At 40.6% G+C, this 288,358-nt stretch overlaps 2 protein-coding genes across 4 annotated transcripts; both read left to right on the top strand.

The window, feature by feature from the left end:
* Nucleotides 1–9,883: 9,883 nt before the first annotated feature.
* On the top strand, nt 9,884–42,662 carry LOC137164635 (collagen alpha-1(IX) chain-like). Its single transcript, XM_067565545.1, has 26 exons — nt 9,884–9,959; nt 14,685–14,808; nt 15,402–15,795; nt 17,036–17,113; nt 17,703–17,795; nt 17,885–17,938; nt 19,361–19,414; nt 19,503–19,556; nt 20,055–20,108; nt 20,316–20,369; nt 21,069–21,113; nt 21,523–21,576; nt 23,537–23,590; nt 25,858–25,902; nt 25,995–26,048; nt 26,142–26,195; nt 26,297–26,350; nt 28,251–28,322; nt 28,486–28,521; nt 30,682–30,726; nt 32,031–32,063; nt 32,267–32,413; nt 39,066–39,242; nt 41,476–41,566; nt 41,704–41,781; nt 42,487–42,662. The coding sequence occupies exons 1-26, from the start codon at nt 9,884–9,886 to the stop codon at nt 42,660–42,662; spliced, it is 2,250 nt and encodes a 749-aa protein (XP_067421646.1).
* Nucleotides 42,663–99,266: 56,604 nt separating this feature from the next.
* On the top strand, nt 99,267–217,954 carry COL21A1 (collagen type XXI alpha 1 chain). Of its 3 annotated transcripts, XM_067565488.1 has the most exons (29): nt 99,267–99,354; nt 100,476–101,027; nt 107,395–107,563; nt 107,677–107,893; nt 109,987–110,160; nt 119,374–119,451; nt 121,229–121,237; nt 123,875–123,958; nt 126,744–126,806; nt 132,673–132,726; nt 132,902–132,955; nt 141,176–141,229; nt 142,295–142,348; nt 142,979–143,032; nt 143,114–143,167; nt 147,813–147,866; nt 176,703–176,747; nt 177,596–177,649; nt 192,124–192,177; nt 193,703–193,756; nt 195,565–195,636; nt 199,963–199,998; nt 200,679–200,723; nt 202,459–202,491; nt 210,904–211,050; nt 211,141–211,195; nt 211,586–211,786; nt 215,522–215,599; nt 216,545–217,954. In XM_067565488.1, the coding sequence occupies exons 1-29, from the start codon at nt 99,267–99,269 to the stop codon at nt 216,730–216,732; spliced, it is 2,874 nt and encodes a 957-aa protein (XP_067421589.1). In that variant the 3' UTR covers nt 216,733–217,954. The 3 variants fall into 3 exon arrangements, with proteins under 3 accessions (XP_067421589.1, XP_067421588.1, XP_067421587.1); XM_067565487.1 differs by lacking the exons at nt 99,267–99,354; nt 100,476–101,027; nt 107,395–107,563; ... (2 more) ...; nt 119,374–119,451; nt 121,229–121,237 and having other exon boundaries at nt 123,925–123,958; nt 126,744–126,798; XM_067565486.1 differs by lacking the exons at nt 99,267–99,354; nt 100,476–101,027; nt 107,395–107,563; ... (3 more) ...; nt 121,229–121,237; nt 123,875–123,958 and having other exon boundaries at nt 126,641–126,798.
* The last annotated feature ends 70,404 nt before the right edge of the window (nt 217,955–288,358 follow it).

Genomic DNA, 288,358 nt, shown 5'->3' with positions numbered 1-288,358 from the left:
TTCATTCTTTTGTGGATAACCATTAACTGTACTTTTCAAGAGACAATATTAAAGTATTATTATTTTACAATAGAATTATACAAAAGTGTCTTGTACAAACAGTTTAGTGTTGTAAAATAATGTGCTTTAAACATGGCTTCTATTCTAGGACACAGACTTAAAAATGTCCCATTAACGTTTTTTCAAATTCCCTTTTCTATTAAGCTAAAAGCTGAGATAACGTATCCTCATAGCAAATAAATGATGCAAGTTGATCTCTGAGCCAATACGGCTGTGGTGGAGGCACACTGTTGGATATAAACCACTGCTCAATTAAAAGCAAGTTTTCCTCAAGAGAATGCGCTAATTGGCTGCTTGGAGGTAGCACTTTACCACCCCCTCCGCCACAACTGATATATTGATGTCATTAATTATGAAAAATGGGAAGTCACAAAATTATTTACATAGGAAGTATTGCTTTTTTAAAGGTATTGTCTCTGCATGTGAATAGCCTTGAATATCCTAAAGAAGTACTTCTAACTTCAAAAAATAACCACACACTTACATAAACCAAACAAAAAAAGTATTTAACTCTTTCCCGTTTTCAGCATTTGTTGAATTTAGTAATGAAGAGTAACTGAATAAGGAAGCTCTTTGTTTAATGCTTTAGTACCCTCTAGTGGGCTAATATTGGAAAACAACTTGAATAATTTTGAGATCTGAGCAGATTCTTTTCCTTTCATGGTGCTATTTTAAGATTAGCTGAAGTAGGCATGAAATTGTATTTTGGAACAATGAACAAGATAAAAACCAGGGAGAAATGCCACCTGTTATTGATGAAAGGATTCAGTAGATTTGGAACATTCATATCATGGACAAATTTACTCTTTGCTTAGCAGACAAATATCTGACCTATAAGTGTGTGAAAGTCCTCCTGTAAGTACACGGAAAAGAGATTCCACAATACAGAAAGCCCTAAGACTACAAATGGCTGTCATCTTTCTTTGATCATGGAATGCTATTGTTCATAATGTATTGAGATACATGAATATGATGGAATTGTCCAGGGGTGTTTAGTTTTAGTAGATCCATTCTGTTTAGATGAAATTCAAATTTGCTGCAACTCCACTGAAGTCAAGAGCATTATCAAGGGACATGTGGCCTTTTTGCAGGGGCATAACGTCATGATGTTTGGGGGACATGCATCTGAGGGCGATCCAGCTGGGAGCTGTTGGACAGCAGGGGATGTTCCAAAGTAAGGCTCCAAGAACCATCCATCTCAGTCTCTTTGATTCACCTACGCTGGAGAGATGGGAATGGGAAAAACAGGAGTAAGTGTTCATGGGGAAAGTTTCTGGCTCTTACCACTCCCCTTCCAGAAGTGATTGCTCTGAGGCAGGAGACCATAGAGAAAAGCTGGCTCTGGTTCTTTGCAAGGCACCTGCCCCTGATGCAGCCGCTGTAGGAAAGGCTGCCATCTATGGACAGAGTGGAAGAATGGGAAAGGCACTGGGGGAGAAGGGAGGGTAAGCAGCCAGCAAGAAGAGTATGCCATAAAGGTGTGGGCTGGGGGCGGGGGAGAGGAGAAAGGGCAGTCAACAAAGCGGTGTGGCGGGGAGGTGAAGAGAGGAGAGCGATGTGAAAAAGGAAGTGGCACCAGATACAGAGATATGGGAGAAGTGCAAGGCAGCTATCGGGAAGGAAAAGTGACATGAGATGGATGTGAATTTTATGTGAATGAGAGGAAAGGTTGGTTGTGGGGAGCTGGCAAATTTAAAACAGGAAAGGAGATTACTTTTAACTTCTGCTTGACTGCCCATCCAAATGGTACTAATGGTACCCTTGATCTTTGTTTTAATTCTCTGCAGGGAGTCCTAACTGAGATATATTTCAATGAAGCTATAGCTGTTGATAGAAAGGCATCATTAAATCAATCTTGGATTTGTGATCCTTAACTTGAGCCAAATTTTCACATTGTCTCTGCATTTTTATTTCTTTTTAAAGTCTCTCTTATCCAGTAAAGTGGCTGGAGGGACAAGGGAACAATCTCCATGTCTATTGGAGTTTGTTTTTTTAACTTTGAATGTGACAATTCAAGAGATTAATTAAAGTTATAGAGTACATGTCAAACTGCCAAGGTCATACAATGCTGGGCAGGAACTCAAAATGAAATCAGGAGCTTCAAAATTATGTGGGCTTAATTTCTGTAGCATCATAATTTTCTGAGCCCTCCATTTATTAATTCTGTGTTTTTTGCAGTAGATAATATACAATGACAAAAGTGAGGTGATCTCCGGTGTGTGTAGGACGGAGATAAAGTGAGGTCTAAAGTGAAAGATGTCACTCATGATGAGGAACGGTAGAGAGATCTGAAATAGTCTATTCTGTTCTAATTGATTACACAGTCACACAGAATGTTTGATGCATGTAATGCAGAGGAAGAGTGAACAGCTGTTGCAGAAGCAACCGTATTATGGGCCACATGCTAAGGAATCTTAGCTCTCCCAGGAAGAAAGTGTGTGGACAGAAAGGAAGTTAGGTTTTAGAATTTAAATCTTGCTGGAAGTTGACAGTAATTGCTACCATGTGTGTCGTACACTAAAATATTTTAACAATGGATGAAAGCCAAAAATGCCAAAATCTTTTTATAGTTTTGATTTGATCATTCTTTGAGCTTTCTGGAAGCCATTATAGCAGCAAGCATGGAGATTGATTTCTTGACTGATGAAAACAAGGTGCGGGCTAGGGTTATACCTTCCAGATATATTGTATTTTTGGGTGAATGGAGAATGTTCTTTTCCACATATTATTCATGTTTATGTGGAAAGTGTAGGGTAGGAAAGTGGCTGTGGCACCAGAATGGGAGACAGGATTTCTAGTCCTGCCTGAACCATAGAATTCCTGTCGATCCTTGGGCAAAATAGGTTGACCTTCCCTTGTGCCTCAATAACCCAGTTATAAAAAGGGAATAATATCCCCCTCTTGCACAAGGATGGCGTGAGGATTAAATCCACCAATTGCCATCTACCTAGATAGATAACCAGAGTACAGGCTAGACATCTAAACCCCTTCGATGGTTGGGAAAGTTTGACTGTAGATCTGAACTTGGTTGTTTGGCCCATCTCGGCAACCAATTGGGTTTGGACACTGATTTCTGCTGCATACCTCCCAAGGGATTTGGTGCAGAACTGGCACAAAGCAAATGTCGGAGAAGGGGCTTTTATATCTCCTCAGTTTCTTAGTGGAGTGGTATGTCAGCTGACAAGTCACATCCCTTCCTGGATAATTCCAGAGAAAAGGCAATACTGCATGTTACATCAGGGGACCAGCAATGTGGTTTTAAGGCCACCATATCCCAAGCAAAGGAGACAATAGGAAAATCCTAACTGCCGGCAGGAAGTCTATCCATCTATTCTATCTTGTATTTGTGAGGTGTCTGCCACTGGGATTGTCTGAATACAACAATTTAGGTAGCATTAAAACATGAGACTGGAATCTTGGGTCTTGCTTCTAAGTTCCTCCTGCTAGCTGTCCTCTTATTGGAGGAAAGGAATGCTGCTCCAGTTGGAGGAGCTGGGGAGAAGCTCTGTTTACCAGGAGGCCTTAGTGGAGCTGTCAGTCTATGACGTTAGATCCTTGGCAGTCAGCTGGACACTTGTATGAAATTGAAGTGGGAATCTGGAGAATTCTTTGACCAGACCTCAGTGGAAAGACTGCTGACCCTTGGGGAAACAAAAGGCCTAAATGTAAGCCTGGCCACAAAGATGTTAGGTTAGACCAGGGAGAAAAGGGTATTGCTAAGTAACTGGGATCAGTGAGGCCACAGTATATGAGTCAACGCAGAATTTGGCCCCAGATTTACAAGATATTGATTCCTAATCAGGATGTAAAGGGGCTGTTGGCCCCTTTCTGAATACAGTGGGGTTTTTTTGGTTATCCCTCTCTCAATATCGGGAGAAAGGGGAAGGGCCAAAGACGAATCAAGACCTTGGGACTGACCCCAGGGCCAATGGGGAAAAGTCAGCACTCTAAATCAGCCGGATTGACAGGATGGGCAGGTGTGAGGCAAACCCGCAGTCAGAAAATGGCTGCTCACTCAGCTGCCACGACTCATCCAGACCTCCTCATCAACCCTCTCCTGGCATTGGCCAAGGTGGCCGTCCTTGGAGGAGGAGGAGGAAGCTCTGAGAGTGTGGGGCTTATTTCTGCTCCTCCCTTAGGTCACGTCTCCAGGCAGAGTTCCTCTAGGCCGTGTCCACTGGCTCCCCGGACACCTTCAAGGAACAGTGGGTGCTGTCGGGGTTCTCTGCTTGGTGTCCCCCTCTGGCTCCCTGCTTTTGACCCTTTGACCCTCACTTCTGTCCCTGTTATTTCATTTGTTGTCCCCTGAATTCAGATGAAACCTGGGTCCTGGCTCCTTCCCTTAGGCTGGGGGGAGTGGCTGTAAAATGTGAGTGGGCTTGTGCCCGCTCATCCCCAGAGCCTCAGTAGGTGCCATGACCCATGCCTCCAACAGAGCCTGCAGTGACTCATCACTCATATCGCTTAGGCATGCCACAGCTACTCAGCTATACCGACTCATCCCTGAAATAGACACACTGTGGCAGCCTATCCCTGGGAAAGGCCTGGGTCTGATGACCCCCAGGCACAGGTACCCTGACCGTGCCAGGACTGCAAGTTAGTCTGTGCAACAGCACCCTTGGCCAGGAACCTTTCTACTGTCTCAGTGTTAGAGTCTGTAGGCTTCCAGGCTGATCTTGAGGCCATTTCTGTTACAGCCCTCAGCCTTGCCTTGTCCGTGCCCTACCCTGACCCCCTCCAGTCATGCACCTACCTCCTGATCCTCCAGACCCTTGGACTGACTCCAACCTGGCTTCGACCTTCGGCCTGCTTCCTGACTCTGACTACAATCATGATTTGGTTTATCCATGAACTCTAATCCTGGTTCTGACTCATGGATTGTTCCTGACCCCAATTTCAGTTCTGCCCTTGACCTAGTCCTGACCCAACTTTGGACTTTCAGCTAGACCTTCTGTTACCCTGAAAGAGGGCTGAACTTAAGAGGTGACCTGGCCAGAAAGCCAGGCCATCACATGGCTGAGAAAGTGGTCAACAGGGGGTGCAAGAGAGGTGAAAACCCTGGCAACAGAGTTTTGACACCAGGGTCTGCTATGGCGGTAAGAGCAACTGTATTACAGGGCCACAGGCAGCTGAGTGCAACTTAGGACTACAGAAAATTGCAGTGGAGTTGAAGTTGGACTTCAGTTGGTCCCTGGACTGAGAGAATGCAAAGCCACCTTTGGCCTTCACTCCCCTCAGAACTGTGCTGAACACTTCTTGAGCAGGACAGACCACCTCATCCAGAGACGTCAATGAGAGGTCTAAATTTCCCCTTAGTTAGTGGAGAGTTTCTCATCAAAAATTGTATATAACCTAATAGTTGGAAAATTTCCATGAAATATTTCTGTACCCATGTCTTAAGGATACGATATACAAATAACCCATAAGATTATGTTTTAGCAAAATCCAAGAAGATATGTATACCTACCTTCCATTTCCAAATACAAACCCATGGCAAAGGAGTATATTCTGTTACTCTCCTAATCAGAAGATAATCAGCAAAAAAAAAAAAAAAAAAAAAAAAGAGGCCACAGAGGCAATATGAATAAAAGAGAGGCTTGTTTTTGGCGAGTTGAACAGCTTTACATACTGCTACAGATGGCGGTGAAAATAATTTCAGAATTTTGTCAAAGTTACTAGATCTTATACTGAACATGATGAGTCAGCTCAAATGCCCACTAAAGTCAATGGGAGTCTTTCTGATTTGAATGAGCTTTGGATCAGGATGGATGTCTACGAGTGGGTACAAAAATAGCACAAAGGGGAGCTCTTACTTCTGTAAAAAAAAGTTCTTATATAATATTTATGATGAAATTTCTAAACCGCTTAATTTCACATTCCTATGCACTATCTCTGGGATTCAAGCAGCATAACAGCTTCAGTATATGGGGGACAGAATCAATTTTGTTCACTGTTTGTCCTAGGTCTGTCAGCTCCTTGTAAAATACTACACCCTGTTGCTATTTAGTGTCTCTCATGGCATGACTAGGAACTTTGCTACAACAAGGTTCTACATTAATGAAGAGAATTACAACTAAAAAAGAGAATCATAATGAATCAGTATGAATACATATTGTAGTTCTGCACGTCTTTCATATATATGTGATAACTGATATCAATAACTCCTCTCACTAATTATATGTAACTAAAGGTTCTTTATGAGTAGTAACTGCACTGTAGTAAGAGATTATTGAGGTTTATATATAATATATGGAAATGAATAAACAACCAAAACATTTTAGTTACATTGCGGCTTACAAGATACATGAGCAGCAATTTCAAACAGTATACTAAAACTAATTACAAAATCCTATTTTGAAACACATTAAATTGAAACATATTTAAAACCCCCCAAAACCTAACCATTGTTTTCAACCCAGTGTTTGAGTTTGCCGTGATCAAAACCTTGAGAACAAATTTGTGCATATTGGGCGCAGTGGGAGCCTTTCTCCATTTTGTTGGATCAGGCTCATTGTTAATAGCGAACACTGTTTAAAAAATTATTTGATTGTTGATTCATTTTAATAATATTTTCTCACATGGCCAAATGGTGGATGCACTGGATTATATATATATAATATATATATCCCACTAAGCCCAATATGCACAAATTTGTTCTCAAGGTTTTGATCACAGCAAACTCAAACACTGGGTTGAAAACAAAGGTTAGGTTTTGGGGGGTTTTAAATATGTTTCAATTTAATGTGTTTCAAAATAGGATTTTGTAATTAGTTTTAGTATACTGTTTGAAATTGCTGCTCATGGTATCTTGTAAGCCGCAATGTAACTAAAATATATATACTGGTCCCAGATCACTGAGATCATTTCCTGAAGGGCTTTTGTGCAAAGATCTGTTGTTATCATGGAGAATAGGCTCTTAGCAATAAGTAATAATCACTGTTGCTTACAGGTATGTGTGGTGGTCTCATCCCTGTATTGTGTTCAGCACCTTGCAGAAAATGTTCTTTATGTATAGGACTATAAGTGGGTGTACTGAAATATGATATGAAAAGCCTTTTTAATGTACCACCAGCCCTGCCCAAACAAAGAAGAAATGGAATTTTTTATGAGAAAATCTGGTCAAATGATGTTTAGAGATCTAAGAGGTTCAGGCAAAGCTGGATAAAGAAATCATGGAGATACTGCACTTCTTGCATCTAACAAATGCTCATTTATTCAGCCCCTCAGTAAACTGTCACAGATTTGAAAGTTCTAGTGATGGGAGTGGGAGGGAGGGAGTGAGAAGGGGAATCCAAACAAACCCCCATCACAAGAAATTCCATTTGAAGAGTGACTGTCCTATCAGGGGCCAAAAGCTTTTGAGACCTACTGTATGATCAGACACTACAGACTCTAGCCATTATAGGGGGAGCAAAGAGGTTAATGAAAGCAGTGTTTGAGCTTTAAGAAAGTATTTATTGTGAGGAATCTTTAACTCTATTTGTTCAACTCCTCCATTTACTTTCTCTTGATATTCTTTGTGTTCCAGGAGAACCTATCTAAATCTTTCGGACCTCACAGCTACATTGCTTCTCATCCACGTTTGTTGCTAGAAAATATGTAAGTTTTCTTTTTTAATGCTTCCATTTGGACTTGCACCTTCTTGTATGAGATTGAAGCACTTTAGTGACTGTATCCAGGCTTTCTAGTTCTGATATGTACAAGTACAATACGTGGTATGCTTTGTTTAAAAAAAATGCTTGCTAACAAGTTTCATTATGAAGCACTTCATTTTCTTCCCTCTATTTTTTGGTAACACGAGATTGCATTCAAGATCTCCAGGAAGAAGGAAAAAAAGGAGCTAGCTGAAATGAAGTTTGTATAAAAGCTTATTTTGAAAGGTTGCAACATACTAATGTTAGAATACATATTCTATGTCTATAATAATCAGGAGCTAAATACTTATGCCACTTTTTAAAGAAAAAATACTTAAAAAAAGATGACCTTTTAAAGTTACTAAATTGTATAATTAACATATTCTTAGATGAAAAATATGCTTGACAAAGAGAAAGTTAAGGGGTCACTTGGTTACAGTCTATAAGAATCTACAAGGGAATAAATATTTAATTGTGGACACTTCAGTCTAGCAGAGAAAGCTATAACACGTTCCAGTGCCTGGAAGTTGAACCTTTACAAATTCAGACGGGAAATAAGGCTTAAATTCTTAATGGTGAGAGTAATTAATCATTGGAAAAAATTACCAGGTGTAGTGGTGGATTCTCAAATCACTGACAATTTTCAAATCAAGTTTGAATGTTTTTCTAAAAGACCTGTCTATGAATTATTTTGGTGAAATGCTATGTGATATACAGGAGGACAAAGTAGATGATCACAATGGTCCCTTCTGGCCTTGGAATCTATGGATCTAATAGATTATCTTGCTTATATTTAGTTATCAAATAACAGTATGTTAGGAAGATTGTGAAAGATTCTGTGTATAGAAGCCTATACTCAGTCAACTAATTTCACTGATTTCAATTGTTACTCATATGAGTAAAGATTATAGGATTACGCTATAAAAGCATATGATTATTGCTGTTGATGTATCCTAATAATCTAGGGATGTTGGTAGCCCATCCTTGATACTCATATTATGTGTGCATCAGGATTATACTAGAATAATATGTGTAAGTGCCTTGCTCCTCTGTCTTTTGCTTCTTTTTTTAAGAAATAAAGTTAGATGTATAGTGAAAAGGATAATGAATAGTTAGTCCAAATTAATTGTTGCAAGACTAGCAATCGCACAAATAGCGGACTTTCTAATAAAAATGGTTAGGAATTAGCTGAGTAGCACAACTTGCATCCAACTACAGATCTGAAACTTTCCCAGAAGTCTAGATATTGGAAGACAGGATTGGTTCTTTCTCATCTTTAAGAAGATATTTTTATTGATCTGATGGTAATTAGAGTGGCTGATGTGTGTAGAGTGACAAAGTGTATTGTGAAAATCTTCAAAGATGCTAACAAGGGCCCTGGTCCTGAACCCTTTAATTTCAGAGACAGCAGGACTGGGTTGTAGATTAACAAATTGAAGCATATTTCATTATGTATAATTCTGAGCCTTACCCTCCTTCAGATGGGCTCAGTGACAAAACTCCCCTGACATCAATGATGGTAGATTTGAGATTTGGATTGAGAGCTAAAAGGAATGAATCTGTTTAATGGGATGATGCCATGTAGATAATATTATCCAAGTACTAGTCTGTATAATTAAATTATTAAAACATTGAAGAGAAAACAATCTATGTAAAAAAATCAGACAATGAATTAATTACACAAGCAGTATGTCTAGTATAGTGAAAAGCTGCATTATTAGGGTGGCCTTTCACAGCCAACTGTATGGTTAAAGGTCAATATTTACCTTTGTCACTTAGTAGAGGATGATTGAAATGCACATATAGTTCACCACTGTTGCTTGTGTCCAGAACGTAGTTAAAACAAATTAGCCAATATCTTTGTAACAAATACTTTTGCATAGAAGTCTAGTTATAGAAGCTGATTTGGGGTCATTTATGATAGGTAACTATTAGACATAATTTCTGAAAATAATTACAATGCATATTTTAAGTCTTTAATTTATGCATGCAGTGTCTGTGTCTATATTTTTACATATATACTGTGTATATGTACATTCACATTCCTCATCTGTTGAGAGGATTCCCCATCATAACAAACCCAGGGCTTTAAAGACTATTGAGTGAGGGTAGCAGATTAGCATTAATAATAAACAGAACTAACTATTAAATGTTCCTTTCACAGATGTACATACTTAAGAAGTTCTACAATGAAATTTCCAGTTCTTATGGCCCTTGTGACTCTTTTCAGTATTTCCCTATGTCAGGATTTACCAGATCCTGTAGGTATGTGAACATACTCTTTTCATAGTTGATAAATTCAAGTTCAGAGCTGATTGAAAATATTCTTTATCAAAACTGTGCTGACGGGCTTGTTTACAAAAAAAACATTGTGAAGAGTACCATGAACTTTCTCCTGCTTTTTTAAAATCAAGATACATTTCAAATAGACATTTCCTAACCGGCTCTTTACTAACTGACTGTATATTTCTTCAGAAGGAATTGGCATTATTTCTTGTGTAATGAAAGAAACAGTCCCCTCCTCCATTATATTATTTGCAGCGATTTGGCTTTCATCGAAATAAGTGTGTGTGTGTGTGTGTGTGTGTGTGTGTGTGTGTGTGTGTGTGTGTGTGTGTGTGTGTGTGTGTGTGTGTGTGTGTGTGTGTGTGTGTGAGAGAGAGAGAGAGAAACTGAAGAATAGTCTGAATAACAACCTTCATCTCTAAGGTGTAATTTAACATTATGCTTATCTTATTTATTACATGCAAAAGTACAAATTTTTAGCAGTATGCAGCTAAAAATTATGCTATTGCTTATAATAATAAAGAACACACTATATAACAGTGCAATTTGTTTTCAAATCTTAATTAACTGTTAGTTGGAAAAGCATTCCGGGTATCAGCATGCAAATATACATAGTGAGCATCTCACTTTGCTTCATAATTCCTACAGTAGCTCTAGTGCTGTCACAATACATAGTTCAAAATCAGGCAACCAATGACACGGGCACGGGAAAACAAAACTAGGAAAGGCACGGGAAAACAAAACTATGCAGCAGAATCTAGACACTTCAGCTGAGTGCAGTACTGAAGCCCAGTTGCTAAGTAAATAAGTCATTGGAATTGTATTTTTATCTATCAGAGTAAGAAACAGATTTCCTGACAAACCAGTCCTTTCATTGCTTATGGACTAAACAATTGTGTAAAACAATATTTTCCCCAGGAAGCCATTACTAAAACAGGGGAAGGAAAAGGCTCACAGTTACCAATCAGTGTTTAGTTTTGAAAAGACGTTAATGCGGAACAAACCAAGTAGCAAAAATAAATAAATATTAAGTTTCCCTAAAAGAAAAGATCGATGTACAGTTCAGCACCTGCGTGTATCAGTGATCAGACTGCATGACTGGTTTCATGAAGAGTCTTCTGACACTTGGCTCACTAAAATGCAAAATTAAAGATAGTTTTGGCACAAAGGGGCTGCCATGCATGGATGAATTCCCATAACTTCACCATTTGGACCAGAAAGGTAATACTGACCCCATCTTCTGATAGATGAACACAGAGGTAAAGGTACCACTCCTCTGTCTAAATATCCATCATTTCCCTGGCCTTGGACTAGACATGTAAATGTTAGGAAAGGGCACTACAGCCAATGAAAAGGGCCTATTTCAAGTTCAGTGCCCCTCGGCAGAACACTGGTGATATGCCCCTCTTCAGCCTGAGCAAGCCCCTCAGGGTATGTCTACACAGCAATTAAACACCTGTGACTGTCCCAAGTCACCTGACTTGGGCTTGTGGGGATTGGGTTGCAGCACTGTAAAATTGAAGTGTAGACGTTCATGCTCTGATTGGAGCCTGGGCTCTGGGATCCTCCATCCCAAGCATGAATGTTTACACCGCAGTTTTATATCCCTGCAGCCTGAGCCCCACAAGCCTAAGTCAGCTGACCCGGATCAGCCATAGGGTGTGTTGTTCCAGGCAGCAAAACCCGGGGAGCCATTGGGTGTGTGGAGGTGCATCACACCAGCAGCCAGTGCAAGAGGGACCCTGCCTACAGAGGTAGGCTGAATGCATCCAAGAGCATGGAGGTTGTGAACTGTGATTCTTAACAGGGTGTAGTGTGTGCTCTGCATTGCATCCCAGCATTAGCCCTGGGTCTACTTCCTTGGTCACCTGCTAACAAATGGAAGCTATGTCTCCACTCCACCTCCTGCTACAAACTAGCTCTTGCCAAGGAAATTAAATAATAAGAAGGGGTTTTTTTAGTTAGATAAATATAAAAAGAATATGGAAGGATGCGGTTGGGCTACTGTGCAGTGTGGATTGGAAAAAGATGAAAGGTACTAAATATGGCCCAAAACCTAAATGAATACTTTGCATCGATTTTCAGAATGGGTGATAATACGGAACATGGGATTGAAGGCAGGATGGCTGATGGAAATGAAATAAAATGAAAATTATTATTATTATTAGCTGAGGTGGAAGAAACATTTAAAGAGCTTAATGTGCTCAGATCAGGGGGACCAGATAACTTCCTTCCCAGAGTACTGAAAGAACTGGCATAAGAGATGGGTGGTCCAGTAGCAAGCATTTTTGATAAATCTATCTGTTTAGGGCAGTATCATGTGACCAGAGAACAGTTAACGTTGCACCTATATTTGAGAAAAGGGGAGAAAAAATGATCCAGATCCATTAGTCTGACCTCAATAGTAGGCATGGCTTTAGAACAAATTGTGAAAGAAAGAATAATTAAATTCATTGAGGGTAAATTATAAAGGGGGTGTAATGCAACATGCATTTAGGAAAGGTAGATTGTGCCAGACTAACCTGATTTCCTTCTTTTAGAAAATAACTACTTTTTTAGATAAGAGAAATGCAGGAGAACTAATATACTTGGATTTCAGTAAAGCGTTTGACATAATACCACATGGAAAATTATTAGTTAAATTAGAGAAGATGAGGATTAGTACAAGAACTGTAAGGTGGATAAGGAACTGGCTAAAGAATAGAAGGCAACAGGTTGTGCTGAAAGTTGAATTATAGAACTAGAGGGAAGTTACTAGTGGCATTTCCTCAAGAATTGGTCATGGGACCAATTTTATTCATTTTTATTAATGATCTTAGCACAAAAAGTAGGAGTGTACTAATTAAATTAACTGACCATACAAAGTTGGGAGGCATCGTCAATACAGAAGAGGATCGGAATATTATACTGGATGACCTTGAAGACTGGAGTAACAAAAATGAGATGAAATTCAATAGTACAAAGTACAAGGTCATGCATTTAGGGTCTAAAAATAAGAATTTCTTCTGCAAGCTGGTGGCTCATCAGCTTGAAGCAACATAGGAAGAGAGACACCTGGATGTGTGGGCCAAACACAGGGTGACTATAAGCCCCCAATGGGATGTGGTTGTCAAAAAGGCAAATGCTATCCTAGGATGTCTCCGGTGCAGCATTTCCAGTAGATAGAGAAGCATGCATGCCATTGTACAAAGCACTGCTCAGATCTCATTTGGAATACTGTGTACAATTTTGGTCACCCATGTTCAGGAAAGATGATTCAAACTGGAACAGATGCAGAGAAGAAATACTGGCATGATCAGGGACATGGAGGACACATCTTATGAGAGGAGACTGGAAGAGCTTGGCTTCTTTAGTCTAGCACACAAAATAAAAAAGGCTTTCTATAAATACACTGGAAGAGAAGCACTAGCAAGGTTTCCAAAGGGGTAGCTGTGTTAGTCTGTATACAGCAAAAAAAAAAACAACTAGCAAGAGTGAAGAACTATTTAAGGTAAAGGACAGATGTTGGCACAAGTACAAATGGGTATAAACTGGCCATGAACAAATTCAGGTTGCAAATTAGAAAAAGTTTTCTACCCATCAGAGGAATGAAGTTCTGCAATAGCCTCTCAGGCACAGTGGTGGAGGCAAACAACTTAACTAGCTTCAAGAGAGAGCAGGACAAATTGGTGCATGTGACTGCATGAGGAGCTTGCGTGTGATGGCGTGGGGGCAGAGCTCAGCAATCCTGGGGCTCACTTCCAGTTTATATCCTATGTTCCTAAGAGCTCATGCTTCCAGGCTTCAGCCAGCTGCCTCTAAGTGGTCAGGAAAAGGATCCCCCCCTCCCCAATATATTCTGGGGTGGGGATTTTTTTCTCTCCTTTCTCTGAATCTACAGAAATGTCCACAGCTGGAGATGGGACATCGGACGGGGTGGGCTGGTGCTCTGAGGTGGCCCCCAGCATTCTCTCTCTGAGGTGCTTGGCTGGCTGGTTCTTGTTCATGTACTCAGGGTCTAACTGATCACTGCATGTGGGGTCGGGAATGCATTTTCCCCCAGGTCAGACTGGCAGTGACCTTGAGGATTTTTTTTGCCTTCCTCTGTTAGGATTATTTCTCACTTAATCGTTCCCTGCCACTACAGAGGCCTCAGACATTGGTGCACCTCAGTCCCTCCTGTTCTCTGCCTGTGGAACATAAGAGTCCAGTCTCCTGTTGGCTGTAATACTTTGCTCTAATTTCAGCTGCTGGGTTTAGTGAGCGGGTGCTGTTGGTGGCCTGTGACATAGAAGAGGACAGACTAGAGGATCTAGTGGTTCCTTATGGCCATACATGCTATGACTCCTTTGGTACATCTAACACTCTCTCAAATCACATGTCAAGGGAATGCAAGCACCAATGTTCTGGCTGTTCCCTGCACGGGTGCCCAAGCAGGAGGAAAGGGCTTTTTTTGTCTGCACTGTCCCTCCAATGATCAGCCAGAAACCAAACCTGCCCACTTAAAAAATACTTGCAGTGAACCAGCAGTGAGAAACCAGTTTTCCATTGGCAGCATTAACAGGACCAGTATCTCACTGAACATAACTTGGCTCCACTCCATTGGAGTCAATAGTTCTATGCCAATTTCCCCCAGGGAGAGTTGTTTTTATAGAAAAATACTAAGCAACTCAAATCTTTGGCAAATGAAACTATAGTAATAATAAAAACTTTTTAAAATTGCAGGGGTTGATCTGCTTCAGGAGTTCAGATTGTCCAAAGCATCGGACATAAACATAGTGAAAGGATCAAACTCAGATTCATTAGCTTACCGCATAAATCCTACCATACAGCTCAGGAAAAACACCAGGTATGCTGTAAATTAAACTCTATATGGGTTTCTTCCTTAAAACTACGAGATTTTGCTGAAGAAATGGATCATAGTTAAACATAGAATGTGAGTAAGATTTAAGGGCTGTATTGGGACCAATCTTTGTGCAGGTGCATGGGAGGACGGTGCAAAGAGCTTTTCACCACCTTAGACCATCATGCAAGGGCGAGGCCTAACTGCACTCGCTTGGGTTTCTCCCAGCACCTTGATGCTGGCTAGCTTGCCAGGTGCCAAAAGGTTGGAAGGAGAACCCTGCACCTTGTGACGGGATTGTGCAATATGTGCACTGTTGTTTTCCTTGGAAGTTTGCCTGACAGCAAAATGTAGAATCTGTCCTTTTGTTCAGTGCCCCCAGAAGTAATAAAGTGTGTGATCCCACTAACGTTAAGTGGCCAAGTCCTTAAAATGCCACTCTTCAAGTGCACCCCTCACTGACTCTCTTCCCGCGCTTACAGCAGTGTTAAAATAATAGAATTTAAATGGGTTAGAGATGAAATTTATTAAATGGGCTTTGGTTTAACTTGTGTCTCACTATGTAGATTTTAACTGGACTGCATGTTTTCTTGTTTTAGCGGTGTTTATTCAGATGGCTTCCCTTCAGAATATTCCATCATTGCTACTTTTAAGATGCTGGAAGACACTCCACAAAATGTGTGGAATCTATGGCTAGTTAGTGATTCTTATGGCAAAGAAAGTATTGGTATTCGCTTCCTGGGAGACAAAAAGTCTCTGGATTTCTTTCATGCCACTCCATCCAAAACACTCATGTTCAGGACATTCCGCAATGTGGACAAGACTTTTGATGGTTCTTGGCACAAGTTAGCATTAAGTGTGAAAGGCGAGAATGCAAAATTATTGATTGATTGTCAGGAGGTCAGACCAGTTCCAGTAAATGAACCGAGAGATGTTTACGGAAATGGATACACTTTGCTAGTAAAAAGATCAGTTGATGAGTCTCCTGTTTTGGTAAGTAGCTCTTTTAGCATGAGTAGAGTTACTGCATAGTGTCATCTGCTGGATATATATATAAGAAGAATGCCATTAGGCTAGGTCAATGAACCTAGTTGGTGTTCAATGTTTTTCTTCTAAATATCCACCTGATTTTTTTTCTAAATACAATTGTTTATAATTGCTTATCTTGCTACCTGTGGGATTCCATTCCAGACACTAACTATCCTCTGTGTAATCTCCTATAAGGTGTAGCTTTTCTTAGCTTCAGCTTATATCCTTTTGTTTGTGAATCTTTCAAATGGATCTGTTGCATTTATAGTCCCTCTGCCCCTTAGAATTTAATATCTCCAGCAGGTTCCTTTTCTCTCTCTATTTGCTGCCACTGAAATCAATGACAAAATTCTCATTGATTTTAGAGGTACAAGAGCAGGCTTTTAATTAATACAAAAGTAGTTTCTGTAACCTTTTCATACAGTTATTTCTCAAGAGCTATTAAATATTTTTCATGTAAGTGGCACACAGCTATTTTATTAACTTAGAGCTCCCTCTGGTGGTGTCCATGTGGCTCTAAAAAATATTCTGACTATTTTGTGCAATAAAGATTTGTAGTTATCAGCATTCAGAAAAGCAGTGACATAATTCCTACAGGTAAATATAATAACAAAGGCAATTACTGAACCAGTACAGGTTTTATGCTAGAGGTTACTGTATTTAGGATTGATTTCGTATTCCTATAGGCTATGAATGGAAGCAAACATAGAAGAGTGAGAAGAGCCAATAAGATTTTTTAAAAGAAGTTACACTAGGTCATTTTATTAGAGGATAAAAGAGCATACAGCAAGTGTTTGACTTGAAATGTGCATAGTACAAGGAAATCAGAGTGATTAATTTAGAATTAAAAAAAAGAAAAGCAGCAGAGACAGAATTTGCTCTTTTAATGACAGTACTCCAGTATGAGTCAGATTCTGCAGCCACTCTGGGTCCAAAAATGTTCTTGAATTCATTGGTGAGAGTGGGGAAGCAATGGGGTGGGAAGGTACAGTTGGTCAATGTCCATGATTGTGTGTGTAGACTGAATGTATCTGATGGAGAGGGAGGCAAATACGTCTGTGTAGTGAGGAGCACAAAGTGAGTAGGTGTGAGTGTGTGAGCTTGCGCACATGTGCGCTGCGGGGTTTTCTTAGCCCATAAATATTTACTTAGCACATATTTTCTACTGCTCACATTAGTTTAATCTAATGCTTTTATGTGTCAGGTGGATTTACAACAACTTGAAATGCACTGTGATGCAGATAAAGCTTACTTGGAAGGCTGCTGTGAGCTTTTGGATATTGTGAGTAAACTATATGCTTTATCTCATGAATTCCTTTGCTTATGACTATTCAACACTAACCTACAGAGTGACCACAGGTTTTGCAGTGTTTTGTGTGAAAAGGGATAGACAGGGCCTCAGAGAGACTTCCACAAATCACATGTCACATGGGGAGGATGGGAAGTGTTTGAGAGCCAGGTGGATCAGGATGATGTTTGAAGAAGGGATGGAATGAGGCTCAGGATGTTGTTATTATGTGGATTCAGAGGGGCTTCATCATCTGGAAATGGGGCAAGGAGGGCATTCATTGCTGAGAGTGAGACAGGGTCTGTAGAGTGCACCTCTCAAGGTACGTATGGGGTTCTCAGCAGGCCACTAAATAAAAAGGGTCCTGCTGAATGTGAGAGCTGACAGTCCAAGAACTCTCCAAAGCCACACACCTGGTGTGTGCCTAGTGCCAGCTCTGTTATATGATTCAGGAACATTTTCTAATGCAGTTTGCAGAGAACAGGGATGGCAGCAGGATCCCATGCAGTTAAATCAGTCATGTCCCACAACTCACTCTTTGCAAAGCAGAAAATAAAAAAATCCCATGTATCTTCATTGGCAGTGTGGAGCAAGTGGTGATCAGGGTCCTACTGGAAACACAGTATGTAAATGTGCCCATGGGAGACAAGGAGATCATGGAAGAACAGGCCACCAGGTATAATTTAAAACTCAACTTTCTATTTGTGAAGATAATTTTTAATGTGTTTGTAGAAATGATGTCCCTTTTTATTACTCTTCCATCAGGGGCAAAAAGGAGAAAAGGGAGAACAAGGGAAGTCTGGCAGAGTTGGAAATCTGGTAATTACCATTTATGTTTTGTCTTTAATATTAAATAAGACGACATGCCTTCATTTGGATAGTCTGCGTTACTCAGTAATAAAGATAGACAGCTTTGAAAACGTGTTCACCATTGCTGTACGTAGTGGACAAAAGGCAACCTCAATAACATCAGCACTAGGGAGGGGCAATGAACTAACTGCTCCTTCCCTTTCTGGCCTAGGCTCCGGCTTAAATTTAGTGACCAAGGGATTTTGCAGCTTCCTTAACAAAAGTTTGTTCAGTGGATCTGTGGTTCAACCTTTTCCATCCTGTGATCTCATGTTACAACAGAAACCAGTTTCAGGACCCCTCTTCGAATCTAGCCATAAAGAGAAAGAGGGTAGTCGCAACTCCCTGGACTTGTTGAAGAGATTGCTGGGGGGCATGACCTGGTTCTATGGTGTTGTATTCTCAGAATACAAACAGAAGTTAGATAAAAACAAAATACTATTGCTGGGAGGTTGCAACGTAACACTACTATATTTCTTAGACTTCAGAACAATATCACACAAGAATCCAAAAACACACACAGAGAGAGAAACAGGCTGCTTCGTAAGGCAGCAAGACACAACTTACCTCATGTTGTTTTAAGCTGGCTCTTTCGTTATTGACTCTGCGCTCATGCTTTGCTACAGAGACCCCCAGCCTGCAAGCAGGACCTAGAATGCCACCCTACTCTTAAAGTGATAGTGTGCAAGTCTAACACAGTCCCACATATGGGAAATTAGTTTTAGTCTCATTCTGAAAGAGCAGAAGCCCCTTTTATGGTTCAGGAAAAAAACACATTCATTTTTGTGTCAGCTGTCTGAACTTGTCAAATTAAACCTAAACCTCAGAGGTTTGAATTCAGTAGACGTGGTGTCACTTTATGAAGTCACCCCAGGAGAGCTGGCACATTTTCCCTAAAGTACAAGAAGATGGTCGATAGTGACTGCTCTCTCTTGCCACCTGACCGGCTCCTTTCCTGCATCCAAGCTCTGACCCCATTACGTGAGCCCTATGGAGCTGGCATTGTGCCCTTTTGGTCATGATGTGACAATATCCTCATCCTGGGAGTCGGATTAACCCAACTTTGTAGTTAGCACTGGAAATTCTTCTAGGTCACCCACTCAGCCCAAATTATTGTTACCACTAGATGCTGTTGCAAGATTCAGTGGCGAAATTAAGGGCAGAATGGGCACAGAGGGCTCTTCAGTCTCTTAGCTATAAGATATTTCCTCTAAGACTGACTTAAAAACATCTTGATGGGCAGGAGGGGGAAACTTGCATTGACTCTGCCCATGCTGTAACTTTATGTGGATAAAGAAAGAACTTCAGACCCCAATGCAGTCATTCCAATGACACTCACTAGCACTCTATTCACTTACAACTAAATAATGAAACTGTTTTTCTTATTAACAGGGAATCCGTGGTAACCCGGGAGATTATGGAAATATTGGAGAGCCTGGTCCAAAAGTATGACTGGTTTATTGTTCAAGTACATAAAAATATCTGATTATTTTCATTTGTTTTATGACACTTTTTTTTTCTTTTTTCCTTCCAGGGTTTAGTGGGCAGTAAGGGTGAAAGAGGAATGAGAGGGTTACATGGTGAACAGGTATGAATTTGCATTATATTCTGCGTGAAACCAAAGTTCTGAATCAAGCAGGAAGCTAAGCAGCCTATATACTTTTTTGCCATATATTTTTTATGTTAAATATAAAGGGGAAAAGAACAATGTACTTGTGAGTTGAAGGATTCCAGAGACATGTTGCCATTGCTAAAATATTGAACAGAACATTTATCTGTAAATATGAAATGTTAACCATGGATCTACTATCAGAAATAATTTAGGGCCATAGCTAATTTAGGGCATAGCTCCATTAAAGTCAGCAGAGCTACAGTGATTTACTGCAGCTGAAGTTCTAATCCATATAACTGGTTTATCATCTGAAATATTAACATCTGTTGGAAAATGCTAGGAAATCAATATGGTTTACAGGGAAACCATCATCAGACTGATCTGGCCACTAACTAATGAGACAGATATATGGACTTGTTGCAGTTATAGTAAGTGCAAATGTATTTTCTGGGTTGATAACCTTTTCTTTCAAAGGGTGATCAAGGTCCTCCAGGTCTTAAAGGATTACCAGGAGCAGAAGGCCTCAAGGTAAGTACAAGTACAACCGTCTAAATGTTTTAAATCCTCATGGAAGTGTCTCTGTGTGGTGTATCTTGTAGGGTATCCTCTTGTCCAGAGTATCATGGAAATGCATGAAACGTTATGGCAATGTCTGCAGTTGTAATCATAATTGAAAATTTGTTATGGATGGGAAGCAGTTGTTAGTACTTTATTTTGACTTTGTTTTTCTCTTAGGGGGTACCTGGATCACATGGAAACAGCGGAGGACCTGGAGCAAAAGGGGAAAAGGTTGTTTTTTAATGTAACTCTCCCAAGTTGAGTTTGCTATTTTCCCTGTTGTATCGGTTCTCACTATGGTTGTGACCTCAAAAGCAAAAGAAACAAGCTCAGACCTTGTCAGCACTGGGTGGGAAACCTTAATGGAAAAAGCGAGGGTGCTGCTGAAAGTCATGTTGATGACTCAGTAGATGGCACTATTCTCTCCAAGTGGTTCTATAGGGACATGAACTGCTGAGGAGTTTTGTCACTGAAGTTCTGACCGTTTGTGCTCTTTAAATGACTCCATAATGTCTTGGCCAAATTCTTGGGTCACTTATTATATTCTGAATAACTAACATTTTCCATGCAATTTCAACTGGAAAAGTATTTTTCATTCTCCTCCTAAAAACGGCTGTGTTGTGCTGTTGCTCTAGAACGGTTGCTATGTTCTACCCCATGAGTGGCTGCATTTCAGTTGAGAGTGAGTGATCCTTGTATAGAGAATAAATAAAGTGCTATAGTATTTCAGTTATAGTTGTGGGATTCCTATATAAAGATTTCTATGTAAAGTGCATTGGGATCCTTGGTAACTCATGGCTATTTATTGTGCTTCTATTGTAGATTTCTGTTGGAGGGTAACACAAACATACTACATGCAGTAGAGGTTTTGTATATTAAATTTCTGTGTCCAGTACTGATTAGGTTTTTTTAACATTTCAGGGAGATCAGGGAGAACCAGGGCTTGTGGGAATCATGGGATTCCAAGGAGTGAAGGTACTATGCTTTTATATAGAGAGAATATTATACACACATGTTGCAAAACATCCTTGCTATGCCTACAATTGAACTTTCCCTCACACAATATTTTGAGTATGTTAATATGTTATTTAGGTATCTGTTACATCAATACACAAAAAGAAACTATATCTTCATCCTAAAATGACTTTAACTTATGATTAAGTTTTCCCAGGACCAAGAGAATTAGGTAGCACAATGAGATAGCACAGAGCGTCTCCTCTGTAATAGACTGCAGTAGTTCTGGGAGGAAAATGGCAGCTGTCTAGAAATTTAAAGGTGCAGCATACAGAAAACAAAGACATCACTGTTCCATACCTACATACTCCATAAGGTGATTATCTTACATGTTGAGGACTTAATTTTGTCTTTGTTGTTGTGCTTCTAGGGTGATGAAGGCTTCTCTGGGGCTGATGGTTTACCAGGCCAAGAAGGACCTAAGGTAATATCAACTAAAGCACATACTTACAAATCTTTCCTTAAATCCAATAGTTATTTTTAATAGGGAAGGTAATTAACATTGGAACAACACACAAATGAGGTGATGGATCTTTAAATCAGGATTGTCTTTCTCAGATGTGCTGTGGCTGAACCAGAAGTTATGGGTTTGATGCAGGAATCACTGAGTGAAATTCTATGGCCTAGGTTATACATGAGGTCAGACTAGATAATCATAATGGTCCCAACTAGCCTTAAACTCTATGAATCTCCTTTATTTATTTCCATAAAGATCAACCTGTGAGAGGTGTCAATTACTGCTCAGAATCTGTCCCTATGTATTTTTCTATATTATTTAACGCTTTAACTTCAATGTTTGTTCTTTTTAAATTAGTGAAATTTCATGGAGTTTTGCCTGTTTACTCTTGCTGAGCTCCCTCTCCCTTGTGGATACTCACCAGATTGCTGCACTGAATCCAAACCTCTGGATCCCATGGGCTTTCCAATTTACTGAGTTGCAGTAGCATGCAAACACTTCTTTTCTATATCTGGACTTTGAAGCATACTCCTGGTGTACAGTCTTCAAGTCTGGTATTCCTTCTCAGGATGGAGGACCCTGTAGTCCAGCGACCTTGTGCCCCAAGATCAGTGCTGACCCCCAAGTCACTAAAGCCACAATTGTGGGTGTTCTAGATTATTATGTCACCCTTTAGTGACTTTGTGACAGATAAAGCAAGTAACATACAGACTACTAAGCCACACAAACACTTCACGCGAAGACACAGCACAAGAGATATACAGATCTAGGGAAAAACAACAAACACCTGCACACAAGACCTTGTCTTATTCAGTGAGTCTTAGTGTCTTCCAGGACACCCAGGATTATTTTGCACCTCTTCTTCTCGTGCCCAGTCTTGTCCTTAGTTTATGAACTGGTCTTGCTGCAGAGACACTTTTGACAGCAGATTTTAACATTTTTGTCTCTTAATGACCTTCCCCAGGGCTTTTCTATTTTCTAATAATTTGTTTGTTCCTTTACAGTGGATCCGAGTAATTAGCACATCAATAGACTTTAGCCGGTAGTCTGCCCTTGAACTACAGCTCTTGACACCTTTATTGTTTGGTTAAGTGATTGTCTGCCATCCTTCAGAGGAGGACAAAGGCTATGTCTACACTAGCACTTTCTGCAGCATACCTTATGTTTCTCAGGGGTGTAAAAAAGCCACCCCCCAAGCGACGTAAGTTACCCTGACCTAAGCGCTGATGTAGACAGCGCTATGTCAGCAGGAGAGCATCTCCCATCAGCTTAGAGCAGTTACATTAGACAGCTTACAGCGACGCAGCTGCATCGCTGCAACTACGCCACTGTAAAATCTCTAGTGTAGCTGTAATCTAAGTTAATTCTTTGTACCCCTGTGGCAGACATCATGATAATAAATAAAATAGAAAGAGGTGTATATAATATTCATAAAAAATAATACAGATATCTCCCATGTTCTTCACATCCCTTTTATTTCTGTCAGGTAAACACCACACAGATTATTACACTGAACGTTTCAGTGGAACCAAAATATTTTCCACTCTTCTTATAATGCTTACAGGTCTCACCCTGCCTTCCTTCTGTCCCCAAGACTCTGTTATCTTCAGTGAATGTTACATTACCAAAAAAAAACTACTCAGACATGGAGTACCAGTCACTAAAGAGTGGAAGATGTTGTTCATCACAGTAAAGATAAAAATATACAAGATTTGTGATGAATAGCTCTCTGATTCACACTTTTCCGCTGGTTTATTCAGGTGTAAGATTAACTTTGTTCTCTTAGTGGACAGCAACGTATCTTTCTTGTATGTAGTAATTCTATAGAGGTTGCAGTTGCATTGGTAATTCATAGTACAAGCTAGATGTTCATGGGTGCCTGTACCTCTTTTTACACTATGTATGTATTTGTTTTTGGTAATTGCAGGGCCTGGTTGGTGATCCGGGGGATTTTGGCCCACGCGGACCAAAAGGAGCTCCAGTAAGCTATGTTTCTACTTTACAAGAAAAAGCAACTCTACTAGAGTTACTACTACTCTACTCTAGACTACTAAAGAAAGAGGGACCACATGGTTTAGAGGATTGATAAATGGGAAATGGAGCCTTTTACCTCCAGGTCTCCAGTTCAAATGCATCCCAAGCTGCTAGTGATTAGTCCCACAAGTTGTTTCCATGTGATGTTAATTGACTGGTCTCTAAAATGAGATGGTCTTAGACCAGTTCCCACTAGACAGTGGTATCACATGAACCATTATTCCGATTTGCACTCATTAGTATTGATATTGGTAGCTTCAGCAGAGAGGCCTCAAACTAAATAGACGTGGAATTTGAATGATCCTTTTATGCCAGTAATGGTGTTCTCTCTACAACAGAGTGGCTGCACAGTGGTGGGGTAGTATAGGAACATTTCTAATCTAATTATCTGTTTGAGACCCACTCACTGGATGGAAGGCTTTGTTCTCCAAGATTGTCAGTCCATTACTTTGCATGAGAAATAAATTCGCTGAAAAAGTCTAATAGACAAGAATGATCAAAACTTCAATTGTTTAAACTACAAAGACCTGTCCCTCAGTGTAGAAAGGAAGCAAATGGGTTAATTATTATAATTGTACTGTTTATCTGTGGTGAAGCAGCAAAGATCTTGTGCTGTGCAGAATACAAACACAAAAAGAATGATCAGAGTGTAACAGGCTGTGAAGCAACTAATTAATTATGTTACAGGTGTGGCCCCCATACCTTCTTAAAGGGGACAGTCACTATGACAGGGGCCCTATCCTGCTCCCATGGATGTCAGTGTCAAAGCAGCCATTGACTTAAGTAGAAGAAGGATTGTGCTCTAAGTTGTAATTGAAAATTACAATTTGGAACATTAGTGGAAAGAATGAATAGAGATAGAGGGAGCAGAAAACAGTTTCAGGACAGAGGTGTTATGTATGGGGCATTACTTTTAGGCAAACAAACTCTAAAACAATTAGGGCCAGGTTCATTAACTGGGTTCAATAGAGCTCCATTGGGATGAATTTGCCACTAAAATTTCTCAACTATGGCTTTGTATTATGCTGAAAGACCTAAGTCCGGCACTGAAGCTTCCTATATGGGACTGGACTGACAACTTGACCAACATGAGGAAGGAGCAGCAAGTTCTTTTACTGTTGTCTGAAAGCCACACAATTAAGTCCTTGCTTCCTCCTTGTTCGGTGGAGGAAATAAGATGCATCAGTGTTTTTCCTGGTACAAGTACTTCTTCTTTTTGGCCAGCTCAGCTCCACTCACTCTGTACCTTTGCCTGCCTATCCCAGCTCACCCCTGGGAGGGGAAGTAGCTACCCACCAATGGCTGCTTTGCTACCATTGCCAAGATCCAGCTCATCTCATCAGTACTCCACATACCAACAGCCCAGACTGCTTGCCTCTAATCACTCCTCCCCATAAACTTGGTTGGTTCTTGAACTCCTTTCCTCAGAACCTCCCTCTGGTCCTTGGAGAGAAGAAGGGAATCAAGGGTCCGGAAGCTTTAAAGGAAAACCATCTCTGCTTGCTCCCTTTCCTGTGGTGCAGTGGGGTTGGGAGGCAGATCTGCTCTGATTTGGAACCTAGCATTCGATATGGTACAATTGAGATGTCTGGCTCTACCTCTTTATGAACCAGTCAGTGGAGTTGGCTGGACTTGGGCAGCAGGAAGTATGATGTGAACTGTAAAGGGCTGGAGTGTAGAATACTCTTTTTACTCATTTCCCCAGCATAAGAGAGGAGCACCAGAAGAATGGTGCCCTTGAGGTGTGCCTGAGGCACAGAGTTGCTGGAATCCAGCAAGGTGGTGCAGCTAACCATCTCCCATACTCAGGGCTGTGCTTAAAAGCACCATCTAGTCACATCATAATAAGCACTGTGCCCATTTAATGTATTTACAAAATAGGCCTTTAACTATGACACCTTAGAATACAGTAAATGGGCTATTGATATGGAATACGTGCTAGTTTATTGTACAAGGAAAATATTATGATTTTATCCTATTATTAAGAAAACCAAATACATTCCATTTTAAACCTGTATATATATGGCTGATATTAAAAAAAATAAAATGGAGAAAATAGGATTAAACTGCTATGCCGCCAAAATTTCATTGGTTTCTCAGATACTAGATACCTATACCTGTTTGTGCTCTGTGATAGTTATAATGACTGCAATTAGCCTTTGTGGGTTTTTTTTTTAAATCTAATCAAAACCAATGCATTAATTGTTTATCTAGGGTGTTACCGGACCTCGAGGTAGGAAAGGTACACTTGGTCCAAAGGTATCGTATGAGCCTAATTTGTCCATCCTATTAAGCTGCATGATATGTTTTGATTTTGTATGTTTACTTAATGAGATTTTGTTCATTTACAGGGAATACGTGGAGATCCTGGATTGCCTGGGAGAGAGGGGGATCCTGGTATAGAGGTAAATGGGGTGTGGAGTTATGAAATAACCAGTATTCTGTTTCTGTAATCTTAAAAACTAACCTCTTTGTCTTAATTCCTGTATTTTCTTTAGGCCTATCAAGGATCTCAAGGGCCAGAAGGTAGTCAAGGTATTTTGGGTTTAAAGGTAGAGTTTTTAAAATCTGAATGTATTCCCTCAACTATCGATTGTTAATGTACTTATGCTTTTCTTTGTAGATTAAAATAATCTATTTTACCCTTATGTAGGGAGAGAAAGGAGTTCTAGGAGAAGCAGGTCCTGAAGGTTCTTGGGGAAGAACAGTAAGTATCATTCTTTTTGTGAGGGGCCCTGTCTAGTAGCTCAGTGACATGGCTTTGTGTGCCACACAAGCCTCAGAAGGCAGCATCGGGGAGCTACATATTAGGTTGACCTGTTCCGCAGTAAGGTTAATGACCAAGGGCTGAATCCAGTTTGCCTTCAGTCACACAAATAATTCCATAGAAGTTAACTGGATTACTTGCTTGAGTAGGGCAATGAGCATTTGGATTTAGGCCCCTGGCCTCAATATGTTAAGACTGAAGCAAATGAGACTCACCAGGGTTGTTGTCTACAGAAGCAAAGCTATTTGGGAGTACAGTAGAACCTCAGAGTTACAAACTGACCAGTCAACCACACATTTCATTTGGAAACGGAAATACACAATCAGGCAGCAGCAGACACCACTCCCCACCCGCCCAAAAAACCAAAAACTACATACAGTACAGTGCTATGTTAATATAAACTACTAAAAATAAAGGGAAAAAGGTTTGACTAGGTAAGGAAACTGTTTCTGTGCTTGTTTAAATTAAGATGGTTAAGAGCAGCATTTTCCTTCTGCATAGTAAAGTTTCAAAGATGTATTAAGTCCATGTTCAGTTGTCAACTTTTGAAAGAACAACCATAATTGTTTTGTTCAGAGATATGAACATTTCAGAGTTATGAACAACCTCCATTCCTGAGGTATTTGTAACTCTGAGGTTCTACTATAGTCTGTACATATAAATACATTTCCTGTTCCATAACTAGTTCTAGATAATATCTGAGTCCCTCTCTCCCAACTGCTAGGGCTGTGCAGAGGACAAAAGTTGCTATGATCCTAGGGTTCTAGTTATACAAAAGAAAGAAAGATCCCTCTCCTTGACTGGTTATTTTAAAAAGTAACAAAACTGCACACCTTCTTGTGGTTGGCGCTAGGCTGACTCAGAGGAAGAAGGGTCCTAACATTTCTGTACCACACACACCATTTGCAGGGGTGAGGAGGAAGAATACTGGTAACAGCATCTTTGCATCTGTCTGAATGATAACTCTTTCTCTTTAAGGGAACTATCAAATAGAAATTAATCCACAACCCATATAGCCCCTCTAAAACTCTCCCAGGTGACTAATCAGTTAGCTAGGAAAGAACCCAACCCTGCTTACACGTGCAAAACTGTTCTCAGTAGACTTCAAGCTCAGTTTTCACATCAAGGAGGTTGCATAAACTTGGAAATGTTTTGGATAAATATCCAAAGCCTTCAACGATTAAGTGTAGCTCAGTCCAAACTTTGAAGTTCTTGAAGGTCACCCATTTACCACTCTGGGTGTGGATTAAATACTGTAGTAGATCTTAAAAACGGAAATCACACGAATAACTAGTGAATGTACAGGAAAAGGAGGTGGAATAATCCTCTGATGACTCGGACAGCAACTGTATGGGGTATCTACACTGTGCAAATTCAGTGATGGGGCCAGATTCTCAACTTGTGCAAATTGTCATAGCTCAGTTGAAGTCAATGGAGAGATAGGTTGTATTTGTGGGTGTGGATGGATATAGACACAGACAGACACACACAATCTTTCCAGATTTGTTGACCCAGAGGTTTTAGTGGACTCCCATCTCCTTTAGGTTGGAGATTAAGGAGGCCATTGGACTCTGAAAAACTACACTCTGGGACATCCCTGTTTGAATTGCTTGCACTCTGGGTATCCCACAGAGAGAAGAAGACTGGTTGGCAGTGTGATGAGTACCACAGAAATCCCTATATATAAACAAAGCGAACAAACACTGGGAGAGACATAGCTAATCTTATTTAACTGGGCTTTTTAGTTTCTCTTCCTTTTTTTTTAGTGATAATATAAAGCAATAAGCATGTGATCAAGGTGGGTAAATTTATTTTTAATGATTCACTGTTTCCTGGACAGGGTGATGCTGGTCCAAAAGGATTTGCAGGAATTCCTGGTAGGCCTGGCTTCGTTGGTCCGCCTGGAGCTACTGTAAGTTTCATTGTTAGTAACTATGGACATGATCCACCACTTGCTGAAGCTGATGGGAGCCTTTCCATTGACTTTAACGGGCAATGGATTCAAGCCCTAATTGTATGTGGATAATTGTTACCTCTATACACTACCTCATATTTTCTGTTCCTGCTCTCTACAGGGTCATATAGGGCTACCAGGAACTCATGGATTGAAGGTACCTTTATGAAACTTTTTTACTGGAAATCTTGATTTTTTTTAAAGGATTAAACACTTCTATTTTGATTCTTAAGGTTGCACCGTAAGCACGGGGCAGATTATGGTTACAGTGAAGGAGAACTTCATTTCAATGAGGTAAACAGATGTGGAAAAAGATTAGAGGCTACTGGAAACTTGTCCAGATTCTAACTTTAAACGCATGTGGGTATAGCAAACAATTATAACTGATAGTATGCACAACATTGTTTTTAATTTCAAACACATCCTGGCATTAGGGTTGGAGAAAGTATCTGAACATTCAAAGGCTCCTAGTTAAAGCTATGTTGTGCAGTTTAGGAACAACCCAGGACAAAAAGCAGGGTGGGTACTAGGATGAATTTTGCTGCTGGGGGACATAATGCTTTTACTGAAGCACCTATACGCATATAGACTGAGCAGGCTGTGTGTTTGCCATCACTCCTCATTGTGGGGTCTGACTTACTTTCCCACACGCAGTAGGTCAGCTGTGCTAGCTGGTGTGCAGGGGCAAGAGAGTAGTAGCACTGCCTCCTTTCCACCTCCTTCCTTCCTATTTCCTTTGGGTTGTCATGCACCCTCTGTGGAGAAAGGATGGAGCTGCTTTTGTGCCTTCCCTCACTGAATATTTCTGTAAGAGCCTGGTTGTGCCTGGCTCTTAATACTGGCAAACCTATTCGATTTCTATTTTGATGACAAAGAGATAAAGGTTTTAATTTTCAGATGGCCTCAGTGTTGTGCCCATGGAAAATTTTATTTTTTCCAGAAAAGCAGGTAGCTGAATATCTGACACCCTGCTTTGCATGCAAAATATGTAAGTTTTGCACAAATGAGTGCAGCATGCACGTGAAAATTTTGTATGTGCACTGAATGAAGGCTAGTTGAGAACTGGACAAAAAGGAGTTAAGCGGTGGTTACAGCACCTGAGTTGGTGGCTCAAATATAGAATACATATACAATCTAATTAGGTTTGGCAGAATTCAATTTTTTTAATAATTTCAACAGATAAAATCTATGATTATTTTTAAGCATTTTTTCTATTATTTTCTCTTTAAATTTTCAAAGTTGCAGGAAATTAGTGTGGGGAGACCAGACAAGAACAGTAGACAATGAGATTCAAAATGTTAAAACTTTATAATTGTTAAAAAACAAATTGTCAATGGCACATGTCAAAGTAAATAATATATATCCTTAAATCAAACTCTAATAAGTTCTCAAGCAGTATTTCTCTTATTTTGCCTATTTGTTAATGTTTGATTATTATCAATGGAAATATTTTTTCTTTCTTTATGTGTGTATGGGGAAACTGACATTTATTGGTAAAAATCTAATCCTTCCAAGTCTAGGTATAATGAATTTTAAATTAGGATAATCTGAGCTGAAAAGTAGCAAGTCGCTTCTGAAATGTTCTTTTTAAAACATAATTTAGCTTTTTTTTTTTTTTTTTTTAAATTATTATATTTTTAAATAGCAATTAGTAGCAGTAAAATGTATTTTAATAATTTGGGGCCTGATTCTGCCACCCTTACTTATGCTTTACCTTAGTCTACAAATAATCCTACATTGGCTCTGCAACACCTGAGCATTCAGCAGGCCACTTAATAAAGCCTAAAGGCTGCTAGCAGCCTTATTGGTGCTGAATATCAGTCATATGAAAAGTCAAGACACATGCTGAGATAGAGTGGTCTAGTCTAGTGGATAGATGTCTGGGACTCTGGAGATTTCTGTTCTGTTCCCAGTAGCCTTCTGAGTGACCATGGGCAAGTCCCTTCTCTCCTCTCTGCATGAGTTTCCCTCTTTGTACAATGGAGATAATGGTACTGACCTCCTTTGTGAAGTGCTTTGAGATCTACTTCTGAAAAGAGCTAGATCCTATTATTTATTAACATGTTATGAAGACATTGCAATGTATCAGAAAAGAGAGTGAACCAAAATAAATACCAGCGAGACAGCTGATATAACAGTCATTTGTTAGCAAAGACCAGGTTGAAGAAGTGCACTTAGTATTTGGAATGGAAAGTGGTGAGGTTATTACGCTTTTGATAATGCTCACAAAAAATGAATATAAGAATTGAGGTTTCTTGTGACTATTCTTAAAAATATATAATTATAATATATGTGTGGGGTTTCTTTCTCTGTGTAGGGAAATGTTGGTGTTCCAGGCATTAAGGGTCGAGTAAGTGACAAGGTACAGTAATATATGATATATTTGTCATTAAATATAACATGAACTAATTCATTGTTTGCACTTTTGGCATTGTTATAGTTTTATGAATTCCTACATACTGATATTAGTTTCCTATGGATCTTAGCAACACCATAGCTTTTGATATTTACTATTTTTATGGTATGTGGAACTTTGCACTGGTAAGTAAAATTAAAGGAAGAATCTTGCTAACAAGAAATATTTGTTATTGATGTGTTGGTTTGCCTATGACTTCCTTGGGAGCTGCAGTGCTCAGCCACACCGAAAATGTGGCCCTTTATTTCGGTATCTAATGTTGGACACTCAAAATTTGAGAATGTTGGCGTAAATGTCCCATGAAGAGCCAAGTGGATACTGCAATGAAAATTCTTAAAATAGTCATTCAAATTTGAAAACTAATTCTGATTCACCCCTATTTACAACACTTCTATATTCACTTTCCACAAACATTCAAGCTTACAAGCTTTACTAGTGCAAGTGTTTATGAAATGCAAATGTTTATTCTGAGTCTTTGAATGTTCACCACTGGTGAATTTCTTTATTTCTATACTGGATTGTAAAATGCAGTTTGCACTATGTTACATAAATGTGCTGGCATTGTTTCAGTTCCCTGAAAGACGTATGTAGCTAGCCAGTACAGTGCAGACTGTGAATATTACATTTCAATACACAATCAGACATAGAACCAAGTTTTTAAAGGTATTTAGTCTTTGCTGTACTCAATAATTCAGCAGGCTGAATTTAGGTATCCTAAACAAATTTAGGAGACTAAATCTCATTTCAAAAGGGATTTAGGCACTTAGGGAGTCAAAATCTCATTTCAAAAGGGATTTAGGCACTTAGGAGCTCAAGATCTTGGTTCCTAAGTTCCTAAATCCCCTTTGAAAAGAGATTTAGACTCCTAAATCAGCTAGGCATTGCAACACTGAGTGCCATAATGCCTAAATACCTTTAAAAATCTGGGCTATAGAGCAGAAGTAATCTCAACTGAGTGTCTCAAGAGCTGCTATGCAAACTTCGGGCAAAGATAGGTGGATGCTAGGCTGAGGATTTGGTTTTATATGAATATACATTCTATGAATAGAAGTTTTAAATTGTGTGTCCAATGACCCACTTATACTCAGAGTTTGTAATCTGCAAACTGTGTTTGGAGCTGAATGAAAAATGCTGTATAATTGTAAGGTATTGACATTCTTACTTATACACAAGGATAACAAACAAAGCAATGGGAAATATTATTGTATGAATTCCAGTGCCAAAAATAGTATTTGTATTTATATTTGAAGGGAGAAAAAGGAGTTAAAGGACTAAAAGGAAGTGTAAGTAAAAACACCTTTTACCCTCTTGCTGTTCTGTCTTTATCTCTAGATATTTATACTGCACTCCTCAAAGGTGTACAGTATTTGAGCTTCTTATAGAAAAATTTTAATAAAGCCAGCAAGAGCAACCCATAATTGCTCAAACAACAGTCTAACAAATCTTCACTTACAAAGTGTTACTTAGAGTCAAATCTTTGTTTTAGGTTGGAGACAAAGGACCACCAGGACCAGAGGGAGTTATTGGTAAAAGAGGTCCACCAGGAGAGACTGGATCCCGAGGCCAACCGGGAGAACAGGGTGTTCCTGGAGATGTGGGTCCACCAGGAAATGTTGGATTAGTGGGACCCCCTGTAAGACTTTTAGTTCTTTTAACTAATATATTATAGAAGAAATCAAGTACTTAGAGTTGTGAGATGTGTATCAATTCTGCTTCTTCTTTGAGTGATTGCTCATGTCCATTCCATTATAGGTGAGTGCACACCTCTGTGCACAGTTCCCGGAACCTTTTTCTCCTTAGAAGACCCCATAGGGCTGGCTCTGGTGCCCCCTGGAGCCCCGCACACATGCCATGGTGTATGAGGCACTGCCAGCCCTATGCCCCCGAGTTCCTTCTTTCCGCCCGTGACAGTTGCTGGAACTAGCCTTGCTCTCTGCAAGTACTATTCCCCTTGTTTGAACTCTTTGTTATTCAAAGTACTTTAGTTAGTTTTAAGTAGTTGTTAAGTGTTGTTAAGTGTAGTTAGAGAAGAAGTCCCTGAGGGACTTAGAGTGGCCAGGCCATGCCCCGGTCGCCTGGATTTAAGCCGTGTGCCTCCTGCGGGAAGGCTTTCCCACTCAGCGACCCCCACGATCGGTGTCTTAAGTGCCTGGGGGAAAAGCACAGGAAAGACAGGTATAAGATATACAGGGCTTTTAAACCGCGGACTCAGAAAGACCAAGAGATACGGTTAGAAGCCCTGCTCATGGAGCCAGCGCTCTGCCCGGCATCCGAGCCATCCCACTCTACCTCGGCACCGAGCGTTACCTCGGTGCAGAGTGCATTGCTGGCATCGGGATCGACTCGGCACCAAGCAGCAGCCCCGGTGCCAAAAAGAAGAAACAGCGCGCGGAGTGTGGACACCAGCATCTCCGAGCAGGGAGCCTCCCCCGACTCCTGGGAGTGGGAGAGTTCCCCTGCCGACTCCGACGACACCGGAGGCTTTTCAGGTGGCAAGAACCTTGTTGGCCTGCCTACGCCACCTCCGCCCCCCCCCCTCTGCTGAAGGAGATGGGGCCGGTGTCCCGGGGCAAGCCTGCGTTGGGTCCCCCCGAAGGGCGGTGGAGATCCCCGGTCCAGGGAGGAAGATCTCCCGCCAGACGGCCACCGGGGGTAGAGTGAGGAAGCTCCCCCAGCAGTTGCTTCAGGTCGGTGTCGTCTGCTTCGACTCAGAATGTGGAGTCTCCCTCTCAGCGCCAACATCGGTCCCCGGCACTGGAGGCAGCGCAGACCAAGAGGCGGCACCGGTTGAGGTCTGCCAGGTGGCGCTCAGACAGCTCCTGTTCCAGATCCCCGGCACTGAGGAGTTCACCCACACCGAGGCAGCGCAGAACCCTGTTACCGCCGGAGGACTAGGCGCTGAGGGGTTCGCCACATGGAGGTGGTGCAGAATCTGGTCGCCATACGAGGATCCCGCACCGCACCGCACCGCACCCTGACACGAAACCCAATCGCCGGAGTCAGGCTCGGCTCCGCAGAGTTCGGAGTGGCACCGGTCCTGATCACCAAGTGGTAAGCGGCGCCACAAGTCCTCAGTACCGAGAAGGCGCTCCAGTACCAAGAGCTCTTCGGAACGCGCCTCCATCCATCAGCACCGCTCGTGGCAATGGAGGCGGTCCTTGTTGTCCTCCTGTTGGAAGCATCGAGAAGCTGGTCCCCGGCACGGCATGGCACCCAGGACCAAGGACAACCTCGGCAGTCTAGTGGCTTGGGGTCCCATGGGGGGGACCGTCATTGGGACAGCCGGTGCCCCCACAAGGCGTCACAGCAGGTGGCACTGTCAGCCCTGGTTTGGCCCCAGGAACACTGGTCGCAACAATGGCCTTATTGGGCCCCATGGGGCATCCAGATGGGACCAGGGTCCCAATCCACCCAGTCAGCAGGGGTGCTGTCCATGCCCCTGGTGCAGGAGAAGGCCCATAGACACCACTCCTCGGACGAGGAGTCAGAGCCCATGGAGGGACCCTCTACGGGTGCATCCTTTTGGCAGGCAGGGGAGCACCTGCAGGACATGCCTCGTCAGTCCTCTTCCTCCTCCTCCTTGGACGAGGCAGTCTCCCAGGACTACATGGCGCCACTGGAGGATTTCAGGGTGCACCAGGAGCTGCTCAAGAGGGTGGCCTCTAACTTGGGGCTGGAGGTCAAGGAGTTAGTGGCAGCCGATGTTACCCTCTTCAATGTGCTGGCAGTGGCTGCCCCAGTGAGAGTGGCCCTACCCGTCCACGATAGGGTTCTCAAAATTGTTAAGGGCCTGTGGCAAACCCCTTCCTCAGTCACCCCTACTTTGAAGGGGGCTGAGAAAAAGTATTATGTCCGGCCGAAGGGTTCCAGTATCTGTTCACTCACCCGGCCCCGGGAACCCTGGTGGTGGATGCAGCCAACCAGCGGGACAGGCAAGGTCAGCCTGGTTCCACTCCCAAGAACAAAGACAACAAAAGTTTGTGGTTCTGTTTGGGAGGAAAATTTATTCCACAGCAGCCCTGCAGTTCAGGATGGCCAACCATCAGGCCCTCCTAGGGAGATATCATTTTAATTTGTGGGACTGCCTCAGGCGGTTTGCTGAGGGCCTGCCCCAGGACCAGGCCGCAGACTTCACCACCGTCCTGGATGAAGGAATCACTGTGGTTAGGGCAGCACTCCAAACGTCTAGTGACGCTGCTGACTTGGCGGGTAGGGCCATAGCCTCCGCCATTTCCATGAGAAGGTGCTCGTGGCTGCAATCCTCAGACCTGTTCCTGGAGGTTCAGCAATCAGTCCTCTTATCCAATCAGACCGATGCGAAGCTGCACGGTCTGAAGGGCTCCAGGGCCATGCTTCACTCCCTGAGCCTGTGCATGCCCCAGGCTTCCAGGTGGCAGTCACGGCCCTAGGCCTCCGCCTAGGCCCTTTCAACCCTACAGAAATAGGGACAGAAATAGGGAGTTTAGAAGATGGAATCAGCAACCCCAGCTCGTCCTCAGCCCCCCAGCAGAGGCCCCCCGGGGGTTGGGCAATCATAGGAGACAGTTTGATGGTGCGCCTGAGGGTGGCGTCCCTACTGCTTTCCTGGATCTGCCCCACCCTGTCCTGAACAGGTTAAGGCCCTTTTATCCCAAATGGGCAAAAATTACGTCGGACCGTTGGGTCCTCGGGATAGTCTCTAGGGACTACGCCATACAGTTTACCTCCCCCCCAACAAGCCCCTCCTTTGTCCCTCTTCAGGGACCCCTCTCACGAGCAACTCCTCTTGCAGGAGGTGGACACCATCCTTAACATAGGAGCGGTGGTTATGGTTCGTCAAGGCAGAAGGGGGAAGGGGTTCTATCCGAGGTACTTCCTCATCATCAGGGCAAAGGGGGGTCTGAGACCCATATTAGACCTGCGTTGTCTAAACAAATATGTCAAATGACTCAGGTTTCGCATGGTCTGCCTAGCTTCCATAATCCCTTCCCATGATCCAGGAGACTGGTATGCAGCCCTCGAACTCAAGGATGCATACTTTCATGTGTCCATCCTCCTCAGCCACAGGCGCTTCCTCCGCTTTACAGTGGCTGGCTCCCACTACCAATTTACAGCCCTGCCCTTTGGCCTGTCTTCAGCTCCAAGGGTGTTCACCAAATGCACGGTGGTAGTGGCAGCCCAACTGAGGCGAAAGGGTGTGCAAATCTTCCCTTACATGGATGATTGGCTGATATGGGGCAGGTCCAGCTTCCAAGTGCAGGAGAGCGTGACCCTCACTTGCTCCACGTGCAGCAGGCTGGGACTGCTCATAAACAAGCAGAAGTCCAATAGAATTCATTGGGGACACCCTGGTCACTTCCCAGGCCAGAGCCTTCCTGCCTCAGCCACGTTTCGAGGCAATAGTCTCTATCATCTCCCAGCTGCACCGATGCCCCACGACAATGGCCAGGCACTGCCTAGAGCTGTTAGGCCACATGGTGGCCTGCACGTACGTAGTGAGACTAGCTCGCCTGAAGCTCAGGCTGCTTCAGGCATGGTTGGCCTCAGTGTACATGCCGAGCAGACAACCACTAAATTGGGTGGTCACAGTTCGCCTGCCCGTCCTAGCCTCCCTAGACTGATGGAGATCTCCCAGGACAGTGTTGAAGGGCGTTCCGTTCAGGGAACTGGTCCTGTCAGTCACCCTAATCTCTGACACCTCGGATGTGGGATGGGGAGCCCACATCAGCACCAACCTGAGCATTCAGAGGCTCTGGTCAGGGGAGGACAGACGCCTGCATATCAACACGAAGGAGCTGAGGGCTATTTGCCTAGCATGAAGGGTGTTCCTCAGATCCCTGACAGGCAGAGTGGTGCAGGTGCTGAAGGACAACACCACAGCTATGTTTTATATAAACAGGCAGGGAGGGGTGCTCTCCTCGGCTCTCTGCGAGGAAGCTACCTGTCTGTGGGACTTTGCCATGAGGCACAGCTTACACTTGACTGCCTCTCACTTCCCGGGAGTGAGGAACAATGAGGCGGATCACCTCAGCAGATCGTTTCTACCCCACCGTGACTGGTCGCTGCATCCGGAGGTAGCGACTATGATCTTCCAAAAGTGGGGTGTTCCCCAACTGGACCTATTTGCGTCGGCTTGGAACGCGAAGTGCCCAAGGGTTTGCTCGCTGTGGGGTCCTCATTGACTGGATGGAGACCCTCAGGTACGCGTTCCTGCCCATTCCGCTCCTGCCCAAGGCCCTACTGAAAATAGAGAGGGACAGGGCAGATGTTATACTGTCGCTCTGGCCTAGCCGAGACAGCACTGGTTCAGCATGCTGCTGGACCTCTCTATCGCCCCACCCATTGAGCTCCCAAGGCGGCACGACCTTCTCTTCCAGGACTATGGTTGCCTGTTGCACCCAGACCTGGACTCCCTGCACCTCACGGCCTGGAGGCTCTGTGGCTGATGGAGGGAGAGAGAGCCTGCTCGGTGCAGGTCTGACAAGTTCTGCTGGGCAGCAGGAAACCTTCTACACAGGTCGTGTATTGGACTGAGTGAGATGGTTTACCTCTTGGGCAGAGTCCAGGGGCATTCCGCCCAGCCTCTCGCCTCTGCAGGCGATCTGGAGTACCTGCTCCAGCTAAAGCTCCAGGGTCTGGTTCTGACCTCGTTGAAAGTTCACTTGGCGGCCATTTCAGCCTTCCATCGGCTGCTAGAGGGGAGATCCCTGTTCTCCCATCCCATGTCGGTCAGGTTCCTCAATGGGGTGGACAGGCTGTATCCGCAGGTCCGCGATCCGGTGCCTCCCTGGGATCTCAACCTGGTCCTCTCGAGACTCACGGGGCCCCCCTTTGAACCCATGGCTTCATGCCCTCTCCTCATGGTTTCATGGAAGGTAGCCTTCCTGGGGGCCATTACTTCAGCTAGCAGGGTCTCCAAAATTAGGGCCTTGACCTCGGAGCCCCCTTATACAGTATTCTATAAGAATAAGGTGCAGTTGAGGCTGCACCCAGCCTTCCTGCCCAAGGTGGTTTCCCAATTTCATTGTAACCAACATATTTTTCTCCCTGTGCTTTCCCCAAACCGCACGGTTCGGAGGAGGAGAGGAGATGGCATTCGCTGGATGTGAGACGAGCCCTGGCCTTTTACATCGGGCGTACAAAGCTGTTCTGGAAATCGATGCAGCTCTTTGTTGCAGTGGTGGACCGGATGAAAGGCTCACCTGTCTCCACCCAGCACATCTCCTCATGAATTACATCGTGCATCAAGTTCTGCTATGAGCAGACGAGAGTGCCGCTTCCGGGAACCATCACAGTGCACTCAACCAGAGCTCAAGCCTTGTCTACAGCCTTCCTGGAGAGAGTGCCCCTGCATGACATCTGCAAAGCCGCCACCTGGTTGTCAGGGCATACCTTCATGTCCCACTACGCCATCATCCAGCGGGCGAGAAAGGACGTGGGGTTCGGCAGAGCGGTGCTGAGGGCAGCTCACCGGTAACTCCTATCCACCTCCAAGATATTGCTTGTTAGTTACCTATAATGGAATGGACCTGAGCAATGACTCGAAGAAGAAAACAAGGTTACTTACCAGTAACTGATGTTCTTCGAGATGTGTTGCTCATGTCCATTCCACAACCCACCCCCCGTCCCCACTGCCAGAGTTGGCAGAAAGAAGGGACTGAGGGGGTGTAAGGCTGGCAGTGCCTCATATACTGCGGCATGCATGTGGGACTCCAGGGGGCACCAGAGCCTACCCTACGGGGTCTGCTAAGGGGAAAAAGTTCTGGGAACCATGAACAGAGGCGTGAACTCACCTATAATGGAATGGACATGAGCAACACATCTCGAAGAACATCAGTTACTGGTAAGTAACCTTGTTATACAGTTACATGAATGCAGTAATAAATGTGATTACAAATGTGTAGGTAGGATCAGAATTTGGACAAGAAGGCCAAATTCATTCCTTGTATTAGACTTGGAATTATAGTAGGGATGAAGTTGGCTCAGCAGCTCTAAATTTTAATTTAAAAACTAAATTAATCCAACTGAGGTCCATCAAGTATTTTCTTGTAAAAATTGCTCATTTTTGTAAAATAATTGTTTAAAACAGATCATTTGTTAATATGCTTGGAAATTATCTTTTTTTAATGTCATCATAAAATTAGTTGTACAGTGACAGAGAACAGCACAGCCAAATGTTGTTACATGGATAATTACAGGAGAACAGTCACAGGAAACTCAGGAAGTGTTACAGCAAGTTATGCTATTAATGGAACTGTTTCTGCATATTTTATTTCCCTGATTGTTCTAATGTTCTTCTCATGCAGGGGCTGCCTTTACCAGCAGCTCATGTGATAGAAGTGTGCAAACGAATCGTCTTAGAACAAATGTCAACATTTGCAAATAATGTTGGGAGGAAATGTGCCAGCACATGCCCACTTTATGGAGATGTGCCTATGGGGCTTCCAGGGCCTGTTGGTTTGCCTGGACCTCCTGGAGAAGAGGTAAATATACAGGGGGAGAAAAACAAATCCATTTTACAAATTTAACCTGTTATTTAAGTGCTGAAAACATTGTTAAATGAAGTTAATACATGAACTTAAAAATAGTTCTTTCTATGTCACGTTTTTCTATGTGGCAATATTGCACTTGATCCTGCTCCCACTGAAGTCAATGTGAGTTTTCTGTTGACTTCTGTAGAGGACTCATTTTCCTCCAGGGGAAAACAAGTACTACACTGCTATGGAAGAAATTAACCTGTTGAAAAAAATTTGACATCATTGCTGTATTATTTTAAGCTTAAAGATATATGTAGTGGAGCTGCAGTAAAATAACAGACAAATACGTTTATTACAATTACAAGCTGAACAATAATTTAATAACCTTTTTCACAAGTAATTAAGCTGCTAAAAAGCTTAAAATACGGTTCTTTATTTAGTTCTATCATGATGTTTGACAGCTACAAAGGCAAATTCTGATTCATATCCATGGCATTCATCACCACTAAACTATGAAATATTGACCTTTTGAGGACCATAAATTCATTGTGAAGAGCGCAGTGGTATTTTCCAGTACCTACAGCAAAGAATACAACAAATGAGTAACTGCCTAAGTAGTTTTTATATCAGAGTTATCACATTCATTATTGTGCTGCAGCCAAAACCCTTTCACACAATTTAAAATAACATGGTAAGAAACTTTTAAAAGTTTAAGATTTCATGGTAATACTTCTGGGCTATTCCTTCTCATCTTCATGGTTCTTTAGGTATCTGTATTATTCTACTGCAAATAACTGCCTGAAGTATTCTAAACAAAGACAGATTTAATTTCATAACCTAAAGCTAAATACCAAGCCTGGGGATATATTTAGTGACATTTTCCACAGATGTACAAAATAATCTTTTGAGAGCAGAATGGAGCAGTAAGATACTGTCCACAAAATTTGAATATTATGTCAAAATAAGCTTGTTTCAATGTAAAAGTTTAGGTTAATATATTGGATGAATGTTAATATCACCTAATAGAAGTAATAAATAAATAACAAACAAATTAAAACATATATTTTACTAATGCCTTCAAATATCTTTAAATGTTGGCTTCCTCCTTGCTAGTTACCACAGCTCCCTCTTAAACATGTTTAAGCATGTCCAGAGTACAGAGCAAAGCTGCAAGCATGCAACATTTCCTCAGTTTTTTTATCTTCTCTACTCCAAAGTATATAACTAAAGATCTACTTACTGTTTCTCAGATCTTTGTGTAGCCTTGTTCCTTCTTATTTCTTTGGCCTAATCAGTCCTTGCTCTCTCACTTCATTCAGTTGTCTCTGGACTCTTTTGAGTTTACTCCATTCACCCTTTATTGTTGATGTATCCTGGAGTCACTTCTACTTTGCTCCTACATATGGAACACCCTTCTTTTGTCTCCCCCAATTCTTATCTTCATTTTTTCAAACGACACTGATGGGTGAAACAGACTTCCTCAACATACACCCTGTGTTCAATAGCTTTTGGGTTTTCTCCACTAGGAAGTGTAATGATTTTTAACAATCGAGTTACCATGGCTGACTGGTTGATATAAAAAAAGCAAGTTATGTTCAGCATCCAGTCAGTCCTGAGTAAACCCTACTGGGACTAGTGTTTATCCATAACTAAACAGCACAGTACTAAACACAATATGTCCTTGTGCCCTGGGCCAGTTAGCTGTGGTCAACAGCACCATGTCAGCTAATTTGATTGTTAAAAATTGAGTTTAAATACTATTCAGCCTCCTAGTGAAACTGAGGCCTTTGTGGATGCCTTAGTCCTTATCCCCACATCACCTTTAAATAGTTCAAATTGGCTCTCACCTTATTATTGTGGGCATAATGAACTACAATAGGAATTTTCCCATTTAAAAATGTTTTATTGTTTACAACTTTCTTTAATTTTTTTTAAATTTTACCTTGACTTTTACATAAAAGTAAGCAGATTTCTAATAACTCTTAGTTATTTCTTCATTTATTAATTGAATTAAATATTTTATTATTGGGGAGCGGGAAAGTTTATTGAAGTTAAATACTTTTGATTTTCAAGGTGATGTTTGGACTCTTCTTCTTTCAGTGTAGCTAATCCTTTAATTGTAATATAATTTAATATAAGTTACAGTATTTTATCTGATGGTACTGATTCGAATTAAAAAATACAAAAGAAATAATACAATGTAGTTTCACGTATGGTCATATTTTTAACATTTCTGTAGGGCAAACCTGGGTTAAATGGAGTTGATGGGGAAAGTGGACCTGAAGGCTTTTATGGCGATGTTGGTGATCCAGGAAAACAAGGACCAAAAGGTAGAATGTTTTAAAAATGGAAAATAAAAAGTTTTGCAATATTCTGTTGACTAAATTACAGTGGTCACAAGTGTGAAAGTGCTGCTGTTGACAAATATGGTAGTCATTTAAAGACATTTACATTTTTTAAATTTTAGGTGAACATGGAGACAAAGGAGATAAAGGTGCCAAAGGTTATGGGTTTGTTGGCTTTGAAGGCAATCTAGGTCCAAGAGGTACTCCTTTTTGTTCTTGAAATCTTTCTTGCTATATTTCTGTATTCCTGTTCTACTGTATGTACTGTTGTATGGCATGTTTCGGTAAACACTTTAATGTGCTATGGATGTACGAGATGTGTCTTATGAACTGATGCTTATATGACCCTATATAAGTGCAAATCTGTCAAAACTGGGGCAAACCTATGAGTTGATATATAAAAGGCACCATGTGAAGCCCAAGTTATTCTTGTTTGCACACTGCATCCTGTCATGGCAGATTAAAGAAAACTCCTTTACTGAAAACACTTTAGAGTAAACCATCAACATAGTCTGGTTATTTAAATGGTAAATATTCTATGTAATTGGTTTCCTTTAAATCAAGAAGCAAATAAAGATCACGCAACTTTTTTGACAAGATTGTTTACATGGATATTTTCCAAAATCCATATAAAGAATCTTCCCATAATAGTTGAATCATGTCAGGCCAAACTGCACACAGCTCCTGGCACATGTACCTTCCCTGCCCAACCACACTTTCATCCTGGAGTACCAGAGCTTAATGGGGGTTAGTGGAGTCTCAGCATCACTGATGGTGCCAGATCACCAGCAAGGCAAGAGAGATGGACTATGGGATCCACAGGTTCTTTCCATCTCTAACATCTATTACTGTAATTGGATTTTCAACATAACTTAGATTTCTCTTGCTCACTGCCCCTTCTTAAGGTGAACATGGAAGAAGTGGACTAGCATTCGATGGACTTCCAGGTCAGCCTGGCCCATGGGGATACATGGGGCAGCCTGGTTTGAGAGGATACCCAGGGCCTAGAGGACCTCCAGGTATATGTAAAACAGGGTGTGATCCTTATCTTCCAAATGATATAGATCAGCAAAGTAAGTGAAGACTTCTTTTGTATGGCAAGCAAAGTGAATGAAGACTTCCGAGAGAAACATCATGAAATCCTTTGATGTAGATGAAAACAAGTGTAAATAAACAAAGAAAGTATGTGTTAGCTCTCTTTTCAAAACTGAAACCTTTTGAAAAATATATATGAATCCCTGTTATAATTTAGAAGCTAGTTCACTTTGTGAATTTTTAGTGTAAAGTAATAACATGATAATCCTATCTAAGAAGGGCTAAACCATTTCACTTAAATGGTACCTGTTCAGATAGAGAATATTTGTTTTTAAAATACTGCATTTGCTTTTAAATGTAGAATAGATTGTACAACTTATATTAATTTAAAGTAATGTCATTTTTATATTTAACATCCAAACAACTATTTCATTTCTGAATATACCTATGAAATGTTTTTTATAATAAAAGATTAAAAACATTACAAGATTGTTTTAATTTTATGGAAATCCATCTCTTGTGGTGCCAACCTGTATTTCCATCCTAAGTAAAGATGTAGGATCAGAGACCTGTATAAGGGTTCTTAAACCTTTATACATTCCTCCCAGTTTGGATTCATAAGCGGAAGGCTGAATAAGACAGCCTGAAATCAGTCAATCCTACATTAAGTATTTATGATATTTATGGCATCTTCTGAAGATAAGTTAGTCCACCCATTGCATATCTTCAGGACCAAGCAATTTATGCACTAATTCCAGGGAGAAGGCATGCTGCTACTTGCAGCAGGGACTAAATCCCATTTTGCAAAGAGTTAATCGGGGATAACTCACCTGTTATCCAGACTGTAATATGCTTTTACTTACTCAAGTATGGGAGGGAGAGTGTCAGGACTAAGAGTTTCAGTAGGAGGGTGGTGAAGCACTGGAATGGGTTACCTAGGGAGGTGGTGGAATCTCCATCCTTAGAGGTTTTTAAGGTGCAGCTTGACAAAGCCCTGGCTGGGATGGTTTGGTTGGGGTTGGTCCTGCTTTGAGCAGGGGGTTGGACTAGATGACCTCCGGAGGTCCCTTCCAACCCTAATCGTCTATGATTCTATGACTCAACACCATTTATTTTCAAGCTGTTCTTGCAAAACACTTTTCATCATGTGTCAATATTTTATTTGAGTTCCAAGATAGGACTGATTCTTTGTTTACTTATAGCTCCACTGCATCTTGGAGTTCTGGCTTTGGCTTGTATTTGGATCATTAGTTCTTTGGTCCCTGCCTTAATCTTCTTGTTCTGTGTACAGCATTGAACCCATAGCATCCCCAACCCATAACTGGGGACCTCTATGTAGTAACGCAGTACAAATAACTAATAATAATATGCTGACAGTAGTATGGAGGGCACCAAGACTGCGAGTTTTTGTTTAGTGCTCACATAACTCTTGTGAGTAAACTCAATATTTCACAGGCCCCAGTACATCCAAGGGACTGTCTCAGGCTATTTATAACCATACTTAAACTGGCTAAACTCCGGACCCAGTATTTGGGATCAGACTGTAAGTGTAAGGAGTGGAGATCACACCTATGTGCATAAGTTAAGCATTATCTCTGTTCTTTTGAGATCAGAGAACAACTAAGCTTTTGGGGCAAAGGGCTTGTTCTGATGGTCCACCCTCACAGACTAATGGATCCTGTAGGATTTCAGAGGGCTTTCAGAATGAATACTCTAGCTTGGTAGGACATTTATCCAGTTCTTGTTCTCAACTATTGATCTAGCAGTCATTAGACATTTTTTCATTGCCTTTAGCCTAATAGTTAACTCTAATGTTTAGATGACCTGTGACTGATGAAGTGGGAAAGAGGGGACAATTAGAGCACTACTGATGGAAGTGTTGTATTCAATATCTGTTCAAGAAGAAAAAAATATCTTCACCTCTAAAACAGTATCTGCAAAGAGTAGCAGAACCATTCTAGGTGGCAGAACAAGTTGACTAATCCAGGTTGCTTGCATCCAATAACAGAATTCAATGTTTCTCTCTTTGAGGAATTTTCATATTTTGTGGATAAAATTACTTAGCTATCACAATCCAGGGTAGAGGAGGAGTAGTGCCTTGTGAGGACATATTCCCCTCCCCCAAATCTTTATTGCTTGGAATTCAGTGCTGGGCCTATTGCAGACTATGGTCTACACGTTACATCAGTCCCCCTTGACTGGGGAAAGGAAGAGGAAGATATTGAAGTCATTACTGGAATTGATTATCAGTACTTTATTTTGGAAAGGCTCTTTTTAGCGCTTGATCCTGCAACGTGCAGAATGCACCTGTGAGGTACTGAGTGTTTTCAACAGCCCCTCCCACTACATTTAAAGGGCATTTAGTGCATTGAGGGTTGCTGAGCACTTTGCAGGATCATGCTTCTAAAGAGGATAGTGAGAGACTGTTTACCTTCATTTTCTGACATCAACAGCCTCTCCAGTTATAGCAATAGACAGAGCTAAAGTCACTTATTTTAAATGGAAGTTCATCTTTGACAACAATCTCCTCCGCTTTACATGATTCAAGGAAACCACTATGCATGAGGGATAGTATCCTTAATGCACCAATCAGCTTTTATATACCAAGCATACTGGCTAAGTTGTCATGGCTCCAAATAGAGGATTTTGACCCCAGTAATGCTACTGAGGGCTTGTGGTCCGTTTCTGTGTTAAAATTCAAGCCAAAAAGATTTGTGCTGAACTATTCACAGGCCCAAGTAGCTGCTAGAGCTTCCTTTTCCACTTGAGCATGCTGTTGCTTGGTTTCTGTGAGGTTTCTTGATACGAATGCAACAGGTTTCCAGTCTCCTGGCTGCTTTTTTGTGAGCACTGGTCCTAAACCTTATTAAAATGTGTCCACTGTTGCTGTTGGATCGTTTACCAAATCTTGTGCCAAAACAAGTGGAGATGTCAGTAATGGTTGTTTTTAATTAAATGCACTTTCTTGTGGGTTACCCATATCCACATATTGTGACCATTAAGGAGCTCTCTTAAGGATTGTGTTAGATGAGCTAAATTTGGTAAGAATTTCCCAAAATGCTTTGTCATGCCTATGAATCTTCTTACAGCAGAAATGTCTTTGATTTTGGGTAAGGCGAGTAATGACTTCAGTTTGTCTGGTTCCAGCTGAATTCCCTGTTTGCTAATTGTGTCCTACAAACTTCATCTGCTCTTTTCCAAATTCACATTTCTCATTGAGAGTGAAGCTGGCTTGTTGGAAGTGTCTCTAAAGTGCATGTAGTTGCTCATAATGTTTATTTTTTATCTCTGCCATATACCAACATATCATCTGCATGGCAAAGAATGTCAGGCAAACATGACACGGTCTGAGAGATTCTCTTTTATATATGTTCTGATGCTGAAGATATGCTGAGTAGACGACAACTGACAGAGTACCTTCTATAAGGGATAATGAATGTAGTTAATGGTATAGATTCTTTAGAAAGGGTGATTTGCCAGGAGCCTACTGTAACATCTCATTTTGAAAAGACTTTTGCTTCTGATAACCAAGCTAATATATGGTCAATTGTGGGAAGGATGTGTCTTTCTCTGTTCATATGTGTCATCCTCCTCCTTAATCTATTAGGTTTCAAGAGCATGCTATGATTCTTTAATATCAACATTTCTTATCTTCTGCAAACACAATTTGTCAGGGAATTCTTACATTACCCAAGAGTCCGAAAATCATGTATTTGTATATTGCCAAATCTTGTCAGTGTTTTTACTGTTAGAAATTCTGAGTTGCCTTGGATCTTTGGCATTTATTTTTTTTCAGTGGTAACCCAATAGGCTGACAACAGGGGACATCAGCTTCCAGGGTCACTGAGCAGCTTTGTCCTGAAAAAAAAATCTGGAAATTTCTGCTTTGTTCCGCCCAGGGCCAAAGCATATATTTTTCGGGCCCAGTACAAACATGTACAAACAGGCCCCCTCCCATACACATACCACAATCTTTCATCCCATACATACAATCTCATAAGCCATGAACATTTTTTCTTCATGGTAATGGGAGTTGCAGCCTGGGCTGGGTCCCCCAGAGCCACTGGGCCCTGGTAAAGTGTACCTGTTCCCCTCCCCATGTGGGAGCCCTGGTTCCACCAGGAGGAGGTGAGCTGCTGCCTAAATCCTGGTGCAGCCACCAGCAGATTTCCCTCTGTTTCTGTCCCCTCAGCAACTTCTCTTCTGTGGCAAGTATGGGGACACAAGAGGATAAAGGTGTATCCATAAGCAGTGTGAGAGTGAATGGTTGGGAGGAACCAGCTGGGTCTGAATGCCTTAAGGAGGCAGCTGAGGATTTTTCCTGAATGACTATGTTATATCAGGAGGTGTTCTGGGGCTCCAGCTGAACTGAGGATCAGGAAAGGTATGGAGGTGACTTACATATCTTTGCTTCCCCTGAGCTATACTGGATGTGAGCTCAGTGCTTCTCAGAACTGAGCCCAAAATATCCAACAACAGTGTGCTGGAGTGCCCTGATCTCACTACAGTAATGCTGATGAAGATGCAATTTAGATGCACTGATCAGGTGCTACAAATGGATGAGAAGCATATATCAAATGACTGATTTACGAGTGACTGGCTGCAGAAAACAGGCATCAGGTAGGCAAATGAAACCTTTTAAAGATACTCTGCAAAAGAATTTAAAGCTGTGCAATATTGCTACAAAGACCCATGAAACTTGCTGCCAACTAAATTAATTGGAGACTAACAATTTGGGCTAAATTGTGGCTATACAAATTTGGGAGAGAAATTTGCATGTTTGTGCAGGTGATCATTTGTCTGCTACCACACTGGGAGCCTGACTGGAAAGGCCAGCCAGCATTGCCAGAGGATCAAATTTCCCTAAATCTGGGTTAGATTCAGATTAAGAAAAGTCTTGTTGCTCAGAAGCCCAGGACAGGCAGAAGTGCTATCTGGGTGTTCAAATATGGGGCTTCCTGCTTACTGGACAAGGATATCTAGGGAAGTTGGTGGCTCTCTGAGTGACATCACTCTCAGCAGTTTTGAGGTGCCAGTCAGAAGGTAAATTGCCTGAGGGACTGAGTGGGATTGGAGCAAAGAGAACTGGGTTGACTTAGGGCAAGGGGCAGAGGGAAGAGAAGGGGACGAGCAGAGAGCAATGGAGCAGAGCTCCTAGTATGGAAGGAAGGGGATGAGCCTTTGGTTGGATTTTCAGAGGGAGAATAAAAGCCTTCAGTCAGATTGTTGAGCGGCTCATGACAGTTTAATTTGCCAACCAAGCACAGTAGGCTTTGTAATGAAATAAACTTATGTTTGATTAGTTGTCATTGCTACTGCAAAACACAATGACCAGGCAAGCAAAGGGATCACAGGTGGCTCGGTAGGGGGAGAGGGAGGCTGAGTAAAACTGTGAGGCCCCGTTCTCCAGTGTGTCTGTGTGGGGTGTCGCTGTCTCTAGCCCAGCCCCCTAGGGAGGGGAGACTCTGGGGCATGGGGAATGTTGGAAGTGAGGCTGCCTCACAGTCACCCCGCCATGGTGGCTCTTGTCCCATGTGACTGGGCCCAGTTCCCTGCTCCAGCCCCTTGGCCCTCGCCATTTGCAGATTTGCTGTGGCAGGCTCCTCTGAATGAGGGGTTAGCTATCTGGACACTCCAAGAAGGTGAGGAGTAGGGGAAAGGTCATCAGCCCTGCATAACGCTCCAGAGTGAAGCTGGGATGCCGATGTCAGGGCTAAAGGAGAGAGTGGCCCAGTGGTGGGTTCCTGGATGAGCCATAGGGGACTAGAACAATTGAGGAAAGGAGAGGGGTCTGGTGTAGCTAGGAGTTGGGGCTATTTGAGCTGATCTGTAGGGTAGATGGATTTGGGGTAGCAGACAGGCTCTGGGGAAAGTAAGGGGCGGTGGAGTGGTAGGGGGACAAGGGTGAAGAGGGGTGGAGGGGAGGGGGAGTAGTTTGGGGATGGTTGGGATTGGGGGGACGGGGAGTAGGAAAAGTTTTAAGAGGTGGGTTTATTGTCATTTTTATATGTTCATACAGTGGTTAGCATAATGAGGCAGAATTTTGTTGAGGCCTCTACACTCTACCACAATTATAAATATTTAACAATTATAATAATCTTCATCAAACATCAAGCCCTTGAGTCAAAATCTTTTCACAATTTTACATGCAGGATTACCAATAACAAAATGAGACATTTGCTTAAAAATCAATTGCAAGATTTGGGCTTTAGACCCAAATCCTGTATACTGAGCCTAGCCTCAGAAGCTTACTTGGGCACAGAGGATGGGGGTGAGGAGTGCTTTCCTCCAACCCATGGTGTGGTGGTGACTGTAAAGCAACTCAGCTCCTATCAATCTATTTATGTAGATGTTATATGGACACTTTTATGGCAGGGATCACCAGCTGTTGCTGTTAAATATAGTCTTACAAGTTCTAAGAGTGTGAGCAAGTTTTTAGTCTTGGAAGAAATTCTGTAATGTTTTTTGGTGATAGTTTCTTTGGCATTGCTGTGGCGAGGGGTGAAGGAATATGTTCTCTGAGACAGGCTCCCTGGGATCTCAGCATTGGTATTTGGGCTGAGATCTCAGGAACAGGGGATTGTCTGCATGCTTTTTATGATGATTTGTGTTCCAGGACTGGTGTAAACAAAACATGTTAAATTGAAAATATACCCAAACACCATTTCACTGATTTCTCCTCCAACAGGAAAGTGACTTGAAAGGCTCTGACATCTGCTACTGCTCAGCAGAAGGGCAACATTATCCGAAAACTTTCTAAAAGACTAGATTTGGCTATGTAGTCTTAATACATTTCTCCTACCCTCTATGGTTAAGAAGGAAGAGAGGGTCCCTGGCATGATAGGCACCCCTGCTTCCAAGAGGTGCCTAACCAATCAAAATAGTTAATTAAAAGAAAAACAGATGCATATTTCAGAGATAGAAGCATTTCCACTTGGTATCAGAACATGCTGAGAAACATCAAGGAAATCACAGTTATAAATCAGTTGTTAAATGCGAAAAGCAAATTAAGAGGGTTTTTGTGTGAGTTACCCACTGGGTGGTAGAAGCATACCAGAAAAAGACTGTAGATGCATTTAAAAAAAAGTAATTTTACCATATAATTCTCCGTGTTATTTAAACCATTTCATAATTCTTCCACTGGGTGGCGGACACGCTCAAAAATATTACTGATTCACACATACCTATCTGTAGGACTGATGCTAAACTATAAGTGCCACCTTTCCTCCCTTCCCCCACCCTATGTACTCACTTCTCCAAGTGAAATGCTCTGGAAGGCTGGATGCCCATCTTTTCAGCAACCATACCGCCTTGTTTTCCCTGCCCTGCTGAGGGAGGAGGCTGATACTGAGTTTGAGAGCAGGAGAGGGCCACATACAGGTTTTGGGTAGATGACTGCTGCTGCTGAAGTTTAGGAGGGGTTTGTGTTCCCTGACCCTTTGCCCCATTTTGCCCATTCCTTCCTGCTTTTGGGAGTAGACCGGGTCCAGTCTGCCTCTACCCTCCACTGATGCCGTATCCATCCGAGGTCAGTGTTCCCATTGTTGAAGGTGGATGGGTCAGATCCTATTTTCTTTTGCCTTTCCTCACATGCTACAGCTGACCTAACTATTTCACTGAGTTGCTTCCTCAATAGAGGAGTCAGTCCAGCTGCTCAGCAATTAGAGAGATTTCAATAGCCTTAGTGTTGTTAATGACAGCCTGGTTAGTCTCCCAGACTGGATAAGAAGTTCAACTTGATTTTCATGCACAAAAGGCAGTTTGCACAAATGCAGAGTCCTGGTTGAGGCAACTTTGAAAATTTGACCTTAAAAACTATTTCACCCCTAGAGATTCAGCCACTTTTCAGCTGTAACAGAAATGATGAGCTGCACCAGAACAGTGTGAAAATCATAGAATCATAGAATATTAGAGTTGGAAGGGACCTCAGGAGGTCATCTAGTCCAACCCCCTGCTCAAAGCAGAACTAACCTCAGCTATATCATCCCAGCCAGGGCTTTGTCAAGCCTCAGCTTAAAAACCTCTAAAGATGGAGATTCCACCACCTCCCTAGGTAACCCATTCCAGTGCTTCCCCACTCACCTAGTGAAAAACTTTTTCCTAACGTCCAACCTAGACCCCACCCCGCAACTTGAGACCGTTGCTCCTTGTTCTGTCATCTGCCACCGCCGAGAACAGCCTAGCTCCATCCTCCCTGGAACCCCCTTTCAGGTAGTTAAAGGCTGCTATCAAATCCCCCCCATTCTTCTCTTTTGCAGACTAAACAAGCCCAGTTTCCTTAGCCTCTCCTCATAAGTCCTGTGCTCCAGCCCCCTAATAATTTTTGTTGCCCTCCGCTGTACTCTCTCCAACTTGTCCACATCCTTTTTGTAGTGGGGGGCCCAAAACTGGACACAATACTCTAAATGCAGCCTTAAGAATGCCGAATAGAGAGGAATAATCACTTCCCACGATCTGCTGGCAATGCTCCTCCTAATGCAGCCCAATATGCTATTAGCCTTGACAACCAGGGTACACTGCTGAGTTTTATCCACTGTTACCCCCAGGTCCTTTTCTGCAGAACTGCTGCCTAGCTCGTTGGTCCCCAGTCTATAGCTGTGCATGGGATTCTTCCTTCCTAAGTGGAGGACTCTGCACTTTTCTTTGTTGAACCTCATTAGATTTCTTTTGGCCCAATCCTCCAGTTTGTTTAGGTCCTTCTGTATCCTATCCCTACCTTCCAGGGTATCTACCACTCCCCCCAGTTTAGTGTCATCCACAAATTTGCTGAGGGTGCAATCTACCCCATCTTCCAGATCATTAATGAAGATGTTGAACAAAACCGGCCGCAGGACTGACCCCTGGGGCACTCTGCTTGTGACCGGTTGCCAGCTAGACATGGAGCCATTGATCACTACTCATTGAGCCCTATGCTCTAGCCAGTTTTCTGTCCATTTTATAGTCCATTCATCCAACCCATACTTTTTTAACTTGCTGATAAGAATACTGTGAGAGACAGTATCAAAATCCTGAGTTTGCCCTTTGTTTTGTAATCATTTTGTATTGCAGTGTCACACATTATATGCAAAAACAACGAGAATCCTATAGCACCTTAAAGACTAACACATTTCTGTGGGCATAAGCTTTCGTGGGCTGCAACCCAATTCGTAAGATGCATGCATCATGTCTGGAAAGGGAAAGGACTGGCTGGCCTTGGACTCATTCCTGCAGTTGGTTGTACTCTCTCACGCAATGGGAAGAGGTCCACCCACATCTGCTCTTGCTACTGAAAATGACACTGAAACATTTCTGAATCAAGTTTTAATTTCTGTGGTTTGACTGTCCATTGTTTTAACACGCTTTTAGGAGTTTGGAAATATTTTTCCCCTTACTTATTCTGGCTATTTTTCCATTCAGGGAACATTTTCTCCTTCCCCAGTCAGTTTTTAAAAAGTACATTGCCAACATGGCTGTGTGGTGTTGTCAGCAGAACGACTGGTGATGTCATTAATCTTATCATCACAGCATTGCTGACTAACTGGTTTTCTTAGTGTTTGTTGGCCCAGTTCTTTACTGTAGTAAGGAATCAGCAAGATGCTGAGGCCCAGATCCTCAAATGTGTTTAGGAGCCTAACTCCTGTTGAAATCAATGGGTGCCTTTGAGGATCTAGACCTGAGTGCCTACAACACCCAGCAATTTCAAGGACTTGAACCTTGCTGATTCAGGGCATAATCCTGCTTCCACTTAAGTCATGAATATAGGAACACAGAGTACACTAATCAAATTTGCAGATGAAACCAAGCTAGGGGGGTTTCAAAATTCAAATGGATCTTGATAAACCGGAGAAGTGGGCTATAGATAACAAAATAAAATTCAACAAAAGACAAATGTAAGGTGCTACACTTAGGGAAGAAAAACAAAATGTACAAATACAGAATGGGGGATAACTGGTGTGGCATCAGCACTGATGAGAAGGATCTGGGAGTTGTGGTGGATCAAAACCTCAGCATGGGTCAACTATGCAAAGTTGTTGCAAAAAAAGCAAATGCTATTTTGGGTTGCATTAACAGAGGCACTGCATGCAAGTCACAGGAGATGATAGCATCACTCTGGTCGGCGCTGGTTAGGCCTCAACTCGAGTACTGTGTCCGATTTTGGTCACTGCTGTACAGAAAAGATGTAGAGAAACTGGAAAGGCTCCAGAGGCAAGTGACAAAGATAATCAAAGGGATGGAATGCAAGCCATATGAACAAAGGCTGAAGGAACTGGGCATGTTTAGTTTGAAAAAGAGGAGATTAAGGGGAGATATGATGATGGTCTTCAGATACTTGAAGGGTGCCATAAAAAAGATGGAGAAAATTTGTTCTCTCTTGCCACAGAGGGCAGGACAAGAGGCAATGGGCTGAAATTAGATCATAGCAGATTTAGATTAAATATCAGGAAAAACTTCCTAACTGTAAGAACAGTGGAACACATTGCCTAGGGAAGTCATGGAAGCTCCTTCACTGGCGGTTTTCAAAAGGAGGCTGGACAGTTCTCTGTCTTGGATGGTTTAGACACAACAAATCCTGCATCTTGGCAGGGGGTTAGACTAGATCAGTGGTTTTGGATTCAGGATCCATTTGTAAATATTTATTGCCTGTTGCAACTCAGTTAATAGTGTGGGGGTGGAGGCCGTGGGGTAGTTTTGGTCGGGTCTGGTCCCTTTGGGGTGGGGGGTGGGGTTGGGTCCCACCCGACACTCACCCCACAGTGGCAGTTCTGGCTGTTCCTGTGCTGTGGGGCTGGCTGGGCTTGGCTCTCAGCTCTGAGTGCCCAAGCCCAGCCATGCAACTCTTTGAAACATTCTGGTGACCCACTTTTGGGTCCTGACCCACAGGTTGAGAAACCCTGGATTAGATGACTCTTGAGGGTTTCTTCTAACCCAGGATTCTATGATACTACATTCTATGATTCAACCAACACCCCAGTTTTTGTCATTAGCTTCAGGGCCTGTGAGGAGTACCAATATTCTGCAGAAGCAGCATCTAAGATGCAGGCAGACTACGATGGCAGTTGACTGAGTTTCAGGTCCTCACAAACGATGCTTAGCACTGCACCCTAAATATATTGTAGATTGATTCATTCAAAATATCTTTAGGTTACATGTATGGCATCTGAGGGTGTCTCCTAAACATATATGTAAGAATCTGGTCTTCAGAGAACAAAGCATACCAGATAATAATTAGAGCTAGATCATATATCAGGCCTAAGTTGTTTGACAGGGCCATTTGAAACATGTGCTGTTATGTGGAAAAAAAGCACTGAGCAGCTGAAGCTTGTTTCTGGAGTGGCTTTTAGTTTATTTTTTAAATTACTGTTGCTTGAGGCAGTCTAATTCCATTTTGGAACAGGGACACACAGAATATTTTGAATGTTAAAATTTTTGCAGTCTGAGTTCCTGAACCACAGAGTATCAGGTTGTTAAAACCACCAGATTATTGCTATAGTTAATCTAAATTTGAGTCAAAATTACATTAAAACAATGAAAGTGAAAACTCCCTTTGCTTGTATGTGGTGGCTAAATTGAATAGTCTGTATTTTATTTAATATTCATGTAAATGATGTTGTACATTACATGAGACTCCATAGCACTGATGAGAAACTAAAATTGAGCAGCCTGCAAACCTGTGGTGCTGGGTACAAATGTTAAATAACAATATATAATGAATAATGATGTCAGGACTAAATGAAATGAGCTATAGAGACTGTGCATATTGTAAGAATACATAGGCAGTAGGAAACTATATCAGACTCTTAAAGTGAGAGAGAGTATTTATGTGTACATACAAACACTTAGGTATCCAGAGTATTTGTGCTCAGAGCAGGTATTATCTATGCAGAATGCTTTGAACCCAGATGGCAGATATAATACTTTGGGGGTACTGAACTTGATTTAAAAAAAAGAAGACAAATAGAGGATGATAAGATTTAATCAGGAATCCTAATGCCCTTTGATTCTTTAGCTGCAGAAAATGCATTGGAATTACAGGCCATTTGTAGGTTCGGTCACAGCAGAGAGGATTAAGGACAAGGAAGCTATTCAATAGATTGCTTCTCTCTCACCACCCCAACTCTTCAATATGGAGTGTCCGGAGGAGCAAAAGGCTGAAGGCAGGCTGCCCCAACCCTTTCTTAGGTGGGGACAGCAGATTCACAAGGGAGGAGGCTGACTTTTTATTTTTTTCTTTATTTTTTGCACGGGCTTAAAAGGTTCATGCTAAGGAGTCCAGGAAAATTTGACTGAGAAATGACCCTAGGTGTTCTTCCAAGCACTACGGGTCTTGGCTTAACAGACAGAATGTCTTTGGTTTATTCCCCAAAAATGTTCCTTTGTAATTTTGTATGAAAAAGTAATCAAATTAACTAAGGCAAATAACTTTTTAATTCCCCGTTGGACCATTTTTCACAAAGAACATTAGTTAACAAAAAGTTTGTACATCCTGCAAGACATATTAAAAAGCTGTATAGAACACTTTAGTTCCACAAGCCCAGCCTAGGTTAGTTTATCTGGTCATCACATCTCTTGGTTACTCCTCAGATAATCCCTATTTTTTAAACTTAAATCAAGACCAGTGAATTCCTTTCAACCAACCAACCAAACCCAATACAAATCACACAAAGCAGATAAGAAGCATGTAAGGTAATGTTTCTTTAGTGACAAGAAATGTTTGCTGCAAAGAACAAAGATAAATTTCTATATTTAGTGTTATGTAATAGTGGAGAAAAGTTTCACTGTAACATTTGCCTTAGATGAAAGGAAATTAGAAGTTATTAAAAGTTTTAAAAAGCTAGAGGATATTAAATATATCAATAAAACAAGAGAGAGGTCTGGGACAGATTTATTTATTTATTTATTTATTTGGACTTAGAACATATGGAACACCCTGCTGGATTTAAGTACTATCACATGGTCAAATATGGTTTTCACTCTGGTCCTTTGTAGTGAGGAATATATAATTTAAGACAAACCACAATCAATTATTAAGATGGAAAAAAATAACTCCTTATTATGGGAACACAGGGAAATGTTTTTATTATCTTCTGTTCTGTAACTACTTTTTATTTCCCTTTGAATATTTACAGAAACAGCAACTGAAGCCAATTAACCGTGTTGGGGCTTCATTGGTTTATACAAAGTCCACATTATTTGTGAAAGAATGCTCATGTGCTACCAGTGCAAGTCCTTAAATATCGTCAATTAATCATAGGTAGACAAGGCCTATGGGAGAGTGCTAATGCATATACTGCAGAAACACGTATATGAACTTGCAACAATACACATATTCCAAAGGTGTGCCCATCCTGTCCTCACGCTAGAATTCATGTTGATTCTCAGAGCTTAATAAAGTGTGCCTTTTCTTCAGTTTGCTACACGCAAAATGGTTGCCAGAAAGCAGCAACCACAAACACACTTCAGCTCTTATTGCAGCATTTCACTGCTCTCTTCTGACTATGTAGACAACATTTTACTCCTCTTTCCTTAAATTAGAACAGAACTTAGTGAGATGTGATGTAAAACACCAAGCTCACAAAAAAGATAAAAAGATAGAGAGAAAAAATGTGAGGATCTGCTGAAACCACATCAACATTTTTTGAAAAGTTATACAACATTTTTTGAGAAATTCCCATCCTTTTAAGATACATCTGACTCTTGTCCATGTCCACGATGCCACTACACATGTGCCATGAGAATTAGAAAATGGTCAGTGAACCCTGACAACATCAAGAGATCTGCAGTCATATTTCTTAGATCCCAAAGCACAGCCTTGGGGGACTATAGTGAGAACGTTAATCTTTGATCTATGGGAAAAGTGGTATTATTATTTACATTTTAAAGTTTCCAGAACTGCGGGCCCCAAAGGTTGGCACTGAAAATCTTTGTGGGCTAGAGAAGTAATTTTCTTGAGTCACTTAATGAATATTTTCCCTGGCGTGGTAACAGACTACAGCAGTAGCGCTCAACGCTGCAGAACTGGAGAGAAAATTAGGGCCAGTTCTCAGGACCTCTTGGGGTCAAGCACTTAATCCTCAAAAGGAGTCACAGAGAACCACAAATAATCCTGGACTGACATTCACACATTGAAACTTGTATGAGGCAAACATTGCACCACGATGTCAGGATGTCATTCCAGGATTATTCTATAGGTCTCAGTGACTCTATTCAGCATTAACCACTCTTTCCTCCTTTCTTCCTCAATTTCTCCCCGCTCTTCCCTCATGCACACTTCTTAATTTCTGAAAGAGATGGAGAGGAGTCTATTTCCTTAGTGTGACCTTATGTTTGAGTTAGGCAGAGTGATAGAAGTACTAATCAGTTCTGGGGAGTCCATATATAGGGATGAATGAACAATAGATTTTTTTCAGTTCAGTCACTAATTGGAAAGATTAAATTTAGACCTGGGCCCTGAACATTTGAGTTATGGCATGTCCTCATTTTCTATTTGTAGGAGTTACTGAGTCCCTAGTGTAAACTGGTGTAAATATATTGATATCAGTGGAGATGTCTTCGTATACCAGGTCTGAATTTGGCTCACAGAGTTTATATTCAGTAATGCACATTTTAGTGATCCACCCAGGGATAGGAGAAGGTAACTTATTGCTAGGTGGATTGCAGTAAGGTAGTCAGGCTGCATAATTAGTTATGAGTAAGTTGTGCGAACAGGGAACCTAGTGAGGTTATAAATTCCCCACCCATTATCTCATTCAGCTGAATAAAGGAACTTTCTCTGCATGTAGGCTTCTAACTGCAATAAAGCGGTTCTTTTTAAAAAAAAATATTTTAAAAAGTCAATCTGAATCACCAACTGCCTGAAGCCTCCATCGTATGTAAGGAAAATATTTCGAGTCAGATTCTGACACTCTTACATTGAGTATCATGAAGAAGACCTATTGGTTTAAATGGGACTGCTCAAAAATAAGGATAACAGAATCAGTCTAATATTTATACTTTAGAAGTAGATCACAGTCCAGAAAATTAACCCGTTTCAGATTCAAATATTTCAGTACATTTTTAATAACTCCACCTGTTGCTGTATGTAATTATCACAATTAGAAAAAGTTATATGCGCCTGCCACCATCAGATTCAATATTTTTGAAAAAGCTATTTCAGTACAGTTTTATCACTGCTAAATTGTGAGTATGGATTTCACTTTGGGTATGATTTTCCAAGCATTTGATAAGCAATAGCTCAGATGACAGCAGTTGTGGATGCTTCTGTTTTGCAAATCTTGGACTCTCATCCCCTTTTTCCAGTTGTTTCTTTCTTACATATTGGCTGTATTTTGTCTCTGCCCAATCCCAACCCCCGCTCCAACCACTGTAATACAGAATGCCTTTTAGAATCTTAGATATGTCAAACTGGAAGAAAATATCACATTTACTGAAAAAGTGATAGCAGCATACAAAAGTACTGGTATGCAATAAAAGCATAGAATTCCACTGTCCCCTTGAAAATTTGATCTCAGAGAGATGATTTAAAAATGTGGTCTGGGTGCTGACAACAGCATTAGGCAAATATCTTGTGTGAACAGTTTCATATACTGTGAATTCTAAATGGCATGTGATGACTGCATTTTCTATGTCTATTGGGGGGTATCACACATAGTAAACAAGTCACCCATCTGAGCGCAATCTCTCCTTCTAAATACACTAGATTCTCTGATGATACTTAATGAGGTAAAGGACCTGATCCTGCATTCCTTGCATTCCCAAAACTTTCATTGAATATTGTCATTATTAGGTGTAGTAAAGAGGATATTGGAGTTCTAAAACGCATCCTTCTTTTTGGCCATGTAGTGAGGCAGAATGCCCTCCCTCTGACCCTGTCAGTGGGGGACCACTACACTCCCCCGGTGGGTGAAGCTGAACCAGCCCTGCCCTCCATGCTGGAAGTGCAAGGGTTGGACAGTTGGGGCTGAACCAAGGAAGGAGGCAGATATCTTGAGCCCTCTGTAGGACTCTGGAGCACTGAAATGTACTAAGCCCTGCCACCGCAAGAGACAGAGTGGAGAGGAGTTGCTGGGACTGCCGTCAGGTGTCTATCCCAAAGCAACTGAGGACTCACTGACTACAGCGCTGTGATGATGGAGGATGGTAGGAAGTAGCCCTGGGGAACCAGAATTTGGTAAGGTTGTGCTGCTGGGAAGTGAGGCAGCAGAATTCAGCTTTCTTGCCAACTAAGAGGGCCCTGGGCTGGGACCTGATGGAGTAGGGTGGGCCCATGTCCCTCCTACCCCTTTTGCCACTAATCTCATAGCTGGGGCTTGGCTGCACACTCCCCTTAAGTCCAAAGGCCTGTGACCTTGTTTATTACTCTGCCCACCCAGAGGGCCAGAGCCCAGACTGTGTTTGCTGTCAGCCCTAGCCAGGGGGCTAGACTAAAGACTGTTTACTGCTCTGCCTCACCCAGAGGGCCAGAGCCATAGATTGCTAAATGACTATTGTTTGTTGCCTGATGCCGTGAGACAGAGTGACCGCCCTCCAAGCCTGAGAATGAGGGACCACTACAGGTCACCAGTTGAATTCAATAGGAGTTTTGACATTGATTTCACTTGGAGCAGGAGTGGTCCTATTGGCATTGATCCCAGACGGCGATCAAGTGAAAGTCCTAGTCCGTGTAACATTGTTCAGCTTAAATATATATCAACCCAATCTTCTGCAATAAACTGAAATGTTAGCGTTTTGAATTTTATTACTACTAAGAAATGTATTAGTAAATATTGATTACTTAAATTTATTAAAATTACAAAACACTATTTGATATGATACAGTAAAAATATTTTATAAAAATATTACTATATGTTTTCAGCTTGAATGCAAGATGGCTGACAAGTTTAAAATATTTGGTCGCATGACCAGCCTTCTGATTTCTTTCTCACTCTCTCAGATGTTCAGTGTGTTTCAGATTCAAATGTGTGTTTCAGTGTGTTTCAAAGAGCATGGGAGAGGGCCAAAGGTCTGTTGGTTTGAGGGGAGGAGTGGACGGGGAGGGATAACTGGGGCTAGTAGAATGGGCCTTGGGAGATGTGAATCCTCATTAGGTTTGGCAGCTGATGAATTATGCTGCCTTTGTTAGTCATACCCTAGGAATTGGACCTGCAAATGCTAATACACATAGGAGACATTTGGTTCAATGGAAGTGTGCATGTGAGTAAAATCCTCATGTGTAAGTCTTTGCAGGATTGGGTCTATAATGGAGACACTATATTAAAAATACACTTTGTTTTTATTATTTACAGCTTGCAAACAGTTTTATCTATATATAATAGCAACTGTGTCTCCCTTACTATTTCTGTCTTTCTGATGGTAAGGTTCTTCAATCCTTACTGACGAAAAGAGTGGCACTTAAGTTAACATAAGTTTTGCTCAAGTAAGGGAGAATGAGGATTGCAAATCTTGACCCTCTGTTTCGGAAAGAACAGACACAGGAAAGCAGGTTTTAAATGTAACATTTGAAATATCAGTGAGTAAACCAGAGCCCAGCAATATATCTAATGCTGATTTAATTTGATATACCAACTCCTAAAGGTTTCCACAGGGGAGTTGTCTATCCACATAGGCTTGGCTAGTATAATCCATTTGTGGGATAACCAGAGACTTCAGATGAAACCACAAAATTCAGAATTTAGAAAAAAACATGTATTTTATATATGATTTGATGGGGGTGTAGCAATGTAGTTGAGACTGATTCTAAGTGATCTAGTTTTTTGTCTCCTGCGCACATATTCTCAGGATCTCCATTTCATTTTATTTCATACAGATGTTCCAAAACAGGACACCACACTTCTTTTTATATCTCACGGATATACTCTTACACTAGCTTTTTCCACCCTTTTAACATTCAACATTTGGGTGAAAAAATATTAAAGTTAAGGGCCAAACTCTGCCATGTTGAAGATCATCTAATCGTGTGAGAAGTTTTCATAGAATTCTGAGCAGCATGAGGGCAACATTACGTACTTGAATCTATATACAGAAATCTCTTATGCTCATGTATGGTGCTTACTAGCATGAATAGCTGCAATGAAGGCCATAATTCTTCATGGTCCTTGGGACTAATCTGTATGGCTACGTACTTGAGAAAGTAAATAGCCCCACTGAAGTCTTGTTGCCTGCAGTGGGTCTAGTTACATAAAGACTACTCAGGATGCCCTTAGCTAGTTATCCTTTTCAGAAGGACTGCATTTATGGATCTTGCTGAAACCAGGATTTCCCTCTCCAAGCATTTTGCCAATTACCTCAAATGTTGTAATGTTTGTAATGTTGTGGATCCTTAAGTGTAGGCATCATTATCTTTTATGTTGGAATAGAAGCATCATCATGCCTCTTGTAAAATGATTCATGTATAGATCTTTACATGATGCACTTCATTGTGCTTGAGGGTAGGGTGGAAATAATGTCATACATTTTCTCCATAGGAATAATGATGTAGAGGTGGTGAGTATTAGTGAAGGGAAATTAGGCATGCCAAATTTCCTATATAGTTGTAGAATATGTTCCAGTAACCTGGGTTTAAGGAGGGGCACACTCTTGCTAAATATAATAGACCAAATGTATCCCTAATCTAACTGTGCTGAAGGGATGAATCTTCTCTATTAAGGGGAAAAGATTTGGGCAAAATACCACTAACTTATATTCATAGATTCCTCCTTTTCGATATGTATATGAGGCCACTAACGTAGTGACTTGGACTGATTTACAGTGTCTCTAGCTCAGCTCCACATTTCTGTTTAATTGGTATAACCAGTTTTTCAAGTTTCTGGCCAACATCAGGACAGGAAGCAACTGGTAGTGATATCATGTTCTTCAGTTGAAAGTTAAGTGACTTAAATTAAGCACCCTTCTGTAATGAGACTTACAGTCTAAGTCTCTCATTAACTGTGTCTGGATAGTCAGATAGCAGGACAAAGAGTGACTTTTTTCCCTCCATTTGCCTTGGCTGGAATGTAGCAACACTTCCACTCAGATACGGACTTCACCACAGTTATCCAGATTGGATTACTACTACATGCTCTTGAGACTACACCTGAAGACCATTTGGACATTTATGCTAATGCAGAATTTTGTAGTTGGAGCATGTAACTGTTGGGGTCCAGACACTTCACTAGCTCTCAATTTGTTTCAGAATAAAATCAAGGTGTTGATTTTAATCTATTAGGTCTTCATAGCTTGTGTCATGGATTTCTGAGACATTGCCCCTTTGTGTTTTTTCTAACAGTTGAGATCAGCTGGGACACTTAAGCTAACAGTCCCCATCTGTATCCTGGGTGTTCTCAGTTAAGACTCCTCAGATTTGGAATTTGCTTTCTGTGTGGTGTTCATTGTCCCAAATCTCACACATCTACATGTCTAATGCATCAGGCACAAGTGATGCTGAATAGGAACCTGGACATGGGCATGGTTCTGGATATGGCAATGAAGATGAGAATCCCCGAGAAGGGACAAGAGAAGAACAATCTTACTGTGGATTGTTGTTTCCCTCAATGCTCCCTAGTTCAGGTGCAAACTGGTCTGGAGAATATATGTTCTCCTCTTCATGTATTTTATTTCTTCCATTTCCTGCCTTGAATAAGCCCTCAGAGGTGGTGGGTATGCCCTGCCCCTCCCTGATATACACCTTATGTATAAGAACATCATGGCAGCAAGCCAGGAATACCACCCAAGTCTTAGCTGTCCACACCCGGGCCTGGTGCCCACAGAATTTTCTTTGATGAGCACTGCAAGTAAGAGTCTACATATAATTGTCTTTCATAACTTTTTAAAATTGTAAAAAGATATGATGGTATTTGTAATCCATTTCTAGTCTTCTTCTTACTGCAGTGTATTGTTACTGGACTAATGGTTTTGGAGTTCCTTCTTATATGCCATCCTTGGCAATGATAAGGCCCTGCTCCACACAAGAAGATTGCTCTCCTGGCCCCTGTATGCCACCCAACATGTTTTCCTCATAACCTTTCACATAATGTTCTCTGGGGTTGTGTTGCTCCCTTTGGGGGCGGAGGTGGAGGGTTAAGGATATATGCGGAGCTAAGTACATTTATTTTGGGATGTTTAGGGAGGGGCTGACAGGAGGTAATACTGTGTGTCCTCCCTTATGTCCCTGTTCTGTGTTCTCTAGTTAAGCCCACAAGATCAGGTGAAAATGCTTCTTTGACTGGGGCTGAACCATTTGAACAGGTCCCAGTAATTTAAATGCACTTTGGCCTGTTACTTTCTATTACCCCTTTGTTATGGGTGGATGCATTGATATTGGAAAGGGATAGCAAGGGCTGAACTAATCTATCCAGCCCTGGTGTGTGATTTCAGCCCTGTATAGGGTAACATGTAGAAAGCAGTGGTGTTAACTTCTGACTTGTGCTTTATGCCATGCAGCCAAATCTCACAATATCATTGTGGTTCTTGGGATATTTGGTGTTTTCTTAGTCTTAGTTCCTGAATGCATGTAACTAAGTAAGACTCTGCATTTATTTACCAAAAAAAGTGAGTTTCTAGCCATCATGGTTGTGGAGCAAAGCTTGAAAATGTGACCCAAGTGCATCCTAGAGACTAAAAAACAGATAGCAAATAAAAACAACCCAATGTGTTATTTTTTCAGTCAAAATCATGATTTTTTGTGTGGTGGGATGCTGTACTGAGAATGAGGACCGCTGGGAAGAGATGGGAATCATCTGACAGAGAAGAGGAAGAGCATCTTTGTATACCAACTTCCAAACTAGTGATGAAACTAGGTTCAAAGTGAGCAAGTGACAAAAGCCCACAGGTAAACATAAAAAGAAGGTGTCCTTAACAAAGGGCTAGATATGGGAGGTGGGAACATGGAAAATACAGTAGGGTCATAGGTGCACAAGAGGAAAATCAGAGAAGGAATCTGCTCAACATCTTAGATGTCTATCCTCTAACACAAGGAGTATGGACAATAAAGAGGAAGAACTAGACGTATTAGTACATAAGCTCAGTTAAGACTTAGCTGGCATCACAGAGACTTTGGGTGGGATAAATCTCATGGAATATTGGTATAGAGGGCTATAACTTGTTCAGGAAGGACAGGCAAGGAAAAAAGGGAAGAGGTGTTGCTTTTCTCATCAAGTATATATACACTTGTTCTAAGCTCCAGAAATAGGAGAGAGGCAGACCCGTTGAAAGTCTCTGGGTAAATATAAAAAGGTGAAAAATAAGGGTGATATCATGGTAGGAGTCTAATAGAGGCCAGCAAATCAGGAAGATGAGGCACATGAGACATGTCTAGAACAAACAACAGGAATATCCAAAACCCAAGATCTGTGACTTGCCAGAGCGATCTGCCGCCAACGACGTGGAGGAGCTGCCTGATGCTGGCGATGCTGAGGGCCTGCTGGGGCTGCCCCTTGCAATTTACCCCGAGGAGGTGGATGATGGCTTGGGACACAGGTACACGGGCACAGGGGTGGAGGAAGTAGTCCAGAGGTAGCCGACCTCAGTCCAGCTGTGCTCAAGACCGAGCACTTGTCAGCGAGTTTCGGCTGGAGCCCCACTGACCCAGTGGCCAAACACTCTGCCACTGTTAGGGCCCTGGGCTGGGACGCAGTAGAGTCGAGAGCGCCGCGTTCCCCTTTCCTTTCCTCCCCAACTCTGGAGTGACAGCCTCACCATGGCCTGTGGAGCCTCCCCAGGGCTATAGACTTTTCGCTTTCTGCCTGAGGGCCCGGGGCAATAGAGTATAGAGAGCTACTCCCTTGCCTAAAGCTTACCCACACAGGTATGGTTGAGAGGGGGTGCAGCCTCCCTCTGAGACTGGCAGGGAGGGACTGCCACTTCCTGGACACTAACCTGGTCAAATCTTTTTTTAACGTTCCCTTTTTTTAGTAGTTTGTTTAACACAGTACTATACTGTATTAGCGTTCATTTGTTTGTTTGTTTTGTCTCTGCTGCTGCCTGATTGCATACTTCCAGTTCCAAATGAGGTGTGGTGGTTGACCAGTCAGTTCATAACTCTGGGGTTTGGAACTCTGGGGTTCTACTGTCATAAGGAATAGCCAGCATGGATTTGTCAAGAACAAATTATGACAGAGAGGGCAATTTCTTGCAATATCCTGAACAAACCTTATTAAATTAAGTTTGAATATCTTAGGAGTTCATTATATTAAAAATGAAAATCTATATGTATTATTGTGGGATTTTATGTAATGTTTAGAACCCTGGGAAGTGTTATGATCATCAAAGGACTATTTGATACAACGCACTAGACAAGAATGAACTTTTAAAGTTAAGTAGGTTTCCCAGAAAATCTCTAGGAGGAGGGATATGAAAATACACCTATTCCGGTTATGCAAGAACTCAGTCTTTTGAAGCTTTGCCCTGGAGTCACCTTTTGTCTGCTGATGAGGCCAGATTAGAAACTTCCTCCCTCCCCCAAAAAAACAGTATAAAGAAGGACCTAACAGACACATTAGCGTTCTTGTTCTGAGCTAACAGCTGTGATGAACTTGTAACCACAGAAAAGTCAGTTGTTGGGGTTTGAAGGACTATTCACAGGCCAGAGCCCTTGTTGGAGCCCAAGAGTGATCTCTGGTATGCTTATTAACGTGTATAAATTCTTTTATTGTTGTATATGTTTTCTCTTTAATGCTTTTACCTTAAAAATAAATGTGCTTGCTTAGAGCAAGCTGTGTGGTAATTTGACTATGGCAATTACACTGTTTATCCTCTCTGAGGAAAAAAGAGTAAAGTAGCCCTGCACAGGTGGCTTGACTTTCCTGGGGAATTCACAGTGTAGGCAGGGAACTGTGCAGCCTGGAAATACCCTGGTAAGGAGGGAGAGGGATGCGTGTCTCTGACAAAGAGAAGCAAGAGCTTGGAAGCTGAAAACCTATGAGTGAATGCCCTTGCTGGACCAAAGAGGGGGAATACAGGTGCAGTTGCCCTGTACTGTGACAATAATCATGTCAAACCAACCTAATTGTCTTCTTTGACAGAGTTACTGGTCTAGTTGGAAGCCATAGAGGTGATATATCTTGATATTAGTAAGTCTTTTGACAAAGTCCCATTTATCATTCTCATAAGTGAACTATGGAAATGTGGTCTTGATGAAATTACTGTAAGGCAGGTGCACAACTGGTTGAAAGATTATTATCATAAAGAATAGTTATCAATGGTTATTGTGAAACTGGAAAGGTGTATCCATGGGGACCAAAAGGAATCAGACCTGGGTCTGGTACTAGTCAACATTTGTATTAATGACTTGGATAAGGGACTGGAAATTATACTTATAAAATTTGTGGATGACAGCAAGCTGGGAGAGGTTGCAAGCACTTTAGAAGACAGGGTTAGAATTCAGAATGATTTTAACAAATTAAATCATGGCAGTACAATCTAAAGGCAAGTATGAAGCTAAGAAATACAAAAGAGAAAGCTACTCCTGAAAATTTAAAAACAAATCTTGTATTCTTTGATTATTCCAGAAATAACTGAAAGATGTACAAATATTGGAATATAGTAATTATATTTTTTCCTTGAGGAAACTATCTCAAGTAGAGAGAGAGATTTTGGAAGAGCAACACCTACCTGTAATACACTAATTCTAGATATTGTTAATTGCATGGAATCAGTTAATATGCTTATACTCAAAGAAAGGGCACCAAAATACAAGTTTATTCAGGGTGCCATTTCCTCTAAGGCTGGCCCTGTGCACAGCACCCAGACACTTAGAGTGTGACCTGCATGATTATCTGCTGGTGTCCAGGCTGAGAACCACAGTAACAGAACATTTTGAGGTGCTCAGGATTACAGGGCAAGCAGTGACAAAACCCCTCATTTGTCTAGAGTGCATCCCAGAATGTGACAGTGTTATAAAGAGGATGGTGATCAATTGTTCTCCATGTATATAGAAGAGGGAAAAGCAATAATGGACTTAATCTACACCAATGGATATTTAAATTAGATATTAGGAAAACTTCCTAACTACCCGGGGTAGTTGAACTCTGGAATAGGCTTCCCAAGGAGCTTATTCTCTTGGAATAAGGAATCCCTATTACTGGAAGTTTTTCAGAACAGTTTGGACAAACACCTATCAGGGCTGGTCTAGATTTACTGGTCCTGCCTCAGTGCAGGGGGCTGGATTTGATGATTTCTTGAGGTCCTGTCCAGTCCTTCATTTTTATGATTCTATTAATGCTCAGGGAATCTGCACTCATAGAAGATTAGGGTTGGAAGGGTCCTCTGGAGATCATCTAATCCAACCCCCTGCGCAAAGGAGGACCAACAAAGCAATGTTATGTAAGACTAGCTCCTAACTTTCCTGGGCATGTAAGGGGGCTCTGGCTGCTCCTGAAAATCCCACTGCTAGAAGGGCACACAAAGCACCCAGGGTCACCAGGGAACTTGGCTGAGAACCCCCTCCCCCTTTAGCTGCTCAGCTTTTTGGGACACATCTGCTTTTGAATAAGCATACATTTTTGAAACCCTGGTCTAAATTCCCACACCCTTCTCCTCCATCCAACCCCGCCATTGCCTTCCCCACCTCTAGCCGCCCTTCCAGCGGGGAAACTGCCTCTCCTTGGGGGGTGCAATCTGGAAACGTGACGGGGTCCAAAGCACAGGAGCTCAGCAGACACCCAGCTGCTGGTTCAGTCCATGCCCGAGAGTCAGGGCAGGGTAGGGTCCTTCTGGGGCCGGGAGGTGCCCTGGGAAGCGGCTCAGTCCGCTGCAGTTTGCAGCTCTGGCTGCAACCCAGTCGGTGTCCCCTGGGGTGGCTGGGGCTGGGAACCGGGACGAGGGGCCGGGCCAGCCTGGGCGAACGGAGGAAGGTTTGCAGTAGCCCCCGGGGTCCCGCCGATCACGGGCCGGTAAAGGCGGCTCAGTCAGACGGGGCTGGATTGAATCCGCTGCATGCGCCGCTAGCCCCACGCGGCGCAGCCTCTCACAGCCCTAGCCCGCCCGCAGCATGGGGCGCATCCCCACCGCGATTGTTCCACGGGGGCTCCAGCCCTCTGTCCTCCTGCACTGGCTGGGGGCGGAGCATGGGAGATAAGACCCACCCCCTTCCCCACCTCTAACCAATCCCCTCCTTGAGCCGGGGTTGCGCGTGGGGGGGCAGAGGGGCTCTTATCTCCCATGCTCCGCCCTCGCCCTGTGCCCGAGTAAAACAATCCATGGGCTGGGCTGGAGGGCGAGACACTCGCGCGACAGGCAGCGGCTGCAGGACACGGGCCCGGGAGGTGGGAGGCAGGCTCACGCTGACAGCACTTCGGGTCATTCTGCTCCTCCATGGCTGTCCATTAAACACAGCCCCGACCCCCAGCCCCTCTGGGTAGGATCTGCTGCCTGTCCCTGCTCAGCAAGACCCGGCCGTCGTCGTCCTCCTCCTCCTCCTGTGCCGCGCGAAGCAGGTAGGAGCCCGGGCTGACTCCAGCTGTGCACGTTTCTTTCCAGCGGCGTAGAGAGCGAGGAGCTGCAGACACTGCATATCTCTGCCCCTGGAGCGGCTGTGGTCTCATGCCTTGCTGCTCCGTCCAGGGAAGAGGGCACAAGCGGCAGTGATCGCAGGGGAGGGGGACTGGCTGGGTGGGGGCATGCTCCGCGGTGGCCTTTGCTAAAACTCCGCTCTCAGCCCGGGCACACAGGTGTAGGTGTTAGGGGAGATAGGGAGCTTCTCCTTCGCCGCCTCAGTGCTCTCCCACCACGTAGGGACCGACCCTGCTGTCCTTGTGCAGTCAGGGAGGCAGTTCTGTAGTGAGTGAGCGTTTGGGCTGAGTTACAAGGACCGCGGGGGTTTGGCTCATAAACTGATGACATGAACTGGAGTGATACATGAAGCAGAGAGGGTGGCAGAGACCTCCCTGTATGTCCTTTAGTTTCATTCTGAGGAGAGAGTACGGTGGGGGGAGCTTGTCTTTGAATGGCAGGTGCAGATTTCAGGTCCGGCCTAACTCTATGAATCATAACAAACTTTTAAAACATGCAGCCAGTTTTCCTCTAGCGAAGAGCCTGCCTACAGAAGTGGGGAGTGGCATAAAACCTTGGCCAGCTACAAGTGTAAATCTTACATAATCTATGCATTTACCAAAATAGAAATGGGAATGGAATGTGTTACTGATGGATTTCTTACTAGCTGCAGTATTTGCATATGCACTTGGGTTGTACAAGCATGACATTCTGGCTCAGTTTATTGGCACTAGAGATGATTGATATAGCATTGTATCCTTTTAGTGTCAGAGTTCACAAACCTGCTTTTTTCTAGTATTATAGATGAAAAGCAAGCCACCCCTTTTATGGAAATTAAAGCCTGTTCGGTGGCTAGCTTCTTAGTATAGGAATGCAGGAATTTCAATAATATAGTTACAGTATAATTAGCAATTCACATTCTCAAACTACTGTACAATGTACTTATAGCACAGGTTCTATACATCACTTGGTAAGACAGTTCCTCTCTATGGGCCAGCTTTAATGGTTATTATTTATATGGTTATATATATTCAGTGTAAGAAAGGTTATCAAATTCTAGCCTTCAGTTACTTCATTTTTATGCCAGTTTCTGTGATGTGATTTCTTTTTTTCTCTCAAATTATTTATACAACTACCAAAGGTAGATCCATACCTATTGTAATATGCTAGTACTGTTATCAACAGTTCAAAGGAAATGTTTCTAAGTAAACACAAGAATTACCAGACTGGATCAGATCAATAGCTTGTTTAGTCCAGTTATCTATCTCAAACAGTGGCCAATAATGGATGCTTCAGAAGAAGCTGTAATAAACCTTGCAATAAGCAATTATTGAATGACATACTAATAGGGAAAATTTCTTCCTAACCCCCATTATTTAGAGGTTGGTTTATTCCTTAAAGTGTAAAGGTTTATACCCTTTCCATAGCTCTTTTTCTGTGTTATTGCTTATTTTTTTTAATATCCTCACTATTTTAACTTGGTATGTTCTTGTTATCCATGTAGTTGTTCGGTCCTTTTTTGAATCCTGCTAAACTCTTGGCTTCCAATGATATCCTGTGTCAATAAGTTCTACAGTCTAACTGTGCATAATATAAAATAGTATTACCTTTATCATTTTTCATTTGTTGCCTTTCAGTTTCATTGAACAACCCATTTGTTTTGTATGATAAGAGAAGCTGAAAAGAACTGCCTGATGTAACTTCTCTATACTATTCATTATTTTATAAATCTTAATCCTGTCCTCTCTCTCTCTAAACCCTCTCTATTTCTGCTATATCTTTTCTGAGATGAGTGACCAGAGCTGCATGCATTATTCCAAATGAATGTGCACCATTTGTATAATGGCATTATAATATTTTCTTTATCATTTTCCATCCTATTTCATTTGCATCTTAACATTTTGTTTGCTTTTTTCACTATGGCTATAGATTGAGAATAGGTCTTCTCTCTACAAACCAGTGATACATATATTTGGTGCTTTAGAAACTCCAGTTTCACAAAGCTGAAAACAATTATGAGACAAATCAGTTGGAGGAAAGAAGTTAAACAGAAAAATGTGAACAATAATTGTTTAAGAACATTTGACTAGATTCCAAGAGAAGGTACATTTCTACAATGTGGAAGAAAGAAGAGTGCATTGATTTAAAAAAGCTTGGTTTACAGTGGAAGTGAAGGCATCTTTAAAAAAGAATATGTGTGTGTGTGTATAATATAAACATGGAAAAAAGGGAATGTTGATAGTAATGGAATATAAATGAGAAGCTAGGAATAGTAGAAAATCGGTAAGGGAAGCAAAACAGAATGAGAAGAGTTAAGGATAGTAAAGAGTTTTTAAAATATGTTCGGGACAAAAGGAATCCTAACAATGACATTGGTCCATTACTAGATGGAAATGATAGAATTATGAATAATAATGCAGGAAAGGCAGACGTGTTCAATAAATATTTCTCTTCTACAATTAGGGAAAAAAGAGGGTGGCATATTATAGGATGATGATGATAGATCTGCTTCCATTCTGGTAGTAACTTGGAAGGATGTTAAACAGTAACTATTATAGTTAGCCATTTTACATTTGACAGGTCCCGATAATGTGCATCTAAGAGTTTGACTAGAGCTAGCTGAGGAGCTCACTGGACCATGAATATTGATTTTCTGTAACTCTAGGAACACGGGGAAGTTTCAGAAGACTGGAAGGAAGCTAATGTTTTACCAGTATTTAAAAAGGGTAAACAGAACGACCTGGCTAATTATAGGTCTGACAGCCTGACATCGATCCTGGGCAAAATAATGGAATGGCTGATATGGGACTTGATTAATTAGGAATTAAAGGAGGGTAATATAATTAATGCCAATCAGCATGGATTTACGGAAAATAAATCCTGTCAAACTAACTTGATTTTTTTTATGAGACTACAAATAAAGGTCGGACTAGATGATCACAGAGGCCCCTTCTGGCCTTTTAATATATGAATCTTCACTGAACTGCCCACAGTCATGCCCAGGTTTTTTTCCTGAGCTCTTAATTTAGAACCTAGTTAACTTAGAACCCACTAAGATATATGAGTAGTTCAAATTATTCATTCTAAAGTTAATTGTCTTGCATTTGGCCACATTAATTTTAATCTGCCATCATATTACCCATTCCTCTAGTTTTGTTAAATTTCACTGAAGCTCCTCATAATTTTAGATTGAAAGATTAATTAATTTTATGGATTAAGGATGAAATTCCGTTGACTTGCATAATATTAAAGTATTTTGGGCTTCCATGAAGGTTGAGTGTGGAGAAGCTGAGAGGAGAAATCCACCATGCAGCCCGGGGTCACGGTTGCAGGGCAGCATGCTGTGTAGCCCATCTGCACCAGTTGCACAGCATACTGGGATCATCGGAACAGTGTAAATACAGAACTGTGGCCCTACTCCTTGCCCTCCTCCAGCCTACCCGCAGCTTGCTCCCACTGTAATGTGTAAGAATGTGTAGCCATCCCTATGTGGCTACTCTGCCAGTGAAACCCCCATGTAGCCCTTAAACGAGGCATAAGTGGAGAACATGGACTTGCATGGCCATCTGGACCACCGATGAATTTCTCTTTTTGAGCCAGAATGTGGTTGTAAGAAGTCATTGCTAATCATCCAAAGTAAAACCTGGATGTGAAAAAGATAATTTAAGTAGATTACTGTACTGTGACAGTAGCATGTTGTTGTGTCAGATGGAAAATCCAGGTTTTGAAGTTTATTTGAAACCCTTGTCTATGACTGGGAGAAGAAAGTGAATCCTGGCTGACTTCTAAATGAAACTGCATAGAATTGGACTAGTCATAGAACTGAGCAATATACCGTAGGGAGCAAAATTGCATTGGCAGGGTCATGGACAAAATGACCTAATAGATGGAAAAGACCTCTAATTTCTATGATACTGGAGTACTGTGACATGTACAAAGGAAACTTTTCTTCCATTAATCTGCATAGGCATTTGCTTAAAGTAATGCTGATTGGTTTGGTTTTCCAGAGTTGTTGCAAACCACCATTAGTGGCTAACAGCAGATAAAAACCAGGGAAGTGAGGAGAGTTGATGGTACTTAGTAGTGAAATGAATAGAAATAAAACATTATAAAGCAAATAGATGTCAACTTTCTAGTATTTTATGCAATTTAAATCATTCCAGTGCAGGATAAGATGACTTCTCTCTTTTTCAACGTGTGGTGTTGCGCTTAAGGTTAAGATTTTGTCATGGTTATTTTTAGTAAAAGTCATGGACAGGTCATGGCAGTGCACAAAAATTCCCGGGAGCCCATGACCTCTCCGTGACTTCCGCTAAAAATAATGGGGGGGGTGTGGTGGTGTGTGACTAAATGCCCGAGTGGGAGGATGAGAGCCCTAGCCCCACTGTGGGAGGGTCCAGCAATTGCAGTGAGCGGCTCCAGGTCCCCTTGCAAAGTATTGCAGTCCCCAGCACCGGGGTCCCTCATGGTGGCTCGTGGCTCCAGGGTCCACTTGCGGTGGCTGGGAGCTCTGGGGTCCCTCTACCACCCACAGCAGCTGATGGCTCCTTGGTCCCTTTGCCACCCGCCACAGCTGGGGGCTGCAGGGCTACCCATGGTGGCTGAGGGTTGCGGGGTTCTCCCGCCACTTGCGGTGGCTGATGTCTGTGGGATCCGTGCCATCAGAGCCGGGGGTCCCCGTCGCCCACCCCAGTCCCCCCCTCGTAGTTCACCCAGGGTCACAGTCAGCGGTGGCTCAAAACCACAGGGTCCCTGCCTCCGTGTCTCTGCTGCCTGCAGTGGTTTGGAGCCAGGTGTCCTGCTGCGGCTGACTGCAGTGGGGCCTCCACTGGCAGTGGCTCAGAGCAGTGGGCGCTGCTCAGTGGCTAAGCTGAACCGCCTCCTCCCCTGCTGAGAGCTCAGGGACCCTTACCACCTCTGGTGGCTGAGAGCTCTAGTGTCTTTGCAGCCCCTAGAAGCTGAAGAGGATAATTTAACAGAAGCCTTTGGAAGACACAGAATCCGTGACAAAATCTTAACTTTAGTTATGCTGTAATAAAACAAGTTATTAAATGGTGGTGTAAAGAAATAAAAGCAACTCTTCAGAAAAATATTCTGGCATTGGAATGGACTGGCATGAAAACATAAATCCACTGTAATTTACAACAGACACAGAATGCAGGAAGAATGGTTTTGAAATGATCTCTGGTCTCTTGAAAAAAAACTTTGACTCACATTAGTGAGACTTATTTTAGAGGATTAATTTTAATTCTTTATCAGTTCAAAGTAAACCTTGTAAATGAGCCTAGCATTACGACCTAGAAAAATCTATATTTCTGCATGACATCAGTGTTTGGTCCGAAGGTTGAGGTTCTGAGTATCTCTGAGATTATTATTTGGTTGTGGCAATGCCTGGAGGCCAGGGTCCCACTGCACTAGACACAGCAAAAATAAAGGGATAGTCCTTGCTTCCCTTTCTATGGTTTAACCTGACAGTTGAGATGTATTGGAACGTCTCTAGATGTGTTTGTCTGAGGACAGGACATTGTCATTAGAGGGTCCAGGACTCTGGAATATACTACATATCCCATGGGCTGCCAAAACCCAAGTTTAACAACTTTCAGAACATAATCTTTTTGAAGGTTATTTTGGAGAGGTCATAAGTCTTCATAACAACCAGCCCTGAGATCATAAGGCCTGTTCCTTGATGGTGCTAAGCAACCACATCTCCTAGTGACCTTAGTAGAAGTTGCACTTCTTATGATTAATTCCTGAGTTCCATAAAGTCTGCAATTTTTGATGACAAGAGATCAAGACTTCACTTCATATTTATGAAAAATAGACAGTAGAATTTGTTAAAATGTAAAACAATCAGGACCAGTATTAAGTTTTGCATGTATAGGCCCTCTGCCCAGTTGAAAGTGCACAGAAAAACTGTGTACAAATTTCACCTTACTAGTAAAGATGGCAGAGATCTTATCACTTGACTACATGCTAGCATGATAACTTCAGGCAAGCCCAAGAGGTGGCTGGAATAACAATGACACGAGCACTTTGGATAAGATGTATCAAGTGTTTGCTTTGTTTTTAAACCAACTCATTTAAATATATATATATATATATATATATATATATATAAATGTTCAAATTACACAGCAAATTTAGCAGTTTCTCTATGCTTTCCACAGTCCCTTTATGCCAAATGCCCTGGAACCTTCTGGATCATTTGCCTGCAGCCTCTGGCCTGAACTCTGATTTCCTCGGTTACATAAGGTTCTAAGTGGAGCTGTCTGGATAATGGCTGCTCTCTTACTAATTTCAACCACGGCTCACCGGTTCCATCTTACTTGCACGCAAGAACAGAACGTGAACAAATGTCATCTTTCCCATCAGAAGTAGAGAAAACAGAATTATAACTTCAGTAAAAAGGGAAAGGAAGAAGAAACTAAGCGTTTAAAATACGAGCACAGTGTAATTTTGAAATCAGAGTTATACATTTGTTTGGTAACCCAAATAATGGGTAGATAATAATGGGTAGATGCACAGCTATAGACTGGGGACCGACGAGCTGGGCAGCAGCTCTGCAGAAAAGGGCCTGGGGATAACAGTGGATAAGAAGCTGGATATGAGTCAGCAGTGTGCCCTGGTTGTCAAGAAGGCTAATGGCATATTGGGCTGCATTAGGAGGAGCATTGCCAGCAGGTCACGGGAAGTGATTATTCCCCTCTATTCGGCATTGGTGAGGCTGCATTTAGAATATTGTGTCCAGTTTTGGGCCCCCCACTACAAAAAGGATGTGGACAAGTTAGAGAGAGTGCAGCGGAGGGCAACCAAAATGATTAGGGGGCTGGAGCACAGGACTTATGAGGAGAGGCTGAGGGAACTGGGCTTGTTTAGTCTGCAAAAGAGAAGAGTGAGGGGGATTTGATAGCGGCCTTTAACTACCTGAAAGGGGGTTCCAGGGAGGATGGAGCTAGGCTGTTCTCGGTGGTGGCAGATGACAGAACAAGGAGCAATGGTCTCAAGTTGCAGGGCGGGAGGTCTAGGTTGGACATTAGGAAAAAGTTTTTTACTAGGAGGATGGTGAAGCACTGGAATGGGTTACCTAGGGAGGTGGTGGAATCTCCATCCTTAGAGGTTTTTAAGCTGAGGCTTGACAAAGCCCTGGTTGGGATGATATAGCTGAGGTTAGTCCTGCTTTGAGCAGGGGTTTGGACTAGATGACCTCCTGAGGTCCCTTCCAACTCTAATATTCTATGATTCTATGATTCTATAATATGTACAAAACCCGAATTAAACAAAGATAAAACAATGGCAAATACGTCTTCTAGATGACAGAATTTAAACCCAAGACAGGAAAAGTGAAATCCACCTGCTATAGATAATACAGAACTCCCATTTGTTCAGGCAGTGACTACTTGAGATAGATGTGTGTCTAAAGTTAGGCTCCTGATTTTTAAAATCTTGGTCTTAATCACAGTGAGATAGAAAATGATAGAGACAGATTGCTTGCTGACAGAACGTTAGCAGAAAAAAGTAGGTTTTATTATTACAGAAAAACAAAATTAGGAATAAGTGGCTAGGTGGTAGTACTACTGAAAAGTGTTTTCAGGTTATAGTGGATCACAAATTGCACATGAATCAACAATGAGATGCAATTGCAAAAAAGGCTAGTATCATTCTGGGGTGTATTAATGGGATTGTTGTATATAAGACAGGGGAGGTAATTGTCCCACTCTGTGCAGCGTTGGTGAGGCCTTAGCTGGAATATTGTGTCCAATTCTGGGAGCCACACATTAGGAATGATGTGAACAAACTGGAGGGAGTCCAAAGGAAAGCAACAAAAATGATAAGGTTTAGAAAATCTGATCTATGATGAAAGGATTAAAAAATAAAGGGCATGTTTAGTCTTGAGAAAACAAGATGGAGAGGAGGACCTGATAGTATTCAAATAAGTTATTGGCTGTTATAAAGAGGACTTTGATCAAATTTTTTCCATGTCCAATACAGGTAGGACAAGGAGCAATGGGATTAATTTGCAGCAAAGGATATTTAGATTAGATATTAGGAAAATATTTATAAATATAAAGGTATTTAAATACTGGAATAGGCTTACAAGGGAGGCTTTGGAATTCCTAGCTCTGGAGGTTTTAAAGACAGGTTGGACTAGGGATGATCTAGGTTTACGTGGCCTTACCTCAGCACAGGGGGCTGGAGTTGATGACTTCTTAAGGTCCCTGCTAGCCCTATTTCTATGATTCTGTGATTCAGAAAAAGAAAGGCACATACTTCTGCACCAAGTGGAGCAGGAGCTACAAATATATCATCTATCTTTAAAAAAAGTCTCTTGAGGAAGTAAGGTACTTAAAAGCAGAACTGGAAGAGAGCGTGCAAAAGAGCACTAAAGATATGCCAGAAGATTCATTTGGAATTTGTATGAAAGAAGAATGGACAAAAAGGCATACTGGAAGCCACAATGAGGAAGGTCAAATGCTGATACAAATCAAGAGATCATGTAGCTGAAGAACAAAAAGTGTTTTAAAAAAAAAGACTCAATAAGATACAGTAAACATTTTATGGATTTCTAGAAGAGAAAAATAAAAGGTGTTAATATGTAGAGACCTCTGAGTTGAGTGCTCAACTTAAACTAAATCGAAGTTCCCCTTGACTTTCATTGGGAGTTGGGCACTTAACTTTAAAATTCCTAGTGATCCAGTGGCAAACTTTAGACGTAGAAAAAATTAAAACAGCTGTTGGGGGAACCCTGGCTGTGGGTTGACAGTACAACAAAGAATAGGCAGAACCAGGAAGCAGAAGAATACATCCTGGCTTCTGTTCAGGGTCAGTTAAAGATACCAGGGGAAACAAAACCCCAAACACGTATTTTATGGGATAAAGTTTAACAAACCACCAAAAGATATAGAACTCAGTTGATGGTAAAATATCTCAAAATCACAGCAACCCACTAACAACTTATGAAAACCAGATCCCTTTATAATAATTGGAGTGTATAAGAAGCTTCTTACTTTTGACTACTGCAAGGAAAAAACATTTGAAGAAAGTCTGCTGGACAGTGATGATATACTTTTATAAGAACCAAGCAATAGAGTTTTATGTTTTGGTCCCTGGTGAGTTTGTAAAGAATAGACAGAGAAATATAATTGTATCTCTTTGCTGCTTGTTACTGTGAAGAGGGATCCCTTTTGGTCATGGAGTACCTGTGACTCTGCTTCTAAAATGAAGGGTGGCAACATTTTCCAGGGGAGTGGGAAGTTAAGACCCAGATTTCCTTAAGGATGTCTGTGATAGTTTGGGGTTGGCCCAGGGTGTCAGCCCTAGAGGGAGGCCACACCGCTTTCCCACGGGCAGGCAAACAGTCAGCAGCCCTGGCCCTTCTGACAGGGCGGAGCACGTAAAATACACAGTCCCTGGCCCAGGCCCTCGATCAGGGTGGGCAGGCAAAACAACCCAGTCTATATGCCTGGGTCCTCAGACCAGGCGGGGCAGGCAAAGCAAACGGTTTATATGCCCAGGCCCTCAGATGGGGCAGGGCAGGCAAAACAAACAGAGCAACCAGCTACAGCCTATCAAGGCTTAGCAGGCCCAGGGGCCAGTCACCTCAGGGTTGGGGTGGCCGGGGGCAGAGGGAGACGCAGGCTCACCTGACTCCACTGCATCCCAGCCCAGGGCCCTAACAGTGGCGGGTGGCCCATCACTGGGTCAGCGGAGCTCCTGCCAAAACGCACTGATTGGTGCCCCCGGCGTGGGCAGAACCAGACCGAGGCTGGCTATCCCTGGGCCACTTCCTCCACCCCTGTACCCAGGTATCTGTAGCTCATGTCGTAGTACAGCTCCTTGGGGTAGATGGCGAGGGGCAGCCCCAGCGGGCTCTCAGGGTCACTAGCGTCTAGCAGTTCCTGCACATCGTTCAGGGCAGGCTGCTCCTCTGCACCGCTGGCCGCGGGCTGCTCTCCCCCGTTTATGGAACCCGGTGTCTTGGGCAGGCCCTCTAGGCTCCCACCGATGAGTAGGTTGGGTGGCCCTTTAATGAGGTCGGGCTCAGGTCCCAGCCCTGGGGGAGAGACCTCCTTCTCCTCCAGCAGTTTCCCCCTGACTGAGCTACAGGGCCTGGCTTTTATACTTCCTGTCCCACCCCTTCCCTTCTGGTTTGGAAGTGTTGTGCTACCCGGGCCTGCCCACCAGGTTGTGTGCGTCAGCCCCAGGGTGTTGGCCTCGGAGGGTGCTCACAGCGCTTTGCTACAATGTCAAAACATGGGGAAGGGACAGCTGCACCTAATTTTCAGAAACACAGGGTTGTGTCTTAGGAAGGATGCTTATACTAGGAAACCACCTACTCTCCACTTCTTGAGAAATGACTGCAAATATATATACATCTTTTAATTGCATATTTTGTACATTTTGACCTTGTCTGATCAGGCAGTCCAGAGGAACTGAAGGCCTCTGTTTACTTTGTGTTGGTCTCTAAATATATATGGCATTTTTCTTCAAAAGAGGTGTTTTCCTTTATAACTACGTAAAATCTCCTGTTTGTGAGGAGGACTCTTGGAACTGGAGCCAGGCAATGCTGGAGTTTAGTGCAAATATGCTGCAGGCTACTGGTGCTGCTAGTTAAATAGTATTGAACCTGTATTTGTGTGCATACATGGATTTATTTTTAACAAAACTGTATAGTGGTGAGTTGTCCATGTTCCATTTCAGTATGCTTGGTTTTAGCTGGAAAAAAAGGCACCACTCTACCCTTTAGCTGACCTGGGAGCTGTCCAATAGAGCTGGATGATGTATAGTTCCTTTACCAAATCCCATTCCTATGCATACAAGTGGAGTATGGGTATCCCTCAAGACTTTAACCATTCACAGTTTTGACTTAATTTTGCAGCCTGTCCAGGTGAGCAGATAAGTCTTTGAAAATAGACATCTTTTGCTCCCACAGAAGAGCAGGTACATAGAAGCTGCACTGTACATAGATGTGAGAATATTTTGAAAAGTTGGAACTCTCCCCACCATATTACAAATATTCTCTGAAACCCTGCCCAGAAAATGAAAAGGTATGGAAACTGGACTGGCGTTTGTAGGGAAATAGTGTCATGTCACACTAAGTCACAATGAAATAGCATTCAAATGTCAGTGCCCTTTTAAGAAAATATAAAGATATTTTAAGTCACTGATCTTAAATAAGATCATAAGAATATAAGAATGGCCATACTGAGTCATACCAGTGGTCCATCTAGCCCAGTACCCTGTCTTCCAACAATGGCCAATGCCAGATGCTTCAAAGGGAACGAACAGAAGAGGACAATCATCAAGTGATCCATCCCCTGTCTTTCAGTTCCATCATCTGGCAGTCAGAGGCTTAGGGACAGTCAGAGCATAGGGTTGCATCCCTGTTTGTCTTGGCTAAAAGCCATTGATGGACCTATCTTCCATGACCTTTTCGAATTCTTTTTTTCATCCAATTATAGTTTTGGCCTTCACAATATTCCCTGGCAACAAGTTCTACAGGTTGTGACTGTATGTTGTGTGAAGAAGTACTTCCTTTTTTTGTTTTAAACCTTCTGCCTATTAATTTCATTGTGTGACCTCTGGTTCTTTTGTTATGTGAAGGGGTAAATAACACTTCCTTGTTCACTTTTTCCATACCATTCATGATTTTATAGACCTCTATCATATCCCACCTCAGTCATCTCTTTTCCATGCTGAATAGTCCCAGTCTTTTTAATCTCTCCTCATATGGAAGCTGTTTCTTACCCTTAATTATTTGTATTGCCCTTTTCTGTACCTTGTCTAATTCTAATGTATTATTTTGAGATAGGGTGACAAGAACTGCACATAGTATTCCAGACATGGGTGTATCATGAATTTATGTATTAGTATTATGACATATACTGTCTTATTATCTATCTCTTTCCTAATGGTTCCTAGAATTCTGTTAATTTTTTTGATGGCTGGTGCACATTGAGCGGATATTGTCAGAGAACTATCCATAATGACTCCAAGATCTCTTTCATGAGTGGTAATAATTAATATAGACCCTATCAGCAGATGAGTTAATTTGGTATTATACAGAACAGTTCTGAATTGATTCATGAAAATTAAACAAGTAACTAGTTCTTTGTGTAGAATAGCTAGAGTAAATGGACAATTTATGAGTTACCATCTAAATCCTAAGAGTGACAGAATTGTAGTGATCTGTCAATTCAAAGTGTCTTTCAGGGCGGACCCAGGAGGTAGCCCCCTGGGGATCTCTGGCTTCAGTGTACAATCTCTGGCCCTGTCAGAGTTCAAACAACCAAAATGATGGAAAATTTTCCTGTGATTTTTTTTTTAATTTCCTTCATTCAGTGTCGAAGTCCAGCTTAACCAATCCTTTGAATTGTGTTGTTTCTTGATGGCCCATCTGATTTTGATAGTTCTGGAAAGGGGGAGGGGTAAGGAACCTGACTATTCCCATGCCTGAATTCATAAGTTCAGAGCAAACATTTTCAGAGTTATAAAGCAAAAATTACATATTTTTTGTAGCATGGAATACAGACATTACAAGTGAGATTAATGCATGCAGCAATTTATAAGCATTTCACTAGTCTAAACACTAAATACGTTCTTATAAGACTAATACCTGTTTTGAGCAAAACTAACATGGTGAACTGGTCTGTTCTCCAGCTATGAGTTTATTGGTTCTTAGCTTATGCCTGCAGCCTGGGCAAGAGCTGGCATCCGGCCTGCCAGTGTCACAGTTACGTATAAAACAAAATCATAATATGCTTTCTAGAGACTAAACTTAACCAACAGGTTAACCTCCTGTCTAAAGAAATGTATCTTACTCAAAGTTGTCTTCACCATTTTCAGCCAAGCCTGGTTGAGATCCCACTTTCGCGAAGCATATTTGCTATCCATTTACTTCCTAGGTGAGGGATGCCAGGGTGTCTTCTCTGTCCCACAGTTGTAGTAAACCATTCCTTTTGAAGTGCATCTAAAGATAAAGTTCTCTCCCCCCATTGTTTTCCTCCTCTTCTTAGTTTCCTTCTCAAGTTCTTACAATCCTTCCTTTACATTCTGCACAGACTGGTAATAGGAGAGAAGGAGAGAATGCTTAATTTACATGTAAAAAGATAGATAAATAAACATCTTTTGTCTAACAGGAAACCTGTTTTTCATCTTTGCTGGTGACTACCTCCAGAGACAGACTTTAGAACGTATTTTTAAAATATATACACGTTACTCCATACACAACATTCATACACTCATTTTGCAATGATATTGACGACCAGAGTGACACCAGCCTTTATTTGGGACCTCACATGGCAATCTTTGGTGAGCTAAATGTGCACACACCAGATTTAGGAGATTCTTATAATCCCTGTGCATTCCCTTGCCAAATGGCATTAAGAGGTTTTTGGGTCACATCTTCCCAGTTTCATTCCTTTTTTTTTGAGAGGTTGAAGGCAGCACTGGGCCTAACATAGCATTCTGTAAAGTAGAACAGCCATCATTTAAACTTTTATTTCAGGTTATGTTTCTGTGCATGCTTTTGTTACTGTCCATATTGTTTTGTCTTGAGGTCCAAAATTCTGCAGACTCTTACAACTGGGTTCAGTTGCCGGGAATAATCCCATCAAAGTCAATAGGAATACTTAGGCTCCAATACTGCAAACTGCAACACGTGTGCAGACTGCTGTATCTGTTCAGAGCCCCACTGATTCAGTGGGCTCTGTGTGGGTGTAGCAGTCCGCCCAGGCATTGTAATTTGAGGGATTGGGGCTTTACATGTTAAACACAATGCCTGGATGGGTTTGATCCTGCAAACACTAGTTATAAGATTTGTGAGAGAAATACCATATTCTCTTTTAATTTTTTTTACAGCGCTGAACATGCCATATGTAATAACAACGGCTAACTGTATTTTTCTCATTACTGTTCTGTCACAAAAATTTATTGGACCAACTTCTGTTGGTGAGAAAGACAAGCCTTTGAGCTTACACAGAACTCTTCTTCAGAAGCTCTGTGTAAGCTCAAAAGCTTGTCTCTCTCACCAACAAAAGTTGGTCCATTAAAAGATATTACCTGACCCAGCTTGTTTCTCTAGATTAGTAGTTATTCAGGATCCGAATCTGCTCCCTTTCACTTTAAAGAAAGTGGAGGCAAGCTTCTTAAGGACTGATTTTGAATGATGCTACGTACTTTCTGGGAGGTACCGAGCAACTTCAACTTTCACTATTAACTGAGCACTCAGCACATCTCAGAACTGGACCTTTGTTCTGGAAAATGTCTGTCCCCCAAACCACAGTTTAGTCTCAGTATAATTATAGTTTATTAGTAGGGAGCAGTTTTAGACAACTTGCATAATTTTTCCAAATAGAACTCTTCTAAAAATATTGCATTTCACCTGTTGTGGGTGTCCAAGTGAAAATTGATACTGAAATGATTACCTTAATCTCCACTGTCCTTCTTTATGTGAAGTCACTAACACTATGTGCAAGTTGTATATGTCCAGCTGTACTAATACAAGACTTCCGATGCCAGACTCCGAACTAAAAAACATTTTAATCACTTGGGACACTCCAGAGTTTCTGTTCTTGGACCAAAACTGGCTGAAATAGAATATATTATGATTTTATATATATAAAATTATGTTTAAAAAGGAACTGTACCCATTTTTCCCTGACCACTTTGACATTTAAAAAATAATTGAACCTCTGAGCTTGAATAAATGCTGAAACATGTTTGAAAATGCATTTGGCATCTTTAGAAATGTCAGATTTCTGGCATGAGCAACATACCATATTCTTTTCACTTTTTTTTAGAACTCAGACAGAATAAAAACTTCTTTTCTGATTTTTGTGGAAGCGGTTGCAGTATTCTGTAATCATACATCTGCTTATGGATTGAGGCATTCCCTCTCACCTATATGAAGTAAAAGATAGAAGTGCCACTGCACAGTACAGGCACCACATCACAACCTATAGGAAGTATGTGCCATCTCCTTGTTTCTTTCTTTTGAAATCTACTTGTTTGAGTAAACAGTAAACATTAGTTAATGGAAACTACAGAAGAGGAATTATATGTGTTTTGTCTGTTTTGAGATATATGACCACTTTGGAAAACATCATCTGGGATAAGGTGATATAAAAAAAAGTTTAGGTTGCCCAAATTTTCCCCAGAACCCACAACACAGTCTGCTACACAGATTATGACAAAGTCAGACGTGACAGCTATAAGAGAGTGGCTGAAAGCAGGTCTATCTAGAATGGTGAAGGCCCTTTTCCCGGTGAACTGAAAAGAGGTTACCTCAGGTTAACTGTGACATCTGAGTCTGATTAAGGGCTGCTGATGACCTTTAAAGCCCCCGCCTCCCCCACCCCCTTCTTGTAACACAAGGAGGAAGACAAGTTGCACAGTAGGGTTAGTAAGGAGAAAAGACTTCTCCTGGGTGGAAGGCTGCTCTCCTTCCTATATGGGAAACAGCCAACTCAACTGCTGTTGGGGAAAGGATTGGCCACCAGAAGCCAGCATAATAAGGCAACATCCTGGAGAGGGGGCCAGGAAATGTATTTCTCTTTGTGTTATGAATTTGCGTCCTTTGTTTGTCTTAAAAGAACTACTTGGGCCTACCTTGAGGCCCACTTTGTAAACACTGGAAAATGAACCAGAGTGAGGAACTGAAAACCTCTGGAATAGGACTGACTTACTCCAGGCCTCCTCTGCCAGAGGGAGAAATGCTGTGGCAGGCTGATGAGGTGAAGGAGGTGCCTTGCCACATGAGCCAAACATGCTATTTGCACCATGACTGTGCAACTGTAGTAGAAGGATAGGCTTATCGTCTCAGTGTCTCTAGCACATCAAAAGGTCAGATGCAGTGGTGGTGGTGAGTTCAGTTCCCCCTTGACACAAACATTCTGTTTTAGTACAGACCCCTTACATGATATAAAATGCAATTCAGAAAACAATTTTGGAGGGCTTTTGTAACTTTAATTTGATGGCACCTAATTCGTGCTGCTTGGTATGCATAGGAACATGTCAGAAACCTTTGGGCAGAAAACTTTTGCCCTAATTTTGATTCCCTCAAAATGTGTAGAGAGGTTGTTCTACAGGCCTTCTGTGATGTGAACTGGAGGGACATTCAAAGGTGGAGCCTATGCACACATTCAAATGTATATGCCACTTAATCTGGCAGTACCCTCTGCCTGTTTAGGAAATGTATGCAGTGAGCTGTGTTTGTGATCATTGCTGTCAGAATTTGACTTCATGTTAATACTGCTTTTAACAGTGTGTTGTTGCAGTGACTAGAGTTTATTTTACTCCTGCATCATATACACATGACTCTTCTGTGGTGTTTCTTTTTAGGATTTCTAAAGTTTGAGGTGAGCAATTCCACACACCATTTTTCTTCCAATTAAAGACATTTGATTTATAGAACATAATATTGCAAAAGACTGTTCAAAGCAGCTCAGGGTCAAACCGAACATTTTAAAAGGTTTGAAAATTTCATAATATACTTTAGTTTATGTGGATTACGGTACTTGTCAGATTTTTCTTATAACAGAGTTATCTACTTCAGCTCTGACAGAATTTGGCTTTTGTGAACTGATTTCTGTCACTAAGGCAGAAGGCTGCAGTTTCCAGCCAGGACTACTAGACAAATTATTTTCACAAATATACTTGTCATCCTTTAAGAAGAAATTTAGGAAGAGCAGAGAGCTAATCCTGCAATGTTTTGGAAATGGCCAGATAGAAGTATTACAGATAGTCCTACAAGTTGTTTGTATTGTTCAATGCGTGATGCTACTGAAGTATTGCCAACCTCAAATGATTAAAAATTCGTGAGTCAGACACTTCCCCGCAATCATGAGATTTAAAAGCCCATCAAATCATGTTTTTTAATCTGTTTTTTGACTTTTTAACTTCCCTCTACTCCTCTGCAGTGTGTATGTGATAATTTCATGTTGAAAAGTCAACCTTAAATGTACTCCTCTCCCTGGCTGCTCAGATGGAGACTCCACTTACCCTTTCCTTGCCCTTGAGATATAGGAAGTGGATGGCAGGTCCCCTTACTATCTTGAGTCTCTCTTTTTGGTTTATTTCCTTTGATAAAAGAAGGGCTGGATAGTAAATTGTTTGAGAACCACTGACTTAATTAATGCATCATGACTCACAGTGGCATATAGAACTCCTATTACCTCTCAAGGTGGAGGAGTTACAAATATACATATTTAAGAACTTTAAACTGATACCTATCAGTACCTACCTGAGCAATAATGTCAAAGTAGAAACAACATGGGATTGGTTTAGCCTTTTACTAGTAGCAACATGTCTGACTTTTTGCCCCCATCCCCCAAACTTCTCTGCTTGAGACTGGGCAGCACTCCCCACCTCTTGCTCTGCCTGTCCCTGCACTCCATTCCATGCAGTTCCTAAAACTGCCCATTCTCATTCTCCCCATTCATCTTTCACAGTTTCTCCTCATAGTCCCTCTATCCGATTTGGCCCCCTGAACCATACACTGGCAGCCATTTTGTCTGAAGGCATGGCTACAATCTCATCAAAACCACCAGGAGTTGGCAGCCAACTTTATTAAAGGCAGACTCACTTCCACATGCAGATAGACTGCCGGGAAATGTGGCCATTCTGCTGGCTTCAGCCACTTTGTCAGTAATAGGAGATGGTGGCCATTTTAAACAAGGGAGAATTTGTGAGCTAGCCATCCTTCATCATGTTGTGTTGAAGTAGTTTAAAACCCTTTGCCCCCCCAATTGCCAGAGTTATCATACATCATGGGAGCTGGCAATTCTGCTATTGTCTGCATCAGAAGGCTCCTCTTTCCTGCAGGATAGGGAAATATTGGTGTGGCTAATGTGTCAGAAGGTGCATTTGCATCTACCACTACCGCATCTGTGGTGGGGTTTGTATGATATGTTACCAGTTTGCACAATAGTTCTCTTAACATTTTGTCTAAAAAAGGCCTTTGTTAAAGCAAAGCAAAGCAAAATATGCAGGACTTTCCTGAAAATACGGTACCCAGAAATAAAATATTGATTGTGTACTGCTGAAGGGCAATGACCCTCTTTTTTTTTCCCCTTATGAATCTATAGATCCTTTCCACTATTAATCATAAGCATTTCTATCTACGTTTGCTAGTTATAGAGCACCACTTGTTGTTTGATGGGCTAAAGGAAACAGCTATATTTTGGGGGGGAATAATATTTTGGCAAATCAATATAAAGAATTCTCTTCAGATAAAAATCATGTAGGATGCATCATGCATTTGAGAAATATTGGTTGGAACTAGAGTCTTGGATGGTTATAATCTTAGTCTTGGATCGTACTGGATCAGAAACTGCCAAACTACCTCAAAACATCACATTATGGATATATTTAAAACAATGAATGCACTGTTTTTGCTGTAAAGATGTTTTCTCCTGTGAGCATGAATGTGCTAATTTCCTTGTTTTTAAGACCCCTGTCCACTCCACTCCCCCCAAAAACGTTGTAAGAATGTTTAAGGGCCTAATCCAGCTCCATTGAAGACAATGGGAGTTCTTTCATTAATTTAATTAGGGACTGAAGTTCCTAAAGAAGGGTTACTACCATTCCCACTCCCCCAGCAATCACAAGCCCTCTTGATCAGTTGAGCATTGTTCTTCCATAAAGATAGGACACAGAAATAAAAACTTAGGCTTTGCAGTACATTGTAATTTAAACTAACAGGACAAAATCCCATTTATCCATTTGGCTGGAGTGAGTAACTTTTTTTGTTGCATTTTTGCCTGCAGGCAAGTAAACAATCCGTTTCAGTATCATCATCATCACAGTAAATAATGAGTACATTTTGTGCTGAGCTACTCAGTCATGTTGTTTTTGCCATCCTGGCCTATTGCCTTCCTGAATCACGATCCTTCTTACATCTACTAATAAATACTAAGGGCCCAATCCAAACCTAGCACTACTGAGTTTAGACAAAATGGTCTCTTCAAATACTGGTCCACATCATCACTTGCATTAGAATAACGTTCCACTTTTATATTTACTAGAAACAAATCTTAAATTTAGAACTTTAGTTTCTAGTGGAAGGAGTCATTTTAAACATTTATTGTTTGGAATCTCATGGGGAGATATTAGTTAACTTGGATCTATGCTGATTCTCAAATTTTGTCTTATTGACTAGCTGTTTTGTTTTCCTTGGATCGGTCCATGAAGGGAAAACACTGTGGAATCTCAAATTCCTTGATAAAGGGAGAAATAACAACATGGGTTTTTCATACACTGGCTGAAATCATGGTTTCCAGGGAGACCTAAAATTTGATTGTTGCAGCCAGAATCTTGAACTGGCAACTGTGGCAGGTTACATAAGTTGCCCATCCTATACTGAGCATTCATGCATATCAGCCCAGGATCTCAAATGCTATGGAAAGTCTGCTTTGCCACACCCCCCCATAACTAATTATCCGCGTCACTTGGCACAATATCATCTTGAAATGGAGACAAATCCAACAAACTGTGTGAGGTGCCAGAATAAACTGGATTTAAAAAGGCAAGCATTCTGACTTTTCAAATGTTGGAGCCTGAACACGAACTTCCTCTGTTGTAGACTAAAGGAGTCTGTGGGTTTGTTGGCCTTTACTGAATCATATCCAAAATAATCTGTCAGCCCATCCTTTCCAAGTAATTACTTTTAATTTCAGAGATGTTATTTTTTTAATTCATGTTAGTGTATTTTAACTGCTTAGATTTTTCTTCAATGTATGACATTGGATGATCCAGTTGTATAGTTTCTCAATGAATACCAATCTCTTTTGCTGTATACTTCCCATCTTTACATCATAATTCTGAGTGCTTAAGAGCCTGTTGGCATTAAGCCTTTTTTCGGACTTCTCACCAATATTTATCATTACTTATTTTTTTAAAATATTATATTGGAGTTCTATAGACCCAGAACTTAAACATGTCACACAGCATTTGTTTTCATTCAGATAACATGTATGTATTATACTTTGGGAGGAGTGAAAGATATAATTAATTTTACAAAAAAAAAAAAAAAAAAAACAAAACCAGTAAAACACCATAATTTTTTAACTATCCACAAATAGTCATTTTGGAATGAAAATTTCTGTAACTAGCCTTGACCAATAGGTGAATGTTTCTGATGTTTCAGCCAATGATTTTTCAGTTAATTGAGGTTGAAAAGAATACTTCTAATCACACTTTTAGATTATGGCTACAGCACAGATGACTGAAATGTGAAATATTGCATGTGAAATAGTCCTTAATGTGGACTAGTGCCTTTACTAAATTTGGAAGAGAAAAATGTAATACAAAGTTATGAGCGATGCATGCTCACTCAACACCTAATAGTTTCAACAGAATTTAGGGAAGACCTAAATTGATCTTTAATTGTATTTTTTTGGGAAGGGGTGGGGGGTATACACCTTAAGCAGCCCCTCTGTTCAGAGTCTTGGTGCTCTCTTGCTGAATTGAGCCACTAAGGAGTAGCTGTGTGAAGGCAGCACAAGGTGACAGGCCCACTGCTGATTCTAATTTGCTCCTGTCAGCTGCATTAAGATTCCCTCCATCACAACCTCTCTGTTACCCTAGCCATGATCTACCCTAGCACAGTGGTTCCCAACCTTTTTGGCTTGAGGGCCACAGATATAATTTTTACAACCCTGAAAGGCCACCAGTCTCTGCCAGCAGGCCCCCCCCCCCCCTCCCCACCCACTGCAGCCAGACGGAAGGAGTTCAGCAAGGAAGCTGCCTCCTTGTAGATCTCCCATCTCCCTGGCTGCAGCAGGGAAATCGCATGTGTCCTGTAGCCCTGTGCACTCCACCTGGGTCCCTAGGCAGTGGCTCCCATCTGCAGGCAGAGGGATGGAAGATCAGTGCTCCCCACCCTCTGGCTCCAACAGGGACCACAGCGCCTATGGACTTAAGCGGAGCACTTTGCTGTGCTCCATGCTACAGCCAGTCGGAGGGGAGCGCTAATCTCCTGTCCCCTTGGGTGCAGCAAGGAGCCTGCACCAGTCTTTTAGCCCTGCGGAAATGTGCTCTGCTTGGGTCCTTAGGCAGTCGCTCCCTTCTGCAACCAGCAGGAGGGGAGCCCTGGGCCACCTTGAAAGCTCCTGCGGGCCACTTTTGGCCCCTGGACCACAGGTTGGGAACCGCTGCACCTTCAGACACCCAATCACTCCACTACTGAGCTACCTGAGGCACCCAACCACTTACCCTCAGCTAACACAGGCCACTCTACCATCTCTCTTGCACCCACAATCACCCCAGAGGAGAGGAAAGTTGGTGGAACAAACTGTTGGAAATTCTAATCTATATATGTTCTTATATGGTGAAGGACGTATTGGGGTGCACAATAGGTGATAATGGGGATTGAAGAGGATTAGATGTGGGGGGAGCAAAATAAAATAAACCAAACTGAATCTTGGCCTCTCAACAAAAAGCGTGCGCCTATGAGAAACATCGGTGCTTCTCAGAACTTGACTTGTGCTTTCCTCGATAGCAAACCATTCATATTGGTAAATATCAATTTGTTTTCTAGATTCTCTTTGTAAGAAATTAGTTTCTTCAAATCGGCATGAGTCCTAGGTGAAGGATTTCTGGGCCAAAAAGCTGGTTCTGGCTTGAGGGAGACTGTAAACGGTCCCTGAAACACATGCATTAAAAATTGCCTAAAAACCTGCCTTTGGGAACAGGAAAAAAATGTTTGGGCAAAAACTAACCAACGAAACATTGGTGGGAAGGCCCTCAGTGGGAGATACTCTGAGAGCCATTTTCACTCACTTTACAGTCCCCTTGTGCTTTCAGGGTGGGGTAAAGTGGATTTATAATAACTGAGAATTGGGACCCACATTTGGCAAATAATTTTTAATAACAAATATACCTGAGAAGACTATACTATTCCCAGAAAATTAATTTGTGAAGAGAAAAAGTGGCTAAATATGTTGATTAGATTATTCTCTTCTGATTTTTTACAATGCTCCATTCCTTTGGTATGATTAGACCAAAATGTGCCTGGCCACTGCATGAATCCATGAAGACAGGGAAGAGAAGTGGGGGTCATAAAATGAACCCTGTGCACCTTTGCATCCCTGTGTAGTGACTGGACACAGTTGCAGTCCCTCCACTCTCCAAAAGCAGGGATTCCTTTCTCCTAACATCCGTGGGAGCACTGTATAAAGCAAAAGGAATGGGAAGAAGTAGAAAGGAGGTGGGGGCAAGACCCCGACTCCTTACTGGTCAACAGAGCTTGCTGGACATAGAGATAGGAGCGATTGTGCACATAGTAAGGGATAGTGCAGTAGAAACTCTTTTCCTATAAAGTTCTAGGCATTTAGGTGCAGTGGACGCTACCAGTAATTATCAATATTGTTTAAATCAGCAGTCTCAGTGGAATGAGATTGGTTATAGCAGCCTTGCCTGATCCACACTACAAAATTAAGTTGATGTAACCCACCTTGTGTCAACCTAGTTGTGCATGTGTGTGTGCTCAAATTTGTGCCCTGCCAATGAAAGGGCCCATTTATGGTGACACAGTAACACCACCTTCCTGACTGATGTTAAGCTACGGTTGATGTACGGTGGCTGACACAGTGCAAGTAGAGAGAGGGTCGACCTGGGTCACACAAATGGTCCTCCAGTAGCAGTTCCACAATGCCCGATATTGACTGCTTTGGTCACAGTTGTGAATTCGACTGCCCAGGCATCACAGAGACCAGAAGCCTGCATATTTTTGAAATACCTACTCCTGATTGCCTAGCTTCTCAAGCACACCTAGCAGCTCTCCACTATTGTGTGCAAATGCCCAACTGACCATCTCAGTTACTCACTCCTGCTTGCAGTAGGCAGGTGATCTGGATCTTCCCTGCCTATGGGGAGAAGAGGCTGTGCAGGCACAGCTATGGAGCAATCACAGAAACATGGACATCTATGAGCAGATTGCATAGGGGATGCAGGCAAACTGGTATGACGGAGATCAGCAGCAGTGTCATATGAAAGCAAAGGAACTGCAGCACACATACCAGAAGGCCAGAGAAGCCAAAAGTAGATCTAAAGCGAAGCTGAAGACCTTCCACATTTACAATGAGCTTCATGCCATACTTAGCAGAGACCCGTCCAGCACTGTGGATACCTCTGGGGAAGCCTGAGATGCAGACCCTTGACGTGAAGAAAAGGAAGAGGATGGGGGACATGCGACCAGAGGGTCCAGCTATGCTCCAAGTCAGGACTGTTTAAGACTCCACCATGGACTAGCCAGTCCCAGCAGCTGAGCGTCGGTGAGCTTGATCCAGGGAAAGGAAGCTCGGGTAAGTATGCAAATTACAGTCTTTAAATTGTATTAAGGTAGCAGTACAACAAACAGTACAACAAACAGAGGTAGAATTATCTGCTTTTTGTTCCCATGTAAGATTAGGCAGAGGGGCTGGGGGGGGGTGCGGGGGGAGAATGTCATAAATAGCAGTTTGTTTACGTAGATAGGGATGTCCCCTGAAATCTCCTCGGAGATTTCAATGAAACTTTCATGGAGGTATTCTGCAATCCTCCCCTGAAGGTTTCTCAGGATGGCAGCCTTATTGCTTCCTCTACGGTAGGACAGTTTCCCATGCCAGTCCATGATGACTTCAGCAGGCTCCATTGCAGTAAGAGGCTAGTGGCATACAGGCCTGGTTGACTTTGGCATGCCAGCAGCAACTCTGCTGTCTGTGCCTTTTGCTACTCTTAAGAGCAAGATATAAGCTAAAATCACCCCTGCTATGGAAAATAGTGCCAATACTCAGTGCCATTGCCCTGTACTCGTACCCATGGAAATAAGGTCTAAAATTATGTTGTTTCATGCAGGCGAACAATTCCCTTTTCATTTCTCACTGCACGCTCCCCGGGTGGGCCATACTCACCATGGCTGGAACTGGAGAGCGGTGCTGAGCACAGAGCTTCCATAGCTGAAGTGTCATAGCCATGGCTTGTTTGAAACTTCTGGGGAGCAAGGAAAGGAAGCTCAGAAGCTTACCTTTTGTTTTTTGTTGTGATTGTAAGTACAGCAACACACATCAGTTTTATCAGTATCTGTTGCTGTTGTGGCATTGACGGACTTGCCTTCCACACCCACAGAATGCCGGACCATGATAAGGAGGAGAAAGAAAAAGACTCAACAGGACATGTTCTCAGAGATTCTGCAAGCAAGTGCAGCATCAGACCATGAACAGAGGGCAAGGAGGGTGACTATTTCAGACGCTGTAGAGAAGGAAAGAGTGAACAGGAGAAGGAGATGCATTATGGGGCTTCTCTGGCAGCAAACACAGATATTGCAGAGTCTTGTTGACCTACAGCTTCAACATTCATAGGCTTGCTGGTTGGGGGTGTGTGGAGAGGTGCTAAAATGAAGTTCACCATTGACTGGAATCCCTAAACATTCCACATGGCATTAGAGGACACATCCCTCCATGCCAGGGGATAGTAAGGACAGTCATGGCTTCATACAAGGAAGCTGTGGCTCTCACAGAATGAACTGAAATGGGCATGAATGTTCTTTCCTCTTGTGCAGTTCTGTTCCATGAATTTATTTCAGAAGTTTTTATTATATTTGTTTTTTCAATTGCACATAGGTTTTTTATTTGGTATGCAATAAAATTCTCTTTTTAAAATTAATTCATCCTTATTACTTCACAACACATGCTGCAGAATGCCTAGTGGTACCGAAAGCACCCACTATTTATTATACAGAGTGACAGAAGTCATGGGGATCAGTGGCAGTCAGAGTGTAATAATTATAAATGTACAGCAAGCGCTTAAAAATTAATAGCTGAATTAACAGACAGTGGTATATTTGTAAATATACACCAAGCCCCTGTGGCAGGGTGCTGGGAGAAACCGGGCTGATTCAGCCCCCTACCCCGCGAGTCCCCTTGGCCACCTCCTCTGCACACCCCGAGCCGGCTGCAGATCCTGCAGCTTCAGAACTGTGCCACAGGCACATCTCCACATGCTCGTGCTCCACACTCTCCATTTCCTCACCCTTGTGTCCCACCCTAACACCAAGTGGCAGGACTTCTTACCACCTGTTGAGGGTGAGGAACCTTGGTGGGCCAGTCTGTATTCCATCTTGGTTCCACGGCTCACGGGGGATAAAGGCTGGCAGCTCCTTCATGGAGCCATGAACATGGGTGTGTACCTGGCACGGTTCACTCCCTGTCCCGAAGCCTGTCCCTTTTGCGGCATGAGGGAGATCTTGGCGCATATCTATCTGGAGTGCGCCAGGTTGCAGCCCCTATTCTGGATCCTCCAGAACCTCCTCCTGAGGTTCTGGCTGCACTTCTCCCCCCACCTTCTGATTGATGTGCACCCCATCCGTGGCCCCACAAAGTCACGGGATCTCCTCATCAACCTCCTCCTCGCCTTGGTTAAGGTTTGGCCATCTACAATACCAGGGAGAGAAGGTTGGTTGAGGAGGTGCTCTCCGAATGTGGGGCCTACTTCTGTTCCTCTGTCCGGTCACGTCTCCGAGCAGAGTTCCTCTGAGCTGTGTCTGCTGACTCCTTGACTAGTTTTGAGGAGTAGTGGGCGCTGTCCGGGTTCTCTGCTCGGTGTCCCCTTCAGGTTCCCTCCGTATAGCCCTTTGACCTTCACGCCCGTCCCTGTTCTTTCATTTGTTGTCCCCCATAATTAGTTGAGTCCCGGGTTCAGTAGCTCCTCCCCTTAGGCTGGGGGAGGGGCTGTGGGCTGGCTTGCACCTGCCCACGTCCCAGTACTCAAATAGTACTGGAGCCCTAATTGAGAGGAATTGGAGCAGGCTGAGGAAACCTGCACAGAGTGGGCTGATGAGGAACAGCTGCTGGGCTCATTAGCCAGGCCTAAAGGACATGCAGGGGGGAAACAGCCAGCAAAGGGAGGAGCTGCAGCAGGAGGATGAGCTCCCTTGATCAGTGGCTGGAGCAGTGAGGTCCCCGGGCCTGTTAGGCTGGACTGTATATTAATACATGGTGTTGCATAATGAGTTGTAAATAAAGAGCGCTGTTGGGTGCATGAAGCTGATGTCTGCGAGTGGTTTGTGGGTGCAGAGGACCTGATCAGCAGGGGGGCCTGTGCGAACCTGCTATGTGTGGGGGCTCATCCGGGATAAAGAGCCAGCGAACGAGGTTGGTGGCCCAGGGATGGAGGAGACCCTCTAGTGGATCATGAAGCAGCATGTGGCCTTTTGCATCCAGAAGTTCTGAAGCTACTACTTGTCATCCCAAGGCTGCATTAGAATATGACCCCACCAGTCAGTGCTCGTTTCTCAGGCCTGGAAGAGGTGCTTCATTGTGTGAAGCTGCTCTGCGAATGCTACCACCAACCTTTGAACTGTTTTTCACTATGCCCATAGCAATCTGTCCTGTATGAAATCATCATCACTGCTGCAGTTCTTGCAGCTCTGCAAATACTGGAGTATCGTTCATCCTGTGTTTGCAGTGATCATGACAATAGTGCAGAACTCTGCAAGCTCCAGGCTTCCATCAGGGATGATGGATAATGAAAAGTGCCATGCAGATTCATGTTTTTTTTTTAAAAAAAGGTGTGGAAATTATGGGTTATGGATGGTATTATGGAATGGAAGAAGCTGCATGATGGGAACTTGACCCCTTGCTTCAAGCCACCCCTGCACAACTTGTTTCTGCACTTCCAAAATTTCCCAAAATACAGTGTGCCAGATGATGGTGAATTGGCACACGCTGATACCTACCCATGGGGCACCACAATGTATTTACATACGCACTTCTAGTGAGTATGTGCTGCACCAGTGCAAGAAACCAAGTACTCACCCACATGAGGGATATACTAACTGTTGCTGCTTTGTGTCAATGTAACTTGCATTGACCAAAGTTTATAGTGTAGACATGGTCTGAGGTAGTAATGAGGCATTTTGGCAGGTCATGTCAGGAAACTTATACTTCTGTTGCCTGTGCTGTATCTTATGTGTAGATAATAAAGAGAACTTTGGTCTCTTGGGCTGTTGGTTTGGCACCTATCATGACCACTAAAAACTCAATTCTGTATTATTTTCTTTAAATTTAAAATAAATTTAGTGGCTGTGTGATTCCTGGAATCTGCCTGCTAGGGAAGCCACTTAAGTTTTGTGTAATTTCTTTTTGAATTTTGGTTTGTTAACAAACCCAATTTGGAGTATTGAACAGCTTTTTGGCTTTAGACTTATAATGAGACTTTCAAGTCCCCTGATTTTTTCTATCTTACAGGAACCAGATGTTCTTTTTGAGAGTTGTAAATGAAATACAGAAGAAGACTTTAAAATTATATTTGGAGAAATAGCTTTGTTGTAAGAATATATTTTTATTCACCAAACCGAACTACATTTAGAACTACTATTAAAGACTTTTTGTTACCGGAAAAATCTGATTTAAAAATAATCTTCCTTTGCCAACTATTTTGTTGACTTCCATAAAGAACTCTAATATGTTGGAGAAGCATGATTTTGAGTTACAGAAGTCCTTCCCTTGTTTTATTGTTTTTATCTAGGTATTAAGTAAGTTTTAAAATAACTTACCTGGTATTGCAGTAAGGCTCATTTATCTGTAATTCTCACAATCACGTCTAGTTACATTTAATAAAGGATAAGGATTTTTATCATATAGTGCTGTAAACATGCTGTACATGAGACTACACTGTAAGGCCATTGAAAAGCTGAAGCTAGTGCATGACATTGTCCACTTCTTAATTGTAGTTTCCTACTGTTAGCATATTATATACAGGCTCAGTGATATCCACAGGCCATCTATTGGCTTTCAGATGGAATTTAAGGAGCGGGTTTTAGCACTCGAGTCATAAATGGTTTGTGAATTAGTTACCTGATTCTTTTTTCCCTGTAACATATAGTTGCAATTGTGCTGAGTAGAGACAAAGTGATCTCACAAAACTGGGTGACTGGGCAACAAAATGGCAGATTAAATTCAATGTTGATAAATGCAAAGTAATGCACATTGGAAAACATAATCCCAACTATACATACAAAATGGGGTCTAAATTAGCTGTTAGAACAAAAGAAAGAGATCTTGGAGTCATTGTGGATAGTTCTCTGAAAACATCAACTCAATGTGCAGCGGCTATCAAAAAGCTAACGGAATGTTGGGAATCATTAGGAAAGGGATAAGACAGAAAATATCATATTGCCTCTTTATAAATCCATGGTACACCCACATCTTGAATATTGCGTGCAGATCTGATTGCCCCATCTCAAAAAAGATGTATTTGAATTGGAAAAAGTACAGAAAAGGGCAACTAAAATGATTAGAGGTATGGAAAAGCTTCCAAAAGTGTGCTTCTTTTTTGTTCTCTGTTTGTACTGCACCTAGCAGAATATATCCTGGACTCCTACATTCTGTTGCAATACAAATAATAAATAAAACATGTTGAAGAAAAGTAGGTTTATTTGAAAAAAGAAAATAGTAGTGTCAGCTTGTCTTACTGACTTAAGTACACCATAATAATTTGAAAGAGGTATAATAAAATAATAGTTAGGTTTCTTGCAAATGTTAACATTGCCTCTTCTTTGCTTTTTATAAGTTAACTGGCAGTAACATTTTTTGGAAGCTGATGTATTTTTTGTGCTTTGTTTTTAAGTTCCTAGTATTTAGCCTCAGCTCAGGTCAGAAGTCAAATTTCCCAGAGATGTGTATGGAGGAAATTAAAAAAAAAAAAATAGTTGGACTGAGATGAATGCCTTGTAAGTAATAGAAAATGCAAGAAGCTGACTTAGAAGCCAAACTACAGCAATATACTCCTTTTGGCTCATAGACTCGAGTAAGAAAAATCTCAGTGTTTGATTGGAGAACTTGTTCTAGTTGCACATCTTCCATTTAGTACATACTTATCATGAATGCACTGAGAATAAACTTGAACCTGAAATTCTTACCTGTCCAATCTTTTTTGCCTTGTCCCTAAATCTCAATTACCCCCTCTCCCCATCCTAATGAAAACTTTGCATCTGGCATATTGGTATTTGTGGGACCAAAGGTTCTATTAAACTGTTACAAAATGTTGATTCTCTTCTGGCTGCCTATAAAGTACAATATGGCACATTAGTGGCATTCTTTTCATTGTACTCCTTTGGCTACTCTTGGTAAAGGAAATTATATTTATTTCCATTTGCCTGCTCATCAACGGTACCTCTCATGTGCCAAAACAAAATGCAGCATGCCTGTATTCAGAGTGGGGTGTTCTGTAGTACTTCAGAAATTTCACAACATCTAATCAGTATGTAATTATTACCAGTGTGGGAGATGCTGTCCATACATATAGGAAGACCCCTTTTCTGCACTGAAAAGATTTCAATTAGAGGAAACAAGCAACATACAAAGGATGAGGAGAAGGACACTATCCAAATATATACAAGTGTTATACATTTAAATAAAGTACATTTACTTAACAAAATGAAGTGTCAATATATTTCATCTATATCCAATGGTCCTCCACATATGCATTATTTGTAGGCCAATTTTCATGTGGGAATCACTGAAGACTTAGGTCTTGAGGAGGGATTTGAAGGAGAATATGGTAGTGACCCTGCAGATTAGCTCAAGGAGATTATTCCATGAGCATAGCAAAATCTTCAAAAATGGTTGTGCGTGGTCAGTGAACAAGTGGGTGGTCAAGAGCACCATGGTTGACAGAGGAGAAGGGTGGAGGGCAATGTCTGTATTAGTCTGGTCTTATTCTGTAAAGTTCCAAGTTCAATGGGAGTTAAGGGTGTTAGCATCTTTTAAAACTGGGCCCTCATTTAGTTTTTGGTTTTCTTGCTGAAGAGATTAAAAAAAAAAGTTGTTTGACCAACTATCAGACAACACAGGACCATGTTTTATATCCAAACCAAGGAATTTAATGGATATTGCCAGGATACACAGGAGATGTTGACAATGTATTAAGCAGAAAAAGCAGCCTGCAGACATATTAGAAACACACAAACAGATAAGCAGGTGAGGATCAAATTCTGGCCTGCATTATATTTGTTCAACCACATTGGACCAAATTCACAGCTGTACTTGCTTATGCCAGCAGTGAATTTTCCCCACTGACCAGAGCGTGGCATTTTGTAACTGAGGAGAGAATATGACCATTAAAGATATACTTGTGTTCTAGAAGAAGTCATTGTCTCCTCTGTGTCTTGAAATTAGTTTAAAATTAATTCAGTGAAGTATTCCAAAGTAATCCTATGTGATTTTTAGTCATTTGAAGCCTATTGTAATTATACAACAGACATGGAATTAAGCAAGGAGTATAGTTATAAGATGTGACTAAAATAAAATGTGTCATGTAAACAAATAGTTGCAAATAGGGGGGGTTGAAGCAAACAATCAGTCAGCAGACGGGAGAGAACATCCAGAGTAAAAACTGTGGAATGGAGATAAGACAATATAACATTTTTCATGGCATGTTGCATCTGCTAATATTATAGAAGCTATTTAGTAATAATTTGCATTAATGCATGGCATTGGGTTCATCTTATTTCCCTTTTAGTGCACAGCTTCACTGTAGCACATTTAGGATAAGTTTTTGATTTTAGTGATCAGAGTAAATCTGTGGTCACTGAAATCAGGGGTATCACCCCCAAATCTACACCACAGTCATTAAGATCAGAATCTGACCCTCTTTCTTTGGATTCATAATAGTATATGAAACAGTGTAAATCACATAAACCAACATTATTTTGGTCAGGAAAAGTGGACATCCTTTCGTATCATAATTCTGATAGCTAGGTTTGGTAAAAGGGACTACAATCATTCAAAGACTCATATAGTGCTCTGTGGATCAGACACTCTGTCCTCTCTTAAGAGGAATGAAGCAGTTGTGAAACCTAAGTGAATATAGAATTCATGGAGCAATTTCAAATGTGTGTCTTTTGGACATAATGTACTTGTTACTTTTATATAATACCCTACAGTAAAATGATAGTTGTTTCAGAGGATACTTAGGAAATGATTATAATTCTAGAATAAGGGTCAAATCTTTCTTGCCTTATTTAAATGGATAGTACATCTGACGTTATGGAACATAGTCAGTAGAACTGTTCATAAGAGCAAGGTGAGCTGGGTATGATCCCCAGTCATTTTTTATGTACAAGTGGCAAAGCATAACTGTTCAGTTGTATTTTCATTTGACACAACTGTAATATATTTTCTTTCTTTTTTTTTACAGTTTAATTTAGGACTGAAAATTTAGAAATAAAATATACATGGCACAGAACTTAAAGTTTCTTCAGACAATTTTAATTCTGCTGCTTCAGGATTACATCTCGGCTGAAAATGGTGAAATAAGAGCAAGTAAGAGATATTTCTTTCATTTTATTTACCAGTCATGGCTAGTTAAAAACAAGTGTAGCATATGGGGAATTGGATTATGATATCAGTATCCAGGTCCACATATAGTACTTACTAGGATGAAATGTCAATGGTGAATTGTCACCGATGAAAGGTTCCTGACATATGGATCCTATAGCCATAATATTTGACCTCTTCTGCAGGAAGGGAATGTCTCTATTTTTTAAAACTGGGAACTGATTGTTATTTAAGTTAAATTCCTAAGGGGCAGGTTGAACTCTAATAAAGTTCCAGGACAGTTACCATTCTTTATCAGATGCTTATGGCTTGCTTATTCCAAAATTGTCCTTTGTACTTCCTCTCCTCCAGAAGTCACATGATTCAGATAGCTGTTTGCATAGCGACAATAAGACAATAAATGTTGAAAGTTATGCAGCTGTCGTTATGCAATTGCATTATAATTTATAATAAAAAATAGTGCACCTTCTATCTACTATGTCCACAAACACATGGTCTAGTCTTCTGTTATTGAGCTCAGGTGGTTCAATGTCATCTCCTAAAAATATAATGTGCTACCAATATCATTGAACAGAGCTAAATGCTCTATAGGTGTTACTGTAGATGTATGATAGCAGTGTCAGATACATTTTAAAATACGGTTGTGATCAGAAAGTGATTTAGAAAAAATATCTTGCTGCTGAAATTTGCTGCACCCTGGCATGTGTCTTTTGTGTCAGATTTGCTTTTTTTACTGCTGTCATCACTGCAGACAAATACAGGTATGGAAGAGAAAGCTGCGTTCTTTTCTATCCCAGGCATCAAATGCAATTGCCAGCTGAAGTTCTGATTCCAGAGTTTTTGTTGTTGGTTATGGCCTTGCGATAATGTGCAAAACGGACACAGTTCGATTTTTCAGATGCCAAGTTGAATCTGCAGGTCTGACTGAAAAAATCTTGTCTTCTGATAAATTTAGCAGATTTTTTGATATGTCAATTATAAATGAAGAACTGACAGTATATTTGGGCCTGTTGACTACAATACAACCAATCACTGATAAATGAAAAAGGATTACATGCAGTAGAGATGACACCCATTAAATGTATTATTTTGATTTTTGTTTTTAGGTTGCAGAACTGCTCCAGCGGATTTAGTTTTCATTTTAGATGGCTCCTATAGTGTTGGCCCAGAAAACTTTGAAATTATCAAAAGGTGGCTTGTCAATATTACAAGTAATTTTGACATAGGGCCAAAATTTATTCAAGTTGGAGTAGTCCAGTACAGTGATTACCCTGTACTTGAAATCCCTCTGGGAACTCATGATTCCAATGAAAATCTAATCAGAGAAATGGAATCCATACAATATTTAGGTGGAAATACGAGAACAGGAAGAGCTATTCAATTTGCGATTGACCACCTTTTTGCTAAATCCTCAAGATTTCTAACTAAAATAGCTGTTGTTCTCACTGATGGCAAGTCCCAAGATGAAGTCAAAGATGCAGCAGCAGAAGCAAGAAAAAACAAAATCACTTTGTTTGCTATTGGTGTTGGCTCAGAAATTGAGGAGGATGAACTTAAAGCTATTGCCAACAAGCCCCCATCAACATATGTATTCTATGTTGAAGATTATATTGCAATATCCAGAATAAGAGAAGTAATAAAGCAGAAGCTCTGTGAAGGTAAACCTTAATATATCTTTGGAGCATATATAATCTTAGTCTTGTGATATACATTGCTGTGTGCATATTGCAATATTTCAATGGTGTCCTTTTGGTAAGGATACAGCTTAGCCACTAATGAATAATATAATATTTGTTAGCTATTGTATGAGCTTTTCTTGATTTTGGTGCAATATAATTTTTTTGCAGTCAGAATGGAAGCATGTTTGAGATGGAGGGATAGGTTAATATGTTGCATATTTTCATCTCAGTGTGTGATTTTTATACCAAAATCTTCCCTTTGCTTTACCAGAATTTGCATACATAAATCACTCAAGGTCTTTGCATTAGTGCTGAAAATATTTAGATCAATTTAAATTTGTGTTGAGTTAAACCTTACAGGATAAAAAACAAGTGTTAATCCTAGTCCTCTATTTCCAGTTGCATTTGGTTTAAGTCTGCAACACTGTTTATCACCTCTTCTTAACAAATCAGAAGAGAGGTTCATATTAGTAATAGGAGTGCTTCTGCTATCATGTGCTCAGAAGCCCAGGAGAGATTCAGAGACTTTTGTTACAATTCCAGTGGATTTTGCCAAAATATTCTGCATAATTTTTAAACAGCATTTTTGGTAGAAGAATTAGCCAAAAACAACATTTTAGAGTGACTTTTTAAACTTCAAATGTCAGAAAAATAACAGCTCATTGATTTTTATAACAACTTTATGAAACAATGACATTCCTCTAAAAAGTTAGCATAATGCTTCCAAATCCATCACACAGAAGGACTTTGTTATACAGTGAATATAGCATGTGTCAGCAGCATGTTTGTTGTGCTTGTTATATTATTAAGAGTTGATGCAAGACATACTTCAATGGTACAATGTTTCTGCATTTAGCAAGAGCAAAATCAAAAGAGTTTTTTCTTTTGTTTTTATCTAGAAGTATGGACTTTAATGAAAAATGTGGTAATTGTTTATATTGAGGTGCAAGTGTTAGTCTCTTGACACGTATGAAAATCACAATCATCCAATGTAGCTGATATACTGTAACTTAAATACTGGGGAGAAGCCAGTCTAAAAAATGACTGAAGTCAGCTTAAAGATAGGGCTTCCTTAATAAAAAATTGATACAGGGAGAAGTTTCCCAAAGTAAAGACCTGTGGATTATTTTCTTTACATACTATTTGCCACAGAAGGTCCATGGTCTATCAACTCAGGTATCCTGATGCAGATTACCACTGCGTATATCTGATTCTTCAAAAGAAGGCAGTCTTCCCCATAAGCAACCTGGCCTTTCCTCCTGTTTTTTTTTTGCTAGCATTAGAACTGAAAGATCATTCACAAGTCTAATCAGAGCCAACTGGCAACTTAATTTCTAACTGCAATGTCTTTAACAGGTGAACCTGTGGAAATTTTATATTTGAAAGGTTGACGATTTTATGTCTGTTAATGGGGATTCATTTGATTGTGCGGAGTGAGAGTTCTGTGACAAAAGCATCCATCAATAACACAGAGGCAATGAATGGGCAGTATTCAATAATGTCATACCCCTTCAAGCCTTTAATTCCATGTCCTTGATCACCTGCAAATAAGTGTAAATCATTATTGAATAGTACAAGACTGCCAACTTCAATAGGCTGGTTCAAGTTTATTGTGGGAGCACTCTCTGTTTCCAGATAGAAGGCCAAGACTGAGAGAGGCCTTATGTTCCATAACTTGCAGGTGATGTGCTTGGTCTGGCAAGGGAATGAGTAAGAAAACTTTCTGACTCCACGTTTGGGACTCCACTGTCCAGTTCACGGTGCGGAAGTGAGGGCAACCATGGCAGGTGATTTGCCCTCCTTTCTGGAGAGAAAGAGAAGTTATTTCAGAGAGGACTAGTAACCTTGGCAAAACTGATAGCTCCAGCGCAAATGATACAGTTTTCTGCATTTGAATGTCTTAGCTTTTACCAGCCTTAATATAATAAAGGAAAAAAAAATTGAAAGATTCTTTCTCTTGACCTTTAGATGCAATCTGTGCATGTCAGTAGTGTATTAAAATAATAGTCAATGCAGTGACTAAGCAGTACATGAAGAGATGTTATGAAGGAGAGAGGGATCAATTATTTGCATTAACAAATGGGACTGAACAACAAGTAGTCTTAGGCTGCAGCAGTGCAAAATTAGGTTAAGTGTAAGGAGAAGTGACATAATGAAACAAGCTGTCAAGGGAGGCTGTGGAATTGTCATCACTGGCAATATTCAGGGTTTAGCCCAGTGCTGCTCCCAATGAAGCCGGTAGCAAAACTGTTCCTGTCTTCAGTGAGAGCAGGAACATCGATAGTGGACAGCAGAGGTATTATAGAAACAATTCTGCCACAGTGGAAGAAGATGGTCTAGATGACCAACTAAAGGTCTGTCTTAACCCACATAGTTCTTCTTTATCTCTTTGATATGTGAAATATGTATATGGGAATCTCAGGATTTTAATCCCAGTTTCCTCATCATAAATTCAGAGTAACTCCAGTTATTTCAATGAACCCTTATTTCTGGATTGAACTAATTAGAGTGAGATTGGATTTCCATTGGCATTACTGAGATCAGTTTAAGGCCCTAATTCTTGTGTCAGTGAGCATGAATATCTATTCCCATATTGATGAGTTCCAGAGGGGTAGCCGTGTTAGTCTGTTTTTAGCAACATGGTGAGAGTCCTGTGGCGCCTTAAACACTAAAAAATTTATTTGGGCATAAGCTTTCGTGGGCAGAAACCCATATATCCATTAATATATTCATATTAATAGTAGACACACTTGGTCAACTTTAGTGTAACTGAGTTTAGAAACTGACCCAGTGATTTTGCTGCACGTGCATGTTTCTTAATCCATTCAAAAGGACCATTTGAAGCAATAATTTATTAAAGTTCTTATTTAACATCAGAAGTATGTTGACTAAACCTTGCACTTGTGTTTTGATAGGAATAAGAGGACCAACTATTTTTGAGCTGTGTAAATAATTGGTTTGGGATCTTCCAGACTCTAGATATTTTATTGTCCACGGTGTAAGTAGTGCATGTTCTCAGTAGTTCTTGGCTTATGGAAAGAGATGGAGGATCGACTGGGCATTGATTAGATGGCTATTTCATAAGTCTCATTAAATGGTTGAGGGCTCCAGTTGTGGCTGGCCTCTGAGTGGGGAAGGCAAGGGGTGCACATCTTCTTCCTCTCTTGCACATTTGAGCAAAGGCTAGCCACAGTCTAGACATCTATGTTGATCATTCCCTGGCATCAAAACTTGAGTTTTCCCTTTTAGCATGTGGCCCTAAACTCATGGCTGGTCCAGATGGAGATCTGAGAATTCTCCAGCCCTTCTTTGGAATGTATTTCTAACTTCTTTTTTCATTATGAACTGATATTTTCCTGTTGAACAGTGGAAAACTTCAATAGTGAAAACGTATGTACAATAAATAGTTTATGCATATATTATAACAAAAGGAAAATTGTCTGTTTTTAATAAGATATATATCAATGAAAAACATGTTGGCTTTAGCACATACTTCAATTATTTTTAGCATTTTAGGTCCATTGCCTGGTATTGTGTTTTTATTTAAAAAAAAAAAAAAAATGGGGCAACATTTAGCCAACTTTAATTTCCACTGAAAACATATCACACCATATTTGAACAGTGAAAATAGCAAACTTTATCATAGCAGACATGATGGATCATAGTTCATATTGAGTGCAAAGAAGTCAAAATACAACTGTTGTAACTCAAAAATAGTCATAAACTTATTGCTATCCTATTTCACTCTGATGATTCATGGCTGATTAATTGGAATTAGTCCAAATCTAAGGCAGTAAGCACCCAAGCTCATGTTACATTTTAGTATCATGCACCTAAACTCGTTACCCTTTGTTACCATTTATTAGACTTTTCAAAATTAATTCCCATGTCTTTGTTATCAGTCAAAAGTAAATATGCTCTTTACTTCCATCAAACATTTACATCTCAAAAAATTCTGCACACCATTAGTACGTTTTACTCTTTATAGTCATGAATTGCTAAAGTAAATAAAGGACTGCTTATAAAAAAGAAAGCTTCAGAAACATAAATAAGTGCATGTGGGAGCCATTTTTTTGACTCTCTGTATTAAAACTGACCTGTGTGGAACTTTGTCTGCATATCTAATTGTTTGCTTTTCTGATAACAACATATACAGAATGTTTGGTTTTTTAAAAATATGTAACAGCCTTTTTTAATGCTGTATTATTGAAAAGGCTTTGATCACAGATAATGGAAAACAATGCTAGTTAATCTGTGAATCTTTCCCTCAGCCCTTCCCCAACATCTCTGCTTGTAAAGTCTGAAGGATTGTTCAGAGCTTCTCTCACACTGGAACCAAAAGCTTTTCTACACAGTGAGTTAGTGCACAGCAAGCTAGAGTGTAAATCTACACACAGTGAGTTAGTGCACAGTGCGCCAGGTTCCTGATCACTAACTCACTTTGCGGACACTTCTACAGTGCAGTGAAAGTCCTGGAGCACGCCTTAGTGTGACACAATGTTGTAGTGTTGTTCATATGCAAGTTAGTGCATGGCAAGCTGGTGCACTATAGATTCACATATTGGTAGACAAGCCCAGAATGAGCAGAAAGTTGATTATATCGGAGGCTCTTACATTATCACAGTTAGGTGTTATAGGAATAAATTAAATGAACGTGCTGGGATTCCTCCAGGCAGTCAGATATTTTAGTACCAGTCATTAGAGTAGGATGATGACCTACCTTCACCATCCCTGCTGTGGGCAAATGACTCCATGTATGTTAGGGAAGCATGCTTCTCAGTCAGTCCCTACATTGGAAAGGAGCCGCAACATTCTTTGGCCTAATGGACATCTTTCTTCTCCCTATCTGTGTCTTGTAACAGAACCATCATCCAGCTATGAATCCTTGCCTCGTCACCCTCTTCTTTTACAATACAAACATGCTAGCATCAATAGGCAGTTTGGGGATCTCATTCCCATGAATCCAGTCACTGAGAAAGGACCAATCTCAGCCAGCTATGCCTTGACTAAATCAGCAATGAGCTATGCATCTACCCCCTTGAAGTAGGAAGCAACTTCTTTAGCTGATTAGACAGGGTGCCTCATGTGTACTTGAGTAATGGCTGAGACAGCCTATTCCTAATAAAAAGCTATACAAAAATGGAGATATAATAATGTTTTCCATGCCTGTACTACCTTCCATCTGAGGAGCTCAAACTGCATTAGCGACAGCGGGTATGTCTCCCCACTGGGTATGTCTACACTGAGAGACTGGTGCTAGCAGGGCTCAAGCTAGTGTGCTAAAAACAGCTAAGCGGTTGTTGCGGCTCCAGTGGAGACCCCAGGGGGTCACGTGGACTTGAGAGCCCAAGTGGCCACCCTAGCCGCAATGTCCACAATGTTATTTTTAGTATGCTCTCTTGAACTCTGCTAGTGCAAGTCTGTCTACTCAGGCTGGGAGTCTCACTCACAGTTGCAGTGTAGGCATACACTTTGTTCCTGAAGCAATATCTATCAGGTCCCCAGGAGAACAAGCTGTGAACAGGGGCTGCTTCCACCCACAAAATCACAGACATCCAAAAGTTCAATGCTATGTGGAGGGGCTTTGGGGGACACCTGGCAAAAAGAACATGTGACAATTTCTGCTTCCTTCTTTCTTTGGCATCCTTCAGTCTCAAGAGATCATGGGCATGTGCCCTTGAGAGGTAGAAAACAAGCTGAAGTACCTCTCCAGGGTGGAAGCCTGGGCAAATAATATGGAGTATAGAGATCCTGAGTTGCCCATGCATCAGGGCCCCCTCTCTCGGCATCACCAGTAAAGGCCAGAGGAGAGGGCAGAACCAATACAGCAGGTACTTGATCCACTGCAGGAGTTGCCGGAGAGATACTAAATTGTTAGTACCTGACCGTCTTAGGGATTCCACTCCGGATTTTCTGTCTGAGTTTACTCTCATAGACTTACATTCTCCCGAATTCACACACGAGGCAGTGGGACTTTTCTGTCAGGGGCGGCTTCCTTAGCCAGTCGCCCTTCCAGACTACCCACAAGGCAAGTACCATCTACTGTCATTACAGTAGCAGGCATAGTTTGACCAGAGCAAAGGTTTTGTCTTCCAGGTCCTTGTATTTTGGGGCTTTTCTACTCCATTTTTCATTCGTTCATCTGCTGTCTTCTGAATCCCTCATCACAGAGAAATATTTTATCCATAGAATTTTTGTATTTCTTCCATAGTCTCTTTTGGTATTCAAACAAGTTGAGAACTTTGGCACTTCAGCCTAGAATCTTTCACAGTTTGCCAAACAGATGCAGTATCATTCGCATTTTCAGAATTGACTGCTGTCAGTTATTCTATTTATTGCTTTACAGAATCTGTTTGTCCGACAAGAATTCCAGTGGCAGCTCGAGATGAAAAAGGATTTGATATTCTTGTAGGATTAGGTGTGAAGAAAAAGGTTAAAAAGAGAATTCAGATCCCATCTTCTAATGCAAAAGCATATGAAGTAACATCAAACGTCGACTTGTCAGAATTTACAAGGTACTTCATTTTAGAAAGTTATATATTCTGGAATAAAATTCAGTTTATTAGAAATTTATGGGATTTGTTTCAGAATTCCCCATTTAGCACTGTTGTGTTTTTTCCCCCTCCAGGAATGTGTTTCCAGAAGGTCTTCCTCCATCATATGTGTTTGTCTCCACTCAGAGGTTTAAGGTCAGAAAGACATGGGATTTGTGGAGGATTCTAAGCCTGGATGGGAGGCCGCAAATAACAGTTACTGTGAACGGGGAAGATAAATCATTATCATTTACTACAACAAGCTTAGTAAATGGAACTCAGGTTGTCACTTTCACTGCGCCTCGCGTAAAGGTAATGAGTACATTGATCCTGCATCAGAATATTCATGAAAATACAGGTTTCGATCCTTGGGTTTCGTTCCTTTGTTGAGATATATTAGCTAATTATTGAATTTGTAAACATTTGAAAATAGCTGGCTGAATGCCTCATTCTAGATGTTGGTGTTAGTTGAAAACATTATTTTGTATTTATTACAAAGATAGCATTTCAGTCACTTAATAAATGTATTTTAATCAAAACAATCCAGTTTTAGAGATGGAGTTTGCTACTGTATCTGAAGAGGTTTCAAATTCATTAAATATTTTTCATTTATTTATTTTTATTAAAATATTTTTTTCCTAGTAGATTGGTTAGAAAATTATGAATATCAGTGCAACATGGTTTATCCAATTCTGTGTCCAATGAAAACATCTCATCTGGTTATGTTTCCTGATTTGAATAACAGACAATCTGCACTAAAGTTATTAGAATCCTTGTTTATCCAAGGATTTTGGTGTCCCAGAAACATTTTAGATGAACAAAGTTGTACTTTACTGGTACCTAAAATATTGCATAGGATATGAATGCTCATAAGAATAAATATGAAATAGTCTCTGGAGATCTTGTCAGACTCTCCAGAGAGTTACCATTTCTGTGATCCAACATGGCAAAATTAAGCTTAAGCTTTGACTTTAATTATTTGAAATGTTCTACTCATTCCAGTTCTTAGAGGACAAATAGCACATGATAAGGAACACCTTGTAAACAAACAGACATCAAGAATGATAACATCCAAAAACCAATAGGAGAGCACTTCAATCTCCCTGGACACTCAGTAACAGATTTGAAAATTGCCATACTTCAACAAAAAAACTTCAAAGTTCAAAAACAAACTTCAGCGTGAAACTGCAGAGCTGGAACTCATATGTAAATTGACACTATCAGACTAGCTAGCCCACTACAAAAAATAATGTTCCCTTTTTTGGCAATCACACATTCTCATCAACTGTTTTGAATGGGATTCATCCACCCTGATTGCATTACCTCTTTAACACTTGCCCTCCTCACTCTGATGTAACTCGCCCAACTTGCATGTGTATATATCTGCCTAACTGAAGTTTCCACTTCATGCATCTGACGAAGTGGGTTTCTGCCCACGAAAGCTTATACCCAAATAAATTTGTTAGTTTAAAGGTGCCACAGAACTCTCATTGTTTTTCTTGTAAACAAAGGTGCCAACTGAGAATCTTAGCAGAGATTGCATTAAACTTTTAATATTGAAGAACCTTTTTACTTTAGAAGTGGGGAAGATAGCATTGTCATGCCTGAGTTGTAGCAGTTTTGTGGTTCAGGGCTGTCAATTCAACAATTTTCTTTTACAATTAAATTTGCTTAAAAGTGTTTGTGGACTTTTTTTCTGATCATTTTAAAAAACCACAAGTGAAAAGCAATTCTGAGTTTTGAAAAAATAGTCATTTATTTTCTTTACATTTGTTTTTTCTGCTTTGCTTTAGTATTCTCAAGATGAACAGTAGTACTTATGTAGTGCTTTACATGCTCAAACTCAGGCCAAGAGGTAATTTTGTGAATGCCAGTGGTGCCTAAATGTTGGATTTAGGTACTTAATGTTGCAGTCAGGCACCTAAATCCCTTTGGGAATCCAGCCTTTAGGTTTATAAATCCTATTGACATTTAATGAGATTTAGGATCTTAAGTGAATGAAAATGGGATTTAAACACTTTTAAAAATTTTACTCATGGTCTTCATCACTCTACCTGGCTCACTGCTGAACAAGATTCCTCAATGCATTTTTACAAATGTGGCTGTCTCTTTCTATATATATCCAGTGTAATGGACTATGGGAAAGTGACATGGTTTTTTTTAATGGTTTTAAACTATTAGTTATTTATTTTTAAATGTCTTAGCAGAACTCATGTCTTTTTTTTATTTCTTTATTTTTTTTGACTGTGATAGAGCCATGATCTTTGCTGTATTCTGCTATCACAAATAACCACCTTATTGATGGTTAAAAACAAGTGGACAGAGAGTTGGGATCAAATTATATAATTCTTTAAATTTAGGAAATTATATTTTAAAAAACTCTCTTGTTTTCTCCATTTTCTTAGACATTGTTTGATGAAGGCTGGCATCAAATTCGTCTCTTGGTAACAGAAGCACATGTAACTTTGTATGTAGACGATCAAGAAACTGAAATGAAGCCATTGCATCCTGTTTTAGGTATCTATGTCAGTGGACTAACCCAAATAGGAAAGTATCCTGGGAAAGAGGAAACTGTACAGGTGAGTCTAGAATATTGTAAGATATAGAATAATTTATGGTATTATATTAATTCAGTAATACTGCAATAGTTAATCTTTTACCTAGAATTTCCATTGCAGCCTTCTATTTCCATGGGATTATACTTTATAATATAATTCATTCTGGGCTGATGTTTGAGATAAAAGTTTTAACTAGTAATTAAAAAAATACAGTCAACCTAAAAAAAAGTCACACTTAGATCTGAATTTCTTTTTCCCTACAGCTGTTGCAAGTAATACCTAAAATTGCAGTAAGTGAAAGAGATTCTGGAAACATATTTTTCTCTTTTTCAGGTTGTTTAATTTACACATTTGATAGTACTTTGTATATAGTCGGTTTCACTGTTCCCTCTGTATTGGCAGTTATCCCTGATGTTTGTGTAGATCTTTCACACAGCAACAGCGTACAGAAAATCATTCTTGCCATAATGGCATCCTTGAATATCCAAGAAGAATTGTTTTAGTAAAATGAACAGTTTGCTAAAGCTATGTCTTGTCAATGGACGTTATTATAAACTACTGTACTCCAAGAGAAGGGGAAAAAAACCTTTTTGATGCAGCAATGAAACAAATGAAATAACAGAGGTGCAAGGTCTGTATATGCTATTCATACAGCAGTATATAGTGCTTCTCTTTCTCTTCATCATGATTTGGAGGGCTCTGAAATGCTTATTCTGTAGTTCAGGTGTTCCCAACTGCTGTAGTAGTAAAACTTATTCCACTGGTTTTCTACTTTGAGTCAGGACAGCTGGGTGACTGGCTGTGGCAGAAACAGGAGCAGGCAGAGGCTGGAGCAGGCAGCTGGGAGTATCCTCAATGAGGTAATGATGTTAAGCAGACTGGACAGGCTGCTTTCATTAGGAGAATGTACAACTGTTTTGGAATCACCTAGTTAGACCCTTGCCTGTGGATTAGCTGGTCCTTTAGTACTCACAGGGAGTTACTTCAGATGATTCATCAGGCTCAGAACATTCTTCACAGTACCCCCCCAAAAAAGATGCTTGCCATGTGTCCTTGAACCTGGTGTGTGACCAATGGAATTCTCAAATTAGGGTGTGTGTGTATGTTGTTGGCCAGTTCCCACCAATAATAAGTCACGCCATAACCGTACCAATCAAACAAAGCACATGAGCTTCCCCGGTGAACTTTGGAGTCCAAGATCTTCTTCACCAGGGACTCTTCATGTCCCTGGGCATTGATGGGTGGAGGTAGCAGCTGAACTCATCTGGGAAAGGAGTTATTGATATGGTCTTTCAGCAAGGAGACATGGGATACTTGGTATGTTTTCATCATCTTGGGCAGTTGGAATTTGAAGGCAACAAGATTGATCTGCTGGGGATGATCCAAAATGGACCACGGTATCAGTAATCTAACTACTGTGGAGGTTGGGTAGAGCCACTGTGCTATGTGAAGAGCCATTCTTTATCTCCAGCTATGGTGTGATGTTTGCCAGAAGCTGGGAATGAGTGGTGGGATGGATCACTTGATGATTACCTGTTCTGTTCATCCCTCTTAAGCCTTTGGCATTGCCCACTGTCAGAAGACAGGATATTGGGCTAGATGGACCACTGGTATGACCCAGTATGGTGCTGTTATGTTCTTATAGGGATCCCCATCTTTGTAATTGCCTTTGACCAAGTCTAGGTGAGCTTTCAACTCCTCCTGGATGCAGTACATGTGTTTGACTAGGTTGAAGGCTATTGGTACATGGGACATGTGTGGCATGGATGGGTGGAATGGGGGATAGAAATCTTGTTGGCATAAAAAAGATGGTGGTGGGTTGATCTCTGGTCAGAGTTGTTGTATGCAAATTTGGCAAAAGGAAGAATTGAAACCCAATCATTCTGATGGTAATGATAAAGCAACAGAAGTGTTGCTCAAGAATTTGAATCCATTCCATCTATCCATCAGTCTGGGGTTGATAAACCAAGGAGACATGTAGATCCACGTATAGGAGCTTGAACAATTCTCTCCAGAAATGTCAAATGAACTTCAGTCCTCGATCAGATGCAATGTTAGATAGTAGACCATGGAGTTCGAAGACATGGTTGAAAAACAGTTGGGCTGTTACCTCTGCATTGGAAATTGGAAAGGTCTGGCACGAAATGGGACATTTTTGTAGGTAGGTTGACAAAAACTAGCCCAGATGTGTGGCCCTGGTAATTGGGAAGGTAAATAATAAAGTCAATGGAGATGGATGACCATGGTTGAGATGGAGTTGACAGTGGAATCAAAGTGCCCAGGGGTTTGGTGCAGGGAGTCTTCATTTGACTGCATATGTCACAGGAGTTGATGCAGGACTCAACTAAACAAATGCAGCTTTGGCTACCAGAACTTTCAAGAGTCTGAACATTTTCTGGGGGCTGAAATGGCCAAACAGAGTGAACCATAACACAGCCAGAATATTGCTAGATATGTCTTTGGTTTCTGAGAGATAAATCCAGTCTTTAAATAAGAGGATTCCTTTTTCAACTAAGAATTTCAAATCAGAATCTAGGTCTGTGCCAGTTGCTATAATTTTCACTGCAAATGGATCAAGGAGTTGGAGGGACTTCATTAGAGACAGCAAGTTGTTCATGGCCATGTTGGCGAAATGGCAGGGTTTCAGTATTGTGGCAGGTTTACCATTCCTGGCACCTGGACAATAGGTTACTATGTAATTGAACCTGGAAAAATAAAGAGCCATGGATATGGTGTCGATTGAGAGCTTTCACAGTCACTTTCAAAGTTCTTGTGATCCGTATATACCTGGACTGGGAAACGTGTGTCTTCCAGGTGATTGTGCCATTCTTCAAAAATAGGCTGATGGCCAGTTCTTTGCCACAGATTTCATAGTTTGCTATATGGGCATCAGATTCTGGGGATAAAATGTATGAGGATGAGGAACTCCCTGAGGCCCATGCCACTGTGCTGAAACTGTTCTGATTAATTGGAGGTAACTCCTTCGATGACAAATATTTTTTGCTGGCTCTGGCTGTATCAAGATGGATGCTGATCCTAATAAATATAATGGTAACTAATTTAAAAAGGCAACTATAGACCTGAGACTAAGGCTTATTCACCAAAAGACACATTTTCGAACATGATGGTCTCCACCTAGGCTAATGGTAATGGGCCTCGTTAATGCTCACGGCTATTGGAAATTTAACTCCCTTAGTGCTACATTAGCTCATATGTTTTGGAAGTGTCCATGTACCAAGAATTTTTGGTATGAGGTGGATCACAAGACCAGTTTTATATGGGATGCTAAATTGGAGTCCTCCCCCTTAAGTTTCATTTTTTGGATATATTCCTGAAAATTACCTGGTAACAAGGTGGTGTGATTCCAACATACAGCTTTGGTCACAAAAAAATGAATCCTACAAAAATGGAAAAGTCAGTTCCCACCAAATATTGATGCTTGGCTCAGTGATATGGCTGATCTACAGCTAATGATCTACTGGAATTACACAGAAAGAGAGAGCACAAAAAATTCATACAGTTACAGCTGACTTTTTAGAAGCCTGTGATTAATGTAGACCCTGAAGACCCTAATGCTTCCCCTCCCCTCCATTTATCCAAATCCCATTTACTTACTTCATATATTTTGAAGAATCTGGTATTTTGGTATATTTCTCGTATTTGGAAAAAGTAATAAGAAATTATAAATAAAAGATAGGTGCTGATGTAGATGCTTCCTTTACCTAATCAATGGCTGACTGGGCTTCTGATATTCAAGCAAATATAATATTCTTCTGGAGCAGCCAGGTAATTGGGGTCACTACCTTCAAACACCCCTTGATGAACTGCCAGTAAAAGTTGGTAAACCCCAGAAAACACTAGACATCATGGAAGTTCTTGAGGCTGCCACATCCATGCTTGTGAACAATCTTCACGGATCCTGTTGGGGTAAATGACATAGCCTAAGAAGTCAACAGAAAGGCGATCAAACTCACATTTCTCAGGTTTCCCATACAAACCATTTGCTAGGAGACACTCCTGTATCAGATGGACATATTGGTTATGAAGGACTTAATTTTCTGAGAAGGTGAGGAAATCATCCAGGTAGATCACCAGGAATTGGTCTACAATATTCCTAAAAATGTCATTGACAAAGTGCTGAAACATGGCTGGGTCACTGAAGAGACTGAAAGGTGTTACTAACTATTCAAAATCCATAACATGGGCAAAACACAGTTTTCCATTCATTGCCCTATTGTCCGGGTGCAGACTAGATTGTAAGTGTCATGAAGATCAAGCTTAGTATATACCTTGGCAGCACCAACCCTTTTCACGATCTAGGGCTCAGGGTAATTGATCTTGATAGTGATTTTGTGCAATGCACAATAGTCTATATAGAGACAGAAGGAACCATCCTTCTTAATGAACAAAATCAGGGATTCAGTGGGAGATGTTGATGGACAAATGAAATTTTTTGGAAGATTCTCATCAATGTATTCTCATGCTCATAGACAGCAAGGCAGCCAACTTGAGCAGCAGCAGGCAGAGGCAGGAACAGGCTGGAGCAGGGGTATTCTATCAGCACCACCAGGCAGCTGAGAGTATCCCAGAAAGGTAGCCATGTCGAGCTGACTGGAGTGACTGAGACTGAAAACACTCAGTGTATTTCTGTACTGCAATTTAAAAACCTGTGGCTGGCCTGTGTCTGCTGACTCGAGCTTCTGTGGCTCAGGCTTTGTGACTAACAAATTTAAGTGTAGATCTCGGGCTAAAGCCCAGGTGCTGGGACCCCTTGAGGGAGGAGTGTCCCGGAGCCTGGCCTCCAGCGTGAGCCCGTATATCTACACTGAAGTTTTATAACTCCGCAACCCAAGCCACACAAGCGTGAGTCAGCAAACGCAGGCCAGCTGCATGTGTTTTGTTGCAATGTAGAGAGACCCTTAGGGATGACTAATCAGACTCAGAACACTCATCACGCTTTGCTTGCTAGCCCCTCTGCATTTCCTCTGCATAGAAATACAAAGCTCAGCTGTGACTTGACACCCATTTGCTTGTGAACGTTTTAATCTCCATTCCAGTTGGGGCTGTTCCAATCCCAGTCTTGCATAAACTGACATGGTGCAGAATTTGGATTGCCTTAAGAAAACCTGTTGATATGAGAGGTGGGCAAATGGCAGTACATTGGGAACCAATGAAAAAACGAACTTTGGCTTTATTGTTAAAGACCTGTTTCTGCCACCCTTACAGTGCTGCCAAATGTCATACATCTTATGTGACAGATCTGGCCTGCCTGCCTGCTTTCCAGCTATGATCTGGCACATGTTGCTGGGCTGCAAGCAGGGGGCAGGGATTTCCCAACAACTATCTAGGTTTCCACAATTCTGGTTCTGGGCCATGACTGGGACTCCTATGTGCCACAGCAATGCAAATAATAATAATAGTTATGAGTATGGGGCTCCACATTGTCTTCCCCGGCACCACCAACTTCCTCAGTCTCCCCTACCTTCTAAAGCAGCAGTTCCCAAACTGAGGGTTGGGACTCCTAAGTGAGTGGTGGGGCTCAGACTTCAGCTTCAGCCCTGGTCACAGCCCCCCTGCCCATGGCTGAAGCCTGGGACAGCTGGGTTCAGGCTTGGGCTCGAGCTTTGGTCGCACTTCCTGGGGTCGTGTAGTAATTTTTGTTTTCAGAAGGGGGCCATGGTGTAATGAAGTCTGAGAACTGCTATTCTAAAGTATATGGATTAAAAATCTACGGCCTCTTCAATACCTGCTATCACTGCCTGGAGGCAACCTGTGGGAGAAGTCAGCAATTTTTTTCTCACTGTTGAAAAATGTCTTACACAAAGGTACACAGAACTTGAAAGCTATGGCCTTCCTTGTGCTAAGAAGACCCCACTGACTGAAGGGAAAGATGGCTACTAGTTGAAAGAGCTGAGACATTAAATTAGTGAAATGTCAGTTGCACTTCAAAATTGGGAACCATTTATCTAAAAAAGGGTGCCTGATCTCTGCTTGATGCTTTCACAAAATTTTCAATGGTGTCAGTGGAATTACTTGTGCATGTTGAGGAGAGAATAAAAGTTGCAAGCAGCTATTATCCCATCATTGGGCTTGAAGGAAGCATAAAGCACATACTATATGAAGTTCTGTCCCTGCCATGCTGCATTTATTGTGCTTGCAAATTGTTGGTGTTTTATTCTAGTCTGCCAAAATAAAATATGGAAAACACTGTATTTTTTTATCTATTTTTAAGGAATGTAAAACACTTTTTTTCAATAGCTATGTGCTACCACAAAAAAGTAAGCAAAATTTCAGCTTTATAAGTAATTGCTAGCAATAAAACTACAGTACATAAAGTGATCCAGATGTTTGAGAAATAAATTAAATCCAGTTGTTAATTTCATGATTCCTTGGTTTATAACAATGTGGTATGAGACACTACTAATTAGACTGAGAAAAATAACAGCAACTCTGGAAAATATTGAGTTACTTTAATTAGATTATTTTTTTAAATTTTCTTTGAAATATATATTTTCTTTTGTTTTCTCTCAGCTATTTAACTTTTTAAATCCTTTAGTATAAACAGTAAGATTTTAAAAGATATATTGTGTTTTTCATCAGGGTGCTTGAACATCCACAGAGATGAATTCTGAGCCTTCTTATAGAATGTTATAGGCTAGTGCGTCTCCTTGTGTCTGGGTCTGGGAATGTGGCTCTTTCTGCATTGGGTGCCCCCTTGCCATTCATTGCTCACTCTGCAATAATCTCTCTTCTGATAACTCGGCCTTCTGGCCAGGTTCCCATTTACTCCACTCCTAAGGGTTAAAGTCCAGCAGGACTTCTATCCAATGCCATCACTGGACGGTGTTCAGCCCCTCCTCAGACTCTGTGCTACTATAGCAGTGGCTGTCAGGGGAACCCAGGCCCACCCACTACATCAGGTTCCAGCTCAGAGATACAATAACCAGTCGTCCAAGTCCTCTGTCCCTGCCCCTGTCTCTGTTTTCCTGGGCTCCTTCTGATGAAGCCTCCCTATCTTCTCTTTGCTGGTTCTGGATTTGCCATTGGAGCTTACTCTATATCCCCATGGCTACTTCACCACTCCTAGCCTCTTGCCAGACTTCTTACTCCAGGACAGGTTCTGAGTCCTTCCTCGCCTCCTGTGCTTCCTTCTTGTCCCTGATGATCTCCCTCATCACAGGGAGTTACTGAAGACTCTTTCTCCTGCAGCCCCTTTCTACTCAGTTTCTTAGCTCTATGCTGGCCCAGCCCTTTCCTGAATGGCTTTATAGTACTGGCCGTGAGGGGCTTCACTTCAATTCACCCTGGCCCTCCTTCTCTCAGGTGACACTAGGACCCTGTCTACATTTTCCTCCGAGATTTGGCGGCAGTCGACGGGAGTTACGCAAGCTACGCAAAAAACTTGCGTAACTCCCGTCGACTTCTCTGCTCCTCTTCTGTGCGCCATCTTCACTGCACTGCACCAACGGGGACCATGTTCCCATCGATGCAGTGCTATGCCACTTGTGAAGGTGGTCTTAGTACGTCGATTTCTGGATCGACTGAGTGGGTCTTCACTGACCGCTCAGTCAATCCAGAGAAATTGATCCAATGGCGGTGACTTTGCCGCCATCAGTGTAGCCGTAGCCTAGGTGACCTAATTAGCTTCTCAGGCCCTCATTAACCCTTGAGGCTGGTGTGGGGCACACACCCCATCATAAAGAAATTGTCTTGCTAGTTAGACCTTCAGCATTTCTCTGTCAGGGTATCCTGCATTTTACTTATTTTTCAAGCATGCTAGTGATCTCTTAGACCCTGTCTACACTTACCTCTGGGATTCGGCGGCAGTCGATGGAAGTTACTCAAGCTACGCGAAAAACTTGTGTAACTCCTGTCGACTTCTCTGCTCCTCTTCTGCACGCTGTCTTCACTGCACTTCGCCAACAGGAACTGCATTCCCGTCGACTCAGCGCTACACCACTTGTGAAGGTGGTCTTAGTACGTCGATTTCTGGATCAACTGAGCGGGTCTTCACTGACCACTCAGTCGATCCAGAGAAGTCGATCCTTAGTGTGAATATAACTTTTATAATTTCTTAAACAAATTTTAAATGACTGCATGATCTGTCTCTGAGTCACTGTTTCCAATGAGATTTTGTTCATTCTGTAAAGTGATTCTCTGCAAGAAAGACAGAATTGTGCTGCAGATTCCTGGTAGAACCTCAAACATTTATTTTCACTGGAATTAAAAATGGAAGAGATATAAAAGGTCATCTAATCCATCCTTCTTGCCAAACCACTGTGATTCCCTACACAACATTTTATAGCCTTGTGCAATCTTGTTTTTTAAATAGCTTCAGGAATTGAGCTTCCACCACTTTCTTAAGAAGACTATTCCTTAGTTAATAAATCTCACTGCCAAGAAATTTTGCCTGAAATTAAGAAAAGATTTAGGAATATGGAATTGTGTAAGACACATTGCCTGAGATATTTAAAAATAGACAGGAAGAAGCACTAGAAAATATACAGTAGGGAACAATTTTGCACTGCCAGAAAGATGGCCGTTATGACCTAAATGGTGTTAGTTTTCCATCTGTAATTACTGTGATTCTGTTTCACAACATCATGACACATGCCGTTCTACGGTAATAGTCAATGTTTGGTGGAACGTTGCTATATTAAAATATATTACAAAAGACTAGAAACTTCCATTAAATTGTGCATTTCATTTTTATTGACAATTTATTCTGAAAGCCTTTACTGAAAGAAAGATATCTGATCTGAATCAAAAGTATGGGAAGGGAGGCTGATTTCACAATAATCTAGATATTATGGAGCTTGGTACTGTACAGAGACAGAATACAGGAAATATTTACCATAAACAGTTTAGTACATTGTGCTGTGCATTTCTCAACCACAGCCAAAGATTGGGGGGCAATGATTTCTATTGTTTTGAAAAAAAATTTCAGATTGTTTTTCTGTAAGTAGTCCTGTTGCTTTTACCCATGAAATGTCAAAGTAATGTACACATCGGTCAATGGAAGCAGTGTGGCTAAAATCCTCTCACTAACTGCATTCTGTAATTGTCTGACAAACTTATATGACATGTATGACTTCAAATGGGTTTAAAGATTTTTTTTTTGTTTATATGTCAACTAAGACCATTTAAGGGTACTGTATTTTAAATTCATTAATGTAATCTCAAATTATTAACATTTAACTTCTCCTGAACAATGTATTTGGCTTTGAATTATAGTTTGATGTCCAAAAACTAAGAATCTACTGTGACCCAGAACAAAACAACCGAGAAACAGCTTGTGAAATCCCAGGATTTGTGAGTATGATTGATGAACTTTTAAGAATTATTTGACATTTTATCTAAATAACTAAAGAAAGGGTTATCTTAATAATAAGCTCTTAAAATAAACATTACTGCATTTATTCAACTGCTGTAAACAAATTTCTTCTGGAATTTGAGGAACTGATATTATAATGTGCAAACAGGTGACCGCTAGGAGTGTCTGTTATCTATCTAGTTTTAGATAGCTAGTTTTAGAACAAATATATTTTACAAGACTTTTGTATTTTCCTAGAAAGACATCATTAAAGAGGTCTGAAAATAATATTACTTACTTGAAGGTACAAATGTGAAATCAGTACAACGTGAACTGTGGATCTTGTGTGACAAATGCTTTGAGATACTAAGTGCCTTGAGTTCCATTGATGAAAAGAGCTATCTACCTTAAGTGCAAAGTATTTTTAGTACTACACTTATCAGTAAATCCCCTAATCTCTAAAATCCATTATCTGTTCAACAGAACTATATTTCTAGCTTTTTAAATGAGAATTTCCTGTCAAAAGTATCCTCATTGAAGTTGGTGGCAAAACTCCAATTGACTTCAGTGAGGACTGGATTTCATCCAATGTATTGGATGAGACAAAACTGAAGTCCTAATCAGTTCATGTCCGCAACCAGGGGCAGAAGAGTGACCTAACAATGGCCATGTCCATACCCTGTTGCTTAGAGTTCATTGTATATTGAAATGTAAGTTGCTTGTAGAATGGTGAAGGGAAGTCTAAACCACGTGGGGCCAGATGCTGTAAAGAGTTCAGCTCCCATTTCAGAACCTAAGGGCTAGATTTGCAGAATTCTGCAGTGCCTAGCACCTGCCATTGTGACACTTATGGTCAATTTTTTGAAAGTGCTTAGACACCAAATAAGCAGTTAGATTTTCAAAAGAGCTCTGCATGTTGGATATTGAGCAGTTTGGCAAGCCTGGCTATATGTGTTGCAATGGAAGTTGCTGGGTGCTGAGCATTTTTGTACATCCAACTCTTGTTTAGGTTCCTAAATGGGAGCTGAGCTTCAAAGCCTACAATAAACTTAAACTTTTTTTAATAAAGCTTTGTCAACTTGATTGCAGGATTCCATCATCTTGATATTTACAAACTGCTAATTGTATTCAGAAAATACACAAATGCAAAGTCATTCTGCATGATCGAATCCAGACAAAAAGATTACTTCTTGTCCATTCAGTTTCACTTGTTTTTGTCATAAATGAAATTTACATGTCACTGAAAATTCTGGGTCCTTGGTGAAAATTGTAAATTTTGGGTAATACTTGAACATGCAGTGACGCGTCAAAGGGTACATAGCTATGTGGCCATATCACCTTGGATTCTGATTGTGTCAGAGTTTGTACGCTAAGCATGGTTGTGGTTGCTCAGCACTTACATGAGGATCCTACTATAGATGATGAAGGTAAGGGTGTTGGTAATACACTAAAAGTAATTACCCCATAATTTCTGATGTGCTAGGAGATTTCAGGATGTATCCTTCTGTGCTATTACAAATACCAGAAACCTTATTGCAATTATACAACCCATGGGCTAGTGTGGCTGCATCCTACAGAGCCACACAGGGGAAGAAGGGAGAATAAAGCAAATGCCCTCCACATCCTTGCATGACCACATAGGATTTACCCAGACCTTGAGTTAGGACATGGAGAGGGCAGGAACTTCATGCCTGATATTTTGGAACTGGTTATAAAAAAATTATATTTTGCTTTAAAAATATTGCTACATTCTTAAACTGTTTCTTTTCATTTCAGAATGGAGAGGTAAGCTCAATCATAAAGCACTCAAACTCAATTTAAGGTAGTATTTCCTTTTTTATAAACTCAGTATTATGCCATCAACTGGTAATGTGCAGTTTCGAGAAAGGGAAAGTGGAAACCAAAACTTTATTGTCAGTTGGTAAAAATTTAAGTTGTTAGTATCTAAAGTAAAACATCTAGTTCTAAATCCACATGTTGGCAAGTGGAATAAGTAGCCTGAATTTTGGAGGTTCTGAGAACCAGTGGCTCCAATTGGCCGCACTTCAGTTGCAATTGTTTTTGATGCAAACTAGAGTTAGATTTCATTTATTAAATGTATCAGTTTCACCCTGAGAGAACATTCTACTAAGGAACCCTCTTTTAAAAATCAGTATTACACAACATCTCACAGATTAAGGTGCAATATATCATTTTGGAATATGTAAATGATAAGTGCAGAATTCAATATGAAACCGACTCTTTCACAGCTCAGAATGCAGCCCCCACAACCTCAAGGTGGTGGTTTGGGAGCTTTGTCTGGACTGGCAGAAGAAAGTGCCTTGGCTGCTTTTGCCCCCTCTCTCAGGTGCTGGGAGGAGGCTAGCCAGGAGGAGGGGGAAAGGCATCACCTGAATAGGGGCTGGGCCAGTGGGGCTCAGGTAAGCCAATGGCTGCTGCACTCTTGGGCCTCCATCTTAAGACCCCTCTCATGTCCAAGCAGCTCAGGGACCTGTGGGGGGTAGTTCCAGTTCAAATTGTTGCAACATAGAAAGTGGCAGGCATCCAGTACAGTTACTCATTCCATAGGGAGTCCAGGTCTCTCATAAACTGGACTTGGAAGTGGGCTTAGGGGAAGGAATCCCCGAAAGAATCTAGGGAATAGGAATGGGACTCCTTATGCCTGGTACAGCGAGGAGGCGACCCCCTCTCCCCACCTCCTTAACCCTCATGCCAGGGGAGGGCAGTGAGGTCCCAGCAATGGGCGGAAACCAGCTGTGGAGGGATGGGGGGCTGATGGCAGTGCTCTACCAGGTTGAAATGGTTAAAGAAGGAATCATGACCTTCTGTGTGTTTTTGCCAGATAGTTTCCACATGAGTTAAGTCAATAAAGGTGTGGCCTAATTAAACCACATCCCTTCCATCATGTTTGTCTTCCTGCGTGTATGGGGCATTCTAAATTTTCAGGTTTTATGTAACGTTGTTTGAGCATTCACTGTATGGGAAGCCAGATACGTTGTGTATTTTTTGTAATTAATTTGTTTTTCATGTAAGGAATAACAGGCCTATTTTTCATTCAACTGAAACCAATTTTAAGTTCTGTAGCTCAGCTTACTTCATTGGGGTTACTTCTGATTTTTACCGGTAGATATCAGGGGAGACTCAGACCCAATATTCTTAGGTAAAAAGTAGGTTTTATAAGTCGGGGGGTATATTTTGCATCCCATATTCATGCAAGCAGTCTCACCCATGTTTACTTGTGTGTAATAATGCAGTCACCATAGTTCATACATCACAAATTCTGGTCAATGTGATACATATTTTGAACGTTGAGTCCTGAAAAGACTCTAAAGGTCATTATTAGATTGTTCTTACATCTTATGAGGAGGTAGTCATAAGTCGTATCTCTAAATGGAAAAGGGGAAAAGTATCAGCAGAGATGTCTGGAGCAAAGCCATCACTATTTCATAACATAAACTTGGCTAATCTTCAGTGGCAGATATATGAACCGTTATTAGATGTTCCAGATGAAGTACTTTGATGGATCATAAATGAAAGCCACAATGATGACAGATAAAATTCTTTGTTAATGGTTTTTTTTTGCTAATCTTTAATGATTCGTGTAACTGGTGCTGGATGAATACTGTAAAAATTATTTGTTAAAATTCATTTGCATCTTATATGGGTATGTTTGGTTCAGTCATGGTCAAACCCCTTTTTATTCAATATTTTTGAACATCCTTGTTAATGAGTTTTTGTTTTCAGGAACATTTTTGGAATGGCCTGTCTTTGTATAAATATCCCTAGTCACATGCTAACAATATAGTATTCACTATACACAATTTGGTATGAGCCACTTTTTTATTACCCTTATTAAAGAAGTTTCAGAAACAGTTCTTTGTGAATTAGTGGCCATTTACTTGCCAGAAAGATTAAAGAATTAATTGTTTAAAAGAAAATCTTTTGAAAAACTGTTGTCTGAAAATTGTTCATCCAAACTATTGGGTGAATATTTATGGATAACAAATACATTTTCAGAAATTGGGATCTTTCTGAATGATTAAAAAATGGGAAAAAAAAGAGACTATGTTCATTAACTAATTTATTACCCAAGAATAATTTGACCAGCTCTGTTTGTAGCAGTAATTTCTTCAAAAAAGAGCACATGCTTTTACTGCTGGAGAAATCTGTTTTTTCTGAAGGGTAGAAGAGCTATCAGGGTTTTGGAGAGGGAGTGCAGGAATTCATGCTGCAGAGTTGCTGAGGGACATGACTGCTATTCATTTAGGCAGAAGTTCTGATTAAACAGATGTTAGATAACCAGGGCTGTGCTGTATATTAAATATAAATAAAGTCAGTCCTACATGTGGTCATATTCATGTACTTAGTTATAATATATTGATTTGTGGTTTTGCATGTATTTTGATTGTTTTATTTTGGTAGTGTATGAATGGCCCTAGTGATGTCGGCTCCACACCTGCTCCTTGTATATGTCCTCCAGGAAAACAGGGACCTCCAGGCCCAAAAGTGAGCAGAGTTTTCTTTAATTTTCTTATTTTTAAAATCTACATCTCAGTGGGATTTTAACCTTCTGTGTTATAATCTCTCTGTGTAAGGATGAAGCCATGCTGAGCCCATTTCTGCTCCCATTGAAACCAATGGGAGTTGTTGGTGGTTGCCATCGTGCAAGATCAGGCTCTGACAGATGCAATTAACCAGCTACTGGTACAATAACTCCTGTACGTTCATCTACATACAAATTTTATAGTTACTGTCCGGTAAATAACCTCACCCACTTACGATCATTGTGTAATAATGAAATCCTAAAATGGTTTGATAGGAAAAATCTGATCATGGAGAAATGACAATTTCTCAATTTAATTTTAAATTAGTTTTTAGAAAATCTGCTGGGGGCAGCTTTGGGCTTAGTTGACCTTTATGGCCTCTGTCCAGTGCTGGAACAGTATTTAGGGGCCATGTTGAGGGTTAGAAGCTGGCCTCAGGTCTCTAGTATTACATACCTAAACCTCAGCTGATAGCCAATCTGCCTTTTAGAATGAATGTGCTTGGCAGTGCTGTCTGCTAACAATAGCCTTCTTCTCAAAGGTCAGGAATAGAATCCAAGATTCCTGATTGTCAAAATACCTTGCTCTCTAGCAAATGGTTGTGTAAGCCACTGGCAAAGTGCGTGTTGCATTAACCACTAGAGGCTGGTCCAAACTGAGGATAATAGCTACCAGTTACTCCATTACCTCAAGTGTACGGGCATTTCAGTTGATGACCCATTTCAGGGGTTGTTATAGTTTCACATGATAGAATTTATATTTTTTCTTTTCATTTAAAAAAAAAATCTAGGAAAGTACTTATGAAAACTATGTTAAAAGCACAGTAAAGCACTAAAAAGTTAGGAAATGAGAGAATTAAGGTGGCCCATGCAATCTGATTTAGGCCCTCTGGTGCATATGCCAGCTTGAATTGCATGACCGTATCTTATTTGTTCTAGCAGGCCCTTTGCTTCATTCAGTGCACAAGATGAACAGCTAATGAGGCAGAGGTTTGCAAGAAAAGAGAAGAATTTTTCTTGTGTTTAAGGCTCTGCGTTAGGACTCACTAGAATGAGATTTTTTTGTTCCTGGTTGTGTTTCAGATTTCCCATATCATGCTGGAAAAGATTATCCTAACGTATATACACAAAGAAGCCGAATAAAATTGTACACACAACCTTAATTATAGCATGTCCTAACTTTTGAGTGCTGGACTTTACAACCTTAGCATTCTTTTAATGTTATTTTTTTACTTGTAATCTGAATATACAGTAGTACCAAATAACTAGACATTTGTGATTTAAAACACTTTTTGCTATCCTATAAATGTTTATTATATGATTGTTTCTAAATCCAGTTGTTTTCAATCCATTTTCTATAATGTTAACTAATAACATTTGATGCTGTTTACAAAATAGCAATTTTATTTTTGGTGGCATGAGACCAAAATTTTCAAAGACAGGTGTCTCAGGTTAGTCATTTAAATCCATGTTAGATACCTAAATGAAGGTGGACTGATTTTCAAAGGAGCTGAGGATCAGGAATTCTCAGTGGAGTCAGTTACCCTTAGCTCAGTGTCAGACCACTTTTATTTAGGTTCCTGAATGTAGATTTACTTGACCAACTTTAGAAACTCAGTTTTGAAATATTTTTAAAGATGTACTTACATACTGTGACTGTGTATAAATGACATTGTGGGATTCTATATTCTTTGTCACTGAATTCAGCATTAAATTCGATCACTTTACATGTTAAATGATTTTTCACATTTCCAATTCAAACTAGGCTTTAAGACTCAATCTGTTATCTTCTTCTTTCTGTATCATTAGAAATTTACCCAATCATTTTGCTGACAATGTGTGAGTCTAAACACAATCCAGTTTATTATTCCAGAACTTTGTGTGCTCCGCAGTTCTTACAGTAGTAAAGTGTCGTTTGGAACCAAATCTTTATCCCTTTAAAGTCAATGGGAATTTTGCCATTATGTTTGAGACAAAGGACCAGGATCAGGTCTTTGTTGGTAAAGTAAACAGAGAGCATTCAAATACAGTGAGTTAATATACTGAGTAAGAATATTTTTGGTGTTTTTACTTTCTGATCAATAAGATGGTCTAGTTATCTTTGGGGAACTGCAGTTTTCTTTTGCTTTATTATGGGCCTGATCCAAACTCCACTGAAATATTTGGAAAGACTCCCACTGATTTCTGCATGCATTGGATCAAGTTCTAAGAGGGGTTACAAAGGATAAACACCTTGAGGGAATAGCTGTTGATTAAAAGATTTTAACTATATCCATCTTGGCTGTTTCACTTTAATTAGAGACAAACTCAATAAAAATCTAGAGTCAGGCTTATCCTTGGTAGAGACCTACAAAGAGAGGAAGTTTGGTTCAGGGTGGTATTGACTAACATATTTTTATAGAGGTTTTTTATGTGCTTTTATTCCTACTGTTTTCTTTTTCATGATCTGTAATATCCTAAATATAGGATATTACATGCTATTCTTAGGGTCCAATCTTCCAAGCCCTACACAAGAAGTCAGTGGGAGTTTCCCCATAGAGGGATTACCAGATCAGGCCCTTTGTATTACAACAATTACTCTTCCATAAAAATTATCTGGGCTTACAGCCAGTGTTCTATAGAACAGTATTCCTTTAAGGCCTTGGTTCCTGAAGCTCAGAAATATGCTTGGATAAAGATTATTTAAACTAAATATAAACTTCTCTTTCATATTTCTTTGTGCTCTAATGTATAACTTCTTCTCTACAGGGTGACCCTGGACAACCTGGAAATCATGGTTATCCTGGACAGCCTGGTCCAGATGGTAAGCCTGTGAGTACTAAAAACTTAGTCATATAAAGTACTGTAAATGCAAAACTAACAGTAAAGGAAAAAATCTTTATTATGTCATGTTCTACAGCAATGTGACTTATAGGCTAACCTGCATCAGAATTTAACAGTTCTATCAACATTTTGGTTGTAGACAGAAAGCCACAGAAATGATAGCATGAAACTAGAGACTGAATGAAAACTCAGGATATGAACATCCCTATATTTGTGGGAAGTTTGAATCCAAAGTTCAGATCTTGAACTGATGTGTCCATGCGACATGAATGGATACAATGGCTTAAAGCAACATTTTATGAATGTAGATAGGGACTTAAAACAGTATGGTAATGACAGGTGTTCCTATAATGAAAATGCCAAATTTGGCAATGGTCAGTTTGGTCTTCAGTATTAGAATTGTTTTTAAATTGAATTAAAAATCCCAAAATAGTAAAGTAGCCTTAGCTTCCATAAAAGGAATTAGAACTCTGATCTAAGTGGAAGCTTCTGAGAGATTGACACCCAAGTTCTTAATGCTCAGTGAATCCATGGTTCTGACTGTTAATAGATTTAATTCTCTGTGTAATCCTGAGCCTCTGGTCTGGTGTGTGCCTCAAGTGTTTTGAGAGGATGCAGGTGAAAGACTGAGAGACTTTGACCACCCAAATTCATGGCCTAAGAGTGCACATCCCAGTGTGGCTTTTATTTATAAGAGTTTGTTGTAAAAAATGCAAAAGATAGTGGAGGGCATTAAAAATAGTTTAATTTTGAAAATAGAATAATATCTCTGCCAGCTACTATGACATGCAAAAATAATTCTAGAGAAAGAAAAGGAAGAATTCTGAAAGTGCATATACATGTACACACATGCACATACACATATACAGGACCTGTATTAGGGGTTGTTCATCTTTAATAAGGTTTACCCTTTTGTTATTACAACCAGATTTCAATGGCTATTATTCTGAAAGCTGTTAGAACTAGAATTAATGCTTACACTCTTTGAAAGATAAAAATCCTAGCTTTCTAATGGTCTAAAGAATTAATTTCTAACCCAAGATGCTAAAATTGGAATAGATGGACATGGAGTGAAACAATGCAAATCAATCAGCATTTTTTTTTAGTTTTTAAGACATGGATATCACCTGAATATCCAGTTGTGCTTTTAGGCACAGCCCTGAGCTGCATTATTCTCATCCAGTGCCTGGAGGCATGTGACTTACACATCTTCCTGAGGTAAAATTCCCTCTTTATTTCTGCCTTGCTAGAGGGGGTAGTAATTTGCTGCTGGCCTATACAAACAGCAAATTATCACATCCCGTGGGCTGGCCAGTGGGCTAAATCAAGGCTCCACCCATTCCTTAGCATTCCTCAGTCAGTCATGAATTGGGTATAATTTCCACTCTTTTTCAAATCATCAGTAGTTTGTACCTGTATTCTGGCCACTACCATCCCTATGTGTACAACCCTGTGTATTCAGTTCCTTCTAAGAGTTGAAATAATCTGTTCAGAAGGATGTTTGTAGAAACCCTTGATAAATATATGTGCCCTAGGTACTTAGGAGACTTGGTGATGGCCAGATGGATTACAGAGCACCTTCTAGCACTCTTTTGCTCTTACGTGCTGACCACGTTTTCTAACGTGTCGCTGTCCAATGCTAGCCAGAATTTGACTCTGTACTTTATTTATAGATTATTCTTTTGATTGTAGTTTAAGATTTCCAGAAAACAGATATTTGTACAAAAGTATACATTTCTTTATTGTTTCTTATTGAAGAAACAAGGCGTAATGCTGTAAGCTCTGTTAAAATGTCCTCAAAGTAATTTTGGGAAACTATTGTCACTTTTGCATACCCTTTCATGTTTCTTGATTTCTTTTTCAATGCTATTCATCTTCCCAGGAGCATCATATCTCAAAATATAATGAATCATGAAGGAAGAATAACTTGATTCTATAGTCTTTCTGTAACTTGGAATTTGGCAGTCATGATTTTTTCCTATTAGTGAGTCATGATTTACAAGGATGGACATTCTATGAACATGGAAAAGATTTGCAAAACTATTTCAAAACATTAGTGGAGCATTGTGAACCTCTGATAATGCAGAAAGTGAGAGATTACAAATTGCAGCAATTTGGTGAATTGAAACTCATATTAATTGAAGTGATTTCAATTAAATGCTTCAGTTTTCTGAACTGACTTATTTTGCGAATATTCAGCTGTCTCTATTTGCACTTGTTCTTTGTAAGAACAAATGGCAGACCTATTAGGTCATCTCTAACCCTAGCCAGTGCATTATTGTTTCTTAGAGTACATTCTTGCGTGCTTTCCAGTCTAGTTTTTTCAACCTGAGTGATGGGACTTTTACCTGGCACTGTGGGAGACCATTGTACAGTCTAATAGACCTATATATCTGTCTGTCTTAAGTTTTTCAGTAGTGTCTCTCACCATAGTATCTAGGATCTGAGTGTTAGGAAATGTGTCTTGTTATTCAGGATATCTTTTCCTTTGCTCATTTTAATCTCATTATTCCTGGTTATATCCCCTTGAGACACTCTAAGGCTTTTTGGCTCTTACCCTCTAATATCTTGCAGATGGTTATCGTGTTCATGTTATGTGTTTAATCAAATTGTGTGTGTATGAAAAACCCGAGGTTATGTTATATTATTTTATAATCTTTCCTGGGAAGTGAGTCCTTCCAGACCCAAAATCAGTTTTCATGCTCTTCCCCAAATTCCCTCCAGAAGATATACACATACAACATGATTTCTGTGTCCAACGAACACTAAACAACACAACTAAACTGTGAATACTGAATACTTGCAGTGAACTGCTAATGCATGATCTTTAAACCACAAACCATTCCCTGTAATTACTTGAAACTAAGCTATTTTTAAAAAATATAAAAATAAATAAATAAAATAAATTCCTTATGGACTATTTATAAACAAACAAACAAACAAAAAGCAACATTTGTTGCCCGCCCCCTCATACAGAATATTCATGGAAAATGAACATAGGTGAGATCCAAACATGGTCAAAGTGAGTTTGTTAAATGTGAAAAAACAGTCACTGTAGTTTTCTGTTGGGTTTTCTTTTGTTTTTGCAGTACTCACCAGCTCTACTTAATGTATACATTCCTATAGCTTAAAGTTGGTTGAAATAACTAACATGAGCATGGTTGGGCCCAGTTATACAGTCTTTACCCACATGAGTAGTCCTACTGACTTCAAAAGCACAGAAATGAGAACCTATACTACCATGATAAAAACAGAAAAATATTTCTCTTCACTCAACATTTCTTGACCTAAAATGATCACATGTAGATTGATATCAGTAGAAACAACTTCTGAATGTGAGTCTAAAATATTATTTTAATCTAAGTAGTAATTAATTTTAGTGGGCCCTTCTCCAGCTGAAAAAACAGTCTGGAGTGGCTGCTGGCCCATAGAACATTCATGGGCCATGCAGTCCCAAAGGCTGTTTTCTGTTGCGAGGGATTCTTTATCTGTGTCAGGGAAGAACTCAAAATTTAGCATGATAAAACAGCATCTTCTCCTCTTATGCAGAGGATACTAAAGGGTAATAAAGAAGATTATTGATTTGCCTTTGAAAAGAATGCACGAAACACTAATTCATAAAATTTGAACTCTGAACAGATGGTTGACAAATCTGGGCAATTCTCCAGTCTGCTATTTAGCTTCATTCATGGAATTTTAAAAACTTTTATTGTCTTTTAACAGTGTTCAGTAAGTGATGAAGAACTTTAAACCTGGCAAGGCTGAGATTACTGAGATATCCAGCTGCAAACTCAATACTCAGACTACTGTTTCTGAAATTCTTAAAGCTATCAAAAGCCTCACTTAATAAAGTACCTTCTAATGGTTCTAGCCTTTCCTTTAACAATTAGCTGCAGGATTTTGTTACAGGCTTACTATTCAAATTGGATGAAACCTCACACAGTGAGCTTTGTATAGTAGCCAGATACACCAACAGCACTTTAAAAACAAAAAAAATAAGTGAATAGTAATCAGTGAGAGCTGGGTTCCTAAATACTTTTGAGGACCTGTGCCTTACTTTCTTATGTACTTAGGACCCATCTTGCCACCCACCTGTGGCCATGTGGTGAGCTTGCATTTACACTTCAGGCTCCATCCAGCTGCTGTCCTGTGAAAACTCCACAATCCTTAATGGCTATGCAGCTGCCCTTGATTCCAAGAAATACTAATTCCTTGATAGCGTTATATGGCCTTATGTGACCTACTTCTTGTCATAAAAAAATATAGTCACTACAACATCCCTAAGTGTTAAACACCATCCCCAAATGTTCGGAATTTTCCTTCATATTAGGAAATACGTACTGCATTTCTTGCCCATCTTTATCAGTTAGGAGAATCACCCCGGCATGCTTCATTTATACCAACTAGATTATGATCAACTATCATCAGAGGCGATTTGTGTGCCGGGAGGGCGGTAACACTGGTGAAGCAAGCTGTCCTCGCTCTGGCCTTCCTCCCAACTGTCGGCTGGCCCGAATTGTCACTGCTTGCCATTTCTATTTCTTCTTATTTTTTAATCCATTTTCTCTGTGTTATTCTCTCAGTGTGTGTAGATTATCCAGCTTGAGAGTAGTAAAATATTTCAGTAAAATACTCCATTTCTACAGGATAATCTAATTAACAGATGCCGTTACAATAAGAGTGCCAGTGTATTAAAACTGATCCTGATAATTCCAGTTTCCAATGTGTCTGTAGTTAATCAAACTAATTTTATGTTAGTTCTGATCTGGATTCTTGTCCTCTTAGATTTGTTTTAACCTCCTTTTGAGTCTTTTATGTGTAGTTTCCATGTTCCATCTTTCCATTAGGCCAACCTTTTTGAGAGCCATTTGTTCTATTTGCAGTGAGATCATGGTACAAGATCTATCTCTGAGATAAATTTGCCATTTCAGAAGGACAAGATGGTGTGAGGACTGCTCTTCTATCTTCAATTCATATAGTGTATTCTGAAATCAAATTCAGCCAGGAAATTATTCTTCCCTTCCTATCCCCTTCCCAATAAGAAGGAGGAGCGGAAATTGCATTTCTTAGATCTGAAGAGTGCACTAAAGTTTTATTTATATATGACTGTTTCTTACAGGAAGTCAGGCAAGCTTTTTGTTTTTCTTGGATAAGAAATAAAGGGATAGACAGTTTTAAAGGCATCCTTTGCTAGTTGAATTGTTTCAACTACCCTTGAGGTTTATAGGCAAGCTGGGAATGTGCCTCCATTTTCAGTTAAAGCGCATTCTGCTAGAATTATCTCTGGCACTAAAAGGGAAAGACTTGCAACAGGATACATGTATGACAGAGGCCTAGAGTTCTGTACCCTGCTTTGTTAAGTATTACCAGTTTGGACATTTAGGCATCTGCTCAAGCTTCTTTCCAGAAGAGGGTACGGCAAGCATTGTCTTGTAATTGGTCCAGTCAGTAATTTTGGCTTTGTATATTAGCCAGAAGACTGGTACAGAAAACAATACTCCAAATGCGGCCTCACCAATGCTGAATAGAGGGGAATAATCACTTCCCGCGATCTGCTGGCAATGCTCCTATTAATGCAGCCCAATATGCTATTAGCCTTCTTGGCAACCAGGGCACACTGCTGACTCATATCCAGCTTCTTATCCACTGTTACCCTCAGGTCCTTTTCTGCAGAACTGTTGCCTAGCTCATCGGTCCCCAGTCTGTAGCTGTGCATGGGATTCTTCCGTCCTAAGTGCAGCCTTAAATGATGTAGTCCTTGTGACCAGATCAGTTGCTGTAACTAAGAGATTTTAAATAATTGTGTGCAAACTTCTACATATAGTTAGCTATAATGTCTTGGTTTTTTTCTTAGGGATATCAAGGAATAGCAGGAATACCAGGTGTTCCAGGATCCTCAGGAATTCAAGTAAGCTCCTTTTTTCCCCTATAATATAGAAATCTAAGCCAAATCCTGTAAGTACTCATGCAACTTTCATTTATTTTATTGAGAGTTCAGGATGTGGAGCACTTGCAGGATCTGGCCCTTACCTGTAAAAGAAATGAGTAAAAATTTTTAAATGAGTATTTTTTTTCTCTCTTAGGGACCCCGTGGCTTACAGGGTATCAAGGGAGAGGCAGGGAGAGATGGTGCAAAGGTAAAAAGTTACTTTAATATTTACAATCTTTGCTTAATACAAGCAATGGCTCTAATATTTCCTTGTGAAACTAGTTTAAAAGTGGCTTACTACCAAGACAGTATAGTCAGAACTGGAATTTTATGCTTAGAATATTATTTCCATTCTTAATAAGATCTACTACCTTTAAAATATTGTTGTGTATATATAATAATACTATCAGTTAATATCTTTATTGTGACTGTTAATTTCATTTTTTAAAAGTGTAGCAGGTGGAAAGAGATATTGATATATTCCAGAATAGGAGGCAATCTATTAATTAAATAGTCCTTTTCCATCTCTTTTCTCTCGTCAGTCCTAAAGATAGCTTCTAGGATTTTCTCCTTATTAGGGCCCTAATTCAGCAAAGCAGGTTGTTAAATCTCATTAAGGACTCTGTTCAGGAAAGCACTTGAGCATATGCTTAAAGTTAAACATGTGCTTACCTTCCTTGGGGCTCTCAGGATAAACAAAATTGTTTAGTAGGTACTGGGCAATATTCTGTACTGGTTGTATTCCTTTGTTTCACTTCTTCACTTTTTTTCCCATTTCAGAAAGTTAGACACTAAAGTTGAAAAAAGACTTCTTAGGTCATCTTGTCTATCCCTTGCTAGTGTAGGATTGTGTCTTATAGTATATTTTCTCATGCTTTGTCCAGCCTATTTTGAAATGTGCCAAGACATGGGTCTTCCACCACTTTCCTTAGAAAATGTTTCCATTGTAAAGTAGTTCTCACCATTAGGAATTTTTTCCTGATAGTCAGCCTAAATTTTCATTTCCGAATTTCATCCCATTACTTCTAGGCGTTTCCACACTGGCTAATTTAAAACCAGGCGTTTCCATTGCTGGCTGTTTAAATTAATCCATGATTAAATGAACATAAATTATGTCTACTTTCACTTTTAATCAAGGACAATGGAAGTATGAAGGTTGTTTTTACAAGATTTGCAGATATTTTACTCTTAAACATGGACAATTACACTATATTTAAAACTGCCTATTTTAAACACTTTCTTAAATAAGTGTCGGAAGACATGCCTGATAGTACTAGCTTATAAATTGTTATTACTAGGGCCATCATCCTATAATGTGTGAATGTATGGGTGGACCTGTGCACCTATGTAGCCTATGGGACTACGCATAGTCCTAAGTTACTGCCTTTATGGATCAGGTTGTAGGACAGGGTTTTTGATGTTTAAGTCAACTTCTTCATGTGGAAGGACTCTCTCCTTGTGTTTGCCTGTATTTTGTTGCTTTTTAGTAAAGCCATGTGTCCATTCTTTTTTGATTATGTGTCAGTGGATGTGTCAGTGTGGATCCTACTGTAGTTGCTCATGTGTTTGAGACCGAATTCTTTTCACTAGCAGTGTCTATCAGGGCTGAGCATGCATCCTGAGCTTCTGGTGCACCCAGATGAGACATAAAAGATGGGGTGACCATGATCCTTTCCCAGTTCCTTCTTCCCACCCATGACAGCAAGATGGAACCTGGTGGTGTCCCTATCTGCTGAAAACTCTCATGTGAGCTATCTTTTTTCTGAACTTCTGAAACATTTCAAAACAACTTTCTGTCCTTTACTTACAATTTCTTGGACTGAGTAATCCTCTTCTGGATGGAAATTTTGAAGGAGACCCCTTTGTACTATACCTAGGCTATATAGTACAATGACTTCAAGATGGTGGACTCAGAACCTGTGGACTTCAAGTCTTGCTTGTCCTGTGATGGACTAATTTTTCTTGAAAGACAAGCATAGCAAGTGCCTCTTCTGCCTGGGCAAATTCCACATCTCAAGCAGGTGTCCTTTTGTTCTCCACTCAAACCAGAAAGTCGCAATATGCAAGACTCAAGCTCCATGTCTTAAAACAATCTGTGAGAATGGCATTGGATCTAGAAGATCTGGGCTCAAAAACCCCATACTGGTTAAACCATCCAGTGCTTCATAGATCAGGCAGGGTGATTCCTAAGACTTCAGTAAAGAAGTCAGATTTAAGTAAGGAGCTGATACTGACAGCGGCATCAGACTTAGTATCACAACCATGTTGAAGGCGACACCACAGATGTCAAAGCAGGCCACAGAAAGAGGCCACCCAAAACACTGGGTCAAGAGTTGGAGGAAAAGTTCTGGTGTTTTCACATATGTAAAAACAGGGAGGTGTTGGAGGATAAATCCTCCAGAACTTGTCTGGCATGGAAGCAAAGCAATAAAGAGTAGACTGCGGTGCAGCAGACTCTATTGTTGTTGGACCCATTGTACTGCTATATCACTCCTCACTGTTTCCAAGGCACATGTTCTTGCCAGCACCAAGTAGGGCCTGTCCTCCATATAGTCCATGAGCGGTACTGCCTGAAGATCAGAAAAGTTCTTCAGCACTCCGCTATCACAGGACTGGCATTGATTTGACCAGTGACCTAGCAGCCACTTGTATTCATATGTGATGATACCCTGGCTCTTCTGTGGCTAGAGATACTCACCCAACTAGGTGAGATACTATACTATACTATACTATACTAGAGATACTCACTAAACTGAGGCAGAGAAGAAGGTCTCTGTGTCTCTGGCAACCTCATTCACATGACCACAGATGCTGGAGGAGGAGTGGTGAAAGCCCATCAGTGCCTGATGTCTCCCCCGAAGATCTTTCTTCCTCATTGCCTGATGAAGCAGTCACCTCAGCATGGATTTTGTTGCTGGATGATTTCAAGGCATTCCAAGAGCTTTTGATATGGATCATGGACATGCTGGAAATCAAGACTTTGGTCACGTCTGAAAAATCTAACAAACAATTCAATATCTTATCAGCTGGTGGGTCCTGTAAGAATTGCCCTCCCCATAAATGATGTATTGTTAGACCCTGTCCAAGCTCTTTATCAAATGCTGGCCAGTGTATGACTGATGGTAAAAGATATAGAGACGAGATACTCCAGGTGCCATTTTCAGGGTTTGAGTACATTTATTTGCACACCAACACTGGGTCTCTAGTATTCTCAGCTCTCCAAAAAAACTCACACTCGACCAAAAACACATCAAAATGCTAAATATATGGAAAACTGGATTTGTTCAGGAGAAAGTCCTACTCCTCTCCATCACTCTAGTTATGAATGACTAATTGCCTAACCAACTATGACTTTTTACCATGGGACAGAGTGATGCCATTTATTGACAAGGTCTTCCTGAAGCCAGAGATGAGCTTAGGGACATTATAAAAGAGGGACAGTTGGTGGCGAAGATGTCCCTAAAAACCACAATGGCTACAGCTGTCTCTGTAGCTAGATCCATGGTCACCATAGTGACCATGAAGAGGACCTCCTGGTTCCAAGCCTGGGCATTCCTCCATAAGTACAAACAACCTCTGATGATTTGCCATGTGAAGGATCAGAGCTATTTGGCAAGAAAATTAACAATACTTTGCTCTCACTAAAGGACTTCAAGGTGTCAACTCTGACACTCTGCCCACACGGCAGCTAAATTGATGGCTCAGCTGAGAGCTGCACAAGGACCTGTCAATTGAGTGCTTCTTTTGGTAGCTGCCTCTTCTTGTTCCGCCAGATATGGTTGGATGTCACCAGCGACAAATCGGTACTAGGTATAACTATCGAGTTCCTCTCCCACTCTCCTTCACTGTCCCTGTTTGGGAACCCTTCTCATGAGACTCTTTTACAAAAGAAGTATCCTCACTGCTCTGGCTAGAGAATGTGCCCCAGGAATATAGAGGAAGACGCTTCTTCTCTTGGTATATCATCATTCTGAAGAAGAAAGGGGGTCTTTATCCTATCCAAGACCTGAGGAGACTGAACAAATCATATGCCTCCTTCGTTCAGTATAGTAACACTTGTTTTCCTCATTTCATTGCTCCAAGATTAAGACTGGTTTGCAGCTCTTGACTTTCAGGATGTATACTTCCATATTGCCATCCACCTGGTCCACAGAAAGTACTTCAAATTCATAGTAGAGCCCAACCACTACCAATACAGAGTTCTATCCTTTGAACTTTTAACAGCACCAAGAGTATTCACCAAATGCCTCACAGTAGTTGCAGCACATCTAAGGAAACAGGAACTTCATGTTTACTTATACCTGCACGACTGGCTTGTCTGGGACAAGTCCCAGGATGAGACTAAGGCAGCCCTAGATCAAGTTATATCCCTATTCTCTCCATTGGGTTCTTTGTGAACTTCGAAAAATTGTCTCTCACATCATCAAAGATGATAGAATTCATAGGAGCTCTCCTTTACTTACGATCAGTGACAGCATATCTGCTGGAAGACAGATGCAGGTCCTTTTAGTACATGACATAAGGTGAGGCAATCCACAATGGTTCACATGTGTCTAGTATTTGTAGGAGACATGTTGGTGTTACTTATGCGGCAGACTTCATCTGTGCTCATTACAGTACTAGCTTATGAGGGTGTACCCCCCATCCCAACCCATATGAAAAAATTGGTCATGGTACTGCCCTCTATCCTGAGAGAACTCATCTGGTGGCTGGATCCCTGAAAGAGGGGTCATTCTCAATGCCATCCCCAGCAATGATGCTTATTATGGATGCATCATGGACGGGTTGGGGTTACTCAGGTTGGAGTCACTTTCAAATGAAAGGAAAGTGGTCCCCAGACTCTCTGAAGTTGCACATGAACACTATTGTGCTGAGGGCCATCAGGCTGGCCTAGACAGTGTTTTATCTGTTCTACAGAACTCTGTAGTGCAGATTCTGGCAAACAACACAGCCGCAATGCGCTGTATCAACAAACAGAGAGGCACTCATTCGTCCCCACTTTGCCTGAAAGCCATCGAGTTCTGGCAATGGTGTCCCCAACACCGGGTGACCTACTGTCCCTGCATCTCCCAGGGCTCAACAATAACCTTACAAACTTTTAAAGCAGAAATATGATAACCAACCAGAAATGGTCACTGCAGAAAGCCATTCTGGATCTGATATACAGGCAATGGGAGACCCTGACAATAGCCCTGTTGTATTAATTTAGGTGGAATATATGGGCCAAAGGTGTTAGCATATCCTAGTCATTGTCCAACATTAAACAGGATCTAGTAAACGAGAAAATGAGACATTTGTGTACCAAACCGTAGACCATGTTTAACGGTGTTTAATTGTAGTGACTGGGTTATATTGACACCTTTGGCCCATATATTTCATCCTAATTAGTACAATATAGTTATTCACCACAGCTGAGAACACCAAATGCAAAACCTTTTGCTCTAGGAGCAGCGTGAGTCTGGGGTATCTGCCAGATACATTTTCCTCCGATGATCTTGAGGTTTCCTTTTCACCTTCACCAATCTTCCTAATGATCATGATAATATCCAAGATCAGATGGGACAAGACTACTGTTATCATGATAGCACCATACTGGCCAAGACAATTTTGGCCATCAGACTGACTCCAGATGTCCAGTAAACCTCCCATTCACTTTCCTTCTTGACGAGACATATGGTCTTGGAACCAGGGTCGGATATACTGATGCTGCATGGATGAGTGTCACTAAAAAAGAGTGATCAAGATAGGTGAAAGGAATTCTTATGCAAATCAGTAAAGCTTCTACTAACAGGACTTTCTCTGCAAAATGAAAATATTTTCTTTATGGGTGGCTCAAAACAATATGAATCCAACTGAAGCCATGATCCCAATGATCCTGGACTGTATGCTGCTTCTGAAACAGTCAGGACAGGCGTTTAGCTCTTTGAAAGTCCACTTGACAGCAATATCAGTGCATCATGTGCCAGTTTAGTCACATTCTGTTTTTCATAACCTGCAGTATTGAGATTCATCAAGGGCCTCATTCATGCCTGCCCTTTGGTTAGAGACCTGACTGTCACCTGGGACCTCAGTGTGGTCCTCTTATATCTCAGAGAGAGTCTTTTCAAACCTCTATCAGAGTGTTCATTGTACCGCCTTACAGTCAAAATGGTTGTCTTTGTTGTCATTACCTTGGAACGGAGTCAGCAACATCCAGTGGCTGGACCACCACATATGTCATTTCACAAGGACAAGGTGGTGATGAGACCACACCCAAAATTCATTCTCCAGAAAATCTATGAATTCCACCTCAGTTAGTCAATTACCTTAATGGTATGCTTTCTGAAACCTCACTCTTCTCTAGGAAAAAGGAAAATTCACATTGTGGAAGATTTTCCAGAGTGCTACTCTACTACCGAGACAGGACTAAACCTTTCCAGCTCTCTTCCAGTATCTTTGCGTTCTGATCAGATGTATCAAAAGGTCAGGTGATCTCTTCACAGAGACTCTCCAAGTGGATTACACAGTGCATGTTACCAGCTGGTTGGTGAGCATCTCTTTCCAAAAATCAAGGCACCCTCCACCAGAGCACAGGCAACCTTGATGGCCTGCTTCAAAAACGTGCTCATCTCAGAGATCTGTAAGACAGCCACATGGAGTAACTCTCTGACCCATGGTGGCAGGCATTTGATGTGTCAATCAGGGAAGATACTAATTTTGGAAGAGCAGTACTTCAATCTTAATTTAACACATCTGATACTCCTCATATTCTCCATCTAAGAGAAGATAATCCTTGCCAGTCACCTACAGTGGGATTCATATGGATATATATTTGAAGAATATCCTACAATAATTGTGTTTTTTCAAGATGTTGTAGTCAGTGTGAAACCCACGATGCATCCTCTCTTCCTGCTTTTCGAAATCCTCAGCTACATGGGCTTTGAATAGTGGGAGAAATGAGTGGGTGTCTGGCTGTCCCCATTCCTTATGTCCTCACATGGGAACTTGAGGAGCATGCACAGCTCCGATGGACACTGCTAGCAAAAAGAATCCAGTCTCAGACGTAGGAGGCATATTCACACCTACGGAGCCATACTGACTACATCTCGAAGAACCACAGGTATAGTACGGTAAGTAACTGTATTATCTTGCATGGTTCTGAATGGTTGTAATACCTTTCAGGAAGTGCCAAAAATCTCTCCAGTTCAGGCCCACTGTTCATACCTTCTTATCTTACATTTGAAACAGTATATAAAATAACTTACTGGGCAGCATAATTTATTCTAATTTTCACCTCTGTTGTCTGAAATTAATGTAAATGTGTTGTTAAATTGAAAGTTAGTTGATTTAAGTAGAGACAAGCCATGGTAACTGACAGACAATGAAAGTAAATGTTCAAATGCTCTATTGCTTGATTAAAATAAAATCTATCTACTGAAGTATCTTTCTCTAGCTTTTTAAGGTCAAGTGGCAATGAGATACATTTTAGCCTCTGTTGGAATAGTTCAAGTGAGCTTGAAAATAATAATCAAATAAACGTCTCCAGTATCAATAGCAAAAGTTTTGGGAATCCTGACATCAGTCAGTTGCAATGGCAATAGGAAGGTAAACTCATAAACAAAACTAAGCTCATGAAGCATTCCCATAGAAACGTGGACGACTTAAATTTTATTGCCAATTGCTTTTATCAAGATGTATTTTCCAAAAAAAGGGAACTGCTTATTTTAACTGCCTATATGTTTATTGCTTTTGTCTCTAATACTGTAAGTGCTCACAAATGCTTGCCCTATTTACTAGAACGTGGGTATTGATGAGATCAGTAGAGAAATGAACAGCTTGGGTCCTGGATAGTGTCAAGGTGGGGTGTGTGTGTATGTATGAAATCATCCCTCCCCAAGGAGCAGCGATGGACAGAAATGAGCGTAGGATTCTAACCATTCTTAGGGGTTGAGATTGACCTGTTTGTGAGCGTAAACTGATGATGAGCAACATACAAAGGGTGATGGAAGTATATACAATTGTTATAAACGTATTTTTTGGTTGTGTGTGTGTGTGTGTATGTATCTATATCTATATATCTCTCTCTATATATATGCACATGTACAATATATAATTTCAGTGTTGTAATTACATAAAGAAAAGTGAACTTTTAGCTATTTTAGCTGATGTAGACATTGTAGTACAAGTGGGCCTTGAGACGAGAACTAATGTGGCAATACTAAAAAAAAAAATTACCAAATACGCATGACATTGGAACCACTAGCTCATGTTGTTCAGAGTGGGTGTTCTCCAAAGTCCTGGGAAGCCAGTGGGAATTGTTCCATTTACTTGAGTGGGTTTGGATCAGGTTATTTCGTTTTAAGTCTTTCCATGATTTGTTAATCACCTGGGTTATGAAAATGTTGTTTTATTTTATATGTACATATTTTTAATATATTTGTTGTTTTAGGGTGAACGTGGATATCCTGGTTTTCCTGGATTACATGGGATACCAGCATCAAAGGTTGAAATCGAAAGCTTCTTATAAAATATTCATCCACCTTGAATTATTCCATAACTTCCTTTCATAGATATAGGTGTAATTTTTAAGTGTATCTGTAAATGCAGATATGAGGTGAGACTAGTACTGGTAATGCTTTATTGCTATGGGCTTTGGATCAGGCTGTATATGACCTACTTTGAATTTTGATTGTAGTAAAACTTAGAATCCTCTTCATTGCAAATAGTGTCAAAATCATGGAATCATGGATTATACTCAATTTCTTCAGGTCATTCAGTTTGACTCCCAGCATTTTGAAGGACTTTCTTGCATTAATTCCTTGAAGGTCTTATTTAACATGTTCTACAGTGAAGATCACTCAACCACATCCCTTGCTAGTGTGTTTAATTCCTCAATTGATCTTACTCCTTAAAGCTCCTCCTAATGTCTATTTTAAACCTTTCAGGCCAGATTTCAAGAGTGCAGCACAAACAATTGTTCAAAGATTTTAAACTTCCATTTAAAACCTAGATTAAGTGTCCTGATTTTCAAAAGTGCTCAATGCCCATTTGCTCCCATTGGAAACAAAGGCAAATATTAGTTTTTGAACATCTCCCCTGGGGCGCTAAGCATGTTGTACTTCATAGGACATCAGTACATCTTGGAAGATGCTCACTATCATGTACAATTGTGCCCTTTGTTTGCATAGTTTGCCACTTTGAAGTCACATCTAGTTTGCTCTCAAGAATCATTCTGAACTCATCAGACTGTTTTTCAGATAGTCATATACCCATTTATATATGTGCTATTTATTTCTTAGTTTTGTCAGAAAATGTTACTTTTGGTAGACCAAAATGTTTTGCTGAATCTATTACAGACTTGACTAGTTCTGTTTCGGTTCTCCTGAAACAGAATTTTTCTTAAAATCTCTTTCCATGAAAATGTTCATGTTTAAAGGATTCACCCTTTTCGTCCAGCTCTGTTTGTTTAAGCAAACAGTGAGTTGGAACACATTATGTTTGTAGCATATATAATTAGTTAGCTCAAATTCTAAAAGCAAAATAATCTTTTCGTCTTATTTTGTTGTAGGGTGCAAGGGGTCCTAAGGGAGATCAAGGACCACCAGGAATTTATGGAAAAAAGGCAAGTGTTAATTAAATATCATAAAAGGAAGGGCCTGCATTTTACTGATTTGTTCATCTTTTAAAATGTCTTTATTTATATAGGTTTGAATCCTGCAGTCCTTTCTCAGGCAAACTTCCACTGAAATCAATGCTTAGAATAATATCTCTGCCCCAGTATGTCAGGTGCTCACATTCTCTTCATTCATATACCTTCTAGAATTCAGATACCTCTTCTTCAAGATAACAAATTCTAGTCTGTCAATATAATTCAGTCACCACATACACACACACACACACACACACACATACACAAACACACACGTATGTAAAAGAAGCAAATATATTCTAAATTACACTTATTTTTTTCAGATTTTTGTGCGTCTGAATTCTCAGCAATTTGAAGCAGAGATGTTGCTTGATTTCTGTGTTTCACATTTTACACTTCAATACTAATAACGGGCTTTTGCAGCATAGGGTTCATGGTCTTTCATACATAGAAAATCCCACTGTGAATTTTCATAGAAATGAAAGCAAACAACATTGTGTGAATTACGGATTAATTTGTTCTGAAATCATGTGTAATTGAGTTTTGGGATACTATTTAAACATCATTTTCCTTTATTTTTTTCTGTTCTTTATATTTTTTCAGGGTGCTAAAGGGGAAAAAGGTGATCCAGGTTTTCCAGGAATGCCCGGGCGATTTGTAAGTTCTGTAAAGACAATTTTGCCTTTTAATTTTATTTTGTTAATACAACTAATAGTGTCATTTTACCTGTTGCTACAGGGGGAACCTGGGCAAAATGGGAAGGATGGATTACCTGGAAGCCCTGGTTTCAAGGTATTTACATATTCATTCAATAAATTGTATTTAGGTGTTTTATTTGTGAACTGTTCCTAACTTGCCAAAGCCTTACGTAACATTGCTGTTGGTCTTGTTATTTCTGGCATGTGTTTTCTGGGTAATGACTGGAAATAAAAATTGTGTCTACTAGTTGTGTTAGATATTAGTTGAAGCCACTGGGATGTCAATGGGCTTTGGATCAGGGCCCAATTGCTGAAGAGCTATTTTGGGAATGTATTATTAATGATTATCAAAGGCTGCTTATGACTAATCTGATTCTTCGCTCTTCCATATGTATTCCTCTAGCTCTGTGAATCATTTAAAATATCTGATATACATATATATTCTGCACAGCATTCTTTCCAATACAGGTAAATGATAAGGAGTTGATTATTACGATGGCTCTTGAAAGAGGAAAAAATGGCCTGCAGCACTGTGTGCAAATTTGAGGGCACAATCTGCCCCTAAACCTGCAGTATGGCTCATGTTTAACTAAGTTAATGCCAAGAATCCACTTCCACATGTGGGTAGTGCATGGGAATTAGCAGGTTTCATGGGAAACAGTTGAGAGAACTACTTCAGCACATCTTATAATGTAGAGCTCCCAATTCTTCACATACTTAGCCAAATGTATATGTGCCTACTAGTGGCAGAGGGTACAAGGAACACAGTCTGATCTTCATATTGGGAACTGTGGTTGAGGTCATTAGACTATTGTTTTCCCATTACTCTGAGATGAAATAAAAAAAATCTTAGGAATTTCAATTTTTAATGCAATATACAAGCTGTTTTTCAGTGTCTGATATAATAATGTAATTTGTCTCAAATAAATTACTTAATAGTTCAGTTCTATAAAATAACTCTTTCAATATCGACAAGTTCATTGAACTTCAGTTATCTACAATGGTATTGGTGGTCTTAAAAATGAGTTGCTTTCATACAATTTAAGAATATATTGGCAAGGAGAATACATGTGCAGTGGTGGCTTTGAAAACTTGAAACTTGCCTTTAATAATTAAATATTTGCAGTTAAATAACCTCAATATTTGCACTGTTCAAAGTATTTCCTTTAAAAGTTATAGGGAGGAAATACAAGGGAATAATGAAGATGCTCAGGTAATCTTAACTACTAAGTGTTAGGTTATATTGGCAAGTTTTTAGGATCAGAACTGTGATATGCATATTTGGTTTAGTTTTTTTTTTTTTTTATTTTTTTGCACCTTTAGAAAATGCACTAGCAGAACAAACTGGGTGAAGTTAGAATAGATTCTTGTGATAGTTTATTAAGAAATTACTTCATGCTTAAGCAACTGATAGAGTATTGGATTTCTATCCTATTGAAACATTTCACATTTTTATTCACCATTCAGTTTCATTTCCAGCATTTTTGCATGCAGCTGACTTTGGTTTGGAAATCCCTTTGGTGCATGATTATTCACCAATATCTGGAAAATCACACAACTCTGATTTGTATAAATTCACCAGGGGAGGATGATTTCGTATACTTGGCATACAATATGGAATTCCATTTGAGAATGTGGACCACACAGTATATTGTAGTATGGGAAGTAGCTGTTTCCATGCCTCAAGGACAACATAGGTGATAAAATCAAATATGCAGCATCCCAGAATTCCCATTTTATTAGAACCAAATGAAATTCAATTTCAAAATTTTCTCTTGTCACTGGTATCTGATAAGATGGGTTGAGTCCCAGTTAAAAATTTTGTTTGAAGCAGAGTTTTCCACAAAATTTCTAACAAATTTATATGTGCCTATGGCCTGTTTAAGAAATGTCTGCCTTTGAAAAACATGGGTTTAAAGAGTATGTAATCTGCCTTTACTCTTACAGTAAACCATATGATTCAATAAATACTGTAAATGTATACATTCAAACTAAAATGTATTGATCTTTTCTTTTTTTAATTAACTATTCTAGTATAAGTGTATGACAAGCCCAAGTCACCACTTTTTCCATCTCCTTTTGTAGAATATTCTTGTAATACTTGTGTTCAGGAAGTCTCATTTATTCCCGTCACTTACAAAGTTAATTTATTATTGAGTGAGAGAGAAAGAGTTTACGCCTTAATTGCTTCAGAATATAATAGTTAACAGAAGTCTCTTATTTCTGCTTCAAACATTTTGTCAGCTTGCCTTTACCATCTGCTTGTTATAAAACACTATTTCATTCTGGGTCCATTGTATTCAAAATCAGAGGATTAAAAAACCGGCTGTCTTTGCTGGAGCTTTTCTGTTCTCTTTCAAAATTTCCTAAACCATTTTGTTCTGGGAAAGAATGTGAAAGAAAGTGTTGCTTCATATCCAGCTTTTGTAATTTAAATTTATAGCAACTTATTATACCTTTGATTGTATAAACATTTTATTTATGTACATTCATTTCTGGAACTGCTTGTTTACTTTCTATTTCTCTAAGTTTTTAATAAAGAATAACATGCATGTTTTGAGTCAAAACATGATTTGGTCATTGCTTGATAGTGTTGTAGTTCTGAAGTGCCTTGAAGCAATTTTCAGATGACTACTCTTAGTAACAATGAGACCAGGACCCAGTTTAATGCTACAGGTAGCTGGAATCATACCTGCAATGATGATGATGATGATGTTGGTTTGTTTTTTTAATAATAATGTGGTGCTTGGTACTATACAGAGCGTAGAAATAAAGATAGTCCCTCCCCCAAAGTGCTTACAGTTTCAAAGACAGAAACAGAAGAAAGCATGCATTCTATCTAAGAAACCATTAGGATTATTTCAATACTCAGCTGTGTAGATTAGGAACCAAAATACCATGATCATGAGATTGGTATAAGGTTTAGGATAGATCAGTCCTCCCAGAGAAAATCACAGTGTTTTCCGTAGACTTTATGGGGTCTAATGTGAAGTGATGTGTATGGTGGTATTGTGCGGATGTGACAAGCCAATCATCCTCCCTCACGGTTTATAACGTGATTCAGATGGGCTACACCTTTGTTTAATAAAAGTGTTCAAGAATTGACTGGAATTATCCTTGAACCTGGATTTTAAACATGGGTTGAACACAGTTTATTCCCCAACCACATAGGCTGGCCAAACTGTGTTATAAACTGGTTTTGCTGCAGCCCTGTTTAAACACTTTTAAGCACAAAATTATTTGGCTTAGAAAAGGCAAGGCTAGCCTTTTCTGAGAAGCAAATCTAAGAGTTTTCAAGCTTTTGTTTTACTTGTAGATGCATATTTGAGCAAAATGCCTAACTTCAAAAGGCAAAAATGTCCTTTAGTTCTTTATAATCATTTCAGAGATACAAACTCAAAATGGCCACTGGTTTGGTTAGTTCCACAATACTTTTAAAATCCTTGCACAGCTTGCCACATTTTTCCCTCACTTGCGACACTGTATTATCATCCCTTGTCCTTCTTCAAACCCCCTTTTCTTAGCTAACTTTGGAGTTCTCATGGAACTGTTGTCAGCTTTCTGTTTTATTTGAATCCTTTCACAGTCGTGAAACTTCACTTCTCTGGATCTAGCCTAGTTTCTGACCTTGGATCTTTGTTCCCTCTTATCTCATTTGATCTGTGTGTAGCTCTTGGTAGGATCATTCAATCTATGAGTCTTAAAAGACTTCAGAAAATATTGAAGCTGATGTTTCCAACTTTCATCTGCTTCGAATCCTTCAGTCTAATCATTCACTTTTCAGTTCTACTTCTTGTGTGGAGCCTTATCAAATTTAGTGGAGCTCCATTGTCCATTATCATTTTGATACCTCCCTCTAGGCAGGATCTTGGGTAATTTTATCTTTCAGTGATTTGATAGTGTGAGTCTTTGAATTAGCGTCTTTCTTTTTTTGGGGCGCAAAATGTATTAGTCAAACACCTTCTCACCATTTTAATTGTAAATGCAAACAGTGACCACTTCCTCAGTTGAAGGAAAAAATACCGAAAGGCTAGTTTTTACTATTAATGGAGCCTGTGAGTTTCATCATCAGTAATATGAACACCCCTCACACTAAATGTTGTAATAAACCGCAACATAATGATGACACTTGATAATTCCTCGAATTAAGAAATGCTGTTTTTAACAATTTTTTGGCAGTAAAATGTGTTTCAGACTGCACTTGAGTATCCATGTGACTATAACTAGCTATGGGATAATATCATTAACAAGTGTCATACATTTTTTAGTTATGTGATATATTTCTACTGGGGACAGCTTCACATAATTACACACGTTGTAATGTTGTTATTAAGTAATGTGCTTACATGTTTGAATGACAGATTATATATGTTAATGGTACGTATGATGAGTAAAGTACATAATCTTTATGAAGTAGAGACTACAATACTGAATTGATATTTCATTCTGTGTTTCAGCATGTCTTCAAAAGACATCTGTTTGATAAGGGGTTTGGAGATGGTGAGCTTCCTACAATGACGAGGCATTTCTTAGGAGTCAGGCTATCTGAGTTCCTGTTGAAATGGTTACATTAATGCTGCTGAAATTTTATTGTATTAAGGATGTTAAAAGTAACATGTTAAAAGATATAAAATTACATCTAAAAATGTGTTACCATTAGAATTCACTATTTTTTTTGCACAGAAAGGTTATTTTTGTTTTGGCTGGGTTTTGTATTTAACACTCCTTTCATTTTAAAGGGAGAAGTTGGGAAACCTGGTTCTACAGGACCAGAAGGACGTCGGGGAGACCCTGTAAGTGTTTTAACTGCTGAAATACTGGCCATATTTTATCAGTGAATTATTTACTGCATGTGTCAGCCATTCTAATGTTGAATAGTTTGCTGTGTTCTGAAGCAGGAGTGGTTCTCAAACATTTTCATAGTATGCACCATTTCTTAATATATAATGTCTTCTGGACCATCCGGTGTCCTACTCACAATTGTGCAGGCCAGCTTTCCTCTTATTCACAGTGGCAACAGTTGTTTACATGGGGAAATACTCTATGTATTGAGTTCTCTTTATTGCAGTGTGTTTTGTCCTTTCACCTTTTACTTTTCATGTCCTTTTCTCTATCCTCTCCTTACATTCCCCTGCCCATTCTTCTCTTCTGTCTTACTTCTGCTCCATTGTCTCAGTAATTCTTCCTTTGCTTTGTCCTCCTTTTCTCTGCACCTTCTGCTCCCCTGGATTACCTAGTTCTCTCTTCTTCCTGTGCTTACCTTGAGGACATGCTAATCAGCTGCCTCATTCCCATCTCTCTTATTCCCCTGGACATTGCTGGCAGCTCTACCTCTGAGAGTGGCTCCTGTTTTCTCTCCTCTGCTTCAAGAAGCAGCTGCCCATAGAGAGCACTAGACTGGCTCCTCCTTGTTTCCAGCTGTTTTTCAGAACACCGGGCTGTGCTTTGCAATGACGAGCCAAGTTATCTGTAGAGGCAGTTGAAAGCATGGAAAACAGAAAGAGCCAGCTCTCTGCCAACTGCCAGTAAGTGTTCTGCACATCATGAGTGGTACATTAACTATGTTTGAGAACCGCTGCTTTACAGACAGATTGTACGCTAGATAAAAATAAAAAACACCACTTTACAATTTTAGAAACTTTTGTAGTACTGCAGCTATCACCCTGAGAGGTGACTTATGTTATATGGTACTGTAAACTGGAGGACAGTTTCATCAGCCAGGGAATGGAAATAAAGCTCCACACCTCCATCCTTCTAAGGTCCTTTCACTGGCCTTTATTTTTTTATCCACCAAACAATCATGAAAACATAGTAAGTCAACTGAAAAACACTGGCCAGTAATTCCCCAGAGGCTCTCTACATTTGATTCAGCCAGAAGGGGAGAAAACACATCCTTCCTCATTTGTTCCACTTTCCCCTTCCTTTTATGCTCTACCCTGAGCAGGCTGTGATCAGCTGGGACCAGTTAACAAGCTGCAGCAACTTTACCTTGTCAGAAGTACTTACTACAATAGCGACTGAAAGTCAATGTTAACTACAAATGATGGAATACAAAGGAAGATTTCTTATGATTATAATGCCAATAATAGAGGCTCCAGTGTTCAGACTGTAAAAAGACTTCTGTTATACTCTGAACATTTTCCCCAAATGTGTCTGTTTATTTGGAAATAATTAAAAAACAACCAGGTTTAACTTTAAACCTTATTTCTGCTACATAAATGTACTTTTATTTTAAAGTAATATACGCAATTGTACCATTTAAACAAAATGTTAACTAGAACATTAATTATGCCTCACTATGCTTTCGTTCTGATGGTAAAAGAAGTGGTGGTTTTGAGTGTAAAATTACATCAGAGTCTTCATAATTATATGATATTATATGTGCACACAAACACATAATATATAGACTGCAGAGTTTTCAAATAAAATTTTATATATAAGTGAATGAAGATTCCTCAGTCTACATATTAAAGGTGGATCCTCCCTTAAAAATTCAGAGCATTGACACCTCAGTACTGATACCACTGATCTGCCGTGTGCTATAAAGAGTTCTTTGGATACAATCATACTTTGTGTGCACATAGCCAACAGTAATGAGTGGTGTATGGAGGGGGGCACAGTTTCTCCGATGGGCACAATCCCCCCTGGACTCTTTGGTTGTACTGGTGGAGAGATAATTTGCCAACACACATTTAAAAGGTGTCAAATACGTAGGGTCACATTTCCATAAACTGAAAACGGGACATGCAGGGCTGGCCCGAGCTGCCTGGCGTTACCACTCGTCTCTGTGCCCCCACGAATGTTCCTCTGTGACCCCAGTTGAGCCAAGTAACAGAGATGGGAGCAGGGTGGAAGAGGAATGGATGGACTGGGATCTGGGCAGCAAAGCAGGGTGTGAGTGTGAGTACTTTTGGGCTCGGAGCCAGGAGGTGAAGGTATTGGACTACGATCCAGTTAGCAGTGTGATGCCACCTTAGGGACTGGCATAGCAGAGAGGCAGGAAGGAGGCTCCGTGTAGCGAGAGGGACAAAAGAGACTCCAGAGAACAGCCCTGGGGAAGTGGGGAAAGGCTGGCATGCAGGGCCACCATTTCGTATTTTGATATGGGGGGCAGCTCCTGGCCAGTGAAGGGAAATGGGAGAGGAACGGGGGACATGGTGGGGGTCACTCCTGGCCAGTGAGGAGAGGGGGTTGCTCCTGGCCGGTCAGGGGAGGCGGGAGAGGAACGGGGATGGGATGGGGTTGCTCCTGGCTGGTGATATGAAACTTGGGAGGGATGGGAGAGGTGCCCACCTACCACCCTCCCTAAATGGCGCCCCTGCCAGGAGGTGGCAGAAGCAGGCTGGGGAAGGAAAGAAGCTGGTTGAGGTGGGAGTGGGGGCTGGAGAGGGCTCAGAGACTGGACACGAAGGATGGTGGGTAGGGAGTACGTGAGGCTGGGGTGGGAGCTTCAGGGACCACTCAGGGGATTGCCGGGGAGGCCATGCCATCCTTTGTGCCCCTGCACAAGCAGATGTAGCAGGACCTGGTCGGGCTCTTACCAGTTGGGCGGTCCAGTAGGGCTCAGGGCCCACGAGTCACAGCTCCATGGTTTGGCTGGAGAAGAGTTTGAATTAGGGCCCTGACTGCTGCAGAGTGAGCACACGACACCCTGATTGGAGGGGCAGCGCATAATGGAGAGGCTCCTATTTCCCTTTCTCCCAGATGTCGCTGCTTGCCCTCCCCAAATGTTCCTCTGCGCCCCACAAAAGGCATGCCCCACTTTTTTGGCAAAACTGATCAGTTGGCAAGAGCAAACAGGACAAATGCCCAGTTTTGCCAAAAAAGTCAGGATGTGAGGGACAGGGCTTAAAAAGAGGACTGTCCTGGCCAAAATGGGACAGATGGTCCCTAAACGTTTTACATCACACTCCCCCTTACTCCTGTCTGCACCCATGACCCCTGCCCCGGGCTGGGAGCGGGACCGTGGTAGGGGTCTGGGGCCGAGGCTGGGATCAGGGGCCGCAGTCAGGGCTGGGGGCTGAGGGTGGCAGTGGAGTGGGGTCTGGAGACTAGAGTTGGAGCTGATACTGTGGCTGGGATCACAGCCAGGGCAGGGGCTGTGGTGAGGGGTCCGGGCCGGGAGCCGAGCAGCCATGGCTGGGTGCTCGGGCCAAGACTGCAACTGGCAGTCGAGGCCAGGAGCTGAGGCGGGGAGACTGGGATCCAAGGCCAGGCACTGGGGCAAGGGACCGGGACCAGGTCTGTGGCTGCGGGGTCGGGACCGGAGCAGAGCTCGAGGCAGAGCAAGGCTGGGTGGCACTTCCTCCCACCCTCTGCATGGGTGCTGGCCTGTGCCCTGCCACATACCCCCAAAGGTTCCTCCAGACCCCCCTGAGGGGCATACCCCACAGTTTGGGGACCTCAGCCCTACACATACTACCTCACTCCCATTCAACCAATGAATACAGGTAACAGATGCTATGTCTTCATCTGCTGTTCTGCTCATTCTCCACCCAGTGGTTCCAGCCAGCTACAGCTATAACATTGTGCAGCCAACACAACAGTTTAGGGTAGGGTGGGGATAGGATCTTTACTCCTTCCTGTTTCTTCTGTTTCACCTTGTCATTGCTAGATACAGTCTAGCCCTTTGCTTTTGACAAGTACAATCTCATCATTCCCTTCTGCTCGAGGAAATTACTGCAGCACACAGCTACAAAATAAACGAATTCCAGGGGGTGCAGTGGTTACAGCCACATACCTTGGGTGCAAAGTGAGGCTGAGCTGACAGCCAACTGCTTCTAGCGTCTGAGAGGTGTGGTTATCTTCTATACACTACACACACTGGAGCATTACTGCTTTTATTAATCACTGCATCTGAGTGGGCAAAAGTAGTTTGTAAAACTAAGTATTTCCAAGTGATGTGCTTGTTTTCTCATAGTAGCAATAGTAGGACCTTAAGCTAGCCAAATATGCTGCCTCCTTGGTCTTGCCCATTTTATGAAAAAAAAAGTAGCCTTGAGTACATACAGAATTATCAAGGCTGCCCACTTTCTCAGAGAAGTAGGTGGAAGGCAGCGTAGGTGAAAGTAATCATGAAATGATAAGAGTTTATGATTCTGAGAATGGTAGGAGGGAAAACAGCAGAATAAAGACAATGGACTTCAAATTTTAGCAAACTTTAGAATTGGTAGGTAAGATCATGTGGGAAGCAAGTCTAAGGGAATTCAGGAGACTTGGCAGTTTTTAGAGACATATGATTAAGGGCAAAAGAGCAAACTCTCCAAATGTATGGGAAAGATAGGAAGGATGGTAAGAGACCAGGAGATCTTCATTGACCTGAAACTCAAAACCAGAGTTATACACAACGTGGAAACCAGTCAGATCATGAAGGATATATATATATATCTAAACCAACACAAGCATGTATGTACAAAATAAAGAAAACATTTTACAAATGTGTGAGAAGCAAGAGGAAGACCAAGGACGGGGATAGGTCCATTACTCAAGGAAGAGGGAAAGACGATGACAAAAAAGACAGCAATGGTTTTAATGTTTGTGACACCCTGTGTCTGAAAAAAACACCCCCAAAGCCCTATATTCACTAATGTCATATCATTATATGTTCTGTACAAAGTACGCCTTGTTTGGTATTTTTTAAGTCTTGATCTGCTAAACATTAATATCCTGTTGGACTGTATATGCTACCATAATATGTGACGTTAAAATGTTGTTGTAACTGCTAGTAGAACATGTTATGAAGTGGGAATCAAACCAGCTTTTCAGGTACAACAATGAAGTGGACAGATGTGCTAAGAGGTGTGTGAAGGTGCTCACTTCTGAGTTTTTTTATATGCTGCTTCTTCTGGTTTCCATGAAATTATAGGAAAACACACCTCTTTCAGGCTTGTTTATATTCAAGCCTGGTGGCTGTCACTCTTTCATTGTCTCCATGCCTTTATGGGTAGCCTCTTCATCCTATGAATTCATAGTTTATTAATATGCCTATGCATTAGGGTTGTATTTATTTCTTGATAGTTATATTTCCTTTATTTTTGTGGCAGGAGAACATCTTTAAGTTTAGAGTTTTAACTCTTTCTTTTATTCAGTCCAAACACTCCTGTTCTCTTTATAAAAGTTAGCTCTCAAAATAGTCTTTTTAAATTAAATTCTTAAAGAGTGTCTTTAATCTTAAATGGTCATCAAAATGTATTGTCTTTTCTTTTTATCAGTCTTTGGAGAGGTGATTCTTGTCTTTATGAGTTTGGAGAGGTTTGTTTGAGCAGTTTGAGTAATTAATAATTCCCTATTAACAAAAATATTCTATACTTATGTGGCTTCTTATGTTGGTAATTAATTTAGCATCGATTGACCTTGCCATAATGATACACCAAACATTGTACTATTGATATAACAATTATATGAGGCAGTTGTTATGTGTAGGTTTCAATGCAAATGCAAAATATTTCCTTATGCTGTCCTAAGCATTTGAGAAACACAAAGGCTTTTACCTTCATTGGAAACATGAGTTGAAAGTAATATCTTTTGTAAAACTTTTCCCATCATAAATGTTCTCCAAATATAAAGAATGAAGACTTCAGTCTGTTTACAAAATAAATCAATTTCAGTACGAATATTCTTAATGAGGGTTTAAACTCAGGTTTTTCTTTGAAAAGAAAAACAGGTAGTGTGGGGAGGGAAGTACAGGCCTACTTTACCTCTGTATTTATTACTCTGATAACACAATCCTGCATTCCTTTTTCTAAATCATGAATGTTTTAGACTGTTGGTGTTTCTTGATCCCATGTTCCTAAGAGTTACAATTGTTTGTTATAGCAATTAAACTTCTATTAAATATTTAAAATATAACACAAATTTCAGTAACCAATACACTTTTTAAACATAGCAGAAAGGAAAATGGCATAAAGTTAAAACAAGGTCAAGTTTAAAATGCAGCTGTCTGCTGAAATTTCTAGGGGTCACAAACATGGTGTATGGCCAAGGAGGTGAGCTTCTTGAAGTTTGGTTGTCCTTGGGAGATAGAGCAGAAACCTTCTGAAATTTCTTTAACCACCCTGAACATTTTCTGACATAACTAAGTAGCTATTATTATATGTTTAAGCTTCCTGGCTATAATGTACTTGTATGTTCAGATATTAACATTTTTCAATGTACAGTGAAGCTGCAAACAAGTTTGCAACAACCAAAAAGTTATAATAATTTTATTAATATCATTTTTGCATCTACTGAGGTCACTCTCTCACATGGATTTCCAAATTTTCTCTCTCAGTAAGTGGTTTAAGTGTTGCAATCCTCTTGGCATCATGTGAAGACCAAAGCTTTAGTGTCAGTGTTCTAAAGTTGTTGGATATTTCACAGCCTATGCAAATTTAGTGCACTCTACAGACCGGCTCCACAAGGTGCTGTAATTATTCATTCTGAGTTGAGGTTTCTGGGAAAAGTGCTAACTTATGCCTAAGAAGTTGGGAACCTATAAAGTTATTGCTCTCTTTATAAAGGAATGTATGAAGCTGACTTACAGGCAGTCTTAGAAAAAGCATCGTCTACCAGTCAAAATGTAGGTGGGAATCCAAAAATTCCTAAATTCTAGTCACTGTTCTGATACTGACTTTTACCCAGCCCAACAAAACAATTTGATCGGGTTTGTACCCTACACAGACCTTGACAAGATTAATGAGGGCTTGAGAGGCCAATTATGTTATCTGGAGGGTGGAATGGCTTAATTAGAGATGAAGCCCAGCTGGGAGAGGAGCTCAGTAGTGATTATAAAGGCAAAAACAATGGGAGTTCTGTAGCACTTTAAAGACTAACAAATTTAATTTCAGCAGTCATAAGCTTTCGTGGGCTTCAGCCCACTTCCTCAGATGCAGTTGGTAGAAATAATACAGCAAATATTGGCAACATATATAGGAGGCAACATATATATATGAAGCCCACGAAAGCTTATGCCTGCTGAAATTAAATTTGTTAGTCTTTAAAGTGCTACAGAACTCTCGTTGTTTTTGCTGTATACAGACTAACGCGGCCACCCCTCTGGAACTCTTCTGCATTATAAAGGCAGCAATTTGAGAGTAGAAAAAGGTTGCCAGTAGAAAGGGACTAGAGAAGTTGTGAGGACAAAGCCTAGGGAGAGAGTTGGCCCTGGAATCCCCTCGTGAGTGGGGAAGTCTGGCAGGAGTCCAGGAAAGAGAGAGCAGCCACTGGGATTGGAGCAGGGTCCATTGAAAAGCTGTGATAAAAGGGCAGGATTTGGACTACCAGGGAGAGACCCTTTAGTAGAGAAACCGAGTAGCAGAAATGAATAAGAGTTCAAGCCTGAGGAGGGTAGTGTGATAGACTGACAAGAGGCATACACTATTGGGCCCTCATCCTGAACCACAGAAGTCAATGAAGTTTTAACGAATAAGGTCAAATTCTTCCCTCTGTTACACTGATGGAGTGTTGTAAGACTGGGCAGACTATGTGCCTTTTCCCCATAGTTTTTAAATGTTGTATACAACTTCTGGTCACTTACATTTGAATTCTTACTCTGATATCTTATAGTTGGTTATTTTTAACAATTTTTCAAAATAGTTTTGTATCAGTCTGTCTTGTTGTCTTCAGTCTGACGAATAATATAGTTCATTCCATAATCTGTTTTTATCAGATTTTCTTGCTGTTAAGAAAATAAACTTCAGAAGGATCCCGTAGGGGAATAGGTGATCCAGAAACTTCTGGAATTTGTCAGAATATCCTTACCTGTTCTATTTCCAGCTGTTTTAGCTGATCTAGGGCCTTCTAAAACAAATAGAACATTACAATGTGCAGAAAAGATGCTGTCCACATCTGGCATTTAGTAAAGACTAGTTGACATATGCAGTGGTCACACTTACATTAAGGGTTCATTATTAACACCTTATAAATGGTTAAAAAATTATTTGCAGATGTTATAGGCATCTTAGAAACATGAATAGCATGCATTGTAAGTGGTTATAGGCACTTTAGGAGGAGCATGTCACTAAAAAGTGTTATAAGTGGTTAAAATCTACCTATTGACCTCAAGGATTCTATTACAATTCATAACCACTCATTAAAACATCTATTTTCTTCAAATTTCTTACTTTTTTGTACTTGTCACTCTGTTTCTTTATGAAAATCAATAAAAAAGATGAAAATCTATTAATAATTAATACTTTAAGGGAACATTTATAAATAGTTTATTACGTAAAACGTGATCATTGCAGTCATGCAAGGGTTTGGTTTTATAAATCCCAAGAAATAAATGTTTAAAAACACTTCACAAACAATTTAAAGCACATTATATGTTAGAATATACAGTCCTAGTAATTCCATTCACCGAGTTACAGATGTCTTCTGTTATTTAATTATTTGTATTACATTAGCGATCTCAATCTGCTAGGCTCTGCCCTCATATAAAATAAATCCTTGCTGTGAAAAGTTTAGTCCAATGATTAAATAGTTTATCAAACCACAGGATAGTCCAGCCATGGAAAACAGTTTAAGAGTTAAGGGAGATACTTATGCCAGTTCTCTTCCACTTCTACCAGACTGGGATGTTCCCCTGGGCTTTTCTCTTGCTCCAGAATCTCCTCCTCCCGCTACCCAGGCTGTTGGTTTTTGGCCCATCTCCCCATTCCCAGGGAGCTTCTGCAGAACTTTTGGCTCTCTGCACCCTGTCTCAGTCATTGAGAGTCCTAGGCCTGCTCTCTCTGGCCCTTTCCTGACTCAGCAAATCTTCTTCCCTGTAGTGCCAGGTGCCTTCTCTTAAACCCAACTGGGGTTAGCTCATCAGTCACAGGCGTACTGGCTTCTTCCATGTTAAAGGGCCAGTGCCACCTAATAACACTGTGCTTAAGTGTTTGGTGCATTGGGGCTAGGGAGTCCTCTTGATCATCTGTCTAGACTATTCTCGCAAATATCACTATTTGTTTATCCTTCTCAGTAATGGGATTTGGTTAATAATGGCATTGCAGTTTAGAGATGGCTGGGACCTTTTTGCTGAAATTTTTTTTCATTGGAAGATATCAAGTAATTGAAATTGAAATTTTTCACAGGATAGGGCTGGTTTCTCAGGTCCAGGATCACATTTCTGGGAGAGAGACAAATATCCCCAGAATAGCCAAACCCCAATAGTTGTGAATTCATCTGGATTGTGGAAGACTGAGGTTCAAGTCCCTACTCTATCTGATTTGGAATAGGGACTTGAACCTGCATCTCCCACATCCCACATGAGCACCCTGACCCCCCGGGATATTCTCCTTCTCTCACACACATCTGTGAAAACATTTGAAAGGTCTCAGTTTCATCCCTGTGCAGAACAAGAAAATGTTTTCAAATCTGAAATTTTCAAAGGATGTGAGAACCGTTTCCCACCCAGCGTTAATTACACTATCTCATTGTACAGATATTCTCTCTATTATTTGGACACTCTTTGTAACTGATCTATGTTATTTTTTTTAAAAATAGTGAAAAATATTCCGTTCACCACAACAGATAATAATTTTAAAGTATTTTTGATTTATTATTTCAGGATATTTTAAGCTTCTGATAAACAGATAAGCTTTGTAACAGTTCAGCCAACGTAATACTCCTTAGGCTGCAAAAAAGAAGCCCTGAAAAGTTATTGAAACTAATTACCCACACTGTGGGTGCTGAGAGTTCATCCACCTACACACTGCTATGAATACTTAATCAGAACTTTCTGAAATCCTGCATCTCAGCTTGAAATGCAAATGATTATAGAATGTTTTAGAGAGACAAGGTGGGTGAGGTAATATCTTTTATGAGACCAGCTTCTGTTGGTGAGAGAGACAAGCTTTTGAGCTATTCTTTAGCTCTATGTAACTTGAAAGCTTGTGCTTCTTGCCAACAGAAGTTGGTTCAATGAAAGATATTACTTCACCCACCTTGTCTCTCTAATATCCTGGGACCCACAATGCTATGACAACACTGTATACAGAATGTTTTGAGATTTACAAAATCATATTTATATATTTTTTAAAAGTCAGATTCTGCTATGAACAAGTATCTGTGACCCAAGTTAAAAATGCAGAATGGATGAAGGGGTGCTTAAATTACTCTTTATTTTCCACTTTAGAATACCGAATTGAGTAGAGTTACAGTGGTGGTAAGCGAGAAAAGAATCAAATCCATAGAGTAATATACTATCTTAGTGTTTGATTTGTGAAAGTACTCAGCATTGGACTAAATGTGCTGTCATTGATATCAGTAGGAATAAAATTAGATCAATGCTGAGCACTTTTGAAAATCCCACCCATGAAGTCCAAACCATTCCTCCAGTTGGATATACTTGAACAAGCTTGGACTGTTATCTGCCTTTTGTTGAATTGCGCTGACATCCATGATTTTTGTGCCAGGAAAATCAATGTTCATATTCCCAGTAAACAATGTTTGACATCTGCTGATTAATCTAGTAACATAGAAACCTCAATGTATTATTCATACCTTACAACTTACTCAGTAACGATCTCAGTTTGCAAATCCACCAGTAATGTTTGAATAATATTTTACAGTGGCTTTCAACCGTTTTTCATTTGTGGACCCCTAAAAACTTTCAAATGGAGGTGTGAAAATTATGAAAATCTTAGACATAGACTGTGAACTCGCAGTCCATATGGTCCGCAGACCATAGGTTGAAAACCACTGTTCTTTAGTAATGACAGTCTTTCACAAACCCCTTAGACATTGTCTGTGGACCCCCTCGCCCCAAGGGGCCACGGATACAGGTTGAAAACCACTGCTATGTTAGAAATGATTTGTTAAACAAAATGGATTCCATACGTTCCTCAACAGAAACATTATGCTTTGCACCAGAGAAGCAAAAATAGTCTGGCAGTGCCACAAGTACAGCACATAAATGGATAGCTCTGTGCATGAAATCGAACCACCAACGCATCTCACAAACCCTGCCAGACTGCAATACCATCATATACTTTTGGCCTCACTCAGTCACAATGTACCTTTTCTCAACTAACATACATATCAGAAGGCAATGAAGCAGCATTCTTAACGTTTGTGAGGAAGCTTGTGATGCTTCCAGGACAGCTGTGGGTCGATCAGTGAGGACGCTGCCTGGAAAAGGAAAGTGTCACGTGGGTTGTGGAGGTAAGTGATTGTTCCTTAAATACTGGGTGTTTTTGCCAGTAAAATATGCTGATAACTCATACATTCATCCAAACCACTACTCATTAATTAAATCATGATAGAGAAAATGTAACACACTGTAAAGCCCAGTCCTCAAGTCCCTTTCTTGTACTTTTCGGACTCATACAAAGCCATGAACAGAGATGACACAGCTATAGTGCTCTATGCTCTGGCTCATTGGGGATAAAATAGTATGATGTAGTGGTTGCTTTGTTTGGTCCTGCTGTCTCTTTGTATCTCATCAGTCAATTGTGTCTTCTTCCTTTCACAGAAGGAATGACTATTCATGGTGGGATTATGGAGGCTAACATGCTGTCCCGCTTTAATGCATGAATAATATCGCAACTTTACTTAGCTTTTACTGGACTAAGAAGTCACATGTCTGCATTCTGGGTGAGGAGCTACAGGTAAGTGAGATTCCAGAAATCTATGTTTTATATTTAGATATTTTGCAGCTAGTCAAACAACCTCTATCATTTGTGTAAACAATGCTTGTTTGTAATCATGTTTCAAATATAGGGTATGATGCACCTCCATTTTAGTGTGTGCTGCGGGAATAAAAACAATTGATAATAAATAAACTGACATTTACAGAGAACCTTTCGTCCAAAAATCCCAGAACACACAACAAATTCAAAATCTCACTATAAAGTAGATAAACCAAGAATGACTCCATCTATCACTGTAATGTAGCCACTTCTAGGATGCACAGCAACTATGCACATCAACACTATCAGTAGGATAGAAGTATGATGAGCATGGACTACATTAGGCCACATTGTTTATTTTTGTAGTCACACACACATGCACAGGAATAGGTATGAGGTGAATCTAATACCTTGTGAATGAATGTGCTTCAGCTGGCAAGTCAGTTAATATTGTACTCACTGTGACCTTTTCTCTTTGTTAGGAGTTAGAGGATGAAGCCTAGAAGATCAAGATAGATCTGGATGCCTTGGCATTTGTATTTCAAAGTGATAACTATGAAACTTGAAATATTTGTCAGAAAATTAAATTACATTTTTTATACTATGTACAATTTTAGAAATAAATGTATATATTCATTCTGTAACCCTATTTTGTTTCTTTACCCTACTTAAGTCTGTAAACCATGTTTGATGATAAAGCTGAATTTTTAAAATTATGTCACTGATAATTTTGTTCATCATGATGTAGCACATTAAAAGACAAATTTTCAAAACATGATTTCTATGTTAGTTTATAATTTTCAAATATTTTCACTTTTGTGTGCGCATAGTAAAATTTACATATACAAATCAAACAGAAATGGGTTTTCCGTACATAAATGCACCATTTGTTTTCAGGTTTGGAAGGGGCACCAACATGCCCTACAAGTGATTTGTGTGTGCAGTGTTATGTATCAGCATAAGAGATGTGACCAAATTTTCAAAGAGGCGAAGTATTTTCTTATATGTATTCAAATCTGCTCATAGTCATTCAGCCATAAAACTATATTAATTATTAATTTGGCATGATAGGCAGTCATGGTGTTTTACATACAGATAAGAAATCTATAACTGAGGACAATTAAAATCTAGTAAGAAATCACAAAATAGCAGAGAGAGGAATAGAGGAAGGAATAGAATTACAAATTAGGGAGAGAAGAAAGCACGGACCCAAGAGGACCTTTTACATTCTATTCCGTATTAATGAATTGCTGCCATTGAGCTGTTGTTTTTTCAAATTTAGGACCAAATTCAGCATAGTCATGCAGTGCAGGGTTGAGGAGAGCACACCAAGAACCTCCCTCCTGTTCCTTGCACAGGCCATATAGAACTGTATGCCCTGCATAAGCATGGTCTGTTCTGCCCATATGTCCCTTTGGGTGAACAGTGCTCCAAGCAGAGTGGAGAGGAGATGTTTCTATTGGTTGCCTTCTCTCCGTGGCCCACACAGCTATGCCATGTAAAAGGCACACAGCCTCTGCACATCTAGCAGTTCCAGAAGTTACTTTGCCTTCATGGTGCAGAATACCTCCCTCTGCTTCCTTTAGGCAGGTTCAGTTCTCATGTGCCCCTGCAAGACACAATCAAGCCTTTAAATAAATCTCTCTCTCTCATGCCTGAAACAAATTGAAAAATTAAACAGTATAAATCATCAGGACCAGATGGTATCCACCCAAGGAACACAAATGTGAAATTGCAGAACTACTAACTGTGGTATGTAACCTATCATTTAAATCAGCTTCTGTATCAGATGACTGGAGGACGCCAATTTTTGTGACGCCAATATTTTAAAAAAAGGCTCCAGAGGCAATCCCAGCAATTACAGGCTGGTAACCCTAATTTTGGTACCAGGCAAATTAGTTGAAACTATAGTAAAGAACAGAATGATCAGATGTGTAGATGAACATGATTTGTTGGGGAAGAGAATGTGTTTTTTGTAAAGGGAAAACATGTCACACCAATCTACTAGAATTCTTTGAGGGGATTAACAAGCATGTGGACAAGGGTGATCCAATAGATACAGTGTACTTAGATTTTCAGAAAGCCCTTGACAAGGTCCCTCACCAAAGGCTCTCAAGCAAAGTAAGCTGTTATGGGATAAGATGGAAGGTCCTCTCCTGAATCAGGTAATTGGTTAAAAGATAGGAAACAAAGGGTAGTAATAAATGGTCAGTTTTCAGAATGCAGAGAGGTTAATATTGGTGTCCCCCAGAGCTCTGTACTGGGACCAATAAATTCAACATATTCATAAATGATCTGGGAAAAGGGGTAAAGAGTGAGGTGGCAAAATTTGCAGATGATATAAAACTACTCAAGATAGTTAAGTCCAAAGAAAACTATGAAGAATTACGAGGGGATCTCACAAAACTGAGTGCCTGGGTAACAAAATGGCAGATGAAATTAAACACTGATAAATGCAAAGTAATGCACATTGGAAAACATAATCCCAACTATACATATAAAATGATGAGGTCTACATGAGCTGTTACCACTCAAGAAAGAGATCTTGGAGTCATTGTGGATAGTTCTCTGAAAACATCCACTCAATGTGCAGCGGCAGTCAATAAGCTAACAGAATGTAGGGAATCATTAGGAAAGGGATAGATAATAAGACAGAAAATATCATATTGCCTCTTTACAAATCCATGGTATGCCCACATCTTGAATACTGTGTGCAGATCTGGTCACCCCATCTCAAAAAAGAGGTATTGGAATGAGAAAAGGTACAGAAAAGGGCAACAAAAAGAATTAGGGGTTTGGAAAAGCTTCTATATGAGGAGAGGTTAATAAGACAGGGGCTTTTCATCTTGGAAAAGAGACGACTTAGAATGGATATGATAGAGGTCTATAAAATCATGACTGGTGTGAAGAAAGTCAATAAGAAAGTGTTATTTACTCCTTCTAAAAACACCAAATGAAATTAATAGGCAGCAGGTTTAAAATGAACAAAAGGAAGTATTTATTTACATAACACATAGTCAACCTTTGGAACTCCTTGCTAGAGGGCGTTATGAAGGCCAAGACTATAACGATTCAAAAAAGAACTAGATAAGTTCATGGAGGATAGGTCCATCAATGGCTATTAACCAGGATAGGCAGGGATTGCTGTTTGCCAGAGACTGGGAATGGCCGCCAGAATGAATCACTTGATAATTAATTGTTCTATTCATTCCCTCTGAAGAATTTGGCATTGGCCACTGTCGGAAGACAGGATACTGGTCTGGATGTACCATTGGTCTGACCCCGTATGGCCGTTCTTATAAACTCAGTGTTACTTAGCTATGGCAAAAATACATTTCAAAGATGCATCTGCATTAGAGAGCGCCATCAGACTATGTACTTGTCTTCTGAGCAGTGGTTGTGATACCACAAACATACAAAGTAGTATGAATTGGACCCAAATAGTAGTGCTCATTAGGGGGCAGAGTTTCACCTGCATCCATGCTCTGCTCGATACATTGGATTGTGGTGACGATGATGTGTCAAGATGCTAGTTACAGTTCATTGGTGTGCATTTCCATATGCCATTAGAGGATCAGAGGAATCGTGTACTCTCCCGATCCTCTCCATGATCCTTTCATCCCCAACACTGTGTGCCAGGGAATATGCTGTCTCTCGGTTTAGGAGCCATTTAAGCTAATGGAGACTTCACCACTGAAGGCTAGCTATGGCTAGAATCAGTGCACAAGAACTGGGGTCTAAATTTATGATGCTGTCCCAAAACTGAAAGCCCAGTTAAGATGTGGACAGATGAGTCAGTCACCATCATTAGATGGAGTGATATTTAAATATTTAGTATTCCAGCTGATTCTATCTACATTGTATAGTTATGGTCTACGTTTCTTAACTTGTACAATAGTTTTAGAGTCAGATACTCAGTCCCAAGACACAGAGGGGGCTTAACTGCTTTAAGGCAGCTTTGAAGCAATGTCAGAAGTGAAAAGGATGGCATAGCCAGACCTATGCCACTACCTCTTCTTCAACCAGCAAATGGGGCATGTTGGGGGACACGATGTGCTGCCAAAATCCTGGCCAGGAATGTGGTTCCATGGGGACCCTGATCCAACAGTTTAAGTCACAGCTGCCTTAAGGGTAGTGGCTGAGAAAAGTGATGTAAAAACCACCGCTGTCCTTCCCAGGATCACCAGTGTGGCTATCCCACTGTCTATAATCTCTAAAATGACATATGAATATGAGGAAGGAGTAAGAAATTAGGAAGAAGTGAAGCAAAAAAGATTGAATTGTTGTGAACACAAGGAATCCTTTTTGCATATGTACCCATTAATATCCATCTAAGGATTGGAAACAAAAGCCTAACACTTGCTGGCAAGTTACCCCTGCTATGTCATTTCACGTAAGTTTGTTTTGTTATGCAAAATCAGAAATCTGATGGATTATGTGTCTTTGTTGCCACAAGTGGAAATTCCAGTTGAAAATTGTAAATGGTTCCAACTGGCAACCAGGTTTTGGAACAAAGCAATGAGTTTCTTGTTATATTGTTTCAAAGTGCCCATCAGTAAAAACCAACACAAATCTTTTGAAGTTTTCTAACAGAGTCTACCGGAATTTCCATTAGGAACATTTGAATTGCACAAGATAAATGGCAGTATACAGACATTTTATATGAATCAGAAAAGATATTGTGACGTTAAATGACAGCAAGATCCAAATTGTACCCCGACTTTCAGCCCATACAATAGCAATTGACCAAATTCTTATCTCAGTTGTACTGGCATAAATCATTTACATGCTAATACATTTTAGAAATTCTGGACTGATGTAAGATTGATGACAGAATTTCTTTGAGAGGGAGAGGCTTATATAAAAGCTCCATGTACTTCATATTCCTGCTCTTTGGACCAGAGGAAGTGAAATTGCATAGATATTATTGTTACTGTTATTTATTTGTTCAGTGCTGATAATTTAATCAACACTGAACAAGACACAAAATGAAGATAGTGCCTGCTCCCATAGAGCTTACAACCTGAAATAGAGAGATTGTTTCTTTCTCTAACTTCCTTTGGAGCACTGACGTGTCACAGCTTTGTTTCCCGGTGTTAGCGTCCCTGTTTGCTCCTCTTTTCCGGCACTGGCTTCCCATGGGTCTCTCCAGACAATCTGGCCACTGTTGGTGCTAGATCCTTCTTAGTAGCTCCTGATATCTAGAACAAACTTCCTTAGGGCAGGGTGGGGCATGTTATTGTTAGTATTAAAAATAAATGTATTACTGGCTTAGATAGTGTATTAGCAATTTTTGCAGAGTAAATGCCTGCTTTAGGCTTTTTGTAGTTAGTTTTTCAGTTCTGAAGCCCTTATGCATGGCAAAACTCTGGCTAAAAATTAGTGGGTGTCTTGCTTAGGTAAAGGAGGGTTTGTTCTCAAACTTGTTATCTAGGAAATCTTTCGTAGGTGCGCACAGCTACTGTAGTTTTAAATCTATTTTCTAAAAATATCTTCTTAAATCAGAAATTGCATTTTTTTACAGAAGCAAAGGTAAATCCATTTTTGCCTGTGTGATCTAAAATCTGGTTTAATTAAAAGCATCTGGTAAGGTTATAAATACTGTGGTAGTATAGCACAACAAAAGCTGTGACATTTGCTAACAAAACTAAGTCTGCATTTTGGATTTGCAGTGTATATCACTGGACTGGATAGCTTCATTGAGAAGCATGCTGGGTCCAAGATTTGTTATGTTTCAGAGAGCTGAGTATTTAATACCAACAGCCAATGCCTGACTAAGGCTGTAACGATATGGCACTTAAGAAACCAAATTTTGCTCTGGAGTGAAAAAGTACATAGTGCCCTTCAGTCAAGATGGAATTTCACTGAGGCATCAACAAATTATGTAGTCCAGGACAACCATGTTCTGCCCCCTTCATATATATTAGACTAAGTTACTACTAGGAGATGCAGAAACTTATCAACAATTTACACCAGCTGAGGATATGGCTCACTATCATAATGAACCCTTTCTGGACTTCAGTTTTATTAGCAAATTGAAAAAACATATCAAAGCATAAACTTTCTCTCCAGACTTGGGAGTCCCTGATGTTTTTTTCTTTCCTATTCCCTCATTCCTTCTTCCCTCAAGAAATGCTCCAGTTTCTCTCCTGTCCTCTAATTGACACGCTCGAACAGTCAGCAGGAGGCAGCAGAAATTACTTCTGTTAGTGTTCTAGTGCTTGAGCTATGGATGGATGTCTGGAGAAGAGATGGGGCATTAGAAACTATGACCTTGTTACAAGTCCTGTTTGTTTATTATATAAGCCTTTTGTCCACTAGAGAACCTTGTAAATTGAAGTGATGTTCCTCTGTCTTCTCTTTAGTGAGTACAATGCCAGTTGTTTTCTTCTTTTTTCATAGTTTAACTTTCAGAGCCCAATTACTTTTGTATTGGTTTCAAGAATAGCTGACACATAATGACAGCAACTTGACCATCTGATAGTAGAATAATGTAGTTCTCATGTCTGATTTCCAACTTTTAGGTTATACAGTTATCATGCCCTATGTTGTTGCAATGAATGAAATACTAGCCACCGTGTTGCATTAGGAATGCTTTGTGATTATATTTATAATTGTCCACCTGCCAATGGTAGTATTTCAAAAGATTTTGTAACTCTGAGCGTCAGGATGCCTCCCACTTTTTTGCTTCTTACTTTGAAGTGGCTTTTTTGTGGGAAAACTTCTTAATATATTTTTCCCATATTTTTTTCCCTTTACCGATTCCCCCATCTGAAAACATATCAACTACTCAGTAGCAAGGACCACATCGAATTTCTTTTACATATATTTATTCTGCTGTTTCCAATGCACAAAAAAAACCTCTCCTAGTGCTTTTCCAGATCTTCTTTTATCCAAATTAATTTCATACCCCCCCATTCCATTTGGATAATCAAAATTTTGCTGTAGTCGTATGTTTTATCCAATCTGCCCTTGTATTCTTATCCAAAATATGACTTCACTTGACCTTCTTTCCACATTCCCTGTAATTCTCAAATGCATCATCGAGGACTTCTGGGAAAGAGGAATTATTCACAAAGAATCACATTTCACAGGTGCTTAGATGCTGCAGTTAAGATGGCCAACTGGGCATCTAGGTGAGTCCTATGAGAGTCTTTTTTGTTCTAATTTATGTGTTTGCCTTTCTGTATCTGCACACTGCTTGGGATGCAAAATTCTCAACATTCAACTGAACAATTCAATTGAAACACAGGGCTGTGAAATCATCTGCAGTAAATAAATCCTTTAACAATAGTCAATTTTGTGTTGCTTAGCCTAACATTTCACCAGCTGTCCCTGATGTAATGATACATATAAACAGAACTATTAAGATACTGTCACAGTTAGAGCCATTGTTGGCAATCTCAACAGACAGGCTTGCTGAGACAGAACAACCCACTAGAACTCTTTAGTGCGTTGGTGAGAGATTGTAGCAAAGCTTGCATTGCTTCCACTCATACTGTGTGTGTAGTACGGAGAGAACACTTCAGTTTTGTAATTGAGGGATTGACTACAGTGTAAGCATCCTTCAATAGAAGTCTCCAGATAAATGTTTTCTGCATTTATGTTGGAAGACCTTTAAAAATAGATGTGATTGATAATGAAGTTGAATAGAATTATCAAACGAACTTTAAGACACAGTCTCATCAGAAAAAGTCTGTTATGAAAGGAGATCATGTGTCCATGTGCTGTCTTTGGCAGCAAAAAATTACATTGGTCAGCACTGCTGGCAATATTCTATAATGGCAATGGAGCCTCTGCCAGATTTTGCTCTTTGATTTTTGCAGAGAACTTTTTCAGAAGTACATGGTGCAATTTTAAACTACTAGTTAGCGCCCTATTTTGCTGGCTTTTAAGCATTTTCTTCATTCAAGATGTCTCATTATTAAATAGACAATAATGGTCTCCTGTTAAATTTCTGCTTGAAAGCACAATGATCGTATTTCAATCTTGGAATGCGTTTATCTCAAACATTTGTGTTTTTATTGAAAGAATGGATAGTTTGAAAAATTGTTCCTTGATGGATTGACTTAGACAATATTTATTAAATGTGTGACATTTATAACATTTTAGAATCATAGAATATTAGAGTTGGAAGGGACCTCAGGAGGTCATCTAGTCCAACCCCCTGCTCAAAGCAGGACTAACCTCAACTATATCATCCCAGCCAGGGCTTTGTCAAGCCTCAGCTTAAAAATCTCTAAAGATGCAAATTCACCACCTCCCTAGGTAACCCATTCCAGTGCTTCACCACCCTCCTAGTGAAAAACTTTTTCCTAATGTCCAACCTAGACCTCCCCAACTGCAACTTGAGACTGTTGTTCCTTGTTCTGTCATCTGCCACCACCGAGAACAGCCTAGCTCCATCCTCCCTGGAACCCCCTTTCAGGTAGTTAAAGGCTGCTATCAAATCCCCCTTCATTCTTCTCTTTTGCAGACTAAACAAGCCCAGTTTCCTTAGCTTCTCCTCATAAGTCCTGTGCTCCAGCCCCCTTATCATTTTTGTTGCCCTCCGCTGTACTCTCTCCAACTTGTCTACATCCTTTTTGTAGTGGGGGGCCCAAAACTGGACACAATACTCTAAATGCGGCCTTACCAATGCCGAATAGAGGGGAATAATCACTTCCCGCGACCTGCTGGCAGTGCCCCTCCTAAAGCAGCCCAATATGCTATTGGCCTTCTTGACAACCAGGGCACACTGCTGACTCATATCCAGCTTTTTATCCACTGTTACCCCCTGGTTAGATGTACAGGATATAAAAAGGAAGTCTGTTTAAGGCTGTGTGCCAATATAGCGCAGAAATGGAAGTTCCTTGAATAGACTTTGCCTCAACATCAGTCTAGCATCCTGTAAGGAGGTGAGCTCCATCCATGCCCTCTGATGGCCAAAAAATCATTCAGGATCTCCAGTGAATGGCATCTCCTCCTTATATATTTATATTCCCACCACCAACCCCAATACAGTCTTGTGCAGCGAAGTATTTACAGTGGTTTCTTGTCCCATCCCACAGGGCCAGAGAGGAAGAGCAGCATCCCTGCCTCGGGATTTCAATACAGTCTCAGCTCACTCACCCACTTCCTTCCTGTGTTGTCTTTTATAGCCCTTAGCTGATGGTTCATCTAGCCCCTCCCCCCGAGCAATCAGCTAATTAGCTTCATATTTCCCAACCAGCCTTCTCCAGAGGAACTAATTGATTGCCTAAGTGATTAGAGGGTTGGCTGACTTGTTAGCCGCCAGCACTCTGTCACACATCTCTTCAGTGTTTTCAGTTTGGTTGCAAAATGTTTGTTCCTGCTGGTGAAGCAGTGTTATCTTTGGAGACTTTTCCATAGGGTCTTTCCTTCTTCTAGCAGTAAAAGTTTTATGGGGAATTAATGCATTACCCATAAACTAAATATTTCCATCCCCGACAGGGAGGGAGAAATATATGGTACTAGCTACTGCCACTAAAGAACAAAGAAAGAGAGCCGTCCTAGGCTCAATATTGGGCAAAGGAAAGACTGAGGATGTTAAATGACTAGTAACAAGATGGAGAGACCCATGGGGTAGAAAAGGTTAATTAGAAATGGAGTAGTTTCTCGGGAAAAAGTTATGTTCTCTCCTGTTATTCAGAAGCATAGAGTTTGGCATAATGAGACATAAATGTGGTTATATTATTGGTTATAAAAAGTGGGGGAAAAATGGATTTTAAATTAAGCTCTTGCCCTAACCAAAATAGCTTGGACCTACTTCATTTGAATAAATAAGATTGCAGGCAACTCCCTTAATGGGGACATATTAAGAGCTGCATGGAAAAAAACCTAGCCATATGATCTGATCCAAAACTAAAAATAGGCAATTTGTGATTAATGAAGAGCTGCAAACCGATTTTTCAAGGACTGGAAAACCATGGGGGGGGGGGGGGGTTTGGGTTTTTTTTGCAGTTAAATCCATTACATTTGCCAGATATTATCAAAGAACAGAAGATTCATTTAAATTGGCAGATAATTGGGATAGAATGATCCATTTATTTTAAGGAAAAAATATATGAGAATTAAAGCTCATTGTGATAATGGAAACCAAACCGATAAATGATACAGGAAATCACACAATTTGGTACATACAAATTTTTTATGAATGTTTTAATTAAGAAAGAATATGCATCTATAATTACGAGCTTACCAAGAATCTCTTCAGATGCCTACCCTTTTATTGAAAAACAAAATGCTTCTATTAAAAGAATTTGTCTTAATATTTTGATATATTTTATCTTTCCAATTGTAACATTTTTCTGCTAGCTGGTGGGCAGAAAGTACCAATATACTAATCAAAATATTTTTTGAATGAATCCTCAGGAAAATATGGCAACAAGACATAAGACAACTGGTAACTTTCTCAGTTAAGGATGTAGGCCCTTGGTCCTGCTGTTAGTTTTATGCAGGTTGGACCCATGCTCACATCGAGTCCCAGTGAAGCAAATGGGGCTCCCTAGGTTTGCATGGGGTCCGCCCGGGCCAATCAGAGTCATATTGTAAAATGTTCTAGCCTACTGATTAGAGATTCTGTGCCTAATCCATTTTGCGCTCAGAGCCAGTGTAGTGTACACTGCCAGTTCCAGGGTAGTCAGTGGCAAAACTCCCATTTATTTTAATGATTAGGCACTTAGTTTGCTGATTGCTCTTTTAATGGACCATTAGATAGTGTGCTATCTACTACTGTGCAAGTTCTCTAAGTGGTGGATCACTCATTTAGAAACAAAAATCGGTAATGCTTCAAATATTATTATGTATTCATTCTATATATTGTATTAGTTTTTGGAAACCCCTATCAAAAACCCATTGTGCTAAGTACCATGCCAACAAGTGAAACAGACAATTTCTTCTCCAGAGACCTAACAATGTAGGATTATAACAAGATGGAAACAGATGGGAAGGACTGCAACATTTGCACAAACTAGTAGTCTCAATCTCTTTAGTCATAGGTGGCTGCCAACCTCATTAGTGTCTGATGACAGTAATTTCTAGGCACCATGGAAGAGAGAGGTGGTAAGGATAGATATAAATCCCCAATTCAGAAAGAGCCTTAAGCACATGCATAATTTAAAACACATAAATAAGTCGTTGAAGTCAATGGACTGCTTACACGGTTGAAGTTACACATGGGCTTAAGTCCTTTGCTGAATCAAGATCTAAGAGACGATAAGGAAGTGGCTTTATACATTTTTATGGGGAGTTCTTTCCATGTAAAAAAGATGACCTGGAAGAAAACATGAGGGTACTCGTAGGAAAAGCAGACAAGTGGACAATCAAGGCGACATTTCTGGAAGAGTGAAGGCAGAAGGTCAGTCTTGCAATAAAAGATAGATGGATAGATAGAAAAAGGATAATTAAATGGTGAATGGACTGACGGAAGAAAACAAGAAGCTTGTGCTTCATGCAGAGGGAAAGGGGGAGTGAGTGGAGAGATACAAAAAGGAGGTAAGATGATCAAACTGATGGGCAGGCATACAACTAATTAAAGCTCAATAAGCTTTAAGATTTCTTTGAGTTTTAGTTATAATAGATCGAAATAGAAATTTTATTGGGATAGTGATAGTAAAATGAACTGTTAAATTCTGACAGTAAAATAAAAGTTTTCTGATTAGAGGAAGAAAAGAGAAAATTAAACTAGTGAGTTGCCTATCTTTTTTCATGTATTACTGACAAAACATTGCACAAGAGAGTTAATTTTGCAAAGGACATCCCCAAAGGCCATTTTTTAATAGGCTAGTGAATCACAAATTATTCCGTAGCGTTCATTCTCTCACTCCCAGTGGGTGGCAATTTTCCCATTTGTAGTGATTCCAAACATTGTGTTTCCCTTAGTGAAAAATTGCATGCAGGGTCTGTTTTATATTAACTTCTGACAGGCATTCATTATAGTTCTAGTTAATACAGCCTTTACAGAAACAGTTACATTTTTATTTTACAAATAGAATTAAACTAGTTTTGTCGTCTCACACTTTAAAGTAGTATTGTATCTTTTGATCATTACAGTAAGGTTGTTTACTTAACATTATGTCATACTCTCTCAAATATAACTTCCTATTATAAGTGGTTTATTAGTCAGGTTCTGAAGTTTTGTGTTGCATAGGAAGTATCAGTTTAGAAGTGAATTTTTAACACTTCCAAAACTTGGTTTGGCTTTTAACCTAGAAGTTAAAGAGAAAATATAGGATGTCTGAGAGGCTTTTAAAACATTCTCCTGTGGGTAGGTTCCAGTAATTTCGATTGGCATGAACACAGGTTATGCATGAATAGGGAAACAATAGAGTGAGAATAGATAAGGAAATAAAGATTAAATTAAATTTTCTAGGCTTTTGGGACTCAGTTCTACAGAAATTAGACTTTGTAGCTGCTGGACCATGGAAGTTATATGGGAAAATAATTATTGTGGGGAAAGCCCCTTTCTTCACCGGTCATTACATGCCAGATTAGCCATTTCATACTGTTCCCTATGTGCCAATCAGTATGTGGTGAATGACTTTGTGGAGCTCCACTCAGCTTCCTCAGGGAATCCCTGGGGCAGACTAATGTGAGGGGCAGATTCATTCTAAACTGAATAAATGTCAGTAAGCCAAATAAAGATTACGTATCTGGTCCTGTGCCCACTGAAGTCAGTGGCAAAAATCTCATTGACTTCAGGGGTACAGAATTAACTTTACATGAGCTATGTCTGAATGAGGTTTATTTTCTTGTAATCTTTCATTGCCATTGATGTGGACGTAAAAGCAAAAGACAGGTATAAATGGATCCCTTCAGCCAAGAAAGTTTTAAAAGAGGAAATAAGCAGGGCATTGAGGTTTTTCTTTTGTTTAAATGTTCATGTCTTTATGTATGAGAGAGAGAGATTATTGAATCTGAATGAATACAACCTGGAACACCTTTAGTATGCTCCTTTCTTGCTGATAATATTTTGGCAGCCAGTTTCACATCCTGTGGCAAGATGTTCAGTTGAGAGGCCCCTACCAAACAGTTCAGAACTCGCTGGTCTGTTTCCCTGCAAAATTCTGTGTGGCAGTGAGGAAGAGGTATCCTCTGAAAAGGAAGAGAGAAATCAAGGGGCCTGCTCAGAAAAATCTTTTAGAGAGTGAGCAGTACTTCCTTTGAGACATTCCTCCACTTCTTCTGTAGAGACATCAGAGCTTTGGGAAGTGGTGAGGAAATTCAAGGGGTGTTGTAAATTATTTGTGCCGGTCTCTGCATAAATCTCTTGTGTTTATCCCTTTTCAACCTACCATGTAATTACAAATGTACACAGTGTTGTAGCCATGTCAGTCCCAGGATATTAGAGAGTCAAGGTGGGTGAGGTAATATCTTTTGTTGCACTAACTTCTGTTGGTGAGAGAGACAAGCTTGTGTGATACACAGCTCTTCTTCAGGTCTGGGAAAGGTACTCAGAGGGCCACAGCTAAATACAAGATTGAACAGATACTTAGCATACGTAGTCATCACATATTCCAAGGGACCATTCTAGGTGAAGTGGCCCATTAACACCCCTGTAGTCATAGGACAAAAACATGGTCTTAATAAAGACACTGGATTTATGGTTTATCACAACAATCTGTTACCCACTAACTCCCCTTTTTTGTAGTAGGACTACAGGGGTGTTAACAACTATTCTCACACTCTGAAAATGTAAAAGACACCCCCTCACCCCCTCAAAAGCACAAACCAAAGTGTTATGCCAACACTCATTAATCCTCATATCTCCTCGATTATTTAAATAAGTATTCATTTATAGATGGGGGAATCAGACACAGAGAGGCTATGGGACTTTTCCAAGGCCACACAAGTCAGGGTTTTAGCCAGGATTAGGATTTAGGAATTTCTGGATCCACCTCATTCTCAATACACAAGACCTTGCTGCCTCTCAATATCTCACAGTAAATATCCTCTCCTTATAGGCATTTGGCCCGTCTACATCATTTTATGACTACTATAGTCTTATAAGACAGTTTACTAGTATAGCACATTTCATCCCTATCTGGGGATGTACTGTACTGGGAAACACTATCACCATCTTGTTAGCAAGAAATGGGTCCAAATATGGTTGTTGTGAATTTGGTTCTGGTATGAGTGTAAACAGATGATTAAGGGCCAGCTGCTTAAATTTGAGGCCTTAGCTTCCCTGATTGTGGAATTCAGCATTTTTGTGCAACGATGTCAGGTGAGGGTGTGATTATTGATTATTTCACACATATCTCATTGCTTAATCAGTATAAATATACAGTATAATACCCTATTTTCTTTTACTTCTGTTTGGCAATTGTTAAATTTACTTTTCACTCTTTCCTTTGAAATATATATTTTGGATGTTACTTAGATTCAATCTTATCAGATTAATTATAAACTGGAAAAAAAATGAATGATTGACTCTGGAAATGATTCTGGAAGCAATTAGGTGTGATTTTGAATGAGAAACCTTCTCACCAATTTAGCTACACTTTTTTTTTCCCCCTAGGTTTAGTGGATTTTACTTTTTATTTTATATTCCATTCTTTTTGTTCTCAGGATTAAATTAAATCCACATGCACATCATCATTTTAACCTAATCAGTGGTTAGAACCTGTTATTACTGTCTCCATAAATTTTTGTTCAGACCCTTATTAGTGGATTAAGAGTAAAATTTTCTTATCAGATCCATGTAATTTTTTTTTTTTTGAATTTTGGAATAAGTTGTTTGATTGAAGGGGTAACATCTTTGCTATCCTTCAAGAAATCATGGTCGATATATCCTCTGTGTTTTTGCTGGCAGATTAACAAAGTGCTGTGTGTTTTGCATAAAAATTTACTCCTTTCTGGAGAAAAAGCAAAAGAAACAAAAGCAACAAAATGCCAAGAACCATTTTAGTGGTCTGTATTACTGAACATGTGACCCTGGAATAATTAACTCCTGCACTGAACCTCCTTATATTACCAACATTGTTTTGTTTCTTTGTATATTATAGTAGCTCCCAGAGGTCCCAATTAGGATTGGGTCAGCATTATGTTAGTTGTTGTACAAACACATATGAAGATATTCTCCCTGCCCTGAAGATTGTGTAGACAAGTAGCCAAAAGGAAGCCAACATGAGTTTTTGTCCATCTTTACAATAAATATAATCCTGTTGCTGGAAAAATCCTCTGATGGGTAGTCAAATACATGTAATATATTATGTTAATAAAGTACAGATATTCAGAACTCATGGACAGGACTAATCCCGCCTACATTTATTTAAAATCATGCCTGGTTATGGAACTCTTACAGCCTAGATCCAGTAGGTCTAATATGCTTTTGGAATACTGAAATATCTTGGAAAGAAGACTTATATTACTCAACATGAGCAAGGTAGTGGAATCAGGCTTTTAGTATCTAGTCAGCTACATTTCTAAATATTGTGTTCATTGCTTTCTCCTGTAATTGATACCAAAAGTTAGAACCTTGATGACTAGTTGAAGCCCACAATGTGTCATTATTAAATAGAGCATGAAGATAATTCTGTTAGATGGAATCTATATTCGCTAAAACTACTAAACTATAGTTTAAGTGTAGAGTAAACTATAGAACAATTACAATTCTAAAGTTCATTGGCCCAGTGCCTGTTCACATGCTGATGTTACACTAGTGTAATTCCACTGATTACAACGGAGTTATTCTTGATCTACATGAGTGAAGTGGAGATCAGAATCATGCCCATAGCATGGACCCAAATGCACTACCTTGGTGCTGTGTTAGGCATGTCATGAAATCTGGATATGATTTGCTTTATCACTTTATCCTAGCCTTCCCATCATTATTTTTGGTTTCCAATGATGACAACATAATGCTAAGGAAAGAGTTTAATATTCTCAGAATCAGTAGATCTTCTTTAATAACAATTTAAAGGAACTTATGTCAATGTGTTTAAATGGAAGAGGTTTTACCTATGTGTGTCTGGGATGTCTCGCCACTTTCTTCCACTGCAACCTATTAAGTTAAATATTGGACAAAATAATGAACCAAATTTGCAATTGACTTACATAGTGTAACTGAGAACAAGATTTGGTCCACTAAAGCTGTAACTGAGATCAGAATTTGGCTGACTGTATGTGTGAGAGTTTGTTTCCAGGATTGATTTGGGTATTCTTTCATTCATTATAACACTTTGGGCTAAGTCCATGTAAAAATGCAATCAAGTTGACCAACCTTAGTTACTGATTGTGGCTTAAAGCCAGCAGAAGCCCCACAGCCATATCTGAGAGCAGAAATTGGGACACAAAAACAATCATTTCCAATGTCCCTCAGAATCTGATCACTACAAGCTAGACAGGAAAATAAGATTTGCTGTGCTAGATCAGACCATTTATCCATCATATTTGATGTCCTAGCTCTGGGCAGTAGTCAGTAGATAATGCTTTCTTGAAAGGTGAAATGAACCTAGATAATTGTGCAGTATTTATCTCTCTGGCAAACTTTTTAAGTCCTAAAGCATGAGATTACATTTACCCTTATTTTAGCAGGCATAACTACAAATGATAGAATTACAAAAGAAAATATTTTGCATGAAATTACAATTTTTGTTACCACAAAGTGTTGACCATATAAACATGTCATGATGGATCTAAACAACAGCTGGTTTATTTGAAACTGTGACCATGCCAAAGTTGGCCTGTACATTCTGTAAATTGGAAATCTTATGGGTATTTACTTCTCTGCGTCGTCAGGATTTTCACTCCTCCATTCTGCTCTTGGTGGAGCAGAAATGGGGATATGACCCTGGCCATATGCACAATTGCAAGTACTGGCAGGAAAGTAAAGGGAGAGGCACTGGATTTTCTGTTTGTCTATATCCCCCAGAAGCATTAATTTGTATGTTTACTGGTTGTATCTTATTTTCTGGCTATGTTTCTAACCAAATCAAAAGAGAAATGTTAAACTTATGAAGCTTTTTAAAAAAATGTTTACATTATTTGGAGTAGTCATTTTATATATTTAAAAGTTCTTGTTTCTTCCCTTAGGGAATTCCTGGAATACCTGGAAGTCAGGGAGCAAAAGGACAAAAGGTATCCATAACAATTTAAGATACAGTTAAAATCGTGCAAATTTACCTTTTTTTGTCTGAATAAGGACTGAGTTAGTATTTTCGGATTTGAGGGGAAATTTTCAAAAGCATCATACGGGATCAGGTGACTGAAAAGTAAGGGGGATGAATTGGGAGGCTCCCAGATCCCAGGCTTCAGCCTGAGCCTGAATGTCTACACTGCAATTTTATAGCCCCGCAGGCCAAGCCCCACAAGCCCAAGTCTGCTGACACAGGCCAGCTGCAAGTGTTTTATTGCTGTGTAGACCTACCCTAAGAGAAAGAAAGGACAGGAAGTTATGCTGGGTGTTATTGATTGCCCATTCAGTCTCCAGGGTACTGCCCTGACCTGGGCCTTAGAGATGTTTTTCAGACTCCAAGTTTGGTTGCTCTGAAATAAGAACTTTATGAACTTGGTTAAACTGTCCCTGATCTGACCTGACCCCTAAGGGTAAGGGAGAAAGCCTATCTGCCTCCTAGACCAAAAAGAGGACAAGGAACTCTGCTGTCCGGGTTTCTTTTGGAGGCCTTCCCCAGAGGGGTATTTTTTTTCATAGTTTGGTTCTGGCCTTCCCTGTCTTGGATCCTGTACAGGGACTCATCTGTCTAAATCTTTTATGCACATTGCAAATCTTTTGATCTTTTTTTTTTTTTTTTTTTTTTGCATTCTGTGATTAGAACAATTTGTATGGGATTTAGAATGCTAACATGCAATTAATTGGAAAACACTTTGAAATCAATCCTGGTAAAACTAATCTGTAGAATGAGGGTTTTGAATCTAAATTTTTTTTACACAAATATTATATTTATTTGAGATGTTTTGAATTGTAGGGTGAAATCGGACCTTCAGGGCAACCAGGAGCAGAAGGATCACCAGGGGCATCTGTACGTTTGTACTCCTGATTCATTTAACCATTGCATTGTCTATATCTGGCTTTCTTGTGGGTATAAATAAAGGCTTATGGTAAAAATTGTTGACAGATTTTTAGGTGTGAGATAAAATTAAGCAAAATGATGAAAATTTGCAATATATTCTTGATGATCTACTCTTCCATTTTCCTGTGTCTGTTTTTTACACAAATTATGCACCTTGTTAATAATCCAAACCTTACAATGTCTGGAAATTGGATCTAGTCTGTTCCCTACTTTTGAAGGTTCAAGTATTTATACTTTTGCAAAGCTGGAAAGCTTGCTTGCCTGATTAATTGAATGATTGTTCTCAGCATAAATATGCATATTGTATTACTCGGGCCCAGTCTTGTACTCACAGCTGTATGGCTGTGCAGAGCATCAGTGTCGGGTCAGGGCCTAGGTTTCCTTGGATGGTACCACAAATAATCCTTAGATTACTATTTGTTTGCTTGTGATTTGCTTTGAACACTTTTAAAATCCAAATAGATTAGCATATTATGAGAATGGTCAGTAATTTCATATTTCAAATTATGTTAAACTAGTTCTGCTGTCCAAATTCCCAGAAAAATATTGTACCCCTTTGTCTTTCAAAGCTGATGATTTGCTGATTGTCACAATAGTGAAATAATTATTCTGGAAATTGACACAAAGAGGCACAGATTATAAGGCAGTAGCTGGGAGGTGTGGCCTCCCTTGGAGATTGACACTAAGGGAAAGCCAAACCCCCTCTGCGGGTTGGAACCCAGGAAGGCAACAGCTGACTGGAAGCAGATAGGTTGGACTAGGTCTATAAAACCCTGGCCAGCCCACTCAGTCAGAGTCCAGCGGCCGAGGGAGAAGGACCCCTCTCCCTTGGTGCTCGAGCCTATGGCCGCACCTGTCTGCTACCAAGAGGAGATGCTGCCAGATCTACCCACGGTGTGGGGCCCTGAGGGCCTGGAAGAGCTGGCCCCGCTTCGAGCTGCATGCGGACCGGCTGTACCGCGTAGAGCGAGACACCCGAACCCAGGAGCCCCGAGCTCAATCTTGTAGTACTCTGGGTCCACCGGCGGGCCGTACTAAAATTGCCCCACAACGTTCCTGCTGCCGGCCACTTGGGGCCAGACAAGACCCTTGCCCGAATTTTGGCCCGCTTTTATTGGCCCGGGGTCAAGCAAGACGTGAAAACGTACTGTGCCTCCTGCCTGGAGTGCCAAATGGCGGCTCCCCCGGGTGTGCCCAGAGCTCCCCTCGTGCCCCTTCCCGTGGTCTGGACACCCTTTGAGAGGGTTGCAATGGACCTGGTGGGACCCCTCGCCAAGAGTACAGCCAGGTTTCGGTATATCCTGGTCATGATGGACTATGCAACCCGCTTGCCTGAGGCCATCCCTCTAAGAAACTCCACAGCTCGGACTATGGCGGCCGAGCTATTGAAGATCTTCGCCCGAGTGGGACTGCCCCGCGAGATCCTCTCGGACCAGGGAACCAATTTCACCTCCTGTCTACTCTGAGATGTGTGTAGAATCCTCTGCATAAAAAAGTTGCAGACGTCAGTCTACTACCCACAGATGAATGGCCTGTGGAAAGATTCAATCAGACGCTGAAGGGGATGCTTCGGAAGTTTTCCCCTGACAAGCTCCGCCGATGAGACCAACTGCTTCTCCCTCTTCTCCTGGTCATCCGAGAGATGCTGCAGGCCTCGACTAACTTCTCCCCCTTTGAGCTGTTGTATAGATGACAACCACGTGGCCTGCTCGACCTCTTAAGGGAGACGTGGGAACAAGCCCCGTCCTGGGATCAAGGGCTGCTCCAATACGTCCTGGCGCTGCGAGACCAGTTAACTCAGGCTGGGGAGCTTGCCCAGGAGAACCTCAGGGACGCCCAGAGGACTCAGGCTCACACCTACAACCGGGGAGCCCGCACAAGGACATTCCAACCCGGGGATTGGGTTCTCGTCCTTCTCCCTACCAAGGAGTCTAAACTACTGGCTCGGTGGCAAGGCCCATCCGAGGTCACCCGACAGGTATGTCCTGTCAACTACAAGATACATCAACCCCATCTCTGGAAGCCCAGACAAGTTTATCATGTCAAATTCCTGGAACCCTGGCATGAAGGGGAGGCCCTCATGATTACGCCCTACCCCCTGGATCCAGAGCTAGGGCTGTGACCCCCAGATCCAGGTGATCACTAGGAGCACCTACTCAGTGAAACCCTCACTGAGAAGCACCTACAGCAAGCCCGACATCTCCTGAAGACCTTCTCTAGAACATTCACGGCGAGGCTGGGGCGGACCACTCTGGTACACCATCACATTCAGACAGACCCCGGAGAGGTGGTTCGGGCACCAACCAGGCCCCTCCCGCGACACCTGCGAGAGGCCATAGACCAAGAATTCAAGACCATGTTGTACCTTTGGGTGATTGAGCCGTCGAAGAGCAAGTGGCGTAGCCCTGTCGTCTTGGTTCCCAAGCCAGACGGGTCCCGCAGGTTCTGTATTGACTTTCGGAGGGTCAACCTGATCTCTAGGTTTGATGCCTACCCCATGCCTCGGGTCGACAAGCTTCTTGAGTGCCTCAGAGAGGCCCAATATAGTTCGACCTTTGATCTGACAAAGGGCTATTGACAGATCCTCATGGGACTGGAATCCAAAGAAAAGACAGCCTTTGCCACACCCAAGGGACTCTACCAATTTACCAGAATGCCCTTCGGTTTACACGGGGCAGCCCCCCCGACAAACCTACTAACGAAGACTCAGCTGGTATGTGTCCGATGGACCCTGCAGTGCGAGAGTGTGTTTCGGGCCCTCAAAGACGTGCTCTGCCGAGAGCCCGTGCTGTATAGCCCGGATTTTGAGCAGTGCTTCATTGTGCAGACAGACGCTTCCACCGTGGGATTGAGTGCTGTCCTGTCCCAGGAGATCAATGGGGAAGAGCACCCTGTGCTGTATGTAAGCCAAAAGTTGTTCCCCAGGGAGCAAAGGTACTCAGTAGTCCAAAAGGAGGCGCTGGCCGTAAAGTGGGCCATGGAGGCCCTGCGGTACTACCTGCTTGGCAGTACCTTTGTGGTAGTTGACTGACCATGCAGCCCTGAAGTGGCTGCATCAGATGAGGGACACCAACGCCCACCTCATGCACTGGTATCTAGCACTCCAGCCCTTTGCCTTTACGGTGCGGCATCAGGCTGCTCGGCAGCATGCAAATGCCGATGCGCTGTCCTGCTTGGGGGAACCAGACCAGACCAGTCCCGAAGACTGGGAGCTGTGGAGGTATGGTCTCCCTCGGAGATTGACACTGAGGGAGAGCCAAACCTCCCCAGGTGTTGGAACCCAGGAAGGCAACAGCTGACCAGAAGCAGGTAGGTGGAACTAGGCCTATAAAACCCATGCCAGCCCACTCAGTCAGAGCCCAGCGGCCACACCCATATGCTACCCAGAGGAGAGGCTGCTAAATCTACCCATAGCTTGGGGCCTTGAGGATCTGGAGGAGCTGCCTGAACTAATTTATCCCCACCTAGTCTGCCTCCTGCTCATGGTATCACCCTTCTTCTAAAGTGTGCGTTAAGTAACTTTTTCCCCATCCTATGTCTTTCCTCTTTCTGTTCTCATTCTGTCTCTGTTTTCTCTCTCAGTAAACTTACCAAAATCTATGAAACCTTGCACTTCCCACTGATTCTTGGTCAATCTGATTGCCATTCCTCCTCATATCTTCCACTATCTGTCAAGTTCTGCTCAATGTCCTCTCCATCTTCCTCAGCATGGCCAAGCTTAAACAGATGGCTAGGCATCTCCTAATTTCTGAATGCCTGATTTGGTATTCTGAATAACACTTTTTAATGTAGCTTTTTCATGTAATTTCATAAGTTATTTAAAAAGAAAAATCAGATTCTGTTATGTGCAAGTGTAATGTCCTGCTTCAACTGGTCATCATTAGTGAGACTTGAATCCTGGACCTTCAGCACTACAGCATAGACCTCTACCAACATAGCTAAAGAATTAACTAGAATAATTGGTAGCAGGCTATCTGCTGTGGAGTGGCCACTAGAAGATGCTGCATCATACAGTGAAACACTGGGTTACATAAGCATGATTGGCTCCATGTTACAAACAGCATAAATGGGAGTGTGCTAATAAAATTTTCAGATGACACAAAGTTGGGAGATATTGCCAATACAGAGGAGGACTAGAATATCATACAAAAAGATCTGGATGACCTTGAAAACTGGAGTAATAGAAATGGGATGAAATTTAATAATTCAAAGTGCAAAGTCGTGCAGTTTGGGACTAATAAGAATTTTTGCTATAAGCTGGGGATGTATTTGTTGTAAATAATAGAGGAGGAGAAAGATTTGGGTGTATTGGTCAATCACAAGGTAACTATTAGCCACCAATGTGATATAGGCCATGAAAAAGGCTTATGCAATCCTAGGATGCATTGGACAAGGTATTTCCAGTCGAGATAGGAAGTGTTATTACTATTATACAAGGCACTAGTGAGACCTTATCTGAAATGCTGTGTGAACTTCTGGTCTTCTGTATTTAAGAAAGATGAATACAAACTGAAACAGGTTCAGAGGAAAGGCTATTAGGATAATCAGAAGAATGGAAGAATCTACCTTACAAGAGGAAACTCAAGGAACTTGGCTTGTTTAGCTTAACAAAGCAAAGGCTGAGGAGAAGTATGATTTCTCTCTAAATATGTAAGAGGGATAACACCAGGGAAGGAGAGGAGTTATTTAAGTTAAGGGCCAATGTTGGCACAAGAACAAATGATTATAAACTGGCTGTCAACAGGTTTAGACTTGAAATTAGACAAAGGTTTCTAACCATCAGAAGAGTGAAGTTCTGGAACAGCCTTCCAATGGGAGTTGTGTGGGCAGAAAATTTGTTTTGAGACTGAGCTTAAACCTAACTTGATAAATTTATGGAGGCAATGGTATGATGAGATTGCCTGAAATGATATGGGCCCATCTACAGTTGCTAGTAGCAAATATCTTCAGTGGCTGGAGATGGGACACTAGATGGGAAGAGCTCTGAGTTACTATAGTGAATTCCTTCCCAGGTGTCTAGCTGGTGGGTCTTGCCCACATGCTCAGGTCTAACTGATCCCCATGTTAGGGGTCAGGAAGGAATTTTCTTCCAGGTCAGATTGGTAGGGACGCTGAGGGTTTTTCACCTTCCTCTGCAGCATGGGGCATGAATCACTTTCTGATATAAACTAGAGTAAATGGTGGATTCTCTGTAACTTGAAGTCTTTAAATAATGTTTTGAGGACTTCAGTAACTCAGCCAGAGGTTATAGGGTGGGTGAAGTTCTGTGGCCTGCGATAGGCAGGAGATCAGATTAGATGATCACGATGCTCCCTTCTGGCCTTAAAGTCTATAACTGAGTACTTAGGTTTGTTATTGTTTTGCTGAGAGACCATGGAGATTAAGTACCTGACCACTGCATCTGCCATATCAGAAATCTGGGTTCTGTTCCCAATTTATGTAATCTCTCAGGGTAGTTTGATGGGTGACAACAGGAGGAAGTTCATCCATTTTGTCTGTCCTGACTGGAGGCACACTTAATTAGGGTGGTGAATATGCAGTGCTAATAGAATGTTCAGAGTTTTTTGGCAGAATGCCAAGACCCTTCTTTAGTGAGTGAGACAATGATGGGAAATGGCAATTTTCTGGCACTCATAACTTAGCCAACTCTGCATCTCCCTGATCCTAGGAGAATCTCTTTGCCAGATGTCAGGTTCTTGCTGCAAACAAAAAAAATTCTACAGCTTGTTGAAAATAGCAATTTGAGGAATTTTTATAAAAGAAAATATTAGGCAACTTATATATATAAGAGACACTCCCTCTTTCCCTATTGTAGATAATAAGATTCTTGGGACAGGCACCTCACTTTATATTATATAACAGGCAGCATGGCCTGTTTGATAGAGCACTCTACTAGGTGCTATATTTGACTTTGCAATTGGCCTGCTTGGTGACCTTGGGCAAGTCATTTCCCCAGTTGTGCCTCAGTTTCTATCTGTAAAACAGGGATAATGGTACCGACATCCTTTGTAAAATGATCTATGGTTGAAACTTGTTCTGTAAGACTTAGGTATTATTTATATCAACCTAGTGCCATGTGTATTAGAGCGCTATTTAAATAATACTTTATAAAAACATCATCTGTCTATGTATGACTCCTTGCTACCAAGTTATCTGAGCACCTCATAAATCATTTTAATGGGTACAATATTCAAAAGCACCTAAGGCTGGGATTCACAAGGGAAACTTAGGTGCTGAATTGCTGAGCAATTCTTTTAACTTGTAGGTGCTCTGTCACCTGATGGAATTCTAAGCCCCAAGTTAGGCACCTGGGCTCTCTATATAATGCATGGGGAGAATTGGGTGCCTAAGAATGGGTGCCTCACAAATGGCAGTGTGAAGCTACTTAAACTAGCCAGGACGAAATGCTGAGGAGAGGGGTGGCCTAAGCCCCTACCCCCAGGCAATTATGAGCCTAACTTTGTGCAGAGAAAGGCACCTCCCTCTATTCAGGATTCACAGACATGAACCTTCTCCTGGAATTAGATGCCTGAACGAGATCAGTCCTCCTTCAAGAAACAAGTCACTATGCAGTGTTCCCCTTTAGCCCAGTAGCTCGCGCATGCATCCAGGATGTGGGAGAAACCAGGGTCAAGTCCCTGCTGTGTCTATTTGGAGCAAGCACATGAACCAACATCTCCTTTATCCCAGCTGAGTGCCCTGACTACTAGGCTATTGGATACTCTCAGTCTCTCATGCTGGAGCTGCTCTACTGTTTAGAAATAATAATCACTGGAGTTGGGGGACAGGAACCTGGATCTCCTATGTGGGTATCCTAATGACTGGGCTACAGTCATTCTCTCTCTGGTCTAATGAATATTTATTTATTTATTTATGAAACAGCTTCAAGAGGAGAGAGTGAGAAAGAGAGACCTGAATGCCTCATAGTTTAGTAGTTAGGACACACTTCTGCAAGGGGGAAGAGGTGCAAGTTCCCATCCCTGTCCGGTGGAAGGGGGCTTTGACCTCTGGTCTTCCACATGCTGGTTGAGTGCTCCTACTACTAGAATAAAGATTATGGGATGATGGACACCACCACTTGCTTCAGGTGAGCACACCTGCTGTTTGAGGACCAAAGGCAAGATAGGTGCGGGAGGAAAACACCTAATTTGAGAATCTTGATGGGATGAGGAGTGAGTTAGTCACCAAGCTGCCAGGCAGTGTCAGGTCTTAGGCAGCTATGCACATGCCCAACCACCAAAAATTTAGGCACCTTAGCACTTTAATAGTGCAAACTAAGGCACCTAGGGACTAGATGACTACCCAAACTAAGGCATCTAGGGACTAGATGACTACAAGATTAGGTGGCAACTGAGCAGGAGTTTTGCAAGTGCCAGAGGTGCTTAAATATAGGATGTTGGCTCTTAAATAATGTAGGTGCTCCTGAAATTTGTGCCCAATGTATTTATCCTCACAGCACCCCTGAGAGATTGGGAAATATGATTACCCTAATTGATAAATAGGAGAGAGGGACAGAGAGTAACAAGGTCTACTCACAAGGTTGCATAAAAATTCTGTGGCATGGGAGAAAATTGAACCTCCATCGCCCATGTCTAGATTACCACTGGCTCAGTCTCTTGCCCTCTGTTATACCACTCTAAAATGCATACAGGCAAGACCCTTTTTAAAGAAAGATCTACATCTTTTGTATGTGAACTCTAATAGTATTTCCTTACATTTAATGGGATATAATCCATTTATCTAAGAACTTTAAAATTTTGTAGTAATCCCATTATTGACTCCTACAAATGATTCCTTTTTCCAGAGTATATGGAAATCATTTTTAACAGATGGTAGCTTTCACTAATGGAAATCTGAGTTTACTGCAAGAAATAAAAATGTTGCTTCTTTAGTTTTTAGTGGAAATAAGCCTTGGTACTTTGGAGAATTCTTTCTCTTTGAATTAAAGCTTTGATTTGTTTTATGGCTTTTGTTCATTTAACTTATTTTCTATAAGACTCTGACAATTGAGATCAGATGCTCTTACTAAAAATAAATTCCTAGTTCTATGAATGCTTCCTTCTTATGCATGTGAACATCATATATACTGCTTTTAAATGTTTTTTAACTGAAAATAGAAACAACGAGAGTTCTGTGGCACTTTAAAGACTAACAAATTTAATATTTGCAGGCATAAGCTTTCGAAGTCTCTCAACTAACAGGGCTACCCCTCTGGAACTACTGAGAATAGAAAGATTACAATTTTATAATAAAAATAACTTGTGTTTCTAAGCCTATTATTTTACTCTGAAATATACTGAATTTTTATGCAGAAGTTTCTAGGGTACTTGTTTTATACAATGATTAAGACAGAGCAGAACTATAGAAGTCAAGAGTCTCCATGTTTCCATCCTAACCAATACTGGTTAACTCTTTAATTGTTACAGATTTGTGATTTTAGAAATTAGTAATCAGCACAAACTTCATTTTTTGTCCCACATGCAGTAATCCCGCAGGTAAACTGTCCATTTTCATGCTTGGGATTTCTTGATTGAAGTATGTCATTAGTTAATATGAATCATTGAGATTCTGTCCTGTGCCTCCCAGAAGTGCAGCACAGAAAGTCACAGCCCAGGAGGTAGGAAGGAACTTTTACAGCTGCTGTGCATTGTGCTGGGAAGAAAATATCTCAACGTATTTCCAGTTATTTCTTGTCAGGTGTTTAGATCTCACTTGAAAGAAATGTTATCTGAGTAGAAACAGAGTGGTCTCAGGCATTCAAAGCATAACTTTCACTTTATCTTTCTACCATGTTCTTAGTACAAGCATACTCTACTCAAAGGTACTACCTGCATACTCTCCTTCCCACCTGTGTCACTGATATTCTTTTATTGCCCATCAGTAGAAATAGAATATTTCCATCATCTCTTTCTTTTTTGAGATGAGGTGACCAAAACTGAACAGTTATTCAAGGTGAGGCTATATCAACCATTTAACTAGAGGTATGTGTTTGTGTGATTACTCATTTATTTGTTACTTGAACATAATATTGTATTGATTTTTGCATGCCACTCCTCATTAATGAGCTGCCTACAATGGCATAGAGATCATAGAACTCACCAATGAGTATAAATGGTACTGAATAGTTTAAACAGCACTTATCTTATTATTGGTATTGCCATATTGCCTGGGAGCCAGAGTTATAGACTAGGATCCTGTGGCACTAGGCACTATACAAACACAAAACAAAAGAGCTTTCATTCTAAGCATAAGGCAAGAGACAACTCATGGGCTCAGATTGATTGACGGGAGTACGAGGAAACCATGGAACCATATTGGTCAGTGTGATAGGCAGTGGTCTCCATACATCAGCAGACTCACAGTTGTCAAGCATTATGTAGGCATCACAGCAAATGAGAATTTTGAGGAGGGTTTTGAAGAAGGATAATGAGGTAGCTTTGTGGGTGTGTATGAGAGCTCCTCCCAAGCATGCGGGGGTGGGGGGGGGGGTGGCAGTCTGGGAGAAAGCATGAATTAGTTTGTTTGAAAGTGTAACAAATGGTGATATAGACTGGTATCATGGGCCGATCGGAGGAAAGTCAACATCTCAATAGAGAATGAGAGACGGTAGGTAGAGTGGGATAGATCATGGAGGGCCTTAAAAGTGAAGGTAAGTAGCTTATGTTTGATGCAGTGGAGAAGGGGGAAGCCAATAGAGCGATGCCAACAGGCGGGGCATATATTTTCAAAGTGATGGGTTAGGAAAATCATGTTTGCAGCAGCATTCTGAATGGATACAAGCAGAGCAAGATTGTATTCGCCCAGGCCAGAGAGAAGGATGATGCAGTAATTAAGACACAAGCTGATGAGAACTTGGCTGGGAAATTTAGCTGCACGGGGGAATCGATAGGTAAGACCACATCTTAAAGAAGGTACGCAGAAAGAATCAACAAGATTTACATATAGCCTGGATGTGAGGACCTAGAGAGAGGTCTGAGTCAAAGATGATGCCCAGGTTATGAGCATGAGTGACAGGCAGAATGATGCTGTTATCCACAGTGACCAAGAAAAGACATAGCAGGGTGGTTTGGGGGGAGAAGATTAGCAGTGCTGTTTTAGTCATGTTTAACTTGAGCAGATGGCTAGGAGGGGTAGCACAGCCCTGAGCAGCCCTTGTGGAAATCAGGATGCCTGCCAGCATATTTGGCTGGAAGGGAAAGGGTATGGGGCCATGGAAATGATGTTACTAGGATGACTGATACCTAGTGCTGGGTGAATAATTGATTTTTCAGTTCAACCAGCAGACTGAAAAATCAGGAAAAATATTCAGATTGGCTCCAAAACTGTTTGGAATTTGTCAGCAAATCAGAAAAAATCCACTTTCTATGAAAGTGATTGTGGGTGTCTCCTGTATAACCTTCAGCGATTAGGGCACCTGGGTGCAATTTGGGAGACCCATATTGGAATCCTCATTCTGGGCCAGGGACTTAAATTCAAATCTCCCCCTCAAATGTGACCAGTCTAAGCACCAGACAATAGGGCGATTCTGGCAGAGATTGTTCTCAATCTCTACTTAACTATTCACTGAGCCAAAGAAAGAGCCTGGACAAGAGAATAACACTATAGCTTGATGATTAAGGCACTCGCTAGGACAGCAGGAGTTGCAGATTGAAATTCCTCCTGTGGGTCTCCCACATTTCTAACAATTGGGCTAAAGGTTATAAGGACACCTACTTTTCTGAAACTGTCAGAAACAAATTGGGTCAAATTCATGAATAGTTTCAGGTTAACTAAAACTACGTTTTTCAGAGAATAAACTATTCATCCCAACAAATTCGCCCAGCTCTAGCCATACCTGTTTTGAGGGGTGCTGTGGTGACCAGGCAGCAAGGCCACACCAGATCAGGGCTCCTGATTCTTACGCCTAACCTTTGTGAAACTTTCCCACTCACATTCTGTCTCACACTGCAGGTTATTTTTACCATTGTTTCAGGGTGAATTGGTTGCATGACTACAGGATGAAGGGGGGAATGTGAAGGAACTTATGCTACTCTGGGTTTCCTTATGTCTGTATACAGAGACTCAATATACTTGGTTTGTGTTCTTGGTTTCTGAGTTTGCCTCACTTTGAGTTTCTGGATGGCTTTCTTTGTTGTCTCATTGTTACAACTACTAGGTCTGCAGAATTGAGCAGTTTTATTTTTTTCAGTAACTCACCTACCATACTTTGTTCATATTTTCTTTAGGACACATAGATGAATGTCATCTGGTTCTGGTTATCTATTGGAATATAATTTCCTGAGGTTTTCAATCAGCTTGATTTAATATATCTTCCATCACCTGATAAAAAAATAAGTCATTGATGCATGGAAGATTTGAATGTTTTGAATAACACAAGGGAGTTCAACCAAAAAAAGTAGAGTGGACTTTTCCTTGTATTAGTCACACTAAACATGTTTGTTCCAGAAAAAAAAATACAGATGGAAAGCATGTTGATAGTTTATACTTAATATACTGTGGAAATTGTTCAGTAACAAGTTCTTCTTAACTAACAATTATCCCAATTACACTGCCAACATCAACAATTTTTTAATTTATCTGCCACATAAATATAGTCAGCCCTGGAAAAATAGGGGAGTAACATTCAATTTTTAGGACATAGTCTCCTCTTTTAATTTTATATGCCATAATCTTTGAATTTGTTCAGTTAAACTTTCCCCACGTTGCATCAGAAAATTATTTTATTTGCAGAATATCAATGCCATGTAAGATCATGTTCTTGTAATTTTTTTGTATGACATAGATAAAATATAGTTTCCTGATTTAAATCACAGGACTGTAAGTCAAGTCACCTAGGATTTATTACTCTCTCTGGCGCAGACTTTCTATTGCATACACAATTTCCATACTGAGAAGTGGATGAGAGAGAGAATATGAACCACTTTCAATCTGAGGAGCTCAAAGTGCTTTACCAACATTAATAAATTAACCTTCTGAACAGCTCTGTGATATGGCAAATATTATATATCACAGGGCTATTCAAAGGATTAATTTATTAATGTTTATAAAGCACTTTAAGCTCCTCAAATTGAAAGTGCTACATACATTAGAGACCACTATAAAGTCAGTAATGCTCATTCACTACTGTGCAGTGACCACACCATAACTCCTAATCTAATTATGGGGAAAATGCAATATTTCAGTTAAAAATCTGTGGAACCTGTTGATAAATATTGACTTCCACATGGAGACCACTGTAAGCACAAAGTATTGTTGCTATAAATTATGCAGAAATTAGCCTAAATATCAGATGTAGATCCATTCTGAATAGGATTCTATATTTTGCCACAAGTATAATTTGCCTTTAATTGATAACAATGATGGCTTAGTTTACATTTTACTGAGATGTATTATAATGTTTGACTCAACTGGTAGCACTCTCTTATCTAAATTGGATGGATGTGGACTACAATCCTACATAAGATCTTGGACTCATACCTAGTGCTAACACTTCAGCAAAGCACTAAAGGAAGTGGTGCACTATTACAGTTGCTGTCCTTCAGACTAAACCAAAATCCTCTCTGTTCATCTCTAGTAAATCACTAGGTGAAAGTTTTAAATCCCATGGAACTTCAGAAGAGTGGGAGTAGTTTCATTGCCCAATATCCTCTGAATAAAAATAGGGGCTAATGTTCAGTACTGTATGGAAGTAATTGCTTGTATATATATGAAGTAGATAGTCATTTGAATTACCACACATCCACAACGCTCTTATAAACAGAAAGTGTTACTGTGATTGATCCTGGAAATAGTAAGAAAAAGAGGCATTGGTGAGAGTGGATATAATGGAAATACGATTTCATGAATGTGAAAATATATTTTCCTGCTGTTTGACCATTTCTGTATATTGATATGCTTAGATGACACAAAGGATCTCATTAACGAGACTTTCCTTTATTAACTCTCATTTCCAAGTATATATACAAGTCTAAATAAAATAAGAATATTATTTTAATTGATGCCTGAAGTTCTGGAGTCAAAATAAAAGTGAGAAAAACATATATTAAAATTTGTTGTGAAACGTACTGTAAATGGGAATTCCCCCTTTGGAAAACATGATTTAAAAATAAGATTTCTCTCTTCCAAAATATGCTTGGTAATAACTTTATATAGAAAAAAGAGACACCCAGGCAGGGGCTTAGCAACTAGTAGTTTTTAGTTTTCATTTGGAACGAACGCAGTTGCGGATTTCATTAGTCACACATTTCTGTCACAGGAATCTGGCAAAAGAGAGGGGCATTACAGTCCCACATGACATTCTTATAAGCAAAATAGGGAAATGTGGGCTAGATAAAATTACTATAAGTGCATAAATGGAAATCCACACTCAAAGTGTAATTATAAATGGTTTGCTCTCAAACTTGGAGGACATATCTAGTGGGGTCTGGTACTATTAAATATTTCCATTTATGACTTGGATAATGGAGTGGAGATTATGCTTATAAAATTTGTAGATGACGACAAGTTGGGTGAAGGTGCAAGCGCTTTGGAAGATTAGAATTAAGAAGGACCTTGACAAACTAGGGAATTGGTCTGAAACCAACGAAATGAAATTCAATAAAGACAAGTGTGAAGTACGTCACATAGGAAAGAAAAATCAAATGCAGAACTATAAAATAGGGACTAACTGGCTTGACAGTAATTCTGCAGAAGAGGATCTGGGATTATAGTGGATTTCAAATTGAATATGAGCCAACAATGTGATGCAGTTGCTGAAATGGCTAATATAATTCTGGGTGTGTTAACAGGAGTGTATTATGTAAGGGAGGTAATTGTCACACTCTTCTCAGCACTGATGAGGCCTCAGCTAGAGTATTGTGTCCAGTTTTGGCTGCCATACTTTAAGAAAAATATGGACAAATTGGAGAGTCCAGAAAACAACAAAAACAACCAAAAAACAAAAAAAGCCTGACCTATGAGGATAGGTATATTTAGTCTTGAGCAAATAAGACTGAGGGCAGGAGACCTGATAAGTCTTTAGATATGTTAAGAACTGTTATAAATGGGATGGAGATCTGTTGTTCTCCATGTCTGCTGAAGATAGGACAAAAAGTAATGGGCTTGATCTGCAGCAAGAGAGATTTTAGTTAGTATTAGGAAAATCTTTCTAACTATAAGAATAGTTAAGTACTGCAATAGGTTACCAAGGTTGTGAAATCCCTGTCAGTAGAGATTTTTATGAACAGGTTAGACAAACACTTGTCAGGGATGGTCTAGGTATTCTTGGTCCTGCCTCAGGAAATTGAATTAGATGACTTCTGAGGTCCCTTCCAGCCATACTTATCTATGATTCTGTGATAAATGTAATAAGCAATAAAACTGGGCAAACTTGTTTCTCCCTTAGCTAATTTTAGAAATTTCTTCTTTTCTTTTTAAATAAATAGGGTGTGATGGGACCTGAGGGGTCATCTGGCCGTCCTGGAACACCTGGGTCTAAGGTAAGGTCATTTATTCTAATTTAATATGAATGTGATGAATGACATCTATAGTATTCATTGCCATACAGATCATTATAATAAATTTATAGGACTCTGTGTCATGTGTTTGTTTATTTTAATATAAAAACAATGAAAATATAACTATAATTTCCCATATATAACTGTTATGTGATAGTCCAATTTCTAAGCACGAGAAAGTCTTGATAAGGTGTAACAACCATTGCCTGTCATGTCATGAGGCAAATTTCTTCAGAAACAGTTTGGGGGACTTTGTTTAAGGCTTGGAATATTGGAAAATGTTCCCCACTTCTACGGACCAAATAATACTTAGTGTAAACCAGGACTTCCTGCCTGTTTTCCATTTATTTACATTTTAATTGTGTTAAAGTGACATGCTGCTTTTTCTATCTAACATCGAGCCAAATTTATTTCAGATGTAACTTTATTGATTGCATTAGCATTACAGCAGGAATGAATTTTACCTGTGTCCTTAAGTAACTAAAATGGTTGCTACATAAATCCAGATCTGATTGTTAGGATAACCTTCAGATTTAACATGAGTGGAGTTTTGGCTGAGTAAGCACTACATGATATGGCCTTTAGAACATTTAGATGTTTCATCTTAATTCTTCCAGTCTTTGTGTCTCTATCCATATATACGTGCTTTCAGTGTATAAGTCATGTTTAGAAGCGTATAAATATTATTTTAATTTTTATGTTGAAGGTGGATTTTCAAAAGTGCTCCAAATTGGCTTGACTCTGCTCCCATTGATTTCAGTGGGAGCAGAGTTAGGCCAAGAATGAATAAACCAAAAATAAATACATTTGATTTTAAAAAGTGATAGATGTTATTGTTTTGAGAAAACAGTTGCATTAGTCTCTGATGCCCTGTATATGGAGCTGGATCCTGCGGTTCTTCCACAGGAAAAACTTTTATTGATATCTATATGCAGCACAATATCAGGGTAAGCAGTAATTCACCTTTAATTGTAATGAAAATCTGAGAAGCAGAAGATGTGAGTTTTTCTATAGGAACAAAATATTTTTGACTCAGACGAGTCCTAGGATTTGCAAGGCCCTTTGCTAAGTAAGATGTGTGGGAGAATCATGCCAATATATTCCAATATCATAGTATATTTGGCAAGGGAAGGTTTGGCAGCTGGGGAAGAGAAGGTCAGTCATTGCCACTGGCGGATCGAGGCAGTCATAATATTTTGTCGTCAGATTTTTCAGTGCACTTGTCACGGTGGGAGGATTGAAACCTCAAGGACATTAAGATGAGGTCGGGGTTTTAAAGTGGTCTAGCAGGCGGGAAGGAATACAAGTGCGTGTTTAAAGTAGGGGGACTAATCATTCAGAATCCCTGAAGCTCTGGAGGGCTGGTTTGTCACTGTCACATACATATGAGCCCTTTTCTGACAGAAGGTTTTCAAACAGGATCTCTCTTTATATTTGATATTCGTTCTTCAATTGAGTAAACAGGTTGGTTTGTCATCCACACGCAGTTGTATTGTTTTATTAATAGGGCTATAAGGGTGAACCTGGAACACAAGGGAAACCAGGATCATCAGGAGTCAAGGTAAATATGGTATACCTTCATCTAGAAATATTCCAGTCAAAGAAGGGTGTTATGATTACAGTGTTCCATGATTTACTTGTTGGTGATAAGGTAGTTTTGTTTCAAAATGGGACAGTAATTAACAAATTTATTCCAGATTGGATTTAATGGGTGAGTTTTACAAACTTTGGACAAGATCCTCAATGCAATCAATGAATCTATGCCATTTTAGAGCATCTGAGTGTCTGGCCCATTGTTTAGAATGCATCTGCACAGATAGTTTGATCCGATCTGTACCATGGAACTCTGCATACAGACATACTAGTGTAAATTGTTTCTTGCTATTTGTATGTACCAAAGATGTAGATAATACATTATCAGTATTTACTGGTGCTTTGTTATATTTTTAGTTAAAGAATCCAAAAAGTTGGCTAACAACAGTGCAAATGTTAATCAGTGACTAATGGTACCAAATTATGATGTCAGAAGGAAAATCCAAAATACTTGATCTGATTGTAAAGCAGCACTCCAGAGTGGCCTAGTTTATTTCGTGGGCTAAGGATGACTCTTATCTTCATACAATACAGTCTTTTGGGAGGGTCAGTACAGTGCCTTGTCAAGAAAAGCAAAGGGGAGAAAACTGACTTATCAAAAAGTTAGTGTCTTGGACTTTTCTGTTCAGCTGAATATTGAGCTACAAGGGCCTTGGGTAGGAAGAAGTCAAATGGAACTTGTACAGATTACTGAAAATTCACAGTAAATGGGGGAGGGTTAGTCCTTTCTCTCAAAAGTGAAATAGTTTCTGCAGGTACGTTTTGGGTAAACTCTTTTACACAACTATAGGTTTCAGAAATAAACATGGCCTTAAGTCACACTCAATAAATCTGAAGTAACTTCAGAGATGTCATTGAAGTTAGAGCAGTGTTAAACCAGTGTAAGTAAGATGAGAATCAGGCCCAGTATTCTGAAATGATACATAATGAATATAGTCAAATACATGTGATAAGATGCATTTAGTCTATGCATAATTTTAAAGTGAAGTTGTTGAAAACTATATTTCTTGACATTGCCATTAGTATTAGGAACGGAACCATTTATGTAATATTTAAAAGACAAAAATAATGTCCACCTTGGTAAAAGTCAATCAGGGTAAGTCTTAGTATGTTGGATAAATGAGCTGAGAAATTAAGGGTGAGAACATTGTTGTGAATTTAATCATTATGGCAAAAAAATGATTAGGGGGCTGGAGCACAAGACTTATGAGGAGAGGCTGAAGGAATGAGGCTTGTTCAGTCTACAAAAGAGAAGAATGAGGGGGGATTTGATAGCAGCCTTTAACTACCTGATAGGGGGTTCCAGGGAGGATGGAGCTATGCTGTTCTCGGTGGTGGCAGATGACAAAACAAGGAGCAACGATCTCAAGTTGCAGTTGGGGAGGTCTAGGTTTGACATTAGGAAAAAGTTTTTCACTAGGAGGGTGGTGAAGCACTGGAATGGGTTACCTAGGGAGGTGGTGGAAACTCCATCTTTAGAGGTTTTAAAGCTGAGGCTGGACAAAGCCCTGGCTGGGATTATTTAGCTAAGGTTAGTCCTGCTCTGAGCAGGGGGTTGGACTAGATGACCTCCTGAGGTCCCTTCCAACTCTAATATTCTATGATTCTATGCTTCTATTCAGGATACAAAAGCATAGTGGTTTCAGCTCAATCACCATCATATTATAGAATCTCAGAGTATCATAGACAAACATGAAGTGATCTTGAAAAAACATGCAATCTGTGTTTTTACACACAGCACATCAGTGATACTTATGGAGCTATTGTATTACTCAGGGAGAACAAGGAGGACCAGGTACTCCAGGTGAACCAGGGTACCCAGGCATACCTGGGACACAGGGTGTAAAGGTAAGTAGTTTCTGTGACTTTAATATCCATTACAACTTTCATTATGCTTTTTCCATAAATGATCAATGGATTTTTAGGCAACAGAATACGTGTTAACGTCTAGTGTTATCAATAAAGTTGCACAGGTGGGAACAAAATGTATATACTTAATTATTGTTATAAGTGCTTTGTGAAATTCTCTCATAGAAAGAGTTATCGATCTATCTATCGATCTGTCTGTCGCTCTGTCTGTCGATCTATCTATCAGTCTGTCTGTTGATCTATCTATCGATATAAAATCTCCTTTCATTAAGGAGTCCATAAGAATTGTTGGCGCATCCACATCTGACCAGCCCTTAAGGTGGATGTGTGGCTTAAGCACTCTCCTGGGTGGATGCAGCCTCCCATGAAAGCCATCTTGAAAGTGGACGCTGATTACAGTTGAACCTGTCTGAGGACTTATTTGTGTTTCAAACTAGCTGGGTTAAAAGGACTGTTTTTGCCATCTCTGCTCAAGGTAAACAAGCCTTATCTCCACGTTGAGAATAAACTAATTGGACTAGGAAATCCTTGATCTTTGTCATTAACTTCTCTTCCAACAAGCAACTCTGTGCTCGTTCTGTACTCTGAGCTCTGGCAGAGACTGTGCTCTTCAGATGCTCACCTCCTGTCAGTGCAGAGCGGTGCCTAGCTAGTGCAGAAATTCTTCAAGACTGATATTTTCTATTTCATTAATATATTGCAAAAAGTATGGGCTGCATTTTTAAAGGTGACTAATGATTGGGTGTCTCAGTTTCTGGGTGTTCAACCTGAAACAGCTTAAAGAGGCCTGATTTTCAGAGGCAGGCATTCAGCATTCTCTGAAACTCAGGCTACTTTGCAGTGTCTTAGGGCATGTCTACACTACAAACTTTTCCCAGCGCAAGTTATGTCAGCGTAAAGCCACAGTTTCCATATTGCTTGTGCATGTGTATACTTGGCTCCTTGCATTGGTGCTTCACGTCCTCACAAGGAGTGCTTATTTCAATCCAGGGACTAGTGGGATCACAGTGTAATGCGGGCTGGGACAATGAGCAGTGACTGCAGAACTTTTGGATGCACAAGGCCACATTCCTGGATCTGTGTGCTGAGCTCCCACTCCAGCCCTTCAGTTCAGGGACATAAAAATGATAGCTGCACTGTGACTGTGGAGAAGCGAGTGGCAAATGCCCAGGTTGCTACCAGTCAATGGGAAATCATTATGGAATTGTAAAATCCACTGTGGGGGCTGTTGTCATGCAGGTGTGCAGAGCCATAGTGTGCAGGACATAATGGAGGCATTTGCAGCAAAGGGTTTCCTGAACTGTGGTGGAATGTTAGATGGCATATATATCCCTAGTTTGGCACCAGACCACCTTGCCAGAAAGTACAGCAACATAAAGGGCTATTTTGCTATGGTTTTGCAAGCATGGCTATATCACCAGGGATGCTTCACTGACATCAGTGTTGACTGGTCGGGAATGGTGCATGATGCTTGCATCTTTAAGAACACAGGACTGTTCAGGAAACTACAAGCAGGGACTTTTTCCTGACTGGCAGATTAATATTGACAATGTTGAAATGTCAGTAGTGATCCTGGGGTACCCAGCCTTAGCCCTAGGTCCACTGGCTCATGAAGCTGTACATCATCCACTTTGACAGCACCAAGGAAAGAGTCAAACACTGGCTCAGCAAGTGCAGAATGACAGTGGAATGTGCTTTTGGTAGATTGATGGGATTCTGGCGTTATTTACTCACCAGATTGGATCTCAGTGAGAAAAATATCCCAATGGTTGTAGCTGCCTGCTATGTCCTGCACAATATACGAGAAGCAAAGGGGGAAGAGTTGCCGCCAGGGTGGATGGCAGAGGTGGGGAGGGATTGTCTGTTGAATTTGAATAGCTAGACACAAGGGCTGTCAGAAAAGCTCAATGCGGAGCCACATGGCTCAGGGAGGGTTTTTAAGAGCACTTTAACAGAGGACTGTAGTGATGCATTTAATAAATTGTTGGGTCATTTTGCATGAGGGAAATTGTAAATGTCTCATGGAAACACATATAGCAAAATCGATAGACAGCTAGGAAAAAATCCCAGGCATGAAAATATTGCAGCTGTCAAGATTAGAAATGGATGTATTGGGCCAGATGCCAACAGGTGTAAGAACAGTTCCATTGAAGCAATTCTTATTACTTTGACAGCAGTTGAGGATCTGGCCTGGTATATATATTTAGTTATATTTAAGTGTAAATTGTAATAAAAAATCTGTCCACTGCAGGTGAATCAGTATAATTATGAGAATTTTGACTTGTATGGCCTAGTCCACACACAGGTTTTTTTCACTCAGTTCAGTTGGGGGTCTGATTATCTACCAAAACTGTTGAATTGGTATAATTCCTAGTGTGCAGTTTTACTGGTATAAAGGTGACATATCAGTATAGCTTATTTCTCTTTCTGCCTCCCACCTACAAACCCTCCCTGTAAGGCTTTCTTATTTCTGTTAGAGTTCATGCTATAGACAGCAAGTTAAACTGCTGCCACGGATATCTGTGGAAAGGTGCAAGGGGCAGCAGAGAAATACCTTGGCCTGCAGCAGCTGGTTGTCTGGGGCATAGTTTCTCAACCTGTGGTACGCGTACCCCTAGGGGTATGCGAGACACAGGCAGGGGCTACCCAGGGAAAAACAGAGGAAGGGGAGGTGGGCAGGAGCTGCCGGCTTTTGGGGAAGGTGCGCAGCAGCTGCCCACTTCCCACCCGGTTGCAGCTCCCAGCTGGGAAGCAAGCGGCAACCCCTAGCTTCTGGAGGAGGCAGGCAGCAGCCCTCCCGCTTCCCACCAGGTCTCAGCTTCCAGGTGGGAGCCTGGTGGCAGCCTCCTGCATCTTGCGAGCTGGACTCAAAGCTGGGTGGCAGCCCACCCGTGCCGCGACTCCAAGCCGAGGGACAACCTCCAGCGTCCCAGCTTGAAGACGGGTAGCAGCCGCCTGCCCACATCCCTGGGTCCCAGCCGACACGGGAGCCTCCTCTGCCCCAGCTTGGACTGGGTGGCAGTCGCCCACTCCCGGGTTGGCAGCCAGGCAGCAGCCGCCCACAACTTTAAACATTAAAACAATTTTTTCTGGAAGCAAATACTTGGATCTAGCTAGGTACCTAAAAAAAAAATCACTGCCTTTTAAAAAAACGTAATTTGCCTCTTTCTTTCCACTTCTCCCACAGCTCCTCCTTTTGTATATGGTCATCACTCACCATATTGTGTCTATTTTAAGCCTCAGTGCTTGATTCAAATCTGCTTGCTTGGACCTCTGCACTTATGTGGAGCCTCATGAACTTTCAGAATGAGGGTTTAGATTCTAAACGCCCTGGAGAGAGACTTGTCATCTTGTGTCTATAAAGCACTAAGTACACCTATGGTGCTGCAGAAATTATAATAATTAGCACAAAATATTATACATAAGACATCAGATGTGCCATATGGTTGTTGTGTTACTTCAGGGCTTTTGCAGTTGAATTAACACTGTGGGACTAATTCTTATTTGATTTACATCAAGGTAAACTGAAAGGGGTTCAGATTTTATGGTGCCACTCTATTAAAAATTATAGTATATAGATGTTTTTCAAAGGCATAAAAGTTAGGCACCTAACTACTTCCTAAATTCCATTTGTGTCTGTGAAAATCTCTCCCATATAGCTGAGATGGAAACTCTATTTAAGTTAAACCAGTTTAAGTTTGAATGAAATCTGGTTTTGTATGTAAGTTATGGGATTCAAATTCATATACAAAAATACTTTCTGATTAATTCTCTGTTGGCTACCATAGAATATCAAGTATAAGTGTTATGCATTGTATTGGTTTAGCTGTAATTTTTAAAGAAATTGTTTGGGCTTTGCTCCTGATGGATGAAAGTAGGTGAATTTCTATGGACTTAATGGAGTTGCACCTACTTACATCTGTAATTAATCTGGTCCTGTACTAAAAGCAGGGCCCAGTTTAAATTGTATTGAATCAATGGCTGAACTCCCACTGATTTCTACAGGATTCCCAGAAATCCCCTAATTTTAATTTGACATGAAAATATGACTGTTCTTTCTGATAGGTATCAGCATAGCAGATTCCCTTCTTATTACAGTCCTGTTCCAGCAACGCTGTTAAGCATGTGTTTAAGGCTTTGCTGGATCAGGGTTTATGAACCTGGGGACAGAAAATTTCATTTTCAGTCACCATCAAAGTATTCCATTAGCTGCTTCTCTTATATTTACTGAATTAAATTAAAAGACAAACTGTTTGTAAAATGGATTGTAATGGAAATTTTACAGTACTTTCAAATATTTTACAGGGGGAAAGAGGAAATCAAGGTGAAAGAGGTATCCAGGTATAATAACTTTATTTTTCATTAAATATCATTTGTCATGCCATATGTTTGCTGATACTCAAACGTTAAAAATTAATTCAAGGTATTTTTTAATTAAAATAAATGCGAGGTTTGCTTGATTAAGGACTGCAGGGTACACTCTTAACTCAGTAAATCACTGCATAATGTGAACGCAGCAACACAATGTTATGAAAGATAGTTTGAAAGTAAGAGTGGGATTTTCAAAAGAAATCTAAAATTGCTTAACTGCTCCCATTAACTGCAGGGGCGGGGGGGCAGAGTTAGACTAATGATGAGTGCTTTTGAAAATCCACCATAGGTCTCTAAATCTGTAATGTCACAAAATGAGGACTTTCCTCAATGTAGTGCTAAAGCCACTGAAATAGGCTGGAGAAAGGGAGATTAGCATTTGTCTCTGTATATTCAGCTTATTGGCTAACTCCATTATGTCTATAGTAGAAAAGGTGTCCAAGCTACGCAGTTTGGAACTGAATCTTGAAACTCTTCTGTTTCTTCCTCCCATCAACAAACTCAGTGATCGTTGAATCCGGGGTTTTCACTGAACCTATTATAAAGATGGGACTTTGGTTATGGCTTTTCTCTTTACATTATTTTGACTACTTATTTTGTTCACCTAAAGAAATATGTGCTGTTTAAGAAAGGCTATTTCTTTTCTGAAGGGACAAAAGGGAGAAGGAGGAAGACCAGGGACTCCAGGCCAACAGGTACCATTAAAAGAATAAACAGTTTAAGAAAATTGCATTTGTTTTGCCTCTTCAGAAGATAAATACCATTTACAATGGTAGCTCTTTGAAGCTAAAGAAATACAATAGATATATTTACATGTAAATATGATTGTAGTGGATATTTAAAGTATCATTAAAATATCTTTTAAAAAATCTTTAAAATCGTGAACCCAATGAAATGGAAAATAAACTTTATGTTGAAAAATAGAATAGAAAGCAGAGAAAAAGAACAGGATTCTTTATATGAAGAGGCCAAAAATGATGAGGGGATTGTTCTGCAAAGTAGAGCCAAGAGACAGCAAAATCTAGTTATATAATTGCAATAGTGGGAAGCGGCTGCTTCCATTTTTCAGTTTTTTATTTAAAATGATTTATTTTGCAATATTATTGATAAAATAATAATAAACAGCATAAACTTCAGATAATGATGTAGTCATGAAAAAATGGATTCAAGCTTCTATGAAATTGCTCTAAGTGTCAAGCCCAAGACTATAAAAGCCCTCCATTCAGTTTTGTATTTATTATGCAACATTTTCATAAAGTATTGCATTTAAAGATCCAGTTACTTTCATACTCGAAATCAAGTCAATGTGTTACTATTTTCTGTACTCATAAATTACAGATGTTTCCTGTTTCAGCTGCAAATCAGCTACATCAGCTAATTTCTCTTTTCTTTAACTTTGCTCCAGTATATTTTGATTATGTCATACTTGGCTATATTAACATACCATAGGAAATAATCATTGCTTGTAAGCATAAGAACTTGTTATAAATACATGCTTTATGTCGTGTCTAAATTGCCAAGTACTTACTAGTAGTACAAAGCTAAAACTAGATTGTGAAGAAAATAGTGAAGATTGTTCTCACAATCAGTGCATTGATATTACCGCCACCTGTCTGGCCAGAAAAACAAGGAGCCACATTCACTGGAGCTGGGGTAAGGAAGTATATACCCCAGCCTGGCCCCCAAAACCCTAGGAGGATTTAACCAAAGGGAGGCCAGGCAGTGCTACCTCTACTCCCTTTTCTCAGGGTTTGTAGCTGATAAATGAGATGCAGCTTCAGTTTGCAGCAAGGCTCTATAGGAGTCCCATCAGTGGAGGTGGCTGAGGTGAGGTGATGTGCCATCCTGCCATGCTGCTTCATGGCCATCCACATCTGTGTGCCTTCTGGCAGACATGAGGTTTTATCCATTTTCCGCCACTGTAACATCCTCCCCCAAGACTAACTTTATAACTCAAGGGCCCTATGCCTGGATTTCTGGCAGCCAAATCCAATTTAAACACAAGCTGAATCTGGACATTGGTGTACAATGTCTCTGGGCCATTTGGTTATATGGTGAACCTGTTATTTCTTTAACTTTTTATTGAGGTAATACTTATCAGTAAGCGTTTCTTGTAAGAAAATTAATGCAAATGCATAACATATGATGTGTGTGGTAATTTCCCTAATGAACTTCTAGTACATTGTTCAGATATATTAATTTTTAAGAAGATAAAATATGTTTATTCACAGTTGTATGTCTCATTTGCCTCATGTGTAAATGTAAGAATTCAGATGTATTTTGAAATAAATCTTAGTTAATTTGCAAATCAATATTTCAGTACAAATGTATTCTGGTTTGTTTGATGCCAGATGTAGTGAAAGAGTGATGCATTATAATAGTGGCTCAGCTTGGTTTATTGATACCTTTTTCCGTATTTGATTTTTAAAGGGAGCAAATGGATTGAAGGGCACAAATGGAGAGGTATGTATTTTCAAACCACAAGCACCATTTTCTAATTCCTTTTGCAAATTGTGTGAATAGTGACTATGTAAAATATTTGTTAAAGGGCTTGCTTTTGTCCTCTTTGGCCCACAAGTGAAAGGGGATGATGAGATGAAAAGTAAGATAGGAGGAGGCATGAGAAAGAAAGATTTAACAACAGAGTGGAAAAGGATTGTTAAGGGAAATCAGTGACTGAAAAGACAGAGAAATATGTTTTAAAAAGAGAGAAAGAAATATAGATTTTCTATGGAATTCCAGATCAAACAGAATCTGAAGAGAAAAGAAGGGGCTAATTAGAGAAAAATAAACAAGAAAGCAAGGGACTTTAAAAAAAAGAAAAAAACATTTTGTTTTTCTGGATACTCAATCTCCAGTGTCAAGCTCTTCATTTAAAAAACATTTTATAGTACAATGAAACATGTAGAAGAGACACCCTTATTTTGTGACAGCCTGTTTTATGAGACTGACCCAGACTATCCCCAAATCCACTGGGCATGATTTTGAGCTCACTTCCATTGGTTTTACACAAGTATGACTCCGTCAGTTTAAGCTGAAGCTCCAGAACATTCTCTGTGAGTGAAAGGTCCTGGATTTTTGGAACTTGACCCCTCCCTTGGTCTGCCAGAGCCCAGATTTATTAGCCTTCTGGGTACACTGCAAGGCCCATCTTTTTTCCTTCTTCTCTTGAGCTGTGGAGGAGAACAAGGGCTGAAGTGGATATATTTATGGGCAGTCCTTTTTAAAGTTCATGTTGTGCTTTTTTAATTTATGGGACACCTGCCCAGAGCACTGGATGGGTGCCTAAAGTTCTATTTATAAAAAAAATAAAATATCTAACTAACCGGCTTCATTGTAGTTGTTCCTGATTCACGCTAATGTCAGTGAAATCAATGTACCTGAGCCCATTCAGGATAATTCTGTTTCACCTTCATTAGGAGTTTTCTTTACACGATCAGTTTTTGTCATTCCCTTGTTAGGTTTTGCTTAAAGAAAGTTTGTTGTATTTCAGTGGGTGGACTTGTCCTTTAAGACCAGTTGAGCTGAGTACTTAAGCAAGTATGCAACTGTAAGGAACTGAATAATCCTATAGGCTTCAATGGGACTATAACCATCCTCAAAATTACACTTTTGCTTAAGTATCTTGTTGAATCATGGGCTAGCTCAGTAAAAGATAGTTATAGAATCATTCAACTTTCCTTATCTGATCCTCCTGCATTTTCTAAATCGCCTTTTCACAGTGTATATTTTCTTGGGATATGGGCATGATTTACGTTTTTCTACTCCTCTTTGTAATACGCTTTTTTCAAATATGATTTTACTGTGTGTACTTATAAAAGCTATGCAGTTTACAGTAAAAGCTAATTTTAGGTTTTTGTTTTATTACAAAATATTTTTATTTTAGAACTTGTTATACAGGAATTGTTTTAATAGAAAACCTCTTCAACCAGTATGTTTCAGCATTTCTTAAGCTCCTGTTTTTTCTTAATTATCTCTGCCAATAGCTTGGGTCAATAAACAAGGCCACACACAGGATGTGGCTGGCCATTATAAGACCACGATATGCTGAAGAAAACATTCTTTCAGCAGTTTCACCTTATTTCTTGGCAGATTCTACAGGCAGTTGTGCTGATGATTCCAGTATTTTGTCTTGGTTTCTTACATTGGCTTGCAGCCTGTTGTGTCGTTCTACAATAGATGCCATTTCCTTGAGGCTGTACTATTTCTTAACGCTTCACAACCCTTTTAAAATTTATTTCAAAATAAATCAGTGTACAAGTAATTTATAAGTATCTAAACATGCTCTATAGCTATAAAAATAATTAAAATAATAACAAATTACTCCCAAGTACTGTAAATATTTTCTTGTCAGATTTCCAAAAACGGGTTTCTAGAACTAATTGCCTGTATACATTGTTAGATACCTAAAAAGTGGCCTGATTTTCAGTTGTCAGAATATGCAGCTCCTGTCGTAGTCAAAAACAGCTGTAAGCGCTCCACACCTTAGCAACCTCCAAACCGTAATTGTCCTATGAAGATATATTAAAGCGTTGGTTAAACAAAAAGATTTATAACTATTTCATATAAAAGGGACTATAAATTTAGACAGTGTTAACTAAGAGTTCTAAGTTTTTGGGACTAAAATGTTCAAGATGATATTACCAAAGCAATGAAAGTGAATTACTTCTTTGAAAAAATCCTTGAAAGAATTTCTGCTTTATTTTCTACAAAACATTGAACAAATTTTGAATTGAGAACAGCAGGTTCTCAGAATTCTGTGGGTAGAACACTTGTCAAAGCCTGCTGTCTCCAGGTATAGCTGATTGGAATTTAGTCAAAAGTCATTTGTTGATGTCGCTTACGAAAAATATCAATACTCTGGGCATGTTTGCACTACAGAGTTAAGTCGACTTAATTTTAGTTGACATCCACACCGCGCTCATTGTATTGGTGGAGTATGTCCTCACTAGCTGCGTTTGCATCGATGCACAGCGCAGTGCACCGCAAGTAGCTATCCCACAGTGCAACTAACTGCAGGGATTTTGGGAAGGGATGGCAAAACTTCATGAGACCAAAACATTGTCACATGAGGGAATGGGAACATGGCTTCGGAACATGATGAAGTTTGCTCCCTCCCTATCCTGATATCAATGGCAAACAACCCATAATTTAATTGCCTTGTTTCAAAAGCCTGGCTTAGCCATGCATACACCATAGCCCAAGAAGCATGGACCCTGCTCAATTCTGTACTCTTGTTGTGAGCCTCGCATCTTATCCTGTAGTATTTCCAGAGCTGAGACAGGAGCCACTACACAGAACATTGCAATGTCATTCAAAGGAGCCCTGCTGCAAGCCATAGAATGAAACAATTCCGGGTTGCTGCTGGCAGTTGTGCAGCAGCTGAACACAGCTGAACGTCATTTCTGGTCCCAGGAAACAAGCACTGACTAGTGGGATCACATCATTATGGAGCTATGGGATGATGAGCAGTGACTGCAGAAAGCCACTTACCAGGAACTTTGTGCAGAGCTTTTCCCAGCCCTGAAGCTCAGCGACACTAAAATGAGACCTGCTCTGACAGTGGAAAAACAAGTGGCGATCACTCTGTGGAAGCTGGCAATACCGGACTGTTACCAGTCAGTGGGGAATCCATTCAGAGTTGATAAATTCACCGTAGGAGCTGTTGTGATCCAAGTAGGCTGGGCCATTAATCGATTTCTGCTAAGAAGGGTAGTGTCTGGCCAACATGCAGGACATAGTGGATGGTTTTGTTGCTTTGTTCCCTAGCTGCGATGGGGTGATAGATGGCACACAATTCCCTATCTTAGCCAAAAGGAATACTTTTCAATGGTGCTGCAAGCGCTGATGGATCACAGAAGGCGTTTCATCGACATAAACATGGGATGGTCAGGAAAGATGCATGACGCGCGCATCTTTAGGAACACAGGTCTATTCAGAAAACTGCAATCAAGGACTTGCAAAATAACCACTAATGATGCTGAAATGCCAGTAATGATCCTGGGAGACCTAGCCTACCCCTGCTCCCAGGGCTCATGAAGCCTACACTGGCCACCTGGACAGCAGTAAGGAGCAGTTCAACAAAAGGCTCAGCAAGTGCAGAATGGTGGTGGAATGTGCCTTTGGACATTTAAAGAGTCGCTGGTGTAGTTTGCTTATTAGGTTAGACCTCAGTAAAAGCAATATCCCTATTGTTATTGCTGCATGCTTTGTGCTTCCTAATATCTGTGAGGCAAAGGAAGAGAAGTTTTCACAGGGATGGGGCATGGAGGTGGATAGGTTGGCAGCTAATTTTGAGGAGCCAGATACCAGAGCAATAGGAAGAGCCCAGCAAGGAGCTGTACATCTCTTGGAGGCTTTGAAAACCCATTTCAGTAATGAGACACAGTAATGTGCACCGCTTATCTGTATTGTGTCTTCCCATACCTTCTCCTCTGTTGCATCAATTTCCCTGTATCTCCCTTTCCCTCCCCCACCCCCATGACTGGAATAAATAAAGAGTATTTTATTCATGAAATGTTGACTTTTATTGTACTACCATAAAGAATCTGAAAGAACAGGAAAATAATTTAACCTTGGGCAAACGGTGTGATAAAATTGGGAGGAGAGAAACAAATGCAGCTTATCTGTGAAAACATAGAAGTCTTGCCCATCAAAGTCTTCAAATGACTGCCTTTTGCTCTTAGTAGCCTCCCCGGGTGTTGAATGGAAGGCATGCTGCACCTTCCCCCCCTCCGGCCCCTTGAACATTTGGGGGAGGAGGATTGGGAACAGGGCGATATTTGCAGGCTGTTCTGCAGGGGCTGCAGAGGGACTGTAGCCTCAAGCTGCTTTTCTTGAAGCTCAACCAGATGCTTCAACCTGTCTGATTGGTCCTTCAGAATCTGCAGCCTCTCATCCTGCCTGGCACACTCATGCTCCTGGGATGCTCTCCTGCTCTCCATGTCCATGTCCATGTCCAATTTTTCAGACAATGAAATTCTCCAGGCTCTTAGCTCCGTGTCAGGTGACCCGGAGACGTTCATTATCTCTGTGAACAATTCATCACGCGTTCTCTTTTTCCATGTTCTAATCTGCGAAAGCTTCTCTTCCAGTGTTGACGTTGCTTTGAGACCAGGGACCTGCATTAAGCCTCCCAAATTGCAGTGTTTGTCCGAGGTGGCTCAGAGAAGGGGGCGAGTTTGCGGACCCGAGAAAACACAGGAAACGCCTCCACTTCCCTTAACGCTGCTGCTAGTAGTTGTACTGAACTTGCAGATTCTCAGATCAATGCCGATCCCTGCCAACCAAAACACTGGTATGTTAGGGAAACTATGGTTGAGGGACCCAGAAATCACCATGGGTGGGGGATCATATGCTCTATTGCCATATGAGCACTTGTAATGAAAACTTCTACCATCTCCCGTACGTCACCCTATGTGATATTAGTCTCCTGATGGTACCAGAGGCAGCAAGGGAGCAGATGCTTCAAGTGTCTGGGTACAGGTCTGGTCCTTATGCTGTTATGCTGCTGTGACAGTGGCTACTGGAGGATAGTAGAAGGACACTACATTAACCCAAGAATGACCAAATCCCTGTTCCCCTAGCAGCTGCCCAAGGTTTCCTTTAGGCCGATTAGGGCCAGCTGAGGCCAAGGTCAGCTGAAACCAATTAAGGGCTGCCTGGGAGCAGATAAAAGCTCCCTGCCAACCAGGCAGGGGTCTCCTGGAGTCTGGAGAGTTTGGAGGTTTGGAGTTTTGGGAGAGTTTGGAGAGTGTGGAGAATGGGGGAAGGAGAACTGCGAGCAGCAGGAGCCAGAGAAATGCAGGGGGTTTGGCAGTTGGAGTGGTCACTTAGCCCGGACGGAAACCAGGGTAGGGAAGCAGCCCAGAGGGAAGATGTATACAGTGCCTTATAGCAGCAGCCAGCCACTGCTTTCAGCCAGGGTCTCTGGGCTGGTGTCCGAAGAAGAGGGCGGGCTCAGACACCCCCTACCCCACCGTAGAATCTAATGTCCCGAGGGCACTGCTCGGCCAGCGAAGGCCCGAAGGGAGACGGGGCAGAAGCCAGGGGGCTGCCATCTTAAGGCTGGTGGGAGCCCCTGGGCGGCCATTTTATGCCCACCGCACCAAAAGAAGCACTCGACCCACAGGAGCACGAAGGCCACCTTACCACACTGCGTACTGCAATGATGCTAGCAGATTTAATAGTGGAGTGGCATAGGAAAGTGTCCTACTGTGGCAGAAGAAATAAGGCAGCCCTCCCCAGAAACCTTCTGCAAAGGATTGCAGAGTACCTCCAGGAAAGTTTCCTGGAGATCTCCATAGAGGATTTCCAGACTATCCCTGTGCACATAAACAGTCTTTTCCCAGGGAAAGGTGTGGGGGGCAGAGGAGGCAGCCTCTGTGTAGCCAAAGTGGCCACTGAGGAAGCAGATACTCACTGCACCTTTATGTGCCTGTCTCCTGTTCTCCTCCTCCTCCTCCTCTTCCTCATCTAGAATGCCCTCCTTGTTGCCTGAGGAGGCCCGGGACTCAGAATCCTGGGAGATAGCCACGCTGCATGTGGGGGGTAGTGGTGGGGTCGCTGCCGAGAAGCACATGCAGCTCATTGTAGAAGCAGCATATCTGCGGTGCAGAACCAGAGTGATTGTTCACCTCCTTTGTCTTCTAGTGCGCCTGCTCAAGTTCTTTGATTTTCACGTGGCACTGCTGCATGTCCCTGGTGTAGTCCTTCTCCACCATGGCCTGCATGATCTTTTCATAGATGTCTATGTTTCTTCAGCTGGATCGGAGCTGTGTCTGAACAGACTCTTCTCCCCACAGATCGATAAGATCCCCCAGCTCCTGTGTACTCCAGGCTGGAGTGCATTTGGGCTGTTGTCGTCATGATCAACTGTGCTGGCGAGCTCTCCACGCTGATCAAACAGAAAATGGGAATTCAAAATTTCCTGGGGCTTTAAACGGGGAGGGGCTGTTTCCTGTGTACCTGGCTGCTGTGCAGCAGAGTTGAAAACGATCTCCAGAGCGGTCACAGTGGAGTATTGTGGGTCACCTTCTGGAGGCCAATTCAGTTGACATACACAGTGCTGTGTTTACACTGCCTCTGTCAACCAATCAACATCGATTTAAGTGCTATGCTTCTTGTGGAGGTGGAGTAATTAAGTCGATGTTACAGGCGAGCTAGGTCGGCAGAAGGGACCTGGGTGGATAGATGCATACATTATTATGTCACCTTCTTGCACTGCACTCACAGGGGTCAAGCACACTCACAATCCCCTTTAAAGCCCCTGAGATACATACCACTCAAAGGCAGCAGGGCCATGATCTTGTCCACCAGCCTGCTCCACACCAGACAGCAGAGCTGGTCAGGTACAGAGCAAGAAGCATGCTGCACTGTCGTCAAGGATGGTGCAGTAGCCATGCTCTTGCAGCATGCAAGGAATCTCTGGGAGACTTATCTACATGGGGCTGTACCAAAAAGGCTTGAGTGAGCCCTAAAATTCTATTGTATGGTGATCTGATAGTATACTTACTGTTAGTGAAATATAATATACAACATATGGCTGCTTTATAAAAATGTTTGACTAAGGACCTCTTAAACTTTCTTCCTTTGCCAGAAGGAATATTATTTATTTAGCAATATATAGTCTATTGCTTTGTTCCTGCACGTCTATCTAGCACATTTGGAAAGGGTGAACTAGGTTTATAAAGCTGCTGTTGAAAATATATACAAATCATATAAAAACTGAAAGAAAAAACTCATAAGGGAACAAAGATTAGACTAATTTTAAACCTGGGAGTGTACCATATTCCACTGCAGTAGAGATTTGTTGGCTCCAAGTTTGGAAAATAGTCTAAATTACTAATGCGGTAGGTAGTCATATGCAGAGTGACTTTAATGAAGTTTCTTATTTCAAAATTTTCCTCAGTATTAGCTTAACCTTACGTAGCAGATTGACTATAGTTACTATCAATTAATTTGAGAGTATCTGAGGTTTGAAAAAAGAACGAGCACAAACCAAACTAAATTCCCCCACCTAATTCTGGATGGCAGAGACGTAGGGTGAAATTATGACTACATTGTAGTCAATGGAAGTTTTGCGATTTTCTTCAGTGGAGCCAGAATTTCACCCTTAGGCTATGTGTACACTTACAGTGGCATGCTGAGTGCATAATGAAAGCTCACCTTACACATATATAAATAGTATAAATGCTTAAGTGAGTAAAGACACACCAGAACTTTTGGGTATATACTCTACATGGCTGTCTACATGCCCAAGCAATGCCTCCTGTGTCTACACTGCTGTTTTTAGTAGTGTAGTGTCCCACTGCCTCGCCCGTGCTGGAGCCTTTCCCTGCCACACCATAATTTGGACACAGCCTGCTTTTCACTGCAGTGTGTAGCTACTCGTGACCTACATGCCTCCATTAGTGTAGACAAGTCCCACAATCTTCCAAGAAGACTTTTAGAGTCCTGTATTAACTTAACCATGGTATCATAGAGGAGAGAGCCATTTCATATTTTTCTTTTAATTTCATTGGTATATAAAATAGTTCTGCCTAGGGTTAAAAGTTTGGTCTGCACAAAGAAAAATAAAGTTGTTATCTGTAATAGTAATTTATTTCAAATTAACCTTTTGCTAGTAAGTATAAAAATAAATATCATTTAAAAAAATCCAAAGAATTCAATGATTTTTTTTTGTGGTGGACCAGTTGATCAAGGTGGTCCAAGAGAAGGACCCTGTCAAGATGATCCCCACGGATGAATTAATTCATACTTGATTTTTATCTCAGTGAAAGTGCTGCAAGCCCTTCTCAATGAAGATTAATTTTTTTTCAGTTGTGGAACCACATGAAAGATCTAGGTTATGATTTTTGTTGCCTTTGATTTCAGAAAGGTGAGAAAGGAGATCCTGGCATTAGAGGTCTCAATGGACAAAAAGGAGAATCTGGTGTTAATGGTTTGGTTGGACCTTCTGGTCCGAGAGGACAACAGGGAGACAGAGGACACCCAGGGTCACCTGGAGCAGATGGAAAACCTGTATGTACAGAATCTGACACTGGAGTTTACATGCACTTTAAAAATAAAACTTTCTATGCATTTTTTAAAACTCTTCTATATTCAATTCAGGGAAGGGAATTTTCAGAAGAATTTATTCGGCAGGTTTGTGCAGATGTACTGAGAAGTAAGTCCCAAACATTGCAATATATTCTTGCTTTATTTAAAGTGCTCTGGCTACTTTCATGATAATTATAAAGGTGTCCTATTCTAAGAAAAATCAAAATTATTAACACAATGGACTGTCTACAGCTTCCTATGATATAATTACACACCACAGTGATAATGTCTCCACATCTTACCAGGCTATACCCCTTAATATATCATCCACACCATCTCCTCCTCCTCCACGAAAAGCCAGATATTTTGCTTTTGGTGATTATATATTATAAGAAATGATTTATATTAAATCCTTATTCATGTAATTTGGTCTTTGGTTACTTTTTATCTTGCATAGTAATGTTATCTGAGGGTCATTCTCAGAAAAGTCTAAGCATTTTTATTTGAATTCTCCTAGCCCAATTGCCTGCTATCTTTCGGAGTGGAAGGCTACAAAACTGCAACCATTGTCCATCCCAAAGTGCTTCCCCAGGTCTTCCTGGTCCACCAGGTCCAACAGGCCCAGAAGGTCCTAGAGGTTTTTCTGGCTTGCCAGGAAATGATGGTGTTCCAGGTCTTCCTGGAGCTCCTGGGAGTCCTGGTGCCCGTGGGGCAAAAGGTAACTGCATGAGTCGCTCACAAAGCAAATGACATAGCTTTTTTTTTTTTTTACACTTTCAGTTTAGAATGGTACATGAGTGGGTGGTGATAGAGAATAGAGAGGGGTCCACACCATGAGGTGTGGTTCAGAACTCGCTTCCTAACGTTGGGGGATGTTTGGTTTAATTTTCCCGGTTCTGGCCATTTTAGAGAGAAGCTACAGGATTGAAATCTGGAGCTGGGTCAGAAGGTTTTTGAGGATTGGTTTCAGAGCCAGTGTTTGGGTCCAAATCTTTTGGTGAAGTAAAAAATTGTGGCTTTCTCCCAATTTAGCAGCATATAGGATTTTACCATGTGCCTACAATCCTCCACAATCTGTCTCTAAGGGCTCTGTGATGCCTTACAGGCACAATCTTATAATGCTGGGTGGTATAGAGCAGCACCACAGCATCTCTGTGGGGGAGAGTGCCTCACAGGACTCCCTGACATAGTGGAAGTTCATCTGCTGCACCAAGCCTGAAGATTATGTGTGAAACATTCATAGGCTTTCATAGTCCTTGCACTCAGATGCACTGGCATAGGCCTTTCTAGTTTTGTCATCTGTCATTGTGCCTGGCCCTTGCATGGTGAGCTCTTTGCAATCATTTAAAGTTGTTTTTCTTTGGCTGACCCTCAGGGATAGACCTGACAGCCAGGAATGTACTCACCTGCAAGCTATGGGCCATTGCTAGAGCTAGTAAAAAAAAAAAAAAAAAAAAGGAATTCTGGCCAGTGGGAAATTCCGATATATTAAAATTTACTTTTTGTCGTGACTCAAGATGAAAAATCAAAATACTTGGAATGAAAAGTTCAGAAAAACTTCGATTTGGAAGTGTCAAAATATTTCATTTCAGCTGAGTTTGATAGTGCATTGAGAATGGGGGAATGAGGCACTGAGGAGGTCAGGCAGACACAGATCGATAATGAACTGGTCCGAAATGCTTTTATTTTATTCAGCAAACCAAAATGTGTTGTTTTGGGAAGACTCAAAGTCAAACTAAATATTTTGTTTCAGTTTTCCCAATAGAAAATAAAAACAATTCTGCAATATCAAAATGTCTTGTGGCAAACTTCGATTTCACAAGAATTACGTTTACCATTGAAAAAAAACATTGTGACAGAAAATTCCCAGCTAGATATAGCCATTCCTTTTAAAATTACTTCTGAATGTAAAAGTGAAGCAGCAGGTTTGGTTCTGATGTTTTATCTGAGAATATCTAGCATTCTAGTTTTGTTTTTGTATTAATGACAGCTTATAGCTGTCATTTTACATACAGTGAAACCAGCTTTAATTGATCACTCCAGGGAACAATACAAATTAGTTGCTCGCTAGAGGTCTTCTAATGTAAGTGGATCAGAAGCGTATTCAGTGGTCTACATTCTGAACTGACTTACAGCTTGTTCCACCTTACTGCAGTCTAGGTGGTAGCACTAGGCATATGTCAGGTCAGAGTTGTCCTACTTTGGGGTTACTTTTGAATGGTCTCAAGAAAACAGTTGCCTAATTCACCCATATTCTTGGAAAGGTTGAACTGTCCTTTACATCTTGCCTGTTGGCTATGTTCTGCACTTTTAATTGGGGCACTTGGGTTTGATTCTTGCTCGTTACCATTTCTAACTTCAGTAATCAAACAAACTTCAATACTTTCAGTAATAAAAATCACTGTTCAGTAATCATATCAGCTAGACTTGTGATCTTGTCAAATCTCATATATTAAACTAAGTTAGGCCTAATCTTTATGAATCCTCTCTCCCACCCCTCCCTCCCCCACCCCCAAAAAAAAAGAAAAGAAAAAAGGAATCTGTCACTATCAGTTGTTTTGTTTTTTTCCCCACCATCTGGGTCCTTCTTTGCTGAGGATCTTGGGACTTTTCTCCTTTATGAAAAGGTTTTCAGTCTCTTTTGACCTCTTGAAAAATGCAGAGTCATTCTCCATCTTTGCTTCATACTTAGTTTCCATATCCACAATTTTCTAGGGGAAAATCTTTAAAATTTTTAAAATCTGTGTAATAGATTGATATTTTCCTCCACTATTCCACTTGGAGTGCCTGGGCTTGGGATTCTTTAACTGGGAAAGTCTGGGAAAATTGCCATTTACTGGCAGGAATTCATGAGAGCCAAGATACAATGTTTCATTATATGGAAAAAATGAGTGATCTTGGAAAAGGAGAAACCTCCAGAAAAGATATTTTAAATCTTGTAAAGAACATTTTATAAACTTCTGAGCTTAAATTTTGGACAGCAAAAGATTCCAAGAAAGCTGCAGTTTGTATTGTATTCCTGCATTATGTACTGAAGCAATTTATTTTTCTTGTATCCCTTAGACTTCACCTTGATACTCTGAAATACCCCACTGCACATTGTTAGATAGTCAAAGATTCCTCAAGAACATGATTATCATTTAAGACTGTTATGGTGTTTCACTTATAAAAAGTGCTATAGTACCATTTGAGGATATAAAGAGGCAATGTGACTCTTCTAGTAAAGTCAGCTTTTATATCTGATTTTTTTCTCTAGTGTATAGTTTTCCTCAGTGTCTAATTATCTTTTGTTACATTTGAAATAATAGTTTCTCTGAGTAAATACATTCAATATAGGTGAATTTCACTTAGACTTGCATCCCTTTTTTACAGCAGGGCTGAATTTGGTGTGCGTTTTCTAAACTTCATTTTCTAGTATTTTCTTAGAATCCATTACTTGCCACTTGTTTTGAGCCTGTTACACTCTTAAATAATTTTGTGGCATCTCACATCTCTGTACTCTTTTGAATTTTATATATTTTCTTATAATTAATTTCTAATGAACATTAGCCTAATTTTCCTGTTTTCCTAAATTTGTACTGCAGTTACAACCCTTATTACCCTCTTCTGTAGCTTTTCCAGTTTCAGTAGCCTTTCTGTGATATCAGCCACAGTCCCGCAAAGTATGTAGGTACATAATTAATGTAAGGCTATGACTAGTTCCATTGATTTCAATGGATCTACTTACATGATTAAAGTTAAGCCTATAGTCAAGTTGGGTCTGAGCAATTACTATGTTTCTACAGCATCTAAAAAATCTCTGAGGCTATGTAAAGTACAACCAACTAGCAGGATGCCCACAGTAGCTCAATGAATATTTTGAAAACATTTTTCTTCTCTGTGACCGTTATGTCTGTGGCCCAGAAAACCAAATTAATTTTGGAGCATATTGAAGTTTTGTCTTCAGCAGTTAGATACATTTATCTTCATTAATGCTGATTAATCTTCTTGGCTATTCAACAAAAGGTGAAAAAGGTGGCAATCTTTTTCACCGAAGAAACTGAACACATTAGGCGATGAGTTGACAAGTGTGAGCGCTGAATTTGGCTTGATACCTCTTATTTGAGGGAGATTTTAATTTCTGATTTCATTTTGAAAGATCACCTGTATATTTTCTGTTTCAACTAGAGACCATGTTCAGAGCATCAAATCCATTTAATGTGATCTATTCAAAATGCCACCAGTGAAAAGCAAGTCAAAATTAGCCTTCTCCATCATTCCCGCCCACAAGATTTTATATATATATTATATTAAACAGAAATTACTTGCCATTCATTCTTTATTTAATTGAAATTAGGTTGATAAACAAGGCAATTACATTGCATAGCATTGAACAATCATTCATCTAGTCCCCACTGGCTTTCAATTTCTCAAAGGAAAACAATACTTAGTGTGCATGTTTGGTATCCAACAGGGCTGCCAGGAAAAAATGGAGAAAAGGGCAACCAGGGAACTGGGGTTACTGGAATACAAGGCCCTCCTGGTCCTCCAGGTAAGGCATAAGTTAGCAATGTAGATTTCATTGCATGTTAATTATTTTCAAAAAGTTGATTACTAAAATTAACATTATTCAGTTAAGCTTAAGTAGTTGTTATATTTTAAATAATATCCTTTTAATGCTGGTTGCCAGGAAGAAAAACACTATGGGTGGATGTGTATTTATTGCTTTTCATTTGCAAAGAAAATATTATTTACTGTAGGATAGGTATTTGCAGATATGAGTGACTCAAATTCCTGTTTCTTGGTAGATCTAGATTTAAAATTAGCAAAATTCCCTTGTGTAGTAGAAGTAGAAATAAAACTCTGATTTTCAGAAATGCTAAGAACCCACAAATCTAATTGCCACTAATAGGAGCTGCAGTGGCTCTGAAAATCCAGGTAGATATATTCATGAAACCACACTGCAATTTCTTTTTGAAGGAAAGCTGTTTTTTTAAGCAATATATAAAATATTCAAAATATAACATTGATCCTTTGGAAAATATGAAAGGGCCTGATCTAAAATCAATTAAGTCAATGGAAAGGCGCCTATGGACTTTGATTCTGGTCCACAGTGAGCTGGACCATATGATAAAATAGCAATGCACCAAAGCTGATTTTTAAAATATTATTTTTGAAGAGCTTTCAATTTTGATTTGATTTTAAATCTATTCTGCCATTCATTTTGATTGTTTGTTTGATTGAAGTTCAGTAGACAACATAGGTAATATGATTATTTGTAACCAATGTTTAATTCACATTATATCAACTTTATTGCCAAAGAAGTCCCTTTTAAAAGTGAAGTTTTGTTCAACTTAGTACAGAAACAGGAGCCAGATGCAAAATTCTGAATTTCGCCAAAGTTTTTGGATGTTTGAATTCAATATTTAGCTTGGACCCATCTCTAACAGTATATGTACAGTACAGTCTAACTGCTTGTTGTATATATCTTATTAAGGTCCTGAAGGCCTACCTGGAATAGGTACAGAGGGACGTCCTGGCGAACATGGGCAGCCTGGTAAAGATGGAGATCGTGGAAATCCTGGAATTCAAGGACAACCTGGACCCCCAGGAATTTGTGATCCATCGTTATGTTTTAGTGTAATTGTAGGAAGAGATCCATTTAGAAAGGGGCCAAACTATTAATTTGCAATGAGTTAGTTAGTAAAATAGGTATGGTGCTTGTCTTTTATGGTCTTTCAAGTCTCAGGAAGATGACCAGCAATAATCCCTTAAACAGGAACAAAAGTACCTCTGGTTTGGTAAAGCAATAAAGATCTCAAAAGATTTAAAAAGAATCACCATTCATATTTGGCCTTTAGAGGCATCACTATAGTATTGATTAAAAATCAAGGGTTTTCAGAGAGACAGTCAATTTTAACATGAATAAAATTAACCGTGATATTTGATTTTTAGTATTTAAGTGCCCACTCATACTTCTGCTCCCATTGAAGTCCATTAACAATTGCTAGACAACTTGTGTTGACTGCAATTGGAGCAGGATTGGGCTCTAAATGTTTATTGATCAGGTGTAAATCACTGTGAAATGTTTCACATTTAGCATACATATACAGTATTTGATTTTGAAAGAGTGTCTGGCTGTTACTTTGCATGTGTGTGAATCTCATTGGTTTATGTTCATTTAATATTTTAGAGCTCAAGGCTTTCCATTAGCAAAAGCATGTGTCAGATTTTTATAAAATTGAGAGAAATTTCTGGCTTTTTAATGCCAGTAACTTCACCCACTCTATCTTCAATTAATTTATCTAAAGATCAGGGTGAAATGGAATCATAATTTATCTAAGGACCAGGGTGAAATGGAATGCAGTTGAGATTTCACCCCAGAATGACACATTTCTAACTAAAAATAAATGAGCTGTAAATTAGCTGATATTAAAAATTTCATTATTTTAAGAATAAATTGTAATTGGTTTGCAACTTCAGTCCAAGTTTGAAAATCTCAATTTTGTACAGTAAAGTTTAACAATCTTAATACTTTCAGTAAAATTGCAAATCTAGCTCCATCCGCTTTGCTGTGGTTCACAAAGACTGCAGTTGTCAACTTAAAAAGCAGATTTACAAGAAAGGTCTTTGTGCTTGCTAACTCATTGCAATGTTTGTTATGCTGCTTTGTTTTCCATTTTAAGCAAGACATTTGTATGTTAATTTTCATTGTAGGCAACATTAGCAAGAAGTATTGCTTGCACTCTAAGTAAAAAGCAATTGCACAGTTTCCATTAGAATTTGAATCCATTTTTAAATTAATGCAGAGAGTCTTTGTATTGCACTTAACCAAAGCTTTATATGACTTTTTTGATGTGTTGTTTTTCTGTTGTCATGCTACAAAAATTTGATAGTAAGCTGGACATTCAAGGTAAAATAAAATTTTGTATAGACTTGGTGGTGATGTGATGAATAAATGCAAGGTGGTTTTTTTTTAATTGGCTGTGCTCTGTGATAGCACAACAGACTTTATATTATGCTCCTGGGGTAGGTATTTGTACGTGGGAGCTGCTCTATTTGGTATCCTTCCATCATCTCTAAACAAAACCCAAAACCAAAAAACCCTCTAAAAAAAGAATTGATCTCTCACCACCCCACAAAAGATCCCTAAATTAATCTAATCTAAACCCGAGTCTCATACTCTTAGGGCTGGTCTACACTGGCAATGTAGGTCGAGGTAATGCAGCTTACATCGACCACATAAAGTATGTGACTCCACTGGCATGTCAGTTCCGTTGACCTAAATCACAGTAAAGTTTGACTTAATAAAACCACCTCCGCAAGTAGCGTAGCACTGAAATAGAATTCTGTGGGTCAAATGAGCGTCAGTGTAGGCAGAGTTTAACATAAATCAATGTCATTGGCCTCCAGGAGGCATCCCATAATGTTCTGTTATGACCACTCTGCACTTTTGCAGTCTGCTGTACTGTGGCCAAATTAACAGGAAATAGCTCCTCCCCTCAAGCCCTGGGAAATTTTGAATTCCCATTTCCAGTGTGGCCAGCACAACTGATCATGGCGACTGCATGCCCCAAATGCGCTCCAGCCTGGAGTCGACCTGAGGTCTTGGATCTCATCAGTCTGTAGGGCAAAGAGTCTGTTCTGGCTCAGCTCCGAGCAAGCAAAATAAATTTGGATATCTACGAGAAGATGTCTCGTGGCATGTTGGAGAAGGGGCACAACAGGGATGTGCAGCAGTGCTGTGTTAAGATCAAAGAGCTGAAGCAGGCTTATCAGAAAACTAGGGAAACTAACAGTCATTCTGGCTCTTCACTGCTTTTATGAGGAGCTGCATGCGATTCTCGGCGGAAACCCCACCACTATGCAACATTGATACCTCAGGGGAATTCGAGGCCAGGATGAATAAGGATGAGTCCATGGATGAGGAAGAGGATAATGATGAGGAGAACGGGGGACAGGCGAGTGGGGAATCCCTTCTCCCTGAAAGTCAGGATCTGTTTGCAACACAGCAGCAGCCCAACCAGATGCAGAAAACTGTGACTGACCGGGATGCCGGGAAAGGCACATCTGGTGAGTATGTACTGCAAATTGTATGTCTTTGGTTATATACCTAGTCCAGAATCTTGTACCAGCAGGAAAAGTAGAGTGTGTGGCAGTGGGACTGTGTTTTCTTGTCCTTGGTGTCCTTGGTGTGCTTAAGCATTGGATTATTTATGTGCACAGGGATGCTCCAAGAATCCTCCATGCATTTCTCCAGTAAGCTTTCATGTAGGTACTCTGCAATCTTTTGCAGAAGCTTTCTTGGGAAGGCAGCCTTATTTCTTCCCCCGCAATAGGACACTTTCCCCCGCCACTCTTATTAATTGTGCAGGTATCATCCTGGAACACAGCATAGCAGCATAAGGGCCAGGCCTGTAGCCAGATGCTTGCAGCAAATCCTCCCTTTCCGGCTGTGTGACCCTCAACAGGCTGGTATCATTCATGGTTACCTAGGTAACATGGCATACATTTACAGTATCCACCCAAGAAAGTTTTTTAAAGTGTGTGTTATATGCACAGCTGGGGATGGTTTCTGGGTTCAGCACACCACAAGTCCCTAAGCAGGATGTTGTTGCTATGGGCCTTGGGCATCCACAGACGGGTTCCCATTGTTTTCCTCCGGAGATGGTTAACTCCTACCTATCCCTCACCCTTTCTACCACCTGTTAAAAGCCTGATCAATTGGGAACCCGACATCCATGATGCTCTAGGGAGCATGAACTGGTGCCGCATGGGCACCAGGGATTTCCCTAACATAGATGCACTAGCCCCTTATTTACCATGGCTGGAATGGCACTCCAACCCCTGCAAGGATCAGGCAATGATATGCGGCTCTAGCCTTCCCTTCGGAAGGCTAAGGGGAATTATTTATAAATTGTAACATTGCTTTTTGTACATGGGACGAGTTAACAATGGGTACCTTGTGCTTTGCTTCCCTTACAGTGGACAACGTGGCCTTCAACACATAATCTCATACTCCTGCAGAGTGCCTACCGCAGATAAGAAAGCGGAAAAAAAAACATGGGATGACATATTTAATGAGATAATGAACGCCTCCGCGGCTGCTGACACTAAGCTAAGAGTGTGGAGGATTTCATTATCTGACAGGCTGAACATGGACAGAGAAGACAGCATGTGACCTCCCAAAGAAAGAGAACCCATATGCCCACCATGCAAATAGAGGTAAGAAATCGTTTTCAGGCTCTCTGCTCGGGTACTATAGTGGAGAACGATTTGGAAGACTCATCTGAGGGAATGGATCAGAAGGAGACCTATTGATCAGAAGGCCTGGGATGCATTGTCCTAGGGTGGGCGTTCCATGATCACCACTCCCAAGAGGAAGAGAAGGGTGGTGGTGGTCGGGGACTCCTTCCTAAGGGAGACAGAGTCATACATCTGCTGTCTGGACTGGGAAACTAGAGAAGTATGCTGCTTGCCTGGAGCTAGGATTCAGGATGTGATGGAGAAACTGCCGAGACTTATCAAGCCCTGAGATCGCTACCCCTTCCTACTTCTCCACTTGGGCACCAATGATACTGCCAAGAACGACCTTGAGCGGATAACTGCAGAATATGTGGCTCTGGGAAGAAGAATAAAGGAGTTCGAGGTGCAAGTGGTGTTCTCGTCCATCCTCCCTGTTGAAGGAAAAGGCCCAGGTAGGGACCATCGCATTGCATAAGTAAATGCATGGTTACATAGGTGGTGTTGGAGAGAGGGCTTTAGATTCTTCGACCATGGGATGTTGTTCCAGGAAGAAGGATTACTAGGAAGAGACAGAATTTGCTTAACGAAGAAAGGGAAGAGTATCTTTGCAGACAGGCTGGCTAACCTAGTGAGGAGGACTTTCCACTAGGTTTGTTGGGGGATGGGGACCTAAGCCCGGTGGTAAGTGGGGACACCAGGAGGAAGCAGAAGGAGGAGAGTGCAACAGGGGAGGCCTCCTGAATTGCACTGAGAAAGTAGGGCAATTGACCAGTTATCTCAAGTGCCTATACACAAACTCAAGAAGCCTGGGAAACAAGCTGGAGGAAATGGAAGTTCTGGCACAGTCAAGGAACTATGATATGATTGGAATAACCGAGACTTGGTGGGGTAATTAACACAACTGGAGCACTGTCATGGATGGGTATAAACTGTTCAGGAAGGACAGGCGGAGCGAAAGGGTGGAGGAGTTGCACTGTATGTAAGAGAGCACTATGATTGCTTTGAGCTCCAGTATGAAACTGGAGATAAGCCAGTTGAGAGTCTCTGGGTTAAGCTTAGAAGCAAGAACAATAAGGGTGACGTTGAGGTGGGTGTCTGTTATAGACCACCAGACCAGGAGGACGAGGTACATGAGGCTTTCTTCAGTCAACTAGGGAAAGTTTCCAGTTCACAGGACCTGGTTCTCATGATTGACTTCAATCACCCTGACATCTGCTGGACGAGCAGTCCAGCAGAACACAGACAATCCAGGACGTTTTTGGAGAGTGTTGCGGACAACTTCCTGGTGCAAGTGCTGGCGCAACCAACTAGGGGCCGTTGCTCCTCTTGACCTGCTGCTCTCAAACAGGGAAGATTTGGTAGGGGAAGTAGAAGTGGGTGGCAGCCTAGGCAACAGTGACCATGAGATGGTAGAGTTCAGGATCTGACAAAAGGAAGAAAGGAGAACAGCAGGATATGGACCATGGACTTCAGAAAAGCAGACTTTGACTCCCTCAAGGAGCTGATGGGCAGGATCTCCTGGGAGGTTAAAATGAGGGGGAAAGGAATCCAAGAGAGCTGGCTGTATTTTAAAGAAACCTTATTGAGGGCACAGCAACAAACCATCCCTATGTGCAAAAAGAATAGCAAATATGGTAGGCGCCCAGGTTGGCTTAACAAAGAAGTCTTTGGTGAGCTTAAACACAAAAAAGAAGCTTACAAGAAGTGGAAGCTTGGACAGATGACTAGGGAGGATTATAAAAATACTGCTCGAACATGCAAGAATGAAATCAGGAAGGCCAAAGCGCAATTGGAGTTGCAGCTAGCAAGGGACATAAAGGGGAACAAGAAGGGTTTCTACATGTATTTTACCAACAAGAGGAAGATTAGGGAAAGTGTGGGCCCCTTACAGAATGGGGGAGGCAACCTAGTGACAGAGGATGTGGAGAAAGCTGAGGTACTAAATGCCTTTTTTGCCTCTGTCTTCACAGACAAAGTCAGCTCCCAGACTACTGCATTGGGTAGCACAGAATGGGGAGGAAGTAAACATCCCTCAGTGCTGAAGGAACAGGTTCAGAACTATTTAGAAAGATTAGACATACTCAAGTCCACGGGGCCAGATGCAATGCATCCGAGGGTGCTGAGGAACTTGACTGATGTGATTTCAGAACCATTGGCTATTGTCTTTGGAAGCTCATGGCAATTGGGGGAGATCCCTGATGATTGGAAAAAGGCAAATATAGTGCCCATTTTCAATGGGATCCAGGGAACTACAGACTGGTCAGCCTCACTTCAATCCCTGGAAAAATCAAGGAGCAGGTCCTCAAGGAATCCATTTTAAGGCACTTGGAAGAGAGGAAGGTGATCAGGAACAGTCAACATGGATTCACCAAGGGAAAGTCATGCCTGACCAACCTGATTGCTTTCTATGAAGAGGTGACTGGCTCTGTGGATGTGGGGAAAGCGGTGGACGTTATATACCTTGACTTTAGCAAAGTTTTTGATACAGTCTCCTACAGTATTCTTATCAGCAAGTTAAAGAAGTATGGGTTGGATGAATGGACTATAAAATGGACAGAGAGCTGTCTAGATTATTGGGCTCAACGGGTAGTGATCAATGGCTCCATGTCTAGCTGGCAGCCGATAACAAGGCGAGTGACCCAGGCATCGGTTCTGGGGCCAGTTTTGTTCAACATCTTCATTAATGATCTGGAGGATGGGGTAGATTGCACCCTCAGCAAGTTTGCAGATGACACTAAGCTAGAGGGAGTGGTAGATACTCTGGAAGGTAGGGATAGGATACAGAGTGACCTAGACAAATTGGAGGATTGGGTCAAAAGAAATCTGATGAGGTTCAACAAAGACAAGTGCAGAGTCCTGCACTTAGGACGGAAGATTCCCATGCACAACTACAGACTGGGGACCGATGGGCTAGGCAGCAGTTCTGCAGAAAAAGACCTGGGGATTACAGTCAATAAGAAGCTGGATATGAGTCAGCAGTGTGCCCTGGTTGCCAAGAAGGCTAATAGCATATTGGGCTGCATTAGTAGGAGCATTGCCAGCAGATTGAGGGAAGTGATTATTCCCCTCTATTCGGAATTGGTGAGGCCGCATTTGGAGTATTGTGTCCAGTTTTGGGCCCCCCCACTACAAAAAGGATGTGGAGAAGTTAGAGAGAGTCAAGCAGAGGGAACAAAAATGATTAGGGGGCTGGAGCACAAGACTTATGAGGAGAGGCTGAGGGAACTAGGTTTCTTTAGTCTGCAAAAGAGACAAATGAGGGGGGATTTGATAGCAGCCTTTAACTACCTGAAAGGGGGTTCCAGGAAGGATGGAGCTAGGCTGTTCTCAATGGTAGTAGATGACAGAACAAGGAACAATGGTCTCAAGTTGCAGTGGGATAGGTCTAGGTTGGATATTAGGAAAAAGTTTTTCTTTAGGAGGGTGGTGAAGCACTGGAATGGGGAGGTGGTGGAATCTCCATCTTTAGAGATGCATCTTTTAAGCTGAAACTTGACAAAGTCCTGGCTGGGATGATGTAGTCCTGCTTTGAGCAGGGGATTGGACTAAATGACCTCCTGAGTTCCCTTCGAACTCTAATCTTCTATGATTCTATAACAGAAAGGCAGCACAGGGGTATGAGTGTTCAACACAAGATGAGATGCTGCATATAATGTGTGATCAGTCAGACATGTTGTGGCATCTGGTTGAGCTTCAGGAAGCTCAGCAGCAAGCCACACTCCCTCTGCAGCCCCTGCAAAACTGTGACCTAACGCATTCTTTCCTAGTCTCTACCCCAAAATGGTCTAGGAGGAGGTTGAGCAGGGTGCAATACATGCTGCACTCCTCGCCGGTTGAGGGGAGCAAAAGGAGTTGACAGCACCTTTAAGGAGTGTGAATGTGTGATTTTTATATGTGTGCACAGCCAAAATGGGCTCTGTAACCCTGGCCCCACACAATGCATGTGGAACATTCCATTATTTTCCATTTCCCCCCTCTGCGAAGAATCACCAATAAAAAAAGTACTGCTTTACAATTCATTACTGTTTATTTATTGATAAAAAGAGAATAAAGGGAGGGGGAAGTTTGGGGAGGGAAATGGATCAGTGGGGGAGTGGGAAGGTTGGGGGGGGGAAACATACTGCTTCACAATTCATTACTGTTTATTGATAAGAAGAGAATACAGGGAGGGGAAATGTGTGAGGAACTGGAACGGTGGCTGAGGGGGAAGAAGGAGAACTGGATCGGTGCAGTATGGGTAGGGGATGTGAAGTGAAAGCACAGCACAAATAAGCAACACACATTACTGTTGTGTCTCATTGCAAAAGTGTTTTTTCAATGCTTCCCTGAGACTCAGTGCTCCTCGATTGGCTCTCAGAGTTGCAGTGGCATCTGGCTGTTCAAAATATCTGCCTCCACAGCCCAACCCAGTGGGAACTTCTCCCCCTTTGTCTCACAGACATTATGGAGCGCACAACAGGCAGAGATAACTATTGGGATTTTTTTTCAGTGAGGACTCACCTAGTGAGCAGAATGCGCCAGTGCACCTTTAAATATCCAAATGCACATTCCACCACCAGAAGGGAGAAGGGAGTGGCCATTGCTCTATGGAAGGTAGCAATGCCAGACTGCTACCGGTCAGTTGGGAATCAATTCGATGTCGGTAAATTCACCATGGGAGCAGCACTGATCCAAGTGTCCTAGGCCATTAATAGACTTTTGCTAAGAAGGGTAATGACTTTGGGAAACACGGAGGACCTAGTTGAAAGCTTTTCTGCAATTGGGTTCCCAAACTGGGGGGAGGCATAGATAGCATGCACATTCCTATCTTAGCCCTGGACCACCTTGCCACAGAGTACATAGATTGAAAGGGATACATTTTCAGTGCTGCGGTTCCCATCTCGCCCCTGAACATACTGCAGAATAAGTTGTGAGGTGTTTGATGCTCACAATAATAATGTAGAGCTGAGTGGGCTCCATTCGTCTCCGGCAATGATGTGCACACAGCAGAGAGTGAAGGGTTTGAAAAAATGGCACAAAAAGGCCATCATCTGTTTGTTTGGACTGAGACAAAAACGGACGCGGGAGGGAGTATGTTGCGTCATGGGAGGATGACAACCTTCCCAAAAGCCTCTGTGGCTAGTTGCACTCTGGGGTAGCCTCCCACAGTGCACTGCTTTGATTGTTGACTCAAGCATGGCTAGTGGGGACGCAATCCCCTGACACAATGCGCATGGTGTGAGCACACTCCTCCGACTTCTAAAATTTGGCAGGTGAAAGTCGATTTAAAATAAATTGACTTCACTCCGCAGTGTAGACATACCCTTATTTACACTGTGTAGCTGATTACTCCATGAGCAGTCACACTGATTTCAGTTAAGACCAACTGTGGAGTTAAGGTCCTGTTCAGCCTAAGTAAGGGTATCAGACTCTGTCCCATAGAAATGGCATAATTCCATATGTTGTTAAAGCCCTAATTGTTGGAAATTTAATATGTAGACTTTCAGGTTTTTTTAGATTAATAGCCTCAAATGCTATGTTTTTTTCAGTTGAGCTCACTTCAATTTGAGATTTTCAGTCACCTGATTAAAAAGGAAATAGAATCACTGAAGCTACAGATGGAAAAATCCTAGCAGGTTAACCGCTCTATCTCCATGCCAATATTTAAATGTTCCTATTGTATATTAAGCATTCCTCACATATCAAGAGCTCTCTCTTGCAGCAGAATCAACAAAAGCCATTCTAGTAACCTTGAATTATATTAGAATACTTGGAGTGTGCCAACAAAATAGGGGAGAAGGAGACCCAGTTAATATAATTTATACGCACTTCAAAAAAGCCATAATATCTCTCACAAAAGTATATTAAGCAAACTAAATAGATGTGGAGTGAAAGAAAAAGTATGTAATAGATTAGAAACTGGCTAAAAACAGAGAAAATAGACTATGAACAAATGAGCTATATTCAAAATGGAAAAAGAGTGGTGCCCCAAGGTTCCATACTATGACCAGTGTTTAGAATATTAATGATCCAGAAAAGCGACTGAACAGCAAGATGGCCAAATTTGCAGATGACAAAGTTTATTCAGCTAAGTCAAAAATAGAGATGGCTGTGAGAAACCACAAGGGAACTAAAAAAATAGATGAATAGACAGCAGGATGGCAGGTGAAATAATTGTTGACAAATATAAAGTAATGCATGTTGGAAGGAATATTTGAACTACTCATACATAGAGTTGGAAGGATTAGATTTTTATTGTTATATATCAGTACATGTCAATTTCACTGCACACACAAGCCAATAAAATATATTACTATCAATCAAATTTTACAGATAGATAAAATAAGAAAAACGCTGCTAATTAGAGTTTAATTTAAGGATATTTATTTTGTTTATTTGACATGATGTTGACAATTTGTGTTTTAACTGTAACTCTATGAATCTCAATATCTATTGCCATTAAATAATTGTCTGGCCTGTAATTTTGCACAACTGTGAAAATTTATATCAATAAACATTAAAAATGCTTAATTATACATAAATATTATCCACCAAAATTATCAAAAAATAAAAATTTCCTTCTAATGAGCCTACTCATGCATGTTACTGGAGATAAACAAATTGTAACCACTGAGGGGAAAGACCTTGATATCATTGTAAAGAGCTAAATGAAAACTTCAACTTAATATTAAAGGACATTCCGAAAAGCAAACAAAATGTTTATGATTGAAAAAGGATGAGACAATCATATTTAAAATATTATGTCATTGTATAAATTAATGGCGCGCACACAGTTTTAATACTGTGTTCAGCTTTGGTCACCCCATTTCAAAAAGAACATAGTAGAAACCCAGGGCATTCAGAGGTGGGCAATGAAAATGATTAGCGGCACAGCAAGACATTCAGATGACGAGAGATTGAAAAGATTAGGACTGTTTAGAGAAGCAATGAATAAAAAATGCCATGAGAGGTCTACAAAATGATCAGTGGTATAGACAGGGTAAATATGGGCATTCATGTTTATCCTCTTTCACCACAAAAATCAAGAGAACTGAACTACAAATGAACAAATTTAAAACAGTCACAAGAAAATATTTTAATACAAAACACATTTAATGTGTAGGACTCATTGCCGCAAAATATCATTGAGGCTCAGAACTTCGGGGGGTTAAAAATGATTAGACATTTGTATGGCAAATAAGAGAATCCACATTTATATTAAACAGTGTAAGAATGTAGAAGGGATATAAATTCTTATGCTTCTGGGCATGTCAACCAATTGACATATATTATGAAGAAACTTCCCTGATGGGCAGATTATTTCATTACAGTGTATCTTGAGCCATCCTCTAAAACATCTGGTATTGCTCCCTGATGAGGAGATGGGATCCCAGACTACAAGCAGTGCTGATCTGGCACAGCAATGTCTATATTCCTAGGTGTTTAGCACTTGTATTCACATGTATTCTTTAAAGGAATCAGAGAAATGTAAATTTGATTTACAACCATGCAATCAAATACATTTAAAAGTAAAGCTGGAACTACGGGTTGTCCACTCTCATCCACTTTTGCACACTCTCAGAACAGTGTGTGTGCTATCACTGTATCACAATAAATTCAGTCCAGAATTACAGCCCGAACACTTTTGTACCAAGCAGGACATTCTGAAAAAACAAAAACAGGGTATCCAGCATTAATGGCAGCAGCTGCAGTACCTAGGATTTCTGGATAGCAAAAAGAAAACCATGATTTCCTAATCCCACATAATAACAGATACATGTTGTGGATGACAACTGTAGTATTGTAGCTATTAATCTATATTTTGTATCCAGAAGATGGCAGTAAAGCAAAAATGTACTGCACCAATTATACTCAAACTGCACACATTCATCCTAATCAGCTGCATGGTAGAGTGAGCATTGCTAGGTTAACCATAAATAGGATTATTGTAACTATAATCCCCATGAAAGGACTTTCTGCCAGAGCTGCCTTTGAGAGCCTGCTTAAATGGCATCCCCTTTTGTAATGGGACGTAAGGTGGATTGCAAATAAGAATTTAAGAGCAATCAGAAAATCTCCAAGCTGATCCCAGAAAGATGCACATTATACTATCTGAAATAGACCTGGGCTGTCTTTCATGTATGAGCATCTCTTCCCAGAGCCACATTAATGATTTAATTTATCTTGAACACACCCCAACACTCAGCAGACCCCTGCTGTATGTTTTGCACCTGTTTGAAGGCACAAGAGCTGGTCAGATCAATTGAAGGAGAGCCTTAGAAACACATCTCTCAACTGTATCCAATTCCCATTGATTTTTAATTAAGTTGATGCTCGTTGCTAAATAATAGAGCTGGGCAAAAAACTTTTTTGGCAAAAAAAAAATAAAAATGGCAGATTTGGCAATTCTGAAACATTTCCTGAATGCGTCAATTTCTCCCAATGACTTTGGTAACAAACACCAAAAAACAAACAAACATGAAAAAAAAATCAACATTTTTGGTTTGGATGCTTTCTGAACAAAAGTTTTTCTTCAAAATCACTTTGTTTCGTTTAATTCTATTTTTTAAATTAAATGTTTTTTTTAAAATGCTTAAAATTTAAATGAAACATATCTTCTTAGGTCAAATTAAATGTTTTGTTTGACCCAAAATGATTTTTCGGGGGGAAGGGAGGGAGAATTGCCAGAAAACTGGAAAATCTATTATTCACCTGACGCTATTAAATAGTTATTTCTTAGATCTATCAAGAATCAGCATCCCAGTGCAAGCCTGGAACCTTCCCAAGTCATCTTCATTGTGTCCAAAACAAATCCCTAGTGCTTCTGGCCTTCTCTTCATGATACTGTGCCTGATGAACCACACCTGTCGCAGGGGGCCTGAATGGGCTAGAAGACGCTAAGCGGAAACAGAAGAATGTAGAATTCTATCTTGAGTCCAGTGGTTATGGCTAGAGCTGGTCAAAAATCACACTCTTTGTCCCACAGGAAATTCTGATCTTTTGACATTTTGTTTTTCTTGACCAATAAGCAAAATATTAAACATTTTTACAGACTGGAAAGTTCAAAAACGTTAGCTGCTGAAATATTGAAATATTTTGTTTTTACATTCCTTTTTGTTCTAAATGAAATTACATTTCTGACTCAAACTGTTTCATTTTGGTTTGTCGAACAATCAGTGTTTCATTTCAATTTGATGAAGTATTAATCTGTATCTCCCTGAGCTGCTATGATATTTCATGGGAGTTGTAATTCAGGTGCCTCATGCCCCTGTTCCCTTCTAAGGACTGGGCGCCCCATAAGGACAACATCTTTAATGATGGACTGTGGCTTTTGTGACTCCCATGATGAACTGTGGTGATTCAACCAGAAGAGAGACTATAAGTGTAGTGCAGTCAGGAAGTCCATTCCGTATAGGAAAATGAGGCACCATGGTAGCTCAAGTGAGCATAGATTAATGTTGAATTGCCCTAAAACAAAATTTTTCAATTTGGTTTGACCAGATCTGAACCCAAATATTCCATGATTTTCCCATGAAATTTTCTTTCTTATCGCGATCATCTTTAAACATGGAGCATGGGTTAGCGTTTAAGCACAGGACTGGAAGTTAAGAGCATCTCACTTCTATTTTTAGCACTGCCATTGACTAGTTGCGGGACTTTGGCAAAAAACTTAGGGTTTGATCCAGTGGCCAGTGAAGTGAGTGGAAAGACTAAAGTTGACATCAAAAGACTTTGAATCAGGCCTTTAAACCCTTTATTTTTTACTAATGAAAGCATAATGCCCTCTCTATTTCCTCTGTGCCTCTGAGAAGTCATTCTAGGAAAGTTTGGAGTAGGTACATATGGGCTGGTGTCATAAGTAAAAGGCCAGATGTCAAAGATGGCTTCCACATGTGCAGTATTTACCTGGCATACATGTAGTTCTCAATTCTCAAATTGCTTCATTGGCAGACACCAGTATCCCAATAAAAAAATCAGAGTATAGTCTACCCTTGGACTTCATCTTGTGAGAGGTTGATTATCATTCTCAGCTCTAGAATAAGTCAATGTGAGCTGAAAGTGCACAAGCACTCACAGTAGGGACTGAGCTTCCTCGGCTCAGCGCTGTGATTGGACTAAAAGTGAGTAGCATATGATGAGTGATTTCACTACCTACCTCCAGGATGCAATAGGATAAAACTTTCAACCAGTGTGACCGCCTGTCTGACAGAAGTTTGGCTGTGTTCTTTGGCTAGTTTTGTTTTTATACCATATATTCATACATAACTTTTAAATAAACCTCAAGAAACAAAGGGGATCTTTTTACCTGGTATAGAAAACATGAAGGATGAACCAGTATGCATGTCAAGAATCCATATTAGGTGGGCACAATAATTCAGATGTGAGATGTTGCGAGGGAGGAGAGTTAGAGCCTGATCCAAAACCAACTGAAAGCAGTGGAAAGTCTCCCATTGATTTAAATGGGCTTTGATTCATCAGGCTTTTATTTAAAAAACTCTACATGAGGGCCCTGAACCAGGAAAACACTTATGCACCTGCTGACTTCAAACAGACTGCTTTTGTCTAAAGTTAAGCATGTGCTTAAGTGCTTTGCTGGATCAGGACCTAGCATCAGACACAAAATGGACTTCCTTAATTTCATAATGCTCTTTGAATAACACTTTGTACTATATTTTGAATCTATCTAGATGTTTCCTGGATGAAAAAAGTGTAATATACTCTAGAAAAGTTTCAGTGTAGAAATATTTACTGCCCATTTTCCGATCTACTGGAATCCTGCTTTTATGACTTCTTTCAGTCATTGAAATGTTATAAGATGCAACTGAAAAAGTTTCACAAATACTATTACAGTACATAAGGGCATGTTGATGAGTTAATAACAACATGAATTATCAGGAAATAAGAGTTTGGAAATGGGGTTTTCTTCTGTCAGCAAACAAGATTTTCTGCCTCATGTACAAGCTAACGAGCTGTTCTCTGAAAATTAGGGGATTTAAACCCATTTACTAGTTGCTGAACTGCTGTTATACTTTTCTTCGTCTTCTCTTTTCTTTCAAGTTTTTTTTCAGACATTTATTGTATTTGTATTTAGTGCACTTTATTAAAAAAAACCAATACATTTTTGTGATGTGCCAGTATATTGTATTACTTCAAGTTTCTTTTTCTTTCTTTCTTTTTGGGTGGCAAAAGATGCCAAATGTCAGGAGATATTTTCCCAGAAGCAACGTCTGGTTGCTTAGCAAACTCTCAAACAGTTATGTGGGCAACTTTGCTGTCTGCCATGTGATTATTGTACTTTCTATGTACTCATTATTGGTTGTCTCACAGTTTTTGACATTATCTCCTTTTGCAAGCAATGAAAGTAAATACTATGTTTGCAGTTGAGAAAAAGATAGGTGAGACTCCTTCATAAGATTTAACTATGAGACTTTTATGGCATAATCTATCCATATTGTCTGCCAAAAAATATTTGCCTTACCTTTAGAACCTCATAAATTTCATTCTGTGTTCCATTTGTTTTTTTCAGTTTTTCCTTTGTGAAGGATGAAGAAAATCTGTGGCATCTCAGTGACACATCACAAGTGCATATTATATATCACACAAAAATGGAAAACGATTAGAAATCATGTTTTGGCCAAAAGACTTTTTTTTTGTTAAAGCGTTGGAAAAAAATACAATGCTAGCTGAGGAGACGAAGGAACTAGAGGGCCCTGATATAGTTAGGATTTGATTCTTCAAATCATCACGGGTGGAACTCACATTGACCTCAGTGGGAATTCTTCATGACGCTTCAAAGATGAAGGAGAAAGATACTGAAGAAAAAATTTAATAAAAGATAAGGCGACCTGTACATACTACAAAAGAAGAGGAGATGGTCATAGCTCTTCAGTTCGCATATCAATTGTAATGTGGCATATATTTTGTATCAATAATTTTTTTTTGTCTGTAAATGCATAGCCATACATTTGTGAAGAGAGTAATTATCCCCTTGGCACTAGGAGTTGGGCCTCCTAGGTGGCAACAGCTAATGAAAACTGTCTCTGAGCTGAGTGTTGGGAAATCCTGGCATCTAGGAGTAAGGTCTGGACGACAGTGAAAGAAATCATAACAACTGTCCCAGCCTAGTATTATCTAATTTCTACACTGGAAATTGGCAAGAGAATACTAGTTCCCAGATTGTGCTTGTTTTATAAAAGTTGGGAAAGAATATATATATATATATTCAGTAAGTCCTTTCATCATATTTCTCAGAAAAAACAAAAAACAAAGACCAAAAAAAATCCTGGCTCTGTGATTATGATCCCCTGGAACTTGCTTTAAATATATATAAAACCCACTGATCTGGGTAACTGTTTTAATTTGCCTTTCAGTGTTTCAAGAGGAAGGGGCCGAACTGATGTTTACAAGAAACTTTCTTTTGCCCATCCCTGTGCAAAACTGAAATTGTGCGAAGCCATCCAGAAATAGCAGTTTATCCAATGGCATCTGGGAATTTCTTCCACAAACACACAATTCCACAACACTGGATACTGCATTTATACCTCAGATCATCACCAGAACATTATGCTACATCTAATAAAATCCAGTGCACTATTAGACCCTATTGGTGGTTGCTCAAAGTACTGAGTTATAAAGTTAAAACCCAGTTATAAACTCTATCATCAATTTGCCTTTAAGAACATTTTGGAATTTTACATACACCGACAAAAACACCGAGCCTTAAAAAAAATCCTCAGAATAACTCACTAATGACACATTAGGTAACTTTAACATAGGTCTGTTTGGGACATTGACAGAACTACATTAGTCCATGTCAAATCACAACTCACTTTAATAGCCTTAGTAGCCACTTTATTTGCCTGATTTAGGATGGATGGATAAATGCTAAACAGACATTTGATCATCAGGCATCAAGTTTGAAATTTGAAAATGATGTTATGGTGGCTCCTAGAGGTGATACTGCAGGCTTTGCTCACCCTTTCAATCCCTAAAGGGAGCTCCTGCCAAGCATACAAATGCCATGAAACCTGAGGGGTTAATTTCCAGCCAGGGTTCTGTAGCAGATCAAGAATGTATTACCAGCTGGGAGCTGACTTTGCACAGTTGAGCCAATTCAGAAGGGTGTTACACAATCAGAGAAGAGAGGTGGAAGCTGGTAGCTTGTGCTGACTAGATATGAGAGTAAGGAAACAGGTGAATTGGGGGGGGCAGGGTGGAAGGGGGGAGGAAGTGTGTGTGTGTGTGTGTGTGCGCGTGCGCGTGTGCGTGCGCTTTCTATTAAGGCAACTACATCAGAAGTCTAAACTTAGACTTTTGCCAAATTTGTATTTATTATTCTGATTTAGTAGCAGAGCCTCTCCAATAAAATACTATAGGATGTGGAGAGAGTGGTTTTTATGTTCAATCATGAGCCAGTGGTGAGCTTTCCTCTCTGTTGTTCTACCTCAAGTCTCTTGGCAGACCTTTGTATCATCTGAGTGTGTGGAAAAATGAATATCTGGTTGCAATGTTAGTTCTATATGCTATCAGGAGCAAACATTAAGCCAGCATATGAAACTACAATAGGTTATAGTAATGTGGGTGGAGTTGATGCTAGTGTATAAAAGAAACCAGAGCTGCTTTAATTCCCATATGTGAAAATGTTTGATTTTGTTAGTTATGGCTTTTATTAACCATATTTCAACTCATTACTATTAAGATCTGCCCCTTGCTTTGACTCTGTAGCACTTGGAATGCAGTGGGGGGAGGGGAATACATAAAATATTTTTAAATTCACTAATTTTAGGTTTCTTCAAAGGACTTAAAAAAGACTCCTAAAAAAGCTGTGCAAAATTCCCAAGGAAGAGTCAAGTAAGTGTTGAAAATGCTGGATGACTATAGCCATTTGTAATATGAGATTGTCCTCAAGACATAGCTCTTTGGGTTCTTCCATGCAGGATATTACATGATCTACCGTAAGAAATCATTTGTTAGTCAACAGATAATTTAAGTTGCTCAAGTGGAATTCATGAGTAGAAAGAATCTAGGTTCATAGAACAATTTATTTTTGCTATAAATTCTTTGGTCAGCTCAGTTTTTAGATCAGAAAGCTAGGCAGGTATCACACTTTCAGAGTTAAGCTATAACATAGGTATGTCCTTCTATAGACCAGTGTTCTTGAGAGCAGTCTAACATTTTGATGTAGGTCAATAGAGACTTCAACATAACCGTTTATTAGTATAATTAAAGGAAACAGAATATTTTGGTATCTAGATAAAGTTAGAAGTGTGTGTTTATATTCAGCCCTCAGGTAACTGATGCAGATCCTTTACTAGAAGAGTGGTTGCCATTAAAAAGTCAGCATTGCCAACAGTTATCCCACAGGGGTATCTGAGCTCTTATGGGACAGGAAATAATGGTGGTAATTGTGTAGCATTAAATAGCGCATAATGTATGTCTTATTTCTTAAAGTAATTCATGATTTTCTATTAGATTTTCATAAGCTTATAATTTTCTTACCAGCTTTATATCCATGAAGTCTCCTTTTTTATGTTAGCAGCTCTGATACAGCAACTTCTTTGCCACATCAGTATTTAAAACTGAAAGTGGGTGGACTGCTGTTTCATGAATAAACTGATCTGCCAAAGATAAATCAACCTAAACCTGAAGAAGAAGAAGAGCTCAGTCTAAGCTTGTCTCTCTCACCAAAAGAAGGTGGTCCAGTAAAAGATATTAACTCACCTATCTTGACTCTCAAAAATAAATCAAGATAGTCCAAACAGATGAACTCAAGTTGACATTTCAGCCATTTTAGTTTAAATAGAGATTTCTCTGGAACTTAGCCAAGAACAAACAACCCAGGCTTAGACATGACTTCAATCTGATTGTTTCATTGGGGGATTAATTGTGAAATTTCTTTTGCTTTAGACATCCTTCAAGACTTTGGCTGCCATTTGCTTTGTAACACTGCACCATTTTTCCCTTCACTTAGCTTCAGCTGAAATAGATGCATAAATGAAAATGAATAGATGCATAAATTCTTCTGACTTGCATTGTATCCTGTTACTGTATCTGTTCTCACCTCTTTCTGCTGGCTCAGCATTAAATGTTTTGTTGATGACAATAAGATAGCCCTAATCAGTGCATTAATCTCCAAAAAGGATTCTCAACTAGGGCTGGGCCAGAAATAGTTTTCCTGTCTTGCAAAATTAATAGAGATTTCAAAAAACTGTGTCAGGACAAATCCGATACCATTCAAAGATCTTGAGAGAAAGAGACTGCCAGAATAGCCAATAGTGATGAGATTAAGGCACCCACCCAGGGGGTGGGCAACTCAGATTCAAGTCCCTGGTCCTTTTTTTGACCAGAAATTCCTGAAAATTTCCCCATAGAACTGACCCTTTTCTAAAACAAACACACATCAGTTTGAACAAAATGTCATTTTTCAATGAAAAACAGTCTTATCAAAAAATTCCTGATCATCTCTATTCCCAACCCAAAGTTGTCAACAGCAATCATGGAAGGGAAACCGTGTGTTCTATCTCAGGAGCTAATGTAACCAGAAAAAATAGTTTTGTGTCTTTCCTGTTCTGTCCCACATTCCCTTCCAAAGTAAAATAAATTCTTCATCCATAGACATAAACACAATGGTATTTTTCTCTTTCATCCAAATCTAGCTTTAGGCTATTATCAATGATAAGGTAAATGATCTGCATTTTCTGGTATTATTCTCCTACCACCAACCCTCCTGTAACAGCATGAGATGGATTTGTGTATCAATACACAGAAAAGTGAGGGAAAGGTCTTCTTGCTTTCTAAGGAGTGGTGGTGGTCTGTGTGTGGGGGTGTGTGTTTTCCATATCTCTGTTGCATGGACTGTTTGTTTCTTTCAGTTTCCAGGCAGCATTGAGGATATTAGGGTGACAACAGGAGGGATAACAACCTTGCGAAATATGTAATAACTGGTTACATGATAAAGGTTTTAAAAGACATCTTTTAAGCAAATATAAACAAAGGTTACATCTTTTTTGCAATAGACTTCAAGGACCGATGTAACATCTAGTCTTTTATATATAATAAGCCATAGAAGTTCACTCAGGCCCTATCTACACTTACTTCCTAGATTCGGCAGCAGTCGACCGGAGTTACGCAAGCTACACAAAAAACTTGCCAAACTCCCGTCGACTTCTCTGCTTCTCTTCTCCTGTCAACGCAGTGCTACATCACTTGAGAAGGTGGTCTTAATATGTCGATTTCTTGATCGACTGAGTGGGTCTTCATGGACCACTCAGTCGATCCAGAGAAATCGATCTGACAGCAGCAAATTTGTCACCATCAGTGAAGACGTAGCCTTAGTGATACTACCCTCTTTTCCCCCTCAAAGCTTATTTGCATCTTGTCAGACACCATCCATTTTTTTGTTTTGTTTTTTACTAAAATGAATGTTACTTATATTTTTCTCTCTTCGCATCACAAAGATACTACTTTTTGTTTTAATTCTGCCTCTTCGACATCTTTCCCCATTACTTATTTTTTGCATATTAATTTTCTTCTCTTCCTTTTATAAGCTTCTGCTTTCCCCATGTTGCATTTCTCCTTCACTCTTTTCCTTTCTGTAGTCCTCCTTCCAATTCAATATTTGTATATTGTATTTAATATTTATATAATGCCCATTATCATACTATCTGAGAACCTCTCCTCAGAGCTGGGAGGCAGGAAAGTACTATTACCACTGTCCCTATTTTACAGAGGGGGAATGCAAGTACAGAGTGACTAACCCAAAGTCACACGGGAAGTTCAGCCTGGATTTTCTGAGTCCCAGGCTAGTAGGACCATCCTTGCTCTCAACATTGTGTGCTCTGTCTTTTCCACTTCCTGTCTCCTGGCCTCTACATATGTCACCTTTCAGCATACCACACAGGAGAGCTGGGAGTTGGTGGATAATGGCTGAGGGGGAGTAGACAGCCACTAGAGGTTATAGGGAAGCCTGGGCTGCCAAAACTTACTAGGGTGTGTGTGTGTGTTTGCATATGGAGGGAACCTCACATGGAAGCCCAGGGAAGATTTCAGTGGTGCAAAACTGCTTCTCAAAGTCTGTGGCACTTTTAAAGCGCACCAAGACCCAGCGGGAACTACAGTAGAACCTCAGCGTTATGAACACCTCTGGAATGGAGGTTATTCATAACTGTGAAATGTTCATAATTCTGAACAAAATGTTATGGTTCTTTCAAAAATGTACAACTGAACATTGACTTAATATAGATTTGAAACTTTACTGTGCAGAAGAAAAATGCTGCTTTTAACCATCCTAATTTAAATGAAACAAACACAGAAACGGTTTATTTACCTAGTCAATTTTTTTTAAACTTTCCCGTTATTGTACCATGTTTGCTTTTTTTTTGTCTCTGCTGCTGCCTGATTGCGTAATTCCGGTTCCAAATGAGGTGTGTGGTTGATGGGCCAGTTCGTAACTCTGGTGTTTGTAACTCTGAGGTTCCACTGTCGCATGTGAGCCACTATTAGTGTAAAAAGGTTCCTGCAGCAGAAAATTATTTTCTCACATGGTTGTTTGTTGTTCTCTGGAATAAAAGTTACTGGCTCTTCACTATACCTCATTGTGTACTCTATCACAGTGTACCATTACCACATCTCAATGCTCTTTATATAACTGTGCTGAAATAGAACACTTCTAAACCCTACAATACTTTTCCTCAATGTGACTGTCTCTATGGGAAACTAATCCCACTCGGACCCAGGATTTCAACAATTCAAGTCCTTGACAGTAGTAACTAAACACAAGAATATAGACCCGTGCTGTTAAATTCTGTTCATGAAATGCTAGAACTGTTCAGTGCTATCAATTTTCTGGGAAAAGAAGATGCAAATGACAAAAGTTGTATCTACTGATTCTCTCTTATTTATTTTTACACTACAACCTGGAAGTTATTTGCAATGCATGTGTGATGGCTGCCATTTTGGCTGGCACACTAGGGACTGAACGGGGCAACCTTCAGAAATAAAAGCATGAGCTATCACAGCCTAAGCTAAATTTCTATCGTTGTGGCTCTTACACTCATTTCCTTTATGAATCGGGCACAAACTCACCAGTTGGTTACAAGTACCATTTTCAATAATCTCCATGAGAGGAAGAGTATCAAGTAGAATGGGGATGCTCTTCTTCGCATGGCATTGGCTTGATCTGCAACAATCAGTTTATAGATCAATGTCCAGATTTGAAATCCAGTTCAGTGCCTCAGGGGTAAGTAGGTGAATGTCAGTGAGACTACTCTTTAACAAACGCTTAGGGCAGGAGGAATATATGTGTTCCATGGTTTGAGGCATGGTCCACAATCACAGTCTGGGCTATTTCTCATTTTCCATTGGAAGAGTTTCTGGGCACATCTTCCATGCGATGTTCTTATGAGGTTAAGTGTGCACCATTCTTTTTGTTCCAGGTCCAAGCCTGGTAATTCTTCAGTAGGGTCAGTAATAAAGTGCTTAATTGGAACTGATGAGATATCCCAAATTGCATGCCATTGGTTATCATCATTGAAATCCATTAAAGTACTGCTGTGAGTCCAGAGGGGGTTCTAGATTTTAATCTGGTTCTAGGAGGATTCTTCAGGTCATCGTGCAGGGGGATTCTGATGTTTTGGTTTACGCTGGAGAGGAAATTGAAGGTTTGAGAGTCCCTCCGTATTTTTGGAGGATGAATATGGGACAGAACAGGAAGCCAATCCGTTAATGTTGACATTAATGTTCCCGAGATTATCTGCATTGCCCCGTTTAGTTGTGGATCCAGGAGCTTAGTGTGAGAGCTCTGGGCCCATACTGGTGCACAGTATTCTGCTTCCTAATGCCGCTGTGCACAGTGTTCTGGGACCAGAACCCCAGGAAGTTCCCGCCAGCCATTTTATAAGGCTCACCCTAGTCTTAATCTTGTCTTGGGTGTTCTCAAGATGTCGTCAGAAGGTCAAGCTGTGATCCAAGGTCACTCCTAGATATTTTGGGGTGGCTTCATGTTTAACTAACTCACTGCAGGATGTCACTTTGAGCTCAGTTTTGGCGGGCTTGTTGTTTAAGTGGAAGGCAGAGACCATTGGTTTTTTGGGATTTGGCTGACATTTCCACTTTTGGAAATAGCTTGCCATTATTGAAAGGTCATTGGTGAGAGTATGGCTGATAGTCTGAAGATTTGTGTGTTGTACTGGCAGAGCAATGTCATCTGCATATATAAATTTCCTGGATGTTGTGTTTGGCATGTCTCCTGTGTAGAAGTTAGAGTGTAAGGGCCAGGGGCCAGAACAGAGCCCTGTGGGAGGCTGGAGCTCATGTTCCAGGCCTGCTGACTTGACCATCAAGGTAGACCCAGAAACAGCGCTTGCCTGCCATTACAGCCAGTAGGTGAATAGTTCACTGGTGTGGGATTACTCAACAGACCTTCAGTAAAAGGCCCTTCCTCCAAACCATGTCATACACGGAAGAGAGGTCGACAAATGCAGCTCATGTCCTTAGCCGCTGCTGGAAACCTGCCTCGATTTGTCCACATAAAGCAGCTACTTGGTCATAGCAGCTCCAGTTTGACTGAAACCCTGCCTGTTCTTTAGGTAGAGCTTGTTCGATAGTACTAGCCATTCTGGAGATCAGTATTCTTTCCATCAGTTTGAATGAGGTGGAGAGTAAGGAAATCGGTCGATAACTGGTGGGGTCTTCAGCGAGTTTACTGGGCTTCAGAAGTGCTATAACCATTACTTTGCATCATTCTTTTGACACTTCCCCAGTATTGTGCACTTTTAAAAAAAGTGCTGCAAGGCATAATTTTCCTTGCTCTCCCAGGTTTTTAAGGAATTCTGGAAGAATTCCATCTGCCTTCACAGCCTTATGATTTTTTGCCACTGCCAAGGCTTGGTTAACTTCTTCCAAGGTGTATGTGGCAGGAAACTCAAACTCCTCGGGGCACTGAGAAAATAATTTCCGGAGTTTTGTTTTTATGTCCATGTGATTAATTTTATCTGTGGGCATCTTGTTATTTTAAGGAGTTGCAAAGCAGTAGTGTTTGCTGTGACTTTTGGTGGTCTCTTTGTGGTTGGCTCAGCTGTTCTGAGATGGCACAATACAGCCCATGCCTTTCGACTTGAGTGAGTAAAGTCAAGATTTTCCACAGTCTCTGTCCATCGCTGCAGACAATTTGCATTGAGGGATTCCAAGAGTGCTGGGCACTGCATGACAGAACGATCAGACTTGCTGCAGGCACTAAAGTAGAAGGTGCTTTCTGCCTATGTTATGAGGCAGCTCTATGTTGTGCTTTCCGCCCTGTATTCTGGAACGACTCCTTTTTTATATATAAAACTAGCTGCTTATAAATATTGTTTTCAAGTTCCCTAAATAGAGAAGTCCCCTTGAACCTTCATATGCCATATTTCATAACAGCTTAGATTTTTTTCTGGGAAGCTTGAGGGAAAAAAATCCAAAAAATAGAATTTTAAAGCGAGGGAGCCAGTTCCTCATCTGGTAAAAATCTGCATAGCTCCATTAGCTTCAGTCGCATGATACTGAGTTGCAGCAACTAGAAATTCTTCTTTCAGAGCTTGATCATGTCTATTCCATTATAGGTGTGTACATGCCTCCATGCACGGTTACTGGAACTTTTTTCTCTTTAGCAGACCCGTAGGGCTGGCTTCGGTGCCCCCCTGAAGCCCTGCACACATGCCGCGGTATATGAGGTGCTGCCGCCCTACATCCCCTCGATTCCTTCTTTCCGCCCGTGACGGTTGCTGGAACTGCCTTTGTTTGCATTGCAAGTACTTCATTACCCGTTGTTTGAACTTTTATCATTGTTGTTTGTGTTAATGAGGTGGTTAGATTAAATAACTGTTAATAGTGGTAGTTAGATACTTAGGGTAGTCCCAGCTAGGACTTTACTGAGACCAGGGTATGCCCTGGTCACCGGGTTTCAAACCATGTGCCTCATGTGGGAAGGTTTTCTCACTAAGCAACCCCCATGACAGCTGCCTGAATTGCTTGGGGGAAGCCCATCGTAAGGAGAAGTGCAAGATCTGCAAGGCTTTCAAACCCAGGACTCAGAAGGACAGAGAAAAAGACCTGAAAGCCTTACTCATGGAGGCAGCCCTCTGTCCAGCCTCTAAGCGAACCCACTCGCCTCGGTACCGCATGTGGTGTCAGTACAGAGTGTACCATTGGCACCAGCCTCGACTTGGCACCACGCGCATCTCTGGTGCAGAAGAAGCGGAAGTAGCGCTCGGAATGCGGTCACTGTCCCGCACCATCCAAGCAGCTGGGGTCAAGCACCGAACCGCACCAGGGCCAGACCATGGAGACCCACTCGCCAGAGCCAGCATCTGTGGTCAGGGACCCACCCCCGACTCCTGGAAGGGGAGGAGCCCCTCTGCATCTACTGGCGCCATTGACACCAGAGGCTCTTCAGGCAGCAAGAGCCTTGTTGGCCTTGCCTCCACCACCTCCGCCCTGACTTCCATTGAGGCAGAAGGGGCTGGTGTTGCAGGGGAAGCCCACACTGGGACCCTCTGAATGGCCCAGGAGATCCCTGGTATGGGGAGGAAGATCTCTGGCAGGTCGGTTGCCTAGGGTGGAGCAGCACCGCTTCGCTAGAAGTCATTCCAGGTTGCGGTCGTCAGGCCAACCTGCATTGAGGGAAATGGAGTCGCCCTCCTGATGCCAGTCTCAATCCCCAGCACTGAGAGGCAGCACCGGTGGCACCGGCAACACTGAGAGGCGGCACTGGTCGAGGTTGCCCACGGGGCACCGCTCTTAGACAGAACCCGCCGTTCCAGCTCTCCAGCACCAAAGAGTTCATCTGCACCGAGGCGGCACCAAACCTGGTCGCCAAAGTCCGACTCGGCACAGAGAGGCAAGCAGCACCGCAAGTCCTCGGTACCGAGGCGACGCTCCGGAACATCCAGCTCCACGGAGCATGATTCTGTGAACCGGCATTGGTCGTGGTGTCGGGCCTCGTCATTGCTGAGGTCGTCGTCATTGAGAGGACGCTCTCTGGAGGGACGGAGCACCCGCAGATCGGGGCACCGCTCCCCCCAGGCTCAGTACCCAGAGCAAGAGCCTCTGAGACAGCCCCACCGTGGTCTTCTGATGGTGCCTTGATGTCCTCCTGGAGGGGTAGTTGCAGGGTGAGTCACTGTCAACAAAAGGTGGCAGAGCCTCCGGCACAGGTAGCCCCTGGATGACCTTAAGAACAGTGGCCACCCCAATGGCCGTATTGGGGAACAACAGTCCATCAAGTCCTCAGGTGTGCAGTCAGTGCCTCTGGTATCGAGGAAGGGCCACCATTTGTCCTCAGACGACAATTCAGACCCACAAGAAAGGATTTCTGTGGACAACACTCATTGACAGGAAGGGGTGCCACCTCCCGCTGTGCCCCTCCAATCCTCCTCCTCCTCACCGGATGAAGCAGTCTCCCAGGGTCACTCAGTGCTCCTGGATGATTATAGGGTGCACCAGAAGCTGCTCAAGAGGATGGTCTCCAACTTGGGGCTGGAGATGGAGGAGCTAAAAGAGGCATCAGACAGCCTTTTTAATGTCCTAGCAGCGGCTGCCCCATCTCAGGTAGCCTCTCCATCCATGAAGGAGTGCTCAAGATAGTGAAGGCCTTGTGGCAAACTCCCTCTTCTGTAGCCCCGACATTTAAAGGGGCCGAGAAAAAATATTATGTCCCAGCCAAGGGGTTTGAATACCTGTTCACTCACCCCTCCCCTGGGACCCTGGTGGTGGACACTGGTGGTGGACGTTTTGCTGGTGCTCTGCCCCAGGACCAGGCGCTGGATTGTAATATCATTGTGGAAGAGGGTACCATGGTGGCTAGAGCAGCTCTCCAGCTGTCCTTGGATGCAGCTGATTCAGCAGGCAGAGCCGTAGCCTCCGCCATCTCCATGCGCAGATGCTCATGGCTCCAATCCTCCGGGCTGTCCCAAGAGATCTAGCAGTCCAAGAACCTTCCCTTTGATGAGTCAGCCTTGTTCTCAGACCAGATGGATGTGAAGTTTGAAGGACTCGAGGGCACCACGCTCTGTTCCCTGGGTCTTTACATGCCGCAGACCTCTAGGCGTCAGTCACATCCCCAGGGACAGCAGCAACAGAGGTATCAGCCCTGGCTGTTCACGACCTATAGACAATGGGACAGAAATAGGGGGTCTAGGAGACATCATCCGTCCCAAGTTCCTCCTCAGCCCCTCAGCAAGGGTCATCTAGGCAGTCAGACAATCAAACAAGGCCCTTTTGATGGTGTGCCTGAGGGCGGTGCCCCACCTTGTTTCCTGGATCCCTCCTGCCCCTTTTTAAACTGCCTAGCTCCCTTCTGATCCTAGTGGGACAAGGTCACCTCAGATCCCTGGGTCCTTGGCATAGTTTTGGTGGGCTATGCCCTCCAGTTTGTTTCTTCCCCTCCCAACAACCCTCCACCTCCATCCTACTTCAGGGACCCCTCTCCTGAGCAACAACTCATTCAAGAGGTAGAGACCCTGCTCAGCCTGGGAGCAGTGGAAAAGGTCCCTCAGGACATGGAGGGAAGAGGGTTCTACTAGAGGTACTTCCTCATTCCCAAAGCAAAAGGGGGTCTAAGACCCATATTAGATCTGCATCATCTCAACAAATATCTCAAGAGACTCAAGTTTCACATGGTCTCCCTAGCTTCCATAATCCCATCCCTGGATCCAGAAGACTGGTATGCCACCCTTGATCTCAAGGACGCATATTTTCGTATATCTATTCTCCCCACGCAGAGACGCTTCCTTCACTTCATGGTGGCTGGCTCCCACTACCAATTTACAGCTTTGTCCTGTCCTCGGCCCCGAGGGTGTTTACCAAATGCATGGCAGTGGCGGCTGCGCACCTGAGGCGACGGGGTACAAATTTTCCCCTACCTGGACGATTAGCTAATCAGAGGCAGGTCTAGATCCCAAGTTCAGACAGTGTGTGACATGTGCCACTTGCTGCCGGCTTGGCCTGCTGGTAAATAAGCTAAAGTCCACGTTGAATCCAGTGCAGCACATAGAATTCATTGGTGCAATCCTGGACACTTCCCACGCCAGAATCTTCCTCTCCCAGCCCCACTTCGAGGCAATGTCCTCCATTATTGCCCACCTGCACCAATGCCCTACGACAACAGCCAGGCATTGCCTACAGGTGTTAGGACACATGATGGCCTACACCTATGTGGTGAGGCTGGCTCGTCTGAAGCTCAGGCCATTTCAATCATGGCTAGCCTCGGTGTACATTCTGAGCAGGCACCTTCTGGATTGGGTGGTCACAGTCCTCCTCAGGTCCTAGCCTCCCTGTACTGATGGAGGACCCCTTGGGCAGTGTTAAGGGGCATTCCATTTGAGGAGCTAGTTCCCTCAGTTACCCTGATATCGGACACCTCGGACATAGGATGGGGTGCCCATATCAGCGCCGACCTCGGCACACAAGGGGTCTGGTCAAGGGAAGAGAGGCACTTTCACATCAATGTGAAAGAACTGGGGCCATTCGCCTGGCATGCAGAGTGTTCCTCTGCTTCGTTGCTGGCAGGATGGTACAGGTGCTGACAGACAACTCAGTGGCCATGTACTACATCAACAAACAGTGGGGAGCCCATTCTTTAGCCCTATGCGGGGAAGCTATCTGTCTGTGGGACTTTGCAGTGAAACACGATTTTCACATGATAGCCTCTCACCTCCCAGGAGTGAGGAACAACGAGACGGACCGCCTCAGCATGTCGTTCTTACCACACCACGATCAGTCACTACACCCAGAGGTGGCATCTATGATCTTCCAGAGGTGGGACTCTTCCCAGGTGGACCTGTTCACATCAGCATGGAACAAGAAGTGCCCACAGTTATGCTCTCTCCATGGTCGAGAGGCTGATTCGACCTCTGACACTTTCCTCCTGCAATGGTCAGGAAGCTTCATGTACGTGTTCCCGCCCATTCCCCTCCTGCTCAGAGTCCTGCTGAAGATCAAGAGGGACAAAGCACACGTTATCTTGATTGCTCCAGCCTGGCCGCGCCAGCATTGGTTCAGCATGCTGCTGGACCTCTTGAACGCTCCTCCACTGGAGCTTCCAAGACGTCACGATCCCCTGACCCAGGATCATGGTCCCCTGTTGCACCGGACCTGGACTCCCTGCACCTCATGGAGTGCAGGCTTTGTGTCTGACCGAGGATGAGTGAACCTGTTCGGCACAAGTCCAGCAAGTCCTGCTACGTAGCAGGAAGCCTTCCGTGCAGGTCGTGTATTGGGCTAAGTGGAGACGGTTTACTTGCTGGGCAGAGTCCCAGGTTATCCCGCCTAGTCTCTCACCAATATGGGTGATGCTGAAGTATTTGCTACAGCTAAAGCTCCAGAGACTGGCAGTGGCCTCTCTGAAGGTTCATCTAGTGGCTCTATCGACCTTCCATCAGTTGCTAGAGGGGAGATCGCTGTTCTCCCACCTGATGACGATTAGATTCCTGAAAGGGGTGATGAGGCTCTATCTGCAGGTCTGTGACCCGATGCCTCCCTGGGATCGCAACCTGGTCCTTTCATGCCTCAGGGGCCCACATTTGAACCCATGGCTTCATGCCCTCTGGTCCTGCTTTCCTGGAAGGCCATTACCTCAGCAAGGAGGGTCTCCGAGATTAGGGCGCTGACCTCGGAAACCCCCTATACTGTATTTTATAAAGATAAGGTCCAGAGTGGTTTCCCAGTTTCATTGTAACCAAGATATTTTTCTCCCCGTGTTTTTTCCCAAACCGCATGGGAGGAGGAGAGAAAGTGACACATGCTAGACGTAAGACAGGCCCTGGCCTTCTACATCGAGCGCATGAGACTGTTTCGGAGATCGACGCAGCTCTTTGTTGTGGTGGCCAAACGGATGAAAGACTCACCTGTCTCTGCCCAGCGCACTACCTCGTGGATAACTTCCTGCATCAAGTTCTGCTATGAGCAGGCAAGGTGCCACTTCCGGGAACCATCACAGCATACTTAACCAGAGCTCAAGCTTTGTCTTCGGCGTTCCTTGCAAGAGTGTCCATGCAGCACATCTGCAGAGCTGCCACCTGGTCATCAGTACACACCTTCACGTCCCACTACGCCATTGTCCAGCAGGCGCGGGAAGACACAGACTTCAACAGACCGGTGCTGCGGGCAGCTCATCGGTAACTCCGACCCACCTATAATGGAATGGACATGAGCAAGCACTTGAAGACAAAAAGAGGGTTACTTAGCAGTAACTGCTGTTCTTTGAGATGTGTTGCTCATGTTCATTCCATGACCCACCCTCCATCCCCACTGCTGGAGTTGGTGGAAAGAAGGGACTGAGGGGGCGTAGGGCTGGCAGAGCCTCATGTACTGCGGCATGTGCGCGGGCTCCAGGGAGTGCCAAAGCCGGCCCTGTGGGGTCTGCTAAGGGGAAAAACGTTCTGGTAACCGTGCACAGAGGTGTGCACAGACTTATAATAGAATAGACATGAGCAACACATCTCAAAGATGTTCAAAGAAGCAGTTCGTGGTAAGTAACCCTCTTTTTTCAAGTGTCTGTCTCTGCCTCTTTGAGAATCCTGGCAATGTTTTTTTGAATCATATATTAAAAAATGGCTTGGATTAAACTCTATATTTGTTTTGCTACTCTTGACGCAATCAAATGAAGCTGAGAAGCACTGGACTAAATAAGCCCAGTTCCCTCAGCCTCTCCTCATAAGTCATGTGCCCTAGCCCTATAATCATTTTCGCTGACCTCCTCTGGACTCTCTCCAATTTGCCTACATCTTTTCTGTAGTGGGGGGACCCAAAACTGGACACAATAGTTCAGATGTGGCCTCACCAATGCCAAATAGAGGGGAATAATCACTTCCCTCTCTCTGCTGGCAATGCTATGACTAATGCAGTCCAATATGCCGTTAGCCTTCTTGGCAACAAGGGCCCGCAGTTGACTTAGAGGAGAACACAGAATGGGGATGCCTTTTATTAAATCATCTTTAAAACTTTACATTTTCTAAATGCAAGGTGAAAACCTGTCTCCACTGAAGTCAATGAGAGTTTTGCTGTAGACTTCAAATATCACCATGAAAATTTTAGCACTTAAAGGTGTCAATGTGGATAAAAGCATCTCTCAACTCCTGTCCATTCTCCTCCCTTGTCCAGTAGCCCTGTGTATAGCTCAGGTATAACTGTCCTCTCAGCATATGCACCTCCTGTGGATTAGTTAACAACTGCCAGAGGCGGAAGCCTCACGTTAGTGGGCCTCATAATATTTGCTGATGACTCCTCTTCCAGCAGCCATTGTATGGCCACCTGAACTAAACTGTTAAGGTGTTAGTGAGTGAGAAGGTTTAGATGATATTGTGACAGGGGGAAGGAAACATCCGGATCCCTTAACTAATTCCCTTTGGACCTTTCAACTTTTTTTAAAAAAGTTAAATATAGAAACTTTTAGTATTTTTGTGGTGTAAACTGGGTTCCACTGAAACATTCTTCCCAATTGAACTTGTTTTTAACAGGTTTTGGGGAATCTAGTCCTAAGAAGCATTGATCTCCGGATAATGCACTCTCTAATATTGAATTGATTAACGCTGTTGCAGGTGGATCTGTTACTCCTATTCTTATTCTCAATATTAAAAGATTAATTTATAAAATTGCACAGAGTGAGGAAGTTCTTATTATGAAATTCATAGACTACCCTGAATAAAACAACACAGGACAGTTAGTTCATTCAAATCCTAAAATGCCTATAGGAGAAAAGTTTATCATCATCATCATCCTAAAACAATGACCCAAGTGAATATCTCAGATATCCTAAATACTATTTATGATGGTGTAAGTATCTATCCCATGTATCTTATGCAGTATGTCATATAGTACGTGTTGTCACTTCAAGTGCCACCAACTTCACCCAGGCAAAAGAAGTATAAATATTGTTTTAATTTGTGACCCTGCCTGGTGTGGGTCACAGCTGAGAATGCCAAATTCAGGACAGACTGATAAAAAACAGAGTGGATACACCCCAAAACTGGTGGTTTATTCTATAATTAGATTTCACCAAGCCAGTAACAAAAGGGAGCTCGTGTACCACCACACTGGTTAACAAGAAGCCAGAACACAGTCCCCTTAGGCAATCCAGTCCCCATCACCACCCAGACATCTGGTCTTTATGATGACAGGTTACTGAAAACCAGATTCATCATCCATAAAGTTCTTCTAATCCCAATTGCTCCCCTTGCTCAATATGTATACTTTAGATCTTATCAAATACCATGCTGGAGCCAATTCCTTTAGTAAAACTATAACTAAAGATTTATTAATATAAAAGAAAAGAAGAGTTATTAAATGGTTAAAGGAATCATATACACTATGGGTGATTTTAGTGTCTGTAGATGAGGATCATAGCAGTGATGTTAAATCTGCTAGCTTGTAATAAGTCTCTCTACTTCACCCATTAGATTGGAGGGTCATCAGTCCTTTGTTAGAAATCATGTCCAGAGTTGTGGAACAGGAATGAAGACCAAGTGATGTTATAGTCTCCTTTTATATTTTCAGCCCACGTGTATCAAAAGTTACTGGCAAAAGATGGAATCTTTGATCATATATCCATATCACATGTTCTTACCACATGTCCTTGCTGAATCATGGGGCAATCATTACCTCAGTGCTCTCTGAAATGTCTCCAGGAGGGGCTCACTATGGACCTGATTGTCCTTAATGGGCCATCCAGCAGGTTGGCTAGCTTTGATGCAAATCTGTCTTGGGGCGGCACCTAAGGAAACAACCAGTTTGAGATACAAATACATAGCAAATATTCATAACTTCTATACAAAAATGATACATGGATTTAAAAAGGATAATAACACTTAGCAGTCTATAACTTTTCCAATGATACCTTACATCACATACTTTGTACAAGCTTTACTGCAACTTTGTAACAGTGGTGACTATATTGGTGTAACTAGTTATCTTCCTTTTTATACAGCATCACATAATTATTCCCAGACATTGATGAAAACACTTTTTATAGCAATGTCTCAATTTTACTCCAGCTGTTGTGCCAGTATGTCAAGTAGAGAAACAGAACTTGGACGAAGTTAATCTTCAATTTCCAGAAAAAATATTTGGATTCGACACAACTTCATATATACGTAACAAAATGTTCCTGCATATAAATGTTTTAAACAAATGTTTAAGCACTTTAACAGATAAAATTCCCAGATTTAAAATGTTCACAAATTAAAATGTCTTTTGCATAATTACAACCATGGGAATTATCTTATGGCTATGGTTGATGTTCCAGCATGCCAGTGATGATCAGTGATCTGATTTGAGGTGCTGTATTATCAATGAAAAGCTATCATCTGCTTCTACATCCCAGATACAAATAATAAACTCATCTGCTTTTTCCCTTATACAGTACCTGTTTCTCATCTAACATTTATCAAGAGAAAAAAATAACAAGTCAATATTTTCCTATATTGGCTTTTAATTCAATGACTCTTAGGAGTCAGTGTTGAGCCCTTTATTTGGAAATTATTGAAGAAATTTCAAGTTGAAGTAAGGTGCTGCCTCCTTTCATGTCTGCATTACTAAATTTCCCGTTAGTTGATTTTTCTTTCTTTGCTCCTTTTTGCACTTCTCTGCGCACATCAGTTTGGACTCCATTAAGGTCTCTTACACTTCAGTGGTCCAAATTCAGATCTGATGTGTTGAGGGTGTGCAAGTGTAAATTACATGTTGATAAGTGGGTGGAAGTCTAGAAGGAATCTACACTTGAAGGTTAGAGGATTGGGGAAGAAAAGAAGAAAATGGAAATTAAGACAACTTTAAGCCTCCCTGATCACTTTCTGAGAGAAGTGTGGATGAGATTTTTTATGTAACTATGAGCACAGTACCAAAAACAAAAAACAAAAACAAAAACTCCAACCAAAAAAACCCACTATGTGGAACATATTTATGGCTAGTTTAATTAAAGGCAATAGATTACAATTAGGGAAATGAGCTGTATTGTTTTTGAGCAGATGAACTGAAGCTGGGGACATCTACATTCCATAATCCTTAGCCTCTGTGACATTGGCTTCTTTTGTGCCAGGGTTAATTTTGTGGTGGCTGAATTTAGAGTAACATACAGAAAAGACAAATTACTTTCACAAATAATTCTGTTCTCATCTTTATTTGACTTGGTCATGTGTTTTGTTAGAGCAGAGAGATGGCTTCCTGATTGTCTGCACCAGCCTACAAAGGGCAATGAGTATACTTTCTCTCCTCAGTTGGAGTGAGCCATATTTTAATGTCAGATCATGTCAAGAAAGGGTTAATCTGCTTCTGTGGTTTTCTACCAGATGTTCACACATCCTGTACTTTTGGGTGTCCACGTCCGGAAACATAGATATGAGCATATACAACTCCAGTGGAAGTCAGTGAGATTGGTGAATGCAAGTATCTAGACTAAGTGTACTGAGGCATACTGGCCCTTTAAGAATAGGGGCTGGGGGCAGAAGACTCCATTCCAGGGAGTTGGAATGAACAAAGGACCAGGAAATGGCCAGGTAGCAGAAGAGAGGAGTAAGTGATCTGAAGCAATTAGGAGTTGGTTGTGTGTGTGTGGTTTGGGGGGGGGGGGAACCAGGACACTGTTCCTTTAAAGGTCTGGGATCAGGAATCCTGTAGTGTGGGATGGGGGAGACTCCCCTCTTTTCCAGCCAACTGGCAGGAGCTCTCTGGAGGAGGGCACTATATAGACTGCCTTCTCCCTCAAACAGGAGAGACAGTGGCAAGAAAAGGAAGCCAGAGCCAAGAGGCTAAACTCCAGGGAGAGGCAGCTATGAGAAGCGACCCTGTGAAGGGCAGCTGTAGAGCTCTATGTGGATAGCAGAAGAGCCAGAGATAAGCGCGAACCTTTGGATTGCAGTGATGGACATCACTGGTGAGACTGTTTGCAGACATTAAACCAGCCCCAAGTGGAGGGTGGTTGCACTTACAAGGCTGTGGGGAGTATGTATGGGGCCATGAAAAGGGAGAACAAAGGGGATTCTGGCCTTGAGGGACTATTCAGGAACTGGCAGCCCTGTTACCCTAAGTGTCTACAGTTCATCACCCAAAATTGGTGGATCTTCTTCAAAATTGACTTAAACCTTTGGTAAAATGGGAAGAAGAAGAAGACATCTACTGTAAGGCTATGCTTGCATTTGTAGCACTTTATGAATATTAACTAGGATTTATTGTTTTCCATAGCATTGTGATTATTAAACTAGTCTTTCCTTGGAAGGACAAAATCCCTTGAAAATCAAGCTAATCAAATTAAATACATATGTCTGAGAAAATTGTTGGGCAGAGTTGGGACAGCTTTAAAGGACAACTACCCTAAATTTAAAAATAAACGTTTACATAACCAACATATTATAAAAAAGGAACAAATGATTCTATTAGTTTTTTTAAAATGGAAATTGTAAAATGAAATTAAACACTGAGAACAAATTTAATTACATCTTGTAATAAAGTATTAAGTAATCAGGATGGCTGTGATTAATATAAGCTAGAGCTGGCCAAAATAATTGACTTTTGAAATGCTATAGCATGACTGGTATCAACACATAGGAGGGCCAAAAGCCACAGAAACACATGAAAAATGAAGAGGAAAACAGTGAATGAGAAAAGAATAGAAATAAGTAATAATATTTCATGTGACAAGTCTACTATGTGGGATGATTTTTGGTGGAAGACTAAGAACATATTAACGTAAAACAGTGTGTGCTAGCTCAGCCACTGGATATGTTCTCCCCTAGAAATTGCTTCATTTTTGTATTTTTACCACTTCCTGCCTATTAGGGCCCTGAAACAGCAAAACGTGTGCAACTTCAAACATGTGAATAATCCCAGTGGGACTGTGAGAACTGGGAATACTCATATGCTTAAAGTTATACATATATTTTGCTGGTTTAGGGTCGAGGTCCTCACAAATGATGCACTAGACATTATCAAGACCTGGGGACAGGAAAAGGTTTGCAGTGCAGAACACCTTTATTGAATTTACAAACTTTTGAATAGTAGATAGTAATCTTTCATATTAATGAACTATCTTTTACATGTATGTACATCTATCTGTTATATTAAGAAAAAAATCTTGTAACAGATGTAACTGGGAGACCAAATGCTGTATAAAAGGGATTTCTTCCAAAATTGATAGTGCAGCTAAATCCCAGATCCTTTTCTCCAAAAATATTTTAACTCCATTTGTATGGATATCACTAAACATGTAATAGAATGTGACATAATTCTTAGAATGGAAAGAAAAATTCCAAAATCCTTCATCTTTTTGAGAAGCAATAATTGTGGGCAACAACCCAGGATGCCTGCCTCTCATGCCCATGTGCTAACCATTAAAATGTAAATGTTTACCATTTTCTTCAAGTTTTGTGCTCTACATTAAAGCAGCAGCTAAGTAAACAAAGCTGGGACTGAAAGTACTTCACACCTCTCTCTGAGACGAGAGAACCGTTGTTGTATTCATAATGAACTTGTTCTAGCAGTGGGGAACGCACTGGTTCACTCTATTTGAGTAGTTCACCCCTAAATTACTGAATTTAGCCTTTGACAAACTATTTGAAACTAAAAGACTGTGTTGTGTTAATTGTAGTGCTCCAGACATAAAGGACAAATCCCAGAACAGTAACTTGTACAGTGTCTACACTTCTTCTTGTGCTCAAATCCTCATGGAGTTACCAATCTGACGTCTCACAAGAATCTCCAGCACTGCAGACTCTAGGAACATTCTGCAACAAACAGCCCCAATGCTCATCCACTCCTGTGGCAGAGTTCATGCCCCGAAATGGCTGCTATGCAGTCATTTTGGCTAAATAGCAAAGGGATTTTCAACTTTTTGCATACTGGGACCCCCGTCGTTCCACCCCATGCACACTTCCAATCAGTAATCCGAAAAGAGCAACATAGCTACTATTTCCTGATGCCTATTCAAATGTCTTGACCCCCTCCACACTGTGTTGGCAACCTTTGGAATAGCCTGTTGAATAAATGGCAGCTGAAGTTGAGCCAACTAGTCAAAATGTTTGGACTATCACCTCTTTCTCCTAACGAGATGTTCACAAACATGTTTGAATTTTCTGGAATGTACTTATTAAAGATTGTTCATGATCTGCAAGTACTTAATATTCAAAACATGAGCTATTTAGATTGGACTCAGGTCATATTGTGTGCTCCATGACTAGATGAGTAAGTCCTAGAATCGATTTAATGAACTGGAAATTCACTTTCTGTGATTTAATATTTATGTCATGTGGTATTTTAGCAAAAATCCTTGTTGGTAAATTCACTTGTCCAAATATTCAAGGAGAGTGAAATTAATCCTAAACACGGATTTAACATAGGGATGAATTTCTTGTGAGAGCTTGATTGAAATTTAGGGGGTATATGGGCCTTTTGCACAATGATGAATTTCACCAACAAATGAACACATAGGGGAGAGAACATAGTTACAGCATATGAATTTAAAACTCAAACATATTCCTATGATTTATTTTGCAGTATTTGCTCAGCTCCAATAAGATTATATTCCACGTACTTAAAACAGTTGTTGATGCTGATGCTCTTTAGAACAGATCCTGAATTCTCATTTGAAAAGTAATTTGATCTTACACAAAATTGCTTGCAGATATCTGTCTGAAAAGTCAAATTAATGAAATGTGACATCCTCCCACCCAATGGTTACCAGTCTTTGATTTACTGCCACTAAGCAAAATTTTGCTGGGATACAATGTTTATAGCTGTATGTGCCCTTTCATATAAAAAACAAACCCAGGAGGTGGAGACGCAAAACCTACTCGAAAACCTACTCTTAAATAATAGACCATACAATGCTCCTTAGAATCGAGACTGACTGTCTACTGCAAAGATTGTTACCATGATTTAGCAGTGGGCATTTGGTGATGGAACTTGCTATTTGTAGAATTCTGTGGCTGGCCTTTCCAGATGAAACTATTAGACTGGTCTCCCTTGAAATTAGAGTATAACACAGATCCAGAGTGAAGTCTTTATTTGCACTTTGGCATAGGCGTGAAAGAGTCTATTACCAATGTTATGAATGAGGTTCCAAACTCCACTCCCTTCCCACATAAAATATAGTTAAGGGTAAATAATTTAAGAAAGAAATACAACCTAGACAGACTGAAGGCAAGAGATGACATTTCCCCAGGTTTAGCGGGTGAAGTAGTCGAGAGCATAACATTTCAACTCCATGGTGCCTACTAAAGCAAGTAAAAATTCACCTGAGAGCTAAATCAAAACTCAATGGATATTTGTGAAATAGTGTACATGAGCAGTGCAAGGTTTCATCAGAGCACATACACTTTAGTTCACCTGAAGAAATGAATTCTTAGTTTCTATAGCAGGGGTGGCCAAACTGGCTCTTTTACCATTAACGAATGGCTTACAGATTCCTCTGTGCCCCGCCTCCATTCTCTGCCTACCAGACTGGAGTGGGGAACTCGGTGTGTCTGCCCTGCTGCAGGATGGTGGGGCTAGAGGATTCTGCCTAGCGGGAGGGTCAGTAAGTTTGGCCACCCTTGTGCTACAGGGTGGCATCAGTGTGTGTGTGTCACCTAGATTATCTAGAGCTGGAGGGAAATGGCCATGTTTTTAGTTCCCACTCCAAACACTTCAGAATTTTCAGCAAAACAAGAGTCCAAAGAACCTTGCAGACGGCAGCATACTCCAATCCCTGAGCTAATAGTTGACTCTCTCTCTGGTTTTCAGCAACATAGGAAATCTGCAGCCTGTATTCAAAATGGTAAGGGCACTTCATTGCAGTCATATTTCTTGATTCTGCATTGATCAGCTATTGAGCCCACAGGACTGTCTCCATATTTATAACCTCCTTGTGCTGATTGGCTCAGCTGTCTATGATGAATATATGGAGCTTGTAAAGGTACTTGCCCATAATGAAAATTTCCTGTACAGCTTCAGAAACAGCTAGTGAGCATAGCTAGTAATTACCACTCCCTTTCTCTAGATCAGGGATTCCCGAACTTTTTTCCCTGAGGCTCATCTGTGCAGCTGCAATAGGCACTGTGGCCCACTATTAATGATTACATACATATAAACTATAACACTGTAAATAAACAATATACATCTTTCTGTTTCATTTTAATATAAACAATTGTAATACAGAAATCCCTAGCAACATGCACTCAAAGAAATGCTTTAAAATATTTGAAACCTGATAGCTTTAGTAAAACTACACGTTAAAAAATGTTGAGGGCAAAATGTGGTGTTCAAACAGGGAAAACACGATGTATAAATGTACAATGTGTAAAACTGAACAATAAGCAGCACAACAATGTTAATAAAACTGTTAAAAACACATTGTGTTAATATTTGTTGATTTTAAAACAAAATAGTTGTCCAACTTTAAATGTTATATTGTGTTTTCAATTTTTTTAAAGTGTAACATCTGAATTTCTCTGCTGTGTAAGTAAAGACCCAACCCTATTCTTTACTAATCAGAAAATAATTAAATATTGTAAATAAAAATATAAAATAAGGAATATTATAACACAGTGAGGCACTGGATATTCAGCTGATCCGGGAAAGAAGAACACAAAATTCAAGAATGTGTCATCATATTTTCTGACCACTTCCTTTGTTTTTTTGACTGGCTTATTTCATGTAGCTATAGATGTTCTGGGCTTTCATATCTTCTCTACCAGTGCACCCTTCTCGTTTTCGATCCATGTCAGATTGAAATACTGTGTGCCATTTTTTACAGTTGTAAAATGGAGGACTGTGTATATGTTGCCAGGTTACCTCGCATTGAAATGCACTGTTATACTCATGAGAATTAAACTTCACGTATTGCAACTTGGGGTTTTTTTTTTTAAATAAATTAAGTTTTTGCTAAACTCTGTCCAACGTATACAGCTCAAACATTACATTTATATAGCTTTTACTTAGATTACATGAGTCACGTTGCATTAAAGATTTACTAAGAGCTTGCCTAGAGAATGCAGTTGTGCCAGCGGACCTCCTGGGAGTGTGTCATGACATGTCTTTGGCCTGTGGCCCACAATTTGAGAACCTCTGCTCTAGATATCTGTGGGCCCTTGAAACTAAACTTCCCTGCTCAGTCTCTACATGTGTGCATACACACAGAACTCCATGTCTGCTTCCCTCCCTTTATTTGGATGTAAAAAAATTTAAAAATCACATGCTGCAGTATAAGCTTGAGTTGCTGGAAAATTCACGGACTAGGTAGATCTAGTGAAGAATGAAGTTCTAAGAGGAGGTTTCCTCTTTGTTACATTAGCCCTGGCACGGGCTCAAGCTTGCCTTCTAGCTGATCACTGTTTTCCATGCTGCTAGCAAGCATGCCATAAGAATAATCAGACATTCAGCAGAAACTTTAGAACTGGTGTCTAATGTTAATGCATGGGAGATTTCTACCATCCTCTCGTCAAAGGGTGACAATGACAAATTTACATTGTCTTTGCAGGAAGAGGAACGAGGAAGAAATCCCCTCTGGAAGGCAGGATCCTCGTCTACACTTACCAGGTGATTCGGCAGCAACTCCCATCAACTGCTGTGCTTCCCTCCTGCGCGGCATCTTCACTGCACTGCGCCGACAGGAACGCATTCTCGTCGATGTAGCACTACGCCACTTGAGGGGGTGGTTTTACTGCTTCAACTTCTGGATTGATTGAGCGGGTCTTCACTGACCGCTCAGTCAATCCAGATAGGTCAATCTGACAGCGGCGACTTTGCCACCGTCAGTGTAGACATACTCTTGTGTACCCATGGCAATAAATGTCTCTTACTGTTGTCTCACAGTAAGAGCTCTAGTCCTGGTCTATGCTGGCATTTTCTAGGCACTACTGCCATACAAACAATAATGGCTATAGTGGTGAAGTAATGAAGCAATTCAATTTATTTTATTTTTCTCTGTAAAGATGTTTCATGTTACTTATCCCTGCTGGAATTATTGTAGCTCCCAGTGTGAAAAAAGTAAACAATATTTTTCCACGAACACAGAAGTTTCCAAGTGTTCCCACAAAACTTTCTGAAGTATAAAATACTAACGTTATCATCCAAGTTAAGACCACTAAGAGACTCAGAACATCTTAAACCCATAAATATTTAATATTTTCTCCTTATTTCAGTGTGGAGCATCGATTTTGTTTTCCATAGACAACCTCAAGTGGTGTGTTGTATTAAGATATTTCAGTTTTATCTCTAACTGCAGCTAGTTTACTCTGTGATTTGAAGATGTATCTGATATATTTACACACTGTAAAAGTGTGATAGCTTTGTCCAACTGCAACAGACATATTGTCAATGTCTATCTATACGCTCCAACCACTGTTCATAAGGATGTACTGTGCCACAGTAACACATTGTACATTTAATATTAAATATGGAATAATGTTGATTCAATTGCTATTGCTTCTTAGTTCTAAATACTTAGGGAGATGAGGAGCCAGCCAAGTGGCTGTGGTGCCAGTACCACCCTTTAAACTTTCATTTAGGGATAATTCTTGTCTGTCTTATGCATGTTATTCCATAGAGTTCAGGGACTTAAAAAAGCCCTGTGAGAGATCAAAGATTAATTTAAATCTCCGGCTCAAAACTGTGTTTAAATGTATGACACAAAATGCATACTGGGTATTGTAGCTGATACTTCAGATAAATCTACTTACCAGGAAATTGGATATTCTGTGACCTGCATTTCCTAAAATTTGGGGGAGACTGTACCAAGGAGTGTCTCTAGTTTTTTCTGAAACGAGTCCTGATTTGACTCCACCTACTCCCTTCACTTCCTGTGTGGTGCACTTCCTTCAGGTGACTTCCTTTCTTTAGGTCACATAGCTGCTGGGTCTAGGGATAGGGAAATACTAGCATGGAACTTAAAGTGTTTCTGTGCAAGGTGGTGAACCTGGAAATGTTGTCAAGTAAGTTAGTATAATGAGGGAATCTATCTTCTCAGGTTAGTAATGGTATATTAATAACTTCACACTGGAAGTTATTTGCAGTACATAACAAAAACATTTTACTGAATATACTAACTTATAGACAAAACTTTCTATTCCTAGGTGCCAGTATGATCCTTCTATTAACTACTACGTCTATACAGACACCTGTTCTGTACAGAGCACTTGGTAATGAATGATGCAGGGGTCTGAGTCAGATTCAAAATTGGGGAGGGGGCAGAGGAGGTTGAGATATTGAAAAAGAGTTCATGACCTGGTGAAAGAGGAATGTAGAATGTGCGGATAAGCTAGAATCCCAATGGATAGGAACAAAGAGGCTGACTTATCAAAAAGGAGAATACCCTCCTTCGGTGCGGAGCAATGCTGATAAATATACTGTCCTGTGTAGTAAGTGAGATACCAAGTACTGGAAACGGCAGCTTTTGAGAACACGCTCCTTATATTATCCTAACACTTGGGTAGAGGCCCCAGTTCCTCTGCACAAATACAGCTACATGGATAGTACTTTGGCTTTAAATGAGAATTGGAAGATTCCAGTTGAGAGCAGCTGAAATTCTGTTTATATCAAACACCAGAGCCACTGAAGCAATGTGTATGAATTTGGCAGAATTCTCTGCTGAACATTTTGTTTTCTTCAAGTGAGCCCTTTGCTATTTTGAGAGCAAGGACTCTTTTTTTAATTTGAGTTTATAAATGCTGTATCCTTCCTCATGAGATCACTGAAAATAGGCTACATGTTATTGTTTATGCTCTCCCACTACTCAAACAACTACCAGTCCACGTCTCATGGTACCTTCTTATTTTTATATTCTACTTCTCTCTGAGGGAAAAGTCAAAATAGTCCCTCCTACTTGAGCTCTGAAAATTTAACCCTGTAATTTCATATATTATGGAAGTACCCAATTGCAGCTTCATTTTTAAAGTTGGATTGAGTTTTGTACTCAAAGCAGACATTTACCTCTTTGTTATTTATGGAAAAACAAATAATTTATTCCACCAATAAAGCAGTTAATAAATAAATAATAAATAAAGCAGTTAATGAGTATAGAATGAATTTTCTGAGTATGTATAAGAAAATGCATTAATTGTTTGAATTAAAATTAATTTTAAAATATGTCCTTCAAGAAATCTACCAACCATGTCAACTTCTTTTTTGTCTTGAATCATCTCAGTAGTTGAATAACAGATTCATCTAATTTCTCATGTAATTAAAAATCACAAATCTTATGCATAGTCTGCATATTTTTCATTTAGGATTAATAGTGATCTTTGCCATTATTCTTCATACTGAAATTAGAGCCTGAGAAATAATGTTCTAATTCAGAAAAATCAGCAAAGAGCTGGCCTCTTTCAAAAAGGCTGCTATAGCCTATTGTTTGTAATGAGTCTGAGGCCATAGGCTACTCTTGGCAAGGATGGCCATTGCCTTCATTCATCTTATCCTCAGAGTGCTCCTTCTGAGAACAGCTTGGCTTTACTCCCATTAGGAACAATGGGAGACTAAGGCCATTTTTTAAGAAGACATCTTAACTAAGGGCTGCCTGTGGCCTTAGGTGTTGGGTTTTTTTTTTTTTTTTTTGAGAACAGTGGGAAATGGCTGTCATTTTAATAATACTTATAATGAACTGAAAGAGGGCAATTTGTTGATCTTTTTCTGAATAAGAAGACTGCACATTTCTCTACTGATAAAAACTTTCAAATGAAAACTAGCAGCCACACATGACAAATATTTCTTAGGGTTAACTCTTGAACACTTTAAACTTTTTGACCAAATATTTAAAACAGAGCTTTTATTCATACTCCTAGTACTGGTTTGGTGTTACTAGGATCATCAATGGGCCTTGGATCAACAAATCCTATTTGTTAAAGGTCTAACACTAAGGACCAGATCACAAAAGGGACTTAGGATCAGTGTTGTAATGTATAACTTTAGGGGCCCTGCCACCTAGTGGAATCCAGAGCCCTGAGTTAGATGCCCAGGGTCCTTATACAATGCAACAGGAGTGTTAGGCACTGAAGAATGGGATCCATAAAAACAGCATGGTGAGCAAGGATCTACTTAAGCTAGCCAATAGGCCACATCCCTCTCTTTGGCATTTCCTAAGCCCCACCACTTTCAGGGACTTGAGTGCCTAACTCTGATTCTACAGAGGTGCCTATCTCCACCTGGGATTCACAGCTGTGAACCTTCTTTGGGAGTTTGGCATCAATAGTCCAATGGTTAGAGCTCCCTTCTCACATATGGAGTCATCAGTTCCTTTAAGGACACTCTAGCATTGACATAAAAAGTGTATTACTATTCAGTGATTTTATAAATGGTCTGCCTGTGTTTTTTTTCTGGTTAAGATAGGAAGTAAAGAAGCTATCTCTTATTTTTAAATTGACATGTTGAACTAACACTCCAATAATCGTGAAAAATTCTGCAGTTGTGTTGCAGTAATTAACTCTGTGAAAAAAAGCAGTAAATGCAGATGCTATTAAATAGGAAGTCTTAATGTGTAATGATGATTGTGGCTTGGAAGGAAAATATTGTTGTTTTGTGATATATACATTGATTTCAGATGGTTTGTTTTTAATCTAGCTGTAAAAGACTGTTTCCCAAGGACTGAAATTTTCAGCAGAATATAATATTTTCCTCTTTAAATATCACGCCCCCTCCCAAATCTTCTAATTTTGGTGATACCTTCTGAATGCAACTTGCTTCTGTGATCAGGATTACTGGATACTGGTTGATCGATCATGCCCACCAGAAAGTTAGACTGCTCCTAATGTTGCTGCTGATTTTTGTAAATGTTGTGACATTATGTGGTTTATTATTTTTAATAAAAACATACAGTCATATCACCATTGATCCTTTATTCATCAACTGACAGATTTAAGCCTCAAAATAATGCTGCTTATTTTGTAATTTCACCATAATGTAAAACACATAAAACCGGTAAAGGTAATATCTGTGTCACAAGAACATACTGTTGCACGTGCCTGCTTAAGAGTTGTGGAGAGTATTGGCAGTGTATTTAATGTCCCGTTTCTTATATCAGTATTTTGCAACTAACTTTCTAGTATCTAACCATGAATGAATATGCTCTATTGCAATATGTTGTTTCTTTTAAATTTTAATGTAACTGTGTAATCAGTAACCCAAAATACTTATGGAGACCTTCTTGACTAAAGTTTGACAAATACAATTGCTGATCTGAAGATGACCTTCTTATCTTCAAACTGGTAGCTTTATAGTTAATACACCTGCCTGCCTCACAAAAGGAATTAATATTAATTCTGTGAATTGTTGTCCCTAATTTTATCTGAAAAATAAAATCAATTTTTATAGGATGATCTCTGATGGAAAAATGGTCAGATTTCAAATGTATGATTATTTTTATGCACTCAGCACACTTATATTATATCAGAGTACCACATTTCAAGGAAAAACATAAATAAATTGCCAGTCAGCAAGTGACCCGTTACAGACATCTGTATTTCATGAGATTGTACAAACTTCTTGGGAGCATGTGCTGATTCTGATGTCAGCTAACCCAATTCTGCACTCAGTTGCAGACAATGGAGTTATTTACTGACATTGGTGTAGCTGAAATCAGAATCTGGCCCCAAATATAAACATCCAGTAGGACCCCATTTCTGTTCTGAAGCTAAAAGCTTCACCATCCAAAAACACAATGCCTTTAGCATCATGCTGGGGCATTGATTCACTGCTGGCACAAAGACCGGGATTTGTAGCAGTATGGCTTTTTTTAGAGGGCTCCCACTTATGTATTGACAAAAACTAATCTTGCTTAATTGAAGAGAATGTATGTGAATTGAGATAGCATGGCCAGAGGAAGGTAGGTTAATATTTAAACATCAATTTATGATTAAACGTTATAAGGCCACTGAAAACTAAAAGTTGACCTCAAAACACCTGATATAATTCTCCTAGTATCTTAGAAATAATCAAAAACCATTGGTTCTTATTAATTTTCATGTTCTGGATTATTTGTTGTATATTTTTGGTACATTTTCCTTTCTCTCTTTTTTTTAACTGCTTAAACATATTGACAAAAAACTAGAACTTAACTTAACATATGTTGTTTCAAGCACTTAAAATTGCCAGGAATCATCTAATATCTAGCCAAATTATTTGCACAGTTTGTTGAATTGGAAAAAAATATATGCAGCTGACACACAATTAAGCAGCTTCGGTGTGCAGCTGATCTTAGGGGATACTTATTTGAAATCTGTGAGCTAATAGAACCACCACATGTGTTGGCTAGTAAAATGCATCTTATTACTTGTTGCTAGGGTCGTTGCTTTTGGAAATTTACTTTTTCTGCCTAATGTTAAAGCATGACACTTCATGCTGTAAACAGGGTAAGAAGAACTGGAAACTCCCTTGCTGAGAGATATTATAGCTATGGGGCCTACTTTAGCAAAATGTGCTTCAAGTTTTTACCTACTATAATGTATTTATAATTAGAAACTACCTTGTAGCACTGCTTACATGCAGCAAAGTTTGCTTTAAATACCATTATGACCTTTTTGAGAAGCCTAGATTTTTAAACTAAATTCTTTGAATGATGCAATCCAGAGTGATTTGGATAGCCTGTCAAATCTTACTTCTAGTCTCGGAAGAAAAAGATAATACTTTCAGAGGTTATTTGAGTGCACAGCCTTATTCTGGCTACTTTTAGGGGAGTGCAAAAGAGCCATACCCCTCTCCCTTAGCAATCATGAGTAGGGGGGCAGCCAGAATCTTTGACTCCTCTGCCCTTTAATGCTCAGTGGGACCATTTTATCATTATCTGCCACCAAGGAGAGTTATTTGCTGCAATGCAAAGTAGCTGCATAGTGTACTGCCAAATCAAAATGGAAGTATTTTCCACCCTCTTTGCAAAGGACAATGCTTAGTAACAAACATTTTATTAAATAAACGTTTGTCTTTTGCTTTGTTTCACAAATTGTCTGCAAACAAGTTGTTTGCAGTGTTGTAGCTGTGTTGGACCCAGGATATTAGAGAGACAAAGTGGGGGAGGTGATAAACTCTTTATAAGCTTGAAAGCTTGTCTCTTTTACCAACAGCAGTTGGCTCAATTAAAGATATTACCTCATCCATGTTGTGTCTCTGCAAACAAACTGTCATTTTCTCAAATGGAGTCATTATTCAGAATTATGTACTAAGTAACTTCTGCAAATAATTCTTGGTCTGTAGCTTGTACACAGTTTGTTATGAATGTCTCTTAATCAAAAGTTTGAGGTGTTTAGATTAGACACAGATGATACATGGCCTGTTTCTGTTTCCTCATTGAATGAGAGTAACTCTTAGAATCAAGTAGGGTTTCACATGCAGATACATGTGATTACAAATTCTTAATTTGCTTTCTATCAATATTCTGTAACACTTTCTTAAAATTTGCTGTTTGGGAAAAATATTCCTGCTTTGGTTGTCTTCATATTTTTATTGGATTTTGGCAAAAGACTGAAGCCCCAGAAGGGGCTGAACTCTGTAAAGTGGTCTGGGAGGAGGGCCAGGTCACACCTATGGCAGAGGTAGGCCAAACACTGGAGAACTGAGGCAAAATTGTGGCACCCAGAGGGCATATTGGTGCAGCAGATTTGCTACACCTATTTTCAAAAGTGACTTAAGCACTTAGAAGGACAAGTCCCATTGAGTTTCAATAAAACTTAGGCTTCTAGAGTAGATTTAAAAAAACATTTAGGCCCATAAGAATACAGATAGACATGAATATTCAGATGGTGATTTCCTTCACAGGTAATAATTATGTAATTTACAGATCCCTGCATTAGTGGGGATTAATTTGGCTCATTGCTGACATTTATACCCAACTATCTTCCTCCCTGCCCTTTTAAATTTTGGCTTCACTTCTGCTTTCCATTATGCCTTAAACAAGGTTGCAAACATTTCAATGAGGACAGAATTCAAATGTCTTGCATTGGTTGGGGACATTACTTATTTTCACCCACCCACTGTCTTTGCTTTGGATGCAAAACCTAAACTGAGACATGGTCAATTAAGTCTCCCAGTGAGATTCAGTTTTCAGCTTCCAGAGAATGCCTTGCAAAATCATTTCCTCTGTGGAAAGCAGAAGTTCTGTTTCGTGTACAGTGCTGACTGCTGAAAAGTGTAGGTGGCTTATGCTTCAATGTGTGCTGGCTCTTGAAGGGGATTTCCTGGGAACATCCTTAGCAAAGTATTTTCCCTTTGTGGTGAGATTTGCCTCACTAACCATCAGTTGCCTACGCTTTTGGCACTCAACACTGTAAGTCAGGCTTTCAGCTGCTTACTGAATCTTCAATACTTTTCTTCAGCATGAAATTAAAAAAAAAGTTCTGTCGATGTAGTAATGTTATAGAAGCTGAGGGTATGTTGGATCTACCTTCAACACTTAGTTAAGGCATTAATGTTGACTTCACTATGAGTATGGGAGAAAAGCTCATAACATGTAAATGTTATGGAAGGACTAATTATCTCCTCTTAGTCCTCTCAAATCTGTCCTGAGCCTTTCTCCTTACACACACAAACTGTCCCAGTGAACTCAGTGGCAATACAAGTGAAGACGGTTTAAGCCCTTCATAGCAACTTTTGTGTGGTCTTTTCATTTTGCTGATTGGTTTATAAAATAATATAAACTGTGGAAAGATTGTAGTACATTTCTGAGGTGAGAGAAAGATGAAACTTTGTGAGGCAAGATTGGGTTTTTTTAAACACTTTTTCTAGAAGTTCTCAACCTCTGAAGCTGTCCCATCTATGCGTTGATTTTCAGACCAGACATTGTAGCCTCGTTGTACTTTGGCTTTGTGTTCAGCTTGGGATTTTGCCCAATGGACAATAACTTTTTACAAGTTTGACATCGTTCAGATTCCTATTTCTAACTTTTGTAGATGCTCCAGCTCTCTCAGCATTCTAGTCAAGATGTTTTGCAGGATAAAAGGGAAATGATTAAAGTAATAAAACTGACAGAATTTTTTCCAATTTTTAATAAACTTTTAACGAACTCTGATTCATGGAAAAAATTTTATGAGTTATTTGTGGAAAAGTGGAGTAAATGCTTCAGGTTAATTATTTACCTTGCTCTTTGAGACTTGTCATCTCAGAATCTCTTGTTCATTGTGGTGTGCCAAATACATTGGGCAATACACAAGGAGTTAATACAATGTTATGTTGCATGTTCTGGATATAAAGATTCTGATGTCAACATTCATGCTTGCCTATTTCTATAAGGAGGTACTTCACCTGTTTCTCTCATCTCTCATTGGTTTCCTTTCTCATTGTCAAAAAGCATATTTTATTCAAGTGGGTCACTAATTCTTGCTTAACTCAATTATTTTGCCTTGCTAAATTTTTGGACCCTCTTAATGAAATGGAAAGAAATCTCGGCAGTAAACAAGGCAGATCTTGAATTAATTGTGTGGATCCATTTTCTATACTCCTTTTAAAAGATTAAAGAAATATTTCAAATGAGTTTAAAGAGAGGGTGTAATGGGGTGTACTAGCCCTGCACTGGACAAGAAGAGGTTAACCCCATACTGTGGGCAGAGGAGTCCATGCCCCCTTCCCACTGTGGACATGCTCCAACTGGAGCCTCAGTATAAAAGGGAGCAGCCTAGCTCAGTTGGGGCTGACCGCTGAGGAGAGAGGACAGTCTCCCTCCTGGGAGCTGCTGAATATGGAGGCCAGATGTGCTGAGACCCAGGTGGATACCTGGCTACTTGTGGAAGACCAAGAGGGGACAGAACCATCAGGCACTTTGCTAGCTAACAACCCCAGAGACCCAGAGGATATGTGGACTACTGCACTGGAAAAAAAGAGTAGGAAGGAACTGGGACAAAGGCAGCATGTTTCAGATGAATGCCCACTCACCTAGTGGCAAATCCACTAGCTGCTACCAGGACCCTGGGCTGGGACCCAGTGGAGCAGAGAGGGCCTGGGACCCCCTACCCTGGCCATCACCCAAGAGTGGGTGGTGGCCCATCCCTCCCTCTGGTCACTAGGCCCCGCAGCCCTGCTGAAGGGGGCAGACATATTGACTCTGGCCACTAGGCCCCGCAGCCCTGTTGAAGGGGGCAGCCATATTGAGAACAGACATTAGAACATATTGCCCTGAGGCTAAGGATGGTTATTAGAACTCAGGTGTAGGGCTATAATGGCCCTCTCCCATCCCAAAAGGGTAACAGGGTGTGCCAGCCTTGCAACAAGAAATTAGGACTTTTGATACACATATAATTTTATGATGTGATTGGGAATAGAAAGTGAAATGCAACATAAATGTCTTACCATCATGTATAAGAAGCTTTGTTTTTATTTTTCTTAGAGGTGTTTTTTCTCTTTCCCTTATGATAGAGTGTGAGTTTTCTGCATTTATGCAGCTTAGTTGACTCTGGCTTTGGTTTGTTTATTTTGTTATGTGGTTCTAAGTCCAAAGTGGATGTAAAATATTATTCACATGTTTAGTTATAGTTTATGTTTAGCTCAAATTATTTTAAATGGATCATATACAATGGTTTATGTTTGGTGTAATATTTGGTAATTACAACCACAATAGCACATTAATATTGTGCCCTATCCTCTGACATTCTGAGTATATTGAACTCCCAATGAGCAAAGGTTAGTGTTAATAAAGTAATAGAGTTTATGACTAAATCTGTATGAAACTGGATAGTCTCTCTTCATAGGAATTTGTGTGAATGTTTTTTGTTTTTTGTTGTTTTTGTTGTTCTAATCCTGGTGATTTCACAACAGTCCATCTACTTTAAATTTCAGAAAGTGTAACTTAGTAGAAACTTAGGAGATTCACCTAGCTTCAGTGTGAATTCATAACTCAACCTTAGGTTATTCAAAGCTAGAGCTAATTTTCTAAGAACTTTAGCAAAGATCACCTAAACCTTTCCATTAACCTGGGCGAGACTTTTAATTCAAAAATGAAATTTGAAATTGGGTGGCTGCTCACAGAATGGAAACTTTACACTGCTGTAGCTCTGATTCTTGGGAAGATGTGAAAAGATGAGAAACTGAAGGCATTGCCACTTATTTGTTACTCATTGAAGTAATGGGTACCGATATTTATCTCTTGCTATCATAGATCACAAATGTTATACAATGAATTGCCATATTGTAAAATTGCTTTGTTCCTCTTTTTGCTTTCTAATGAAGCCTTCTAAGCCTCTCTCTGCACAGAAAAAAGAAGTGTACAGATAGCCAGGCCTCAGAAGACATTTGAAGAGTATATGCATGTGTCTGATGGAGGGAGTGTACTTACCTTGCTGGTCCCCATGAAAACTTCAGAGGTAGTCACTTAGGTGCTGAAATACCTCTGAGGATCTGGGTCCAGGTCACTTTCTGAAGTTGTGGCACAGGGGGAAAATAATCCCAACATTTAATATTTTAAAATAAACTTAACACAGTTTAAGAGAGAGAGAGAAAAAAGACAAGAGTATAGGAACCAGCCATAAAATGAGAGAGACAGGCCTGGTTGTGCAGACACTTGTTATGGGCAAAGTGCTTTCTATTCTGAGTCGTCCTATTGACTTTTTTCCTCAGGATCCGGAGTTTTGTATGTTCTCAGAATAATGGCTGTAGAATTTCACTGTTTCATCTTTTTATTGGTAGTGTTTAACAAAATGAACATGTCTTTTTGCAGGCTTTTCCTCTTTTATTTATTTGAAAATAAACTGAAATATATCACACCTGTTTAGAGGGGCCTAAACAAATGCACATGTTCCACACACACAAAAAACCTACATGTGATGTTGCTGTCTGACCCGAATAATGCAATAAAGTTGTAATATGAGATTTTATCTTTAATATATAACCATTAGGCTCACTATTTCATTTTATTTGTAAGCAGAAGTCCAAGATCTGCAATTGTTTTGTCTGAAGTAATCAGAGCTCAAATATTGAAAAATTGGCATCTCAAGCTAGGCTCCTGGATCCATATTTTGGCACTAGGCAGAGCCTATTGATTTTCTTTTTTAAATGAGATCTGCTGAGTGCTGCTCAGAACGTCTAAAAACCAGCCCACTTATTGTGGTGTGAAAATATGGAAATAGCAACCTAGCCTTACATTCCAATTTTTGAAAATCTTGGCCCAAAATTTTGGAAAAGAAATTGGTGTCCAGCAGATAGCGAAACTATTCGACCAAACACAACAGCGCGTTTCCATATGCAAGGAGGTTCAGAGTACATATAGGCTCACATATAATCTCTCCAATCAAGTTGTCGGTTTAAGACTTTCAATGCATCTGCACATGAAACTGACATTTTCCAAACTTGTCATACATATTTTTCTGTCAAAGGCAGTTAAGAACCTATAGTCATTTCTATTGTGCCAATAAGTCGGGACAAATCTTTTCACCTGGATATGAAAACTAAACAAAGTATTTATGTGGACCAGTGTTTGTTTCCACTGTACCAGCTCCTTTTGCCACTTCTCTTTACAATGTTGACTAGTTAAAAGTCAACGGTTGTGCCAAAAAGATACCACATAGTTACCACAGATATTTCATATTTTACGCATAGAGGAAATTTATTTTATTTTAGCAACGATTGTGTGGTAACTGCTGGCCAATGGTGATTTATTAATGGCACCCGCTGAACTTTGAGGGGAGGGTACTACAATTTGCATTGGGCTGCGGTCTGGATATTGAAGGGAAGAATATGGCTCAGTTCCTCAAAGATATTACATGCCTAACTTCTATTGATACCTTTGAGGATCTGGGTCAAAGTCTCCCTGACTTGAATGACCTCTTCTGTGTGTTCACAAAATGTTTTACATATTTAAAGGAACCACTATGAACATTTCTGGAAGTATTGGGGAATTTAGAATGTTGTTAGCAGAGTGGGAGAGACAGGGAGGAAAGATGTAGCATTGCTGTGGACCATCCTGGATTGAATTAGCTAGAAATATCACTGCATTTTCAATGTTTTAGACGTTATCTACTGCCATGATTGATACAAGTGTAGACAGTCAGAGTGTAACAAACTGCAGTCAATGCTATTTAGCTTTAATATCTCACACACAGTCTTTTGGAGGGGTCAACTTTCCTTATTCCCTTTATAGAAGAGTAGTAATAATTTTGTTGGCCTTACCATATGACAGCCAAAAGGAAAACCATTGTTTACAGATAACTCCAGATCCTTTCCCACAAAGTTTACCTTCAGGGCCCCTAGTATAGGAGTAGTCAGAAAGGTCATAATGTATAAATAAGAAATCATTATTTGGAACATTATAGTCCACAAATCCTTTCTTAAAAATACACCTTTGAAAATTTTTTCCCAGTGTTAAATTTGTGATTTCATCATGGCTGGATATGTGATTTCTGAAAGAAATACTATATCATACTTTCGTATTTTTTGAATTAGGAAATGTTGGTATTGATTTGATGTAAAAAAAAATTGCCATGTTTCATGTGCCAATATTAGAATTGTTTATGTCATTTTGCCACGATGCAGAGTGGTAAACAACATAATTCTATGATTAAAATGAAAGGACATGCTCTCTTTAGATGCTCATTTTGTACAAAATTAATCTGATCCCAATAAACTGTGGTAAATAACAGTGATGTGAATGTTGAACTATTCTTGGTAAACCCCATGTTTCAAACATCACCTACCAATGTGTTTAATGCCTGAATAGCGTGGATACTTTCCATTCTGATACCTAACTAGTCAAATATACTGCACTTCTGAGTTTAACTGGTGACAGGCATATTTCTGACAAGCTCAATTGTATTTTCTATTTATAGCAGAAGCTGAACCTTTTGGAAGATAGAATAAATCTAATCTATTAACAATTAAAACAGAAGCAGATTCCAAAAGAGCAGCTCTTCTCTAGAATGTCCATGTGTGAGTCTCTGGCAAAAAAAAGCCTGAATTTGCAAACATGGCTAGTACATTTTGGTGCCCAACTTCAGAAAATGTTGAGGACGATAAAGGAGCAAGCCCAGGTGTGAAAGTAGGACCTGGGATGCTGTCCTATGTAAATAAGTCTGGCAAAAGGCCAGGAGAGAGATGAAGCAGAAGCCCTGATAACAGAGCAGGAACTGGACTTCCAGGGGAAAGCTGTGGGAAACATTTAAATGGGGAGTAGAGTAAGGGAAACTAGAGAGAGAGATGAATGGTCAAGCCCAAGGAGGGTGGAAATGGGTGGAAGTTTATACTTTGAAGTTGGGATTTTGTTGAGCCTGGGCCCTGAGGCTCTCAGCCCTGAAAGAAGGATTCATCTTGAGAAGTTCAGAGACTGAGCTGGGAGAAGTCCCTGGAGGCAGCTGCAAAGAGTTCTACAGAGCAATCCTTGGCTGCTGATTATGGAGCTCTGGGATGGAACCCAGTGTAGAGAGCTGGGCTGGGTTCCCCTAGTAGCCACCAACAAGGTGGCCTGAGGACAGAGAAAGGGACAAAGATGGAGAGCCCTGAGAGAAGGGTGTGAAGACCACAGAATTGGGTCTTAAAGACCTCTTTGTAAGGACACCTAGACTTTTATCTGTTGTTACCCTGAAAGGGATGGACTTAAATCATGATCTGGCCAGAGTAATGGAAAGAGAGACCACCGCAGGGCCAGAGCAACCAGCAACAGGGTGCACTAGAGAGGATAGAGTGTGCTACGCCATGCCCAGCCACAAGGAGGCACTGTAGCAGTGACTGAACTCTTTCACAAGGTGTTTCAGCCGAACTCTTTTAACATATACTGCTATAAAATATACGTAGGTCAACATACCTGCTGACATGGCTACAGACAGTAGTGTCAGTTGTGAGAAGGCTAGAAAAGAGAGCAAGGCAGACTAAGACACAGAATGAGAGGAAGTATGGTTCAGTGGTCATGAGACTAGTCTAGCCTCTGGGAGACCCCGGTTCGGTTCCCTGTATCATCATGAGCTTTTGTGTGGCTTTGGGAAAGTCACTTAGCGCCTCTGTGTCTCAGTTCACCATCTGTAAAAAGGGGATAATATTTCCCTACCTGTCAGGTGAGTTATGAGGCTAAAAATATTAAAGACTGAAGTGCTGAGATACTGATAAACATTGCCATATAAGAGCTAGATATTCTATGTTAAAGAAAAGTGCATTACATAAGATGAGTGTTTATTGTAAGCTGCAGTCAAGTAGGAGATAGATCAGAAGTGATGTAATTTTACATTGTGGACTGTGGACTGAATGGAATGGTGAGAGATGATTGAATTCAAGCGCTAGACATTCAATCAACTGAAACTGCATCATCCATACAAGTAAACTTAGTATACTTGCACACTTAAATTTATGCTGAGATGTTGTCCTTTGTGGCTATTTGATGATTGATATGATTGTGGATATGGGTGAAAACATCTACATGTGGCAAACATATATTGTCTCTTGTTGTTGGACAGTTATTTTTTATCTTTATGAGCTCATTTGCTAATGTGTTTGTGACTGTGGTAATGGGTGAGTTAGGAGAGGATAATATAGCTATTTAAGTGAATATTCTGCACAGCATAGAAAAGTCCATAGACTTTATAAAGCTATCAGTTTCTTCAGCTTATATCTTTCAGTTTATAGCATCACTGGAAGTGCAGGGCACTTCCTGGAGATTAATATTTTGCATATTATATGCCTTAGATAATATACCGTGAGGCTGAAGTAGACTATTTTAATTATGACGACAGTGGAAACAGTTGTGACCTGCTTTTTTAATACTAGAAATCAGTTAGAGTTGCAATACCAACTATTACCCACTATTATCCTTATGTTAATTGATTATTAAAAAAATATACTGAATATCCAGGTTGAGAGGAGATTGATGGAATGTTGTGTCCCCAGAAAGACATAGTAACAGCTAACCATGATTTTATGGTGCAGTTGAATTCCTGGAACTTCAGACAGCAGCCCTTTTTTGGGTAATATAGTGTAAAAGACACAACAGCACCAATTCCTTGTCTAGAAGGCCCAGGTGATACAATGTAGGGTAGAATTCTCCACTGCGTTGCACCCTGAGCAGTCTCTCGCGCCTGTGCACAGTGTGTGTTAAATACTACCAAATCAGAATTTTCTGCTCTGTCAAACCATTTGTAGCATTTTACATCCTCTTTGTACAAACATAAATAACTATACACCAGAGGCAACGCAGTGTGAAATTGGGTTCATTATTAACTCCTTAACTTCCTTCACCTAAACTCTGCATGTTTTCTTCCCAAGAGGTACTATTTCACTGATGTACAGAGATAGGGACCAGAAGAAAGTTTTAAAGGGAAATAGAATCTTTGTAAGCCATTCAATACATATTTTAACAACTATTTTGAAACTTGGAAATTGAGGAGTTATATTCCCTCCATGGGAAATGACCGAGAAAGCAAAATATGTAAACATTACAATGCCTCTTTAGCATATTATAATAAAATCTATGAAAAATAGGGTAGCTCTGCCATCAAAAGGGTTAACTCCAACTGATATCAGTGGGAGTTCTTGATTGCATAACTAAAGGCAAAATTGGGTCAAATATCTTTTTTTTTTTAATTGCTGCACTGCGTGAAAGGCACAATAAAATAAATATTTAGTCTTCAAATAAAATGAAGAACTATGGTACAACAGGGAATTCATTGGAAAATATTTCTAAGTGTTAAGGGCAGTCCTAACCTCCTATCCATATGGAGAATATATTGTACACTGGTTTACAGATAGTCTTTCCACTGTCCTGCCATATAAGGCTGTTGTATTAAAATGTGTTTTTCTGCTGTTTAGTGCATTTATTTTTTACAAAGAAGTCCAAAGTTCTTAGTTTATTGGCTCAACTGAATGATTAGCATCAGCTATTATAGTAGCAAAATAGGAGAACAGCATTCACCGGAGCTGGGTTCATAAGTGCAATTTTGTCAAGATTTAATATTAAGTTATTGTGGCAAAAGAACTGGAAGCAGAAGAGTTCAGTTTGCTGACACTGTGGAAAAGTGGCAGAAAAAATGAATACATAAGGAAATTAAGTCTCTTGAATTTGGAGGAATTTTTAACCAGTGGAAAGTAGAGGCTATCCTTATTTAAGTAGCTAGTGTAAAAGCACTCTGCAAGCTTTTCCCATTAAAAATAAATACAGTTATCGGTTTTATACCTCCTTTCTGACCTGCAGTATCCTTATTAGTCTAGTCCTCAGCTGGTTATTCGTACAGAGGTGTTTTGGTATGGACAGATATGTCTTGAGATCTGGAATGAACTCATTGATGCCTTCCAATTTTCCCACTGGGGTGGCATACGTCTGTACTTTTCTCAGGAATGGGCCTACAAGGCAAGATCAAGCCCTCAATGAAACTAATAGGTGTAATTTTCAAAAGTGCCACCCAGTTTTCAAAAGTAACCTTGGTAAATGGAGCTTGGGCTCCTAAGTCATTAAGGCACTTCGGAAAACTTTATGCACAGTAAAGCAGCAAGGTTCCTAAACAGATTCTGCTATGCTTATGTGAACTGGTCGTTTACTTTATTGAAATCAGTCGGTGTTTGGGATTATTCTCTGCACTGTCTTCTCATTAATAGAATTTAAATATCTCTGTCCTGATATTCAGAGCCCTCTGTGGTACTGGCTTTCCATAACTGGAAGAATGCCACTTCTTACAATTTAATTCCTTTGGAACAAAAATGTTGACTAATAGGAGGCCATTCTTGTCTCATGAGGGAAGGAGTCAGTGTAGCTACTTGTAAAAGGCCTCTTAAGGAAAGCTGCCAGCCAAGCATGAACTAGTCCTTATTCAACACTGAACAAAAGAATTTTGGGTGGTGTATTTCCTAAAGGATCCCTGGGTACTGTAGCTTGTGCAGCAATGCATTCTGGGAAAAAAAGTAAAGATAATAAGAGCCTTCTGTTGCTCAGTGGAGGAGAGATTAGGGATGGGACAGGACATGCAGTAGATACCTCCCAAGAGAGCTTGGAAGTCTGGCTAAATTAGAGAGTTGAGGAAAGAAGCTGAGACGTTTTTGGCTTCCGTCTCTGCTGGAGAGAGGAGATTGAGAAAAGGCAGGAGCTCTGGGGCTCTTTACAAATAAGAACCCTGAGAGGTAAGGTGGGAGAGAGGGTGTCTGTGTGAAAGTGGCCCATGGAGCTGTGGTCTGGATAGGACTTGCAGAGAGAAGATGGAGGGGCTGTGAGAAGAAGCCTGAGAAAAGGTCAGGGTTTGCCGAAATAGGTGAAGGAAGTGATCCTGGGCATTGAAACTGAGCTTGTAGGGTGAGCACCTGCTTCTTTTTAGGGGCCTAACACTCTATTTTTGAAAAGAGGAAGGCAGGAAATCACCCTCATCCAGTCATCATAGCAGACAGTTGGGAACAGGTCATGCAGAGAATTTGGGACCCAGTTGAATAGCTGGCTGAATATGTCTTGTTGCACCCTGCAAAAAATAAAGGAGGATTTGGGAAATTTCTGGTACATGGGGTGAAGGGTACCTAGACCCTAGGGAAGGAGCTGTGGCCTACAGAGGGAGAAGAATGAGCAGTGATTGAGACTTTGTTCCTGTTTTAATTCTCCTAAGTTAGCCAGAGGGCTAATTAAACTTCCTTACTGGGACACTCCCATGGGGAACCCAGGGTTGGGAGGCACCTCATCACTACCTGCCCTTAGCATGGAGCAGTCTTGTCTGTGCCTGCTGTGGCTCAGCTCCCTGAAAGCAACTGGGCAACACAAGCATTGCCTTCCAGTCCTCTGCAGATCATGTTCTCTCTATGCTGGCTAGCGATAGGCACACACCAATATTCGAGTCCTTCGAGAATTTCCGGCAGTGTCCAGGCCTTAACCACTGGATGCTCACAAAAATGACCAGGTTTGTTAACCCCAAAGGACAATGTACACACTTGTTTGGTTGATTCAACTGAGGATCAACTCCTATATAACGGCATAGCACTGAGATATATTTAATGTGAAAACAATCATACATTTATTATCATAGAATCATAGAAGATTAGAGTTGGAAGGGACCTTAGGAGGTCATCTAGTCCAACCCCCTGCTCAAAGTAGGACTAACCTCAGCTAAATCATCCAAAGACTAAGACTAAGATTTAAGAGACAGTAAGTAAGGATAATGATGGGAACAAAAAGTATAACATGCTTCCTAGAATCTAAATTTAAACTATATTACACAAGGATTTTAGCCTGTTAATCTCACCTAAAGCAATCTTCCAACATCTCCAACAAGCATCCCGGGATTTCCCTCTTTCATGAGTGCAAAAAGCGCTATCTTTTTTGCTTCCTCAATGAAGGATCAAGAGGTGTTCTTTTGCCTTTTACTTATAGCCCCCCAAATTCATTGTTTTGTCCCCAAAATCAGGATGACCCCCTGTTGTTTATTCCCTGACTCCATGTAGCCTTCACATACTTGTGTTGACTTTGTATATAGCTTCCATTGTGTTGGCTTGCAATGCTTAATCTATATGGAAACTGAGGCGGACAGGTGAATATACATCCTCTGTCTGGCAAAAGCTGTTTGTCAATGGTGCTTTGATTCTGACTTTAAAACATATTTTCTAGAATATGCACATAACTCCTTACATAGTGTCAATATGTACATTTCAGAATTATATGAATGACCTGTGAGATCCTGGCTTTCATTTAAGATCTCACGTGACATTCTTTATAGATAAAGACTGTGAAAGCAGTCTGCTATGTGTAGTGACTTGGTCAGGCCTGCTACGAGTTGGCATTATAGAACAATGGCATTGGAGTGGTTCTTATGGTTATGCTTACCAAGCCGAAGATGATCGAGGTTAAGAGAAACTGAGGCATTGCCTGGGGATAAAGTAAGAGATCTCTGACACCATTCTGTGAGAAATAGGTCTAAGTAATGTGGCAGCATACCACATAAATGTACACATTGGCTTTTAGCATTAAACCTCCATGTGTAACTGTTTAATAAGTGAAGGGAGAACAGACCTGTAACTGACAATATAGAACCAATGTCAGTATGGCTCAGCTGTACTGCCACTGATGGAGGAAGGGCTAAGAAATGCATATAGGAATACCAGTTCCACATGTGTGGTTGGAGGTCTGTTGGCTTCCACATGCCATTGCATGCTTTGCTACCTTCCCCTTCCCCACATTGCTGCCCGTCTTTCTCTGGCAGGTGCATATGCAATGGAAAAGCACAGACTTTCAGGAATTAATATTAACTCTTTCATGAAAAGGAGTAGTGTGGCCCTATGAAACCATCAACATGGTTCTTAAGGAAACATTCATAGAGGGAATAGAGAGCTTTCAACATCTGCCATTAGGGAATTGCTTTTATAAATTGTGACTAAATATCAGCACAAATGATTTAGGGCTTCTCTTTTACATCAATGTTTACTGCTGCCAAGTAAAGTTAATTGGACTAATTCGCTTTCTGCTGAGATACTAATTCTGTTTTAATTAATTCCTTTGCCCTGAGAATCCTTTTTGCCAGACTGTGATTGTCATTTTAAAAAACCCCTACTAATCAAGTGACATACAAGTCCAAGACCACAAGTTAACTAACTAGGATTTTATATTCCATCTAGAGATGGATTCAGGGTAAGAGCAGGATCTCCAAAGATTGATGAAATATTAGACTCCCTCCTACTGAAATGGGCCTGTGCTAAGAAGTTCACGTCTAAAACTAGATCTTCCTGAAGGTCAAGGCTGCATTGATCAGGTCTTCTGGTTTGGTGTCATTGCCCATGATACAGTAAGGATCAGTGCAGACAGCACCTCCACCAATAGGTGGTGCTGTATATGTAGATTAGTGTTAAGTTGTTGTCTTGTGTTGATATTATGATGTTTGTCTTGGTTCATTTCTAAGGGGATGGAGGATCTGGAGGAAGTTAAATCCTGCCTCTGTGTACTCAAGTTCTTACTTGCACTGTTCCGATAAATTCTTTGATTTCTTTAAGCAACTATTACAGTATATTAGTGAGTTGATCTGTTTTAAGAATAAGCAGCAAAGTTTCAAAAGTTACCTTAATACATACTGCTCTCTTAAAAGTTGATCAGCTTTTCCAGACAAAACACAAGATTTTCATATAAAAGTAGTTCAGTTGGCCATTTTAAAGAATACATTGCCCTCTGGTGTACAAAATGCTGAACTTTTCTTGCTTTTACTATTATGAAGGGTACTGTCCCTGAGGAGAATATCTTCCACCATTTGACCCTCTCTTACAGCATCTTCTGTAGCTTGCAGTGCTTGTCCTGTCATCAGTGTCCCCTAAACACTTGTGAGTCTAAATAATGGAAATAATAAACTAAACAGTTCTCAGTCACACAGGGCTGCTGCTTGGCTTAAAAAATAACTTCACTTTTGTAGCTATCTCTTTGGTTATATATGATTTGAGAGAAAATATAAAGAACCCTGTCTGTTGTAAATGCCCTGATCCAGGCTTCTTGGAAGACGGTAGATTGGCCAGAACATGGTATGGTTGGAAATGAATTGGGGTTCAGTATAACCAAGTACGTCCATATCCTGGATAGTGACACTTAAAAATATGGGGGCAAATCCTCAGAGTAAACTGGTCTAAGCCCATAAAGTCAGATGTGATGTAGGGAACCCTTGTAACTTCACTGTTGCTGACATTCACAAGATGTTGAATTGAAATGACTGTCCAGTGTAAGATATCGGTCATAAATTATGCTGTATCAGCAACAAATGATCACAGTAAAGAGAAAGTTGGGTAAATGAAATATGTAGTTGCTGGAATGTGTTATTGTCGGTCATCTAGAGCTTCTTTTGCTGAGCATATGTACTAATGGGATACAAAGGAAGAGCTGCACAATACTTGCTGTTATAAAGAGGATTAGAAATGAAAATGTGACCTGTCTGAAAAGCCGAGACTGGATCTGCTTTCAGCAGAGACGCCCAACCTAGAATACCAGTTCCAAACGTCAGTTCTGGACCATCTCCAACTTCTAGGATATAGAATCCTATTTAATTGGATTCATAAGGTTAATAGAATTTAAGTATATTATGTGTTAACCAGTGATTCCTGTTTTTTCTTATAGGTGAATGCCATATATCTCTAGAAGCTGTTATAATAGCCTCCTGTCAATGCTGATCTGTCAGGGACTGTCTATTACTGTGTTTGTAGAGTGCCTACCTTAATTGGGTCCCAAGCTTCCTTGATCTCTAGGCACTAGTGTAATAATAAACATAATTGATAATAATCTCTTATTTTGACATTTCGAATACCTTTCTTTTTTCTTCTTCTTTGGGAGTCTGAACAAACACATAGGGTTAATGGGTCAGGCTCTGGTTCTTCTAATAGCAAACACAGATTTGTTTAATTTATCCATCAAGATCTGTTTGGCTTTACAATCTTACTTCCATGCTTATCTGTGGTGACTTAATGGGTTACTTTTTTGTGACCTTTTCTGTAAGGTTATATGAAATTTCTCATTCATGATGGTTGCATGCTTTAATCTCATGTGGGCTGTACTATAAAATATATGTGTTTGATTAAATACTAATGACAAGAAATGCAAACCACTTTAAAAATTTTGCATCATTAAGCCCCAATTCTTTACCTTCCCATAGATCAATATGACTCTCTTGGAGCCTTATGGCTCCATCTATATTATTATTAATTATATGCATTGCTCTGGTACCCAGGTCCCCTAGTCATGGATCAGGACTGTACAAACACAGAACACAAAGACAGTCCCTCTCTCAAATAGCTTACAATCTAGAGTTAAAGTGGTGGTTACCATCTGTTTAGATATCTACAATGCTTGGGAAATACTTCTGTTTCTTGTCACTGCCACCATGGGTGCAACTTGTGACCTGTTTTGAACTCCTCTAGTCCTGAAACAGCTGGTAGAAAGTTGAAATTTGGAAGCAAATTAGTTGAAAATTGAAAATTGGAAGCAAAATGGTCTTTGATAAAGAGAAATGACTTGGCATGTCTTGGAGAAAATTTGTTCAATTTTGATTGTTATATGACTATTTGAAAATCAGACTCTGTTGATGTGTTTTGGGAATGATTGGTTAACACTTCTAGGTGAAGGTGAGCTCTACTGCATATCAGTGCGTGGATAGCATAGCTGTGTAGTGGCAGTGAACATCTGCATTTTCTAACGTGCACATTGAATAAGGCATAACTCTGGCTCATTAAGCGGCATCCGCTTTGGCTACTACATACTTTGATGTGCCCCTTTGTGTGGGACACAGCAAGAAAAGCAGAAGAAACCAAAATCACCCTGTTAAGAAATCCAGTTTAAAAAACCTACATTAAGAGACAGTGAAGATGAGTGCCAAATGCCAAAGTTAAGGGTGAGCACCCAACTTGAATTCTGCTTCTTTGTCTGTATGAATTACAACTGTCTTTAATTACATGATCATATATTAATTCTCAAATACTACAGCAAGTCATAATTTGCCCCCCCTACACCCTGGTAAGGCATATGGGAAGTGAATCAAAGGAGCTCCACCGTGCACTGATGCATTTTTTCCTCTTACCAAAATGCCTCCTAACTTAGGAGTGTGCCAAGGGTTGAAAGATATGAGGTCTTGACTTCTGTTTCCACCTCTTTGCTGACTAGTTTTAATCTTTATACACTTTGCAACTCTTATGTAGTGCAGTTTTGCAGCAGCAGTATTATATTAACCCCATTTTATAAATGGGGTAACTGAGGCACAAAGAAATTGAGGTGATATTACAGGTAACGTAGCAGAAATGGAAACAGAATTTACATCATTGTATAAGTCATAGCTTATTTTTTTTAAGGAGCCCACACTGTTCTCAGAACAAATGTTTCTGATCAGTGTCCTTCATTAGATCTTTAAATTGGGCTTATTTATATATGCTTCTCCACTTTTGATCAGTGCCTTGAGAACTACAGATGGAAAAAAGTTCTATTCTATTTCAGTGCCCCTTTTAGATATTGGAATGGTAGAATGATTAATCCGGGTGGCACTGTAGTTCAGCAGGTCTGTATTCAGCCCATGACCCTGTTAACCTGTGTTCAGCTTCTGATTTTTAAAATAGGAAAAAAATTCTGGCTTTTAGGGATTCTTAGAATTAAATTGCAGCACTATCAGTATTTTATTAAGAAATATTACCATAAATAGATTTACTGCTTAATTCAGCTCAGCACTTTGAAAATGGAAGCACACAATTTTAAGTCAGCTAAGGGAAAAAGTCAACAGGACAAGTAGTAGACTTAATCTGCAGCATGGGAGATTTAAATTAGACACTAGGAAAAACTTTCTAACTATAAAGGTAGTTGAGCTCTGCAATAGGTCTCCAAGGGAATCAGTGAAATCCCCATTGCTGGAGGTTTAAGAGCAGGTTGGACAAATCCTTGCAGGGATGGTCTGTGTTTAGTTGGTTCTGCCTCAGATCAGGGGGCTGGACTTTTCAGGGTCCCTTCCGGACCTACATTTCTATGCTTCTATATGTTAGAAATGTATGGACAGCTTTCAAATTAGAAGCATTAGTGTAAAAAATTAGTACAGAATTTTTCACTTATTAAAGAACATCCAGATCTCAAAAATATTTGAATTTCATTATGTCAGTCTGAGGATATGACACACGAAGAATATACTTCTACCTGAGACCTAGGCCTAGTCAGTCATGAAATGATCAAAAATACTCAGTACATCTGTGTCCATGTATTTCTGAGAAATAAATTCTGAAATGCTAAGACTTGGGTGAGGAGCAGGGGGACATTGGTGTGCAAGGTGCCAGCTGCCAAGGATAGGGTGTGATGGGAGACACCGCAGGATACTACCAATGGGAGGAATGGAATACATTCTACTGAGACTCAGTAGCTCCCACTTCTATTTCACCACCACCATTCAACTTCTCCCCCATGCCCAAATTTGGCCAGAGAAATATTTGGATTTCAGAAGAAAATCTTTTTAGTTTCTGTGAGACATTTAGTTACTGGAGAAATTTAGGACTGCTTTCAAATATATACATATCAAATATTTAGGACTGCTCTCAAATATATACAGATAAGCGGGTGTCCTTTTTATATTATTCTTATGAAAGCTGAAAAGAATACACATATTAAAAGACTGCAAAAACAATTGTCCACTAGGTGGAGAACACACTTTGGACAAGAAGATAACTTATACTGAGGTTTGGCAGAATTAGATAGTTTTTAAAATAATGTTGACAGATATCAATGTTTTGTTTTTAGGCCTTTTTGATTTTTATCAATTTAGATGTTCACAGTTGCACAAAATTATGGTTTTTAAAGTTTTTTTTATTTTTATCTATTATATTGTAATAGTTGTGGGAAACCATGGGGGGCGCAGACAATCATTATTTAATGACCGACTCTGAGATTCAAAAGCTAAAACTTTATAACCATTAAAACACAAATGTCAATATCACGTCAAGATATACAGAGTGAATATTCTTAAACTCAAATAAGTTTTCAAACAACATTTTTCTTAATTTGCCTATCTGTAAATTTTAATAATCATTAATGGACAGAGCTGTTTGTCAATTTGTGTGTATACAATGAAACTGACATTGATTGATAAAAAATGTAATCCTTCCAAGCCTAATTATAACGAAGAGATTTATGAAAATGCCAAGTTTTATTGGATTTAAATGCTGTTTTCACTCCCACACCTCCAAAGAATTCATTTAATTTCAGCCATTAGTTAGTTTATTGCTTTTGGGTAGTTGGGCTCCTGCCCTTTCTGACTTACTGTAGATGTATACAACTTAACAACAAAATTCTGAATGCTTTGACTATGAATTTTAGTGCAAACATGTGGCCACTGAATTATCGTTCAAATAATCATATTGAAAAATGATCACATCTATCAGGCCAAAAATCGATGTGCAAAAGCAAAATGGCACTAAAGAACACTGTCTACATGATACAAAAATGGATAGTTACACATTATTATGGAAAGCCCTTCGAAAAGGCATAATTTGCATCTTTGAATTGCTGTGATATATACACTTACTATATGTATTTTAATGTTCTCCAATAAATGCCTGTGTGCTAAGTTGTAATATCGGAAAATATTATGCATCTTCACTGTTTTATCGCTTAGATATTTAACCCCTTCGCTACTGTTCTCTTCACCCCAGCATCAGCGTGGCAATGTAGTTTGGTAGTCTTTCACTTTTCACTTTCAGGAGGTTGTATCTGCTGAATGTAGCAGCCTGGAGGTATGTTTGCATAATATACTAGGTAAATGATGCAATTTCCAAGTGATTGCACTTAATTTATATCTTTTTTTTAACGTTTGTGCTCAGACTGTGGACTTGGGTTTTGATTTATTTTCCCCTAACTGTATTACACACTATTGGCTAAATCCTGCAGTTCTTGGTCTCGTTCATTTTCAATGGCAGTTTTGCTTAAATAAGGTCTGCAGGACAACACCACTGAAAAACAGTTACCTTCCACCTGAGAGAAGACAACCAAGTGGTGTAAAGAATGTTGCACCTCACTCTCTGGAAGGGAAAAATTGGTCAGAGACAACAGGAAAAGAACCTTGACTCTTACAAAGCAGTTTCATAGCCACAAGGAAGATAAGATGGAAAAGTATCAGCTGAAAGATTCCAATATGGAGCACTGCTTGGAACTCAAATTAGTTGAACTAAGGGCACATCTACACCACAGCTGGAATGTGCTCCCAGTGCAGGTGTGCAGACGTGCTTTCTCTACTCAAGCGAGCATGCTACAAACTGTGTAGATGCAGATATCCTAGGGGGTGGCTCGGGCTAGTTGGTTGGGTATGCAACCAGGTGTCCAGGCGGCTTTGTTCTCAGGAAGCAGGATGCTCCCTGCTATAGTGTACAGGTGCTCAAAGTTAACCTGTACAGGCATTTGAAACTGACTCCAGGAGGCTAGGTTTTTCAGACCGAGGTGTAGACCATTAAACCACCACCTAGCTATTATCTGTATTGCATACTATGGGCAGGGCCTGTTATTAGGGTTTCCCAATACCTCCGTTCTAACCATTTCCGCTGAAATTTTACATTGTGGGTGTCTGCCTCAGGCTGAACATTTTTTTTGAAAATTTTCAGCCAGAATGGTTTGGCCATTTCTGAGAATAAGGCTGGGGAAAAAATGTTTTGCCTGTAGTTTTTGCTGGTTGGTTGGTTTTAAAAAAAGCCATGAGGAACTCAGGAGGAACAGCCATGAGGAGAAAAGCCATGAGGAGAAAGCCATGAGGAACAGCTATAGTATCCCCATTCTTTGAAGCAGGGACTTGAAATTTGGCCTTTGTGTTAGGGATGTGCCTTTTTTACATCCCTGTGAGAATCCACCCAAATCTGGCCAAATTATAAGCATTTGAAAAATCCCAGTTTGCACAGGCTGCTAGCAGCTAAAATGTCTGAAGATTCCATCCTGACTGAGCGTTCTCCAGCCTTTTGCAACTTCTAGTGCTGACCAGACTGTGCATGCACAAGCCCCACTGAACAACTGAGCTTCCTGCATCCCCTCACAGCTCCATGTGACAGGATTGTGCACATGCTGTCCCCACAAAGCAACTGAGCATGCTCCAGTCCAGGACTACAGAGGCACAGCTGGACTTTCCCTGGCTGATCCCAGCTGCTCTGGGCTGAGGTGGGTCTTGGCATTGGAACTGAAAGCAGGGATCCTGTCTCCTCAGCTCTCCGTGACCCCCTGCTGGCATCCAAGGAGGATGGTGCCTTATTTCAATGTAGAGGGGACAAAAAGCCACACCAGAGCAGAGGGAAAGGAGTTGGCTGCAACAAGAAACCTGGCGAGACTGAGTCTGGAAGTGGGGGAGAGAAAATGGGACTCTGACTGACAAGGCCTCATGTTCCCAACCATGGAAGTGACCTATCCTTTGTGTAGTGTAATTATGAAACCAGCGTGAGTTGCGCGTATATTTTCGGTCATGACAATAGACATTCTGAGAGTAATTAGAAGAAACTCAGGCAAAAGCAACAAAAAATGTGAATTGGGGACTATAGGGAAAGTTGAATGGAACTATACATGGTTCCTTGATCTATAAACGTACATCTAATTCTCCAGTACTCAGATCAACAATAGGTGTTTCATTCCAAGTAGAAAGCCTGGATTGAGATATACTTGCAGATATTGAAAGTGTTGTATGTGGTTTCAGTAGAATTCCTTTATGTGAAAGAGGCAACAGTACTGGTTTCTTTTCTTTTACTAACAAATAAGATGAGAGTAATTATCTGGGTGAAGTCGACTAATGGTACTTCTTCTTTTATCACTGATCATCACAGCAAAGTTTTAAGGACATTCATGGACCTCCTATGAGAGTCCCCTCTCATGAGATTTTTACTTCATTTGAGATTGGTGTTGCATACATGGGGTGGCTACAGAATTGAGTCCTCTATGAGTGCAGATAAGAGCGTCGGAAGACTCTTTAAAAGTGTTATGGTTGTAAGCAGATTTTGGAGCCTTTTACGCTACATGATCAGCCTCAGAAGACTTGAGCTTGAAACCAGTGGGAAAAAATTTTGCTTTGGCAGTTGGGGCTTTATTTGCCTACAGTCCTTTTGTCACTATACAAGATAATACAGCACTCCCTTAAAATATGTTTCCTGTCTCCCATAAAAGTCTTGTCTTTCAATTTGCTCTTTTGTTAGCAAAAGAGCTTAGTTCCAGCTATCGTACAGAATCAAAGAAGCTTAGCAAAAATCTTATTAAATATGTACTGATTGCTTTGGTCTTGTTAGAACATAACAAAAACACCATCCCATACATGTCTGTTCACGTTTCAATACAACCCTGGGATAGAAGGCAGAACCCTACTCAATGTGAAAAGGAATCCTGTTACTGGGGTTAGTAATCAACCACCTGGGAGAATATAAAATTAAATGAGAGGTGTCCATAGAGACACAGCAATGCTGCCAATTTAAAGATTTAAATCCAAATTAAACATTACAGTAGTCTCAGGTGATAGCATCCATATAAATTTGGACCTCATTAGGGGAATTGAAAAGCTTAGAGCTGCTTCCAGTAATAACACTCAGTTTAGTTGGTTAAATTAAAATCAAACTAATCTCCTTCCCATAAAGGAAATCCATTAGGATTCTTGTAGGAGAGAGAGAAGCCCTGGTACTATACTGTAGTCAAAACATAAATTCTGTGCCCATAACTGTGAAATCTAGTCATTCTGAATTAGTTTGGTATGGTCAATTCTCTATATGTTGGAATGATCCAAGACCTGTTTCAAATCCATATAAAAAAATCAATCATTTGAAGGGCATACAGCTGCAGGTATGTCAGCTATATTTTTGCTGAGGAAGATGAAAGATGTGCAGTGCCACTGAATTGTGTTCAAATCATTACTGCAGAGTTCATGGAGTTCATGACACAGCCCCCTAAGTACCGAGCTGCAGCTTGTCTGCAGTCAGGAGAAATGGACACTCCAACTAGCAGATCGAATTTGAGGATTACAAAGAATCTTGGTCAACCAATCATGGGCAGCCACAAACCAAGACACACATTGTTGAGGACTGAAAAATGGCTCAACTTCCTGGAGGTCTTCGTGCCTTGAGCATCGCTGATAAGAATGCTGTGGCTTGGCTTAACTGGATTGCATATGCCAAATAGTGTTAAATAATTCATCCTCCTTTCATGGAACCTCCATTTATTCTTCAACAACAGAAATGATGTCCTCAGCTTTCAGGAACTAATCACTCAACTGCTCAGAAAGATTGTACAACATTTAAATGTCCTGTTACAATACGCAATATGTGATAACAGAACAAAACTACCCCCAGAATGGAGTCAGCAACAATAAATGTTCAACAAATAACAAATTAATACTGAGTTTAAAGAAAACCAACCAAACTTAAAAAACAAAACAAACAAAAAACACAACTGATTGAAAATTCTTAGGGATGATAGGGAATGACCTTTGTCAGTACATGTGATATTTCTCATTCTTCAAGAAATAGTCACAAGAAATCACTGTAATACTTTCAAAACATAGAAGTGTAAATATTTATTCGTAATTAAGCTTGATCAATCTCATTATATATCTGCCTTTTTTGGTTTTAAATTGATACTACATTTGGCTTTCTCCATTCTTTATATACCTTAGCAGTTTTCCATGATTATTGAGAAGTAATTGTCAGTGATACAATAAACCTTTTTCAGAGTGGCTAATTTGTATGTGTTCAAATGTTGCCACATACTGTAGATTTCATTATAATACTACAGCAAACATAGTGCCTTTTTGTAAAAAGTTGGGTATTCTGGCCAACATGCATTCACAATTACTTGATTTGTGTTTGCAGTCTTAGTAATTGCACTTATCTAAGTTTAATAATAATAATAATCATCATCATCATCAATATAACCAGCTTCCCCCACCAAAACAAAACAAAAAAATCCCTTAAGCAAACAAAACAAAACAAAAAAACTCAAGTCCCTAGCACCTGTTTGGCTTTTTTGTGACTTATTGGTTTCCCCAGATGGGCCTGAAATCAGTAAAGCTCTTCAGGTTGTGGAGTACTTTGCTGATTAGGAACCCTATGTACTCTGCTGGTTGTGTGTCTTGCTCTTTAAGAGGTGTGTGATTTGTACGTGGTTTCTATCACACTTTGTAACCAATTTCTTGTGCTTGTTACCTTTGTTCCTCTCATCGCTTCACACAATTTCTGATCTCTAAAAGTACTCTTTGTATTGAGTGGGAAGTGTGGCACTGCAAGGTAAAAAGGTGGTTGTCCTTTGAAAACTGAGTTACAACAGGGCCAAGAAGTAAGATGTGCAGAGATTGACTGGAAGTGCCGAGTGTATGGAAGGACTGAAGTGATGGAGCTGCTTTTATGCGCTGTGGAGTAAGGAAAGTTCACTTCAGACAAGCTTTGCTTTCTCCAACATACTGTTAATCAGGCATCATGTCAGAAGTTCACTTCCTCCATCTTAACCTGTTTGCAGTGCACAGGACCCTATGGAAATTCGTTAGGGGGTTAAGGAGGGTGAGAGGTCTTTTATTTTTTTTAAAAAATGTAAAAGCTAATGGATTTATTTCCCTGATATCATCATTAAGGACCCAACTGCAGACTCTGCCCCTAGGAGGGGGAGGGATGAAAGGTTTCATATGCATAATGTGGATGCCTGAAAGGTGAGGGGTTGACACGAGAGGGGTCTTTCTCCTCAGGATGTGTAGTACCTTCATTGCAGGGAAGACTAGCTGGGTCATGCTGCTCTTGAGGGCTCCACACTACAGAAGCTGCAGGACCCTGGACTTAGACCAGGATTTGTAGACACATTTCTTGACACATACTTATTGAATAAGCATTATTGGTCTGTTTTGTTGCTACTCTTACCAGATAGTCCTGAACCATTGCCATTGCCATAGCCGTAGTCTGGCAGCAGATGTTGGGCTGAGCGTCCTGGGGTTCAAAAGGAGGAGAATTCCTCTTTCCCACACCACTGCCTCTGTCCAGCTCAGTTCTCTTGCTCAGCTTGGGCATGAGGATTGGGCCCATTGAGAAACTTTTGAAATGTGTTAAAGAGAAGAAATAAATTAAATAATACTAGACACCATTTTAAAACAAACCATAACCAAGAAAGTTTGAAGTCGAAATTGAAATTTCCAATCAGAAACATCCTGCTTTTCTTACTGTAACAACTGCTGCTATTCAGGTCCCTAAAATGATCCTCTGTTAAGGTGATCTCTGCATTCATTATTAGACACAACAAGATGATTCAGGAAACTGGTATTTCACCCCATACTTAGCATTTTTGTGGATTTTGCCAGTAGACCTGATGACAATACATGTTGTGTATAATTTAATAAGAAATTACTTTAGGTGTTGCTTAGTCACGGACTTTTTTTTTTTTTTTAACCTTCCGCCTACTAAATTATCTGGCTGGCTGACACAGAAATTGACATATGAGGTCACTGAAAAATTGAGGTTTTTTTGGGTTTTTTTTTTGTAAAAAAGCAATTTCTCCAAGTCTGATTTAAAGCTGACACTAATTATACTAAATAATAAATGTAACAATGTAATCTTACTCTTTTTAAACTAATTAAATAAAATCAAGAGCCTGAACTAGCATTTTGTGTTCAGGCAAACCTCTCATTGACTGCAGTGGGAGTCTTTCCTGATTAAAGGTATGCAGTACTTGGGCCCCAAATAATTTTAAAATTATAACATACTTTCATTGTAATAAGAGCTTGTGAGACTGTCAATCCAAAAATAAAATTATATGAATGCATCACTTACTGAATGG

Source organism: Emydura macquarii, unplaced genomic scaffold, assembly GCF_026122565.2.
Source record: "Emydura macquarii macquarii isolate MOO-44397 ecotype Brisbane River unplaced genomic scaffold, CSIRO-AGI_Emac_v2 contig_2680, whole genome shotgun sequence".
Classification (NCBI taxonomy): Eukaryota; Metazoa; Chordata; order Testudines; family Chelidae; genus Emydura; species Emydura macquarii.
Note: the sequence above shows the minus strand (reverse complement) of the source record. Positions and strands in the feature narration are given on the sequence as shown.

Bases quoted from the DNA above. Each gene is read 5' to 3' on its own strand.
- COL21A1 (XM_067565488.1), top strand. From the start codon at position 99,267: ATGGCACAGAACTTAAAGTTTCTTCAGACAATTTTAATTCTGCTGCTT. The intron at 142,349-142,978 runs GCAAGTGTTAAT...ATATTTTTTCAG, and splicing joins CAGGAATTTATGGAAAAAAG to GGTGCTAAAGGGGAAAAAGG. The intron at 143,033-143,113 runs GTAAGTTCTGTA...CTGTTGCTACAG, and splicing joins CAGGAATGCCCGGGCGATTT to GGGGAACCTGGGCAAAATGG.
- LOC137164635 (XM_067565545.1), top strand. From the start codon at position 9,884: ATGAAATTTCCAGTTCTTATGGCCCTTGTGACTCTTTTCAGTATTTCC. The intron at 15,796-17,035 runs GTAAGTAGCTCT...TTTATGTGTCAG, and splicing joins TTGATGAGTCTCCTGTTTTG to GTGGATTTACAACAACTTGA. The intron at 23,591-25,857 runs GTAAGCTATGTT...TTGTTTATCTAG, and splicing joins GCGGACCAAAAGGAGCTCCA to GGTGTTACCGGACCTCGAGG.